This window comes from Sceloporus occidentalis, unplaced genomic scaffold (assembly GCF_023333645.1).
Source record: "Sceloporus occidentalis isolate IW3139 unplaced genomic scaffold, rSceOcc1.0.p SCAF_22, whole genome shotgun sequence".
In the NCBI taxonomy this organism is placed as follows: domain Eukaryota; kingdom Metazoa; phylum Chordata; class Lepidosauria; order Squamata; family Phrynosomatidae; genus Sceloporus; species Sceloporus occidentalis.
The window spans coordinates 8,926,206-9,214,563 of NW_028317002.1; the positions used below are offsets into that span (position 1 = coordinate 8,926,206).

The 288,358-nt window shown below is 39.3% G+C and overlaps 1 protein-coding gene across 2 annotated transcripts; it reads right to left on the reverse strand.

Moving 5' to 3' along the window:
• Window positions 1–15,675: 15,675 nt before the first annotated feature.
• Window positions 15,676–232,324, reverse strand: LOC149300973 (double C2-like domain-containing protein beta). Of its 2 annotated transcripts, XM_089484550.1 has the most exons (10): window positions 232,006–232,324; window positions 153,902–153,981; window positions 133,993–134,016; window positions 119,603–119,677; window positions 108,948–109,057; window positions 81,945–82,071; window positions 73,993–74,150; window positions 19,019–19,100; window positions 18,127–18,223; window positions 15,676–15,812 (listed from the first exon to the last, which is right to left on the reverse strand). In XM_089484550.1, the coding sequence occupies exons 1-10, from the start codon at window positions 232,322–232,324 to the stop codon at window positions 15,676–15,678; spliced, it is 1,209 nt and encodes a 402-aa protein (XP_089340676.1). The 2 variants fall into 2 exon arrangements, with proteins under 2 accessions (XP_089340676.1, XP_089340677.1); XM_089484551.1 differs by lacking the exon at window positions 133,993–134,016.
• Between the last annotated feature and the right edge of the window lie 56,034 nt (window positions 232,325–288,358).

Sequence of the window (288,358 nt, forward strand, 5' to 3'; positions counted from 1 at the left end):
TACCTATGTGCACTAGCATACCTAGTTTAGCTAAATTTGATGGGACAGGAAAAAAGCAGGACTGTCCCTGAAAAAGTTGGGTCTGTTGGCAGCTATGTGGATGGAAAAATGTTATAGGGTGAAGTGTGAGTTATAGCGTTAATGCTAGTGAGTGTAGAAGTGAAGGCCAGGGCAAATAACAGGAGGAAAGGTCCTTGTGATTTGTGAATTGTACATGTGTGTGTTATGTGTGTTATGTGTTATGTCACTGTGTTATATGTGTTATGTGTGTTATGTGTTATGTCACTGTGTTATATGTGTTATTGTGTGTGTTATGTTTAGTAGGTTGTGTATCAGACGGAAAAAAATTAAATGGAAATGGAAAAGGAAATGGAAAAGGTGAATGAGTGGGCAATTGGCGACCCACTCACCTGTTTCACCCCAGGGCAAAGCACCCAAACAACTGTTAGTCCTAGACGTTTGGCAGCGGATTTCCAGAGCTCAGACACTAGGCCCTAGCGTAAGCTGGCTACTCCGGGGGAGGTAGCAGGCGTTGCCACACCGCAAACAGACGCAGCCAGGGGGGAGAAACTACCCTTACCATTAGGGACATTTTGGGCATGACTCTAGCCAGGAAGCGAACTGGCAAAGAAGAGACGCTGGCACCACCACCACCACCAGCAGCCTTGAAAAATGGAAAAGGCGAATGAGTGGGCAATTGGCGACCCACTGACCTGTTTCACCCCAGGGCAAAGCATCCACACAACTGTCAGTCCTAAACGTTTGGCAGCAGACTTCCAGAGCTCAGACACTAAGCCCTAGCGTAAGCTGGCTACACCGGCGGAGGTAGCAGGCGTTGCCACACCGCAAACAGACGCAGCCATGGGGGAGAAACTGCCCTTACCATTAGGGACATTTTGGGCATGACTCTAGCCAGGAAGCGAACTGGCATTGAAGAGACGCTGGCACCACCACCAGCAGCAGCATTGGGAAAGGCGAATGAGTGGGCAATTGGCGACCCGCTCACCTGTTTCACCCCAGGGCAAAGCATCCAAACACTGTCAGTCCATGGCGTTTGGGAGCGGACTTCCAGAACTCAGACACAAGGCCCTAGCGTAAGCTGGCTACACCGGCGGAGGTAGCAGACGTTGCCACACCGCAAACAGACACAGCCAGGGGGAGAAACTACCTTAAACATTTTGGACATTTGAGGCATGACACTAGCCAGGAAGCGAACTGGCAGAGAAGAGACGTTGGCACCACAACCATCAGCAGCAGCATTGGGAAAGGCGAATGAGTGGGCAATTGACGACCGGCTCACCTGTTTCACCCCAGGGCAAAGCATCAAAGTCTGTCAGTCCATGGCGTTTGGGAGCGGACTTACAGAACTCAGACACTAGGCCCTAACGTAAATTGGCTACACCGGCGGAGGTAGCAGACGTTGCCACACCACAAACACATGCAACCAGGGGGAGAAACTACCTTAAACATTAGAGACATTTTTTTTTAACTTTCCAAGCTAAGAGCTGGGTAACCCAACTTGGGCAGATTGAATTTAAGAAAGGCAATCTGCTCCATCAGATGAGGTGCCATGCGTGAGCGCTGTGGACTCAGTATGTTTCCAGTCATAGAAAACATGCACTCACTTTGAACAGTGGTTGGCGGACATGATAGAAGCTGCTGCGCAACCCATGAGAGTGCAGGCCACACTCTCTTCTTTTCATCCCAGTAGCTAAGAGGATCAACATTAGGTGCAGAAGGAACTTCACAGAAGGAACTTCACAGAGGTAAAGTTTGACCATTTCAGCAGCACTACTCTCCTTTCTGCTGCTAGCTCTGTCAGATGGTCCAACTATACTCCCAAGTGCCTCTTCCCAAAACGCAGCTGCTCCACTCAGCTATGTTGTTGTGATGCTTGTGGCACTGCTGCTGATGCTGCTGCTAGGAGTAGCAGACCACATAATCTCTTCCTCCTCCTGTACCTCTCCCTCCTCGGACAGCATTCCCATTTTGCGCTGCCAGTCACGCACCTTGTTGACCAATTGCTCCCGGTAGCTACTGAGAACATTGAATTTCAAAGCTAGCTTTCCCTTAATTCTTGGATCGCAAAGGCACGCTAGCATCATTTCGGGACTCTCTTCCATGCGTTTGTGAAGGTGCACTTTTAGCAGATCCTTCAGCTTCCTGACTATGGCTTCTACGTCAGGATGTAGAGCGCCACCTTGAACAGCCTCACGGTTTTCAAGGAACACATCCATCTTGCTGCCTAGATGGGAGAACACTGGGATTACCTGGGCCAGACTGGCAGTGTTTGAGCTTAAATTTTCTGTGGCATCCCTGAATGGTTTAAGGACTGCCACTAGCTGGGCGATCACTGTCCAATCCTCCCTATTCAATGGAGATGTAATCCCAATATTGTGCTCTTAGGCAAGATTATGGATTGCCCTCTGCTGCTCCAAAATCCTCTCTAGCATGTCTAACGTGGAGTTCCACCTTGTACTGACATCCTGACGTAGGCAGTGTACGGGAAGACCTGACCTCTCTTGCTCTTCCCTCAAAAGTTGGCTAGCCTTAACACTATGGTGAAAGTGCCCAGCGATCTTTCTGCAGCGGGACAGAACTACTGCTGCCACATTAATTCCTTCTGACATTGCTGCCTTCACTACAAGATGGATGATGTGGGCTGCACAGCGCACACCAACAATATGACCATCTCGCAGCGCTTTCACCATATTGGCACCTTCGTCAGTTACCACAAAACCAACTTCAACATTGGTGCCTGCCTCTGCTCCCACCCAAAGGCTAAACATTTTCCTCATCGCATGCAGAATATTTTGGGAAGTGTGCTTTTCATCCATCACTTCTGCATGGAGAAGGAATGATTGGTAGCCTGCTGCAGCAGCTTCCTTGGGCACACTGGGCTGCCACCAGTGTGCTGTCAAAGAAAGAAAGGCATGCTGCCCACTAGGTGCACTCCACAAATCTGTTGTGAAATGAACAGACTGACCAGCAGCCTCCTCTTTCCTCTGGAAAGCTCCTCTTTCACTGCTGCAACACAGGACCGATACAATGAGGGGACAATGTTCCTGCTGAAAGTGACGGAACTGTATATTGTGGAGCCACAGCCGCCATCAATTGTTTGAAAGGCTCCCCTTCGATCATAGAGAAGGATGCCCCTCCAAAAGCAATGAACTGACCAATAAGTCGCGTTACTTTATTGGCCTGCTGTTTGGGCATTGACCTTTTGGATTGGAATGCCACAAATTGTTCCAGGGTGGGCTGGACATGCAGTGCTCCAACCTGCCTTGGTCTCTGGCTGCCAGCACTAGCTGCTGCTGCTGCTATTGGCTCAGAAGCAGCTGTTGGGGTTTTTCCATGGCCACCAGCTATGCTGCCTGCACTAAGTTTTACTTCTGCATCTTTCCCCAATAGCACAGCGTTGTGTTGAGTGCTGAGGTGATGCTTCATGCTAGCACTGGTAAAATGGCCAGACACTTTCCCTCTGCTTATTAGCTTCCCACAATGTTTGCACTTTCCATAGCGCCCTTCTTCAACATTTTCAAAGTGCTCCCAAATTGGGGCGCGCATAGCCTTGGAGTGTGCCTTGGGTGCTGGTCCTACTGCTCGGGGTGGATGAACAGAGGCAGAACTAGTGGTGGTGGGACTGGTGGTAACAGTACTGGCCATAGTGGGACTGCTAATTGCTTTAACTTTAGATTTGCTAGGTTTTGCTGCTGCTGGTGGTGGTGATGGTGATGATCGTAGCGGAGAAGGTGGAGGCTCAGGGGAAAATTGTGCACTAGTCATTTGGACACTGCTCCCTGAGGGATCTGATTCCTGACCACTCATCTCCTCTACTTCCTCTGGCTCATAGTCTAGTTCTTCATTAGCCAGATTGAATGGAATTCCTGCTAGGCTGGAGCTAAGACTGATATCGTCGTGAGACTCGTGACTAGTAGTAGTGCGAGCAGGAAGAACAGACTCTGCACTTGGCCTCTCAGTCTCAGGCTCCTCACTAGGCGGAGTTCCACTATGTGTAGCCCTCTCTCTAACTGTCTTCACAAAAATATTGTAAGGACTTGGTGGCTTGCTAGAGGTACTAGGAGGACATGGCGTGGCGGTACTGGTGGGAACAGTAGGCGCAGCACTAGTGGTAGAGGCGGTAGAGGTGGTGGTGGTGGTTTTCCTTACAAAGGAATGAGATCGCTTTGGTTTGGGACCCCTCTGAGTCTTGCTGCTAATTTGGCTCTGCTTGGTACCTTGCATGCTGCCCGTGGATGGGGAAGATGCTGCTTGGGGCAAAAGGCACTTATTTTTACTCACTGGGCTAGTAGAAATACTAGTTGTGCTACCCTTATACTTTGAACGTGCTTCTGGTGCTTTAGGCTTTCCGTAAAAAACCATAGAGCTTGTGGGCCTAGCCGCACTACTACTGCCTGCTTTTGGTGCCTTTCCTTTACTTGATGATCCTTCAAGCAATGCTTCCCCAAATGATAAGCGAGAGCTTGGCCTACTTGGCTGACTAGACTGACGCAAAGGCTGCATCTTAGAACTGGTGGTGGTGCTGGTGGTGGTGGTAGATGGAGCTTGTCCCTCCTTAGTCCCAAAAGGAGGATCCATTTCAAATGTTGTGTTGTGTGTGTAGTGTAGTGTTTAAAAAAACTTAAAAAAAAATAAAAAATGGGGATAAAAAAAATTAAAGACTTTGAATTTATACGGGCCTAAGAGATTAGCTGAACTATAAGATAGAAGTAATTATTAATTATATTTTTATAGCTAATTTAATTAATTATTAAGATAAGAATTATAGAATTATTGATATTAATGATTTTAGATTAGACACTAGTAGATGTCTTGAATGTCTACAGTACACTCTACACTAGTATACTATTACTAACGTAACTATAGTATATATAACTGACAAATATATATATAATTTTATAATGTATTCAATTATTAATTATTAATATTACTGATTTTAGATTAGACACTAGTAGATGTCTTGAATGTCTATTACTAATACTATACTAACTATAGTATATATAACTGACAAATATATATATAATTTTATATGTACTCAATTATTAATAATATATTCTATTAAATTATTTATAAATTCTATTAGTTCATTTATTTAAGCAGGACAGGCAGTAGGCACTAGTGCCAGCCCAGGGCAAGGGCACCCCAGTGCCAGTAAGGCACTGAGTGCACTGTCAACTCAACAGGACTACACAGTTGATGACAAATTAAATAAAAAAAATTATTAAATTAATCAAATTATTATTATTAAATATTAATTCAGTAGAACTGAAGTGAGGATTAAGTACACTGTGAGAAATGGCAGGCTGAGGCTTACCAGTCTCACACAGAACAGAACAATCTCTCTGTAACGCTCGGATGCAGCACAACAGTGTTGCCAAAGCAGTCACAGCGAAAAATGAATGGATCTCTCAGGCAAGCTCTGGTCTTATAAAGGCGCCTTCAGAATTCAAAAAACAGCAGCACAGGCATTGGACGAGACCCTTAGCGTGACGTCACAAGAGTGAGCTGATTGGAGAGACGAGGATCAGCTCAATCCTTCGATTCTTCGTGGTTGTGAGTCTTCGTCTTCTCCTACGTTTTGCCGGCACTGTATTCTCTTCGGCGCGTCTTCGGCACGAACAAAAAAACAGCCTCTTCGTGCTCGTTTCCATGTTCGCCCGAAGACAAATGCGCAAGTCTACTTAAAAGGGTTTTTCCTATTGTCCCTGTGGAGGCAACTCAAACAGGAGACATTGCCCACAGTGCACAGTGGCAGAGGAGACATCCCTTTCACTTGTTCGGGCAGTGCTCCTTTGCAAAGCCATGCTAGGACCTCTGGAGCTTAAGGACTCTATATGGAGAATGTACATGTCCTATCCCTCAGTATTTTATGGAAAATTCCCCCGGAAAATACACAAGGTACCAATGAAGATGTTTCCCGCCTAATGTGCTGTATAAAGATCGCTTTATGGTTTGCTTGAAAATGCCTGTTGCTGGGAAGGGAGCAGGCCTCAGTCCAAGGCGGATGCAGGCTTATCACAGAATGCTAATAGACTAATCTTTTATGAGAGAAGGACTAGTCCTACTCCTCTCCAGGTCCACTCATTTGTTTAACCCCCATATTCACCCCACCTCATCCCCAGGCTGTACCCACGCTGTCATACAACCACACTGTTTCTCCAGGTGTTTTGTTGATGTAGCGATCCACGTTTTATGTGCTTTGTATGACCATATTATGTGCTCTTGCATAAATCTGTATGGGAGGAAAAGCGTCAGAGCCAGGGGTGTAACTAGAAGCCTCAGGGCCCCCCCACCCGCAACCCAATCTTCCCTCTACTCACACCATCTACCCCCTTCTCACACTATCTACCCCCTCTCCCTCCCTTCTCACTATCTACCCTCTACCTCCCCCCCCCTTCTCACTATCTACCCTCACCCCTTCTCACTATCTACCCTCTCCCTTTCCCCCATTCTCATTATCTACCCTCTCCCTACCCCCTTCTCACTATCTACCCTCACCCTACCCCCTTCTCACTATCTACCCTCACCCTACCCCCTTCTTGCTATCTATCCTCTCCCTACCCCCCCTCTCACTATCTACCCTCTATCCCTTCTCACTATCTACCCTTTCCCTACCCCCTCTCACTATCTACCCTCTCCCTACCCCCCATTCTCACTATCTACCCTCTATCTACCACCTTCTCACTATCTACCCTCTCCCTACCCCCTTCACTGCTGAGCCATCATATGCCGGCTCTCAGCGTGAAGCGCCGGCACCAGAGACAGATGCCTCACGCTTCCACCACTGCAGTCGGGGCAGCGCTTAGGCAGGCAGCGGCGGCAGCAGAGCAGACAGAAGGGCGCCGAGCGCTTGCTGAAAACGACCACTTGCCACCCCTTGGGGCCCCCTGACTGGCAGAACTCCAGGGCCCAGTCGTGGTCGCGACCCCTGCGACCCCGGTAGTTCCGCCACTGGTCAGAGCATCATGATGTCATCATGTAATGGACAAACGAAGGAGGACTGTGCACTGATATAAAAGAGGGATCGCATTGCTGCTCAAATTACGCCAGGTTGAAGCCCAGCAGCATTTTTTTTTTAAATTTGGGTGACTATGTTATTTCTTTCATGATACAAAAATAGACAATATCAAAAAGAAGACCAAAAAGATGAAGAGAATGTTGACATGATGTAGTTATGGTTCAACATAACTCTTTGATATTAGTTACCAGAACACTGGACAACGTCAAGGAGATAGATGCCCAGCTTTATTATTGGTGCTGTTATGTATATGTATTTGAAATCAAGAACTGTCTTTATCACATTGCATAAAAGGTCTGCTTTAAATGGGTTCTTTCTGTATACTGAGCTATAAATTACGATATTTCAGAAAAGTAGCATCAACGGTAACATGCATAACTACGCAAACAGGACAAAAATGGTAATTGGTTTAGTTTTATTATACATGTATTTTTTTCTTCATGTTTATAAATATTTTAACAAAGCAGACAAAAAAGTACACAGTCAGGGTACTTAATACTGAAATACAAAAGTCTGTAGGATGCAGTTTTGACATAGGCCTGCAACCTTCACATTGTAGCAAAACATTAGTATCAAACATTTAACAAGTCATTGCATAACAACAACACTCTGCATGCAGTGTTAGGTACACTCCATTTAAAAAAGGCTCCGGTAGAAAATGGAAAATCCATAAAGCAGAACTCCCCTCCTCTAGACAAAGGCTTCGATTTTTTTGTTTACCTGAACTGAAAAGGCCGCCTAGTTCAAAAGCAATTGCTGTTCAATGCTCAAATAGAATTGGTTATAACGAAATAAAATTTTTACTGCTGGCAGATAATTTTCACATGTCCTCCATGGATCATGTCATGTCTGGGCAACTAAGGCCTTTAGTTTTGGGATAATAAATCTTATAATCCTAGTGTTTGATAATATATAATAATATAATATTTAAAAACCAACTGGATAGTTACAAATGCTCAATCCCGGATAATGTTATATGTTCTCAATGTTGGTCATTAGGCCTTATTAACAGTGCATATTGTATGGATCCCCTCACATGAACAAAGGTAACTGCATGATCAACTGTGATCATGTGTGGAAATGCTGAAAATACATGATGTGCTTATGGGCCACAGACAAACGTAGAACAGTTCATGGACTAAGGCATTGATGGTGAATTGCTCCTGAACTAGGGTGAATCTTTGATCACTCTTCTCAGGTCTCAGTTAAATAAAAATATCAATCAATTAAAAAAAAACAAAATATGTCACAAATAATTTGGGGAGAGTTATGCTTTATTGCTCCTGGATTGCCATTGGGGCTGACGATGCATAGCAGAGAATTGCAATGCATACCCAAATGGCAGCCAAGGAGCTATGAGGTTATACCGTGCACATGACCTTGTCTAGAAGGAAAATTTAATCTGGAAAAAGAATTACGCATAGCATCATTTGTCTTTTACAAAAGCACTTTCTTTTTCCTTTAACATAGTCCTAAACACCTGAAATTACTGTAAACATTAGAGCTCTATGACAGATAGAAATATAGGTGACATGGAATATTTTTAATTTTTTTTTTTCTTAATTAAGGACACCAGCATTGCATTCAAATAAAGTCATGCATATTCTCAGTATATACCACAAATATTACAAAATATTTAGGATGTGACAATTTTTTTTTCAATTTGAAGTCCACTGCATACAAGATTTTTTTCACTGTTCAGAAAAATAAAACTAGATTTAAAGAGTACCTTTGATAGAAAATAAGTCAGAATGCTTTAATGCTGCAGAAGCTTCTAGAATCTTCAAAAATGATTGCAGCAAAGAAGGGTTTTCACACTTAAATACATTAGCCCCAGTTCAGGAATCAGCAAACCTAGCCAGCTACACCACACACACAACACCTTTAAACCTGTATTTTTGGAAGTAATCAATTTACCGCCAAATTACCAAAGGTTGTCGATTCCTGCTGTAGGCAGCATGCTGTCCAAATATACAAACTCTAGACTGCGTATGGAATTATACTAGAAGTCAAAGGCTCCTAAAGAGCTGACACTATTGTTTTTTCCCCCCAAACCATACATATTTTTTATTTGCTTCAACATTTTCACAATAAAATTCGATAGGGTGTCCTTACTATGGGCCAGCATAGGTGCACTGTTCACATTTTAGTCAGTTTAAAGTTCATCTATTTACAAAATGTAATTATGACTCATTGCGCATAAGGTTATTTTTCAATTGGACACAGTGGACCTTGCATATGCCCGGTTATAAGTAATTACAAAAATTATTTGCAGCAGATGTCATGTTTTAACAGGCCCACATATATATACCAAGAAGCCTTGGTGGTCCACCAAAGGCTTAGGTTACACCCTGAATTAAATAAAATATGAATCAACACAGATACATTCATTAAAATCATCAACAGACCCTGTCATGAATGTTTCACATTTCACAAATTCTTGTTTCAAATTATGGAAAATGCATGAAATTCACCTAGTGATAGTGGCAGGTAGTCACATTGAATTTGGTGCCAGATATTTTAAAAATAATAATAAGTAAACTCTACTTTGTTCATCTTGTTTTAATGGTCTCATATAGAATTACTAATTCTGTATTTGAAAGTCTGTTGTATTAATGTTAGGTTATGTATATGAAATTATGGTGATCTGATACCATGCAGATATAAAATAAAACATGCATTTGCTTTCAATTAGTAAAGTATAATGTCTAGCTACAGTACTGAATATTCTTCCAGCCCTTATGTTATCAATGCACATTTTATATGTTTGACAAAAAAATTGCACTTTTAGGTCTACAAGAATTTGGGTGGTCAGTCGAGTTAAGGGTTAGCAAAACAAAACGCAAGACTCTACTGAGGTTGCATGCCCTTGTATACTAACACTCCTAAAACAGCTTTTATATTCACTACTATGCAAGGTGTTTGTGGGAGCCTGCAACTTTTAGTTTTGTTAGTCTCAGGCGAGGGCATGGAAGTGAGGGAGAAAATTTTCAACTCAACTCCTCTGCTGTCAAATGTATGTTGTGAGTGCTTTATTAAGGGTGCATAATGAAAGTTGGCTTAAGTGAATTTGTGAGTTGAACTATTGTGCTGCAAACTTTCATTGTAGCACACTTGGATGCACTCACAGTTTAGTAAACAAACACCTTTTTTGTATTGTGCTATATATATTTATGGGAAGATTTTTATATAAAGTAAGTTTTAACTTTTAGAACACCTTTTATGTCCAACTATAGCAATTTCATTAGACTCGAAGATGGAGGCCTTTGATACATTGATGACAGTTATCAGTATCTATTCTTATCTTCACGTTTAGCCTCTCAGTACATGAATACTGCATCACTATATGCAAGGTATATGATATTGTTCTTTGTACTATAGTATTAAGAGTTTGATAACACAGACATCCCTTCTCCCGCTTTATTGATGGCCCATATGTAGAGGAATAAAGATGTAGGCTGTTGGTTTATGACATCCAGGGCCAGACTTAGGACGACAAGGCAGCCCCGGCACTTTAAGGCTGGCAACTGCCTATGACGTGCCATCAATAGTTGGATATGAGAGACTGCACACTGTAGCATCTGATTTGCTGGAGTGGCAGATCAGTGTGTGTATGCCCACTGGGCATTTGCCTGATGTGGCAAATGGCTAGTCCAGGCTTCATGACATCATACCCTGCCATGTTAAGTCTTTACATACAGACCAACTATATTTTCCTAGTTCTCTACTACACAACCAGACCCTTGAACATCTTCTGCGCAGCGCAAATAAGTTAAAGCCATCTAGTTTTCGAAATGTGATTATTCATGTTGTCGAACACTGGGTATTCATAGTGGTCTAGGTGCAAATAACTGGGCAATTAAAGGTAAAAGAAATAAGATGATATCATTATATTTCAATGTTTATTCCTCCTCTCCATATAATTTGAAATTGTCTGAAAACAAAATATGGCATATGGAATACAAATAGCCAGGACTTTAATATACTTTACATATATATAGTTGATGATGGTTGTTTGTCCTTTCTAATGAGCATATCTGTAAGCCATGCATGTACAACTGCTTAGTGGCAATCACATTTTAACCAGCAAAGCATGTACATTGGCTAATCATTAAGCACATTGGCTAGTAAATTAACAGGGGGAAACAGTGTAATTCATGGCCCAAACTGCATACACCCCAAAATCGTAGGTGTACAAATTGGGACACCTTTGTGAGGGGTGGGACTGCCTTTCCACCTTACTAGAACCTGAAGCTGCATTGCAAGGAGGCAATGTGGATGCTGTGATGGAGGTTTGTGTGTATCTGCACAGACCTGCATCGATTTTACAGATCCCTGGGATAGATCTTGCCCATGATCCCCACTGCCCACAAATGAGGAACTGGTGGAACAGCAGGACAGTGCCTGGAAATTGGAATATTTGGGATGTATGAAACTGGGACTAACTTCTTCTATTTAATAGATGTAATGGAAAAAAAAAGAACTGTTGGCTTATGAACTGCTATATATCAGCTACTGGGAATACTCTGCATTGCTCTATGACTTCATATTGCAAACTAATGCAAGGTAATGTACAGTCTGTAACAGTAATAAATAGCCATTGTACTTTTGTAATTTCTTTACGTGTAAAAATATATTAGCATAAGTAAGAACATCTACAAGCACATAGAGCAAAGTAAAATACAGTTATGTAAATATGAACATGTCTAAGACTAAGAAACACACATTACATACAGCTGGTTCAATCGACCTGATAGTTATACAAATATAAATTATACACATACATGCTCCCTGCAATTCTACCCCAGGAACATAGTCATTCTTATTTTTAGTGCTTAATGCAAACAACATGTAATAATTTCCAATAAATAATTACACCAGTGGAAATGTCAAAAGTAATGGGTTTCATGATAATTGATGTGTGTTCACATAGTGTTTACAAGCTAATTGGAGAAAACACCGGTCTCTACCTATGAGTTTAACACCTTCTTTAAACATTTCTTATAACAACTTAGGATGGACTTTATAAAAATGGTATCATATACAGTATCCTTAGCAGCAAATAACTTAATTGTCAAGGCCGTCAAACTGATTCATCGCGGGGAATATTTTTTTCTTTTTCTATGATCATCTAACAAAACAATCAGAACTCTAAATGAATGACTAAAACATATGCTAAGCATGTGTTATATTGGATGCATGCATATCTGCTGAGGTTGGCCACCAGTGAGCGTATCAGTGTATCAGTGGTATTTGATAAGAAATAGTAAAGACATATTTAACAACAGGAATCGTGATTGAAAAAAAGGGGGGGGGCAAATCCTACAATAAAACTAATAAGTAAAAAAAAATATATATATTATTTATCATTATTTAGCATAATTAAATCAAATTTAGTCTATTGTATCTTGTGTTATTCTCTTTTTTGATTATAATAAAATAACAGAAATAATATCGGGTATGCAGTCCTATCCATTTCAAATCCATTTCAAATCACGAGAGTTTAACAATGTACTGGATGCTTCCTAGGACCATAAAGGGCTATGCTTCCAAGCAGTAAATTACACAAAATAAAAGGAAATATTAAGGATTTCTATTTAAGTGGTATTAGTGTCCTCCACAAAGCACCTAGAGTCCTTCACAATCTATGATCTATTTCAAATACCACTGAGACATGAGGTTGCAATACATGAAAACTTCATCCTCCCCAGTGACCCATGTCTAATGCCTCTATTGTAGCCCACGGAGTTTAGCGAAGCGGGCCTTGACGGAGCTAGGAGGAGGGTTTTATTATCTTACTAGGTCTGGGGTTGGTTACAGGGTTTAGTAGGTGGGGTCTTGTTGGATGCTATAAATGGGCGGGCATTTTAGATAACAGTCACATTTAATTTGAGCTTCTTACCTGCTTTTGTCCCACCCTCCCTCCCTGAATTTTGGGTTGTCGTTTTTGGCTTCGCTTTGTCACAGTGGTGGGGCTGGATTGGTAAGGTAGGGGGTAGAATTGGTATTTTTCGGTTGGGTATGGTTAATTGGTTGTTGGTGTTGGTTGTATGGTAGGTTTCGAGCTGATCTGTGACTCAGAACTATATATAATCTCATTTATATTATTTATGGTTGTAATAAAGCTGTGGACGATATTTTTTACTGTAGGGCAGCATTATGTAAACATTTTATTGTGTAGTCTGAAAGCTAGCCTCATAAATTATCAATGCAGTTTAATTTTGTAGTCTCAATTGCTAGCCAGTGAGTGTAAAACCCAGAATCTCTGGGTGAGATCAGAGGAGTTCCCATCTATTATAATACATTATAATTAGTGAGTATGTAGAATTAAAAAAATGTTTAATGCCCATGTTCATTTTAATTTAAAATGGGTAACATCACTGTTACCATGTGGCAAAGGAGATAAGTTATGTTTATTAATTCAATGTAGTACGTGCATAAAAATATATTCAGTCCATTGTTCTGTAAACCAGAAGAATTACAGTAAATTAATAGACACCCCCCACACTGCAACAGCATTTGTAATTCAGAATCAGGTGAACTTCTTACTTCTTTTATATAGTCACTCGTCATACTGACTCACACCTGTTATCTTTAGCTTATTTCTCACGGAAGAAATTTTCTACCCATTAACATTTTAGCACTAGAATTGATCTACAGTATTCTTTTTTTATGAGGGGATGTGACAATAAAATGTGATGTGTTAAAAGCAGCTAGCAAAACGCCAGCACTTTATCTTCAGTTCGAAGAAATCCTTTTTTTTATGACTTACGTTACGCATACAGTAAATGTTTTCTAATAGTCTTTCTATTATTGTGAATGGTTAATTTAAAACTATTTGAGACTATAGAGAGGCCTACGGATTTCCAGACCTATATAAGTATTTTATTGATTACATGACAATGCCTTAAAAAGGGCCATCAAGGAAAAGTGTATATTAAGTGTTTTGTAATTACTTGTGGGAATGCACAATGGGAGTGTTTGTTGCACACACGGGGGATGTGGGTTCTTGTTAGATACCCTGGAAATCTCCTGAGAGCCAGTGCTGGAGCTGATGGGTGGCGGGTACACTAAGCATGCACATTGGTAAGCAGGAGATGTGTTGGGACAAACTCACCCAAAACAAGACAAGGAGCTGAGGGTGGGGAACTATAGGGCAAGCCTAGTTCTTTGGGGGGAAACTATATCTCTAAGTTACGCTTGGTTTCACTGTATATCTCTTGATTTTCAGTGTTTTTGGACCTGGTGTAACAGGTTGCCTCCTTTGTGTTTTGCGTTATAAAAAATTTCGCCATACATGCAAGGGGGCCTGAAACAGCGCACGGCTCCTGCACATCTCTGACACCTTCAAAGTCCAAGCTCAAAATGGCTGGTAGGCTAGCTGACAGCTTAGTGTACATGTGCAGATAAGTGATACGCTGCCACTGAAGGCCAACATCATTCTATCTGAGGTAAGAACATAAAACAGTAGTGACAAAAAGGAAATAACCATGTCAAGCTTGTGTATAAGTAAATGCTTCCATTCAGTAAATAATTTATAATATATAATTGTATGTCCATGTTTGTTCTCTGCTGAGACATCAATATACTTTAGTACACTGCTATTAGAATGGTCTTTTTCTGCTTAGCAAGAGTTCAAGAATTGTGGGGCTTGCTACTGAGTTGGTGCTTCATTCAGTTTGATAAAAAAACATTACCTTTTCTTTACCCAATAACTAAAGCTCTGAAACAAATAAAACATGCAATTTTAAATAGTCCTATCAAGGCATGGAATGGTGTACATATGTTTGCATAAAAACTTTGCAGTTTGCCCGCCACGTTAACAAAACATTTATTTAACAAAAAGTACATTTTTTACCTTCATTTTTTGACATTTAACTTAGTGCTTTTGAAATGATTATGCCCTGTCTTGCAGACATACACAAGGCAAACTGCACATAGCTCCATAATCAATAGTATAAAAAAATACAAAAATCGAATACATGAACAACAACAAAACCAACCAGCCACATACAACTCTTAAACAGAAACTTTCAGTGCTAGCTCCACGTGTTGCTGCATTACAAATCCCATGACTCTTAGCCAGTTGTTGATAAACCATAGCCTGGCTGAAGATGATGGCAATTGTAGCTCAGCAATGACTAGAATATGTGAAAAAAACATGAACCAATAACTACAGTGTATAAGTCTGCTGATCACTCCAGAAAAAAAATGTGATAAAGTAGTTTCATATTAAGAGAAAGGTAGCCTACAGTTAAAACCAAGTATTTTATTATATTGTATTATAACTGTGAATGACCTCACTCTTAATACAATGATGACCTATCTATAAATAGGTAGTTCTGAACCTTTATTTTTTGTTGTTGTAAAGTCAAGGCATGAACCCTGATATATGTAAGTATTATAGCTCTGAAAGGTGCACCATTCTTCTATCCTTTTACATATACTGTCTGAAGACTGTTAACCTTATTGGAACAACTGTAACATGAGGAACAAAATCGATCCATGGGGAAAACAAATGTCCTCCTGCCAATTCCTTCCGCTATAAACTGTTAACTGTGGTAAAGGCAAAGGCATAACTTGTGTCTTGTTCCTTCACAGCTGTGCTATCACAACACAGAAATGGGAGATTCACGTCAGTCACTGAGGACAGCTCCTGGCAGCTCGTTCGTTAACGTGTGCCAACGTTCAATTTTCTTGTCTTTGTTTTTCAGGCAATCGAACCAGTGTTTAAGACGTTCTCCTTTTGCATTTATTCCCAAAACAACTCCTCCTTTAAAACAAACAAATAATGTTATCACTTTCAACATTTTGTAAATGTAATTATAAAAGGTAATAGAAAACATGTCTGAGGACCACTAAAGATAGTTGTTAAATCTCAAGGACTACCTCACCAGTAAACGAAAAAAGACATTTACAGCTCTAAAGCACATATATCTCCATCTTTATTGCCATAAATACAAGCCTCCCATTTTCCTGTAATACACTGACCATATAATTAACATGAACCATATACTCAGGACATAGCAGTCTTAACAGGAATCAGACTTTTTGTTCCAAACATATGCAAACTTAAAGATGTGAACTTAACATTAGCATATATTTGAGCCATTGTTAGTATGCAAGTTTTAACAAGCAAGAGACTTACTCTTGTAAAATACTAATGTTCACAGCTATGAATTTTGTGTCTGCCTGATGTATAGAACTGAAATATCTGACTATGCTGTTTTCATCAACAGTTTTCCGGTTATATTGTCCAAGGAGAACATGTCCACACAAGGAAAAACCCAAGGATTTCAACATTCCCTATAACCCATAATGTTCCATATAAAAAAAAATATAACATTTTATCAGAGACACGACGGCATGAGAAAGGAAAAACCAAGAATACTTAAAACATATAAGTTTCAATGTCAAATTCACAAGTACTAAACATTCAAGCAAATCTTAAATAGACTTTGTTGTACGTACCATCAACCACCATATGTATGGGAAATTAATGATATCAATTACCAACCGCTTGTCTGCTATTTCTTCATGGATGTCAAAATGCTACCTGAAACTTAATCTTTCTAATACTGAACTCATTATCTACCCTCCTTCCATCTCCATCCCACTACCTGAATTCTCTATCACCATTAACAACACGACTATCTCTCCTAGTAACCAGGCCCATTCTTGACTCAAACCTCTCCTTCATCCCTCACATGCAGTCCATTGCACCTAAAAAACATCTCTCGCATCCGCCCATTCTTCACCCAAGAATTATTGTCTCGACTTTTAAAATCCTGGTGCTAACTTAAAAAAACCATGCTCCGGCATACACTTCTGCCCTTATAAACAAATACTCCCCTACTCAATCTTTATGTTCTTCCCATGGGCAAAGGCTCTCCTCCTCACTTATCACTTCTTCATTTTTCAGTCTACAAGATTTTACTTGTGCTGCCCCATATTTCTGGGACCTACTTCCACCAAACCTTTAGCTTTCACCCTCCCTCCCAACATTCAAGAAACATCTCAAAACTCACTTCTTCAGAGAAGCATACCATCTTAGCTGCTAGACCCCACACTACCTCTCACCTTTCTCTATTCCTTATGTTTGTCCTTACCCCATTACCTCAAGATTATAAGCTTGCAAGCAGGGCTCTCTCCACCTAATGTATCGGTTTGCCTTAGTCTGTCAATTCTAGTCTTGTCATACACCTTGAATATATGTATTGTAAGAAGCGCTGTGTAAATTGTTGGAGCTATAAAAATAAAAGATAATATTAATAATAATAATTAGCTACACTATCATATAGGAAATTGGGCATCTAATGATGATTAGAATCAATGATATAAAGAATATCCCCACAACCTAACCCATCAAATTAGTTTCCGGGAAAACCTCTTCCCTGATTTGAGGAGCAGTATATGGAGGCCAGAATAATGAAGACAGATTTGTTGAGAAAGAAAAGCATTTTTGCCACTTTTTTCCGCAAATCTATCTTCATTATTCTGGTCTCTGTGGACTTCCGCAAAAGGGTGGAGCCACGGGAACAGTCTCTCCAACGTTGCCAATCCAATCGGGACAGAGGGTGGACCTGGAGGCCCTGGCCTTTAGGGGTGGTTCACTAGGACGCCAAGGAACACATTTTTGGAATAGAAGATTCAATAAGAAGATATAAAAACAAGAAGATGCAAGGGAAAAGCTGAGCTGCCCAGCAAGAAGACAGGGATGCAGAAGAGGTCCGCGGAGAAGGCAGAGAGACATTCAGTGAGAGAGTGTCAGACAACCTGAGTGATAGTGTGAGATTGCATGAGAGAGTGAAAAGTGGTGAGTGACAACGAATTTAGTTTCCAAATGTAAAATTTGCACAACTCTAATATAGAGATATACAGATTCTTGAACACCAGTTCCTGTAAACCACAACACACATGTTGTCCAACCATCTTTTTTAGGGAGTAGTAGTAGCAGTATTCCACGGAGGCTTCTATTTATGGCACAAATTAAAGTAACAAGAGACAAAAACAAGTAGAATAACACATAGAGATTGTGAGTTAACATTATATGGTAGAAGGAAGTTATCACAATGTTTTACACTTACCTATAAAATCATTTGATTTTCCTATATCATAATCCCAGACTGTAACTTCTAAAGTTTTTTTTGCAAGGTCACTGTGTTTTATTTCATAGCAAAATTCCTAAATGATAAAATTAACGAAAATATGATTATATGAAAATAATATAAATGCAAATGGAAGACACTGATCATTACTTTTTTTGTATTGTTTCACATTGAAAGAAATATGTTTATTTTGCACAGGGATTGTAGCGCTTGATTACGTGTGTTCTAAACTGAAGCACATCTTCCTACCTTTGATAGTGTAGATCTTTCCTTTCACATAGTTCAACTGACCTACAGCTCATCTTTTCAAACAATGGATAAATACCCTTTTACTCTAGGATGTAATCATGAGACTTCTACCAGATGGTTCCAATGCCCTTTGGGACACTACAGAGTACAGACAGGGTGATCATTGTGGTGGACCCTGCTGAACTTATGGGCTGATCCAATCACTCTTTCATATCTTAAATAAAGAAGCAGAGGCTCAGCACTCAAATGGTAAGGTGAGTTTATTTCACCCAGGCAATGTTTGGACACACAGGTCTTTCTCAAGCATTTGAGTGCTGAGCCTCTGCTTCTTTATTTTGGATTTATTGAAGGACTTGGTGGTACCCTGGCTTGTGCACCATCTCACAACTGAGTGCTGTATTCCAACCTTTGTTTTTGTCTTTCATATTTTAATCTTCCTCTGGACTTACTCTGGTTTAAGAGCTATTCAACAGGCAGACATGCTTTTATATATCACTCACAGCTGTTGTCAGATGAGCAGAGATGTGCCCAGATAGACCACATCATATGAAATATTACATTTGGCTAAATTAAATATGACATCCACTGTATAAATTAAGTCCCATCCCAAGCTTATGGTTACCTCATTGAACTCTGGATTTAAAGTCTTCTTTTTCACAGCTGTCTTGTGTTTAGATTTTTTATCTTCATCTGGTTTTAAGTATCTGAAACACAGAGTAATATATACATTAACTTCATGTGGAAAATAAAGGTAAGGATTTGTCTGTAAATTGGAGTCTGACAGTAAAAGTCATTAGAAATTACAAATTTGTTAAAAAATTTTTTTTTTTTCCTAATAAGTTCTGTGGGTATGCCGCCTAACAAAAGCAAAACAAGTAATACTGTTTACAGTCAGTTGTATGGGTATTACCGTATTGGCTCGAATATAGGCTGCACCCTTAAAGTTTGGTGCTATTTTAAAGAAAAAAAATTTTTTAAAGAAAAAAATACACATTAGTGGAATGGTAAAACAGTATTTTATCTAACGATCAGGAATACATGTATTTTAACATCTTTGGTATCTATCAGTTAGTCCGCATATGTTATATACAAACAGAAAACCAATAGCCATTTTAAGGTCCCCCCCCTTAATTCATAATGCACCTTACTTAGGTGCATTATACACCTTACTTAGATATACACCTTACTTAGATATGCCCCTCTGCCCCCTGATATGCCACACTGCCCCCAGATATGCTTTATAACCCTTGATATGCCACTCTGCCCCCAGATATGCCACTCTGCCCCTAATATGCTTTATAACCACTGATATGCTTTATGCTCCCAGCTATGCCACTCTGACCCCCCAGATATGCTTTATGCCTCCTAGAAATGCCCACCTGCCCCCCCTTTATGCAAGTGTCACTCTGCCCCCCTGATACACCCACCAGGCGCCCGGAACGGCATGTCCCGGGCATCGGGCGACACAAACTGCGCATCCCTGCGCTAAGCCCCGAATATAGGCCACACCTTCACTTTAAAGACCTAAAGTGGGGGGAAAAAGTGCGGCCTATATTTGGGCCAATACGGTAATATTTGCTTATGTTTGACTGAATTACAAGGTATTTAAATATGCATTCTTTGTTGGTGTGGCTGCATAGGACACTAAGCTGTCCCATTTTTATTACTGGCAATTTTGAATATTCAGTTTTCTCTCTCTTTTGTAATAATGCTATGGCATTCTAGAAGTAGCATGTTTTGTAATGTAAAAACAATATAATATATCTTACAGTACAGTATGTGGCAGGCAATAATCTTAATTCAGACCAGAACAGGATTTACCTACAGTTGGTTGATGGATTTACATTGGGCTATTTGGCAGAGCTATGTAAAAATATATTTATATACCTATGTCTGAATTGTTCGGTCAGTTTAATATTTTACAGTTAAAAAATATCCCATAAACCTCTGCAGTATAATACATTAAGTTATGGGAATTTTAAAAGGTCATAGGATGTCAGATTCCATTTTCTCCAGTTTTGTTCCCAAACCTAAAAATGAAATTTACTTTATGCTTTATGTTACGCATGACTGGTAAACTCAACTTCTTTAGTTACCAAATCTAGTGTTTGGAAAAGCATATCTGACATAAGCCACAAATTTCCTAGGAATCATTTATTCTCTGGGTATGATGTGTTGCCACTACGGGTTACTACACAAACAAGTGGGTTGAATTAGTGCATTCCATATTGAATTCTATTAAAATATTAGTACTACATTATATATTTCTAATACATTCTTTACTTTGTTAGTTCCATTTTAATTTTGTAAATCAACAGTCAAATTATGAAATAATATTCATATGCAAAGTATTTTGTCCTGGGTGGCCTTTGGTCTGTAGGGAGACCTATTCCATTAAGAGGAATTGTTTGGAACAGTATGAAATTGTTGATGACCCTATGGATACCACTACCATAGTAGCTTGTCTGCTACTGGGGCAGATACGTAAGTAACCATTTAGGACTGTATACTATGACTGTTAATGTAAATTGTGTTTCTCTGGAAAATCAAAGGGGATACCATGTTTATCATCCTGCCACATTTTCTGAGCTTATTGAACTGTTGCTTTAAAATTTTAACCACATGGCCCATATGGCCATCCACTTAATAAAATTTTTTGATGTTATCACAAGACTCTGATCTGTGCCACCACAAAATAAAAAAAAAGTGATTACATTTTAATGTTATTTGAATTTAATGTAATGCAAATGTCCTTCTGGCACAATCATTTATAAATGAAATGAGCCAACGCTTTCCTGAAATGTTACCTTTAATATACCCTTATGGTGGATGCAGAGTAAATGTGGATCTGTAATAGCTTCACTTTACCCATAGAGGTCGCATATGCTGCACAAGTGTTTGGAAAAAGGACATTAACATTCACAGCACTTTTGCACAGTGAATGGAATAATTTAGCTTCACAGTTATCAATGACAGCCAGAAGACACAAAAGCAACATATTAAATAAAGTTTAGTAACACTTTAAATAATAGGGATAGCCCACTGCTAAGCATCCGTTTGTTGCTGAACTACAACTCCCATCATTCTCTGTAAGCCTTTGTCCAAAGAGACGGATGTGTTTGACAATATCTAAAGAGCTACCTTTTGGTTAGTTTAGAATATTCATGGAAATATAGTCTCGTCTTCTAGTGGCACTCTCTTACGTGATTGAATACATTAGGCATTGGGACTAAGTGTCATTTTGTCAGATTTCTGTAAAAATGCAAAGGGTGTCTATTTTAATTTGTCAACCTTATTCATTCCCCAGTGTTATTTGTATTGTACATTACATGCATGATTCGACATTTTAAAACAAAAAGCCTTTATCTTATCAGCTCATAATGTGTATTATATAGATGCACATTACTGTATCTTGGGTGCTTGAAAGGATTGCTTGATTAAGTTTATTATTCATATATTACCTACAAGGTAAACTGTGACGCAGCGAAGAACACGAACATTGGTAGCTTGTAGTATGTAGTACATACGGTGATAGCATCCATATAGTGTCAAAAAACAACTGTACACCTAAAAGCTAAAATCATGCAAAATAAATGACAGTAATCACATCATACAATTAAAATAACACATTTAACAGTTAGAGGGGTACATAAATAGGGGTTTTGCAGCAAGAATAACACCTGAGGATGGGGGGTGAGGTGGGAAGGGGTATGATAACAGTCCAAGGGCAGGGCGGATCAGGAGAGTGGGGACTGGGGATTATAACTCCTTAAAGCTATCAATGATAGAGTAGTCTCTGAGCAAGCCGAGGATCAGCCTGTGTCTCGGTTCCCTACCCAGGATCAGGTGGTTCCTTAAGACAACACATTACGCACCAAGCTTTTTTTTACGGCATCTTCTGTTTGAGTTCCTGGAAAGAATCAATACAAAACTTAATGATAGGAGAGGAACTTTTTCTCCATTGAGCTCGTTTTCCAAGGTTCTCAACAACGCCTGTGCAAAAGGACTGTTTAGTAAAGTGGCTTCCCATAAGATACACTGTGGGCAGTGTCTGAAGCTGCCCAGTCCCATACATAAATATCCTTAAGGGGAGGCCTCCCTGAACAGCCATGTCATATCATTGTGTTTATAGGTCAGCCTGCTCAATACCAGACAGTCCGCTGTTGTGGCATTGGGAAGTCCTGGAACCTATTTCATTTTTTATTTGGAGCCTATAGATCACCCTAGGGGACCACATGGCTACTTTTACTCTCTCCAGTTGGTGTTCCTTCACAAACTTGGTAACATTCTGCTAAAACCAGGATGTGTGCCAGTTGTAAGGGACGGAGCTGTCCCACTTGTCCAATTTCTGGCTCCTTCAGAGGGGAAGCAAGTAAAAGCAAGACAATGAGTTTTTGGCAGAACCTTTGTAGCGTCTTTCCGAGTCCCACGCACACAGTTAACACAAAAGATGTGCTCAGCAAGCTTAGTATATCAGACACTCATGTGCCACCCTTGGAAGGGTTCTTGTATACAAATGCGCATTTTAGTTCCATTTTGAAGCCCCAGATGAAGGTGAAAAACTGTCCAGGTGATGGCTCGACTAGCTGTGGTTGCTAATTCACAAAAGCATTGGCTATATATATTCCTTGCTCTCCACTGACGTTGGAGAACAAGTCAGAGACTTAGCCAGCATCATCTTGTGCACAGTGGTAGAGGGTAAGCTGTGGTTGAGGTAAGGGGCTAAGTGAGGAATTGAGGTGAGGGAAGGAGGGAGAGGGGAAGGCAGGAGTATGCATGTATGACTGTATGTACCCTGTTAACCGTGGGGTCATATAACCTTGCTTTACAGGACCCTTGTAGGCATTGGCTCTAGGTGGGGCAACTATTTATGCCGCCTCCTGTAAAATGCTGCCTTTAGGCCTAGTCAGCCTAGGCCAGGATACAGCTTTGGGTCTACGATGTCAGCAGGAACGTCCCGCAACATCAGCGGGTCTGCCTCACAACATCTGCAAGACCGCCTGAGTCAGCAGGACCACCCACCGTCACGTTAGCCGGAACCAGACAGTTCCCAGGTACTGTCAGTAGGCTCATACTATTAGCTGCTATAGTGACTGTATTACTTTTACCAATTTGTCCCATAGTTGCTGTGTATAAATTGCCATAATTTTGAGATAGATACCCCAGGTTTACTACCCATTGAAATATTGAATGCAGTGTGCAGTGAATGGATGTCTTTTCCAAGGGAAGGAGATGATCTTGAGACATTAATTATTAGCCAAACATCTTTTTTTTGCTGAGGGGGAAGCAGGGCTATTGTAAAAAGGGTAGTTTAAGAGATAGGAATGGCTCAAAAAAATGGAGACTGGCAAAACGCCAAATTAAATAAGTGAGGGAATGGGGTGATATTAGAAAATAAAAATGAGAGAACAGAAAAATCACAGGCGAATTAAACGCCAAACAGGTAATGCCATATGGTTAGAAAACCTAGGCAAGATAAGCTTATTATAAGAGGACCAAAAGAGAGGCAGAACCAAATTATTACTACTAGTAATTATTAGTACTTGAAAGTACCATAATAGCTACTCTGAGTGCTGTTTGAATATGGTCCTATTTATTTCTAGTGTTTGTCTTCAAAGATTGCACGCAGGCTTTGTGAATTAAAAAGCAATTACCATTCTAACAATAATAAACTGCTAAATAGGATTATTTTCTATTTGCTTCTCCCAATAGAAGCATTTGTTCTCTGTTGGCCTTGGGTAATGTATAACACTGCTTGGAGGATTAGACATACAGGGGCATGCCTTTGTATGCAGTGGAGAAAGAGTTTGTTACTGGAACATGCAGAATAATGCGTGACTGAACCTGAGACTAATGTGTACAATACATTAAAAAAAATGGGAAATATTTGCCAGGGATTATCTTTTCTTAGTTTACATTGCATCCTAACAAGGACTACAAATGGAAATTTCATTTAAATGCTTTTTATTTAAATGCATGTGATCATGCAGTGTTGCATATTTCCAAAATAGTAACATGGATATTCACATACATGTGCATTTTAAATTTGTATATGATATTATTTCTTTACTGTAGATTATAGAATTATAGATCAGAGCACTGACAAATGTTCATTTTTAAAATAGTCAAGCTTTCTACTTATTGACTTCTCATCAATTCATAGGGTAATTGCAAATATCTTAACAACGTATACAAGCTTCTTACTTTGAGATTACAGGATGTGGTTATCATGTCAGTTTATATCTTCATTTTCTATCTTGCAACTTGATTTTATTGGGCAGATATACTTAGATACATGACAGCTCTGATATGAAATATTGATAGAATTGCAGCATCAATTTCACATGGTTTTGTATTGATAACCAGATTTGTCGATCTCTCTCGCTCATGGACGTTTGGTCAGGATCACCTTGCAAAGATGGCAAGACAACATTTATTTCACTCCCTAACGACAGATATTCTAAAGCAGAACTTCTCAATGTCCATCCACTATTAATCCACAAGTGGATCAATAAGTGTGTGTCAGAGTTGTCCTGCAGGGTCCACATGTCTAATGAAAGGACTACCTTTGCCCTGTAGCTAACAATCACTTGACTGATACAGGACTGATTGTGGTGACCTCACCCACAGAGCATACAGAATATAATTATACATAACTTTGACCAAAAATGTGAATACATATTCTGAAGCATGTTTCTAACTTAAAGAAACCATGTAGTATTGGTTTGGTGTATTGTGCTTTTCTTAAAGACATAGACTATGGAAATGATATATTGCGAATGGATTACCAAATTAGGACACTTGTGTTGGTAGGTGTACCCAGAAGAAGTGGGTGAAAATAGTAACTGTCCCCTGAAGACTTTTGGGAGGTATGGATTGATTACTTGCTTTCTGTTTAGGTAGTTATTTTGTATACAGGTGTTTTTTTTCTTTTTCATTTAGCCCTGCTGCGGGTAAGCAGCAAGGTTAGGATCCAGATCCCCCGCAGTGCTGCAGGGGACCTGGATCCTCCTGTCCATCAGCCATGGACATCTGCGCAATGTGCGTAGACAACCTCTGCTGCCGGAACTTCCGCCAGGGCTTCTATGGTGGAGCACCGGCGTGACATAACCTTCCTGTTGTCCTCCATAGAAGCCCTGGCGGAAGTGCCGGCAGCGGAGGTTGTCTACGTGTATCGCGCAGATGTTAACCGGCCGGCCCCGGTAGGCACCATGGAGTCTGGTGGTGCATTGGTAAGTCGGGGGGGGGGGATTCTAGGAAGCAGAGTGGGATATCAGAGGGGCAGAGTGACACTTGCATAAAACATATCTGGGGGGGGCAGGTGGGCATTTCTAGGGGGCAGGTGGGCATTTCTAGGGTGCATAAAGCATATCTGGGGTGTAGGTGGGCATTTCTAGGGGGCATAAAGCATATGAGGGGCAGAGTGGCATATCTGGGGGGCAGAGTGGCATATCAGGGGTTATAAAGCATATCTGGGGCAGAGGGGCAAATCTCTAAGTAAGGTGCATTATGAATTAAGGGGAGGGGACCTTAAAATGCCTATTGGTTTTCTGTTTGTATTTAACATATGCTGACAAACTGATAGATACGAAAGATGTTAAAATACATGTATTCCTGATCATTAGATAAAATACTGTTTTACTATTCCACAAATGTGTTTTTTTCTTCAAAATAGCACCAAACTGTAAGGGTGCGGCCTACAATCGAGTGCGGCCTATATTCGAGACAATACGGTATTTATTGTTTTGCATAGCGCTATCATATTCTACTGTGGGGTACAATGGGTTACAGGATATAACAAGTATACCTTAAATGAAGATCTATTTTGCAACAATGTATAAAGGAGGCATTGGCAGTACTGTTATGTATTGATTTACATAGCACCATCATATTCTGCAGTCATGTACAATTTTATTTTTCTGAAGCAAATCTCTTGGAATGTTAATTAAAAGTTATTTATAATACAGCCCAAAACCAATGTCACTGACAACAGCAATTAAAAGTGCTGATTGTATATCACTAGATTTTATAATCTAAATAAATATTGGGAATCAACACAGCACATAAATGATCAAATTTCATCAGTGCTCTAATAACGGTTTTCAAAGTGCTTTTTCTTTTTAACCCTTTTCATTTTCATGCTAATCAGCTGGGCATCATAATGCTGCTTTTGTGCATACTGATGGTTTCTCAACAAAAAAGGCTCTTTTTCTCTGCTGTGTGTTGCATTTACAATGCAAATTATTTGGCACCGTATCCTGTTTTCAGTGATTCTAAAAAAAAAAAATTACAAAAACAAATTCTTGTCTTCTAAGCAACATTTTTCCAAATTTTGTCCTTTGTCCTTTACATAGTGTTTTTTCATTAAGCTGATCCACAATATATTATTTAAAGATTATTTGATTTATCAGAGTGCATAATTAGCTGAGAAGCAATTGCTGCTTTAACATGTGTCAGAAAATAAAGTATATATTTTTTTGATTGGCCAGTCTCTAGCTTGCTACTGCACATACTTACCGCTAGCCACATCTAATACGAACTCCATAAGCGTGAGCAAATATTTGTCCTGTTGATTTCAGTGGCAACAGGTTTAATAATGAAGAAGAAGAAGAACAGTTCACTCGTGAGTGTGAGGGGCAGGCTGGGCCGGGGGTCAATTGCCTCCCAGGTCGCCCTAAGTCTAAACTAAACGGCCTTCGGCTGCCCACAAATACACATTGGGCAATACACAAGGGTGGGGGGGGGAAACATTACAACTAAAGGGGTGCTGGCTGGGGCATAAATACACAAGGGGGAAAACACACAAACAACAAACCAGTGTGGAAAGCATTTTTTTGCTTTGTGTAGCCTAACCCGTCCTAATGCGGGTGTCGGTATGGCAGAGCCTGTCCTGGTGTGTGTGTGTGTATATGTTTGGGTGTCGGTGTGGCAGAGCCTGTCCTGGTGTATGTGTGTTTGGGCGTCGGTTTGGCAGAGCCTGTCCTGGTGTGTGTGTTTGGGGGTCGGTGTGGCAGAGCCTGTCCTGGTGTGTATTTGTCTGTTTCCTGGCACTTTAATTACTGCAGGAATAAATAAAACCATTTAATTTTTACTTATCCAGAGGTAAAACACCCTCCTGAATTTGTAGTCACTTCAGGGGACAAAAAAGATTTCTTCTTGGCCCAGAAATCAGTGAGAGGAAAAGTAAAGGTTTTGTGTTATTTACTCTGTTTCAATCTGCATATTTTATAAAAAAAGATTAGTGGCACTAAATTGTGGCTTCAGGCGTCCCATGTATGATGACTGTTTTAGTATACTGATTACTCTCAGTCCCATCACATAAGATTCTATCCTATATTATCTGCCAAGTACTGATGTCATCTTTATCCAGTATACATCGATGCCGATGCATTAAGATTCTGTCTATTTTATTTATTTCCATAAAATGGGCACCAAAATGGCCCTGCCTCCAGTGTGCATCAGCCAGGTTAAATCCAGCTTGTACCCGCAGTGTTCTCCAGCCTTGTGCAGTTTTATTTGGCTAAACTTGTTTTAAATTGTTTTTGGACTGACTTTGTTTTACTGTTTAAGTAATTTAGTATTGAGAGAATGACATATAAAAGTTGATCATAAAAACGTTCCCACTGCTTTTTTCAGTATTGCCAAATTAACCCTGTATTAATATGCATTATAAAGCTAAAAGGCCATATTTTCTCTCAGTGAAAAATGAGTTAGGCCCATGCACACATACATTTCCGATGAAGTGGCCCACTGCAGGAAAAACTTGGACACACCTGCCATAGACTCTTAGGAAGTATTTCCTACATAGTGTGATATTAGCCTATTATTTATTATGCATAGATTCTGCTGTTGTCACAAATAAAATTCAGAATCCTAAACATATGTAGGACAACCTGTACTTACTTTATATGAATGTTCTTAATGATAATACCAAAAGTACTTCTGGTGAGCTCCCTCAGTCTAGTTGTATATGCTGTCAGCATCCTGCTCTAAATCAAGGTGCCACAACAACCCACAGTGATCACTCCCTTTAACCCTCCTTTATGCAAGATACTGATGTAGCAAACGTGCACAATATCAGATAGCTAGAAAGGGAATAATCCCCAGCCTGTGCATTAAATGTTATCTGCTGTCGCATTAGGGTTACACCTAGAAATATACAGCACAGCCTTTAAGAGATCTGGCCAGCTGGATCCCTAAAGGTGGACTGGACCTGCAGCAGCTACTTCTTTTCCTTCTATTAAAGATAGTCAATAAATTGTGAGTCTAATAATTTGATTGAGTAAAAACCAGTCTAGTGTCAAGTTACCTTCTTTTAATTAGACACACTACAAACATAACTCTTAACTGTTCAGATGTCAATAAATGGTAAAATTATAAGTCTAACGCACTTAAACACTTGAGGTCAGTAATTTATATTTATAAAATACAAAATATGCATTATAAATGCAGTCTACCAGCTGTTACTGGGTGGACATTTCCTATAAACTTCTATAGGCCTCCATATGCATGTTTATATGGCAGGTAGACATTTGAGGGATGTTTTTATTTAACTACATGACGCACAATATTTCTGACAGTGTTTCTATGTGTTTTTTACACAAAGTATATTGATATTCAGTCCGCCCTGGTAGTTAGTTTTCTGTTTACCACAAAAATGGTGATTTAAATACATAAATGTTTAATTCACAAACAAATATCAATGTATATTATTAATCTGGCAGTGCATTATGTTTCACCGGTATGGATTTAAGATTTGAGCAGGTAGGAGTAAATAAACATCCCCTATCGATCTAAGAAAGGTTTGGAAACTTGCTAGAGATGTTTTTAATAGATAACTTGACATTTAGCTAAATATTGGTGGGAAAGCCAATAATAAAACTTATTTTTAATTAGGTGTGGGAACTGGGCACTGAACAATGCTAAACAATGGTTTATTCTGGCCTAGGCAGACTAGTTTGGCGGAGACCCTATACAGGAGAGGATGCCAATGGCTTCAGTGTAGAAAGTGTTGAAGCACTACGCCTAAACCAGGGTTGGTTGGTTTACAGTATATGTTGGTTATATCGTGTTATTTTAATAATTGGTTACGTGACTCGTTTTGGGCCAAATTTTGCGCTCAAAGCAGAACGTTGCTTATATTATCAACAAGCAAACACAATGTAATGACATATTGTGGAGTGTCACAATGGGTTACATAGTTGGCCAATTATTGATCCATAGTGAAATTAAAAGTATTAAATCAATTTTGATGTCTGTGTTTTATTTAGAGGAATGACAATAGACTGTCCCACAGTGGTGTGCCTCCTCTGTACCATGTATGTAGCTAGCACTCTGAGGGTTAACTGAGGGTTAACTTTTATTGACAATCAAGACCTCCCCAACAGCCAACAAACTCCTATAGGTGTCTCAAATGGAGTATTCAATAAAAGTTCTAATAACTGGGTTATTTTGAAGCACTGTCTTTCTGTGTTAATTTGCTTACATTCTTTATATTTCAACGGTTCATATTTATTTGCTCTGATTTACTGTGTATCTGCAAATAAAAATAGTTAAATGTATCACATTTGTTTCCTTCACTCATAGAAAATATTATCTTACACATTCTGATATTATTGTGTTTATTTTATAAAAAGTTACAATATACTAACTTGTCAAAGATAACACATTTTGTTTTTTCAGTCTGTTGACTGCATAATAGTAATACTGAGATATAAAGACATTTACAATATATAAAGACATTTACAATAGATATAATCTAGAAGACCCACCTAGTCTGTACAGTTCCTATCTATAAAACATAATGTCACATGGATGAATATTTCATTTCACATTCCATAATTTCCTAAGCAATTCATCATTCTTTGTTATAGTTACTACTATTGATCTTTATCTATTGCAATGTAATTGGTTGCTTCAAAGGCACTGTTCCACAAGGGGAGATCCAAACCCCACCTCAGGAAGGTCACTCACACTAACAGACACTCATACTTCCATGCATACTCAGGCATAACACAAACACCCAGTTACTTACACTAGAAAACACCCCATACGCTTACACAGACAAACACACACTAACACAACCACTCACACTAAGACAACCATACACTAACACACACCCAGGCACACACTAATGTACCCAGGTCCTGCATTTGTGTCAAATGGCAAGATTTCCTGGCAAAAATCAAGAATTAATTCTTGGGAGGGTTTAGGCATTCATCAGTACTAGGAATGATGATTCTGATTCTGGTTAAAAAGTCTTATCATGGTAGCAATTTCATTGGCATTACTTTTCTTTATGAAGTGCCAACATATTCCACAGTGCGGTTTCAAAGTCACAGTAACACTAAAAATGACAATATACAAAATGGACAGTAACATTAATACATGATGCAGAAGAGGGCCCTTGCAAGCTTACAGTCTATTAGGAGGTTGAGATGAATGAACGTGAATGAATGACAGAACATAAAGGAATTCTTGGGCAAGCATGATTTGATTGCAGTGAAGGTCATATGGAAAGACAGAAATACGTCAATCTCAACCATGGGGAGAACAGATTGTTTTTTTTCACAATGTAGCTTATGGGTACCAGGAGGACATATTGTAGGATTCTCCGAACATGTGGTTTTTTTTAGTGATCATTTAAAGTTAAGTTTAGGGAATGCCAGAGAATATAAATAGCACAGGTAAAGTTGTCTAATGAAATACTCAACTGGTAGCTGTATTTCCTGTCTCAAAAGGTAAAATCATCTTTGGAGATTTAGCTTATGTCCATTAAGTAATGTAATGTGAAACTCATCATCTTCAAATGATGCAGTGCTTTACTTAAGTTGTACATTTTGAACCCTGCTTAGCTTGGTCCTCCAGAATTACAATCAACTATGTTGGCTGAAACTATTACTTTTGCTGCACACAGATATTAGTTCAGGCTTTCATGAAGGTACTTCACTGTCACAAAATACCTTTTCACTTTTCATGGTTCATGTCACTAATTGGTCAGACTCTTATATATCATTCAAAAATATAATAAAGTCACCAAACTGTTTCAGGTTTGCTTACCTCTTAATCTTCACTTAGCCACACTCTTTCCAGTTATGTGACCCTGTTATACATCCATCCTTTTATCCATGTTCTCCATTTTCTTTTCTCCCAGGCACTTCCTAGCTATCATCTTTAGCCCTGTTTCACTACCTGGCAACAACCATGTAGATGCTCTGATTTGAACATTGGGAACTATTACAAGAAGCCTTTTTTAATCTTTTCTTATGCAGTTCACTCACATATGGACAGCAATGTGTCTAGAATAATCATTACATTACATCTCATGCTATCTCCATTCCTTTATCTATGTAGACTTAATATTATTATCCTGCATTGTGTTTCCTATGCTTTCCATTAAGTAAGCCAACCTGGTGAAGCTTGGTGACTTTCTATATTTTTGAATTGTACATAAAGGAGTGAACATCCTTGGGTCCTGTTAAATAGAACTAGAATGTTGCTGTGCAAGATAACATGAGAATAGACTAACCTAACCATGCCTTGGTAGATAAAGTGCCCATCGGATCACAGACATATTCTAGGTTGTTCCTGACATCAGTCACATATATCAACCTGATATATTATTAAATTGTGGCATTTGCCTGTCCCATACACATATATGCACATATATTCTGTCTCTCCCTCTTTAGCCAGCTCACTGTGGCTTACCAGAATCTTTAAGTAGAAATGTGATTTGTATTAAATCTGACAGAGACCAGGCTGGGAGAGAGACACTGTTAATCCCACAAACCACTAAAGCAGCAACAAGAAAAATCACAGCTGTCATATGGCTGTGGAAAACACATTTCAACATAAACAAAGACCTTTAAGAATATTCCTCTAAAGAAGAAAGCTAGACTAATGAATGCTGCATAGGTTCTCGGCAGCAGCTGCTAAGGGAAATGAATCAGGAAGGAAAGTATATATGTTTTCATTAATTACTGTCACTGCTGCAATTACCTGTTGAACAGTGTTGTTTTTGCATATGCTCCTGAAGCTATGAATGTAAATGAATCATAAAATCATAAAAAAACTAGTGGGTTTGATTTACATCCTGTGTGGGGTATGTAAATCTGTACAGTAAATTAACTCTTATGTGAAAGGTCAGCAGCTACAGATGAGATGTAAAATGCATGGAAGTATTTTAACACACTAGTTAACGCAAGTAAGACATTTTAATCTTGTTTGGTTCACAGTTTGGACCCTGTTTAGTGGAGAAGGTGACGTAGAAGGTCCACTTGTCCCCACAGAATCTTGTTGTTCCTTTCATCTTTTAATATTAACTTTTTCTACTCATCAATAAAATGGCATTCCTTTATTTATAATTATGTTTTGGGCTAAAATAACAATGTTTTTTATGTATTCCATATGATACCTTTCACTTAATTAAGACTGGAATGGATTTCTCCACTGTCATGGCACTTGTGCTAAGATTTTAGACTCCTGAGTTGTGACTATTGAAGACTATTCAGTTGTTTCCTGTTCTCAGCCAATTTAGTCTTTTTTACATTGGTTTTCCTTTGGGAATTTCTAAGATTTCCTTAAAAGTAAAAAGTGAGATCAGACATGAATCTCCTTGGTCACAGTAGCTAGGGATAACAACTGCACCTGACTGATAAGGTCAATATGCACATTTGAGGTTGCTGGTCTGCTTGCGGACAGGTTTTGGTTTTAGACTGTAATCTTGGGTGGGATTTAGTTGCCGTGCTGATGGAAATGTTCTTTTCCCTCATGTGAGACATTAGCGTCAACTCACTCTAAGGCAAGCTATTTAAATGTTGTCTGTTCTAGACTGAGAAATTCCTGCACTTTTGTTGTACATATTTCTATACTGAATTTACCAAAGGGGTTTATTTATGAACATGCAAGGTCATATAAGTTGAGTAAAAAAAATCAAGATCTGAAGCAGCAAACAAGTTGAGTAAAAGTACAATGTGCAAACTCACTAAAGCCAACTTGCATTTGCACTTGTCAAAAACAATCTCGACTTGCAAAGACTTGACAGCAGGAGAGTCAACCTGATCAGAGTTGAAACTAGCAAGCAATTCATGGATTCATGAACCTGTAAGTTGCTTGCAAGCTGCCAGCGCTAGTTAAAAGGTAGGAGGTGACATGCATGTCCTCTCCCTCTACATTTAACACACTAAAAATGTAAATAATTTAAATAAAAACAAAAACTAGGGTCACAAAGACCCCTCTAAACCCAGAGGGCAGTGTGTAATATCATTAGGGTATATAGGCCCAAGTATACCTCCTCACCACCATCCCTTGCTCAGTGGCATCCGACATGGCGGTGAGGAAGAAAGGGTGAGGGAGAGTGACAAAATGGGATCCATACCTCTTCAAATATTTTTATAAGCAACTTAACCTACTTCATCACAATATACAGGTGAAAGGGAGCAATGTTCCTCAAGAGTTTTAAATTAACCTCCCCTATTTCACCAGAAACAAGTTGCACACATGCGCTATGTACTGTAGTTTATTTCATTGTTAAGCCCATCCCGACTTCGAAGTGAATAGACCCAAAGGTGTTTTCCCTGGTGAGCTGAACTCACTCCTGCATAAACATAATTGTGTCATAATGACTCAGGGAGCCATCTCTATAGGTTTTCTATGCTTTCTATGAGGGTCACAAAGGTTAAGTATCCAATATTCCACCATGCAGAAAGGTGCAACACAAAAGGCTAAGTGATTCTCTTATTATATAGTATTGATATATGTCTGATATGGTGAATGTACATGTAATAATATATCAAGAAGAAACTTCTCATAAGGAATTTATTCACTGTACTCATTAAAGTTATTTGAAACTATATTAAACACTTTACTGTTCCTAATTTTGTAGTAATCCCTAAGTGTATTGGCCGATATGGATACTTTGAGTAGAAGCTGTAGCAATAAATTATGGGTAGCTGTAACACCACCCTGCACCAACACCACATTTGTTAACATACCCTTTTTAAAGTTCCAAAAGTTCTGTGATATAACTTGTGCGTGACTTATCTTTACTTAATATGTAGTTCTCTTTAGCATTTGCTATTTAATTAAAAGGTTAGAAGAAGGGTAGCAAAAATGATTAATCAGTTTAGAAATCCCATTTAATTTCTCCTTAAGCCTTTCCCCAGTAAATACAATGTCTTAAAAACAAAACAAAGTGCAAGACCTTAAGGGATGGAAATACAGGTCAGCAGTAAATCTATGATCAGTGTGTTGCTTAGCCAAGATAAATACATCATTCAATTTCCCCTCTTTAAGGGCAAGAGCACAGGTCAACTTCAATTATTTTTGTATAAGCATTGCTGATATATTGTAGTGGCTGTCTAATGTAAAGAATATTGGATAAACATTCATAGCTTCCTAACTGAATCCTGGGATTAATTAATCCAAATGTACAGGCTCACAAATTTTCACAAAGTTTGCTGTCTTAGTTTAGATGATGGCAATTTGCATATACTCCAGAATGTTATGAGGAGTGATCACTGCATTTCAGCTCTGCCCCAAAAGGACCAGCTGACATCATGTCGGTGATTCATTGCTTTGGACAAAAATTGATTCACAGGCAAGTATATTGCTGCTAGTAAGATTGCACCTAAATCAGCCATTTACCGGATCATCAAGAACTTCAAGGAGCACGGTTCAATTTTTTGTAAAGAATGTGTCAGGGCGCCCAGGAAAATCCAGCAAGCTCCAGGACCATCTCCTAACGTTGATTCAGCTGCGGGATCAGGGCGCCACCAGTGCAGAGCTTGCACAGGAATTGCAGCAGGCAGGCGTGAGTGCATCTGCATGCACAGTGAGGCGAAGACTTTAGGAAGATGTCCTGGAGAAGCCACTTCTCTCCAGAGACAGACTGATATTCTGCAAAAGGTACTGGGACTGGACTGCTCAGGACTAGGGTAAAGTCATTTTCTCTGATGAATCCCCTTTTCAATTGTTTGGGGCATCTAGAAAAAAGCTGGAGAAGACAAGGTGAGCGCTACCATCAGTCCTGTGCCATGACAACAGTTAAGCATCCTGAGACCATTCATGTGTGGGGTTGCTTCTCAGCCAAGGGAGTGGGCTTACTCACAATTTTGCCATTGAGCACAGCCATGAAAAAAGAATATTACCAACACATCCTTCAATAGCAACTGTGATGGAACCCTCCATCACTGGGGCCACTGAAGAGGCTAGTCTCGGCTAGTGACTAGGGAACCGGGGAAAGAGTGTTTTGACCCAGGCTAAGGCAGCACAAGTCAGCGGAGGTAGTCGGTCGGACTATGCCTTTTCCAGCATGATGGGGCACCTTGCCATGAGGCAAAAATGATAACTAAGTGGCTCGGGGGACAAAATATAAAAAAAAAAACATGGCCAGGAAACTCCCAAAACCTTAATCCCATTGAGAACTTGTGGTCAATCTTCAAGAGGCGGGTGGACAAACAAAAGCCCACATATTCTCTAAACAAACTCTAAGCATTGATTATGCAAGAATTGGCTGCCATCAGTCAGGATTTGGCCCAGAAGTTAATTGACAGCATGCCAGGTCAGATTGTAGAGGTCTTGAAAAATAGGGGTCAACACTGAAAATATTGACTTTTTGAATAAAATTAATGTAATTGTCAATTAAAGCCTTTGACACTTATGAAATTCCTGTAATTTTAGTTCAGTATACCATAGTAACATCTGACAAAAATATCTCAGAACACTTCAGCAGCAAACTTTATGAAGACCAAAACTTGTGTCATTCTCAAAACTTTTGGCCACATCTCTAGAGTTCTGTAAAACGGCATTACTTAATGAAACCTAAACCAGTTAGAGGCTCTTTTGCCCTCCTAGTGTGGACTTTAAAAAAATAAAAATAAATAAATGCTTGTCTTTTCATCTTTATCTACACAGTTAGAGAATTAAGAGCACCAGATGGCTCCTGTAGTGCCCGGAATAGAGTTGTGACACAAAAGGGTTAATAGTGCGATAAAGACATGCTTATATAATGGTTAATTGTGAAGAAAGGGGTTAATATGACATGTTTTAGTTATCCTTTGGATACACAAGCATATGTAACAGTAGGAATGTTCTCAGTCAGCTGGACATAGTTGAATATGTTCTTGAAGCTGAGATGTTGGAACTGAGCTTTTAGAAGCCTGACTTAAGTAATCACAGCATGTCTAAACAATTGTTAATGGGCAAGATCATGTAGACATAGACTTCCATGTATTACTAAATGACAAAGTGGGCCTATTCCAGAATAGTTGAGACTGGTGCCATAGATCACGGTATATACCCGACAATCAGCCCTGCAACTTGTCCAACACTGTGAAGTAGCAGATAGCTTTGAGGGTTTCCCAGTGCAAGAAGGGATGTAAGTTTAATGTTTCATTGCTGGTTATTGTGTACTTAATTTGGTTAAAAACTATATGCGCAATTTCATTCATTGAAGAAAAGTGTCATCTTTGGATCCTGAAGCCTGTTAGCCTCTGCCTGTTCTTGCTTATAGAAAATGTATACTGCTAGTTTGCATTAAAATAACTTCTAATCTACAGAATGTTTTTCTTAAGGGCCACCTGATAAGCAACATGGAGCCTACCTTATCTACGCAGCATCACAGGGGTTAACGGAAGCAGAAATTCGTAGGTTCGGCGTCAGATGTAACAGGCTCGTGCGAGCGACTCTATTGGTTGCCTGCAGGGCCCTCCTCTGGCATTAACCAATTGGTTGACATTAGAGGAGGCCCCTGCTGGCGATCAATAGAGTCACTCGCACGGACCTGTTACATCTGACGAGCTTTAAATCAGTGAACCTATGGATTTCCGAGTTTCGGCAGGATGATTTTAAAAGTCTATACGAGCGACTCTATTGGTCGCCAGCAGAGGACTCATCTGCCATCAATCAATGAAGTACAGGTGCACTTCATTGGTTGATGGCAGAAAAGTCCCCTGTCGGAGACCATTAGAGTTGCTCATATGGGCATTTCAATTCCGGCGCCAAAGCTGCTGCGTAGTATGTACTGCGTTATGCCCGTATTAACCCCTTCTACAAAATATGGGAAAAAAATGAAGAAGAAAAAAAAAAACCAACACGAATATTCACCAAACCAAACACAGGAACGGGCGAATATTCGTGGAATACTAAGTTTTTTTTTCCTTCAGATAAAGATAATTCAGATAAGGGATACTCACGACTTAGGGGGCATAGGAAAGAGGTGTCTGATCTCTCCTCTATTAAGTGAATCCTTTCCCTGCCTCCTTTTTGGCTATTCCCTGCTGTCCCCTTCTTTGTTCATGCTTCTCCCCGCGATCCAAGAGCACTTTGAGTCTATTGTTCAGGCTTCTCCCTGCGGCCCCAGAACGCTTTGTCTATTGTGCAGGCTTGTCTCCGCAGTCCCAAAGCGCTTCTGGTCTGAACAAGCGACAGGAAGCGCTCTGGGTCCAAGGGGAGGAGGCTAAACAACGGAGCAGACACAGATCTGTTATCCTTAATTGTCCCAAAATATATCTGAAATATTTCTGGTAAGGAATACTCAACCTATACTTCCTTAGCACTGATCACGTTTATCTAGATACACATTGTTTCATATTCCATTCACACATTTCCAAATCTACTGCTCTATTTCACAAAATGTATCACTGGCTTTTGCAAATCAACTAAATTCAAAATCTAAAATTTCAGATTGTTCACTGTTTTTTTTTGTTTAACTAAATAGTCTCGGACCAGGCCCTACTCTTTTTCAAAAAGCCTGTTTCCTCCTCCATCACATAGTTAAAATAAAGTGACTCCCAAAAACATAGACACCTAAAGAAAAAACACATAATGCAGGACAGGATTTGTTTCAATTCAGCGTAAATGTATAAAAAGTGATTCTGTCGAAGTATGAAAGGTGATCTTATTTCCATAACAACAAATGGGACGCTTCTGCATATTGGACAATATATCTGGTTGTTGTTGAGTGGTGAGGCAGCCTTCCAGGCATGCCAATCATTTATTGTACAGTAGCCTCTTTTTTTCTATGTCTACAAAATCCTATTCTGACCTGCCCACTCATGCCGGTAGGGTTTACCAGGTAGGCATGTGTTTGTTACACAGATTTGATTTTATATATATATATATATATATATATATATATATATATATATGTGTATATATATATATGTGTGTAGTTTCTATTTCTTAATGTTGTTCTTTTAATTAGTGTGTGTAACCATGTGACTATGATGTCATTTAGGTGTAAGCTTCCTATACTATTTATATGGCTTTAGAATGTCTATTGCACTTTGAAAAAGCCATTTGTTCGGCGAAACACGTTGTGTTTTATCCATTTTTGCTTTTATTATCTAATAAAGCTTTGGAATATTCTTATTTTTTTGGACCTCCATTTTCATTTTTATCTTGAATTTTATCCTGCTTTTTATTCAGATTTTTATCTCACCGGAGCTATTTCCTTGGTGGGGAAAATACCACCCATGCTGATGAGGATTGAGCAATCTTTATTTGCTCTCATAAATGTGTAACAGCCAGGAATGGTCAGGATCAGTAGCTGAGGATCCACAGTACAGAACCCAGACACAAACCAGAACAGGCGTCTAGAACACGGGTACAGCAGTCCACAAACAAAGCCGAGGTCAAGGATTGGAGAAATCAGGATAGCCATGAGACGTAGCCAAGGTCAAGGGTTGATGAAGTCAGGATAGCCATGAGATGTAGCCGAGGTCAGAACCAGAACAAACAGGATAACTGTGAGGCACATGCAGAGCCCAGAGAACAAGCAACAAATCTCTTTGACAGGCAGCTAGTGGACAGTTTAGGAGCCCTAAAATAGGCCCCAGGCAGATAAACCCACCCCAAACCAAGTGCACAAATGGACAGAGAGATGGCCTGCACATGTGTATACTGCCACAGGAGTAAATGGTCGGCTATCATTGGAGCAAGGTCTGGCGGCATCTGCGGGAGGCTGCTGCAGCCGTAGCGGTCACAGGTAAGGCGGTTACAAAATGTGAGTACTTTTTAATTTCTTTAAAGCCTATCCCATTACCACAATGCACACAAGGTCTTGTATCATTTATGTCTCTACATATCCACTCTGAAAACCTGCGACCTAAGTAAACCATCAGAAGAGGCCACACCCACAAGAACATCCAAAGGCGGGAAAAAACTGCCCATGCTGTTATAATAGAGCTATATTTAGCTTTATATAGTGTGTTTCCTGTTATTATTCACCTTGGCACTATTTTCCATTTTCTTCTTCAATTTAACCCCTTCAATCCCAGGGGTTTTTGGTACCTCAAAGCCCAGAGCAATTTTGCCATTTTTGCGCTATGTCGGTTCAGCGATTATTCACTTTTCCTGTGAATAGTGTACCCATGTAAACTATATATTGTTTTTTCAAGGAAAGATAGAGATAGGTAAAGTGACAGAAAATTCCATCCAGATTTATCTGATTTCAGAAATACCTAATTTATATAGAATTTTCATACTTTTCCAGCACATAAAGCCAACATACTATAAGGTGTACATTACTTTATACAAAGCCGTAAAAATTTTACATTAGGTATGATGGGACTGTAACTCTAATTTTAAACAAATAAAACAAAAACACCCACAAAGGTATATATTTCTGTAAAGCAGACAACCCAGGCTATCCTATCAGGGGTATTTGGGCATTCTACATGCAGGTATTTGGCCACCAATCACTGTCAAAGGTGGCCACAGAAATTAGTATAACGGAAATGTAATAATCTACCTTGGTGTGGTAGATCATGAAGCACTCATCGATGCAGAGTCCTGGCAAAGAGGGACAGGAAGGGCAGTGGTACCTGGAGTCCTTCCTAATACCCTTTTTGTAACAGACTCTGCATCTTTTCTGAGGCTTCTGTTTGGCACCAGTGGTGGGGATTGCAGAAGGAAAATGCCTGCCGGTAAGACGCAGGACATTCTCATCCTGTACATGAGGGATTGGCTGCTCAAAGAGGATATCCCTCAGGATTTTGAGCTGGAACTCTAGGAAGGTGTAGATCTTCCCAGTGGCACATTTCTTGTACAACACATATGTGTTGTACATGGCAACCTGGGTGAGGTAAATAGCCACCTTTTTGTACCAGGTCTTGGTCTTACGCAGCACCAGGTACGGCTGCAGACACTGGTCAGAAAGATCTACACCCCCCATGTTCTTGTTGTAATCGGTGATGCACTGAGGCTTGAGCCCCTGAGCATCACCTTCCCCACGTACACTGACAGGTACCACCTTCTCGTTGTGTATAGTGGAGAGGATATACACATCCTTCCTGTCAGTGTACCTGAGGGCCAACAGCTCCTGACTGCGCAGAGCACTGGTAGTGCCGCGCCTCTGCTTTGGGTATGTAAGGTTTTTAGGATAACCCTTGCGGGTTGGCCTAACAGTGCCACATGCCGGGGTCTGCTGTAAAAATAAAAAATGAAACAAATCTGGGCTGGCATAAAAGTTATCCACCCAGAGGTGGTAGTCCTTATTCAAATAGGGGGACAGCAAGTCCCACACTATCTTCCCACTAGTACCCACAGATTGTGGGCAGCCAGGGGGATCAAGGTGACTGTCCTTCCCTTCGTAGATTCTGAAGGAAACAGTATATCCCGTCCCACTCTCGCAAAGTTTATATAACTTTACACCGTACCTCGAGCGCTTGGACGGGATATACTGTTTCAGGGAATTTACTTGAAAAATAATTAATAATGGGCCTCAATTTATATAAACGGTCAAATTGGGGGTGCTCTCTAGGGGGGCATTGGGAATTGTCACTAAAATGTAAAAATTTTAGGAGCCCAAAGTACCTGTTCCGGGCCATTATTTGGGAAAAAGCAGGGGTGGATATTATGGGATCTGTGCTCCAATATGATCGTATAGTGGGCTTTTTCACAATGCCCATCATAAGGGTCAGGGCCCAAAATTTTCTAATTTCATGGGAGTCAGTGGGGTACCAGGTCTGGCTTCTGTCTCCTTGGTCAGCTGCCTGACACTGGGCTGCATAGATGTTTGTTTGAGCTGCTAGCAGCTCAAAAAACTCGGGGGCAAACATTAAATTGAAAAATAACTTTGGCTCACTAGCATCAACGTCACATCTGATGCCAGGAGTCCCAGTAAAAGCAGGGATTACTGGGTCTATCATATTTGGGGGCACCCAATTATATTTAGAGTCAGGCTCTCCACGCCTGGCTTTAGCAGATGGACCCTGGCCATCATCTTCTTTCTCTGACTCTTCATTATCTGACGCACAGCTAGATTCATCAGATATTGGATCAATATCTGATGCAGTCAGAGTGGCATCGGCGTCTGACGCAGTCAGAGTGGCTTCGTCATCAGACTGAGTGAGGAAGTCATAAGCCTCCTCAGCGCTGAAGACACGTTGCGCCATTGTACACGACACCTACCTACCCAATTTCTAAAACACAACACTATCCCCAATTCCCTCTAACCACTCACCAAACTAAACCCAATTTTTTTTTTTTTTTTTTTGAGGATTGTGGGGAGGAAAGGGTGGGTTGATTTTGGTGTGGAAGTTGAAGAATTTTGCTGATTCTGGATGTCAGTACAATGATCTTTACCTCATTGCTTATTCTGCTGATAGCAGATAAGATAACACTACAATCACCTGTCTACCTAATTTCTTAGTTTACTTATGTCTTGTTTGTGTCTCGGAAGAATGTGTACATATGGTATGTTTTCGTATGTTTTCTTTGCTCTAAGTGCCTTGTTGCAAAAGAATCAGAGTCCGCCATGACAAAGGACAAGTTGTCCCTTTCTTGACCTTCTGTAAGTAAAGATTTCACATGTCTGGGGTGGGGGGTATTTTTCTTGACCTCTTTAAACCGTGTGTGTCAGAAAATCAAAGTAAATATACCAACAGATGGCTAGACAATATGGTAATAACTGTTTGCGCTTCTTTGCCTATATATTGTTAGAAAATTAAGGAGGGGGAGAGAAGTCTGCGAACTGGACTCTCCCATGTGCGCACTTGAATAAAGAAGCTCTTGCTTACTCAACTTATTGAACTGGTGTCGTCAGATTTCTTGCCGACATTCACATTGGGTAAGACAGGTATTTGGGGGTTTATATATGATGTGGTTTTGCACTAAACACTGCAGCTCTGCAAGATGATCTCTCTCTCCGATCACAATAATGGCGGAGTGAGGAAGAGCATCTGCAGTAACGGTCACACGATCATGTGACATTACTGCCGGATGTGTGTCACTGGGGGACAGTCCCCCAAGGCTAATGACACACTGGAGGGAATGTATCTGTAACAGTTTACCGGCATTCGTGCCGGTAACTGTTACAGCTCCCTCATCGGAGTGATCGGGTAGCCCAGCAGGGTCTAGACAGACCCTGCAGGGATACCCTGTCCTCCCGTGAACTACCAGGTCACGTCAGTAGTGATGTGACCCAGAAGGGAAAGCGCGATCGAGCATTTCCAACTGTAACAGTTTACCGGCATTCGTGCCAGAAGCTGTTACAGGAGATCGGGCAGCAGAAAGCCAGCGACAGCCTGGTCTCCCATGCAGCGGCAGGGATGTGTGAAGGGCTACCCGTACCGGTACCTCCATAGGGGTTTCTTAGGGGGCGTTTTTTGGACGTCCCGGTACGTCTATAGGGGATTGAAGGGTTACATATCTCCATCTCCTGGTTATATTGGAAGACCGCCACACCCATCCCAAAGGCATGTGTTTGTGTCTATGTGTAGGTGTAAGGAGTAAGTGTATGTAAAATGTATGCAGATTCAACTTCTGCTAGCAAGGAGCCATTATTTTAAGGCTAGGTAATTATTAATCCCCAGAATTGTACCTGTTTCAATTATACATTTACAATTGATTCTGTGTGTAAAAATTGCAACTTAATCTTAGTCTACCCCTGTCTGTGGTGCTAATAATAAATTGACCCAGGAATTTCTTTTGAAGCAGAATACTTTGTGTTTTTTAACTGACAGGTGACACGCAACATTATAACATTTGTGTTGGGTGAAAGCACCGTGATAATTAACCTATATAATGGTAAAGCTAATTACTCATATATATTTGTGTACATTCACAAAAAGCTGATGATTAACTTTATAATAAGCACTTTTGGGGGCAGAAGGGTTAATGGAAAGCATAGCAATCTGGGAAGCAATCAGAGACTGGTAATTGAAGGAAAACAAATCCAACAGTCTGGCTTCATTACATTAACAAGGTGCAGTGGATAGTACAGCCTGTTCAACTCTTGGTTATAAGCAGTATTGAAAGCTTGGCTTATTTAATGACCGCCTGCCCCACCTAAGTAAAGTGCAACATTAATCACATTCAAGACGACAGTAATTTAGAAAGCAGGAAAAAGGGGACAGCCTGACACAGCCTCATCCACTGGCTGCTGTCAGAAGCAAGAAAAGCAGCTGGCTTGATATGTAACCGGATTATAACAATAAAACATGTCACAGCTAAAGCAGGAGCTATTTCTAGTAATAAAATAAAATTAGCTATAAAACACACACACACATATATATATATATATATATATATATATATATAAGGTGTACTATCTTAGACAAACTGCATACACCGTATTTGCTCGAAAAACCTTGTCTTATATTCGAGCAAATACGGTGTATGCAGTTTGTGTGCCTGGGGAAATTCTATGCTATTCTGCTTTTATTTAATACCATTGCCCTTCAGTGTATATTCTAGTAGCACAAACAATTAACTACAACTGTGAACTACAACTACCTGGTGCTGATTTCTATTTATTATACATGTTACTGTGGGGTGGGGTGTCAGGAGATAACTACATAGCAGACTCATGAATGGCACCTTTTCTTGTATACTGTCTACCACCTCTAGCTGGATTTTACTTATTTTAGTGCAGATCATCCGGTAGTACACGCTGATTGGTCGATTGATCTGGCTTGGTATACTATTGAGACCTGAGGAGCATGTTTAGGTTGCACTTTCAAATCCATCAGCTGATTAGATGCTTGTGTCCCTAATACCTGCATGGTATTGTTGTAAGTAATCCACAATGACCGTAGTAAAGCAACCATAGTAGGATAATCAGATTTCCATGTTAAGCTTCCCAGTGTATAAGCATATGCCATGCACACCAGCACTCATTTATTATAATCCTGAAATACAAATTTCCAATAACAGTTCTCAGTTGTAAAGAAATCAAAACTATACATTGTCAAATGATGTGCTCAATCAATTTAGCAGTCTTATGTTCTGACATTCCTATAGCAAACACTGCATTTTCTTCTGGTACTGAAAAGGGTTAACATTAATACCTACCAGACCACTTTTAGTAACTTGTACCCATTAACAAGGTTCAACAAAAGTATAAAAAAGTGCCCTTAAATGTCTGTTTTGGTCAGAATGAAAATATAAAAAAATAAACAAGTAAAATAAGTGCTTATGATATTTAAATTAAGGCCATCATGATCATTATGTAAGCTGAAAATATGTTTTTGTTTTTTAGCCTCCCAGGACCATATAATCTTAACCTACTATAATTAGTTGCAATGTAAATTTGTATGTGTAATCACCGAGGCTGTAATTTCATAGCCGGCTATAATTTACTCTGTTGTAGTTTACTGAACCTGAACAAATGTTAGAAAAATACAGACAAATACGTACTTGACTAAGCAAGACCAAAAAATGTTATGTTCCACCTTGATAAGAAACTTGATCATAGTTATTTATTTACAGTTGTGTTGACCCAAATACTGTACAACATATAAGCATACCTGGGATCTCTCCGGGTTTGACCCGGAGATTGCCAGGTGAGCGCTGCTCCTCCGGGTTGCGGAAGCGGGGTCTTGACATGCCTGCCCCCCACCTATTTTTTCCTTGAAATGGGGGTGTTTCCTGCTGCCATCAGCGGGACCGCCCGCTGACGTCAGCATGCAGTCCTGGTTGCGTCCCGCAAGGGAAGGCTCCGGCTAGCCGGAGCCGAGAAGTTCCCAGGTATGCATATAAAGATGAGTCCCAACGTAGACAAATAGATTTTAACAGGGGCTCATCTGAGGACTTCCTGAAATTTGGGTTTTAGTGACTTAAGGACCCTCCAGACTTGCTAAAAACTGTGGGACCAAACAGATTTCCTTTTGAGAAGAGCATAGCTGGTAAAGGAAACAAAATTCTGGGACCAAGTCCTTAGTGAATAGATACTAGAGATTTCTAAGAAGCTTTTATCAACTGTTATGACAACAAAGCCCTTTAACTCGATCAGTACTCTGCCTTTCGGTATCAAAAATCACACAGCTTGCAAGTAAGCCTACACTGTATTTCATAATTTAAGTGTTGCATCCAGCAGAGTATATGGACTGACATAATTTAGTACATAAGGTTAAAAGCAGCCAATTAAGATATTGATCCAGTCAATTAACCCTAATTCTATAAGCCCTGGAGTCAACAAGTTGGCACGTCTGCACGGGCTAAGATCAGCCAATAGACTCTACTGACGCCAATGAATGGTAGCGTCATAGAAGCCAGTTGCAAAGCTTAGTTAAATAAAGAATTAAAAAAAGATCATGCTTCTTAATGATAATTCCTGAAAACAATATGTTTTGCTTTTTTTTTTTTAACTACTACATATTGAGTATATTTGATATGTTTAAACCACAAGATAGCTTTTCTCAATGTATTTTTCCTAAATGTATATTTTTAGCTCATGAAAAGGCAGGCGGACTTGCACTATAAAACTTCCTCTGTGGCACTTCACATCTTCACGTCTCTGTTAGTCCACTGCATCGTAGTTTTATCATGTTAAAGCATATTTTCTTTTACACGTTCTTTTTCATGTTTGCTGAATGATTTATTATAGTCTTAAAATAAATTATATTGTAATTTAAAAATATGTTTTTTTCTTTCCAGGCTTTCCAGTGGCTTTACAAGTTGGACACAGTATTTAAAAAAAAAACATAAAAAGGGGGATTTTGTGGTGAATGGAGAAGTGACATACTCAATGTGCTGTCAATGTCTCTATACCAGTTTGTAAACAGTTATGTTATTATCATAACTGGGAACTTCCCAGGGTATGCTACCCAGACAGAGCCGGACTGGGAATGAAAAGTAGCCCTGGAAACATTTGGAGACCAGCCCCATATATTGTATCTCGTGGTCGAGCTCTTGTACCCACACGCACCCCTTATACATACTTGAGTCACACCATTTGCCATACAAATAACTATAAAACATTCTTTTATCACATTATTTGTATTAAAATGCCAGAAAGCAAAAGTGTTAAAAGGCCCTAATAAATTAAATACATTAGACATAATGGAATCAAAACATTTGCTACTGCAAAAATTGATGAAAATGAAAAAGTTCACATTATTCTTCACGATATTCTTGTAAGAAACTTTTGGCTATTAATACCACCCCAACTCTTCCAGCACTATTTTCCCTCATGAAGAACAGCATACGCAGCTATACTGCCAATTTCTGTGAGTATATATGGCATCCATGTTACACCCAAATCATCCTATGATTCCCCGAAGTGCTCAGCTTTATATTTTTAGATCACAACAAATATATTTTTTAATTAAGCCATAGTGAACTAAAATAACTAAGAAAATACTCATACTGTTAATATAGGTAATTTCCCTTTCTATCTAAATTTAGGAAGAAATATTCGTTTGGTATAAAAAAATGTGTTTCAAAATAATGTGCTTATTTGCATATCTCAATCAGTTTGCCTTTACAAAAACTACCTACTGCGTTAACAGCAGTAGCAAATTGATTAAAAATGCCTGAGAAAAAGTGACACAGAAAACAATCTTTAGGTTACATCTAGATACCCACATTTTTATTGTATTGTTTTGGGCAAAGGGAGGGAAGCTAAGGGATGCAAAAGTTTCTTTCGAACAAAACAAAGGTATTTTTACACTAGGGTAAGAAAAAAGATCTGGGGACAGGGGTGCAGATTATAAAACAAGCAGTAACAAAGTGGTAGCTTGCATGAGGTAAGGGAGGGGGAACTGCACAATCTACACGGGATGCACTATAGATGGAAAAGGTAGGTAGGGTGAAAGAATGGGATGGAGGGATAATTGAGGAGAAAGGGAGATGGGGGATGTGTGAATGTATGGTGTTAGTGTGTGTGTGAGCATATGGTGTTAGCATGTGTGTTAGTGCATGCGTGTTCGTCTATGTGTTATTTATAGGAGCAGGTGTCTGGGACAGTGGTATTTACCATCAGTGCTGCTCTAGGCCTAACCCAGGGCAACCTCATATCCTGATCCGGAAGGAAAATATGGAGGGCTATGCAGATTCACAGCATTCCACAGTGCCCCTCTAAACCTGCCTCCCTCGGCCTAGTCAGTTTAGGTCAGAATAGGCCACTACCCTGGATGAGGGGTGCTAAATAAATAGTGCATCCAGATGCCTCTAACCCTAAGATCACCAGTGGAGGCTAAGGCTGTACCACGGTGGCTCGATAAACAGTAATGTAAAGATGGTATCCATTACTTCAATGGCTGTTTTTATTCCCAGGTTACATTGGCCTACTACATATTAAGGATAATAAGAAACTAATTTAAAGTTGGTTTCTCAGATTATCTGAGTTTAATAAACTTCAATAATTTCTTTAAACTTATTTACACAGACAGGGCAAGATACTGACCTCTGTAACAAATACATTGTAGACGACGCAAGTATTTTTTTTAAGGCTTCAGGATCAGACATTTTTGGTCCCCTGACAAAGCACGATTCTGTTAACAATCCTGTCAGATAAACAGCTATGCAAGCGGCATTTCACACTACAGAATTAATCTCTGGAGTAATTTGTCCCCAAGATTTATGACTCCCTCTAGGTGTTGTCTACTGCTAATGAAGTCTAATGCCTGTACACTGACAACGATGTGCTATATTTGAAAAACAAATAATGAGAAACCTGCCCCACATTGACGTTACACAAATAAAAGATAAAAAGTTACAAAGAAAGGCATGCAGGATCAATAAATAAATACTACAATTGATTATTTAGAGGAAAGTGCTTATGTACCATCTAATGCATCTATGCATTGAGTTTGATGATGGAAAGTTTAATACTAAGCTCTAAATGTTCCCAGTGTTAAAAAAACTAGATCACCCTCTGCCAATTCAAAGTTTACCAACCTAAACAGATAAATTAAATGAGCTCTCTCATTCACAAAACAATTTGAGAATCCTTATCAGTCCAGAATATCCAGTTACTTAATGCATATATGATAGTTAAATGTCCCTTTCATTAAATACTTTTCCTACTTACAGATGCATTGAGGGATTCATCAGAATTTCCCCTATGCATTTATTTCTTTCCCCACCGCATGCTCCTAGGCTTGCTGGATTTGCTTTTGGCTGAACACTTTTGTAGATTAGCCACGTATAGCTAAATCTAAAATGAATTTGGTTGATGCATGTAGATATACATTCTTGCGAATGCCTGTGCAGCCCTAGGCCTCTATAGACTATACCCCCTACCACACTGCACATATGGTGGGAGTAAAATAAGATATATTTAGGGTCTCTCTGGACTATACCCTAAATACAGATGCACCGCTTGCTCTCCCTGGATCAGTAGCGTACCTAGCGGGGGGCGGTCCGTCCCGGGTGCCGCTCGTCAGTAGGGTGCCACGGGCTAGGGTGACCACATGTCCCGGATCCCCGGCAGCCTCGTCACTTTTGTTTTTTTTCTTTTTACACGGAGGAGAGAGAGGGGCGCCTAGCAACCGCTCCGCGCCCCTCAGTCTCTTTCGCGAGGCCTCTAACTCCGTCGCGGTGACGGCATGTCATGCTGAGCGCCGAAATATGATGTCATATTTCGGTGCTCAGCAGTGAAGAGCAGGAAGCAGCGGCAGAGCAGGAAGCACCGTCAGAGCAGGAAGATGGAGGCGTTGTGCTCCCACTGCAGGACTTCTGGATGGTAAGTCCAAAACCTTTAACTACAAAGGGGGAGAGGGAGGGGGTAGATAGTGAGAAAGGAGGGAGGGGGTAGATAGTGAGAAGGGAGGGAGGGAGGGGGGTAGATAGTATAAAGGGAGGGGGATAGATAGAGGAGAGGGGGTAGATAGTGAGAAGGGAGGTGGAGGGGGGAGATAGTGAGAAGAGAGGGGGTAGATAGTCTGAAGGGAGGGATGGGGTAGATAGAGGAGAGGGAGAGGGGGTAGATAGTGAGAAGGGAGGGAGATAGATAGTGAGAAGGGGGTAGAAAAGGGGGAAAGGTAGATAGTGAGAATGAGTGAAAGAATGAATGAATGTGTGGATTAATTGTCTGAATGAGGGAGATAATTAATGAGTTTGTGAAAATGCATTAATGAATGTGTAAATTTGTGTGAATGAGTGAGAGAATAAATGATTGTGTGAATTAATTATGTGAATGAAAGTTTGAATTAGTGAGTGACTGTTAAAGTGTTTGTATGATAGATGTATAATTGATTTGTGGAAAGGCAAAGATGGCACAAGCAAGATGTTTGAGCCTTGGGGACCAAGTTGACACAGGCAGGTGTTTATGGGACAAAGATGGCACAGGCCGGGCTGTTTGGGGACAAAGCTGACTCATGCTGGGCTGTTTGGGGACAAAGATGGTAAATCCTATGTGTGTAATCTGGGTGCTGGTCAGGTTCTATGTGGGCAGTGTGGACGCCAGAGCTCGCTTTGGGTTGTGCAACCTATCATCTATGCCTGTAATTTTATTTCTTGCTATGTTTCCATACATTATTATTGTGTACTTGGAAATACGGGATTTGTATGTCTGATTCTATGCCTCCAGTGCTGAGTTCACATGTGAACAATAATAACAATATTTATATATATATATATATATTTATAATTGCTAACAGCAATTACATTCCTATCATGCCAAGTCAGCTAGTACATGCTGGAATCTAGGTATGCCTGGGCATGATAGGAGTGTGATTGCTGTTAACAATCATATATATATATATATTAATATTGTTATTTATTTATTTTGTCCTATTTTGCTGCGTTACTTACTTAAATAAAAGAGTGAGATTTTTTTTTATGGTGGGGGTCATATTTGGTTTCGGACAGGTAAATGCTGGATTTTCGGTTTCAGTCCAGAATTTTTGTTTCGGTGCATCCCTAAGCCAGAAAATGAAGTAGTAGGCCTACACCACATCAATGTTTGGCTTAGTATATAGTGATAGGAGTTATGCTGCGCTATTATCAGTGTCTGGCTCAACGTATAGTGATAGGGATTACGCTGTACCACCGTCAATGTCTGCCTCAGTATATAGTTTTAGGTGTTATGCTGTACCCCCGTCGATGTCGGCCTCAGTATATAGTGATAGGTGTTATGCTGTACCCCCATCAATGTCTGCCTCAGTATATAGTGATAGGTGTATTGCTGTATCACCGTCAATGTCTGCCTCAGTATATAATGATAACAGTAATGCTGTACCACCTTCAATGGCTGTGCCAGTATATAACGATAGAAGCTCTGCAGTTTTAAAGTGTTTGGGGGGGGTGCCACATACAGGATCCGCCCCAGGTGCCAAATACTCTAGGTATGCCCCTGCCCTGGATGTAGAGTTCTAGTAACCCTTGATTGTCTGTTTTTTAATTAATGTTTAGTATTTTAACTAAACAGGCTTTCAAGCCGAGTACAATCATGGTGCCGTTATTTAATAGAAACAGGATACTCTGGGAAATATGGTTGAATTTCCCCTTCGATGAAAAGTCCCCAAAGCAAGTACGTGTAAATGTGTCAAAAATGAGTCTAAAATGATGGCTGTGGATTTACAGTAATATTAATGCACATATTTTGACAGGCAATCTAACCAAGTCTGTACATAGGGCCCAGGAAAGGAGGATCTAGCATAGGTTAGACAAAATGCTGCAATGGTTCAATAGCTACATTTAACAATGTGTATAATGGGAAATATATTTAAAAAGAGGAGAAATGTTAGGACAACAGGTCATAATCTGAAACTACGGGGTCAGAGGCTTATACGTGAATGTAAAGGAAGTTTGACTGTTGTGGTAAATAAGTGATGTAGGCGTGAAACAGCCTTTCAGCTGGGTTAACACAGTGAAGAAAATTAAGCATGCATAGGATAGGCATAATACTATCTTGAATATAAGACAACACCAAGGACCAAATAAGGTTTCAGGTTTTTACAACAGAAGAACATGGGAAGACTAGATGGGCTAAATGGTTATTATCTGCTGTCAAATGCAGTTTTTCTTTGTTCAAACCAGACATGTTGGCTTAGTTTGAAAATCAGATCTACCAACACTTGTGGTATTATAATTTCTAAAATGTATTATTATTTTTATAATGACTACTGTCATTTCACTGAACATTCACTGGTTGTAAACAGAAACATAAAGAGATAATTATAGGCTGCTTGGCAAAAGTTATAAAGAAACAATAAAAAAAGAGATTACAGTAAATTAACTTCATTTTCCATTATTTTACTTATGGATCAATGAACTAATAAGTATATGTTAGGAGGAAGAAAGTACAAATAATTATTGTTTCCTAAACATTTTTAGGCTTGATTATTAAGATATTTATTTGAAAGATTTCGTTTTAATTATATATGAATTAAAAGTATAATTCAGAAGAGCTAAAGAAAATTATTTTGAGACTATACAAATTAACGCAGAACAAAGGAACCTTATTTTCTGAGTGGAAACAAACATAGAAAGTTTTTATGCTAGCCATCCCCCTTCTAACTAACTGGCTCCCCATACCCTTCAGAATCAAATTTAAACTTCTTACCTACAGAGCCCTTAACAACTCTACATCCCCTTATATCTCTATCCTCCTATCCCCCCTCCTACACCCCTACCCGCCCTGTCCGTTCCTCTCACGACTTGCAGCTATATTCTACTGTTGTTACCTCTTCCCACTCACGTATTCAGGATTTCACCCGCGTTGCAACCCTCCTGTGGAATTCTCTTCCCCGTTCCGTCAGACTTTCTGCCTCGTACTCAACTTTCAAAAGCTCTCTGAAAACCCACCTCAGCCATCATCATAATTAAGCAATCTGAATAATCAATAGCCTCAACATATCATCGAGACCAGATCAACTCATCCCCATCCAAGCAGTACTCTCCTATTGTCTCACTCCCCTCAACCACCGACTAGATTGTAAGCTTGCAAGAGCAGGGCCCTCTTCTCCTTTATTTGTGTGTAATTTTAAATTATTCTACTTATTGTAAAAGCGCTGCAGAATCTGCTGGCACTTTAAAATTAAATGTAATGTAATGTTTTACATGACACATTGTGGTTTATATGCTCCAGACTGTCTTCATACACCCTGTTCTTTATGTCATCTACTTTCTTGCATTATATATGACAAAATCAATAATAACTGTCAAATAAAAAAATATGTTCCAATATATGACTTGGGCAAGAAATTAAGGCAGTAGCTCAGACAGTCACCACTATTAAATGCACCACAAATAGTGCTCCACTGTACCTTTTCATTAAATTAACACACTTAGATTAAATTGTTTGTTTAGGCTTCATGGATGTTTCTTGGGCCAAATCTTCTAATTCTCAGTAGTACATATTATTGTATTAAATGTAGTAAGTTTTATTGGAGCTGTGTTTTGTTATTCATCAATTTCCAGTTTGGAAGTTGAAATGTACTCTGTTTCTCTCTTTAGGAATGTAATTAATCTCTGGACTGTTATCCAAAACTGTGTTATTCAGAGTGCTGGATCTGCAATATAAAGTTAATCAAATTGTGATGTGTAATTATACATTTGGTATCCCTACTCATTTAGGGATTCTTTGTATTCCCATGCATCCTACTTCTGATTTTATAGAAGAATGCCAGCACCATTAACAAATATAGGACAACAGCTTTCTGTCATTATTAATAATTCTGGGATTGCTTTAGATATTTACTTTATGGTAAGCAGTGCATTTCTTAAAAGCAGATAAAGTGGGCACCGACCAACTCTTCGTGTTCGTCTTCGTGGGGGAAAAAAACTTTGTATTCCACGAATAGTCGCCCGTTCCTGTGTTTGGTTCGGGCGAATATTCATGTACATTCTTCGTGTTGTTTTTTTTCTTCGTTTTTTTGTAGAAGGGGTTAACGCGGTACACGCTACGCAGCAGCATTTTAAATGTCCGTATGAGCAACTCTATTGGTCGCCTGCAGGGGCCTCCTCTGCCATCAGACGAGCACCCTGCTGGTGACCAATAGAGTAGCTTGTACACAGTTTTAAAATCCTGGTGCCGCAACTTGGCCGGGAGAGACCACTGGTCTCCCCGCTCCAAGAGTTAAAGGTCTGTACGAACGACCAATAGAGTCTCCCCAGGCCAAGTTGCACTGTAAGGAGTTAAAGGGCCATGCAAGTGAGTCTATTGGTTGCCTGCAGGGGCCTCCTCTGGCATCAACCGATTGATGCAGTTCACACAGCCCTTTAACTCCTGACAACGAACCTACGGATTTCCGCTCCCTTTAACCGTTGTGATGCTGCATAGATAAGGTAGGCTAGATGGGGAAGGGACCAGGGAGATTAGTTAACGAAGACGTACACGAAGATTCTTCGTGTTGTGTGTCTTCGTATACATTTTGCCGCCGCCGCCGCCACCATGTTCGTATTCGGGCTGAACAACGAAAACACACCCTTCGTGTTTTTCATGTTCGCCCGAATACGAATGCACAAGTCTAATAATGGTTATTATTTTGGCTTAAGTGTTCCACCTCATATTCACAGAAAAATGGATATCGATGTATAGGTCAGAAAAAATTGTCATTTAGTCAAGGTTGACATCTTTTATTGGGCGAACATAGAAAAACGTGACAAAAATAGTAATTTTACTTACCGTAAATTCTTTTTTCCTTAGTGTAGTGTCAGTACCACGGGGGTGTCGCTCTTCCTGGGACAAGGACCTAGAACCGAAGAGGTTAAGATACCTCCTAACCCCTCCTACTCCTCCCTATAAGAGCCCCGGCAACCCTCATACCTTCAGAAAGTACCAAGAAACACAAGATAGCTTGCAAAAAATAATTTTAATACAAAAATGCACAGGCAGGGATATATGTACTGACACTACACTAAGGAAAAAAGAATTTACGGTAAGTAAAATTACTATTTTTCCCGTCGTGTAGTGTCAGTACCACGGGGATATAGCAAGATGACCCCTCCTGGGTGGGGAAAAAAAAACGGTCACGAGGTAACTGCCTGAAGCACCTTACGCCCGAAGTCAGCATCAGAGGAGGAGAAGATGTCTAGCCGGTAATGCTTGATAAACGTGTGAAAGGAAGACCAAGTAGCTGCTTTGCATATTTCTTCTGGAGATGCCGAAGACCTTTCAGCCCAGGATGTAGCCATAGCTCTGGTGGAGTGAGCAGTAATGCGGGATGAAAGAACCTGACCACTGAGAGAGTAGGCTAAGCGAATAGTATCGGAAAGCCATCGAGATATCGTGTGCTTGGAGGCCGCATTGCCTGTGGATCTACCAAAATAATTAACAAACAATTGATCCATGGAGCGGAAAAAAGCAGTGCGGTCTATATAAATTCGTAGAGCTCTGTGGACGTCTAAAGTGTGCCAGAGTGATTCTTCCGGAGTTGAAGGAGACGGGAAGAAAGAGGGCAAAATTAATGGCTGATTGACATTAGCTTCAGAGATAACCTTGGGCAAAAAAGAAGGTTTAACATACAGGACGACTTTATCTTGGTGGAAAATAGTAAATTCTGGAGCCGCGGAAAGAGCTTGAAGTTCACTGACCCTCCTCGCTGAGGTAATGGCCACCAAAAAAGCCGTCTTGAGGGATAAAAATTTTAGAGATACCTCTTCCAAAGGTTCGAATGGTTCAGAGCAGAGTGCTTGGAGGACCAATGACAAATCCCAGGAGGGAAAATGCGAACGTCTGGGAGGCCGTTGAATGATGGCAGCCTTAAAAAAACGTCTGACGAGAACTTGGGACGCCAACTCCGACAGGAGAAAATGACTCAGGGCTGAAACCTGTCCCTTAAGCGTCGAGACTGTGAGACCCGCTGAAAAACCTTCCTGCAAAAAATCCAGAACAGAACTTGTGGGGGGAGAAGAGAAATCCAAACCTTTGGAGACACACCAGTGGAGAAATTTATTCCAGACTCGAAGATAAATAGTGGACGTAGATCTTCGTACTGAACCCAAGAGGATTTCTGACATAGAATTGGAAACGCCTCTGCTCTGGAGGATCATCCTTGCAGCAGCCAGGCCGTCAATCTGAACTGCAGAAGAACATCCTTGGACAGGTTCTTGTTTTCCAGAAGATGGGAGGAAACTGGCAGCTCCCATACTGAAATCGCCATACTGAGCAGCTCCGAAAACCAACTTCGATTCGGCCAATAAGGGAGAATAGCTAAAACCCTGGCTCTGTCTACCCGAATCTTTAGGAGGATCCGAGGAATCATGGCTACTGGAGGAAACACATAAGCCATCTTGAAAGACCAAACCACTGACATTCCGTCTAGCAGGGGGGGATTGTCCTGCCTGTAAAGGGAGGCGAAAACTGGCAATTTCCTGTTTTGTCTGGTCGCCATAAGGTCTATATCTGGTAGGCCGAATCTTTGAACTAGGAGAGAAAAAATGCTCTTGTCCAGGGACCAGTTTGCTTGGGAGCAACGAGATCTGCTGAGATCGTCTGCCAGACAGTTGTCTACTCCTTTGATATGTGTCGCTGCTAAATCCTCCAGGTTTCTTTGGGCCCAGCGCATGAGATGGTCTGAAAGGTCCTGTAGCCTTGGAATCCGAGTGCCACCCTGTCTGTTTATATATGAGACTGTGGTGGCATTGTCGGACTGGATTCTCACAGCTTTCCCCCGTAATCTTGGACCGAAGGTCTTGAGTGCCAGGAACACAGCTTTCAGTTCCCGAAAGTTTGATGATTGGGCTTGATCGATTAAGGACCAACTGCCCTGACTGCAGAGGTCGAGTAGATGAGCTCCCCAGCCTACCTTGGAGGGTGATCCAATGACGTGGTAGAAAAGATCGCCCTTGGGTGAGGCGCTCCTTTGCTTTCCACCAATTCAGCCGGAGTAAAACCTCCCTGGATACCGTGAAGGTAACATCTAGATCCTCCGGTCTCCTGGACCACTGTTGTAGGATGTCCCATTGCAGGGGTCTCAACTGCGCTTTGGACCAGCTTACTGCCGGAATACACGCTGTAAGACTGCCCAGGATACTCATAGCCAACCTGAAGGAAAGGGTTGGATTTTGTTGCAGAAAGGAAACCTGATTCTTTATCTTCTTGATCTTGGAGCGTGGGAGATAAAGTCTCGAAGAGACGGAATCCACTATGAGCCCCAGAAACTGGATCTTCGTAGTTGGAATCAGGTTGGACTTTTTGTAATTTATGATCCAGCCGTGTTCCCCCAAGCATCGGGTCGTAAAGCTGAGATGTGCCCGGAGCTCCTGAGAAGAACTTGCTTTTAGCAGCCAATCGTCTAGATAAGGGACGACTGTGATCCCCTCTTTCCGTAAAGCCGCTGCAATAGGAGCTAAAAGCTTTGTGAAGATCCGAGGAGCTGACGACAGGCCAAAAGGGAGAGCAGTAAACTGGAAATGACGAACTCTTGTCCCGACTCTTATGGCAAACCTGAGATATTTCCTGGAGGCTATGGCGATAGGCACATGGAGATAGGCATCTTTTAGGTCTAACGTAACCATAAGGTCCCCTTGTCTCAACAGGCGGGTAACCGTGAGAATGGATTCCATTCTGAAGTGACGGTAAGGAATGTATGCATTGACTTTCTTTAAATCCAGAATTGGACGGAAGGACCCATCCGGCTTTGAGACCAGGAAGAGACGGGAATAAACTCCCTGAAACTCCTGATACTTTGGAACAGGCTCTATGACACCCTTTTTTAGAAGGGTAAGGCTTTCGGCCAACAGTGCTGAGTTCTTCACCTGAGAGGGGTAACACGAAATCAGGAACAGAGGACGAGGAAAACTGGAAAACTTTATCCTGTACCCGTCCGCAATGATCCTGAGGACCCAGGAATTGTTTGTGGTTTGCCTCCATTTTGGTAGGAACCATTGCAGACGACCTCCAACACCGTCAGAACTTCCTACCCTCTGGTTTCTTAGGGTGTTCCTGAAACTTTCTCTCGTGTTGTTTACGAAAGGCTTGAGTCTTGAAAACTGGTTGAAAAGGCCTGGAAGGTCTATACTGGTATCGCTTGTTCCATCTGCTTTTCCTATCCTGAGGAAGTGCCTTTTTAGTATCAGACATGTGTCTGATCAGTTCCTCCAAGGAAGAACCGAATAGCTTGGTTCTTTCAAAGGGCAGATCGCATAGAGTAGATTTGGAGGCAGTATCTGCTGCCCAGGAACGTAGCCATAATGCCCTTCTGGCAACGGAAGACAAACCCATGTTAAGGGCTGAAAGCTTAAGGCCCTCCTCTGCAGCTTCCAGCAGGAAGCTATTAGCCAGTGTCAGGTTTTTAAATAGTTTAGATAAACCTTCATCCATAGATTCTGAAAGACTGCCCTCTAAGGACTGCAACCAGACACCCTGCGCTTTAGCCACAGATGCGCTAGACAACGCCACTTTACACTGGAATCCAGATGATTGGTAAATACGTCTGCAAGACGTTTCTGCCCTCTTATCCATAGGATCCTTAAGACCAGCCACTTCACTAATGGGAATGGTCGTACGTTTGGAAAGCTGGGCTATCTGGACGTCTACTTTAGGGATATCTTCCCATTTTTCATCGCCCTGAAGGTAAAAAAGCTGCTTAGAGTGCTTTGATATAAAGGCTCTTTTGCCTGGATTATTCCACTCTCTATACATGAGATTCTGCATGTGAGATAACATGGGCAACCCTTTGGGGTGCGCTGACAGGTCTGAATCCTGAAAAAGCCGTGAGACTTCCTTAACAAATTTACGCAGCTCCTGTGGAGGAAAATTGGTCTCATCCTCTGACTCCCCACTAGATGAAGCTGAATAGGATGAACTAGAAACCTCCCCAGAGGATAAATCAGAATGAGGGGATAATACCCTCTTACGTTTGTGGGATTTAAGTTTAACGGGTTCCACAGGTGTAGCTGCTGCTGCTTTAAACGTTTCAAACGTTTGCGCCAGGTTGTCCTGGAACCAACCTAAAAAAGACTGCATGTCTTTTTGTTTTTCTTTTGCCAAACTCTCAGCAGAGCAGGCATTGCAAAATTTCTTCTTACAACCATCCGGCAACGGAGTGGCACATTCAGTGCACGATAAATGTTTGGTTTTACCCACAGCCTTTTTTGGAGCAAAATATACAGGGCAGAGGATTTGACAGGGTAAGACTAACCAAATCCTACCTTACAACTCCTCAATCCGTGTGGGGGGGCTGGTGACACGGAAATCCCAGTGTTGACAAGCTCCTCTGCTGTCAGACTGGGCAGCACAGCTATATATATGCGAAAACCAGTTAGTTTTCGCGCCCTGAACAAGAGAAACTGAATCACGCATGCTCAATAGCGTGTCAGTACTCTTGGTGGAACGCAGCGCCCTCTGGCGTGCGTTCCACCGCTGTGCGCATGCTCCAACCTGCCGGCATAAGAGCGCGGCGTCTAAACGGCTCCGTAACGTCCGCCGATGCGGACGTTACTCCTCGCTCTGCTCACCACCCGGGGAGCAATCGGAGGGAACCCCCGGACACAACCCGTGTGCCCCACTACTGAAAAAAACAAAAAAACAAGGTCCGTCCCTGACAAGGGACAAGGAAAGAACTGAAGGTATGAGGGTTGCCGGGGCTCTTATAGGGAGGAGTAGGAGGGGTTAGGAGGTATCTTAACCTCTTCGGTTCTAGGTCCTTGTCCCAGGAAGAGCGACACCCCCGTGGTACTGACACTACACGACGGGAAAAACACATCAATTCAAGAGACAATATGTAAAGGCATTATCAATTTGATAATGTGATGCATGTTCCACAGAAACTCGTGCAACTGTATTTATCCATTAGAAAGGTGAAGGGCAACAAAATACAATGTAAATACCATATATATTTTTTACCTTTCACAAGGTTATGAATATTACACAGAAAAGGTAAGCTTGTTGTTGCTAAAATAATTTGATGTCTCTCGGCTACTCATTTTCTTGAAATATATCCTTTTAAAACTCAACTATTACTAACAGTTGAGTAATTTATAAATGATTATGATAGGGCACCCTTAAGATATACAAACGTATTTATCCTCAGTGCTACCATCAGTGTATCCGCTATGCTTTGGCCACCCCCTCATGAACCATTTTCATGTTTTGCCTGGAAGGAGATTAACACGTTAATGCAAATCCACTGTACTTGGCTACAAACCTTTGTAAACCATTGCACCAATGTGCCGTTTTGACTTTTGTGACTGATCTTAACCTGAAGCGTATTAAATCGCACATAAAGGAAGACTGTTCATGAGGTTTTGTTTTTTTTATCCAGCCTGGGGCTGTTTCTGCAGAGGAAATTCACAGAATTTCTTAGTAGATTAGTCTATCGGATCCCTTTGGTAAATTTCTGTGAATCATATAGCAAATCAGGTGCCATTTATCTATACATGTCAGCCATAATTCTGTCGGTTTTAAGATTTTTGAGTTGCTAGATCTACCGTGTTTCCCCGATAGTAAGACACCCCCGATAGTAAGACGTATCGGGAGTTTCAGAGGGGTCAGCTAATATAAGCCGTACCCCGAAAGTAAGACATATGTCTTACTTTCGGGGAAACACGGGGGATTTGCCTACGGCCTACGGCCGCATTAACGCAGGGCATAAGGGGCGCCTGCCCCTTAGGCCCGCCGCACCTGCGACCGGGTCCGCCACTCTAAGGGGCCGGGAAGTCCCCACCAAGGCCGGCCTTACGTGTCTGCGGCCGCACAGGATTTAAATTAAAACATCGGGGTTTTTTTTTTAACTTTATTTAACATCCTCCATGTTAAATAAAGTTAAAAAAAACTTTATTTAACATGGAGGATGTTAAATAAAGTTTTTTTAACTTTATTTAACATGGAGGATGTTAAATAAAGTTGAAAAAAACCCCCGATGTTTTTATTTAAACCCTGTGCGGCCGCAGACCCCTAAGGCCGGCCCCTTAGAGCAGGGCCGACCTTTGGGGTGTGCGACCGCACAGGGCGCCACACTCCAGGGGGTGCCAACCTGCGGCACCCGGCACCCCTCCAGAGACGGACAGTAATGTCCGCCGCTGGAGGAGCAGGCTCGCAAGGGAGCGGTATCGGAGGTCTTTAACAGACCTCCGGCTCCCTTGAGTGATTTTAAGCCGGGTTCAACCCGGCTTAAAATCACTCAAGGGAGCCGGAGGTCTGTTAATGACCTCCGATACCGCTCCCTTGTGATCTGCGCGGCAACAGCTGTTGTGCGCCGGGGTTTCTTGTCAGATCCCGGCGCACAACACTGAAGCCGCGCCCACCGCTGTCCGTGCCCTCTGACCCGGAAGGAGACAAGAACTGGCGAAGAGGAGGAAAAGAAGCTGAAAGAAGAAAGGAAAGGTAGGAAAGCATTAAATTCGAAAAATTTTTCCCAATATAAGACATACCCCGAAAGTAAGACATAGTGGGGCTTTTAGGGATAAAAAGAAAGTAAGACGCTGTCTTACTTTCGGGGAAACACGGTAGCAGCAGTAAATCAATCCCCAAGCAACACAATAATAATCACCAATCTTTAAGGTCTAAAGTACATCATTGCTGGCCTACTCACATTTTATTATTAATATTTGCTGAAATGGTACATGTCTCACGATTACGGTGTGCAATACTATGTGTTTAATTATAACATAAATGTCAGGAAAAAAAGAGAGAAAACTGTACAGGAGAAAAATTACTAGTCTTCCTTATTGAGAGAGAATTCCCAGATCAATATGAGTATATATATATATATATATATATATATATATATATATATATTTTGTAGACACATGGGTTCTATGGTTTTTAAGAATAAGATCTCATTAGCAGTATTTCTACACTTTTTTCTCACATTTATCATGAAAATTCTAACAGCTATGTGAAAATACATCATTCATTTACAAATCTTACTGCATGTGGTCAATCAATAGCTGTCATGATGAAAAGATAGCATTACGATGTCATCATCTCAAAATGGCCATAGTATCTTTTTTTCTGTGCTTATTAAATATGCCATTTTATATTATAAAGCATACTCTTATTAAAAAAAGCTCAGTATCAATGATTTCCTCTGCATAATGTCATCAGTTAAATTTGTGAAATAAATCAACAATAAGTGCAGGACTGGCAAGTAGAAAGGGCCTATGGGCCAGTGCTGCTTTGATTTTAATATTTTGGGCCACTACCTATGTCACTACTGCAGGTAGCGGGCCACTGTATTGTGTACAAAATGTTACTTATGTATGTTATGTATGTACTTATATTTTAAGTATGACAGCAAAAAGTGACAGCTGGAAAATTGAGCATAACCATTTACATTCAGTTCAGACCAGGAGAGTCAAAAAAAGGAATAAAAAGGCAAAACACTTGTATCGTATAATCTTTACGCATATTGGAATATGTCACCATACTGCGAAACCAGGACATCTTGTACCTATACCTGGCCCCTTTCGATTATGCCCTGGATTGTGTACACAAAAAGAGACAGTTCCATGTAGACTTAATACAATCTAAATTCTTAGTTGTTGGCCAAATGAAAACTCATCTCTTCATAAATCTTAATAAATTTATAATAATTCCCTAACATAGATTTTCTAACATCTCCTGACAACAGGTAAACACAGCAATGAACTTGTTACAGATTATATATGCGGAAAGAACATGTCCAACGCATACTCCTATGAGCACCCAAGTTGGATTTCAAGAACCCTATTAAACAACTGATATTTTTTTTGTCTAGATATACAGCCCAAATCTGTAGCATTGTAACCACTGCTCTGTACTCCCTCCAATACATATACATATATACTATATGGACACAAGTATTGGGACCTGACCATTACATTGACAGGGACATTGATGACATTGCATTCTAAATACATAGACTTTTATATGAAGTTGCCCCCCCCTTTTGGAGCTATAACAGCATCCACCCTTCTGGGAAGACATTCCAAAAGATTGTGGAGTGTTTCTGTGGGAATCTTTGTCCATTCATTCAGTAGAGCATTTGTGAGGTCACGCGCTGATGTTGGATTCATTACAAAGGTGTTTGATGGGGTTGAGGTCAGGGCTCTGTGCAGGCTAGCTAAGTTCTTCCACACCAATACAATGCATTTTGGACGATGCTATGCTTCCAGCTTTGTGGGAACAGTATGTGAAAGACCCTTTTCTATTCCAGCATGACTGTACCCCAATGCACAAAACAATTTATGTGGCTTTACTTCACCTGGAATACGTTTTAACAATGAAAAATATATTTGCCTGTACTCAAAATGTTAAAAATCACCATTGGGCATGCTTTTTCCTTTTGATTTCACAAAGTCAAACATAGTCTACTATACACATGTTTATGAAAAGGATAATGACTTGCAGACAGTACGATTAGCAAGTCTACCTATTGCTGTAATTCCCTAGTCCTGCCAGTCATATGAATATTTTCCTTTGGTTCCCTATGGTATTTTATAAAAGGCAAGTTCAATCTGCATACAGGGACAACAATTCCAATTTGTCATGTGTTTCCATTTGTTGTGAACAACTGAGATTCCCCTTAGGGTGACAGTCCAACTTTGCATTAAGTCTCATGAGCTCTAATTAGGTGGAAATAAAGACAGTGGCACTTATTTGTTTTATATGACATGCATGTATTAGGATCATTTTCACAATATTTCTTGGGAATTATGTTAAATTTTTAAAAATATATTACTTTGCTGCCAGTCTCAAAAAATTATCAGGTTAAAATCATGTTTAAAATTATATACATCACATGTTTGAAGATGAAGGTTTTCAGCACTTTCATTCTGTTGTAATTTCCCTCTTTCATATTTATGAAACAAAATATTTAAAAAGCTCAAAATATATTGATTTCAGTTTGGAAACACCTCCCACACCTTTGTCATTGTCATTTACAAAAAGGTATGCTTTCATTGCTGTAATTGCGTCCAAATTTCCTATGCTGGGACTGTAGCTTCATTGATTACAAAAGTATACGTTCTCGAATAGCAGTCAGAAATAAAACTATAAATTTTTATCACACCCTCTGCAATGTTGACTAGGCATTATTCCATAGATAGGTGTCAGTATTTTATTATTAGTAGTAGAAGTAGTATTACTACTACTGCTATTATTATTATTATTATCATCTTTGAGATAAAGAAGCCCTCCTTTCATGATTACACATGAGAAAATAGCAAAATAGCATGGCACATAAGTAGAGAAGAAATGCCAACAGGTTAAAGGGGCACTCCGGTTATCAAAGGAGAATCCTATTTAAATAATGGCTTTTTTGTCCCTCACAAATGCATTGGGGGGTTCTGCAGAATCCCCTATGCATTTGCCTGTTTGGCTGAAGAAACCTCTAGCTTTCTATACTCGCCATCAGCCAGCTCCAGTGCTGGCTTTCCAGGCGACTTCCTAGGAGGCTAACAAGATCCCGGTGTACATGCACAGAAAACACTCCCATTGATTTCAAAGTGATCCCTTTCCTGCCAGTGAATTTCTGGTTTAAGCAGCCTTAAGTGGTGTGTAAATGGGACCATGGAGAAGAGCAGTGAGTTGCACCTTTGGATCTTGCTTTGTGCACTGGAATCAGGGCCGGCCTTTGGGGTGTGCGACCTGTGCGACCGCACCGGGTGCCGCTCATCAGGGGGGCATCCGGCACCCCTCCAGAGACGGACAGTAATGTCCGCCGCTGGAGGAGCAGCTTTGCAAGGGAGCGGTATCGGAAGTCTTTAACAGACCTCCGGCTCCCTTGAGTGATTTTAGGCCGGTTCAAGGATCTCCCTTGTGATCCGCGCGGCAACAGCTGCTGTGCGCCGGGGTTTGTTGTCAGATCCCGGCGCACAACACTGAAGCCGCGCCCACCGCTGTCCGTGCCCTCTGACCCGGAAGAAGACAGAAGAACTGAAGAAGAGGAGCGAAGAGAAGGAAAAGGAGCTGTAAGGAGAAAAGAGGAAAGGTAGGAAAGCATTCAGTGAGAGTGGATTGGTATATGTGTGGATTAGTGTATGTGTGGATTAGTGTATGTGTGGATTGGTGTATGTGTGGATTGGTATATGTGTGGATTGGTATGTGTGTGGATTGGTATGTGTGTGGATTGGTATATATGTGTGGATTGGTGTATGTGTGGATTGGTATATGTGTGGATTGGTATGTGTGTGGATTGGTATACGTGTGGATTGGTATGCGTGTGGATTGGTATGCGTGTGGATTGGTATGCGTGTGGATTGGTATATATGTGTGGATTGGTATGCGTGTGGATTGGTATGCGTGTGGATTGGTATGCGTGTGGATTGGTATGCGTGTGGATTGGTAAATGTGTGAGAGTGATGGGTGTTATGCTGTACCATTTCCAATGTCTTTTTCATGATCTAATTATGCTCTAAAAGTACATCATAACTCCCATCACTCTATACTGTTCCATACAGTGGCAGAGCTGGGAGGCAGAGGCCTTGCACCCCCACCGCAGGACTCCTGAAAGGTAAGTGAACTTCAAAGAGGGAAAGGGTAGATAGGTAGATGGGGGTAGATAGGGAGAAGGGAGTGAGAAGGGGTAGATAGGGCAGAAGGTCGAGTGAGATAGGGCAATCATACTCCTATCATGCCAAGTCTGCGAGTACATCCTGGAATCTGGGTATGCCTGGGCATGATAGGAATGTGATTTCTGTTAATCTATATATATGTTATTTAATTGTTTTGTCCTATTTTGGTGTGTTACTTACTTTAAATAAAAGTGTTAGATTTTTTTATGGTGTGGGGGGGTCATATTCGGTTTTGGCCAGGTAAATGCTGCACTTTCGTTTTCAGTCCAGAATTCGTTTCGGTGCATCCCTACTAGTAAGCCAGACAATGAAGTGGTAGGCCTACACCACATCAATGTTTGGCGTAGTATATAGTGATTGGGGTTTTGTTACAAGTTTTTTTTCCTTTCTTTTTTTGGGATGGGGGGGGCGCCAGAGGAGTAGTCTGCACAGGGCGCCAGAACACCTAAGGCCGGCTCTGACTGGAATGAAAAAGGGTCTTCCCCAAACTGTTCCAACGAAGTGTGCAAACAAAGTGATTTTGAGATTTACGCTGGTGGACTTCCCTCTTCAGTTCATACCACAGGTTTTCTATGGGGTTCAAGTCAGGGGACAGGGATGACCATGGTAGGACCATTATATTACAGTCAGTAAATCCTTTTTGTGTTGATTTTAATGTATGTTTTGGATCGTTGTCCTGCTGGAATATCCAACCACAGCTCCTTTTAGGCTTTCTTGCAGACGCAGTCAAGTGTTTTAATATCTGTTGATATTTAATAGCGTCCATGATGCCATGTATCCTAACAAAATGTCCAGGTCCTCTTTCAGAATAACAGCCCCAAAACATTAAAGAGCCACCATCATATTTAATCATGGGCATGAGGTACTTTTATATATATATGGCTACCTCTATGTGTGCCAAACCCACCACCCGATCCCATTTGAAGTAGAGGACTCCATTGGGAGGCGGGTCCCGCCAAAAAACTAGCGGGCGCGGGCGGTCTTGCTGGGGCTGCGGGCGGGAGCGGGCGGTCAGGCACTGTACCTGCGGGTCCCGGTAATACCGCGCAGTCCCGCAAGGCTGCCTTCTCGCTGCTCCCTTACAGTGTCTCCTATCTTGCTCGGCCTAGGAACAAAACGGAGTCACGTGATATCACGTCACTTCCTGTGACTCCGCCTTGTTCCTGGGCGGAGCAAGAGAAGAGACGCTGTGAGGGAACAGCTCGAGGGCAGCCTTGCGGGACTGCGCGGGAAATCAGGTAAGGATGTTACCTGATTGGCCACAAATGTGGCGGGAGCGGGCGGGATTGGCCACAAATATGGCGGGAGCAGAAAACCCCCATTGCGGGAGCGGGGAGGAGCGCGATTAAAAACAGCGGGAGTGGGATTAAAAAAGCCGTCCCGCGCAGGGCTCTAATTTGAAGTTCCGGTAGTGTTTGGCAAACTGAAGACGTTTGACTTCGGTTGATTGTTGACTGTTTTTGGATGAGAATAGGGGCTTTTTCTTGAAACCCTTCCAAACAACTTGTGGTGATGTAGGTGATGCCAGATTGCAGTTTTGGACACTTTCTGACCCCAAAACACAACTAACTTCTGTAATTCTTCAGATGTGATCCTTAGAGATTTACAGACACACTCTCCTCTTCCAATTGACAGAAACTTTTTAATCATTGCCCTGATGGTGGAAATGGGCCTTTTCAATGCTTTTGCTATGTGAAGTCATGGTTGAACAATTTCCTGTTCCTAGTCACCCAGTTGTACTAAAAAAAATATAAAATATCAATGGGAATATACTTTAAATATATTTTATCATATGAATTCATAGAGGTGACAATAATTATGCTACACATATATTAAACAATTTAGATTTTTTGAATTAACATTTGCAATTGTTTGATGTTCATGAGAGCAGAGTACCGTATTTGCTCGATTATAAGACGACCCTGATTATAAGACGACCCCCCAAAATCTTAATATTAATTAATGAAAAAAAGAAAAAGCCTGAATATAAGACGACCCTATAGGAAAAAAGTTTTACCAGTAAATGTTAATTCATGTAAACTATGTGAACTATTGTTTGTTAACCCCTTCAGTACCAGGACGTACCTGGTACTTCCTGGTTAACAGTCACCGGTAGACCGGGACGTACCAGGTACGTCTCCTCCAAAAAACGCCCCCACATCACCACAATCGCGGTGATCGTGGGGGCGCTGCTGCTGCTGTCTGCCCAGGAGTCCTGGGCAGACAGCATAGCCTGTCTAAGCCCGCCCCCAAGCCCACGATCACTCCCACGGAGTGATTTTGTAGGCAGAAACAGCGATTGCAGAAAAATCTGCAATCGCGGTTTCAGCTGCCACAGGCAGCTTCAGGGATCCAACACCCCCCTGCTGCCTGATCGCTCCATGAGAGCGTCAGTGCAGCGTTAACCCCTTCAATGCCGCGATCGCGGCATTGAAGGGGTTAATTCCCGGTTTTTAGGGGGTTCTGCTGCTGGTGGTCTGCCTGGAAGCCCAGGCAGACCAGCAACAGCAAAAACGAGCCCCCAGAAGTCCTCTGATCAGTCCTGTAGGACTGATCAGAGGGACTCCTCCCCTATAATCTCCAGTCTATTGGAGATTGTGTCCCAGCTGCCAGAGGCAGCTTCAGGGACAGGGAGACAGGGTTCTTTGGTCTCCACATGAGTGTGGAGACCAGACCCCCCCGCCCCCACCCTTCTTCAGTTAACCCCTACCCCCTCTTCCTCAATTAACCCCTTCAATGCTGCGATTGTGTATGACCCCCATCGCAGCATTGCAGGGGTTAATATTAGTCCCCACAAGCTTGTGGGGACTAAATATCAATCAATGCTGTGCTTCAATGGAGCATCAGCATTGAAAGAGTTAAAAAAAATAATGTAAAAAATAATAATAATAATAAAAAAAAAAAAATTAAAAAATAAATAAATAAAAAAAAATTAATAAAATAATAATAATAATTTTAAAAAAAATAACAGCACTGACCTGAAAGTCCAGGGTGCTTCCAGGTCAAATGCTGGGCTGATCAGATCGCTCCTGGCCAATAGGAGTGATCGGATCATTATGGCAGCCCACGGATGACCCTGCTCTACAAAGAGAGAGGGGTCATCTAGGGTAATTTTGAAAAAACACAAATTATTAATAAAATGAAAAAATCATAATTATTACCTGATCACTTGTCGGTGACATTTTAAGTCGCTGATTATTGATCGGTCTCCCTGATTGATGTCAGCGGCCTAAACCTGTCACTTACAAGTAATCTGATGAAAAAAAATATTTAAAAAAATGTAAATGCACATGTTCCAGTTTTGCCCTCATAGCTTCCTCAAAAAATACATGAACCATGCATGTGAGGCCTTGTTGGAACCGGGGGGTGTTGGTGAACAAAATGTGGTGCTTTCTTCCACTGTTGCACATATGCTGTGCAAGAAATAAATTTTAACATTGAAATGTATTTGTTAAAAACACAATAAAATAAATTTTCCGTGAACTTTGGCAGACATCAGTGAAGAAAAGGCTAGCTGAAAACTGTCAAAACTACCCTAGTTGAACACCTTGACTTGTCTACTGTTCATAAATATATACTTTTATGGGGTAATTTACAGCAGGGGGCTTCCAAAATGTCCCAAATGGGATATGGGCCCAGGAAACCAATTTCTGAAAATTCCAAATGTGAAAACGAAAATGCGCATGTTCCAGTTTTGCCCTCATAGCTTCCTCAAAAAATGCATGAACCATGCATGTGAGGCCTTGTTGGAACCGGAGGATGTTGGTGAACACAATTTGGTGTTTTGTTCTGCAGTTGCACATATTCTATACAAAATATAATATAAAATCTAAAGCAACATTGCAACATATGCAAAAAAAACCCCAAAAATATAAAAATACCTCAAAATTTGGCAGCAATTGGCGATAAAATCCCTGTTTGAAAAGTGTCAAAATGACCCTAGTTGTACACCTTGACTTATCTACTGTTCATAAACATATAATTTTGGGGGGGGTAATCAGTATCTGTGACAACTATTGCAGTTATTAGACTACCATGCCAAATTTGAAAAAAATTACATTTCAAAAACGTGATGCATGCCTTGCAATATTTGCCCTATACTGGTCAAAATAGATAAAAATCCTGGCCATGTTGGGTGGTTTCCAAATCAGGACAAGTTAATGAATATATTTGGGATAATTTTTTCCCATTGGTTTAATGTGTGTACAATTTGTATGTATACAAAACTGTAAAAAAATGCGTTTTTTTTCATTTTTTCCCCACTTTTTCCAGTTTTTTTCAAACAAAACAATGTACTACCCAGCTTACTATGGTTTCAAATGAAAGCCCTACTTGTGCTGAAAAAAACAATATATGATTTGTGTGGGTGCACCAATTGATAAGAGAAAAATTACAGTTGAAGAAAGACATGGCAAAAACACAAAAACGGCTCCGGTCCTTTAGCGACACGTTAGTATCAAAATCCCGGTCCTGAAGGGGTTAATAAAAGCTATGATTGAGAAAAATATGTTGTTTTTGTTTTTATTTCTTTTTTTTCAACCTGCCCCAGAAAGTTATGCACATCTGCCCCCAGGCTTGCCACTCTGCCCTAGAAATGCCTTATACCCTCTAAATGCCACTGTGCCCCATGATACGCCTTTTAACCCTCTATATGCCACTGTGCGCCATGATATGCCTTTTGACCCCCCTATGTGCCACTCTGCCTCCAGAATTGCCTTATACCCCTATATGCCACTCTGGCATTTAGGGGGTTAAAAGGCATATTATGGGGCAGAGTGGCATATAGGGAGGTATAAAGCATTTCAGGAGGCAGAGTGGCGCATAGAGGGTTAAAAGGCATTTCTGGAGGCAGAGTGGCATTAAGGGGGTTAAAAGGCATTTCACAGAGCACTCTGCCTCCAGAAATGCCTTATGCCCCCCCGTCCATTTAACACTCCCTCCCTCTCCCTCCTCCAAACTTACCGGTGCTTCTGAGTCCCTGGTGCTTAGTCCGGGCAGCATGTAGAGCTCTACGCGCTTGAGCGGAAGTTGTCTACGTGAATCGCGTAGAGCTCTACGCGCTGCCCGGACTAAGCACCGGGGACTCAGAAGCACCGGTAAGTTGTGGGGGGGGATAACATAGGAGGATCCAGGTCCCCTGCATCTGAGTCCCCGGTGCTTAGTCCGGGCAGCGTGTAGAGCTCTACGCGATGCGTGTAGAGCTCTACGCGATTCGCTGATTTCCGAACTCTTCGACCAATTGCGCGGAGCCACCATCTATACTAAGCTTGATCTTGATCGGGGTGCCTACAACCTTGTTCGAATTCGCGCGGACAATGAATGGAAGACTGCGTTTAATACACGATCAGGACATTATGAATATACAGTTATGCCATTCAGGTTATGCAATGCCCCAGCCGTCTTCCAGGAGTTCATCAACGATTGCCTCAGAGATTTTCTTCAACAATTCGTCGTAGTATACCTAGATGACATCTTGATCTATTCCTCGGACCTTTCGACTCATCGCACACAGGTGGCTCAGGTGCTACACCGATTATGGCAACATGGGCTCTACGCCAAGCTGGAGAATTGCGCGTTCGAGGTTCGCAAGGTTTTGTTCATGGGTTACGTCATCACCCCGGAGGGGTTTGAGATGGACCCTTCTAAAGTACGTGCTATCAGGGACTGGCCGCAACCCGTGGGTCTGAAACCACTACAGCGTTTTTTGGGGTTTGCCAACTATTACAGACGTTTTATCAGAGACTATTCTAAAATTGCTGCTTCTTTGACGCCCCTCGCTAAGAAGGGGGCCAACACTATTGTATGGCCACCTGCTGCCGTCTCCGCTTTCGACCGGTTGAGGGAGAGGTTTATCACAGCTCCTGTGCTCCTACTACCATTTGTCCTGGAGGTGGACGCATCTGAGACTGGGGTGGGGGCCGTTCTCTCTCAACGAGCCTCTTTCAGTGGGCCACTACACCCGTGTGGCTATTTCTCCAGGAGATTTTCGTCTGCGGAGAGGAATTACGACATCGACAACAAAGAACTTTTGGCGGTTATACTGGCTCTAGAAGAGTGGCGACATCTTCTGGAGGGTGTACAGGTTCCAACCTTGATCCTGACGGATCATAAGAACTTGCAATATATGGAGACCGCGAAATGTCTCAATCCTCGACAAGCCAGGTGGTCCTTGTTCCTGTCCCGGTTTCCCTTTGTTTTGACCTACCGTCCGGGGTCCAAGAACCCCAAGGCCGACGCTGTCTCACAAATGCACACCTTTCCAGATGAGGAGAATCACGAACCTGAGGCGATTGTACCGGCGGCCAAGGTCCTAGCTGCAATCCACCTTACCTGTCATACCCCTCTCCTGGATCGTATCATCAGGGTGCAGTCGCAAGCTCCAGTGTCTCTACCTGCTGGCAAGCTGTTCGTTCTGGTTCGTTTCAGGTCTCGAGTCCTCCGCATATCCCATGGTTCCAGGACGGCAGGACACCCGGGGGTTACACGCACTAAGGATCTCGTTTCCAGAACTTTTTGGTGGCCAGGTTGGGCCAAGGACGTTGCTTCATTTGTTCAGTCCTGTACAAAGTGCGCGGCCAACAAGTCCTCCAGGAGACCGCCCGCTGGACTGCTTCACCCTCTGCCACTTCCCTCATGGACACACATAGCAACGGACTTTATCGTTGACTTTCCCAACTCCAGAGGTCATACCGTTATACTCATGGTGGTTGACCGCTTTTCTAAAATGGCTCACATGATTCCGTTGAAGAAGTTACCCTCTGCTGCTACGTTGGCTGACGTTTTCGTACGCGAGATCGTCCGTCTCCACGGATTACCGACCGAGATTGTCTCCGACCAAGGCTCACAATTCATAGCACGCTTCTGGCGTGAATTCACTAAAGCCTTGGGTATTACTCTGGCCTTCTCGTCCGTGTATCATCCCCAATCTAACGGGGCAGCTGAAAGGGCCAACCAACATCTGGAGCAATATCTACGCCTTTTCATCAACAACCACCAGGACAACTGGGTTGATCTACTACCCTTTGCTGAATTTGCCCGTAACAATTCGGTGCAGGAGTCTACGGGAGTATCCTCCTTCTACTGCCTTTACGGTCTACATCCTCAGCCTTTTCCTGGGGCGTTTCTCGTCTCTGCGGTTCCGTCACTACAGGAGAGGCTGGTTACCATACGGGCTACGTGGTCATCAGTGCAGGATGCACTGCGACTGGCGGGCAGGTGACAAGAATGTCAGGCTAATAAGAAACGTTCCTGTGCCCCTGCTTATTTGCCGGGAGAGAGGGTTTGGTTATCCACCAGGTATCTCAAACTGAGGGTACCATCCATGAAATTGGCTCCACGTTTTATTGGTCCTTTCCCTATCGTTCACCCGGTCAATCCGGTAGCTTACGAACTCCTGTTACCCCGAACCCTCCGGATTCCTCGAGTTTTTCACGTCTCTCTTCTGAAATCTCTGATGTGCAATCGCTTTACTACGGTGAGACCTTCTGCCGCGGGGGCTTCTGTCGCAGATTCCCTTCGGCAATGTCCTCAAACGATTCTGGCTACTCGCAGACAACAAGGGAGTTGGCAGTATCTGATCCACTGGAGAGGACTTGGACCGGAGAATCGTTCCTGGGTTCCCGCTGCTCGTTTCAAAGCCCCTCGTCTGGTACGTGTCTTCCTTGCCAGGAGACGTGTTGGTCTTTCCAGGGGTCGCCCCTTCGAGGGGGGGTACTGTTACGTACCTGGCTGCTGGTCCCTCCCGGTCCTCGGATCAGCAGCTGCCGCGGAGAAGGGGGAGACCCCCCACCTCGTCACAGCAGCCACAACCACCGCGGAGAAGAGGGAGACCTCCCGCCGCCTACTGGAGTCAGGTCCGGTCCTGCCACGTGCACACGATCTTCTGCACGCCACCTAGTGGCGCCAGCCGATACTACCGCTCTTTTTAGAAATTTGCGATCTCGCCAATCACAAGATGGACGCAGTCCGGAAGTGACGTAACGGACTTGTTGAAAATTGGTGGGAGACTCTTTTTTGGCGCCAAATTGATCCTCCTATTTAAGGGACTCAGAAACCCTCCAGCTTTGCCTTCTGATGGTCGTACCTATCTTGATAGTGTCTATTCCTCAGTAAGCGTTCCTGTTTTGATTCCTGTTACCGACTCGGGTTGTTCCTGTTCTTGTTTTCCTGGCGTTTGATTCTGGCTTCCTCCACGACTATCCTGACTTCTGGCTTCCTGACCTCGGCTTATTCCACGACGATCCTGACTTCCGGCTTCCTGACCTTGGCTTGTTTTTCGACCATTCTACGCTGGTTACCTCTGATATCTGTCTATTGGACTTTGCCCGTGCGGTTCTAGCTGACTACAGGTTCTATTGTACGATGTGCGTGATACTTCTGTGCCCATTTACCAAGGGTGCCAATATAGGTGGAGGGCACTGTAGTGGTGCACAAAGCGAGGTCCATAAAGACATGGTTGGATTTGTTTGGTGTTGAAGAACTTGACTGGCCCGCAAACTTCCCTGACCTCTACCCCATCAAACACCTTTGGGATGAACTGGAATGGAGATTGTGAGCCACATCAGTGCCTGACCTCACAAATGATCTACTAATGAATGGGCACAAAGTCCCACAGAAACAATCCAAAATCTTGGATTCAGAAGAGAGGAAGCATTTATAGCTGCAAAGAGAGGACCTACTTTATATTAATGTCTATGTATTTAGAATGGAATGTCATAAAAGTCCTTGTTGGTGTGATGGCCAGGTGTCTCAATACCTTTGTCCATATAGTGTAGTATTATCTGGTAATGGTAATTCTTAATTAAAAAGTCTAAAAAAGATGATGCTTAATGATTATTTAAATTTTGCAAATATCATTATGCTACAACATGATTAATTTAAATTCTGTCAGATTAGATATAGCTACTTGATCTTACATATATACTAAAGTGTTATAGTTTATCACATGATAACCTGTAAAGTTTGCAAAAGACATCTCAAACTTACGTTTTTACATAGGGATCTGAGTACCCATTTGCATCCATTGCTGCCAGATGAGCACATCGAATGATTCCTACCAAGAGTCCTGACTTTTGGGAGCTGTACTTTAAGGATATAAGAATTCGCCCACGTTCTTCCAAAGACTTGTCTTCTGTTTTATCTATCTGTGGGTGGAAATACAAAATGTTAATGACAGTGTAAGAGAGTTCAGGAAGAGTCTGGAATAAAATAAATATATACACGAGATGAAGATATTTTCATATATTTACTGGGATTATTAAAGATCCTGACATCTATTTACCAGCAATCTGGTTTGTGCGTTTTATTTTATTACTGCTCTGTTCTGCTCTCAATTTCTGTTTTCTCAAAATAATAATTAGTGAATAGAGAGTACAATCTGCTTCTCAAAGACAGCATGATTGATTTCAAAACAAGTGCTATGCAATCCTGATTGTTTTTTTGTAAAAGAAAACAATGTGGGACTACAGAGCTGAATGATGAAAATAATTAAGATGTTAAAAACTAACTACTTTTTGAGTCAATTAAGAATGATGACAATAACACAACACTGCTAATATTCATGATAATAAGATCACAGTGAATAACAATTGATTTCTGCAGTATACCAACAAACAAGGTACTAATAGTTTTAGCAAAATAACTATCCGTCTTAGACACTGTATTAATGATTACTAGACATGTTTGGGAGTTAACTTGACCATCATAGTTACATAGTTCATAAGTTTGAAAAAAGACCTAAGTCCATCAAGTTCAACCCTTCTACCTAACCTTCCTATTCTTGATCCAAAAGAAGGCAAAAAAAACCCTAATTAAGCTTCTTCAAATTCTGCCATCAGGGGAAAAAAATTCCTTCTTGACTCCAAGAGGCAATCAGATTTCTCCTTGGATCAAGAAGCTCTAAAATATTAATGTTATTCTATCATGACATAACAGACTTAGCAGATCAAGTAATTAATGCAATGGTTGAAGAAAATAGAATTTGCTTGATATAAAAAGGAATGTATTTTTTTAATCAATGAGCTATATTACCTCTGCTCCACATATACAGTTCATTCTTTCTGACAGATAAATCTTTTTTTTTTTTTAATCATCTTCCAACCTTGTAATGGGAAGATGTACTAGAACACCTCAAACAGCGTGGATGCAATAACCACTAGGATGTAATGGTATGTCCTTGCTATTTGGCATGATCAGATATAGATAATTAGGCTGTCTAAGGACAGCATGGCCTTCTTTCTGTTTGTAGGAGCCATCATCACTGGCTCCTTGCTGACAGATTCGGTATAACACTGACAGTGAGAGGTTTGACATTTCCTTCATGTGGGGTGAGCGATGACCTCTCAGTAAAGATCTCATAGATCTCTGATGATTCCTCTGCTGCTGATGACACCTGGTGTTATCAGAAAAAACAGCACTATAGAGCATTGCTGTCTGATCGCAGTGGAATCAACAATTAGGACAAGTCCCCCCTTGAGTTTCTACCTTTTCAAATGTGCACTCCCAAAAACACAATACTTGACTTGCATATACCGGTAATTGATTACAGGAGAATCGAGTTCATGTGAATTGAAACTCGTCATTAACATATGAGTTTTTTGCAAGTTGCAAATATGAGTCACCTAACATTCCCAGGAAAATCTAAAATAAAATGCCTCACCCAGCAAACACTAAAACTGCATTTAAACATTGATTAAAAAGACCAAGTGTTCTCTGTACCCCCTACTAATTACAGCAGAGTGATGATCGCTAACACTTACACACTTAAAATACAATGGACTAGAAGAATACAGGACCCAGATATATCCTCCCTCATTCCATCCCCATCCCTTCGTTAGAATCTTATCTGCATCAGACGATAGTGGATTGTAAAATGGCAAATGGTTGTGCAAGCGCATAGTCACTCAATTCATATGCCCTTGCCTGTAACTTGCTAGATGTCCCATGTCATGCACATGTATTTGCAAATAAATTGTATATTAGTGAGTTTTTTTGGGGGTGTTAGCATGCAAGGGCATGTCAGGAATGCTAAGTCTGATCAGTCTAATTAACCCTTAATGTGAATGACCACACCATTCCTCATTAAATAGATGGTATGTTATATTTATTATTAAATAAATGCTATTATATGTGTATGGTTCCTCAGCCCTTGACCCCACCAAGGTGTATGTATATTATATTTTCTGACCCCACTGCAATTCTGCCTCCCATAGGAGGACTAGTACAGGGGCAATTGCTTTCCAGGTCCCCCCTCACCTGATGGCTTAAAAAAAAAAAAAAAAAAAAAAATAAAAAAGAGCTACTTTCCAATTCGTATATGTTTATTTTGCAAAAATCAATCCATGTATCAAACAGTGCGGGGAATTCATAGCAAACAACATCTGTACAAAACTTAACACATTTCGCACCTCACTTAGCGCTTACTCATAACTAACATGTAGTGCTAATTTAACCATGTGTGCAACTTGATAGCAACCAATCAAGTGAAATATCATTAGTGATTAAAAAGCATTTTAGTGGTTACCTATTGGCAATTTGTACAAAACCCATTATTTTTATATATCTAACACAAATTACTATTTGCTTGTTCATGATATAATGAATACTTAGATTATGCAATTATTATGTACAAAACTAAATCATATTTTTTCTAACATGTATAAATGCAACTTGTATGGTTAAACATCATTAAGAAAAATACATCTGTTTTTCTTGATCCTTACAAGATAGATTATCTCCAAGTCAACTTTGCTGAAAGTCATGGAAATTTACCCATGCATGCAGGGTATGGATTTTTATAGATAGCTCAACTAAAATTGTCTCAACCCTTGAGATTAAAATATAGTTTTCAGGATTATGCCAAACTGCAATACAGAAAGTGTTATTTACTTAAATTGTTGTAAAAAATGTCATCTGTTATATGTAGTACAAACCAGCAGCAGGGGCGTACCTAGAGTATTTGGCACTCGGGGTGGATACTGTAGGTGGCATCCACCATTTAAAACAAAAATATTAATTTTGGCAAGAATATTTATTTCACAAATTTGTAAACTGTATGTCAACTGGAAAAAATGAAATCTGAAAATATAAATTAACTTATAAATAAATTAAATATGTTTAAAAAAATAACAGTTACTGAACAGATATGTTACAGCATAACTCATATTACTATGTACTGAGCCAGACATTGATTGTGGTACAGTGCAACCTCCATCACTATACACCGACCCAGACATTGATCATAGTGTAGCATAACCCTTATCACTATATCCTAAACCAGACATTGACGTGGTAGGCATCTGCCCTTGAAACAGCCTGCCTGTGCCACTTCTGCTCCTGAAACATCCTGCCTGTGCCACCTCTGCCCCTTAAGCAGCCTGCCTGTACCACCTCTGCCCTTAGGTACGCTACTGACAAACCGACCTTTAAAATGTAGAATCTGAGAAGCTCCAAATCATATTGTTTCCTAGAAGGATACTCCTATCGATAAACACGTTCACTGTTGCAATTTGGGTAATTTCCGACCTTTTTAGTGCAATTTACATATCAGAGCAGGCTCAAGAGGAGAAAGCGTATTCATGGAGGTAAAATAATAACATGTGTCAGGTTTATCAGAGCCATGCTTATTTCTAATGGAGCCCAAAGGTATAGAATTGTTTGATTTTGGCCATGGGAGGAAATAATCAAGTTGGTAAAGATGACCTTTATTAAATAACTGAATAAACCTAAATACTCTCAAAAACTTGCTTAGTCAATAAAGGTATTATCTGCACCAAATTGGCCGATGAAGCCCTAAGCAAACACAAGCTCATCTATTTAGCAAATTAGAACATCTTTCTTTAGAAACATCATCTTTAGAAGTAGTTTGCAAGCTCTGCTTGAATTCATTAATGGTGTCCTTTCTTGTGTACTTCCCTCTTTTTTTCTTTACCACAAACTATAATAGACCATAAATACACAAAAAGGTAATTCAGTAGGTATGACCTTTTGTCTACTTCTGCTTCTAACCTGGGGGATTGGTCTTTCCATACAATACAAAGGTATATTATAATTTTTAACTTAAACAATGATAGCTTTACCATTAGTTCTAACAACAATGCGCATCAACATCGTATAAAAACTAATGACAAAGAAAATTCCCTCAAATTACAAGGTACGAAAACCCATTCATCGCAGGATCAAGAAAACAGCAGAGGTGGGATTTCATTTCACCTGGTTAAGTCAGGAAGTACTTTCATGACTTACTTTTTATTGCACTAATAAGATGTAGAAGAGAAGATGTAGAAAAGTATAAAAAATACTCTATATTCTATAAGTGTTGCCATAGTTTGAAGCTACATCTTAATTAACACTATCTCTTGTGTAATATTGTCAGAAGGGAAGTAGCATTAAAGCAGCTCTGTCGCTGTTTGAAATAAACCCATTAAAAACTCTCTAATAACGCAGAGTTAAACACAAGGCTTCTTGTGTCTGCCAAATATTTGATATGAGGTATAATAATACTTAAAGGCAAAGGTGATGAATCTCAGTGCCATCCTCTCAATAAACTTCCATTGTGAAGCTCTTATGTTTTTGTGCAGGCAGATGTCTGGCATTGCTTCAGAAAACAATGCATGTACTCAACACTCAACTACCAGTATCTTAGTGAGGGCAGCTGAGGCTGCCAGCACTTTCCCCAGCAGCAAAATACTTTGTCATTGAGTGCTTTTGGTACAAGATAATTTTTTGCATTTTCTTTACGTTACATCAGCAGTTTATGGAGGCAGGAGAATAGGCAACACCAACATTTGTATGTGCGAGTTTTTAGTGTATGACAGGTCCGCTTATTCTTTTTTCATCTAAAGCATCATTATCTCTCCTGCTGCACCTTAGTGGACCTTCTGTCAAATCATATAAATATTTGCTTTCCTGTTGCTTCCCTGTGCATTTACACTGGCTTTGTATGTTCTCTTTCATTAGGAGACAAATCAAAAGCCACCGACTTCTCTGCCGCAGCCCTGGGAAATTCTGCACTTCAATGTTTAAATTAAAATAGTGCTTTCATCTTACTTTCTGAATTGTACTTTAATTAAAGTGCAGCCTTGCAGCTACAAAATTTAGATGTTTTACTTTTTAATGTAAGCAGCTTAAAGCAATGTTAAATATATTTTCTTTCCAAACCTAGGAATAATAGAGGAAAAAATAAAAATAGAGACATACTGAGTTCAATAGATGGAAAGGGTTTTTAATATTTTAAAAAAATTCTGGCTGCTGCAGGAGAGGTACTAGGAAGGTGAGCTAAAGAAGATGGGAGGAAGGGCATTAACGTGAAAATTCAAAGGCGTTAATAAAGAAGTAGGTCTTGAGAGATTTTTTGATGGACGAACGCAGGAGGAAAGATGGATAGGCCGGGGGAGAGCATACCAGAGCATAAGGGCAGCCATTTAAAAATCCTGAGTGCATGAGAACTAGAAGTTAGAGGAGAGGACAGAAGAAGATCATTAGATGGGCAGAGAGACCAGTTAGGAGTGTATTAGATGCCGAGTGAGTTGTAGGGGAACTACTACGAAGAGCTTTGAAAGTAAGAGTCAGGATTTTTAAATGAATCCTGAAGCGAACAGGCAGCCAGGGAGAAGACTGACAAAAAGGGAGAGGTATTATTAAAGCCATAGATGAGGAGGATACATTTTGGCAGTGGCATTCAACGTGGATTGTAGATCGGTGAGACGGATATGACACGGGTTACAATAGTTATATCTGAGGCCAGGGAGCTTGTCAATTCCAAAACTATAAAAAAGTGAGTGTGTGACAGATTTATAAATGTAGCATTTAGTGATCCACATTTACTCACAATGAGAACAGATGTTTTTCATTTTTCCTACTTGTTTATGGAAATTATGGATCCTGAACACAAAAAGCGATTGTTTATATGAATCTTCCTTACTGCAGCTTCGCTTCTTAAAAATAAAGCAGATAAAATGATAATTGAGCAGATGTTTCGTTCATCTCTATGCACTCTTCATTTTTTATCTATAAAATGTTTTAATTAAGCTATAAGTTTTATCTTTAATACCATGTGTTGCATTTTTCTTATTCATACCTGGCAGAGCTATATACACTATTTTAGATATACATCTAAAGAAAAAGGAATAATTCATAGCTCATTAGCTTACATGTTACACATTATTCTGAATAACACACACTTTTGGCATGTTATTCCAAAAAAATGTCTTTCAAAAATGTTGAATTAAAATCAATGTGTAGTGCATAAGGAGACAGAGTCTACATTATATAAATACAGTTTTATTATTTTTGTAACAGGAACTGATTAAGGTTCCCTCCTCTGGTTGATCTTTTTCAATACCCATAAAGGAGAGTTCATTTGAGTTCCCACTATTGCACTTTTAAATGTCTGTTAACGCTAGTGTATTTAATATCTCCTTAACCAAGTGAATATGTTTGATTATATTCCAATGGATGGAGTGTTTTACCTCTGTATTGTAATCCACAACTACAAATGAGGAGATAGACAACCCAAGAATAACGGTCGTTAATTAAAGGCTGTATCTGGTAGATACATCCAGTAGTCCATGATAATAATTTAGTCCGAATTATTTGTACATAGAGATAATAATTTATTCTGTATTATTTGTACTTAGAGCTATTAATTCGTTATTTTGCTAATTCTTAATTGTGAAAAAGCTTTCATAAATGGACAATTAAATAATTCACCCAAATAAAATAGCACCAACAGCACTGACTGATCCCAGTAGAAGATATTTGACTATAAATGATTCTGTAATAAAGCCAATTCTAATGAATGTCCTTTAAAAGGCCACTTGGTTCTAAAATAATTAAATAGTAGCAGAAGATAATGTATGTTGCAGCTCAGTAAAACAGTTTAGTGTTGATGTAACTAGGAACATTGGTAAAACATTTGATTACGGTAATTTATCAAATTGGCCTACAAATAGGATGTAATTGGATGTGGCACTTTTTTATATATTCTTTTTAGCACAGTTGGATCTAAAGGGCTTGAGGCACAATGTTTTTGTAATTATATTAATGGAGCCCTCATAATTATAACAGGGTAAGTATATTATTTAAAGAACATCGTGCTGCAGGGCATAACTATTAACTAATTTGCTTTGTCCGTAAGACAGCACAATTGAGTGCCACAGACTTTGAGAAGCAAGGCCACATTTTTTAGCATTGTCATTGTGTGATATATAGGTGATAACCTTATGAACAGAGTGTATATATAGTGTATATATATATATATATATATAATTTTGAAGCGGTACAGAGAGACAGTCATGAGGAGACAGGAGCAAGTGGTTGCAGGGGTTGCTCGGGCCCACTAGAGAGGCAGGCCACATTGCAGTTGTCACTGTTGACCCCTGTAGTAACGGCACTTAAGTCAAGAGTGAGGATGCTGTTAGGAGGGTATTTAGAGAAATATGACAGGATATAACAAGGGAGTGGATTAGTATTTTAGTTGCCTCTTCTTTGAGGAAAGAACGCACTTGACACATATGACACATATGTTGCGTGTAAAGGGGGAAAGTTTTTGCTGAGAGACTGAACATGGGGACAGAAGGGGAGAGCAGAGTCAAGTGCAACTCCAAACAGACAACCTTATTTCCCAATATAGTTTGTCTGTAAGATCTCTGGAATGAATATATATCACCCTTAACAACACTGCTTGCTAGCACTCTTTGAATAAAACAAATATAAACATATAGTTTATGAACTTATGTGGATATAAACAAAAATATTTAACATTAGTTGTCAAGCTACAAAATGTGCTTTCATTATTGTACAAGGATATCAAAACCTTGTCTCACAACTACAATTCTCACTATACTCAAGTAAGTTGGTTGCTTGTATCTAAAGATTTCATGATAATAAAAACCAATAATTATTGGAATACACTGCTGTAGAATCTGGATAATACTTACTGGTAGTTGTTTCTCTAGACAGATGCTAAAGTTTTTGGTTTGGTTAGGTTTCAGTTTTTTCAAAGGAATTCTTGTCTCTCCAATAAATTCGTTGTGGCGGAATTTATCCTCATCACATACAGAAATTCTAAATGATAAAGAAAACAACATGTTTAAGATCACTTAAAAATTCCTACAACATGTCTTTAACATGTAGATGTTATCATCAACAATGCAGTACACATGGAATTAGATCTGAGGATTCATGTAATTTAAATTTGCACAATCTCTAATACCTTCAATGAATAGAGGGGTGTTACACATGCCTGCCATCACACTTTCTGTACAGCACTTTCTATATATACAGAAGCTGTAATGAGGTCAATGCAATTAGAAACATATTATTTGTATCATGTTAATGAACACCATGCACATTTAAAATGATTTTAGAAAAATTAAAATATTCAAAACCAGTTTCCCCAATGTAGGATATGGGCAGGGCCGGACTGGCCCACCGGGATACCGGGAAATTTCCCGGTGGGCCGGAAGGTCCGTGGGCTGGGCGGCCGGCAGACTAACCATGAAGACAGCCGCTGAGCGGCTGCAAATGGCATTGAACGCCTCCCTCTGTGCCAGGGGCGGGCTGGGCAGGGGGGCAATTGCCCCCCAGGCTGCCCGAAATCTAATCAAAGCGGCCGCTGGGTGCTGACGCGGCCGGCATCAGCACCCAGCAGCCGTGTGCGATGGCCGTCTAGTGATGGGAGCAGCGTGAGGGGTGAAAGCTCCGCCCCCTCGCACTGACCTTTCACCCCTCACTCTGCTCCCATCACTATGCGGCCATCAGATTGCTGGGAATGTAATCTGAACGGCCGGTGGGTGCTGATGCCGCCGGCCGCCTCTGCTTCAATACTTTTTTTTTAATTTATATGGCAAGCCGATCCAGCTTACCATATAAATAAAAAAAAAGTGTTAAAGTAGCTCCAGCCGGCGGCATCAGCACGCACCGGCCGTTTAGATTACATTCCCAGCAGTCTGATGGCTGCATAGTGTGGGAGCAGCGTGAGGTGGAAGCTCCGCCCCCTCGCACTCAGACTGCTGCAGCACCGGATGTCAGGTCAGTGGCGTCCTGTCAGCATAGAGGAGAACAGTGTGCAGCTACCAGGAAGTCAAGAGAAGTAGAAGGTGAGTAAAAAAATGTATTTTTTGTACTGTATAATGTTTTTTGTATTTGTTAAAAACAAAAAAAATCGGCATGTGTGTGTATGTAAGTGTGTCCCCCTGTATGCTCCTCTGCCTCCAGAAATGCCTTATACCCACCTATATGCCACTCTGTCCCATGATATGCCTTTTAACCCCCTATATGGCAGAGTGGCATATAGGGGGTTAGAAGGCATATCATGGGACAGAGTGGCATATATTATTTTTTATTTAATATGGCAAGCTGGATCGGCTTGCCATATAAAGTAAACAAAAATGTCCCATGATATGCCTTTTAACCTCCTATATGGCAGAGTGGCATATAGGGGGTTAGAAGGCATATCATGGGACAGAGTGGCATATAGGAGGGTTGAGGCATATCAGGGAGGCAGAGTGGCATATAGGGGGGTATAAGGCTTTTCTGGAGGCAGAGTGCCCCATGATATGCCTTTTAACCCCCTTTATTCCACTCTGCCTCCTGAAATGCCTTATACACCCCTATATGCCACTCTGTCCCATGATATGCCTTTTAACCCCCTATATGCCAGAGTGGCATATAGGGGTATAAGGCATTTCTGGATGCAGAGTGACAAATAATGAGATAAAAAGAATGGCGAATAGTGTGACGCGGGTATGTATAAGGGGTGCGTGTGGGTAGAAGAGCTTCACCGTGAGATAAACTATATGGGGCTGGTCTCCAAATTTTTCCAGGGCTTCTTTTCAGTCCCAGTCCGGCCCTGGATATGGGGTTCATAATATGTAAACAACAGGGGATATTACAACCCAAAACAACACATTTTTTCTTGAATATAGAGAATTTTGGCAGCAATATCTTCCTATATTTAAAGGGGGCTATCAAATTCCAGATCATCCAAGACACATCTACTCCACAGAAAATAGCTAGGGATGCATGCATATATATATGATATATATGCCAGGGGGAAACCACGAAAAAAGGGACCACTCATCTATCATAAAGATACATATATATAGATATAGATGTATACATACATTTAGATACTAATTTGTTCTAATTTCAGCCAACTTAAATTACACCTCTTGTTTATGATTTTGGGCATGATGAGCATATGTATGAGCTTTATTTACAATGCAAGTCATGCTCAACTTTCATGTGATTCATTGAGCCTTTTGGAAAACAGGATGCATTATAGGGCTCAAACTGCCTATGTGACATCCCCTAGACATCAAGAGTTAGGATGCTATCAAGTGGATATTGTGAAAAATATATATGTAATGCTTTTTTTAAAATGTATCTTGTTTCACACATATTTTTATGTTGACTGTTTAATTTTATAGTTTTGCTTGTCTGAGAATTTTTAGCCATTTATCAAACGTACTTTGTGTCATGAAATTCCTTATTCAATAACTGAAATCACTAAAAATGTTCTCTTCTTATGATTCGCATTTTGAAATGATTTAATGCTATTAAAATAAGCTTTTATATTGATTTCTGTCAGAGCATACTTCTGATAGCTTTGAAATGCCATCAGTGATCAAAGAACTGAATTTCCTATACAGTTTCCTGACTTGGCCCAAGTCTTATTAGACCGCACAAAGCAGCTATAACGAAGCTTTGGAGATAAGAGATGGCACAGCATATTAAACCAGATGTAATGCTCTATATAGCAAACAGAACAAAATGCAAATTATACTGTCCATCACAATGAAATAGTCCAGGTTTATACAACCAGGCAAAAGAAAATTCATGGATAAGGCAGTATTTAAGGCTGAAAACATACCTCTACTTGAAAAATGAGTGCTCAAAAAAGCAATTCTTGCATTATTTCCCTTTTTATCTTTCATAATACCGTATTTGCTCGATTATAAGACGAGGTTTTTTTCAGAGCAAATGCTCTGAAAAATACCCCTCGTCTTATAATCGGGGTCGTCTTATAATCAGACCTCAAAGTCTGACTATGAGACGACTAAGATCCAGATCCCCCGCAGCTGCAGGGGATCTGGATCCTCCTGTCTCAACCCCCCCCGCCCCACTTACCGGTACTTCAGAGTCCCCGGTGTGCAGCTGGGGCAGCGTGTAGATGTCTACGCGATTCGCGTAGACAACTTCCGCTGCAGCCGGAAGGAGGTGTGGCTAGCAGCGGGGGTTGTCTGCGTGCATCCCGTAGACCTTCCCCAGCTGTCAAAGATCAGAGTTCCCCGCACTGGCGCGGGGAACTCTGATCTCTGACAGCCGGGGAATGTCTACGCGATGCACGCAGACAACCCCCGCTGATAGCCACGCCTCCTTCCGGCTGCAGCGTGAGTCTACATGCTGCCCCAGCTACATGACAGGAGACTCAGAAGTACCGGTAAGTGGAGCAGGGGGGGAGTGTTAAATGGGGGGCATAAGGCATTTCTGGAGGCAGGGTGCTCTGTGAAATGCCTTTTAACCCCCTTAATGCCACTCTGCCTCCAGAAATGCCTTTTTAACCCTCTATACGCCACTCTGCCTCCTGCAATGCCTTAAACCTCCCTATATGCCACTCTTCCCCATAATATGCCTTTTAACCCTCTAAGTGCCAGAGTGGCATATAGGGTTAAAAGGCATATCATGGGGCACAGTGGCATTTAGAGGGTTAAAAGGCATATCATGGGGCACAGTGGCATATAAGGGGTATAAGGCATTTCTGGGGCAGATGTGCATAACTGGGGGGCAGGTTGGAAAATAGAAGGAAATAAAACCAAAATATTTTTCTCAATCATAGCTTTTATTAAAAAAATTGTTTAAATGAATTAACATTTACTGGTAAAACTTTTTTCCTATAGGGTCGTCTTATATTCAGGCTTTTTCTTTTTTTTCCTAAATTAATATTAAGATTTGGGGGTCGTCTTATAATTGAGCAAATACGGTAATAACTTTCATAATGTTTTACTATCAGTAAAACTAAAATAGTTATTTTGAAGGACAAAAGAGACAGTATGCCTTTATTATTCAAGGGATGGAAAAAATCAGATGGAAGCTGTGAATAATCCAGCATCTATTCATGGTGCGTGCATGTGGCATCACTAGGCTTGTAAAACATAGTGTCATCCCCATGGACCTCTCCCCGGAACCAGACCACATACACACTGGTGTCCAGCTGCCTGCCCCTGTAGAGTGATATCATAGCTCAGTATCAATAGCCGGCACACATCGCAAAGAAGCAGTGAAATAGACCTTGTGCGCCCTTTATTTTGGCCTGGTTAGATAGAGATCTATAATTTCCCCAATCGGCCCTGCTCTTCCAGCGGTGAAAACTACAGTCCGCCCCTGGAAATAGCTAGCAAATAGGGGGAAACCAGTGACCAGCTGCCTGACTGCCCCCGCTGAGAGAGGGCTGGTGAGACCTGCACAGGAGGCATCCTCTGGGGTGTTGCGCCCTGTGCACAGGTCAAACACCCCTAAAGCCAGCCCTGGATGATGTCACTAGGGAGGTGAAAAAAATAGGAAAAAGATAAAAATAATTGCAATTTTATAATTTTTTAGTAATACATCTAAATGTTAAAAATAAAATACAAAGGCTGCCCCATCCTCTGGAATGCCTTATCCTGGGTTATCTACCTTCCCCCTGCCTTCAAAAAAATCCCTCAAGGACGCCCACGAACTTGGTAAGGTACATTTTCACAACACTTTTCTCTCTCTCTCTCTCTTTAAAATATGATTTTAAGTACCTTTCTTTTAATTGGAAATGTGTGTATACATATATATTCACTATTTAAACTACAGTTATCTGAATAATTATACTTTGATTTATATTTTAACAAACAAATACTGGTTATTTTTTGAAGGGTCCCAAACATTTTTGGTATAGCCTAAATTTTGAGAATATTTACACATTGGTAGGACTTATTTAACTCAATTAAACGTTGTCCGTTACTTTGATTTTTTAATCGGATGCCCACCGGTTTGTTTTGATCTTATTAGACCCATAGAGGTTTAGACTTGGAATCAGCACTAACTGAGCTGTGATATATGTTCACTAAATATGTACGTGGCCTTAAACAGTTAGCGCTCATTATATGGATTTGTGCCTACGGAGTAGAATGAAACAGATATTAGCATGTCAACAACTGATACATGATTTGCTACTGTATTAGTGGTTTCATCAACCTAATTATTACCATATTCAGTTTCTCCCATAGTTATTGCTTCTTATGTAAAGATAAATTTTAACATTCTTCTCAATATTTTTCACATAAATGTAAATGTGTTATTTACATACTATATGCTATATTTACAGTTACTGCATTTAAGTAGCAAAAGTATACAAAAACACCACAAATAATGTCAACAAACATAAAAGTACTACTCGTTGTACCACATTCACTGTAATGGGCTTCAGCTAGAGCTTTAGTTAGAGTTTCTTATGATACATATAAAAGCATAGTGTGCTGTGATTATGAGATACACTCTTTAAATGTTGACGTGGCTTTGAGCAGTTACTGTTTGTTTTTTTGAATTTGTGCCATCGTATTAGTATTGCTTAAAAAATTAGTCTGATTTTAGCATGGAAGCTGCTTTTTCAAGTCTAGTTTATAGATAGGTCATTGAATCAAGATGTAGTTGTGGTGTTGTAAGAGGTAGTAAAATATAAGACATGCGTGTCATGCACAATGGTGTATCTCCAGAAATAATACTAATCTTGAGTAATACTCAGCTTGATCCCACATTCTATATGTTATCCAGATGCTTTATTCTTGCAAACAAAAGGGGAGACCAACAGTTCAAAAAGCATTCTAGTACGCTACATCTTATTTATAAATATGCACATATAATGCATGAAACACTGTTTTTTGTCTCCTCCTGTTTTTGTGTGGTTGCGTGAATAAAACTTTATAATAGCAGGCAGTTATATTTGGGAAACAGGGAATTGAGGTGTAAGTGTGGAGAGGTTGGGGATTGACTGGGCCCTGTTGGACACTGTTGTTAATCAATGGAAATAAATAGGCTTTACACATTGTCCCACCAAGTTTTCAGTGTTCAGGTAGGCCCTATCCCTGCTGCAGCATAGATATTTGATTTGTCAAGCATAGATGTGTCCAGCATTCTTTCTTTTACGCGACAGGTAAGTGATGATGGACACTGATGACACTAAACCATCAGGGAGATGCCTGGGGAAGTAGGCAGGTAGGAGAGAGGCATTCAAACTTTCCAAATTTCTGATGAAAATATTGAAAATAGTTTGGATGAGAACAAGCAGGGGTAGGTCTTCATACAAATAGTTATGTTTGAGAGAAGAGAAATGTGGTTAAGAGAAAGCAGGAAACATGAATGGAGGAAAAAGTTATGGTCAAGGATTAAGAGTGAAGAGGAAGGACAACTGCCCAGAGAAAAGTGAAGAAGAGTTAAAAAGGGGATAACTATACTGGATATTGCCATTTCAATTGACATCTTCATATCATCTTCCAAATCAGTGCATTCTCCATTTGTAAATCATAACCATAGGTACCTAGTCCAAGGTTATAAATGTTTTTTTGTCGCCTGGTGTCCTAATGTCTTCAAAGAGTCTGTATCAAAGCTTAGGTAAAAAGCATACCTTTATAATTACTACTCAGAGACATAGCCACTAGACAGTGAATTGTAACACATAGTTTTGTGCTCATCTATGGTCCATTTTTTATAGGTCAGCACAGGCTTATTATCATAGCGTAATAATGACTGATAAATATCTAAAAGGGTCTTATTTTCAAACATAGTAGTTGAAACCTATTTTGAATGCAGTCTACACAAATGTATTAAGTAAGGATATATCCTTTAAACAGCGGGACACAGCTGCCAATAAGGAGGACATCTTAAGTTATGCAGAATGACGAATAGTCCCTGTTGCCCAGTAAAGATTCCCTTTATGCATATTAAAATCTTATACAGAATCCGTAGTTTTCTTATTTAGTTAATATAATTTTTCAGCTTTACAGCTTGTCATATTCTGGTTGAAATACAGGCAGCACAATTTCTATGCAAACATATGGGATTACACAGTGCATGAGCTTGCTTCTTTTTGATGTGCATATCCTATGCAACTGTTTTTACTGATACTAGTTCAAAGCTTCTCAATGATCAAAACACATTTGCAGAGGTAAAATACATTGGTACCATACTGGAAATATTTTTTTTCTTTTACCAGACACGTGAATAATAACAGGGACTCTGCCACAGACTGTGAGCTCTTTATCAAAGCATGCTTCATCAATCAGAGCACAGTTTTATATGCCAGGTTTTAAATGGAGAATGTACAAAAAGAACACACAGAAGCACAGAAGGCATTCGAGTACTGTCATAGTCCCCTTCATTGGCAGATTGTGGGTGACTAGGCAACTAGGCACCTTAAAGCCAGCAGCTGCCTAGTAATGTTACATGCTTATGCTCACGCAGAGTATAGCTACACACATGCAGCTGGTGGGCATACACTGCATGTATGTACAAATAAGGTTGTGGCATTTGCCCCTGTTTGAGAATCCAGTCCCTACATGCCAATTCCTAATTAGCTATTTTTGTTCTTGTAACTGAATAAGGCACGTAGGGAAAAAATATTTAATTGGCACAACTTCATTTATAAATACACATTCTACTGTCTACATATAGGGCTTTAGGACCCAAAAAGGAGTTCTTCCTTCTAAATAGAGATATTTGAAAGGTATACTGGAAGCTCTTAAAACTAATGTTGACATATATATATGTCAACAGTTACTTGGTCTTGGTTTTAATTTCCAGAAATTGTGTTAACTGCATACCTGGGAACTCTCCGGGTTTGACCTCCATACAAATATATCTGTGAATTTTATTTAAAAATCCTGTTATTGTATTCCTATAGCAAATTATTTCTAATGAGTTGGTCCAAAAAGAAACTATACCAATTTTTGTATCCCAACTCTGCACAGAGAAGAGCTGCCCAAAATCTATGACTCAATGTTAATTTCTCATTAACACACTTACCGTAATACCAAAATGCATTTTGCTATGGTCCAATATTTGTTGTGAGTACACAATATCCATTTCTCCTAATAATTCTTATTATGCTACAAATTAAGTGGATTTGTTTAGAGTACTTTATTCAGCTGAGAAAGGGCTGAATGTATTCAGGATGGTATGGGTATAGATGCAGTGGCTGTGAATGTGATTTGATGCACACTCTGTCTTAAATCCTTGGATCAAAAGATATATGTCAGGAGGAGTTTCATAAGCCAGTGCTTCCCACTTTCTTTGGATGTCTAAGCCAGACGGATTTCATAGCCTCTGGACTTAAATATGATTACAGCTGCTGTGAGCAGGATCAGTCAAGCCATTATTTTGATCACCTACCTAAAACATAACTGCCTTTTAAATTGAAATACGTTAAGAAGAAAAAGAAATAACAAAACCAGTGGTTACAACAGGACATTATAAGCAGCATTTATATAAATTGCATTTTTATTTAATCCTTTCAATGGTAGTGGACTACTCCCCTCCAAGGCTTCCAAACAGTGAAGGCAATTGCTTACTTGAGAGTTCTAGTCTACAGTAGCTGGGATGCTACAAGTTGCTAATTTACACAAATAGTTAACTACAGACATTCTAAGCACTATAAAAGTTATTAAGGAGAGGGCTAAAGGGTAGCTAAACGCGTCCTTTACAATGTTTATATGAATTTGCAAAAAAGGTGCACAAATTCTGTCACCATCTAATCACCAACTGGTAATTCCTTAAGGGGCTCATGTAACACATCTTACTGTTGACAAGTGACCGTTTATTGACCACTTTTGCCATTTTTGATTCAGACAAGTTATGCGCAAGTCGATTTCTATTCAACTTGTTAACACAAGGGAAAACTACTTGGCAGAAAATGGCAATATGTGTCTCTACTGCCAGTCAGTGCATTGGCAGGTATAACTATGGCCCAGACTACGGAATATTGCGCAACTCTGTTTATTGGCTGCGACTCCAAAAGTACACTGGCTGGAAAACAAGTATATGGATGAAGAGATTTATGTAAAATTTTCATAGTATTAAAAAAGCAGAAGCATTGTGTAGCACAAACATTTGGAGCAAGAGGATTTAATGGAAGGATTCAATTGGTTGTCAACTGGTTGTCAATTTCTCAATGAATCTATGAATATATATATTATATGTAATTTTTATATTGACACATACTTAATTGCACTCACTTAATAGAGAATTCATAATTAGAGATAAACATAAAAGAAAGTATAGTGGAAAATATATATTGCAGCTTACAGCCTTGAGTGTCCTCATGTAACGTAGGTTTTGGCTGTATTAATTAAAGTATCTAAAAGCTCCTCTTTAGATTAAAAAAAAGTCAGGTTCATGACCATTATTATTATTCTCTTTTATTCCATGGATTTCCACACCTTTCCTGATTAACGTTATTTGGAACAATGATGAGTCTGGTGACATTCAAGATGATTAAATCAGGGCTATTGAGAAACATAGAATTTGACAGCATATAAGGACCATTAAATCCATCTAGTCTGCACATTTTATTGGATCTAAGGACTTTAATCAGTCCTTGTGGTGTCTTAGATTTAGGATAGAATTATACTCATCTCATGCCTCACTGCTTCTACCACTTCTGCTAGGATGCCGTTCCATTTGTCTACCACCCTCTCAGTAAACTAAAACTTCGTACATTACATCTAAAAGGTTGTGTATAGGTGGGGTGTATTCACCAAAGGTGATCTTTCTTACAATCAACTCTGCTGCAGGCACATTGGGAGAAGGGGTGATTGTTGGCCACTTGTTTATGGGAAACAAAGGGGACAGTAGATTTATTAGTTCATTGTATGAGAACATAAAAGTTGCTTGCAAATGTTACCATGCAAGACCATGTGACCACTCATTCAGCTCTATTGCGTTAACCTTCAACACTACTGACCATTAGGATTCCTAGTGATTAGACCTCAACGGCTTAAATAACTCTTATAAACTCGGGCAAAACTTCAGTAAACCGTGATGTTGAAGATAGTATGTTTGCTCACTGATACACCAGAATATGTTTTTTTCAAGCAGAATAAGTAATTTCATGAACTTGGCTTGCAACGAAAGAAAGTTACTAACAAAGTTTATTGTGTACATAAGAAATGTATCATGACCTGAAGCTAAATTAAAATGTGTCTTTCATTTGAATAGTGTGCATTCCTGTAAAAGCAAAATTGTTGCTTTTAAGTTAGAGTGTACTAAATTACTTTAATGTTGGAAGAAATAATGACTTCTTATTATCCATTTTGGAACAATGGGAACCAAAAAAGCAATATGTCTGTAAAATTACATTAACCTCCATTGCTTTAATTCTTTTGTATGAAAGCATAAAGGGATAGATAAATTCATCTGAGGTTGGAAAATGAAAAGTCACATCTAATTATATGGAGATGGGTGCAGTATTCACCAAGTACAATCTCTCATCTCTTCAATACTAGACATTACTGAGCCCATCATGTCCTCTTATATCAGACAGCATATTAGATACCTAATTGAATTTGTGACTACCTCCCTCAAGTCATCATGTGTAGGACTTGTAAATTAGTGGGCAGTTTGCTAAATGGTACATGATCGATTCAGAATAAATGAATTGAGATCGAGTTAAGTTTAAAAATATTTGATGATTGTTGCTTTTTATAACTAAAATTGCACCTTCCACAATCAAATGTAATAGTATAGAGCAGTGGTGCAAGCTCAGATGGACCCTCCCAAAGGGCATTTTTGACTAATACAGATTATTGTTGACCATATTTGATTAGATATGAGACTCACAATACTATCACAGTTCTATCATATTGTGTGGTGAGCTGTTTTAGACATTTTTTCTTTATTTGATTTTCTTTTATGTACTTTTAATTACTTTGCTGTATTGTGGTCAGTCATAAGGGTTAGGTGGTATTTTATTTTATTTTATAGGGAATACGGTTTATTTTCCACTGTGATTAAATTATTTGGTTAGCAATTCTTTCATCCAAGTTTCTGTTGCTTTTTATCCCAGAATAATAAAGAAAATCCTAGCCTGCTATTAGGCAGAATGTTTTAGAAACACATTTAACAAGATTTGAGTAAAGTAACACTGCTTATCTTAGACATTTGCTTCAATCATATACATGGTCTGTGTGACTTGGATGATGGTTTTGTACATGCATACTTTTCACCTATACAAACATTTATACATTTGTTACCCCTGCCCAAAACAACATTGTTTTCATTAATAAACAATGATCCTAATATGTTCAATAATACAGTTGCATTCTGCCAGATGTGAAATCAACTGAATTGAATAAAGTTATATTTCAATGTATAAACATACAAATATACAATTAGATATGCCACAGTTACAAAAAAATGTGATTGAAGAAGGCAGAATACATGTTAGATTCCCCAAAGTTTCATTACCAGTCTTTTCCATTTATCAAGGGCAAGGATCCAGTATGTAACCACAGTCACCGATTGACTTACTATGTCTTGAGCACCCATCACAATTAAAGTGTTAATTTTAAAGCATCAGTAATCAGATGTACCAAACAATCACATCATAAAATCTAATTGGTTGGGCGTTAACTAAAGTATTATGGAGCTACATAGTTTAGTAAGTAAATCCAAATTATTTGCTTACTTTAATCGCCAATGACAACTGACTTTTTAGATCAGCTGGGACATAGATGTGGCAAACATCTGCCAGATGGAGATATAGCATGCTGCAAATCAGTGGGGAAGAAATGAATTATGTTTGGCTAGTGGCAAATTGACTTAAGTGTTATGATCAATTTGCTACTGTCTACAAGCAAGGGATCAGGGATTTGTGTTATTATTGGAGTTTAGCACATTAATGGGCATCACATATGGTCTTAACCTAAAAATATTCGATCAAGATCGAATTGCTTCAATATCCTGCACATGTTCATTCACCTTTGTTTACATTTGAAAATAATAATTTTTTAAAGCACTCCTTAAAAACCTAATGTATATGTAATACATAATGTCTGAAACGGACCTTGTCATACAAACGTTTATACAATTATTTTCTTAGTCTTTAACAACTTATTTTTTACCCTATTAACTTGCAGTAGTCAGTGTACCCTGACACAAGTCAATGTTTTCTCATTCATCTAGAACTGATGAAGTTTATGCATGAGCTTGTAAGTATTTACTCATGTTATTTGTGTCCCATGTCCATATTTCATACAGAAGAAGCAATCACATAATGAGAGAGAAAGTCGCACTAAAATCAATAAAAACACCTGCTGTCATCTAATCACGCAGACATTTATCATTTTCTCAAGGAACTCCATGCACAGGGCTCCCTACAAAAAAACTCAAATGCTACTTTGAAATCAACTGGCTAAAAGGAATGACACTGGAGTTTATGGGCATGTGCTCACACAAGGTGTGCAAACTTGTAAATTCACTGAAGCCAGCTTGCCTTTGCACTCACAATAAATCAACTCACATACAGTCACTCAACAATCCAAATGTGTAGCAGGGCCCACCCCACCACAAGACTTCCAAAAATATAAGTAATGTATTTTCATAAAAAGAAACAGAGCCCCAGAACCCCCTATTGCCTGGGTGGTATGAATGATAGTCCCCCTTGCCCCACCATGTGGGCAGTGTGATGGAGGTAATCAAATAAGCCTATCCCCCGACCTTATGGGATTGGGGGCATCAGTTTATAATGAAATAGATTATGGCAGGCATAGACCCCATCCTGTGCCTCTTATCCTGTAATTATTTATATTATGGGGGCTTCAATTTTACCTAAACATTGAGAGTTTTTCAGTTGGAGGTACTTAGAAGGACTTGCAATCAACTCACATTAGTAAATATGTGAATTGTTTTGAAGGCAACCTCAGTCAACATCAATGTGTTGAGGCTCATTCACCTTTATACCCTATCAGTATGACCCCCTTCTGTTCCCTTTCTATACCTTACTACAGATCTTTAGTGTATAATTACAAGGAAACACAGAAGATAGATTTGTTCCATCAGAAACAATGACCTCTCCTGCTTTCTCCCTCTTGTCCAGTAGAAACTAGGGGTGTTAAGGTTTATTAATCACGTTACATCACTGTCATTAGTCGACTTGTGACTAGTGAGGTTATTTGAAATGAATAATTGCTTTTTGATGGAATTGCTTTTTGACAAGGCAGAATGACCCTAATATAGCAGGTATATAGCAGGTAGCAGGTAGCCGGTAGCCATTTCATCATCTGGTGCTACATCCACTTCAGCCGCAGAATTCTGTCAGAGGGTCCAGTCCCCCTTTGGTTCCACCAACTGAAAGAGAATGTGAGACCTCTGGAACAGCACACCTCGTACATCCAGTTCATATACATTACTTACTATTCAGTATGAGATATCAATGAGATAGATAACAGAATATAGACTTTAAATGCAACAGGTATATCTGTTGTTTCATCAACTCATAAAATAAAAAAACAATGTTACTAAATGTGGAAAAAAGACCAACGACCAAATTATGCCTAACCAAAATAGGCTAAAGCTTAAAAGTGTATCAAAGACAGTAAAATGTGCAACAGGGAACTGTATCAGTCAGATGTGGGAATATGTAGTCTGCACTGCCTAAATCTCTAAAATAACCCAGAAAATGAAAAAATCTAAGCTAATCGTAAATATATCTAGCACTAGTAAAAAGGTAAGTGCTGAGGGATGGTAAGATCAATGTTGTGGGTCAGGCCTATGGCATGCTCAGCAAAGATACACCAGTTGATATCCATTGAGCTATATCATTTTATCTTCTGCTGTCTCCATCTGAAATCTTTCAACTAATTTTTCACTATTTCATAGTATCTAGTTGTTTGTACAGACCAAATAGTGCTACTCTAGTAAGTGACACATCTGTTCTTTTTCCAACGTCAAGTCTAATCTAAAAATTCAAATTCCTTCAAATAAGCTTCAAGAGACATTTATACATTTGAAAGAATAGTAGAATGACTGGTTGACTCTATGGTATATATATATATATATATATATATATATATATATATATATATATATAATTGATATCCATCTTTCTGTTTGTGTCCATCTCTCTGTATACATTAATCTTCATCTTTTATCTGGGTTTTAGCTCCAATAACACTAAAACTATTCAAAGTGCTATTACAATTCTCTCAATGTCAAGACCAAAATGAAAACATTTGCATATATCATTTTGTTCAGACGTTATAACATGAATGTTTTGACTGCAATGCTATTAAAATAGCTGTCAAGGGATATGAAGTGTCTACATTTATAAACTAAATTTGTCTGTACATTACATTCGTACATACATTTGGGGATGTGCAAGAAGGAAATGTAACCGCAAGCAGTACAGAACAGTAGAATAGTGTCTATGTGATTCAAATAGTTACACATAGTGAAATAGGATAGCATTAAAAAAGTAAAGATTTATACTGTGGAATTATGCAGTATTCTCTGTGCTGTGACTTAGTTGCAACAACATTGTAAAAGAAGGGCCAAGGTTAAGGATGTAAAATGCTTATAGTCCTAGACTTCTCAAACCTCTCTGGTGTTCCCTAGAGGGTGCACAACCCTTGGAGCTCAAATGAAAGGTTTGACTGGTTGCTTCCAAAGGACAACTAGATGCTACTATCAACACCTTGGTGTCCTTTGGAAGCAGCCATTCATATCCAGGTGCTGTTAGCAGTGCAGGCGAAAATAGGTAAATCTATTTTATTAGTATTGCTTGCTTAAAAAAAGCTGGAGGCATGCTGCTGTAGGACACAACAACAGATGTTCCTGAAAGCAACTGAATGATTCATTACAGTGTTGGGTAATATACCCTTTAGTAGCACTGCAGGCATTATCAGTTTTTAGGGGAAAGCTGCTATTGGGAAGGCAACATTATAATTACTATCCTAAGATACCTTTTGTTGTACACTAAAAAGCTTGGGGGGGGGGAACATATTAATCTTAAAATGTTTTAGCAGGGCTATTGCTATTGCTGGGCAACATTCAGCTGATATCTACAGGTTGGCCAATTTTGTAGTATAAGTCCAAGAGGCATATTTGGGGTCTGAGCCTGAAACCACATTGCTTGTTAGCACCTACTGACAATTAGGTATAATTTTTAATATTCAAGTGTGGTAAATGGATGCTAGATGCCACCAAAAAATTTGCTTGCATGTTCCATAAAATTGTATGACCCGTTTTATAGCCTTAGGCATGTATTTGTGAAAGGTAGAGGGAAGATGAGTTTGTGATGTTTGTTAGAGTACAAATACAACATCTGCTAACATCTACTAAAGAATTAAATGTGTAGACGTGTAAATGTTATTGTTAAATTAAATTATTGTTAATTGTCCCTATACCCTATTGTATGTCACAGATATACATTACAATAATAGAATAGTTTATTTTTTTTTTACTAATCTGACCTGTTAGCACAGTTGATCGGAAAAGTTAAGGAACTTTAAAAGGCTGTCCCTGTTCCATTAATTCCACTTGACACCACCATATAGCTCAGGCTGACAAAGTGATAGATGTATTTTATTCTTGACTGTATGAGTCACTGCAGCTTCTGTAGACAAGAAAAAAATGTGCCGGCTTCTCAAATAAAATTACTCAAGAGAAACAGCCATTATTACTGTATCCTGTGAGTCTGACAACATTGCTCCAGGAGTCTTTTATTAAACTGTTCCCATGCTTGAGTCTGAAGTGATTTACCTAAAAGCCAAATTTCTTTTTATTATGCTGTAATGAAGTCCTGCTCAGCCAGACTGCCTAATATTAGTGTTACAAAGTCATTCTAAGCAAAGGTATTGGGTACAAAAACAACACTTTTTTTTATTTCATTCCCTTTTAGCTGTTATTAGTGCACTGTGTTTCAATGCCACAGGGTGAAAGCTGCTGTGAGATTAAGCATGATTGGTACAATGGATAGAATATGGTGTCTCAAACACAGACATATACCACACAAAAGCCATTAACACTTCATTAACTGGTAACTCTCAAAAGTGATCACCATAATTTTATTACACTAAAATTGATGGTAAAATGAAATCTTCTTATTATATCAGAATTAATGCACAGCTGTCTTTTTTCCCCTATGTTTTAAAAGGACCATACTGGTTCAAATAACTTTAGCCAATATTATACAACAGATTAAGATGGCCGCTAATAATGATATAATATAAAATATGACATTTATGGATTCTATAGATTTTTATGGATTATTTGTATTCCACCCACCAGGACACATGTGTTTTCATATAAAAGAATTGGTTTGCTACAGTTAAATAACATTGCATATTTCAACCTGTATGTAAAGTAGATGGACTCTGCTTCATACAGACAAAAATTAATGAATATTGTCAGTTTCCTTTGTAACTCCACTGACCAAACATGACAGCACTTGATGAACAAAATGCAAACAGCAACTAGAGCAAAAGACAAACTGCTGTTTAATGTTGTAGAGTTTAAAGTTGTGTCTCTTCTATCACATTCTTCTGTTTCCCTGTTTATACTGACGTTATACTTATTCCCACAGCTGTCAACAGAAAATGTAATGCCATATAAGAACCACTCAGCCCATGTAGTCTGTAAAAACCTCAAACCTTAATTCGTCTTGTCTTATATTCAGGATAGCCATATGTGCGTCCCACGTATGTTTAAATTGCGTCACTGTTTCATGGACTAGACTTGAGGAAACCATAGTATGTCTCAAAAGAGCTAAGCCGTTGACTTGGGTGCAAAATAGAGATGAACTAGAGGGCCAGCAGAGAGCTGTCCAGAAATTATAATTAATAGCATATTTAAATATACAAAGCTACATAAGCATTATGTGTATATTACACACCAAGCAAAGTAATATCACTGGCTCATTGTACAAATGTATGGGGCTATAAAATGTGTAAATATTTGGCTTCCGCAGATGCAAACATATACTGTATGTAACTAGAGAACCATACTTCTGCTTTATCTCATGGGATGAAAAATTAACAAGCTGTACATACATTGTTCATGCTAATATTTGTTCATATTTACATGTCAGTCTTGTTGAATTGCGGAAAATAATTCTCATTACCATGTAAGTGCGTCATTGCCATTTAACATTAAAGACACAATATGTAGTTTAATCAATGACTAAAAATGCAAATATTTACATTTCTCTGTTTTTTTTAACCATTACTTTATACACTCACATTCTGCACTGTCCATTTTAAAACAAAGAGACTCCTTTTAAAAAAACTACGTAGTGGTGAATGATAAGCACATGCATAATTTGGATGGCTGGATGATAGGCTAGAGCAAAATTCATAATGATAAAATGAAAGATGCAATCATGCTTATTTTTTCAGGGATCGGTACAGAACTATGTAAATATGCTCTCAATACAAGTGTATACACACCCAAGTGCTTCTACCGGGAAACGTAGTGAAGCCTTGGTGTTTGTTAGAATTGTCCTGTTGCTCTATTACTTTTAGCCGTTAAGTACTGCACTGACATTATTTTTGTCCATTTATTTTTATCATAACTCTGTTTACCAATATTTGGTTTGGCTCACTGTAATGAAATATTCCAACCTGTGTTTAGCAACCCAAACGTGTTATAAATTCATTTTTGCTTGGTTAAAATATTATACAAAAAACTATATAAACAAAAATGAGTATTAAAACCATAGTTGCCAACTGCCTTGATTTGGGAAGGACATTTCTACCAATAGTACCTATGTTCTATTGGCTGTTGGCTAGAGTTAATGTTCTGGGTTGTTTCAGAAGGAGGCAGAGTATGATTGAGTCTGGAACCTCAGCTCTATATAAGGTGTTGAGTAATGTTGGTACTTCTCACTACTAATAATCATTTAATGTAGACCACTTAAAACTACTACCGGTATATATCTATTCGCAAACAAATACTGCACAATTTCTATTCATTAAATATTTAAGACACTTGCAGAGTTGTGTAGAGAAATGTCGCTTTAGTTTAGAGATGGATATTTAGAGTTGTCTGACAGCACGGCATTTGGCTGCTACAAAATGTATAAAAATCTTTTCCTTTCCATACAAAACCTTGCTTTATTCTGTTTTATTAAATGAACTTTAACCAACTTGCAGTCATATTGTTCTAGTGAATAACTTAAAATGTCCACCTACAGTCCTGCACAGAACGAAAAAAAAGATGGTGGAATCATGTACAGTAGATGGTAAAGTGTAATTCTTGTTATCAGCAAAATATACATTGTTATATTATATTGTGTATATATATATTGAATATGATATTATACAATGACACAGCGTATGTACATTAATATCACCAAACACAAAGTAATTGCTACCCATTTGAGTGGTTTGAAGACAATATATGTGTTTTCCTTTAAATTCTGTCTATTGAGATTTGAAATGACAAAACCAGAGTGGTTTTTCGGTACACTGCACCTACAATAGTTGTACTGAACTGAAAATAAATGTCCCAGGTTCTTTTGAGTTGGAAGCCACAGAGTTTACTGAACTCAGCTCAGAAATTCAGTTAGATGAGGACCTTGTAAATGAAACAGCTATCAAGTTTCAGGTTATTAAATTGTATAGGGTTTTGAATTGTGAGATGAAACTTTTCAAAATGTTCTGCTGCTCTGTTTCTGCTGGGACAGAAATATCCCATTAATTAAACCTGCTGAGTGCAGCTAAGCAGCAATTGAGATGGGTTTGTTTCATGTGCCATGGTTTACTTTAGGGCAATAACCTGCTGACTGTTTCTTTTCATGGCCATTTTGCAGGCTACAGAGATTAATTGTTGTGTAAGCCCACAATACACACACTTTACAATTATTTAGGCAAGGTGGCTGCTCTGTCCCAGTGTGTTATGGTTCTAGTCCTATCACACTCAGTGTGTATCATTCTAAGTCTGAATGCGTATTTGTATGTCTGGCCTTGTTCTTGATCTTCTCTGACTAAGGGCTTTCATAGTGTTTACACTGCAATTTCTGCCTATTCTTGTCTTCTGTGTCTCCTCTTACAAGAACAGATGCAGGTGACTTAGTTCAGTGTGAATGTTATGCTTAATGTTGTTATTCACATCTGAGTGGATCTTCTCTACATATATTCTACTGGTGTGAAGCAACATACCTGTTTGCACACAAGGAAGCCATGAATTTTCAAGGAGAATACAGGACACAACCCAACATCACAGTTGATAATGAAGTATTTTCATGCTCATCAACTAAACAAAATTCCAAAAACTTGTTCATTATCGTAACTTTTTAGTTTTCTTTTTCTATGTCTTAAGACAGGGGCGTCCAACCTGTGGCCCTCCAGCTGCTGCAGGACTACATCTCGCATCCTCCTCAGCCAGCCCCTTGGCTGGGAAATGTAGTCCTGCAGCAGCTGGAGGGCCGCAGGTTGGACGCCCCTGTCTTAAGAGATGTCTAACATGTATAGATGCATGATCTTTTTATGTAGCCAGTGATTGGCTGTGGAAATACTGAAAAATGCACTGGCAGATAAGTTTTCACTAGTCTCAAGCATAACTTTGATATAATGTATTCTTGATAGTAAGTATAAAAATTATGGCAGTTAGGAAACGTGGTCACCCATTGCATGCTATATTAGTAACCAGAATAGATACATTCATTTATCAAGTTTGTAACATCTACGGTATACCACTCAGCACAAATCTTTTCAGTTTGGTAGCATTAATTGTTTTAGCTAAAGTAATAATGCCCCTCTACTACGCCTAATATATATTATTGCTTTACTTTGTATGATACCGTTATGTCTCCTTTTTTTTTAACAGAATTCAAAATGATGAAGTATTTGACAGATGTCATGGTCGTTCCCTGTAGGTTTCATGTTTCATTAGTTTTCCTGCTGACAAATAATTATTAGTTTTTGTTCCTTTCTGTGGTCATGTTTTATTTTTACCCCCCCCCCTTTGGGCCTTTAATATTATCTCAGATCTATAAATACTGCAGCAAGCAGCAGCCATGTGTTAACTTTTGTTCACACAGGGACTCGTGGTAACTGGAAGGCACACAAAACTTCCAGAAGGAGGTTTGAGTGTAGGGAAATGTATTTTGATATATAACATCAATTTGCGGTCTTTACTTTTTTTTTTTAACTTGTTATTTATTTAATGCATTTTCGCATAAGTACCCACAGCAGGAAAGTAGAAATGTATTGGTCAAGTTTATCTTTAGAGCACACACAGGTTTATTTGTGTATCTATAGCTGACTAAGGCACCGCTACAATTTCAGTTATGCCTGCAAACAATGTATTCCAACAGAAGCCTTTTAAACAATAGTGGCATATTTCTTTCTGGCATGCATAATGTAATCTTGTGCTATTTTGAGCTATTTGAAAATCTTCTGCCAAATACACCCACTATCCAGATACAGACCTCTAGGTAAATGAATATGAATATACAAAAGATAACAAGAGTAGCTCAGGTAAAGAAACATTAGCCTGGCACAGAGTACCCATTCAAGGAAATCAAAATCTTAGTCCAGAACTGAAATACAAGGACAATTTATTCTTCACAAGCCAAAGATCTAGGTTTTGGCCTTCATGAGCCGCATCTTTGATCTCTCTCTAGACATTGTGAGCATGGAGGTCCATGCAGTGACATATTTATCTTCAGCTCTGCCCTAAGACTAAACCACTGCACACCCACCAACCTACCAGTCTACACTGCTCTGCTTATAGCTTGGAGTTGGGATATGATGTCATATCCTGGTGCTCATTTTAAGGACACACAGCACCAGAAGCCATATAGAAAGGAGAGGAGAGAACCTCAGGGCAAACAAAGTGCAATCTACAGGTAGTTTTAATAAACTTTGATAATTTCTTTATTTCTGTGTCAAGGCCTACCTGAATTTGCATTTCTTTCAACTCACTCACAGGCAATTGACTTAAAAAAGCCACTACTGGCATAACTACTTGTCCTAGTGTCACATATCTGCACCAATTCACAAAACAATAAATTGTTCATAACTTAATTTTTTTTATTGTTTTTTTATGACATTCTCTCAAGTTTATTCTCTTTTTTCTAAATGTATATTAACATATCTTCTGACATTTTCTGTAACTATTTTATTGCATGCAATTATATATATATATATATACAAATTCACTACATAGTGAAAGGTGGTTTCTACATTTCCTATGGCGTAATGCTCCCTCAAGTAATTGTTTTGAATGTATATTAATACCATTCAATATAAACATGTCATACACTTTTGGTAAAGTAAAACACTGCATAAATCCCTTTTCAAATATGTGGCTATAGTTTAGCCACCAACTTCTGAGAAGCATCTCATAAATAAATAAAATCATACATTTAATTAAGAATGATGTACCTTTACTAGAACCAAATGATCCGTCTCAGAAATATAAGAACGATTGGTGATTTCACGGTTCATTGCTGAGTATGTGTTAAATGGACAAACGTTAAAAATTTGAAAACATAAACAAGCACATACATTATTATTAAATATTATATGTAGCATTTTACAGTACACATATCATCAATTGTAAGGATTATGTATTTATGTGAATCCCCAAAAGGATGCAGTAAATGTGACAAAACAAAATACCTTGTTTATCCAAATAACTTATTTAATCAATACATTCACAATTAAATTGATACACAACTAATAAAGTAGTTGAAGAAGTCTTCTATTTTAAATGTACCAGTGAGATATCATTATGAAAGGAAACATAATTTTTACAATTTAAAGTGAGTTGTTCCTACTGCCATATACCGAATGCTGCCTGATCGGAAAGTGAACCCAATATGACTGCCTGTTACCATGGTAACCATTAAAAAAAGAACCCTACATGCTGGTAGCTGATCTGTTGTTAGATTAGCTGGAGAGCATGTTGGACCAAAATTCTAATATACAAAGAGCAGACATGATGAGTAGTGATGTAGTCTGGCCTCAGCCAACTCATTCTCTACTACAAAACAAGGGACTGATGCCCCTATTGGACAATCAGGCTTTGCAGTGCACTTCTGAGTTAAAGGTACACTCCAGTGTCCACGGGAGCCACCAAACAAGCAATTACTTTGTAAGTACCTTCATATGCATTGCTCAAATTGGGAAAGGGTAATTGTTGGATATATGTTGGATATATTTACTAAGGGTGTCAGAGACTTGAAGATAATTGTCTGGTTTATTATATATGGGAAAATCAGTGGGAAAAAATACAGGTTTAAAGGCCAGGTGTAAGCTGGTCACCTAAACCTAAATATAACTAGAGCAGCACTATGAAAACTGTGCTGACCTTGCAGTTGTATTTCAGAAATGACTTCTGCCAATGCATACATTTATATAGCAATATTGTGGTGTACAATCAATTAAAAAATGTTGCAAGTATTTTGCACGCATTTATTATGGTCTTATTTAGGTAGAGCTAAGAGATATATTTGGCACTTTTAAAAGGTCCTCTCAAGTAGATTTGATGTCATCCCTGAAACACATATTCTAAGTGTGGGAAGCAAAGAGTTAAATGAAACATTTCAGAGCTGCCAGAGAGCGTTTATGATGTATCTTAAGAGGTTGCACAGGGAAAATAATTTATTAAGGCGTTTTATGTATGTTATTAATGTATCAATAGTTACTTATATACCATTTTGAAGAATTGGGTATTTTATTTAACAATTTAATATAGAAACACATTTTTTGCTGTTTATATATACAAACTCAACTAATATTTAGACTTGGGCACCGGTGGAAAGTTCGTGTTCGTTTTCGTGTTTGTTTTCAGGAGAAAAATGTTCTTTATATTCAATGCAATTCGTCCGTCTTTTTATTTTTGTTTTTTGGAAATCCCATTCATTCATCTGGTTGCCATGGAAACAGGAAATAAATGCGTAGAAGAAGTTCAACAGGGAATTTGAGACCAATGGATGGAAGAAAGAGTTATACGGATAGGGATAGTGGTGGACTGGTTAAATGATCTTAATTAAATCAAAACTTTACACAGGCTTAGACAATGTGAGAAATGGAAGACTGAGGCTCGCCAAGTCTCACACAGAAGAATCTCACTATGTAAAATGCTCAGATGCAGTATAGCAGTGTCACATATAGAAGTCACAGTGAAATGAACAGATCCCCCGTCTGCTCTGCTCTTTATTTTTCTTTGAAAGATAGAGCACATCCATTGGAATGACATCCATTAAAATGACAAATGAATAAACAAATATTTTCCTACTGCGCACATTCGGGTTTTTTTCATCCAATGTTGCATTTGGTCATTCATTCGAATGGATGAAACAGCAACATTTGGCACAAAAACGACTTCGTCCGAAAACAAATGTGTAAGTCTACTAATATCCTGAAGATCTAGAAAAGAGGGACATCAAGGGCAGATGAATGGGCATAGCCAAACCCACCACTCCTGCATACAGAAAGAAGAAACTGACCAGCAGATCAGCAGATGCAGGTCGACTGACTACATAGGTGCCTCGGTAATTATATCTACAGAGAGATATATATTGTAAGAATATCTGCTTAAAAGAGACCAATTAACTCAGCTCGAATACATCTATACCAATGTAAATATGCTAAATTGGGTCATTTTAGATTGGAGCTTTAAGATAGCATTTATAACATTTGCAGAATCCGTTTAATGTCTGATTTCTTGTTCTTTTGTTCACTGGTCACTTCAGTAACGTCCCAAACTTGTATACTGCGTTAAACATATACAACAAATATATTTAGTTGACACTGTACACAATACAATTAGGGACAAATCCAACATACTAACATACTAACCAACTAACTAACATACTAACTATGCTTTAATACAATTTTAAATCTGCAACTGTAATATTGTTTTTATTTTATCTTTAACTTCTATTTTACTGTGTACTTATTCTGTACTGTAAATCATTACCATGCATACAACAGTCCAAGAAAGAAAATAATTCAATCATTTGTGAGGGGATATTGAAGATACCTTACATGGTAATTGTTATTGAAAAAGAAAACATTATGTCAGTTATTGGCTCTATTTATATGTTAAATTACTCTTTTTATATGATTAAGGTCCTACTTGATATGTAAGTAATATTACCTAATCTCGTCAATAAAATATGATCTAATGTGCTTTATGCTCACCGGCTGGTAAAAAAAAATGGGACAGAAGGTAATGAGATATTTTTAGAAGAAAAAGACATAAATAAAAGTAGAAAATATTCGTCACACCTGCAGTGTGCAGAAGGTGATTGGGTGTTTTCTATATGCCAAGAGATAAGAGGTGAATTTGACAATCACAAACAAAGAGGATTCCCAGGGTGCTTCTGACAGGGACTCCTGGCATGAGCTTGCCAGAGCTTCTCACCAGCAGTGTCAGCTAAAATGCATCTCTACAGAAACAACCTCCCACGCTAAGGCAAAATTCAATTCATTTTCCTTGCGCTCCAGCTAAGATATCCCAACTTGAATAGCAAGCAGGCAAAAAAAGAATTTACTAATGTGGATGAATGTGGTATGTTTTGTAGTTAAGTGTTTTTGTTATTGCATGGATTGAAATTACTTCAACCATGTATCCTGATCTTCAAGGGTAATTTTTCAAGGACAGACATCAAATATAGACTGATATTATTTTACTGAGGTTATTGTGTTCCAAGATTTAATGGCACTAGGATCCGTTTGAAGCTTGAAAAAGGCCTTAGGAATAAGGACTATATAAAATATTACTTAGTAAAATGCCCTATACCCTGAAAAATGGTATGTATATCTTGGACCATAGACAGTGGTTGGCCAAGAAAATTAGTGCAGTAGATGAAAGACACATCATGCTTACTTCCCTTTATATTCAGAACATGTACAGCTGTGCCATCAGCTCAGCAGTGGCAAACAGTGAGGCCCCAGTACATCCATCTACTGTCTGAAGAAGTCTGGTCAGAAGTGGTCTCCATGGAAGACATGCATTCAAAAAAAAGCCATACCTCCGACGTGGAAAACCTTGCAAGTTTGGGGAGCACTTCTGTAAATGAAGTTGGGTATTTGGTCAGAATTAATGGTCTCCTCAATGCTGAGAAGTACAGGCAGATACTTATCCACCATGCTATACCATCAGGAAGGCATCTGATTGGTCCCAAAGTTTATCTGCAGCATGACAACGACCCCAAACATACAGCCAATGTCATTAAGAACTATGTTCTGCTTAAAGAAGATCAAGGAGTCCTGGAAGTGATGGTAGAGCCACTACAGAGCCCTGATGTCAACATTCTGTCGAGTCATTCTGAGATTACACGAAGAGAGAAGCAACTGAGAAGGACTCTGTGTTACACAGAAGGACTGTGTTAGTTCTTCATGGTGTTTGGAACAATCTACTTGCCAAGTTCCTTAATATACTGTGTGTAAGTGTACGTAGAAGAATTGATTGTTTTTTGAACACACCAGGTATTGATTTAATTTTGATTTTTTTTCTGTTCACTCGCTTTGCATTTAGTTAGCTGATGAAATAGGCTATTAACATGTCTATTTGTGAAAGCATTCTTACTTTAAAGCATTTTTTCACATGTGCCTAAAACTTGTGCAATGGGACACTGAGAGGTTTGATCGTCCAAGAGAGAGATCTTTTCCCTGTTTTTGTACCTGCCGGCCTAGGCGGGATGCATCACTGACAAAGACAGAAAATGCTTGCATACTGAAGACTCACTTATAAATCTTATGAATGTAATGAGAGACCAAGTACTGTATTGTGTTTCAGCTTGGAGCAAAATGTATTTTGTTGTATCATTAATGTGTTGTTATAATAATTAGTGTATCTGCCTGTCATCAAAATGAAAAAATTAAAATTCACTTAGACCCATCTACTCCTTTCTGTATTGAGTGCAACCTCACATCATAGTCCTCTTAAAACATCATGCACATCCGTTGACATTCCTTTTTTCCTATTTTTCCTCATGTGCTTCATTGCTTAGAACACCACATAAGAATTCCCACCAGTTACAAAAAAAAGATAAACAATCCCTAGGCTTCCCTCCTTCCCCTATCAGTGCACTGAACTAGAAAGAGCAGCACTGCCTTCTGCCCTCTTTCCTTGTCCTTCTTGCAATAAAACTGATATTAATTATATTAACCATAACAATGTTTGCTCACATCCATACCCAACTTCTCCATCTTGTGTACAGTGCGATTTGGGTTCATGTATGAGCTCTCTGCCCCATTTCTCTTATCCCCTGTGGGATGGGAAATACGTTTTTTAAACATGCAGTCAGATTACTCTTTAAATCTCAGTGTTAAAAGAATAATACAGGTTAGAAACATAGAACAAACTAAAAAAACTCCCTTTAGGTAGATTATCCATGCAACATTTAAAGACAGGTATCAACCTACAACACCATAGTTCAACAAAGCATAAACATATATATATATATATATATATATATATATATATATATATAATATCACAATTATAATTATCACACACAATCTAGATTTATTGAATATGTTTGACTAGTTATGAGTCATATAATAAAATAGACTGGTTACAAATGATATTTGAACAAAAGCATTAAAAAGCCCCATGTGATCCCACTATCAGTCTTATAACAATATCTAATTTTTGGAAAACCTCAAATCTTGTGCAACCCTTTAGAGCTTCTGGTATTATCTTGAAGGCCACCTTACTAGATCTTTATGAATGACATGTGAAACACTAAACAACCATTTAAAAAGCATTACAGTAAATGTAATGTTGTATGAGAGCTGCTAAACTATAGTTCAAATACATAATTCCATTTTACTGCATAAACTGGATGAGGAACAACCTTGGTTTCTAATGCAAGAAAGTAAGCTAAGCATCAGCTCAACAAAATAGTCTTCTATACAGACTCAGTTGCCATGCAAACAATCAGAATATACACTGTAACTCACCTCAGAGTCTTGCGAATCATATCTTCATCTGTGATTCCATAGTAAGTTAAAGTTTCATTCCACGTAGGATTCAGTGTATTCCGTAAAGTTTTTGTTCTTAACTTATTTGCCTGGCCAAAAGAACAAATAATGTTCTGTTATGTAAAGCAATGACACGCTCAATAAGTAAATACAACTTTGAAAATTCAATTAAACAGCTCAAGTTACTCTTAAGATAAAAGTACTTTTTTGAAATCACGTCAATGTTAATTGCAGATTTTCTTCCTTACTAGCAAGGTCTGTGTAGGTGTTATGAACTATGTAAAAAAAAGTGTCCTTTTCTGAGTCCAGTAATATTAAAAATGTCCGGCATAAACAATGTGGGTCCCTATCCAGGGTTCAACATGTGAGCTAATGTCCAAGAATTCTCATACACGATGCATTATGCAAGGCCAGCTCACCTCTTCTTCTGGAGTAGTTTGGTGGGTTATGCTCTTTGTAATGTAAATTACGTGAGTTAAAACAGGTGTACTGCAAATTCCTACTGTATAACTTAATTTGGTTATACAGGTTGAGTTTCTTTTATCCGAAATGCTTGGAACCAGAAGTACTTTGGATAAGAGATCATTTTATATAACGGATCTGTCTTCTCACCTGCGTCTGCTCCGTCATTCAGGCTTCTCCTGTGGACCCAGAGAACTTCCTGTCCATTGTTCCGGTTTCCACAGATCACTCCCAGTCTAGAAAAAGGAGCGGAAGCATTCTGGGGCTGCGAGGAAGCCTGAAAAACGGAGTGGACAACAGGGAAAAGCCAAAAAGGCGGGAAAGGATCTACTGACTACAGGAGTGGTCAAACACCCCCCCCCCCTTGCTCGTCAGTATATCTTATCTGAATTCCCTTTATCTGAAAAAAATTTGGATAATTTCGGATAAGAGATTTTTTAATAAGGGATACTCAACCTGTATTACCAGTCCTTAGCAATGGATCACTACATGATTGAGTCATTTATTTATGTATTATCAGCATACCTGGGAACTCTCCAGGTTTGACCCGGAGATTTCCGGGTGAGCGCTGCTCCTCCGGTTCTCCGGGTCAATGGGAACTCCCCTGACGTCAGCAGGAACTCCCCTGACGTCAGCGGGGCCACCAACCGACGTCAGCTGGGCCGCCAACCGATGTCAGCGGGGCCGCCAACTGAAGTCAGCGGGACTGCCCACCAATGTTAGTGTGCAGTCCTGGCCGTGTCCCGCAAGGGAAGGCTCCGGGTAGCCGGAGCCGAGAAGTTTCCAGGTATGATTATCAGCTTTTCCCATCAAGCTTATTTTTTATGTAAAAGCACATATAATATAGATCTGGACTGTTTGGAACATTATTTTCTTAAAATGGTTTCAGTGTTAAAGAAAAGCTGTAAAAATGCTTTATAGCAGCTCATACCTAGACATTTAAACCTATCAATTAGGCATTCATGGTTTTATTAAACAATAACTGGAACATTTTTCAAGCATTAATGCTTGAAATGTAATGCACTTCAATGTTCTATTGCTGAGACATGCTGACTTTTTATATAATGCTTCCCATGCATGCAGTCTACAAAAGAAATGTTAATTAAAATTGAGTAACACATTCTAAGAGTGTAAAAATATGACTGCATAATGAAATATATTATTTGGCAAATAGTATTGTTGAAGGCGACACATCCTTAGCTTAAAATATGATTGATTTCTGAGGAAGCTAAATAAGGTCTCTTGTCAATATTTGATTTTATTTTTCTTTGATATAAGGACAGACAATCCCCACTCACACCAGTTAATTTGTTAACCCTGAAGAAAATTGACCAATTATTTTCACATACAAGAACAGGGATAGAAGAAACAGCCAGATGACTTTAACTTTAATTAAATCAGAGCTGCAGGAATAGTCCAACCGTTGGGCAATTTGTACTGCAACAGATTGAAGGATGCAATATCTACCAGCTTAGGCACTTCTCACTTTAATGAGTTCTGATTAGATCGATAGGTAAAAGTTTTGTGCTGTGTACTACAAGGAATACAAATTAAACCTTCAAGAGTCATATATATATATAAATATATATATATCATACCTCCCAACATTTTAAAATGTGAAAGAGGGAAGCTTTTTTTTTTTTTTAATCTCACGGAACTCATCGATACAAGCAATTGCACTTTACAATGTCGCGCTTGCATCGCCACTTAAAACACGCTTTGTTTTTGTCAGCACAGTCACGCATATTAAAAATAACCAACACATTGAATTAAGTTCCCATGAGGCTCAGCCAGACATACTACTTCCATGATGCTAGCTGTGAACTAAAATTCCCATGAATCTCAGCCAGCCAGGTGTCCACCATAATGCTGGCTGAGCATCACTGGAAGAGTATTCCACAGCTGCAGAGATTTTTTTAAATTAAAAAAGGCTAATGTTAGCCTCCCTCCCAGGACCCTAACACACTGCCTTTACACACACCTGCCCATAAACACACATATACACATACACTGCCTTTACACACCCACATATACACATACACTGCCTTTACACACCCACATATACACGTACGCTGCCCTTACAAACACACAACTACTCGTACACTGCCCTTACACACACACATACATGTACACTGCCCTTACACACACACACACATATACATGTACACTGCCTTAAACACACACATATACACTGCCCTTAGACACCAGCTTACAAATACCTATACTGCTCTTACACACACCGGCCCATACACACACACACACAAGCTTACAAACACAAACACTGCCCTTATACCTCTTTCTCCCCTTCTCTTACCTCTTCCACCATCCTTCTTCCTTCTGCCTCCATCCTGCATCCTGTGGTGGGAGCGCGAGGTCTCGCACTCCCTAATGTTGAGCCGACTAGAGGGAGATTGAGATCTCCCAGCTAGTCTGCAGGCTGCAGCTGCTGATCGGACCCCCCCGCAGTTGCACCTGAGGTGAGTACAGATCTCGTCTCACCCTTCCTCTGCCACTGCAAAGGGGGACAAAGGAAGGGTTAGGCGGGACAGTGGGACAGAGACCCAAAATCGGGACGGTCCCACCCAAATCGGGACAGTTGGGGGGCATGATATATATATATATCAATCCCAATAGATGGGCTTTATTAATATGTGGAATACGTTAATACATGAGTGTCCCCACTGTACTTCCGACGTTGAGCCTGTTTACTTAAAGTCAAAATTGAATTAATGTATCATAGCAAAACACATAGAACAACAACTGAACTTCAACTGAAATCCTTCTAGCACTTATGTGAAAGTAAGGCTTTACTTAAAGGATATGAGAAGAGGTGATGAAAGTGCAACTCATGATTTAATAATATAATCTTTGGTGTGCAATGCTCAATCACAAAATTCCATTGCAGGGCTTTTAAATCAAACCTTATATTATTTTAAGTCAAATTATAACCAGCTCCAATGGAGACCATAGCTAAGATCATTACGATTCTTGGCACATCTCACTTTGTTGGGATCGATGCTTAAGCAATGGGGAGCTGCAGGTGAAAGTGAACTTGCAGTAAATTGAATTAGCAGTCATTAGGGACTTGACTAAACTCAAAGATGTATTGTTTAAGCCATGTATATGATCCTCTCTGGCTCGGCACCTGCAGATAAAGTGTGATACTATGTTCATTACCAGCCAGTTGTACAAGCACACTGTTTAGATTGGCATTGTTCATTGAGCCATGTATGTGCTCTACCATTTAATAAGAGAAATGGATTTAGCTATGCATCTTTTTCTATGGTGGCCAAAAAAAGGTTTCAACTAAATACTTTACACCAGTTTCTAAAGTTAGCAACATTCTGATGTAGTTTAAACTGATATCCCAAAAGGGCAAGATTTCCAATGTAAAATTGTATAGCCCCATTAAGGTCATGACAGCCCTACTTACAATTTAGTGAATAGAGAAGGCTTAATTTATTAATGAGGCTACAGTGAATTATAAACTGTAAATGTCTCAACTGGAAAACTACCAACTGATTTCAATTCACACACTTTGCATTGGATTAACACTTTGAATTGTTATTGTTAGATATTGTTACGCTAGTATATACGACAAAAGACAGTCATATATCAATTATAGGACAATATTAATCTTTTAATACGCCATTAAGGAAGTAAAAAAAATAAATTAAAATGAGCAGCAAACTACTGCCATTTCGGTTCTTTATACGAAGAAAAAAAAAATTCATTTTTTTTAATGAAAAGGCAGATGAAAGTGGTCACCGTAATAAATCACTTAAGGTTTCATCAGGGCACCCTGGCCAAAGTACATGTCTGGGGCAGTGACCAACATATACATCACTGAGCTCCAAATTAGACTCTCATGTTACGTATGAATTATATTTATTAACAAAGCAGTTGTTAAACATATTTGTTGTACTGTGTATTATCAAATCACTTATTCAAGTTGTAGAGGGTATTATCAAAGCAGTTGTAGAGGAAACATATTTGGAAAGCAGAAATACCTAAATGTTTTTGAACGTAAATAAAAATAAAATGAAAAAAGCTGCTGCTGCTGTCTGCTGTTCTTTACAAATGAAAAAGGCAGATGAAAGCGTTCACTCACTTTAATGAATGTTTTCATAACTCTAATCAGTGGACTCTACCTTCAAACCAATATGGCTACCCCTAACCCTGGCATTTACAGCATTGAACAAATGTGCATTGAAAGCATAACAGGAGGGATTTTATTTATTGATAGAGTATGTATTATTAAAACCGGATGGGTATGACTGAGTCTCCAGATGAAGCTCTGCTTTCCAAGATCATATTTTTATTCTCCAGGCAGGGGACCAGTGTTTGTGAATGTGTGGGGAATGTGAAGCCCACTCTGGGAAGTACAGTTCATTCTTTTCTCACAAGAATTAATGTTAAAATTACCTCTGTTATTTTCTGCCATACTGTTTTTAAGGTCTGTCTTCTTTTTCCCACATGGCGTTTGGTATTGTTACTTTTTATTTATGATGACAACTACAGATGTTAAAGTCTGCTAAATGTTTTAGTTTGCTTCAACAATGTGAGTAGAATGTGAATAGAAAGCGAGTAGTATGCTACAATATCCTGTGCAGTACAATTTTAATTACGGATTCATGGGAAATATGGAAATTAAATGCACACTACCATAAAAATGCAACTGTTTAGAACAACCAATACTTGATTGGATAAGTGATATATCCTGGCCTAGGCCCTGGTGCCAAGCCGGGAGTAGACCAGGGCTCTTAGTCTCAGTCTTTCCCTGCCAACCGGCCCATTTACACTATGTCGGCTGTACCAGCACACCGCAGCCTCTACAGACTGCATTAGAAGCTGCTGCGCACCTTTAAGACACAGACCGCCATCTTTTAATGTGGCACAGTTGCTGCCTGATGAGGGGTGGCTGGGGGTGCAGGATTGGATGGCTTAGATCATTCTAGTTTCTGTAGTTTTTAAATATACACTGAGATTTAAGCTCTTTTCTTGAGAGCACATTATTTTGTTTGTATTTGTTTTTGTCCCATTTTTGGGGGTAGCAGGTTGGAATGTGGGGAACAGAATTGTGAATCATTATATAAAAACAGGGACATTTTCTACTTCTATGCTCAAAAACCTTAAACCTTAAAACCCAAATCCAAATATTTAAATCTGCACACCAAATAATCACTTAAAGCTTCATCGCCACACCCTGGTCAAAGTACATGTCTAGGGCAGTGACCAGCATATACATCACTCTCAATTTGCATATGAATTATATATCAGAGTATACATTCTTCTATCTTCTATCTCATCACCCTTATCACCGTTGTTCCAAATTCCTCTGTCATAGTTTTCTAATTTTATTGTTTACTGATTAAAGAATTATAAAATGTGTATAATTAACTTTTTCTAACAAATATCGAAGGCTTAAGAGGTCAATGTGTAACTGCTCAAAAATGTATTGTGTCACTGCTAACTTCTAAGTCACTAGTGAACGTAACACTGTAACTGCATTGTTTAGCAAAACTTTGTTGCGTAAATATTAATTTATATGTCATTGCTATTAATTCATTTGAACAAGAGGTCAGTCAAAATTAAGCAACTTTTAAATATCAACAAAAACTCAGCAAAGAGGAAAAAGCACCAATGTTGCACAAAAAGTTGTGGAGACAAAAACCCAGTTCTAAAAATATGAGGTACTACCTGCATATACTACAAATAAAGTCCACTCCAAATCGGTAGAGGGTACAATATAGCAAAGCTTTATAGTTTACATTTACTGACATGGTCTGTGTGTATATATATATATATCTATATATATATAGATATATATATATATATATGGCCTCACAAATGGCATCATCAATGACATAACAAATGTCATTGCCAATGGCTTTGAAAATTGACATTGAATATTTTTTTCAATAAGTAGGATTTTAGGAATGTAAACTGAGCTTATTTTAAAACTTAACTTTTAATAAGGACAATCTAAGATTTAGGGCCAATTTTGGATCAAGTTTGGACATGTAGAGGGGGAAGTGTATAATCAATAAATGATTAGAGGATGTATTGTTAGATATGGCAAAATATAACCATGCCTATTCCTCATATAAATACTATTCTGATTGTACCTGAAAATAAAAAGGGAGCTGTCCATTCAGCACCAACAGTTTTCTTTCCTTTTCATTTAAACTGAAGAAACACATGGTATGTATTGAAATAACTTTTACTGAAGGAGCAAATAATACACAACATATTTGCCCTTGATGTGCCTGGCACGTCTAGGATATACATCCCCTTAGCAACAATTGGTGTGTCTGGCACATCGTGAGGTTAAACAAGCATAGAAAGCAATAAACAATTGCTTTAGTCTCTCAGCTGGTGTTGCTGCAATACCATGATATTGAGGCATTCAGTAACACAACAAAAAAAATGTAGGGGCAGCGTACAACCACTCCTAGGAATGATTGTATTCACCATATTGAAAGGCTATAAGTTCAGCCAATGTTGCTTAAGTGTCTCAATATAGAGGCATTCAGCAACACAAAAAGTCAGGGACCCCGTTTGATCACTCCTAGGAGTGTTTCAAAATGCCACCTGTTAGAGACATGCAGCCTCCAACAAGGTGATTGCGCCCACTGAAAATAAAAGAGTTCCCAGAGGGTCTCTCCAGACCCTTCTGATAACTCTGAGCTCTCCCTGCAGGTTGACTACATGTCACTGTCAAATTAGAACCCAATATGTATTAAGCAACATCTCATGAGTACAGTGATACCATGCATGCATAGGTTTGCCTAGTTGTTTAGGGGCTAAAAGGCAAAATTTGGGAGGTGTGCATTTTGAAATTTGACATTTGGTCATCCTGTGCCCAGGCCAGTAGAGCACAGCTTGCTAATTACTATGTAATCAGTAAAACAAAATAAAAAAATATATAAAAATATATGGTTTAATGGGGGCAAATTGAATTGGCTAATTTCAAAGATATCCCAAATAGGGCATGGGCACAATTTAGATTGGGTAAATTGATTTAGCTGGGTTCAAAGATGTCCCTAAAGTAGAATGTATGGGGAAAAAAATACAAAATATTACTACTGACTTTAACAAAGGCTGGTGGTAAAATGCATTCATGGAAAGTTAAAATACCAGCATTTGAAATACCCTGGTTTGTCAAGTTTTTTAAAATGTATAATCTTGAATTGAATTGGCGGGTTCAAAGATGCCCCATAACACATGGGGGCAGGATAACCAGATGTCAAAAATGTGCCCCCAAACAACCGAAGAAACCCATGCATGGGTGGTATCCCTGTACTCAGAAGGTGTTGCTGAACACATATCGGGGAGTTGTTTGGCTGTGGCATATGGAACTATGCATTCATACCTTAGGTGTGAAAAAGATGCACATTATTACCACAAAGTTTGACAATGGCGGGTAGTAGAATTAGTGCATGGAAAGGGTTAAAATATCAGCATTTGAAATATCTAGTTTTCATTCATATAAGGCTTGATGAGGGTAAATTGAACTGACTGGCTTTAAGATGACCCAAATAGATCATGAGGTCCAGATGACCAGTTTTGGGAAAAAAAATGGTTTTGAAATAGCAACACGCTACTTCTACTTATTTTCCTATAAGTTGCACAAACAAACCCATAAAACATTGGGTATTTCTAAACTCAAGGCAAATATTAGAATCTATTTACCAAGCTTTTGTAGATGAGCAAAATATTTTTCAAGTAAAAGTCAATTTAACACCATATTTTATACTTTTTTTATAGTAAATGATATGATATGATATGATAAAAAAAAACAATTATATTTAAAGAAAGATGTTCTTGTCCTGAAAAAAACTATATATAATTTGTGTGGGTACAGTAAATGAGAGAGAAGAAAATTAAAGCTGAACACGAGCACTGCAGAAATGTTAAAACAGCTATTGTCACAATAGGTAAAAAAAAACAAAAAAACACAGCTCTGTCCTTAACGGGTTAAATAACTTTACTTTTTTATTCACTTTTATGAACACTTTGTACAGTGTTTTGATTTTTATATGGAATACATTTTTTATGGATTATTATAAGTAAAATATTAGTATATGCATACTATTTATAATAGGTTTTTTATTCATTGATGTTGGAAATGTAAGAATTATGTAGGTAGCTAGACGTGCGTACATGTGCATAAGGTAGAATGATTATATAAATGAACTATAAGAGCAACAGTTTAAAAGAACATCCTTGGCTGATGTATAGAAATCTATAAAGTAATATGACTCCTGTATCAAGCAGATTACTTAGTGGAACTGTATTAGTGTCGGCCCATTTGTAAAGCAAGTTGGTGTAAAATTCTAGGGCCACAGTTGTAAGCTCTCTAAAGCTGTGACACAGTGACCCTATTCTTCTACTGTGTTAAATGCTATTGAGAAACACAGTGCACGTGCAGTAGATGGCACTGCAACAGCTTCTTTAAACAATACATGTCATTGCATGGTTGAGTAAGCGGACATAGAAATCTTAGTCCCAAATCATCTTGAATGTCCTGCTTGGTATACCTATTTTTTCTAAGAATGAAATGTAATTAATATCAATCTTAGTAATAGTAGCCTTTTAAGGCTAAAAAGGTTTGAATGATTTGTGTATATATAAAGCGTGTACACGTTCCATTTGCTTGAACAAGGCAGAATTCTTAAGCAATATTTATTCTATATGTTTTCTTGCAATTTGGCTACAACAATGAGGAAACCATTTTTTATTCCCTGTATTGGGGCAGCCCTTGTCATTCTGAAATATTCAACCCCTTATGGACAAAGGCTTTTTCACACAAAAGGGGATTTTCAGCATTATTAGTACCCAACCTCAACAGTACTTTTCCAATTTTTCACTATGCCTATCTACTCCAAGTAGTTTTAGAAAAAGTAGTGCTTTTTATTAAAACCTTTCTTATAGCTATATCACACAAATACTATCCTTAAGAAAATAGGTGAATTGAAAATCAACCTCATTTCACAGTTTTTGTCCCCTTCAGCATACCAAAGCATTTTGGACAATGCTATGCTTCCAACTTTGAGGGAACAATTTGAGGAAGGCCCTTTTCTATTCCAGCATTACTGTGCCCCAGTACACAAAGCAAGGTCCATAAAGACATGGTTGGCTAAGTTTGGTGTGGAACTTGACTGGCCCTCACAGAGCCCTCACCTTAACCCCATCGAGCACTTTTGGGATGAACTGGAACGGATATTGTGAGCCAGACTTTCTCGTCCAACATCAGTGCCTGACCTTACAAATGCTCTACTGGATGAATGGACAAAAACTCGTGTGGAAAGCCTTCCCAGAAGAGTGGAAGCTGTTAGCGCTGCAAAAAGGGGGCAAACTACTTTTTACTGTCTATGCATTTGGAATTGGATGTCATAAAAGTCCCTGTTTTGGTGCGGTCAGGTGAACCAATACTTTTGTCCATATAGTGTGTGTATAAGTTACAATTGCTAGAGTCTATATTCAGTTAGTAGCGCTATTAACCATCACAAGCCTCTTTGGAGTTTATTCCCCAAAGATAGAGTTTGCAGGAGTGCTGTGGTTTCAACTTCCTCCTTTCACTATTCATTATAAAGGACCAACACTGGCAAGTTTCTCAAGCAAGACTGACTGAGCTTATCCCGCATAATGACTGGTTAAACTATACATTGTACAGGCCCGCAAAGCTATTTCTTCTAGTGAATCTCCCTGGGGGAACTCTCCTGCAAACCCTCCTGTCAACGCTCCCTTTAGTGAATAGACACACATGGCAGGTCTTGGTTTGCAGTATAACAAGTATAATTATCAGCCAGTATAAAGAACCTGTTTTGCTATGACTAATAAACTCCTATGTGGCTATGAGTTGCACAAATATCTCAAATTCACTAAAGCCAATTTGCACTCACAAAAAAGCAAAAAGGAAACAATGACAACCTGCATATACTCCTTGTTAAAATCACTGGAAATCCCTTGTATACATTGTAAATATTAAATGACATATCCATACACATAGGATTTCTTTAATCGCAATCCAAATCTGTTTTATCTATCACATTCATGAATAAAAATGGAGGTGTTGTTTTTGTCTGTCCAACTAATGTCCCCAATCTGACCTACTTCATATTCAATGGTTTTTGTAGTTATTAAGAGGATGACAAAATAAAGCTTACCTTACTAGCACCAGGAAGTAAGTGTAATTTAACATAAGGATCAGCAAGTCCATTGTGGTCCATTGGCTTTAGGCCCTTTAAAATAAATAAAAGAATTAGAATTAAAAGCAAAGCCTTTTAGACAATAAACAAAAAATAAAGCTCATCGTCCCTTGTAATTACAGTGGATAAGATAAAAAAAAAAAAACAATGAGGGGAAAATAAGAAGGAACTGTCAGACAATATCCACTACAAAAAAAATGACCCCCCCCTAAAGAATACACTACACAACTTCATAATCTGATGATAATTGTTACTAAAACACACAAGAACTGGAACAGCTAATACCAACTTGCCCTATTGTGGGGACCTTTTATGTGCTTCCAAAAATCCACAAACCAGAAAACCCAGATCAATCAGTAAAGTGTGTATTGTTTTTGTGTTAATCCACATTCTTATATTTTAGTGTATGTATAATAATAAAAAATAATAATAAATGGTAAATTAAGTACAGCAGAACAAACATTTACAGTAAAACAGTTTCTGATTCCTCTCTGATCCCATGGGCATGTGTTGCCTTATTATTATTATTATATAGTTTTATTTATATAGTGTCAAAAATTTATGCAGCACTTCTTACAATACATATATTCAAGGGGTATGACAAGACTAAGACAAACCGATACATTAGCTGGAGAGAGCCCTGCTCGCAAACTTACAATCTTGAGGGAATGGGGTGGCAAACATAAGGAACAGAGAAAGGCGAGAGGTAATTTGGGGCATGTCTAAATGCATTGGAAGAATTTGTATGCAGCCCAACAAACAAGGTTTGCCCTGGGCCCCATTAAAATTAAAAACAACCCTGTAATTTGAGTTTTGGTAGCTAGATTCTGAAAATGTGCAAACCTTCCATCACTGGGGTAATTAAGATATATGCAAAAATGTATCCATGACATGGAATATATTCTCATATGGTGACAATTCATGTACATGAAAATGTCTTCTTGTTTAAGGGCTCATCTATTTTGAGATGCCCCATCTTTAATTACTTAAATATTGATCTGGAATGCAAGGGTGTTAATCTGTCCACATTTGTTTTCTATGTTTTACCTATTTTATTAGTTTCATATGATATGTGCTAGGTAGTATTAGGTATATTTCCCTAAACTTTGTAGTAGATTGTATCAAGAGGTTTCATATTTGTTGAGCTGCAATGTTAGACTTTGTATATTTTCAGGAGGTTTTATATCCTTACGTTTCACTTGATTGGGTTGTACTTTATGAGATTGGATGGCTACTCTATATCAAAAAGGCACTAAGGAATCGGTGTAATTGTTTTTTGGCAATAAAGAACAATGAATACATAATAAAGATACTGTAGAAGTTAGATTACAAAATGTATTGTCTCTTTGACCATCAGTATTTATATAATTTATATAAATGCGGAGTTGATATCTATAATAAAAACTCTATTAGGCAGAAGCAGCAAATTGTTTGCTTTTATGACAAACAGCATATTTATCTTATTAATGCAATTCATTTTAATTCAGTGCCACAAATGATAAAATATCATAGACATTATCGAAGATGGGATCTAAGTATTTTTCTTTTTCTCCCTTTTTTAGAAAATTACACGGCCTAGATATCTTAATCTCTTAAGATTTTTTTAATTGACTATAAAGGTTCACTTAACTAAACTAATTTTCTAGATGGCACCCAAGAGAAAACAAGACATATAACTCATTGCTAATGTGTCTTGTCAAATGTGATTGTAGCAAAATGAAACATTCTGTCATCTGAGAACTGTATAAGCAATAACTAATATATTTCTGTTAAAGAATGGATGATAAATTTATACTATAATCGTAATCGTAAACTAACACTTTTTAATTCAGGTAGATTAGTAATGCATTGGGTTTTTTTGACACAGGGATGGAAAATGAAGGTCATGTCTAGGGCACTGAGCTAGTAGATGCAGGAGTGAAGTTCAAAAAACAAAAAACACTAAAGAAAAATGAGAAAACTGTATTTCTTATTTCAGATGTTATCTCCTGTACTGAGTGTGCCCTTCCCATCTACTTGTGATGAAGTACCTCTTTGAGGGCATAATTCAATTGTGCTGTCTTCCGCTGCATTATATCTGTTTACTATAGTATTACATCTAGACTAGTGGTCCTTAATAGATAAAACCGTTTGTGTCCTCTGATCTACCCTTGCAATGACTTTTCCTTTCAAGATTAAAGAAAACAACAGTCTCAATATCAATGTTACCTATATTGCTATTTATGTGTAGTACAATTAGGAAAATGTTGAAACATTGGAAATAAATAGGCAGGGTTTCTAATTCCAGGGTTTTAATGTAAGAACCATATCTGATGCTGTCTTAGAAAGTTTGTTTGTAACACTATTGTGAATGGTTGACATGTGTATGGTTCTGCACCATGAATACATAATACTAAATTGAAGCTCAACCTAAAATTAAAAGCTTTGTGACAGAATTACATGATGTCTTTTGTGTTGGTGTGTTAAAAAAGCTTAAATATGTGCAGGAACCTTGGTTTGATTTTCAACACATAAGTAAATCTTAATGGCTTGGAAAACAAACATGATTGGCCCATTTTTAATCATTCTCTATAGTACGGGAATTTTCACAAGAAAACTTTATTATAGGAGTAGGTAATATATTTGGTGCCTATACCCACAACAAATATTCCAGTGTCAATACTCGAATAGATTTCCCATGCTCAACAATGCTTACTCTCTGTGGCAGTCATTTTCTTCTAGACTGAATTCTAGTTTTAGAAGTTAAGCTACAGTGGAGCAAGTCCTACATAGAAGCTATGTAAAAGATAGAGTGTGCATCAAAAATCCATATTATTCTGCTCTACAGGTAAAATGAAATGTGAAAAAGCTGTGCTTTTTGTATTTCCTTTTTCATTTTCTAAGCATTTAAGAAAACTTTGAAACGGGTTTGACTCATAAAGTGAAATACAAGGTATATTTTTTCCTCTAGACATAGAAAAATCGGGATGCACATAGTATTCTTCCACTAAAAAGTAAGACTCATACACTAGATGGGCACTGGAAGGTGTAAAACCCCAATCACTGTTCTAGAAAGACTTAAGATCTACGTGAATTGTTCTTCGAAGTAGAAAAACCACTTCACAACCTGTTATATTCTTCAGTAGACTTTTGCCTGGCGGCCTTTTGTAATTTCACTTAAGACAGAAACATATAATTTGACAGCAGATAAGAACAATTTGGCCCATCTAGTCTGTCCATTTTCTCTAATGTAAAGACTGAGACCTTAATTAGTCGTTGGTCTTATCTTAGATTAAAAATAGCTTTATGTCTATTCTATTCATGTTTAAATTCCCTCACTGCTTTAGCCTCTATCACTTCCACTGGGAGGCCATTCTACTTACCTCCTACACACTAGTTAAGGTGAATGTTATATTTAAGTGTTTGATCCTCTAGTTTTAGATTATGACCGCTTGTTTTTACATTCCTCCTTCTTTAACCCCTTAAGGACCAGGCTGTTTTTTATTTTTTGTACCCTTTAGGACCAAGGCTGTTTTAACACTTTTGCCGTGCTCGTATTTAGCTGTAATTTTCTCCTCGCCCATTTAGTGTATTCATACAAGTTTTTCAGGACAGGAAGGGGTTTTTTCCAGATACCATTTATTTTGATCATATAATCTAATTTCCTATAAAAAAAATATTCTACTATTTGTCCTGAGTTTAGAAATACCCAATGTTTTTATGTTTCTTTGCTTTTTTCTGAAAGTTATTGGGCAAAAAGTAGCGTTTTGCTATTTCAAATCTAGTCATTCTGCCCCATGTGCTATTTCAGGTATCAGTGATTGCCTCCTAAACTCTTTTAAAACGGGCGTCCTCCGCCATACAGTGTGTGATGGACATTGAAGTCCCGGGAAGGGGCCAGACATGGCCCCTGATGCCGATCTCGGTGTTACTGAATGCCTTGACATCGAGGCATTACAGCAACACTGTTTAAGCGAAATAAAGAAGATCGTAGATCACTTTCTAAGCTTGTTTAATGGAATCACATGCCAGGCACGTCATTGGTCGTTACCTGGTCGTTTTTGTGTGACGTTAAGGGGTTAAAAAAATTCCTTCCTGTACTTTGTTAAATCTTTACGTGCACTAATTCTACCACTAGTCTTAGTTTCTCCAGTCTACATCAGGGAGCCTGTGTCCCTTAATGATAAAGTCAACCTTCATTGACATCTTAGTTGTTACCTAAACTAGCAGTTGGTTAAACTAATCTGCTTGTCCATGGTGTCCATAACACAACCACTTTGTGTCCAAAGTCTAAAGTTACCCAAACTGCCTCTAGGCTTTCCTCCATGCTTTGTATCAGACTAATCTTTAAGATATTTTTTATATAAAGGGCAAACCTCACACTTTTACTGCCTTTTCTGTCTTCTAAGTCTAACATGTATTCTGGTATGACAACATCCCAATCACTTGGGATTGTTCCAGGTATCATTGTTCCAGGTATCAGTAAACTAAATTCACATTTTTAGTTGTTAAAGCTGTAGTAAGTTTGGGGATCTTATTCTCTAAAATGTGGTCACTTGTATATGTCATTCTACATTACATTTATTTATGAAGCACCGGCAGATTCTGCAGCGCTGTTACAGTCAGTAGAAAAATTTAGAAACACATATAATAACAAACTGGTGCAAAGGAGTGGAGGGCCCTGCTCTTGCAAGCTTACAATCTGGTGGGTGGTTGACGGGAATGAGAAAATAGGAGAGGACTGCTTGGATGGGGATGAATTGATCTTGTTCCAATGATGTGTTGAAGCTGTTGATTGTTCAGAACGCTTGATTATGATGATGGTTGGGAGTAATGGGAAGGAATGTTGTACGCTTCCCTAAACAGGTGGGTTTTCAGAGAGGTTTTGAAAGTTGAGGCAGAAAGTCTGATGGAACGGCAAAGGGAATTCCACAGGAGGGGTCCCGTACCCCAATTATGCAATTATGCAAAAGAATATGCCAAGCTTTAATGTAAAATAAATAACGTATCTTGTCTTAGGGCACTGTGCAGGCATATCAGACTGATGAAGTTTTTCATAAAAGACAAAATGTGAGGTTGGATAAGATACATTATGCATACTTTTATATAATCAATCTGTAGTGGCGGTGATAGAAGGATAGATGCCAAATATTACCTGATGCAGGAATAATTCCTCAAGGGAGAGCCTTAATCCCAAAATAATTATATATAAAAGCCCATATAATCAACCCAGCATTTTAAGTGGAACAAGCTTCTTGCATCCTTACATTCTCATTCCACACTAATTTATGTATTTTTCTAAATTAAAAGAGTCAGGTTGTGATTTTTATGGCGATATCTTCTCTTCCGAATCAAAAGAGTCAATGCAGCTCTGAAGCAATATTTGATTTTGTGCTTTTTATTATAGAATAATGAAAAATTTATGTTTATAATGTAGAATAATGGCTTTCTGTCTTATCTGTGTCTCATCTTATTATGTCATGCTTACTTATATAAAATGTATGCTGAATATTGTTTATATGTATAACACTTTGGGACATATTTAATAATAATCCTAGTATTGTCAATAATTCTACTAATTATTAATAAATCTACTAATAATTCTAACATACTATTAACTACCTGGATTGGTTATCCAGTAACATCTATTCTCGTAAAATGTGCTGTATAGCTTATTCTTGTACAGCATAGTTGACCATTTATCGTACCATGGTGCAAAATTATTTATTCATTTTTACCAAATGCAGCATTATGCAACAATTTTGTTAAGCAAAGATTGTGTTTATGCAGGCTAGGCAATGAAAGACGAACACTGACTGAGATTAGTTTATGCTATCGGCATTTAATATGACCCTGGCCATAACTTTTTAAGTACTAAGGGCCCAAGATCAGCAGATACGTCTTTTTAAGTACCTGATGGACCCCAATAAGTCCTCTTGCTAAGAGGTTATCAATTTTGTCCATTGGTCACTCAGCCCAAAATTTTGAAATCTGCCTTCTTTCGTCTAGGGCACAGCTAGAATAAGTACTCAATCCCACTGGAAGCTAAAAACGTCTTGGGGTCTATTCACTAAATGGAGTTGTGAAGAGAGTTACTTCACTAATCATTAGTGAAAATTCAGTGAAGTACTTGAAACACAACCCTTGTATGAATTTGTGTCCAACCAACATATGTTATATGACACATGATCTACATTCTCTCAACTATCTGTATGTTAACCTTTAAAACATTATATAATCATTGTCCACCCTGACAGAGCTTGGAATGTAAGGCTTTCTTTTTAAAATATAACTCATTACAGATTTTAATCATATAGGGGGTTAAAAGGCATTTCTGGAGGTATATATAACTGCTAACAAACCAAGGCAGCCAGTACATGCTGGAACCTGGGGATGATAGGAGTGTGAGTACAGCCTCCCTATGCCATGCTACCACCACCACCCCCCTTACACATCCATGCTATCACACACACACACACTCATTCACAAACATTTAAATACTCATTCATTCCATTAATCACACATACTTGCTCAATGCTCAAAAACTCTCCCCACCCCCTTACCTGAACTGCAGATCTCTCACTTTATTATTATTATTATTATTATTATCCTTTATTTATATAGCGCACTCGAAGACTTCTGCAGGGGCCCAGCTGTACGAGCAACTTCTCTGGCCCCACCCCCAGAGGAAGGAGGGGAGAGGCAGAATTATGTGACACTCTGCTAGCTTCCTGTTCTCCTGCTGCTAGTAGAAGATACGCTGCTCGCGACCAAAGCACCGGTAAACAGCCTGGCCCCAGCGGACATTTTTTTGAGGTCTGATTAGAAGATGACCTCGATTATACTTATTATTTTTGATCTGAAAAAAACCTCGTCTTATAATCGAGCAAATACGGTAAGTATGTCAAGGCTTCCATGAAGAATAACAGTATTTGGCTAAGCCATTTGATGAGTCTCTACATATAATATATGCATGGTGGGTGATTAAAGGGTTAATATTTAAAGCGTCTCCGGGTGAGGGCAATTAGAAAGTCCCCAGGTAGGCCAACCCCCATAAACAGCTCCATAACCTGGAGCAGTATCCATCCTGACACACTAACCCTGATCCCAGGGTTGGTGGTGAAGGGGAGAATTTCACAAGAAGGTACCCACTCATCACTAGAAACTACCAAAAGTAATTACCTAGGTGCTACCTCCAGCCAAAAACAAAAGAAAGATGGCATGTTAGGTTTTTTTAATAAAGTAATTTAATATTGCATATTAGATTAGATAATGAAATGTAACATTTTGGTCCCCGAGTTGGGAGGAAAATGTTGAGATTTACTATGTAACCTAACGTGCAAAATTATATTTGATAATTAAAAATATACATATTTTAACCCTAAACATACACTTAAACTTATTTCCCACTACTTACCTTCCCAGCCAAATTACTAGCTAGTGTTAAAAGCGAAAGTGCAGCTGCATATGATCAGTAGACATATTTTTCTTTTCATCTTTGGTCCATTCGTTTTGGCATAATCAATTTAATTTCCTGTGCTTTTTGTTCTTTTTGATTTGTAAACATAATTTGTTTTGATTCTCATTCACACTCTCTCACACTTTCTCTCCAACTCTCCCACTCTTGCTTACAAGATCTTTCTCAGTGTCTTCATGCCTTATCTGATAACCTTCTCCCTGTTCTCCGCTGCTTCTGGCTCTCCCCTGCATTTTCCTGGCCTCACGAAGTACTTCCACAACAGGACAGAGCCTCCACAGACAGCATGGGGACAACCTCTCCCCCTTCAACCAATCAAGGAGAGGTTCCTCCCTGTTGGGAAAGTATATAGAAGAGGCCAGGGCAATGCAGGAGAGAGCCCGGAGCAAAAGAAAAAAAAAACATGAAATGAAAATTCTGAGCATTCTCCTTTTTTGTTTGTTTTGTTGGGGCCCCTTCATCTGAAGTCTTATAACCCCTTCAGTACCGGGACGTACCTGGTACTTCCTGGTTAACAGTCACCGGTAGACCGGGACGTACCAGGTACGTCTCCTCCAAAAAACGCCCCCACATCACCACAATCGCGGTGATCGTGGGGGCGCTGCTGCTGCTGTCTGCCCAGGACTCCTGGGCAGACAGCACAGCCTGTCTAAGCCCGCCCCCAAGCCCACGATCACTCCCACGGAGTGATTTTGTAGGCAGAAACAGCGATTGCAGAAAAATCTGCAATCGCTGTTTCAGCTGCCACAGGCAGCTTCACGGAAGGGGGGGGTATTGAATGGGTCCCCACACAAGTGTGGGGACCTGATCAAACACCCCCTGCTGCCTGATCGCTCCATGAGAGCGTCAGTGCAGCGTTAACCCCTTCAATGGCATTGAAGGGGTTAATTCCCGTTTTTTAGGGGGTTCTGCTGCTGGTGGTCTGCCTGGAAGCCCAGGCAGACCAGCAACAGCAAAACGAGCCCCCAGAAGTCCTCTGATCAGTCCTGTAGGACTGATCAGAGAGACTCCTCCCCTACAATCTCCAGTCTATTGGAGATTGTGTCCCAGCTGCCAGAGGCAGCTTCAGGCACAGGGAGAGTGTGGAGACCAGACCCCCCCACCCCCACCCTTCCTCAGTTAACCCCTACCCCCCTCTTCCTCAATTAACCTCTTCAATGCTGCGATTGTGTATGACCCCCATCGCAGCATTGCAGGGGTTAATATTAGTCCCCACAAGCTTGTGGGGACTAAATATCAATCAATGCTGTGCTTCAATGGAGCATCAGCATTGAAAGAGTTAAAAAAAATAATGTAAAAAATAATAATAATTAAAAAAAAAAAAAAATTAATTAAAAAAAATTAATAAAATAATAATAATAATAAAAAAAAAAATAACAGCACTGACCTGAAAGTCCAGGGTGCTTCCAGGTCAAATGCTGGGCTGATCAGATCGCCCCTGGCCAATAGGAGTGATCGGATCATTATGGCAGCCCACGGCTGACCCTGCTCTACAAAGAGAGAGGGGTCATCTAGAGTAATTATGAAAAAACACAAATTATTAATAAAATGAAAAAATCATAATTATTACCTGATCACTTGTCGGTGACATTTTAAGTCGCTGATTATTGATCAGTCTCCCTGATTGATGTCAGCGGCCTAAACCTGCCACTTACAAGTAATCTGATGAAAAAAAATATTTAAAAAAATGTAAATGCACATGTTCCAGTTTTGCCCTCATAGCTTCCTCAAAAAATACATGAACCATGCATGTGAGGCCTTGTTGGAACCGGGGGGTGTTGGTGAACAAAATGTGGTGCTTTCTTCCACTGTTGCACATATGCTGTGCAAGAAATAAATTTTAACATTGAAATGTATTTGTTAAAAACGCAATAAAATAAATTTTCCGTGAACTTCGGCAGACATCAGTGAAGAAAAGGCTAGCTGAAAACTGTCAAAACTACCCTAGTTGAACACCTTGACTTGTCTACTGTTCATAAATATATACTTTTATGGGGTAATTTACAGCAGGGGGCTTCCAAAATGTCCCAAATGGGATATGGGCCCAGGAAACCAATTTCTGAAAATTCCAAATGTGAAAACGAAAATGCGCATGTTCCAGTTTTGCCCTCATAGCTTCCTCAAAAAATGCATGAACCATGCATGTGAGGCCTTGTTGGAACCGGGGGATGTTGGTGAACACAATTTGGTGTTTTGTTCTGCAGTTGCACATATTCTATACAAAATATAATATAAAATCTAAAGCAACATTGCAACATATGCAAAAAAACCCAAAAAAATATAAAAATACCTCAAAATTTGGCAGCAATTGGCGATAAAATCCCTGTTTGAAAAGTGTCAAAATGACCCTAGTTGTACACCTCGACTTATCTACTGTTCATAAACATATAATTTTGGGGGGGTAATCAGTATCTGTGACAACTATTGCAGTTATTAGACTGCCATGCCAAATTTGAAAAAAATTACATTTCAAAAACGTGATGCATGCCTTGCAATATTTGCCCTATACTGGTCAAAATAGATAAAAATCCTGGCCATGTTGGGTGGTTTCCAAATCAGGACAAGTTAATGAATATATTTGGGATAATTTTTTCCCATTGGTTTAATGTGTGTACAATTTGTATGTATACAAAACTGTAAAAAAAATGCGTTTTTTCATTTTTTCCCCACTTTTTCCAGTTTTTTTCAAACAAAACAATGTACTACCCAGCTTACTATGGTTTCAAATGAAAGCCCTACTTGTGCTGAAAAAAACAATATATGATTTGTGTGGGTGCACCAATTGATAAGAGAGAAATTACAGTTGAAGAAAGACATGGCAAAAACACAAAAACGGCTCCGGTCCTTTAGCGACACCTTAGTATCAAAATCCCGGTCCTGAAGGGGATAATCACTGTAGAACAGTGATAGAAGAAAAATATTTATTTCAAGTAACTATGAACTTTTAAACACTGCTGGTGCACTGTAGTAACTGCTCAGCCTCTCTCTCTGCCTCACGAAGAAGAGAAAAGCTCCGACAGATTGACAATGGCAATGTTTACTAATATCGCCCTTGGCAACATTCATGTGGATCACTTCTTGAGGGAATCATATGCACATAAATCACTCTAAATCAATGTTGCTGTTCAGCGGCATTCCTGCCACCAATCAGCAACGTATCTTAGTAGACCTTGGCATAGGGTGGAAGGTCCAAGAGACGGCAGTGCCTTAGGTGCCAACTGGGCAGCAGTAATTAGGCTCCCAGTATCCCACTACTCAATGGGCCGGTTCACAGGTGATATCTCTGATCTATCCAACCAGCCCATTTACACTATTGAGGCTGTGCCGACTCAACACAGCGGAATAGTTTGCATTAGAAGGCGCTACGCACCTTAAGACACGGAGTATACAGATATGACGTCAGATCCTGGTGTTCTGTTTTAAAGGCACAGGGCACCTTTTAGTTGAGTGCAGCCGTCGATGAGGAGAGGTTGGCTGGGCAGTAACACAGAAGGTAAATACGACGCTGAGGCCAATCACAGCATTTAACCGCCAAGAACCTAAGTTTTACCACAGAATATATATATATATATATATATAACATATATAAGCATCTTTGGGACTCAAGTGATGGTGTCTCAGGAATGTAATATTATGTCAGTGGTCCTTAAGGGGTTAAAAGCCAACCCTTTAGAGAAGAGGGGTCTAGTCACAAAAGAGAGAGCTGAAAAGAGAGCTTGCAGGAGAGCTATGTTTCAACTCTGACTTCGCTTCACGTTACAAATGGCCAACCGCAGAGTGCTCCTGTGACAGATAGAGCTCATCTTATCCTGGATAATTTATACTTAAATCGGTCAGATTTATTCAAGGACTTCTCACATATTGCATTATGTAGTGCATGTTAAAGATTCTAACACATTTAACATCTCTTCTAACCCCAATAATATAAAAGGACCATATGTAATTATTGGTATAGGCAATGGTCAAAGATATGTAATCATTGTTCATAAATAAATGATCATTAAGATATAAATAGGTTTCAATGATAGGCTTCAGGGTTTCCTTGACCTTAAATATGGAATGAAGGATTTGCTGAACAGGCATTCTATAGATAGGATAGTAACTTGCTAATGCATGGTATAGTTGTAACTGTAAAAGGGCATTACAATATGCTTACAGTGACCACCTAAAATAAGGTTTAGACGTGTAAAGACCTTAGTAAGATGTTTGAACACCCAATTAGGTGAAGACCAATAGACTGACATCATTATCCAAACCACATATAAGCTAGGCATTTGTAAGACATGGAGAGGCATGGGAAGAGAGGTTGAGGGAAGATTTACTTGCCATCCACGGACTCTTCACGTCCCGACACTCACTCCCTCCATCCTCAGGAATGCATAGGACAGATGTCATGAACTAAATTCCTTTCCAAAGTTTTGTAAGACTTGTCTTGTATTACCGTATTTGCTCGATTATAAGACGATTATAAGAAGACCCTGATTATAAGACGACCCCCCAAAATCTGAATATTAACTTAGGCAAAAAAGAAAAAGGCTCAATATAAGACGACCCTAAAGGAAAAAAGTTTTACCAGTAAATATTAATTCATGTAAACTATTTTTTTTAAATAAAAGCTATGATTGAGAAAAATATTTTTTTTGTTTTTATTTCCTTGTATTTTCCAACCTGTCCCCCAGTTATGCACATCTGCCCCCAGGCTTGCCACATCAATATGGCACTGTGGCCCATGATATGCCTTTTAACCCTCTATATGCCACTGTGCCCCATGGTATGCCTTTTGACCCCCTATGTGCCACTCTGCCTCCAGAAATGCCTTATACCCCTATATCCCATTCTGGCATTTAGGGGGGTTAAAATGCATATTATGGGGCAGAGTGGCATATAGGGAGGTATAAGGCATTCCAGGAGGCAGAGTGGCATTAAGGGAGTTAAAAGGCATTGTATAGAGCACTCTGCCTCCTGAAATGCCTTATACCCCCCTATATGCCACTCTGCCCCATAATATGCCTTTTAACCCCCTAAGTGCCAGAGTGGCATATAAGGGTATAAGGCATTCCAGAAATGCCCTATGCCCCCATTTAACACACACACGCACACACACACTTACCGGTGCTTCCAATTTCCTGCTGTATTGCCAGGGCAGCGGGTTGACGTCTCCTTCCGCTGCAGCGGACGTTGTCTACGCGGATCACGTAGACGTCAACCCGCTGCCCCGGCAATACAGCAGGAAGCACCGGTAAGTGTGTGTGTGTGTGGGGGGGGGAGACAGGAGGATCCAGGTCCCCTGCAACGGTGCGGGGGATCTGGATCTTAGTCTCATAATCAGACCTCTATTTGAGGTCTGATTAGAAGACGACCCCGATTAGAAGACGAGGGGTATTTTTCAGAGCATTTGCTCTGAAAAAAACCTCGTCTTATAATCGAGCAAATACGGTATTTTTGTTATCTACTTTTTATATTCTTCTTCTATTTTTGTTCGTATAAAATGTTTTACCTTTGTTTGCATCTAAGTGACTCTGCCTATTTTTGACGCACATACATATATATGTGTTCCAATTATTTGAAGTTTGGATTGGCCCTATATTTTTATTACAGTGCAAGCTCAGTACTTCTCACAGCAGACACTTGCTAGTGCTGGCCCTTTATAGTGAATTGAGGGAGTTGAAACCACAGGCCTCCATGTGATAATCTGGGGTTTTAGTCAGCCACCTGTGTTTCTTTTAAGATAACCAGTAATTAATAAACACATTAGGGAAACAAGTTGGTAACCAGTTGCACAGAAAACACCCGTAACATACCCACAAGACTGTAGTATAAGTATTATGCACAGAATACATAGCACACTCATAACCACAACTAGTGTGTTATGTCCCCCAAAAGTTGTATTATATCTTCAGTCCTAACACAAAAATAGGTAAAAAAAAGTAGATTTTCAATTTTGAACAATAATCTGCTGCACATGATGAATTTGGGGTAAAACAATTTAACCAAATACATATTAAAGGATATATTAAGTATTTTGTTTGGTCATAAACATAATTTTGGTGTATTTTGTGCAACAGATTGTGTTTTTGTTTTTCATTTTGTATGCATTTTTTGCAGTTTTAAAATTTACTTCAAGGGTAACCTTGATTGTGATTCACGCAATACACAATATTTTTTATGCTTAAGATTATGCTTTTTTTTAACTGAATTAACCTTAAAGTTATGTTACTTTTAACCTTTAGATTCTGTAAAAAAAAAGAAAACATCAAAATTGGTTGGATTTTCTTCAGCCCTTACCACGATACGATCATCTCTAAGCAAATACTAAACAAAGATCTGTTTACATAGGTAGCGCTGCATAGGCACAAGAAATAAGAAGGCTTGCTGCAGCAATCAGCTCAGTTTGTACAGACAAATGCAAAGAGGTATATATTACAAATTAGCTTATTGTTCTGTAAGAAGGGCATTCAGGTGCATTTTAATCCTAGCTAGATAACATCAGATAAAATACCACAGGGTAATAATGGGAATCATATGAGAATGGAAATGATAAAGCAAATTAGAAAATATGTGGAGAAGGCTTGCAGGAAAAAATATTTAATACATGGGTAGAACATTTTAGGGTTAATGTGTCTAGCCCATCACCACTTTTTTGTTAAATCAACATCAAAATAATTGGAATATGTATTTCTTGGTTATGAGGATCTACCTGCCCTTCTCCCAGCATGCTTAATTTTGAAAGCGTGTGCCTATACGTGGTATAAAGAGCATTTAGTAAAGGATGGAGTTCATGGCTTGACATGGCGTGAACATCATGCATACATATGACATGTATGGTAAGTTCGATATTCAACATGAAGTTTGGTTTCAAGAGGCATATGGGAAGCAAAGCCATATCCCTTACCTTTCTTTGGTAAACTTTTGGCAGCTTCCCACATCAATGAGTAGATGGTTAGGATGAAGAGTAAACAAGTAGATGGGAGACCAACGACAGGAAAAATGGAGAGAAAGAAAGCATGAAATGAATTTTCAGGTAGTAGACAGGTGACATGATTATAACACAATACAAATACAATACAAAAAAACAGAGAGCATCATGTAACTGAGTGCTTGTTGGTTAATAACCTGGGCATTTCCCAGCAAATAACATGCAATGCCACATGCTGACCCACAGAATTGCTTGTACAAAACAAGAGTTCTTGACATATGTAGACCCATCCATTTAGGACATAAAATTATTTTTATTTTAAAAGTGCTTAATATATAATATGTTAATTCGCTGTTATTCAGATATAAAGGGTATTTCTTTCCATTAGTCACATCAGATACATGAACTAATAATAATAATAATAATAATAGTGTAATGTTTTTGTATTTCGGCAAGATTGAGAGTAACAGAAACCTTTGTGTTCCTTACCACTAAAGGCTCTCCCTGCGTACATCTAGCCCACCTCTATGTGCATCAAGCCCTGTGCCTACCCAAAGCCAGTCCCCCTAGAAGATAGCTCCAGGTAGGTTACCTTGAGAAGTTCCCAAGTTTGCCCTTCAGGAGTTTGCTGGCTGCTAAAAAAAATCTGTAATTTAATGTTTCATGTTTGTTGCCTAATTTCAACTGAAACCTGTCATGCCCTGTTATGAAAGATTATTATCAATTCTTATTGTTTTGTTACACTTTTATTCATAAAAATGTCACAGCTAATATCAAGAATATTGAAAATATCCAAACAAATATCACCCTTAATTTAAAACTAAATATAATGCCAGCATTTTCAATAAGCATTTAAAAATGGTTACAGCACTTTAATACAAATGTACCTGCTGCTTTTTCAACATTTAAATGTATGGAATATAGATTATCTTCAGCAGGTAATAATAATGTGTGGTTAACTTATGTGACAACAACTTCAGGATACAAAATGAATATAAAAAAATGGATAAATAAAATGAAAAAGGATGTTGGCCTTTTTTGTTAGGATGCCTAGGCACTAAATTTTATTTATATCATTTTCTTTTTAATTAAAGGTTGGTGCTAGTGTATGTTTGTCAAATTGCATAAAACCAGTAGTTTCTCATTGGTTTTTTTTAAAAAAAAAAAACCAAAAAACGTGAAGACTGTCTTCATGGATCTGGTTCTGCTAGTTAAGAGAACCTGCTCTAAATTATAATATAATTCATGTTTGTCTGTAGGGCTAATTTAACAAACAGCTTAGCTTACAGACACTGAAATGGTCATTGTCATTTGCATATTAATTATACTCGTCCTGGGATTTCTACTTTAATGTAAAGACTTCCTTTAATCAGTGGGTGTTGTATATGTGGAACAGCCTCCCAGCAGAAAAAACACTTGAGGTCCACAGGACAACTAAGATTTGTACTTTTATTTAATGTAATCAAGTCTTACTTAATGTATGCAAGATTTACTTTACTGTGGAGGTGGTGGATATCTGGGACAGCCTCCCAGTAGAAAAAACTTGAGGTGCACCATGTTGTAATACAGAAAATACAGCAGAATAATACACTAAAATTAAACACTTAAACAAACAAAAATTTGCATTCTATAACACAATAAAGTCTCCTCATAACTGTTCTCTCTCCAAATGTTTCAAAGCCACCCACTGTAAGTACTTTCAGTGTAAGTGTTATAGTGTGTATGTAAGTGCCTCAGGGACATGTGGCTTTATTTAGTAGACCAAAAATTCTAAATTGCTTTTCGCTTGCTAACGCTCAGCATAGTGTAGCATGTAGCAACAGAAAACCCAGTGCTAGGAGGTAGAAGCCTCCAGGAAGAAGTCCTTTTGTGGAGGGTTATGAACTAGAAAGATAACAGAGCTGGGTTTGACATGTGCTTTGGAGATTAATAAACTCCAACCAATGATGCAATTTTACTGTGCTGCTACATTTTCATTCCTAATGACTAAACCCATGTCGCATACGCAAGGAAAGATCCAAGAGCATCAGATGAAAAAAGAGATCACAAGCCTAATTTAAAAAAATCAACTTTGCTGCCTAGACCAAGATATCTGAAACAGACACTCCAAACACCATTTTTTTAAATCATTATAATTAGTATAATTTTTTTACTTGAGAGCCTATTAGTTCTGTATCTGGATCTTACTTGGGTACTGGTGGTTTCCCATCGGCTGGGTTCAGACTCATCGGTTTTACTCAGTTCTGTGTTACCTCTTTCCTGCCACAGTAAAGCAGGTCTTTCTCCCCTGTAATGAATTGAATTCCGATTTTCAATGTTTACTATTACTACAGTTGATCAGGACACTTTTTACTCCTTAACTCTTGCTCTTCTACCTCTTTTTTTTTTTTTTTAATATGTTGCTTGCACACTAGTTAATTGATAAAGAACATATATGCTGTAGTGTTTTCACAATGATCTAGAAATTAATGCAGCCTTATTCTGTAACAGTGAAGTTCTCTGCAGGACTCATGATGTTATTTTTTTACTAGATAAATGTATTCAGCAAAAGGTGAATAATTAAAAAAAATAGCTAAACTACTACCAACCTGGGATAGGTTAAATGTCACAAACCTATAGAATGTAAGCTTGTTTGATCACCTGTTTCTGTAATTCAAATTGTTATGTTATATACTACTTGTTCTGTCCTGTCTACCCATTGTACAGCACTACAGAATATGATGGTTCTATATAAAATAATAATAATAATAATTATAAGAAGAAGAATTTGTTCTGCCTAAAATTAACAGCACAGCCTTTTTAAAAAAAAATCCTTCTCCGTAAATGATTTTTTATCTTATTTTTATTATGTATTTTAAACAGATAGATGCACATATACATTTAAATATAATGAGTAATAGTGAACATACTATTGTTGAAGTGGAAGAAAATATTTTCTTAGGATTATTTAGCTAGTTCACAAAATCAATAGAATTTAGTATAGATGTTATTTCATATTTTTGTCATAATTTATCAGTTTTCCCATATTAACCTGTTGCTTGGAGCAAGCTGAACCAATAGCTCAACTCAGATCCAATAGCAATCTTAACTAATAAGTTTACTAATCCATAGAAGAACACCAGATCACATAAGTCGAGGAGATGCTGGCTAGTGGAAATATTAGGAGGAGCACAAGATGGCTGCCTTTCTTTGGCTGACATTTTTAAATAAAGACATAATAGGTAATCTAATTAATTTGTGTTAGCTACATCTGTCGTTTATACTGGGTAATATGGAGTTGCTTTTCGGTTTCTGGAAGTCTATACATATTTGAAATATGTTTAGTTAATATCGAATGATTATAAATACTATGATACATTGTTGTTAATATTACATACCTAATAAAGCAACTGTGGAAATTATATAAATATTGTGAATGTTTCAACTCCGATAAAAACAATGCTTTAAACACAAAATCCTATACAAAAATCTATGCAATAGGTTAGTTAGTTTGGTCCACTTTAATTAAAACACAAGAAACGGATTAGTAATAGAAAATATTACAATGGTGAAAGAAAGAAATCACGAGGTTCCTTTTGTAAAAATGAAAGAGCAGACACCTCAATTGTTTACTTTTGCTTTGTAGAAAAAAATGTACCTATAACCATCTCATATTGAACATAAGTCTTGCTTTATGTTGCTTTCACCACAGGAGTTTCTGTTTGATTCTGATAAACAAACCACTTATCTTCACGGGTACCAGAGAACAGTGTTTGTGGCGGTTCATTCCTCCTGGAATTGCTACGATGAATTTATATGTAAAACATATAGTTTTTCCTAGTGAGTGGCAAATTCACACTAAATGGAATAAAAAAAAAAAACATTGTCATTTCAATATGGCTTGCCACATATTTTTTCGTAGGGTTCTCATGAACATTGGGTTCAGAGGAGTCAGTGAATCTTTAATTAAAGCTGGCTTATTTTAAACCAATTATAGGAGCTAAAATCCCATTTGAAATTCATATTGAATGGAAGATAATGGTTAAAGCACAATAATAATCAGCCAGAGGAATGTGCCTAATGAGCTTGGTTGATCGCTGTTCCCGAATGACTGAAGTTAGGTTATGCTTAAAAGCTTTTCATTATTCCAGAATTTTGAAGCAAGCAAAGAGAATGAACATTGGTCATTTAAAAAATAAAGTGGAAGCTTACATGCATTTGACCAGGTATCAGTAGATATTTACATAAATTCAAAATTCTGCATCTATTAATATACATATTCTGAAATTATATTAGTGCATTTTAACATTCATATAAAGAGCAATTTCCAAAGCACTCTATCCTATGCGGATAGATTTTATTCAATATCCAGCAGCTGAGCTGAGGAGCTCATAAAGCTTAATGCATGGAAATAAATCACTGTGTTTTACAGCCCCTAAAAGTTTAATAGTGTGTAGAAATAACAGAAGATGTTTTTATGAATTATGAAGTGTTTAAATAAAAGAAATTAAACTCCAAATGGATTACTCAGATAGATAAAACTTCCCTATCAAGAAGTTAAAAAGCCACTTAAATGATTAAAATCAAATAAAGCCCTGTCCTGTAGGCATACCTCCAATCACCCCAACTAAACAAAAAGAGGCTCGTGTGAGGTTTACAAGCGATATATAGGAATAACAGGATCCTTAGAAATATCTGGGTCATTATTATATAATATTATAAGCTGGGTCATTATTTTTGAATGTTTATTACACGTAAGCAATTATTGATTGTTTGATTTTTTAATATCACTTGTTGATGTTCAGGATAGAAAAACTCTTCCTATGATGGCAAGCCCTTTTGGGGAGACTTTATATCTACCACACTCTGCACGAAGTTGTTTTTTTATATCAAGCTACTTTTTTACTTTGTAAAACTACACGTTTATTACGTGCGTAGAGTATCAATGTCCACACTATTCAAATAAGACACAGATTTATCATAATGTATCATAATGTAATACTAAAATGTGTTTCAGTTAAGCTTCTTTGTGTAAAATCTGTTAAATCCTTCACTTCTGTTAGTAATTGGCCCTGTAATGCCAGTCTGGGGTCTAGACACTGTGACCTAAGTGATGTAACCTTGTATGAGGGGTTTAACCCGTTGATTACGGGATTGTCACTTAGATGGTCGCTTGTTAGCTTTTTATTTATATCTGCCTTTCTATTTAGTTCTTGGGTTAGTTTATCTTCTCTGATTATGCTTTTTGAAATACCAAAGAATCCTGCTTCTATATTTTCTTTGCATTTTCATACACAGATATGCCTGGCCACACTTTCATCTACAATCTCATTGCCAACTTTTTGGACTCTATGTTACTCCACTCTGTTTTGTGCCATTGTTGAGTAAGTAGACTGTAGATTTATAATTCACCTCTGTACAGTGGCGTCGCTACAGGGGGGCAATTGCCCCCCCTAGGTTATTCCTTGCCCCCCGTTGCCCCCCCCGCCGAATTTGAAACCACCCAGGACAGTCCTTGACTGCTAACGACGGCATGGTGCCGTCGCTAGTAGTCCCAATCAGGTATTAACGACGGCACCATGCCGTCACTAGCACTACCCTACCTTGATGGAGGTCTGTGGACCTCCATCACCACCTACCCCGGCGATCTGCCCCTTACACTGAAGGCCATCACCGGGGCCACCCGATCTGCCCGGTGACGTCTCGCGCAATTACGCGATGACGTCACCGCGCAACTTTATTAACAACTGACAATTGTCAGTTAAAGAGGTATGGGGGCATGCTGCTTAGATGCCTGTATCTCAGGCATCTAAGCAGCTACATACCCCCATCATATACCATTGGAAAGGTAATCGCCTTACCTTTCCAACGGTATATAGATTGTAAAAGAATAAAAAATATTAAGTTAAAAAAATAAAAATTTTAAAAAAATGATTTGGGGGTCTCGTAAGGCAGATAAAAAAAAAAGATAAAAATTGCCTAGAGACCCCCAAATTAAATTATTTAAACATAAAGTAGTTTAACTTTAAAAAAAAAAAAAGTTTAAGTATTCTAGCTAAATGATCACTGTGGTAGCCAATGTTACCACAGCGATCATATAGCTATAAAAAGTCACATTCCCTTTTTAAAAATGGCCGATACTAATTTTTAATCCTATGATCCCTTTGTTCATGGGGTTAAATTTAGCCAACGGTAGAGGGAGACAATTTTTGAAATCCTGATGAACTGCAAATATTATTAAAATCAGCCATTTAGCCTGTGCGGTACGTGAGTAACCATATCATCCCTGGAGCGCCTTGCATTTTTACGGCAAAACTTGTTTTTGCTGTAAAAGTGATTTTTTTTTCTCCTTTTACCATCATTTCTTTGGGATTGTAAGGGGAAAGAATGGTGTGTGCTTCTGCGAGTGAATGTACGTATAGTATGGTGTGTGCTTCTGTGAGTGAATGGAGATATGAAAGGCGTGTGAATGATCATTAATTAGGGTTGAAGCCTTGACGTGGCATTACTGCTCACGTAGGAAGTTAAATTATGGCACAAAAAGTACACATTTGCAAAAACGACATCCCTTGGCGCATCAAATGAGGGGCTGCATGTGTTTCTAGTACAAACCTGGAGTGCGCAAGACACAAATGAACATGTCGCTATGGTTAGAAAAAACATATTTTCAAGCCAAAGCGACATATTCCATCATTATTTGTGAGGGAGAGCATGAGTTAATATGTGGATGATTTGTCTGAATGAGGGAGAGCATGAGTTAATATGTGGATGATTTGTCTGACTGAGGGAGAGCATGAGTTAATATGTGGATGATTTTTCTGAATGAGGGAGAGCATGAGTTAATATGTGGATGATTTGTCTGAATGAGGGAGAGCATGAGTTAATGTGTGTATCATAGATGTATAATTGTGGAAGGGCAAAGATGGCACTAGCAGGATGTTTGAGCCTTGGGGACCAAGATGGCACAGGCAGGGTGTATATGGGACAAAGATGGCAAATCTTATGTGTGTTATCTGGGTGCTCGCCAGGTTCTATGTGGGCAGCGTGGTTGGGGTGTGCAACCTGTGATCTATCCCTGTAATTTAGGGGGGTTTAAATCTATCTTTAATGCCGTGTTTTTATGTGAATTCCAATTGATCTGTACCTGCAAAGCTTGGTTTGTGTGTTCTTCTGTAGATCCATATCTGCTATGCTATGTTTCCATACATTATTTATGTATACCTGCAAATACAGGGTTTGTATGTCTTGTTCAGTTGATTAATACCTGCAATGCTGTTTCCATGTATGTATTTGATCTATACCTGCAATGCTACATTTCATATATTATTATTGTATACCTGCAAATACAGGATTTGTATGTCTGATTCTGTTTATTTGATATATACCTTCATCATCTACATTGATCTATACATGCAAAGATGGGTTTGTGTGTTAATGTGTTGATCTATGCCTGCTATCGGCAGCAGGGTCTAATATTTATATATATATTTATATATATATATATATCGGCAGCAGGGACTAATATTAGGCCCTGAAATCATTTAGTGGAAAAGTTAAGGTATTGTGTTGTTTAAAGGATTTCAAGGATTAGTCGTACTAAATTGTGGCTTCAGGCTTCCCATGTTGAATGATCAAGTATTGTATTGTCCAATAACAAAAGTATCATTCCATAGCACATTACTTTTGGCAATATATATATATATATGTGTGTGTGTGTGTGTGTTTTTTCAGTGGTATGATTTAATGGTGGAAATTATTAATGCCCCCCCAGTTTGACTGTGGTATCTTGTGTGCCCCCCCCTATATATTGTTTCTAGAGTCGCCACTGCCTCTGTAGGCTGTCAGATATCTTTTTGTGAGAAGAACTTGTAGAGAGTGTAGCTCTGAAGTTCACTAGCTACTGTACTGCTGCAGTGGGAAAGATGGAGGATGCCGCAATTGCTGTACACATCTAGGAAATCATATTGGTTTTTGGATCATATATTTATATTAATCTTAAAAAAGAACTGTCACTCTTACTTATTTTAGTATAATTTAATTATAAAACCTACCTACTTTGTGTACCTTTTAATCCAACACTGAACTGATTAATGCTGCCCACAATGACATGCCCCTGTTTCAGTGCTCCCTTGCTCTGTGTGCTGTCTATTGATGTTGAGCCCAGGGACATGGTGTCATATTCCAGCACTTTGCACTGAAGCTGGATATAAAGCAAAAGAGAGTAAAGAACAAAAGAACGAACGAAAGAACGAAAAGAAAGAAAGAAGGAAAGAAAGAAAGAGAAAGGCATATGGAAAAGGGAATATAGAAGAGAGAGAGAGATAGAAAGAAAGGAAACAAAGAGGGAAGGGGGAGCGACTGTGTTAGTTTTGAAAGCCTTTGCACAAAGGAATGTTTGCACATTAGGGCAGATGTGTCTGTGTAAGGGGAAATAAGTGTGTGTCTGTAAAAGCAAGTGTATGCTACAATGTTTGCGCAAGCATGCATGTGTATGGGCAGGCATAAGGGCAAGTGTACAGACACTATAAGACCAAAAGTATGTAGATACTAAATACTGAAGCAGTGAAAGCAGTAAGTCTAGCATATGAGCGATGTGTGTATATATATTTTTTAACATTTTCTTGACCATTACATATGAGTAGGTAAGATTCATGAAAGCAGAGCCATAACTAGGGGTTTTGGTTCCTGGGGAAGGGTTGGAAATCTCACCCCATGCTGATTAAATATTTGCAGCTAAAGTGAGTCCTTCACCTTGAGGTAGCTGCCCCTCTCGTCTCTGCATAAAAGTATGTATTTCTGTACTGTTTATTTATGGTAGTTGATGAGTATTTGCATAAAACAGTAAATTCCCTTCTTAAGGGGCACCGATAAGGATTGTTAAGGCAATCAGAAACATGTTACATTGTACCAAAGGTCAATCTCTTAAATTCATACTAACAAAAAAAAACTCAACGTAAGAATATTATTTTCAATTTTCATCCTGGGAAATGTTATTTTAATGCTCCATGTTTACAAAAGCGGCTTTTATCATGCTTTTTAATTTAATCAGTACATATATTCACATGCTCATTAACAGCTTTTGTTGCAAACATTTCCCAAGCTGTATTTATACATTTTTGGCACCGTTGCCATATGGAAGGCCAAGTATATATAAAGAAAAAAAGTGTTATAAATAATTGGGGTATTTGTAGCTATTTTGGCAGCCCTTCTTTTTAAATGGCATGTCAATAAGTATTAAAGTAGCACATGGGCCTTGTTTATAACAATCTGCATTTTACATATTCCGTATGTTACAGCCACTACATATAACTGTCTATTTAAAAAATATATAATAAAAGAATAAGTTACCTTTTCTGGAGAAACATATGTGCATGATTTACATTTATACATTGCTCATTCAATGTAATGGTTTACATAAATACACACTTTATATTTCTGAATATATTGTTTAACAGAAATCAAGTTTACATTTGGGACTCTTTCATTGAAGGGATAATTACATTTTTGTTTTAGGGACCAATAAAGAAAACCTGGGGGGTCCATCTAAGTGCCCTGTGGGTCTTAATCCAGCACCGCTCAAAGCAACATGACAAGGTTCTGACTTCTTGAACAATTTAGTGTATATTTTTCTGCTATTACGTCATCTATGAGGTATCATGCTTTAATGAAGAAAGTGCCATCATAAGCTGACAGTAGGCCACTGGATCCCCAATCATCTTCTTCTAGAGCCACATCACACACACATTGGGATATGTGACCCCTCCTTGGTCAAAAGACCAGCTGGAGGACAAGATCTTCCTTGACCCATCTCAAAGAGGGGAATCACTGAAGTTTTAATGGGCAGGTGACAACAAAAAGGTCAGCCCCCCCCCAGTTTTCAGAGACTTAGCTCTACTGCAGTTTTCCAGCATGTGCCACAGTGAAGTAAAGCACAGACAAGCCACACAATGAACAACATTGGAAAATGTAATATAGTCCAATGGCTGGCATTTTAAAATTTGAATCCATTACCGGCCAGTCAAAGACCAGACACTGAAGAAGAAAAAAAGGACAATAAAGGGTCAAGTGCAATCAGTGCTCTTACCAGCCTCATGTCAATGAATGCTTCATCTTACAATAAAATACACCAGTGGGATGTTCGCCGACATGTACCATTATCTGGGTGCTCCAAAAAAACACGCTAGGCTTCAATTTGTTCTCAGCCTTCAATTTGTTCTCAGCCTTAAAGCCAAGACCAAGTATTCAAAACAGTGACATCAAGGAAGGGAAAAAGCAAGGCATTGGGTCCCTTCCAAAATGGTACGTTTGAGAGCTATATGCACTATAAAAATGAAAATTAGCATTAGAGAAAATCTGTATTAATTTAATACTGGGAAATAAGTCACAGCACCAATGTAGTCCCCAATACATCTTAAAAAAAACATCTTATTCATTGCCATCAATTATTATGAATGTATTTCTATCTGCTCTTCAAAAAAGTATTCTCTTTACTGATGCATGCTCATCTCTGAAAGTAAGTGGGGAATAATGTCATTAATGAAGAAAGACGTGTGAGCAACTGATGAATCCACAGAAGTCCAATAAATATAAAAATATGAAGTTTTTTTGGGGAAAAAAAATATAACAACAAAGCCAATGGAGAGAAGTCAAAACATGCAAATATTTGTGGCTGGGAGTGATGCTATTTTGTGTCTATTGCAGGATTTTTGCTCAGGTGATGTGACCATTTTTCTAATAATGTCATTAACACATAAATCAGCCTATATTGTATTCTCAGAAATAACCTTTGCTGCAATTCATTTGTGATACTCTGCAGATAGCACATTATATTCAATTGATAGTATTGTTTAGTTGTTTTAAATAGTGTTAGTTTACAAATAAATAAGGATAAAAAATCCACATATTCCAATGTTCAGGATTAAATGGAGAAAAGACTGACAATCTTGGGAATTTTCCCCAATGCCAAATATTTAACTGTACTTTAGCTTCCCTAACTAATGAATGTATGGGCTCTGGTTAATGATCCAAGCAGACATATTATACTCTGAGTTTTACTATGGCCTTCACCTTGTACATCCTGTATATATTCTGGATATATCCAAGGTTTTCTTGCAAATCACTTTCTGGGACATAGTTGGGGACAGTTTTATTTCTAGTTCTAAATGAAATCAGTGTTATGTGGATTAGATTACAGAGAAATAAGGCAATTTAACATTGTGTAATTTAGGTAAAACATTAGACCTCCAAAGTGTTTCAGGCAGAGAATGATAGTGGTATTGTAATCTAAACATGTTTTTTTGTATTTTGCATTTTATTTAACTCGAGGCATTGAAATGCTGGGATAACATTTTCTTAACTTTTAAAATTGTATCTACTAATAAATCACATTTAATTTTGTTTTAAATTGCACTGCAATTTATAAACGGTTAGTAAAACATTGTATATATCTTAACATTAACAATGTCTCTGGCAGTCAGAGACTAACATACACTATAATGCACCAAAGATATCTAGAGAAAGTCAGAGTTTAACTATCTCTTCTATGTCCCTCCTACATGCACTTACCTATGCCAGTTGTTTTCACTTTTGCATTTACAATTATTTTATTAATACATAAAAAGATAAATAGGTCATGTAGGACATGGTCTGAGATTAAAACTCAGATTAATCAACAATGTTCCGCTGAAAAATATTTTCATACGAGAGTTAATGCAGAAGAGAAATATAAGTCAATTTGGCACCGCTGGCTCTTACTTAGTTGATCCCTATGCATTGGGACTGTTTGACAATTTCTATATCTTCGTGGCCCCTATTTTTTGCATTTCCATTCTGCTCTCTCTCACTATTTGTAACCTCCTCTCAGAAGCTTGTTTTGATTGATAGGAATCTGAATGAAATGAGATGAGTATTTCCTTATTAATAAGTGATATTAGATTTATCCCATTTTATACTCACTCTTGAAAGTTGTATGTTTTTTCTTCTGTTTATATTCTTAAAAAAAAAAAAAAGGTAAATAGGTAACTACCTGTTTACATATATTTGTTAATACTGTGACACAGTGCAGGGGAATTCACGTACAGTACAACATCAAAATATCAGAAAGCTCAGAAATATAGCAATAGCAGAGTATGTTTACATATCTAGTCATGGCACATATGGTTTAGCACATTGTAAACAGACAATGGGGAAATGGGGTGGCACTGTGACTGGGGTGTGTGAGGGTTGTGGGTTAGGGGAAACAAAAAATGAGGAGAGTAGGCCAGGAGGGGAGTGGGACTAGTGTCTGTCCATAAGAGAGTAGTCCCTCAGCTGGGTGTGGATAAGCCTGCGGCAGTTGTAGACTGTGATCTACTTCCTTCTCAACACCAGGAGGTTCCCGGCAACCGTAAACCGTGCCCTATACAACAGATGAGACTCCAAGCATGGTCAAAGATGTCCTTTGTGTGTGTTCCCGGAAAATGTACAGTAAAGAGTGGTAGGACACATACTTTCTCTTGATAGAGTCCATGAATTCTAGCTCCGGCGCTTGTGAGGGTCCTTGTACATAACTGTGCATTTTACTCTGTCCATTTTGGAGCCCCAGATGAAGTGGAAGACTTCCTTGTTGACGGCTTGGTGGACAGTGACCAGCAACAGTCAGGTCTGAGCCACGTACTGCAGAACCAGAAGAATCTTGTTGCTGATTAAACTATGCATTATACAGGACCAACTGAGCCCTTCTTGCAGAGAAATGTGTAATGGATAGAGAATTCAGGATGTTCAAACCACAACTCTTTTGCAAACCCTTCTACCGATTCATTCGGTCGGGGGGGGGGGTTGTGGGACAGTTATGAAAATTATGATAACATTCTCCATTAGACATAGCCCAGCTGTACCAGCTGTGCCAGGAATTGAATACAGATATCATCTATTAGTGGTTTACCAGGTGTAACATAGAAAATTGTAGCTTCAACATCAAAACAGCTGGCGTTTGCAAACACAGCCATTTAACCCACCTATTAATGCACGGTTTATTTTTTTGCTCATAATTTTTCAGTAAATAAAATCTGGACTACTATTGCAGGAAGCAAATGTTAACCAACACGAGATATGCAACATTTCCAGTTAAATGGGATGTGAAAACAAAAAATAAATAATATGGATCTGATAGCAGCAAACCATTGCCAACATAAAACCATTCGCCGTGTTTTTTCCATTTCAAAGAAAATTCTGAAAATAGTAATTACCATGCAGAATTTGAAAACTGATTCCATATACTTTCTAATCACCATAGCAACCAACAGAATGGGGAAATCGGTAGGAACCTAAATTTGGGTATGGTGACAAGGAGAGCAGGTAAGATGGAAATAAAACGTGAAGCTACATGCATGATCACGTAACATTACAACAATTGATCATTTTCATGCAAACAGAAATGTATACTATATCAATTATGCACCTACAATAAATAATGACCCAGAGTTGTGTAATTAATGCTGGAAACGTCCTTTTTAAATTTTTTTTACAAAATGCATTAAGTGTAAATTTTTTTTACAAAATGCATTAAGTGTAAATTAACAGTGAAAAATAAAAAGCAAGAAACCCACCATTACTTGTTCCCAGGTGGGTTTTCTACAGTGGGAAGCTTCTTAGATAAGCCTGAGAACTAATACAATTAGTTGCACTTAATGAAGCAAATATGCACTAAGTTACAGCTGAAAAACATAATCCATGATCAGCACCAGCCCTAACAACATCTGTGATTAAAGACCTATTGATTGTAGCGTTCAACAAGAAGCACAAAACATAATGAGGTTTAACAGTTTCTTTGCAGGAATCCACATTTGTAAAAGACAAAACTGATCATTTTAAACTTGGAAATTGACCTCCCAAGAACTCTAAACTGGATGACTAGATAGGCTTGTCTTGTACCTTGTCTGTATGGTACATGGCGTTCCGCTGAGAACATCCTGCTGTTTTTAACTTAAACTGTAAATAACACTGAAAATGTAGCAAAAAGTATTTCTTATAAAAAGCTAGAATTTAAATCTAGCTCATTATTGAACAGAACATTGGCCCTTTAAAACAATGATGCTATACATGTTTCTCTACCTTTACTCTGTATTTGCTGAAGGGGAAATTAAAAGGTACCTTCTCTTAAAAACATAACAGAGTCAATGAGCTGTGCAAAGCAAGTTCATCATAGTTGTCCCAAAATGTAATTTGCGTGCATACAGTCATCGACGGTCACAGCAGTGACTGCTTCTTATGTGTTCTGTTCTCTTGTTTCTTTGTTTATCATTGTTGCTTTAGTGATTTTTTAGGGTGTTTTTGATTCATAATGTGGACTTCCAGGAGTGGTTGTTGTGTACATTTTCCACAGCTGGCACAGTAATAGGTGAGTTTTTCATGTGTTTAATAAAACTTCTCAATATTCATGAATAGACAAAAGCGAAAATTTACAAAAAAGTTCCAGCCTCCAAGGGAAAAACTATGTTCCCCAGACATTGAAGGGGCTAAAAAAAACCAAGAAAACATGCCTGATTGTTTTTAATGTTAGAACAGTAGGCTGCTGTTACTCAGATGCTTTGAGGAATTATTTTTGCTTACCTAATAAGCAGAGCTGCCATCCCACTGTCTCACCCAGTGCTTCTCATATCACTCCACCTTGAGGCTAGGTTTCCACTTGGGTTTTTGTCCTGCGTTTTTTTTTTATGAAAAACGCCAGGAAAAACGCCAAGAAAACTGCTACTGCATTCTCCTGCATTTTGGTGTTTTTTCTGGAGTTTTTTCTGGCGTTTTAGCCTTTCTGTGGAAATTGCTTTTTTGACCATAGGCAGTTTTTCCAGCCTTTACAAGTTAGAAGTTTCACCCAGCTAAAAGGGATTAGGATAAATGGCAAGTATCTGCCCCCTCCTGATGTCATTTACTTGGTAGAGTTCTACTTAAACGCCCCGGCGGACCCTTTTGTCTCTTTTCTGTGGTTTGTAAGGCATGCTTTATTCCGAATGTCTGCTCCTCTAGGAAGATTGGCCCCAAATGATGGTGCAAATGGTTTGCTGTAGCTTTTGGCACGCAGGATCCAGTTGGGTATGTTTGTTTGTAATGACATGTTTGTTCCAAATGGTGTAAAATTCAATACTGTTTGTTTCCAGCCTATTTCTCGTAGGACACACAGATACTGGGTCCATCCTCTGCATTGTAACTGTGGAAAAAAACGCCGTTAAAAACGCCAAGGCAAAAAACCCACATGGCTTTTTCATGGCGTTTTTTCTCTCCCATAGACTTCTATTGGAGAAAAACGCCAAGATTTCCTTGCAAAAAATGCCAGAGTGTCAACATGCTGCGATTTTGAAAAACTGCCACAGAGCCCAAAAAAGCAGAAAAACTCCAAAGAGGACTGAAAAAACCACGAACAGAAAAATGCCAGGTGGATATGGCATTGAGCGATTTCCTATTGAAGAATAGCTAACATCTGGCTGCAGCATTTTTTCACAAAAAAACGCCGTGTGGCTGAATTGGCGTTTTTATGGCCGTTTTTAGCAAAAAAAAACAAGTGGAAACCTAGCCTAAGACCCTCCCATAAGCACACCTTATAAGAACAGGGGCAAGGCTAGGGTTATTGGCATCTTGGTGCAGTATTTCACCAAGGCCCACCTATACACACCATACAGTTACACACTCTAACACCATACCATAACAGACACACACTGCCCCAAACAGGGGTGCCTGGCCTCCCTGCAGCCAAGCAGGCACTGTCCTCCCTGCTCTCTTAGCAGAGCCGGGCCCAGTACATTGGGACCAGTCGTACCCCCTGATGGCCTGCCAACTAGTATAGCAAGGGGATGCAAAATTAACTTTAATAGCCCATAGCAAAGAGTGTAAAAATATATATATAACAATATATATATATATATATATATATATATATATATATGTCCTTAAATTACCCAATTAGCACCATATGATGGAAAATGACTGTATTTGTTCATAAACTAAGCATTAAAAATCTTATTTAACGTAGTAATTATCGTATTAAAAATGAATATCCAGAATTAGAGTGAAATTCAATTGTGTGCTTATTTCTTTTCCTTAGAAAATAAACCACCAAACTTGACTTGTTTATATTCCTGAGTATATTCTTCAGCCAAAATGTACATATTTGGTTTAAATTTATGAAAGATTTTTCTGGCTTTTGTGCTGTAACCATTGTTTTCCACCCAGAAAACAATATACCATTTGTAAAATTTACACCCTGAACCTGCAAATGAGCTATGGGACATAAAAAATAGAGGTCTTTATATGATTAACTTATTCAGTCGGAAAATTTTATGAAACAAGTGTGTTTCTAGGGTCTAAAATGTTCTATAGTTATGGTAGGATCATTGCAATATGTTCAGAGCAAGCAGTAAGCCTAAACATAAGCCTAAAAGGTAAAATTAAAATCCCGGGTATAACACACACCTGTGTAAAATACACAGGTATAGTTTTAAACTTAATTTTGTGGAAGAAAATGAACAACTTGTGTTGCACATATCAAATTAGGTCACTGAGTAATGCTAGTGAGACTGATCAATGATCAATGTCTTAAAGAGTAATTAATCATTGAACAGATAGCATTAATTGGGTTAATTGTGAAAAATAAAAAATTAGCAGATCATTCGTAAGTGACAAGTTTAGACCACTGACATTGATCAGTGAATCTGATAAATAATCAGTGACCTAAAACGTCACTGAGCAGTTATCAGATAGTAATCGATTATGTAATAAAAATCTTTAAAAAAAAAAATTAAAATGTTTTTTTTCTTTTTGATTGTATGACCTGGATGACCTCTCTCTCTCTCTCTCTGATAGAGGTCATTGTTGTGAGGGGTCATCCAGTGTCTGTCATAACGATCAGATCACTATTGACCAATAGGAGTGACCCTCTCATCAACATTCCAGTCCAGGTTGGAAACTGCTGCAGAGTCTGAAGCATCTGACAAGAAAGCACTTTTGACTTCCAGGGCAGTGCTGTTGAAGACATGTTTTGTTTTTATTTTTTTTACTTTTTGTTATTATTTTTCTTACTATATAAATGCTGGTGTTCCATAGGAGCACATGATTGATTGCACTTTAGATCATTTAACAGAAGCTACAGAATGCAGCACTGAAGGTGTTAACACTGCACAATCGCTCTCATGGAGGGATTGTGTAGCAGGAGAGGGCAGGGACAGCCCGACAATGGAGCCGAGTGGGGCAACCGCTCCAGGCGGCACTTTTCCGCCCCAAGCCCTTTTTTTTTTTTTTTTTTTTTTAAAGCGAAAGAGAGAGAAATGGGCGCTCAGTGGTTTTCGCTTACCAAGCTGTCAGTACCCGCTCGGCGCCCCTCTCTCCTCTGCGGCGAGTCTTCCTGTTCCTATGAAGATTTCCGGCGCTCAGCATTACAAGCCGGCACCGAGACCGAACAGGGAGACTCGCCGCAGGACTGCTGAAAGGTAAGTACAAGGGGGGGGCAGGGACGGAGGGAGAGGAAGGGTAGATAAGGGGGGGCGGCATTTTAAAATTCGCCCCAGGCGGCATTTTGCCTTGGGCCGGCCCTGGGAGAGGGTCAGGACTAGTTGAAAATAGTTGTGGGACCAAGCCATGAACAATGCTGAGGTGGGAAATACCCTGCCTATCGCAACTGTGGTTAACCCTGCACGATCATTCTCATGGGCTGCAATCATGCAGCATATTGCAAGAAGTATGACCTTAAGTATAATATGCACCCCTTTTTCAGGACACTTGAAAGAGGGGTAAATTGCGTATTATACCCAAGATTGATGTTATGCCTTTAGAGAGCAAAATAAAATATATGAAATGTGGCTCCAGCTATATAATTATGTGGACCAATAGACTAATTTAGTTTGGCAGTAGATTCAAATTTGGATTATCCAGTACATTCAGTGGTCCTCTAGCTCCAAAGATATGTCCTACCGAGAGTGGTTTGTATTTATACAAGTGCTCAATACTTTCAATGCCATTTCAGCCATTTAAATGGCCTCAGCTGCAACAAGGTATAAGAAAGAGTTGCAAATCACAGAAGGATAATTTATTCTTTATAAAAGATATTGGCATGGGGCCTGAGCCCTGGAAGTTTTGTAGTACTTGCCTTTGTGTGACATGGGTAGGCAGTACTTTCTGGAAATTGTTTTGAAGATTGCATTGGGGGTGTTTAGTACGTGTTTAGAAGACTACTGAAGCATGAGAGGCATGTATCAACAGCGCAGGTGATACCCTTGAGGAAAAAGCCATAATATTACGGTTAATTATACTGATGTATTGTTGTTGTTGATGATGATGTGTTTGAGCATTTCCCTGATGGTAAGTTTCCTCAAGAAGATCCATTAAAGAGAGTGAATGTATTAATTAATACATTATGATACTTGTTTAGTTGGTGTGTAACTTTTTGGGCATATATCTAGTGATAGATGGACGATACTTTTGTTCCCACTAAAAGGAAATCGAGCCCTCTTCCTTAATGGAAAAATCAGAAAATGCATGATATGTAGTATGCATGACACATAAAATTGTGATGAAAGACAGAAGCAAGGCAGACTAATTGATGTGACACCACTAGTTGCCCATATGGAATCGTCTTTATTATGCATATAGATGCAATCATAATTTGTAAGCCACTGGGAACGTGCCAAAAACAACTCTAGGTAAGAATCATCACATGAACATATGAACTACATGAGGCGCAAGAAAAAAGGATGTCATAAAAGATTGTGTTGAAATTGTACAAGCGGAACCACTAGTCAGTAAGATTGGGGGGACTAGAAAAGTTTTAATTGTTGGCCAAGCTGCCCCCCTACACAAGAGTCAGGACAGCTTTGCACAAAAGAAGTTAGCTTGTAAACAGTTTTTTTTTGTACAAAGATGGAAGTCCACAGCAGTCACAGACAATGCTGTAATTAAGATATTAATACTATTGTTATTTCCAGTAAAACTAATTGACTGGAATGTAGACTTGTGGTGTGTAGATAAAGAGGGTAGAATTTAAAGTAGTTTTGGGAATTCCAGATTTGGATTCTAATGATCTGGAGAAAAATACTCAGATTACTCAATAGATTCAATGCTGGAGATTAAGCTATGACATGTAATTGAACTGTTATACACCCATAGATTCTAAAAATGAAATGAAAACTCTCTCTCTTTTTTTATATTTCTATCAATAGTAATAGATTTAGCTCCTGCTTTGAATCCAACATAATGTGCCCTAAGACTAGTTCGATAGATTGACACTGCTAAGTAATTGTGGTTTTTATTTCGATAGACAGTATTCTAGTGATTGCTGTGCTGATTTACCATGTGCTGGTGTACCAAAATTCATCTGGACTGCTAACAGAGAATACAAAACATCTAACAAACAAACATGAAATTTTCATAGTTGGTACCAATGAACTACAAGTGCTTGCGCTCCCAAGGTGGCAGTACTGCACAAAAGACATTATTTCATTGTATAGCCGATCAGATTTATTGTGCATATAGAGCACTTACCATCTGTCTCTGTAAGATCTGAAGCTTGTCATATATCATTGACATAGACAAATATAGAACGGGAAATGCATGGATCAAGGCCTTGTCTTCTAGGTTGCCATGGTGACTCTAGTAATAAACCCTACCCTATATAAACAGCATTATAACAATATAAAATCACATCATCACATTACAGATCATATTAAGATATGATAGAAGGAAAAAAATAATTGTTAAAAAGTGGAAAGCTAAATCAGAGAATTCTATGTGACATGTGACACTGTACAAACATCAAGGCAACAGCCTAGTTGCATTACATGTTACATCCATTTCCTGCAGTAAGCTTTGTGTGAGGGTTAATTGAGGCCTCTGTCCTAGGGATAGCTAATAATTAATGCTGAATGTAAGCCAGACTGGAACCTACCTTGGCTTTATTGATTGTACAGTGCAGAGCATTGTTTTCTTGATCGTACAGCAAGCTAAAATCCAGTGTCCCCAGGGTGGCTGAGAAAGACAAGAAAACATAATTATCTTTGGCCACAAAACTATTATTTTGTACTTAATAGTGTACATAAAACAAACGCACTTGGCAAGAACAGATCTGTCTGGAAACCAAAGCAGCTACACAGGATTTTGAAAAAAGATGTCAAGCTCAGATCGACAGCCACTGAAATATGAATACAGAATGGCTTTCTAAAATTCACAGGAAAAATAAACACTGTAAATTATTTATAGGAGCTCTGTGAAAGTGCTGTAAAGAAATGATCCCCATGAAAACTGGAAAAAATGAGTCTAAATAACCTGATATCAATTTCCTACTGCTTTCGTGAATTCAAGGCGATAATAATAAAGCCCAGTTTGGTATTAACAGTGGTTCTGTACCTAGTTGAGAAATTAATGCACTAAAGGTAGTGCAATCCTTAGTCACAGCGGAGGTCTGTGCAGCCACCAGCACAGACTTCAACGCTATTGATTCCTCCTTTGCAGTTTAAATGCCTCCTGATGCTGAGCTCAGGGATATTACATCATATTTTGGTATTTGGCAAATGTGCCGAAATGTGAAAATGCTAAAAGATGTCTATGCTATTGGCTGCACTGACTTCCACCATGCCTTGCCTAGATATCTGTGCCAGGGTTGGCTTTTCATACTACTACTACAGTTAATACACACATACAAATACCTGCTTGGGAATAAACCCTAAAAGGTGATAATTGGGCAATTGGAATCCAAATGTGAAAAAAATTTAATAAGGAACAGGGGTTACATCATGTAAACATATAAATACATCATATTAAGATGCATTTTTTTGGTATTGCTATCAGTGCTGGGTGCCAAAGAGTAAATTAACCTTCTTCAAGTCTTTATTTGAAACAATACAACATGTACAAAATATAGAATGGAGAGCAATCCATATGCATTGCAAGTATGATTTATTTGAAAAATCATATATATATCATTTACCAAAGAACATAAGCAGTCATATGCAGCCTACATTTCCTTGCTTTAGTTGATAGTCAGAACATGATCTGCCTGACATTTCTAATCTTCTATCTATCCATCAGCATATCGCTTTCACTTACAAACAATATTCGCTCCGTGGTTGGGTCTAATACCAGAAAATTGGATGCTGTATCTATATATCTTGAAGTTAAACAATTACAGTTTTACAGATGTGGTATAACAGAGGTGAATAGGGGGTATGAGCTTATTATCTTGATGCTTACATTTGTATTACACATTTTTGGGATAATCAATATTGCTTTCCAGAGAAGATTGCTTATAGTCTAATTGAGGGGGTTATTTGTTTGAGACTGCTCATGTCTGGTAATGGAGGGGTTAATTGTCCTAAGATGCTCATTTCTGGTAATGAAGAGGTTAATTGTCTGAGACTGTGAATGTCTAGTGTTGTCTCATAGTCAGACTTTGAGGTCTGATTATAAGACGACCCCGATTATAAGATGAGGGGTATTTTTCAGAGCATTTGCTCTGAAAAATACCTTGTCTTATAATCGAGCAAATACGGTAATTTCTATAATATGAAATGTATTTTATGTGATGGTGTGTGTGTGTGATATATATATATATATATATATATATATACATATATATATATATATATATATATAATACAACAGCTTATCCTTATAGCATGCATAGTGCTAAAAATACAATCAGTGGCGCATTTCCCTTATCACCAGTAAATTACATGGCTCTGAAAGACCAGCAGTTAGATTGTAGTATAGTGGTTGTGGCAAGACACAAGGTAGTTATACTGAATCAGCATGGTCTCTTCCAGGCAGAAATGTCAATGCAGACAGGAGTTTCCAGATGTTCTGCCCAAGCTTTTTTGAAGGAGCACAAGGAAACAGGCAATGTTGAGGATCATAGATGCAGTGCTTGGCCAAGGAAACATAGTGCAGCAAATGAAAGACACGTTATGCTTCTCTTTGCATCAGCTTAGCAGTGGCAGAAAGCCTTAGGACCCAGGTACAGAAAAGAAAAGATGTAAGTAGTATCACAATACTAAATCATTTATTAAATAACATGAAGAATCCAACTGATTGCTTAACGTGTTTCGCGCTGAACATATCGCTTACTCATTTAAGCTCCTAGCTTATGAGTAAGCGCTAAGTTTAGAGCGAAATTTAATTTTGTTGACTATACACATTTTGTTGTCCTGCATTGCCAAAGAGCTGTACTTTGTGACACAGATTCTCTTTAATTACCAGTGACAATTCTCCTGTGGAAATTGGCGAAACGCATAGAGAAAGACACTAGACTTGAAGACTCCGCTTTGTTTACCGGATGGTCATTGGACTATTTAATATTTGAAACTTTGATGCACAGCTCTCCATGTTGTGCCACTACCAACTGTAAGTGCATCCTGATTTCTTAAAGCGTTTTATTCAAAGATACTGCACCATTGTAGTCCATTTTCTTGCAGATTTTAAGAAGCCATTAAAAAGAAATTTTAACTGAATTCTCTGATGGGTCCGATTTACCAAGTTTGTGTGTGAGTCAATTTCATATCACACATCACACAATTTGGTTTTAACATATTGCGCTAATATAGTTTTTTTATTTTTTCCCCTTAGTACATGCGCTCCAATGGTTTGGTGATTTATATTTTTACACCCTGAGGAGGAGTGTTTTATGGTAGCTGCAGTCATTTGGAAAGTACTTTATATTTATATTTATCAATTTATTCACTTCTTCACGTGAAAATTAGGTTCTCATACACATTTTTTTCACATAGAATATTTGTTTAATGTTTAGTAAGGTCAGCAGTAAGCATTGCATTTTTTCCAAAGTTTGCACCTAATCAGAAGATATTTCTCTATATAGCCACTAGGAGGTTTAGACTAACAATGTCTTTAGGGAGCATTTACACCCTGACTAGATCATTTATGTGCCTTTTATGGGCTTTTTATGAAATATCTATCAGGATGTACATTGCTCATTAAGCTGTCTGTCAAATGTGTTCTGCTTGTTTATTACAAGGTAGATCACTCCTAAGATTATTATTATTATTATTATTAAGCCATTAGGTTACACTGCAAAATAAGAGTTGCTAATGACAAAACCTTTGTCATCATTATGTGGTCTGGAAACTGTGTTATCTCTTATTTATTAGACTATATCACATCCAAGACAAACATCTAAACCTATTTTAGATGCACCCTAAGCTGCATGGTGCTAGTCACCTCCTATATCTACATGTTTAGAACCATTAACTGGTTAATGCAGATTGTAAAATGGTTACAAGACAGTAAACCTTGTCATTCCGTTAGGATGGTGGAAAATCCATTTTACTTTGTAAAAAATTAGATGATGTATTTTCTTCCTTCTAAAGCTTGCTGAAACAATTCGAGTTCTTTATTATTTTGCCTCAAACCAAAAAAGAGCATAGATAACTGTAAAAAGTTTCAGGCAAAAGAAATGGCCCGTGGTACTTTGCAGAGGTTAGTTTGTTCCCCTGAGGCATGTTTCTTTGTGGCTGCCTTATTTTGAGCATTCTAGGCATGGTTTAAGGCAATTAATCATTCTGTTTTCATCACCCAAAGAAAGACTTGTTGCTGTGTTTCAACCAGCCATAAATTAAAGTGAAAGCTCAGAATGGTTATGTTTTTCACAGAAATCTCATGGTCAGTGATCAATTTCAGTTTAATGTATTCTGTGCCTGTAGTGTAGGCACACTTATAAACTTATAAAGAAGGTGAATTGTGTGTAATCAAAAAATTCTCTGTTTGGCAATTATAACGTTTATCTCCTTGTAACTCCACTAACAAAGAATGTATATTAAAGTACTTTGTAAATACGATAAACCAAATATTACAAAAATCAAAAAATAAGTAAAAAAAAATATTGTAAAAATGCACACAATTAATAGATCCCGGTAAAATTCTATCTGCCCCACCAGGGGTTAATATATCAACAGGAGAAAAACAGGGCAATAAACATAAAAATAAAGATAGTAATAATTAAACTCACCACTAGGTAAGCTGTGCCTGGCCAGGCAGGCGCCAAAAAAACCTTGCAACTTTTACAGCTGAAGAAGTGCTTTCCACGAAACGCGTCGTATTTTTATAGTTACTTTAGCGCTGTCTGAGTTTTTTTGTGTCTTTATAGGTTTTCCCTATTTTGTGGAGAGTCTATTATCATCAAGACCAGCTGCTTTGCTTTAATTGTTGGTTGCTATCTATTTTTTATTTAAGCCCATTTTTTCTTTCTTTATCTATATGGTCTGCAAATATTATTGACACCGTTTATTTCACATATTATTATTACACTACATTTATTTACAGTACATTTATTTGTGAATGGCTTTTCTAAATTAATTTTTGTTTTTAGATGGACAAAGATAACAAAAGTGAAAAAACCTCCAGTCCTTAATAGGTTAAACATACTTTTATATTGTAAGCTGTAACACATTAAATGTAATACATTAAATGTATTTCTATTATTATCCTGTAGCTCTAAAATTGTGTTTAAGGTTTGCTAACAGTACCAGATAATTTGATATATGAGGCACATTTTTTCTGCATTGGTTTTTTTTTTTTACCACATTTTTTTATATTTCTGTGACTTCATGTAAAAAAAAAAAAACATTTTATAGCAAAAGGAGATCTTAAGTGTTCCTTCAACATAACTGCAAAAATTTTAACTTACTATACCAAAACAGTTTATATAAATGAATTAGCAATGCCTCTAGCCCAGCTAACAAAAATATGTTCCTGAAATATCTGTCAAAAATTATTTTTTTTAAAATCACCCCCTGGGTACTTTCATTCATCATCATCATCATGTTGCATTTTAACAATTAGCAAGTAGCCAAAAGGCTAGAACACCAACATGTATGTATGTATGTATAGACCATTAATCACTTGGGCTGCATACAAAAATTATCATGGGGATATTCTGAACACTTGGTAATTTTCAACATAAATGAGAGGCCAAGTACGTGCTGCAAAGCATGCACCCAACAGATCTGATTAGCTATTATTGCTAATTTTGTTTTTCTTTAATGGCAGAAAGGCCATTTTGCACTAATCGGATAAAACAAGTAATTGGTTTAAAACGACACATCAGGCCATCTATTTTATGCACAGCATAGACGTCACCCTGTCTTACAGGCTAATTTTAAAGCTACGGATGGGGAGAATAGCTCTGCGCATTAAGGACGGCAATAAACTTGTGTTGCCTTCACCAGGTTAACATATCCTTATATTATTTAATGTTTATATTTTGTTATTCTAATTTATTTATGCTAGTTCCAATCCATCATATCCTTACATGTTAATGCCCTTCCTTCAATATTCCTTAGCTCACCTTTCCTGGTCCTCTCCTGCAATACATATACTAGTGTGGCTGGTCCATCCTTAACAGTTGCACTTTTACCTATTGTGTAATACACCCTTACTCCCTCTAGATTGTAAACTCATTTGAGCAGGGCCTGCCTTACCTGTTGTTATTATGTTATATACTACTTGTTATGTCTACCGATTGTACAGAGCTATGGGATATGCTGGCACTATATAAAACAATAAATAATAATAATAATCTGCCTTCACCAAGGGCAGTTCATGAAAATTGTTCATTTCCCATAACCCCCAAGAAATACTGTACTGAAATCCTAAAGTCAACACAAGTAGAATGTTGTCACATGCCTCCTGTGTTCCATCTGCGTTGTTTTAGCAGACTGAACCTAAGCATTTTGACAAGCAATGTGTCTTAAAGAAATAATGTCCCATCTCCCTCCTTGTAGTACACATTATTGGAAGAGATGTGACTTAAATAGATTGTGTTCCATCTCTTTCCTTTATTGTGGACTAGAAGATTCTTGTTAAGTCAATAGCCTGTAGTTTATCTGAGTGATTGCCTCCTCCGACCAGACCGGTTGCATTTCTGCAGCCAGCCACAACTGTTTGGACAAATGTGACATCAAGCAGGCTGACCAACAGGGATTAAGACATTACATCGATTGCCATTTATAGAGGATAAAGGATATTTATGTATGCCAGGGGGCTGTGCAGATATAGACACTCCAAATAGTGCATAGTGGAAGAGGAAACAGCCCTTCACTTGTTCTGGCAGTGCCCATCTGTTCAGGCTTTGTTGAGAGCCCTGGAGCTGGAGTTCAATGACTCTATTGAGAAAACATATCTTTCCTAGCACTCTGCAATTTATGGACTTTTGCAATTAACACACGTGTGAGCGCCATTGATGATCCTTGTCGTCTAATGTGCTGTGTAAAGGACACCTTGTGGTTTGTCTGGAACTGCTTGGTGTTGAGGAGGAAGTGTGTCACCGTAGCAAGATCATCCACAGCTTTATTAGGGACTACTCTCTAGATGAAGAGGACTAGTCCTACTTCCTTCCTGGCCCACTCTCATTAATCCCCTTGTTTACCTCCACCTTTCCCCAAACTCACACCCCTCACCCATCCAAGTGACAACAGTGGATTTGTAATAGTACACAGTTTTACTATATTTTGAGCTTTCTGCATACTTTCATGTGCAAGAACCCTTCCACATGTTTACTTAGCGCAAGAACCCTTCCAAACTTTTGCCTTCATGTGCAGTCATGTGGACAGGGCTCTGAGAGAAACTACAAATATCTTGCATTTACTGACCCCCCTCTGTGGGATCCCAACATGGGACAAGTTCCTTACAATTGGTACACATCCTGGTTTTACTTGGATGTTATAAAGTTTGTGAGGGAACACTAACTTTAGAGAGTTAAACCAATCTTCCACTATGGTGATCTACACTCACTGGCCACTTTATTAGGTACACCTTGCTAGTACCGGGTTGGACCCCCCTTTGCCCTCAGAACTGCCTTTATTCTTTGTGGCATACTTTCTACAAGGTGCTGGAAACATTCCTCAGAGGTTTTAGTCCATATGGACATGATATCACACAGTTGCTGCAGATTTGTCGGCTGCACATCCATGATGCAAATCTCCTGTCCCACCACATCACCAAATTGCTTTATTGGATTGAGATCTGGTGACTGTGGAGGTCATTGGAGATGATTTGAGTTTTGTGACATTGTTTATTATCCTGCTGGAAGGACCCATCAGAAGATGGGTACAGTGTGGTCATAAAGGAATGGACATGGTCAGAGACAATACTCAGGTAAGCTGTCGCATTTAAACAATGCTCAATTGGTACTAAGGGGCCCAAAATGTGCCAAGAAAATGTCCCCCACACCATTACACTACCACCAGCCTGGATTCCAGCTTTCATGTTGTTTACGCTGCCATCTGAATGTAGCAGCTGGAATCGAGACTCATCAGACCAGGTAAGGTTCTTCTAGTCTTTCATTGTCCACCTTTGGTGAGCCTGTGCGAATTGTAGCCTCAGTTTCCTGTTCTTAACTGATAGGAGTAGCACCTGGTGTGGTCTTCTGCTGCTGTAGCCCTTCTGCTTCAAGGTTCAACATGTGCGTTCAGAGATGGTATACTGCATACCTTGGTTGTAACGAATGGTTATTTGAGTTACTGTTGCCTTTCTGTCTTCTCGAACCTGTCTACCTATTCACCTCTGACATCAACAAGGCATTTTTGTTCACAAAACTGCCGATCACTGGATATTTTTTCCTTTTTGGGACCATTCTCTGTAAACCCTGGTTTGCAGAGATGGTTGTGCGTGAAGATCCCAGTAGATCAGGAGTTTCTGAAATACTCAGACCAGCCTGTTTGGTATCAACAACCATGCCACGTTCAAAGTTACTTAAATGTTCCTCCTCATCCTCGGTTTGAACTTCAGCAAGTTGCCTTGACCACGTCTACATGACTAAATACATTGAGTTGCTGCCATGTGATTGGCTGATTAGCTATTTGTGTTAACAAGCAATTGAACAGGTGTACCTAATAAAGTGGCCAGTGAGTGTATAAGCTTATCAGATCCAAGGACACAATGGAACAGATTCCAGGGCTCCCCAATGCCACAGCAGAAACTGTTTGGATCAATGTGTTATTAAACTGTCATCCCCGGTTTATCTGCGCAGACGGCTGTCCAGTGCAGTGGCCCTTGGAGAGGCTTTTCACTGCACCTCCATGTGGCAGACACGTACCAGGCGGTGCAAAACCAAATCCAAGATGGCCACCTGGTACAGTGGGGGGGCTCTCCGTGCATACGTGAACCGCCAATTAAAGCATCATAATCATTCCCTTTTCACCCCCTCTCCAATTGCATGGCAGGTGGGGTTATCTTAACTAGGGCTCTTTAAATCCTACAGTAGGTTTCATCTTTGCTAAGTATGCTTTGTGGTTTGCCAGGAACTGCCTGATCCTGAGTAGAGGACAGGTCATAGTCTGAGACTATCACAATATGACACTCAGCTTGCTGAAAGGCTAATCCATCATTGCTTGAGTCCAGCCCTACCAGCCCTCTATCTTTTGGGCCCCTCAGTCTTTGGACTTTTGTAATATATTGTAACCCTTTCCAACAAATTCCCCCATCCATCCTCGGGTACTGTTCCACTATTTTTTTCAACCCCTGTTTGTCTTTACTCATCTAATGATTATTGTTGATTATTTCTGGTGTACTGTCTCTATTATTGATATTGATGTACACTAATACTATCTCTGTATATACTTGATTAAGCTACTGATGTTTGTATTCTGTACTGCATATGATGCAACAGCAAGATGACAGTTCCAACATACAGCAAAACAGAAAATAGCAGGGTCAATGTTATGTTATTACCTAAGTGAAAAGAAAAAGAAAATAAGTATGACTAATATGTTGAATAGAGGCATGAGAATAAAGATTGGAGATGTATTGGGACTCCTGACCATTACATCAACAGAGACTTTTTCGACATAAGCGTGTATTGGCATGTCCCCTTTAGCATACAATGACATTGTAGTCAAATCCAACAAATGTGCTACTGTAGCTCAAATTGCTGGAAAAGTTAATGCTGGTTCTGATAGAAAGGTATCATATATATATATATATATATATATATATATATCAGGGTGCCCATGCTGACCTCTGTCCACTGCTGAGAGTGCCTACAATGGGCACGTGAGCATAAGAACTGGACCACTGATCAGTGGAAGAAGGTGGCCTGGTCTGATAAACACATTTTCTTTTACATCACACGGATGTTCAGGTGCGTGTGCGTCGCTTACCTGGAGAACACATGGCACCAGGATGCATCCATGGTGGCCCCACCTTGCCTTACAGGACTTAAATGAATTGATGCTAGCGTCTTGGTGGCAGATACCACAGTTCACCTTCAGAAGTATACTGGAGTCCATGCCTTAATGGGTCAAGGCTGTATTGGCAGTAAAAGGAGGACCTACACAATATTAGGCAGGTGGTCATAATGTTATGGCTGATCACTGTATTTAGTTCTGCGGGACCCGCATCCCAATGCAGTCCTCTAAAAAACTTGCGGGCACAGGTGGTCTTGCTGGTGTTGTGGGCGGGAACCTGTACCTGTGGGTCCAGATAATCCTGCGAAGTCCCGCAAGGCTGCCTTCATGCTGCTCCCTCACAGCATCTCTTCTCTTGCTCCGCCCAGGAACACAGCGGAGTCACGTGATTTTACATCACTTCCTGTGCCTCCTCTGTGTTCCTGGGCGGAACAAGAGAAGAGAAGTTGTGAGGGAGCAAATGAAAGGCAGCCTTGCGGGACCGCGCAGGAAATCTGCAGCTCAGGTAAGGGGGTGGGCGTGATTGACCATGTATGTGGTGACAGCGGGCGGGATTGGACACACACATGTTGCAGGAGCAGAACACACATTGCGGGAGCTGGCGGGATTGGACACACAATCAGCGGGATCGGGATTAAGAAAACAGCCCCACGCAGGGCTCTAGCATAAACTCCCAATCCTTGCATACCATGGTAAGACTAAGTAGTATGGTTTGTGATCAGGTAATTAGCAGTTTTCTTTTATATCAACTTTCTATGAATTAATATTGTTACACTGTTTCAAATTTTAATCTTGTTTATTTATAAGCAAATTGCTTTACGGACATGCAAATAACTTGTCTATTTAAATATATTAATATGGATTGGTTCTACATCCCTTGTTAACGCTATTTAAGAATCTATATATGCCCATTTCCAGTATTGGTCACCAATCGATATGATTTCCTTGTCAATGCTATTTAACAGTCAATGCTCTTGTTAACAGTTTTTAAACAAGCAAACCATTATAGAATAGAACAATGTGACACATTTCTGTGTTGGTTTCTTAATGTAATATGTAAACGTCATCTGAACAGCAGTATCTGTATCTATAAAATTCAGTGACTCACGATGACAAATGATACTATTTTTGTAAATCGACTATAAAATATACAGTTTTCTTTATAGAAAATACAAGGAATCGTTGCCATCTTAGAGCAAATAGCCAACTTTGTTGTTGCTGATGCTGGCATTAGGGCTGCAACTAACGATTATTTTCATAATCGATTAGTTGGCCGATTATTTTTTCGATTAATCGGATAAAAAAAATGAATGTACATTTTTCATTTATTTAAAATAATGTAATAAACAAATTATATTAAATACAAACAGCATAATAAAAAAAAACTTTGATAAAATGCATTTCTTGCCTTTATTTCGCAACCAGCCCCCCCCAATTTATGCATGTTTGAGCCCAGGCTTGCCACGCTGCCTCCCAGACGTGCCACGCTGCCTCCCACATATGCCACTCCACGCTGCCCCCCACATATACCACTCCACGCTGCCTCCCACATATGCCACTCCACGCTGCCTCCCACATATGCCACTCCACGCTACCTCCCATATATACCACTCCACGCTGCCTCCCACATATGCCACTCCACGCTGCCTCCCACATGTCACTCCACTCTACCCCCACATATGCCACTGTGCCTGATACACCTTATACCCCGATACACCACTCCATCCTCCCCAGACATGCCACACTGCCTCCCAGACATGCCACACTGCCCTCCCCACATATGCCACTCCACTCTACCCCCAGATAAGCCACTCCACTCTACCCCCAGATATGCCACTGTGGCCCCAGATCTGCCTTATACACCCTGATACACCACTCTGTCCTCCCCAGACATGCCACACTGCCCTCCCCACATATGCCTTATATACCCTATATGCCTTATACCCCCAGATATGTCACTCCGTCCTCCCCAGATATGCCTTATACCCCCCAGATATCTCATAGTCCCCTCATAGAGTCACAGACCATACTTTTATAAATAAGTACTGGGTTAATCTTCACTGCCCCCAGGATTTAGATTCCCCTTAGTCTGCCCCCCTTTACCTCTAACTGCGCCTTAAGTTAACTTTAATAAATTAATAAAATTAACCCTCAGTCCTCATCATTAAATTAACCCTAAACACCCCATTAACCATAACTGCCCCTAAATTAACCCTAAAGACCCCATCAACCACAGCATCCCCTAAATTAACCCTAAAGACCCCATGAACCACAACAGCCCCTAAATTAACCTTAAACATACCATTAACCAAAACTGCCTCAAATTAACCCCAAACACCCCATTAACCACAGCTACTCCTAAATTAACCCTAAACACACCATTAACCAAAACTGCCTCAAATTAACCCCAAACACCCCATTAACCACAGCTGCTCCTAAATTAACCCTAAACACACCATTAACCATAGCTGCCCCTAAATTAACCCTAAACACCCTATTAACCATAGCTGCCCCTAAATTAACCCTAAACACCCTATTAACCATAACTGTCCCTAAATGAACCCTAAACACCCCATTAACCATAACAGCCCCTAAATTAACTCCCACCTCCCCTAACTTTCAGTAGCCCAAATATTAATTTTATACTTACAGTTAGATGAGTGTCACAGCCATGTGGTTCTGGCCTTCTGGGAGAAGGAAGGGGGCGGGGCCAGTTGTCACAGTGATTACAGGGAGGGGCTGGTAAGTAGGAGCTGCTGCTGTGAGTCACTGAAACAGATTATATAATGAGGGGTATTTTTCAGAGCGTTTGCTCTGAAAAAACCCTCATTTAATAATCGATAAAAATCGATTCAACTAATCGATAATGAAATTCGTTGGTAACGATTTTCATTATCGATTATTATCGATTTTATCGATTAGTTGTTGCAGCCCTAGCTGGCATATAATAAACAGTTGCCAGATCAGACACCATTAAGGCAAAAAGAGTTGAAGGTTGGCCTTCTAAATGTAGAACATACCCTGATGTTGTAACACAACGCATGTTACTTGACTGGGTGTACCAGATGTCCCCCTCTAAAGGCTTCCCTGACTCACATGTGCTCTTTTATGGTGTTACCTTGTGAGCACACATTGCATCTGTGTTTCTGTGGATACTCTGGTCTCTCAGCCCCCTGTGCTTCCCTGCTCATTTTCTGTGCTGACTGAGGGGATAAACCATGTCCTGCACTTCACTTTTGTACCATGCAGCTCCTTGGCAGAATGCCTTAGTGTTTTCATTTTTCCAGACTATATCGTTCTATATCGTATTTGAAATATACCCCCTTTCAAATATGATACATTAAATGATGGACAAGAGACGCCTTCATTTACTGTAGTTTCCATGCTGCATAATACCATAACAGAACTAATCCTCCCTATTACACCAAATACTAAGGACCTCTCAAAAAGGAACAATGGCAGAAGTTTTTTTGTTCCATATCTACCGCAGGAGTCTTCTTTGCATGTTGTGTAATGTTGGTATAGGAAACCTACGGTTTGAATCACAATGATTCTAGCTCCTCTAATAGATGTTGGTGGAATTAAAATGCAAAGATACCTTATTACATTTGGTGGGATCTTGGACAAGGATTCAACCTTTTTGGGAGTTTGTCTTGTCTATATATGGTGACATTGTAAGTTGTGATTATTCACCCTCTCTAGATCATACACTTTATATCGGTATATAAGTATATAGGTTTCTTACCCTGCTAGTAACTGAATGCAGCAACACTGACAAACCCTGTATTTGAGAGATTTCTAAAATAAATCACTGTTTGGAACTGGTAGTTGATATGTGTTCAATGGAAGAGCAAATACTCAGTTCAGCTCATACTCAGCATTGTTTGGCTGCTGTGGAAGGACTTTGTCTCTTTGGAGCAATAAATACTTACTTACTTGGGGCTGATTCTATGTAGACCTGTTTAGTAAACATTGTTGTTTAATCTGTTGTCTGGTAACCTTCGGTTCATTAATATAGACAATGTTACTTGATGTTGGTAAAGCATGTTGGCCATTATATGTGACATGGTGGCTATAACATTCCTTCAAAGTCCAGGAATGTGAATAGTGTTGCGAATATATACCTTTACAATATCCTGTTTGTATGTGGTTTATATACATAAATATAAAAAACTACAGAGACAGAATGAATGGACACTAGTAAGATATAGTAACATCTATAAAGCCTGATTTTTCATACAGAAAAAAAAAAAGAAATAAGGGTATAAAAATTTGAATTGTCCAAAATGGGACCCTTTTGTGCACTCTTCTTGAAGCTTACAATCTAAAAGAAATAATGGAGAGAGGTTTATTGCCAAAGGGGCAAGTGGTAGAATGACAGCCTAGAATGAATTTGGCAGTGGGTGGTTGCTGTGGTCTCGGGTACATGATGGTTATATTTAAAAGGCTGGAAATTCCTACTACTAAACTCCCCTGTGAAGAACAAAACAAAACCCCAGTATACAAGTATAAACATTCTAATTTTCCATATATGACTAACACAAGGAGAAGAAGGTAAAACACAGAAATATTTTCCAGACCTGCAACCAGACCTAAAAAACCCCAGAAGATAGATAGAAGACCTGGTATAAAGTAGCATAAATAAACAATATATATATACATATATACATTTATCCAGAAAACTGCAGCTAAATGGTTAAATGAGCAACAACAGTAGACATTACAAATTTGTAAAGATTATTCAGGCTACCGTTTGGCTATAATTCATGTGTATTGATTTGTTTGGAAGGCATATATTTGAACTTGGCTAAAACAAAGTGTATGTTCGATTTAGGTAAAATCTCAAGCCTGAGACTTGAATTACACACACAAATGGCGCATAATACACATCTTGAGTTCTGAATTACCTATGAGAGAAAAATATGTGAAATATTTTATGGCTTAAACAAAGCAAACTGTGGAAATCAGAACAAAAACCGGAGGGGAGATCTACAGCAAATGAAAGATTAATTAATACACATGGTGAAAAATCATGCACCATAGGTGATTGATTTGAATGCAATTGCCTGTAATTTTTTTATGAGGCGCCTTGATTGTGATGGCACTTTGTGCTTAGAAAACAAAGAAATGCAGATATTTTCATATATAAATGGAAAAAAATATAGAAATATATATTTGGTTTGTGCTTAGGAACTATTTAGCTTCTATGGGAGATGAGGGATGAATCAGGCAAGAGACCCGGTTTCACATGTAAATTTAGAAAGCTCCCTGAAGGTCATTATTTAGTTTTGTAGAAAATTACATGCTCATATATTTGTGGGGAAACAGCCAGACCTAGGATTACTGGAGTATTCTTAAATGGAAGATGATTACAAGTAATGCAATCTAGACCATTCCATCTTTACCCACACAAGGGTTGTAGCTTTAAACCAATTGAGAAATGGTTTAAAGCTACAAATGGTGTTCTGGACCTACTTCACAATAATAATAATTATAATAATGATATCACAAATAATGCATTACTGATGAAAAAACTGCTGAAATGTTAGTGATATTACCATAGCACAACTTTGGTTTTCTTGTACATTTTAATTTCTTCCAGCCTCCTATTGTTCAGCAAAGTGTTTCTTTGTCACTGTGTTTTAATGGATGGATGGTGGCATGGCTAAATCTTGAACCCTACTGGTGTTGAAGAATACCTATACATGATAAACAGTATGGATAGTACAGCCAGATGTTTTGCCAGGAACAAGGTAGCAGCCGTATGTATGGTGAACATAAGGACTTTAAACAGAGTTAAACACTGTTTGTGTTCACTTAAAATTCACTAATTGTAAACTACTACATAAGCGGTTTAAAAATAATCAGATGTAGAGCATACCAAACACTTTAAAATATAAAGTGACAGGGCATGCTTCTTGCAGCAATGACATATTACTGTCTCCCCGTTGCCATGAGCCAATTTCCAAGACTCCCTGCTTCTTCCAATGTCTATAGATGGCGCCAAAAATAAAGTCTAAAGCTACAGCAGACAGCCATTTGCAACTAGGCACATCAACACCTGTCAGCTTTAAGTTGAGGTCTGTGCCCGATCCCGCCCCTGCACAGGGACTCAAACCTGGTCCTGCACCTGTGATCTTGACAGCTATACACATACATCTATCTTGGATCTATTTTGACATTCAGTTTCATGAGAATTGGCCTAAATTAATGTATTCAATATATTGCAACAGGGAGAAAGTAGTATGATACCAAAAGATAATCCAAGAGGGAAATCAAAGGCCACGCCAAATGTTCAGAATCCAGATGATACAAAAGGATCAACCAGGATCGTTGTCAGAGTCCATGCCAGGGTTTAAAACTGGAGAAGCAGCTATGAGATGGAAATGTATGTGATCAGAGATAAGGGCCGGCAACATCTTGATTTCATTTTCCATGAAGCTTCTGTTTAAGATGTTAAATAGGTTATGTAAATAACAGCATCTAAAAAGAATAGAAACTATCTATGGATAAATCATAGTTAATAGTTAATCTAAATAATAATCGTACTCATATTTGTGTAGGTGTGAATTTCATGTTCTACATAGGGTGTAGTAATGTAATATTTTTACATTAGCGGTATTACAATATGGGTAGGTAAAAATTAACAATAACTGCTAATATACACAATTAGCAATAATATTTTTACAGGTTAAGACACACTTGTACAGAAAAAGGCCCTGCTCTTATGAGTTTACAATCTTTTGTTCTTAAACATCAGGTTATTTGTGATTGCAATGTAAAGCGTTATCTTTTGTTTTGAGTCTCCAATATGACGGTTTGGAATGAGTTAAAGGGGAATTCTCAGTAGGTGCAGTTTCTTGACATCACAGCTGCTAATGGAAGCTACCATCTGGGAATATTTCCACTGACTTGCAAACTAACTGGAAACACAAAAACACAAACTGAAAGACAAAGCATGTGACACACGGAGCAGATTGAGTTACACAGGTGTATACACAAAAAAGGTGTCTTAGAGGGGATATGATAACATTATAAAAATACATATGCAGATAATACCACTTGATCTGTTCATTAACAATTAAAAACAATAGGACTTGAAGAAAGGAATTGTTACTTAACCCCTTGCAGATGAGGCTGTTTAAACACTTTTGTTGTGCTTGTGTTTAGCTGTGATTTTCTACTCTCCCATCTAGTTTACCCACACAAATTTTTTTCCAGGACAAGGTCTTTCTTTAGATACTATTTTTTTGTATCATATCATCTAATTTCCTATAAAAAAAATAATAAAATATGATGTAAAATTGGAAAACCCCCCACTTTTCTGACTTTTATTTGAAAAATCTTTTACCAAAAAAGCTAATGAAAAAACCTGCTAAATAGATTCTACTATTTGTCCTGAGTTTAGAAATACCCAATGTTTTATGTTATTGGGCAATAAGTAAAATATATATATTTTATTTTTTTACTTTTTTTTACATTTTCCTGGATAGTGACATCACTGCATAATTATTTTTAAATGTTACCATATTTTTATAATTTTTTTAGCTGTGTTTATTTTTTCCGAATCAAATTGTGATTAGAAATCTGGGTTCTATTGACTTGCATGGATGAATGCAGTACCTGTTTTCAGCCAGAGTTCTCAGGAGGGTCTGGAAAGACCCTCTTGGAAACACCGCCATCTTGGGAGTGGCAAAATCTCTTACAGTGGCACTTGTGACCAATCTCCAGAGTGTATGTGTATATGTGTGAGTTTTGGCAATCTATCCATACTATTAATGTTTCAGCACTAAGGGGTCTTGAATGATTCACATATGTTTAACCCAGGGGAACTAAAAAAAAAGAAGAAAATAGTGTCCAATAAACTGAAAATGACTGCCATGTGCAGGCTTATCATTGGTTAAATTGTGTTTGTGTATTTATGACTGTAGGTGTCAGTGTACAGGTTAAGAATACGTGTGTGGGGGTGACAGTGTCAGTGTACAAATTAAACTGTGTACAGTGTACAATGCATTATGTATTAGTTTAGGAGTAGTGGAACTTGACTGGGGCTACATCTAGGGCGGCAGGTGCATCACTGCTCAATGGGCCTGTTACAAGAAAGATCTGAGTTGTGCTTGGCCCTGCTACAAAGATGCTATAATGTTCACGTTAGACAAAAAGAAAAAAACAATAAATGGTGAATCATTAGAGTATTGATAAATAAGATGGGATTAGATTGGTTTTAAATTTGATGATAATAGGAGAGTAGTATAGGTTCACAGTTTACATTGCATTTTTAAAACCTGATACCACACTAAGAGCTAATATATGTAAATCAGGCTCTATATCAAAATGACAAAACTATATTAATAAATGAAACATATATATCTTTATCTATTAAGAGTTTTAGGACACATGGCTATCCAGCTCACACAATTTGGCCAGATGTACTAAATATATGAAAGGGGGTAGTAGAAGCATTATTGAAGTATTAAGCCAGTATCACAACCTCATGCTGACAAAGCCCATTAAGGACGAAACAGCTGTCCATGAGTGGTGATCTGGCTATTGCACTTCTTACCCGGGTTTTGTCTAAAGGCTGTCCTGTACAGCGGGCAATTACTCTCAAGGGATCCATGTATAAAGTGGATATAGAGGCAAAAGGTGATAATTGTTGACCTTATTTGCATGCGCCTACCCAGAATCCCTTGTGGTCGTGGCAGCACCATGAGATTTCTGAGGGAAAAACAAGGCTTCTGGCTTGTCTGGTGTCTGTAGATGAGTGTTCAATAATGCTTCTACTACCCTCTTTATTTTAATGGAAGGGATCTATGTATCTATCTATCTATCTATCTATCTATCTATCTATCGTATAGGACACATGCCTATGTAATAATTTAGAATAATGTACATTGAATTATCATTGACTTGTGTATAAATATTTTGATTTAGGTTATGATATACAAATTAATTAGGGCAATGCCTTTGAGTATAATGATTGGGTATATAATATGTTGTTCCATGGTTAGTGCCGAGTATTTCCCTTCCCATTAGATCTTACAGGTTAAAAAATAAATAGAATGGCATTTTATAGTAACAACTGTACCACTTAAACAAAGTATATCTCATTTACTGTATAACCATGAATGTGCAACAAGGGATTTACTGGAATAAAAAACACTGAAAAACAAATTATCATTCCAGCCAAGTCAAGGTGAAAATCAACCATCGCTAGAGGACAAAGTACAAAAGAATTCCCTGAAACAGCAGTTTTAGCATGTGGCAATCCCACTTTAAGTGCTTGGATGGCCTGCGATACTGTCCAGAACCAGCTGCTGTGGCTGGAACTGCAATAGTCTGCCAATTCCACCTGGCTTAAACAAGAGCTTGTTGCATGCAGAGCCTGTTGCATGATCCTTGGCTTTATTATCCACTTAAAGACCAGGCTGCTTTTTTAAATTACATTGTATTCTTTTTCATTTAGTGTACATGCAAAAATTATATATTAGTTTTTACTTTTCAGAACAAAAAGGGCTTTCTTTCATTATTTTGTTCATTTCATCTAATTTATTATTAAAACAAATACAATATGTTGGAAAGTAAAATAAGAAAAAGTTTTTCTGACTTATTTGAAATATATTTTACTTATCTACAAAACCTGCTAAAAAGATTCAAAACTTTTGTCCTGAGTTTAGAAATACTAAATGTTTTTATGTAATTTTGCTTTTTTTGCAAGTTATAGGGCAATAGGTATTAACAGCATATTGCCTTATCATAACCATTTTTAGCCAAATCCTGTGCCCATGTTTTATTTGCCTTTTTCACACACATTGTACTTCAAGTATGAATTTAAAGCTTTTCGTATATTTTGCAACACCCCAATATGTGTTCAGCAACATCACCTGAGTACAGTAATATCACCCATGCATATGTTTGTTGGGTTATTTAGTGGCTAAAATGACACATTTGAGACATTCACAATTAAATTTCTCAACTTTGAATTTTGAGATCTTATCTCAAAATTTCTGATCTGATCTCATCCTGTCCTCATGTCCTATTTGGGATATCTATTAAGCCTGACAATTCAATTTGCTACCATCAAACCATCAATTTTGAAAACAAGACACCCCAGTGTATTTCAAATGGTGGTATTTTAACATCTTCCGTGCACTTATTCTACCATCAGTCTTTGTGGGATTTTTTCACACACATTGTACTTCAGGTATGAATTTACATAGCAGACACCCGAACGTTACAAATAAGTGTCCACAACTCAGACCACCTAAAAAATTATAATCGAGTCCTGCTACAACTCAGTGTGCACGCGCCCCTGTTAGATCTGAGCTCTAGGCTGGCGCCTAACTTGCCTAAAGGTAGCACTGACCAATAGCGTACCTAGACGGAGGTGGGGGGGCAGTCTGCCCCAGGTGCCGCTCATAAGGGTGGTGCCACCACGCCGGCACCCCTCCAGAGACGGACAGTAATGTCCGCCGCTAGAGGAGCAGGCTCAAAGTCAATCAAGGGAGCATGAGCAACGGCAATTGATGCCCACCACCTTCCGCACTCATTGCACAAGAAAGAGACAGAAGAAGGAGGAGGAGGAAAAGGAGCTGTAGCTAGAAAAGTGACAGCGACAGAGGAAAGGTAGGAAAACATTCAGTGAGAGTCAATGTTTTTGAATGAATGGTTGTGAATGAGTGTGTGTGATAGCATGGATGTGTAAGTGGGGGGGTAGCATGGCATAGGGAGGCTGTAATCTTACTTCTACCATGCCCAGGTTCCAGCATGTACTGGCTGCCTGGGCATGATAGGAGTGTGATTGCTGTTAGCAATCATATATATATTAATATTGTTACTTATTTTTTTTGTCCAATTTTGGTGTGTTAACCACACTTTTATTAAAAGTAAGTTACACTCCAAAATTGGACAGAAAAAATCAATAACAATATTAATATATTTAACTGATTAACAGCAATCCTATCCTATCATGCCAGGGCAACCAGTACATGCTAGATGCTGGGCATGATAGGAGTGTGATTTCTAACAGCAATCACACTCCTATCATGCTAAGTTAGCTAGTAAATGCTAGAATCTGGGTATGCCTGGGCATGATAGGATTGTGATTGCTGTTTACAATCATATATATATATATATATATATATATAAATATATATATCAACATTGTTTTTTTATTTTTTTGTCCAATTTTGGTGTGCTAATAAAAGTGTTGTTTTTTTTTTTTTAAAGGTCGGGGGCCATTTTCGGCCAAGTGACTGTTGAATTTTCGGTTTCGGTCCAGAATTTTCATTTTGGTGCATCCCTACTATATACTAAGCCAGACACTGAAGGTAGGCCTACACCACATCAGTGTTTGGCTGGGTATATAGTGATAGGTGTTATGCTGTACCACCGTCAATGTGTGCTTCAGTATATAGTGATAGGTGTTATGCTGTACCATCGTCAATGTGTGCCTCAGTTTATAATGATAACAGTTACGCTGTACCACGGTCAATGTTTGCCTCAGTATATAATGATAACAGTTATGCTGTACCACCATCAATGTTTACCTCGGTATATAGTGATAGGTGTTATGCTGTACCCCCGTCAATGTGTGCCTCAGTATATAGTGATAACAGTTATGCTGTACCACCGCCAATATCTGCGCCAGTATATTATGAAAGAAGCAATGCAGTTTTAAAGTGTGTGTGTGGGGGGGTGCCACATACAGGATCTGCCCCAGGTGCCAAATACTCTAGGTACGCCACTGGTACTGACCCTGGTGGCCAGGCCTTAAATCACAGAGGACATAATGTGATGGCAACAAGTAATAGAAACAGTGTGCATCATGAAGGACTGTAAAGGGAATTTGCAAAAAAAATGTTGTATTGTATATGCTTAATTCATCTTGAAATGGAAAAATAGTTGAGCACGAGAAAGGAGGGGCTCTTTATGTATATGTGCTCCAGGGCCAAAAGATCGTTAATCTAGCCCTGCCTATTTGAGTGAAGGCAAGTAAAAAGACATTATTGAATTCTAGATGAGGTCTAACGAAAGCTTTGTATAGAGCCATGAAATCATTGCCCACATTTTTAAGGCAAGCTTATAATGTATTTGCCTTACTAAAAGCAGGGCTACACATTGTTTCTGAGTATAAGCAGAAAGAGCAGAGCAATAGCATGAAAGAACCCAATGTGAAATAAATGGAAAGTAATAAAAAAAAGGAAAATAGAAAAGTCAAATAAGCAGCAGATTATCAAATAGTTATGGTAACTAATCATCCATCTGTCTTGTAGCTCACAAATTGGCTGTTACTATTATTGGGGAAACATGCATAGTGTGAGTGCCGTGATACTGTTTTACACAGCCAGGCTGCCTGCAGACAATTTTGTAGATCAGAATATTTGGTGTAATACCGTACATTAATTTAGGAATCTGGATTGCAGCCAATTTATTAGGGGGAAAAAAAGCAAGGAGTACAAAATTTCCTTACATAAGTAAAATTAGTACACAATAACCCTCGAGCCTTAACGCCTTATACAAACGACTTATATTTTTCATCAATATGTGGAGCAATGATTGTTTTAGTACCGTTGCCTGTGTGAGATCCAAGAATTAATCTTGGTGACCTACAAGCTCCCGAGGAAAAAATAAACATTAACTTTTACTATTGTGCCATGGAAAGTTTAGGCATCTAATTGTGTAGTATTTTTTGTATCTGAGCAGTAGAGGACTTCTGTTCAAGGTTGCCTATGTGGCAGTGGCATTGACCTGTACTTTTTGATTTACAAAAGAATACAGCTTGTGGATATATATATACATACACATATATATACATACATTATCAGGGCCGGCCGGAGACTTAACGCCGCCTGGGGCGAAGTTTAAAATGCCGCCCCTGCCGACGCCGGGGGGGGGGGGCGGCGGCATTATCTACCCCCCCCCCGGTACTTACCCTTAAACAGTCCTGCGGCGAGTCTCCCTGTGCTGCCACGGTGCCGGCTTGTAATGCTGAGCACCGGAAATTCACGTCACTTCCGGCGCTCTGCATTACAAGCCGGCACCGAGACCGAACAGGTAAACTCGCCGCAGAGGAGAGAGAGAGGGGCGCCGAGCGGGTAAGCGAAAACCACTCGGTGCCCCTCTCTCTCTCCTCCGCTTCAAAAAAACCAAAAAAAAACCGCTTGGGGCAGCAAAGTGCCGCCCCTTCTGAAGTGCCGGCCCATTGTAGGGCCGGCCCTGTACATTATATATATACCGTATTTGCTCGATTATAAGACGAGGTTTTTTTCAGAGCAAATGCTCTGAAAAATACCCCTCGTCTTCTAATCGGGGTCATCTTCTAATCAGACCTCAAATAGAGGTCTGATTATGAGACTAAGATCCAGATCCCCCGCACCGCTGCAGGGGACCTGGATCCTCCTGTCTCCCCCAACACACACACACTTACCGGTGCTTCCTGCTGTATTGCCGGGGCAGCGGGTTGACATCTACGCGATCCGCGTAGACAACGTCCGCTGCAGCCGGAAGGAGGTGTGGCTAGCAGCGGGGGTTGTCTGCGTCCGTCGCGGATACCTTCCCCGACTGTCAGAGATCAGAGTGCGGCACCGGTGCGGGGAACTCTCTCTGACAGCCGGGAAAGGTGTACGCGACGGACGCAGACAAACCCCCGCTGCCAACTCCACCTCCTTCCGGCTGCAGCGGAAGGAGACGTCAACCCGCTGCCCCGGCAATACGGCAGGAAATTGGAAGCACCGTTAAGTGTAAGTGTGTGCGTGCGTGCGTGCGTGCGTGCGCGTGTTAAATGGGGGCATAGGGCATTTCTGGAATGCCTTATACCCCTATATGCCACTCTGGCACTTAGGGGGTTAAAAGGCATATTATGGGGCAGAGTGGCATATAGGGACGTATAAGGCATTTCAGGAGGCAGAGTGGCGTTAAGGGGGCATTTAATAGAGCACTCTGCCTCCTGAAATGCCTTATACCTCCCTATATGCCACTCTGCCCCATAATATGCCTTTTAACCCCCTAAATGCCAGAGTGGCATATAGGGGTATAAGGCATTTCTGGAGGCAGAGTGCTCTATACAATGCCTTTTAACTCCCTTAATGCCACTCTGCCTCCTTGAATGCCTTATACCTCCCTATATGCCACTCTGCCCCATAATATGCATTTTAACCCCCTAAATGCCAGAATGGGATATAGGGGTATACGGCATTTCTGGAGGCAGAGTGGCATATAGAGGGTTAAAAGGCATATCATGGGCCACAGTGCCATATTGGTGTGGCAAGCCTGGGGGCAGATGTGCGTAACTGGGGGACAGGTTGGAAAATACAAGGAAATAAAAACAAAAAAAATATTTTTCTCAATCATAGCTTTTATTTAAAAAAATAGTTTACATGAATTAATATTTACTGGTATAACTTTTTTCCTTTAGGGTCGTCTTATATTCAGGCTTTTTCTTTTTTTTCCTAAGTTAATATTCAGATTTTGGGGGGTCGTCTTATAATCAGGGTCCTCTTATAATCGAGCAAATACGGTATATATAATGTGTGTGTGTGTGTGTGTGGGGGCCATTTTCACTTCCCATCAGCCCACGCAAACTGTTGTTACTGAGGAAGCACACATGATACATTACTATGCATAAACTATCGTAGCCACATTAATCTGATAACAATAAAATGGATCTGACACTTTCCCTGGTCCTTTTATTTTAACAATTCTGTAAGGCATATAAGTTGTTGATTGCTACAGGCAACCTTTGTATAAGAAGGACGGGCAGGACATTAAGCAGGTAGGGTACCGTTGCTACACTCAGTTCCCCTTGGGTAGAATAGTTCCTACCATTGAAACTGAGAAGTATTTTTAAAGTTAAACAAAACTTCCAAAATAATGATAAGCCATTTTAGGATGGGTTGTGCTATTTCAACAAAACTAGTCTAAGACTAAAAAAATGAAAAATGCTGTGATTTTCCTTATTGCAGAATTCCTGGTAAAATCACTATAACAAGCCCTCTTTTACTACTTCAACTCACTACTCATGCCACCGCCACACAATAATACCCTCTTCTTTTATGAAGATAGTGACGATAATGATGATTTTTGGAAGGATGACGTCTTATGTTCCGGCACTCATTCAATCAACTCAACTTACCCTGTAACTTTTTTTGGATCCCTATTTATCTTTAAAATACTATAAGTCAATGTTTGCCGAACAATAAACTAAGGACCACCAATAGTGCCCTTGGAAATTACTAGATGCATACTAGACTTAATTGTAAACAGTACTGTAATTTATTAACATTAAGTTTTGAGGACAGGCTTTCAGTAAAAGCCACCCTTTGGCAAGTCAAATGTGATACTAAACCGAAAGCATCCCAAGTGCTTTACTCAGGTAATTCTACTGTAAATTAAGCTTAAGTTACCAAACAATATTTTTCACAGACAGAACAAATAAATACATTTATATAATTCTCTTACTGATCGAGTAATGTTTGGGGGTTTTGATCAGCTGACACACCTGGTGTTGCTGCTCAAACTATACATACCTTTTTTTTAGTTCCTGACTCATCTACTTGGAGAGTTTAGATCTTGTGTAAAGACAGCTGTTGATTCCTCGCATCAGAGACTCCGCTCATTTTGAGATGTCATTGGAATACATATCTGCCACAATGACGTCACAAAATGGGTGGAACCTCCAACTCAAATTTAGAATGATTGTGTCCCACATCCCACATACAATATCCATGAATCATGCCTATTGGCACATTGCAAAAACCACAAGTGAGCAAACGTCTAAACTTTTTTTGAGAACCATACAGTCCAAATGAATAAGATTTAGTAATTACATTTAAATTATATACTTTATATACTGCATAGATTATGCTACCAGACTTTTTAACCCAAACCCTGGGACATGTTTGTGCAAATATAAGTACCTTAAACATAATTTTCATTATCATGTCCTGGTCTTACAAGGGTATTTTGCTTACTTTTAACCATCTCCTGCCATTGAGAATAGATGGAGGAAGTGAAGCTCCTATAGGTGAGCTCTGTACCCCATGGAATTATTACCCCAAACCTGCTGCACACAGGGTGGTGAAGGTGTGGGACAGTTTACATTTTATTTAATTTTTAAAATAATATAATGATAGGGAAAGGAGGGGTCTGTGCTTTAGTCCATTTCCTGCGAGATTGCTGCTTTGAACTCACTTTACATTGTATCTGTAGCTAATTTTCAATATCCTCTATTGTAATAGTACAATAATACTTGTTTTATTAATTAATTGTAATCTGTGGATTCTCTATAAATAAAATGATGCAACTGCCAACTTTTTAAAAAACAAAATCATGAAAAATGTCAAGTTTTTTTTGCAGCCCTGTCTTGAAGTTAGCTAAAAATAATGCAACCGAAAACCGTTCATAAAGACTCTTTATAAAGCGAAAAATCTTATTTTCATTAGTATTCAGTTTGGTTGTGGTTCACGCCTCATTCTACAATTAATGAATAATGTCAGCACAGAACATGATTATGGCAAGATAATGGTCTCATGCTGGAGTGTGAAACTCAGGATAAAATAAGAAGAACGTGTATAATGTTACTGCTCAGTCACATCACCTCCATTACTTGAATGATTAAGATCAAAATAAAACCATGAAACCAGCTTAACCTGAATGAACTTAATGTGCAAGACCATAATTTTAACTATTAATTACAGATGTTAGTCTGTCAGTGCTTGGCCAGTCATTATTCTTCATATTCATTAGAACTTAACCATTCTTGTTCACTTGTTTATTTTTTACTATTCACTTAAATGGACAACTAAAGAGGAATGTATATTAAAGTGTGTGAATGTACACAAAAGTATACAAAATATATACCTCCACAGAGATGTAGTAAATGTTTTATTTGTTGGTAAACAGGATGTTCTATTCCACACGATGTTAGCCCCTTAATGACAAAGCCCGTACATGTACGGACTCACAATGCATTGTTTTCAATGGGTTTAGGGACCGCCCATTGTCCTTATGGGGTTAGCTTGATATACTGGTCTTCTGATGGTGTGGTCACTTCAAGTCCGCCTGGTCTGTCTTTAGATGAAATTTATTTGGTTTCACAAAATATCTGTACTGTGCGTTGTACTGCTCTTTAGCTGCAATTTAGTAATGGAAGCATTTTGATGCCCTATCTGCTAATAGACAGGTTGGTCTTTGAGGATCTGATATGTTGAAATTCCTTGAGGAGAACAAAAGTATTTAAGGCAGTATGAAAGAGTCACCTTGGTCACAGCTGAACCATATGTATTTTATATTAATTGGCAAGAGTATTGTGAAGCAACTCCACTTGAGAGAAACATGTTGTGACTCAGGTCTTGACAAGAGAGCAACACAGCAATAAGAAGACTGCATTTAAAACTGTTTTAAAGTATTATGCATACCTTGCCCCTCACATGACTAACCTTACCCCATCAAGAAGCTATTCACTTAGAATAGAGAGAGTTCTAGGTAGCCAACTCTGGGGTGTTACCAGTTATGGTATTAAGGCATCAGACTACAAAATGAAATAATAGTACAGAAATACCTAATGAAGAAAGTAATAATCTCTCATTTAAAACTATGCTTTTTACATTTTTATTAAATTTACTATTTAATTAATTGTAAATAGTTATGTTGCTAGGTTTTAGATTTAATGACTGTTAAACATATTTTATCAAGAATTAAAGAAATGTAAAAAAATGACAGCTAACTTAAGCTAGAATTTTCTTTTTTTTTTTTTAACTTAGTAGCAATTCAAAACATAGGGATTCCTTGTCATGACCCTGGTGCCATGGTGCCATGAGGGCTCTCCATGATCTAGAAACCCTAGAACAATTATTACTACATCACTCAGGATAACTTGGCCCTGCTATTAAAATAGTCTTCAAAATATTCTTTAAAGCATTACTTAACTAGAATAAAGGTGACACAAACTATTTCACGTTTAAGATTTTGACACAATGTGAAGTGCGTTCTTGAAAAAGGATTTTATTGAACAAGATGTTAAAAAGTGTATATGTATGCTAAGAAAAAAAGTTAAAAATCAAATGCAAAAATGTCTTCTAAAAATATTTCTAGAGGATACATATAATAAATACATTTATAGATTACTTCTATTAGTTCTAGATTAGTTCTAGATTTTAGTTATTTTGATAATTAATTATCCCTTTTGGGTAGACTTTAAATGTTACATTTCAGAAAATAAAACACAGGGATTACTGCTGAAAAACACTTGCAGTCAAGTAGTGCACAAGCTGTTGATTTCAATTAATAGGACTAATCATCATTATTTCTCAAGCAAAACACCTCTGGTACATATGGCATTCTATTCTAGCATCACCATAAAGTCTATAAAAAATATCCCAGGGGATTTTTTTACTTAAATTAAATCAGGAAAATGTTGTGAATGCATATTTAAACACTACCAAAATCCGTATAGTATATTACTTTAGCTTTTTCTAAGTACCAGTTAAGATAGCAAAACTTAGTTGCTTGTGAGTTCCACTTAACTGTACTGCTAAATAACAGGTAGCCATAATGTCTTAAAATGGAAAAATAATGTGAACATGCCCTAGTTTATTCATTTGCTTCATTAAAAAAAAACTGTTTGGAAGGCAATACTGTTACTGAAACAATTTTTAAAAAAATGGCAAAAAAATCCCACTGCGAAACTAATTGTTTTAACTATTGTGTTGCATGTTTAACTGCTAGTTTCTTAGTTGTTTGCAAACTATTTGAGCTGTAGTAACATAAAAGTCAAAACATAGAAACATGAAATGTCACTGCAAATCAACCATTTGGACCATCAAGTCTGTCCATTTTTCCTGATGTAAAGACTCAAACCTTAATCAGTCTCTGGTATCATCTTAGATTTAGCATAGCTTTAAGACTATATGTTGAATAATTAAATTCACTCACTGTACTGGCCTCTACCACTTCTACTGAGAGGCTTTTACACTTATCCACCACCTCTCAGTAAATTAACCCTTCATACATTACATCTGAGCTTCCGACCCTCTAGTTTTAGATTATGGGCTCTTGTTCTAACACTTCTCCTCTTTTTGAAATAAACTTCCCTCATGCACTTTTTAAATCATGTTATGTATAGGGATACACCAAAATGAAAATTCTGGACTGAAACCGATACCGAAAATTCAGGATTCACTTGGCCGAAACCGAACTGAAAATGACCCCCGTCCATAAAAAAAAAAAATAACCACACTTTTATTAAACGTAAGTAACACACCAAAATGGGACAACAAAAATGCAATAACAATATTAATCTCTCTCTCTATCTCTATATATATATATATATAATTGTTAACAGCATATGTTACTTACTTTTAAGCAATAACAATATTATATATATATATGTCTAACAGCGATCACACTCCTATCATGCCCAGACAACCAGCACATGCTAGAACCTGGGCTTGATAGGGGAGTGATTACAGGCTCCCTATGCCATGCCACCACCACCCCCCACACACACTCATATACTCATTTATTTAGAGATACTCATTAATTTCCTTAATCACACATACTTGCTCATAACCCTCCCCCACCCCCTTAACTGAACCACAGATCTCTCACTTGCAGACTACTGCAGGGGCCCTGCTGCATTCACATGACTCTGCTGGGTTCCTGCTTTTCCTGGTCGAGATGCTGCTCGCACACTGTGCAACCAATGCGCAGGTAAGCAGCCCAGCCCCTGCGGACGATTATTTTTGGCGGGTTTTTTATTTTGGCATTTTGACGATAATGCCCTTTTCGGCCACCGATATATCGGTGCATCCCTAGTTTCTATCAGATATCCTTTCTAAAAAGACATATACTTCTGCAGATGGGGTCTCCTGAACTGTACACAATACTCTAGTTGTGGTCTGAGCCGAAGTTGGTAGAGTGGCATAACCACCTCCCTTTTCCTTTCCCTAGCTATAGAACCCAGCACCTTGCTTACTTTTTCAAACGCTTTATTGCATTTCATTGCCTGCCCACCTTTAAGTCTTTAGAAATAATTATTGGTGTCTACCCCAATACTATAATTTGCCTTTCCATTTTTACGTCCCAAGCAAATTAGTTTACGTTAATCAACATTAAACTGCAGCTGTCACGCTGGTCCCCAGCAAAAAGTTGGTCACTAAGTAACATAACAGATTTTCTTGTGGGCATTGGTTAGATTTCATTGACACAGGGACAGTCAAACATAGTTTTAATAAGTTTTTGTTTTATACTTTTTCATCATCACATTCATTTCTGTGATAAAAGAAAGTTGATGAAGTTTCAGGGACAATAACAGCACAACTGACAGTGTGTCTACTCCAAGCTATTAATTATAACCAAGACAAACAAATTATTAAAGCTATGGGAGCTGCCATGGACATCCACAGAAATAAAAAAATATGAGGGGCATAGTCATAATCACATAAACCGCAGCTATGCACAGGGTTATGCAACATCCTAATAGAAGGATTAAGCTACCATTGTCTGTTTTAAGTGTTACAATTTGTAATGTTTTCATGTTAAGACTATTCAATGTACATTATTTATACACACATGATCAAGGCACTATAACTGAATTATGAAGAAAAAAACAAAAACAAAATAGGAATATAAGACATAATAGGGTAAATAGATGGCAGGAATGGAGGAATATAAGCCAAGGGGAAATAAATTGCAGGCATGGAGGAATATAAGACATAAAATAAGACAGAGAAGGCAGGCATGGATAAATATAAGACATAAAATGGGAAGAGATGGCAGGCATGGGGGATATAAGACAGTCTTATATTCCTTCATGCCTGCCATATCTTTTAGTTTTATGTTTTATATAGATCTTCACCCCTCTCTATTCCCCGTTATAGAGTTTCCTCCTCCATCTCTTTCTATTATATACATAATTTTCTTACATTTCCTGGTTGCAGATTTGGGCGGTAAGGGCAGCAGATAATTGAGCGCCCATTAGCGCAAGGACAGGAGGCACGTGATCAGAGGCATAACTAGAATTTACAGGACCCCGGTGCTAAAATTGCCATGGGGCCCCTGACTTCATCAAGAGCCACCTTTGCTCCTAATACCTTGTGAGTGACAGGTTTGCCCCCACACAGCTTACACTGCCATTCTAACACCCCAAACAGCCTGCCTGTGCCATTTTTGCCTCAGCTTGTCGGTTCCTTACACTTACACACTCATGCTAACACATACTCCATCTTACACCACTTACAGATACATGCTCACACACAAACACTAACACTTAGACATCTATGCTAACACAAACATTCATGCTCACATACACTTATACATAGACATTCATGCTCACATACACTTATACATAGACATTCATGCTCACATACACTTCATACTCACACACACTTATACATAGACATTTATGACACAGTTAAGGTGGAAAGAGCCCTTTCTGAACAATTGAACCAGCACAAGGAGACCAGAGGTCACAGGCATTGCTGAGGCTCCCTAGAGAGATGGCAGCCAGCAAGTGCGGGAAGGCACCAAGTGAAAATCCAGTGTAGGGGGGGACAACATCCTCTCTTACTGATCTCTTTTTTCCTGGCGCACCAGTTCAAATTTGCGTGTGCTGGATTTACCAATGGGTTTCTGGCATCAGATTAAATAACTAAACTGACAACCTAGCTTCTACACCCATGATGTTCAATCAAGACGCCACCTTGAGTATCGTTCTTGATATCTCCCAAGGTCCATCAGAGCCATGAGTGCCAGAAATTACATACGCATCCAGACTAGTAAAGAAAATTGAATTCACCCTATAATAAAACAGAAATTATTCTATAAAGAGCAATTCTGAGGCAAATTATAAAGAAATATAGCAAGTCGCAGAAATGTTCTATTGGTTGCGTCAACTTTACTTCCTTGCATCATAACAACTCTTTGTGCATTACCTGCAATGCCTCAGCAAGCTAACTGAAGGGAATTAAAGTTAAAACAAATACTTAAAGGAGAACTGTTGCCTTATCTGGAAGATAAAGCACTGCTTCCCCAAGACTCGAGGTCAATGTATTCAATTTCTGGGCAGGGGTGTGGTCATGCCCACTCCTCACCCAGGTTCTGCCTATATCCCACCCACCGTATGACCATAAAAAGCTGAATAAAAAAACTGAATCTATCTTCCACCAAATGCATAGTCATTCATGCAAATGTTCCAAATTCTCCATAATCTTTCAGATTATATAGAATCCAACTAGGGACTATGCATGAGCCTCTAATGCTAAAGACTGTTTACAACTGTGCGGTTTTTCTGTAAAGCCGTTACTACAAACATCTTATGAGGAGAAAGATCCCCAGTAACAAGGTCAAGATGAAAAAGACACCGTTATGTAGCTCTGCTTAAGGCACACTGTGCATGAACATAAACATAATGATCGCAAAATACCATGCATAATTTATTAAACGGTGAAGTGTTTGGCAGGAAGAAAACAGAGCTGTAGTAAAAACGACTCTATACAAGAAATATTCTATTTTCCTATGTTTCAGTTTCACTAAGGTAATTTCAGTCTTATGGAGTTATAACATTCCTGCTACACTTAAACCAATTATATTGTGCTTAAACGAGAAATGTATCTTGATAATTCTGTCACAGTTCTTTAAATGTATGTGATGTTAGTGTTATATCAATGATTACAACATGAATGATAGATACAGAAATAGAATTGTTCTTTCTCTTTCAGTCTACTCTACATTTGTGATACTCCTTTCATTGCTTGTCCCATTTTATCAAAATGAATGAACATTGACCCTTAAAAGATCATCGTAGCCCACATGCTAGACCTTTTAATGATGAATCACGTCTCCTAACTGCTCATTGTTATTCATTTTCAGGAACAGTTGCTGGACAATGTTAAGTATATGTCAGAAATATCTATGCACTTCTGGTATGAGATCTGGCAACCCAATTTGGAAATCACGAACCACACAGGTCGTTAAATCAGCAATACACAGAGGGTCTCTCTGGAGGTGTTAACTGTCATGGCTGATGATATTAATGCCTTCCTGTATCAATTCTAAAATTGTTAAGCATACTAATAAGCTGAAAGTGTGTTAAGAATGTAAACAGCTTCCTTCCATGATATGTTTTTCGATTGAAGTATCGAGGGCCATATGGTGCTATTAAAGAAACAGAGTTCCTAACAGTGGCAGGAATATATAGTTCTGTGCAAAAGTTTTAGGGAAGTGTGAAAAATCCTGTAATGTAGGAATGATTTCAAAAATAGACATATTTGGTTTCTTTTTAGCATTTAACAAAATGCAAGGTGAGTGAAATAAATCTAAATCAAATCAATATTTAGTGTCATCATTTCCAAACAGCATCAATTCTTATATGTTCTTTTGCACAGTCAGGGATTTTGTAGGCATATAACTAGAGGAATGATTAAACAAAAAAACCAAACAGGTGCTAATTATCATCAATTTAATGTATAGGTTGAAACACAACCATTGAATCAACTGAAACAGAAACAGCTGCGTAGGAGGAATAAAACTGGTTGAGGAGCAGCCAAACTCACTATAAAGGTGAGGTTGCTGAAGACAATTTAATGTCAAAAGTCTGAGCACAGACAAAAGATATTTATACTGCATCAAGGTCTCTTTCAGGCACAAATTTCAAGGCAAACAGGGGTTTCCACATGTTATGTCCTTCTGTCAGGGTGGTGCACAAAAATGGCAGCAGACACTCTGGATATTGTAGGCAACAGTAACGAATGGTGGAGGTTCTTTAATGATGAGAAGTACAGGCAGATGCTTATTAATCATGCAATACCATCAGGGAGGGATCTAATGGACTCCAAATGTCTGCCGCATGACAATGACCCAAGACATAAGGCCAAAGTCTTTAAGAATCATATGATCATGGATCCTTTATATATTTCACATTGGTAATTGAATTGATTCTTAATAGCACACTGTAAGCTGAATAATACCGTATATTCTGGCGTATAAGACGACTGGGCGTATAAGACGACCCCCAACTTTTCCACTTAAAATATAGAGTTTGGGCTATACTCGCAGTATAAGACTACCCCTCTACCCAGCATACAACAACCAGCCAATCACTGAAAGCGATGTACCTTACCGGTGATTGGCTGGTTGTTATACAGACATATACATACATACACTGCCCTTACACACACACACATATATATGTATATATATATATATATATCTACACATACTAACATACGCCGGTCCATACATACACATTTATACACTGCCCTCACCACACACCCCTGCCTTTACACACACATATATATATACATGTGTATATACATATATATATATATATACACACACGTGTATATATATATATATATATATATACACACACGTGTGTATATATATATATATATATATATATACACACACGTGTGTATATATATATATATATATATATATACACACACATAAACACATGTGTGTGTGTATATATATATATATATACACACACACACACGTGTGTGTGTGTTTATTATTTAATTTTTACAACACTATTCCTAGATATGTTTTCAAATTTGGGCCACTTTGGGGACACATCCTTTGATGTTTTTAAGGTGATCGGCTCGACCTTTAGTAGTATTTTATATTGTTATATTCTATGTTATATTTAACCTCACCATCATCCATTTACCATTTATTTTCCCATGAAAAAAAAAGAAACTTACCACATATCTGTTGCAGTGCTGATTGGTCAGGTGTGTGTAAGAGCAGTGTAGGTATTTGTGTGTTTGTAAGCTGGCATGTGTATACATATATATATATATATATATATATATATGTATACACATGCCAGCTTACAAACACACAAATACCTACACTGCTCTTACACACACCTGACCATACACATACACTGACCATCTCACACCAACATATGTACACATACACTGCACTTACACCCCTTTCTCCCCATCTCTTACCTTTCTCATCTTCTATCTTCTTTCTTCCATCCAGTTGTGGGAGCGCGAGGTCTGTCATTTCAGACCTCTGCTTTACTGCTCCCTCATCACTACGCACCGGGAATTGATGGCCGAGCGCTGGGACATGACGTCATCCCCACGCTCGGCATCAATAGCCGGCGCGTAGTGATTAGGGAGCAGGGAAGCCGAGGTCTGAAGTGCCAGACCTCGAGCTCCGTAATGTTGGGCTAGTTAGAGGGAGGTTGTGATCTCCCCAACCAGCCCTGCTGATCAGGGCTAGTTGGGGAGATCACCATCTTGCACCTATCTCGGCGCGGCCCTGAAGACCGGCCCAGGGGAGGCGGCTTCTCCACTCGCCCCTCCCCTAGAGATTCGTGGCTTCGTGGGACTCTCCGGCTCGGTAAGTACCCGGTACTCGGTTAGTACCTGGCGTATAAGACGACCCCCGACTTTTGGGAAGATTTTCTGGGGTTAAAAGGTCGTCTTATACGCCGGAATATACTGTAACTATAAAAAGTGACAGCGTCCAACTAACATTAACCATATGAAAAAATAAAAATAAAGTGTTCATTTTCAGTACCCGACAACTCCTTGTGATACTCCTTAACCCCTTCATGGCATTAAATAAGCTTAAATAGTGATCTAAGATCTCTTTCTTCACGTAAAAGGTGATCCTGTAATACCTCGATGTCAAGGCATTCAGCAACACCAAGAACGACAGCAGGGGCAGCAGTGGTCCACCGTCATAATTTAAAATAGTTTAGGGCGTGATCGTTCATTGCCTCTTAAGCTTCAATGGTATCGCTGAAATGCCTCAACAGCAAGGCACTCAGTGACACTGAAAACCCACCCTAGGTCTGGAGAGCGGTAACCACTGTAAGTAAGTACCACTGCAAAAGATTTTGCCTCTAGCAAGATGGCAGCGCCCTTTAAAAAATATAAAAAGGTTTCCAAGAGGGTCTTTCCAGACCCTCCTTAGAACTCTAGTACTGCATTTAACCATGTAGGTCAATGAAGCCCAGCAATTTAAAATACCAGCATTTCAAATACCCATGGTTTTTCTAGTTTAAAGAAAAAATATAAAGGTAAATTGAACTGACCAGGTTTAAAGATGCGCGAAACAGGTCATAGGTGCATACTGATCTGATGTCAAAATTTTAAAAAAATACATCCCAAATATGGCTTTTTAGCCCTCAAACAACCTGACAAACCTATTCCTGTATCACTGTACTCAGGAGAAGTTGCTGAACACACATGGGGTGTTGTTTGACAGTGGCATATGCCAGGAGCTGTAAATTCATACTTAAAGTACAATGTGAGTTTAAAAAACACGCAAAAAATGACAACCATAAACTTTGGCAAAGGCTGGTGGAAGAGTTAGTGCATTGAAAAAGTTAAAATACCATCACATGAAATACCCTGGGGTCTCTGTTTTTTTAAAAAATGGCTTGATGGGGTAAATTGAATTGGCCTGGTTCAAAGATGTCCCAAAATGGACATAGGGGCAGGATAACCAGATGGTAAAATTCTAAATTGAAAAATGCCCTTCTCAGAAATGTGGTCTTTTAGCCCCCCAACAACCTGACAAACCTATGCATGGGTTGTATCACTGTACTCAGCAGATGTTGCTGAACACATATTGGGATGTTGTTTGACAGTGACATATACCAGGAACTAAAGGCTGGTTGTATAATTCATGCATTGAAAAGGTTAAAATACCAGCATTTGAAATACCTTGGGGTGTCTAGTTTTCAAAAGTATATATACTTTTAGGTTTAATGAGGTAAAATGAATTGTCCGGCTTCATGCAGTTGTATGCAGGATCAGTGTCTTAACCTAGATCTGGGACCACACTCAGACTGAAAAGGCAAAGAAATTGAAGTGCCTTTTTTAGCTCCTTCTAGCAGTGGCGTCGGCAGAGGGGGCCACGGCCCCCCTACATCCTGCTGTGCCCCCTCATGTGCTCCCCCCATTTTTTTTGTGCAGCCGCGAGGGAGCACTGATTGGCACAAAGGAAAGAGAGGGGCGCCAATTGGTCGCTCATGAATACGTTCAGAGCTCGGAGCCCTTCAGTCTCCTCAGCAGTTGATCTATACCCTCAAAGCTGGGTTTGTGTGTTATTCTGTTGATCCATATCTGCTATGCCATGTTTCCATAAATTATTTATGTATGGAAACATGTATGTTTCCATGTATTGTATATTTAATCTATACCCTCAGTGCTAAGTTTACATGTGATTTCCAGTTGATCTATACCTGCAATGCTGGGTTTGTGTGTTCTGTTGATCTATACTGGTTATGATATTTTTCTAGAAATTATTATTGTATACCTGCAGGATTTGTAAGTCTGATTCTGGGAAAAGAAAAACATTTTGGTGTGCTAAGCTAGTCTCAGGCTCAAATAATACAAATGTATAATACAAGGCCTACCAAACAGTGTGAGCATGCTGCAAATACAGTGTATTGGCTTTACAATGTATACAAAAAACAAAAACTTTATGTGCTTCTCACTCTAACAAAGTTGGCAACAATTAATATAACCAAAACCTCTCATTTATATTATGTTTATATATTTGTTGCCAACTTTATTAGGGTGAGAAGTGCAGCCAGTTTTTGTTTTTTGTGCGTCTGATTCTGCTTATTTGATCTATACTTTCCAAGCTGAGTTCACATGTGAATTGCAATTGATCATACATTTTTTATGTAAACCTGGAAATATAGGATTTGTATGTCTTATTCAGTTGATCTATATATACAAGTGCTGTTTATGTGTGTTGTTTATTTGATCTATAATTGAACTACAAGGAGTAAAGAAAAGAGATGTGTGGCTAAGTGAAGGAGAGGACAAACGGACTGTGGGGATGATTACGGAAGAAGACCTCTCAAAGTTACGGTCGGGTTAGAAGGAGGGAAGACTGTATTGACTCTCACAATTTTTCAATAAAAAATATATTGGCAGCACGGTCTAATATTAATATATATTGGCAGCAGGGTCTAATATTAAAGAATGAAAAATAACTGCCAGTTCAGCTGTTATCATTTTGAAATCATATTATATATGATATACCGTATTTGCTCGATTATAAGACGAGGTTGTTTTCAGAGCAAATGCTCTGAAAAATACCCCTCGTCTTATAATCGGGGTCGTCTTATAATCAGACCTCAAATAGGTCTGACTATGAGACGACTAAGATCCAGATCCCCCGCAGCTGCAGGGGACCTGGATCCTCCTGTCTACCCCCACCCCGCCCGCCCGCTCGCCCCACTTACCGGTGCTTCTGAGTCCCCGGTGTGCGTAGACAACTTACGCTGCAGCCGGAAGGAAGTGTGGCTAGCAGCGGGGGTTGTCTGCGTCCATCGCGCTGACCTTCCCCGGCTGTCAGAGATCAGAGTTCCCCGCGCCGGGGGGAATTCTCTCTGACAGTCGGGGAAGGTCTGTGCGATGGATGCAGACAACCCTCACTACTAGCCACACTTCCTTCCGGCTGCAACGCAAGTTGTCTACGCGAATCGCGTAGACAGCTACATGCTGCCCCGGCTGCATGACAGGGGAGTCAGAAGCACCGGTAAGTTTGGGGGGGGGCAGGGGAGTGTTAAATGGGGGGCATAAGGCATTTCTGGAGGTAGAGTGCTCCTTAAACCTCCCTATATGCAACTCTGCCCCATAATATGCCTTTTAACCCCCTTAATGCCAGACTGGCATTAAGTATAAGGGTATAAGGCATTTCTGGAGGCAGAATGGCATATATGGGGTATAAGGCATTTCTGGGGCAGATGTGCATAACTGGGGGGGGGGCAGGTTGGAAAATAGAAGGAAATAAAACCAAAATATTTTTCTCAATCATAGCTTTTATTTAAAAAAATAGTTTACATGAATTAACATTTACTGGTAAAACTTTTTTCCTATAGGGTCGTATTATATATAAGCCTTATATTAAGGCTTTTTCTTTTTTCCTAAATTAATATTCAGATTTTGGGGGGTCGTCTTATAATCAGGGTGGTCTTATAATTGAGCAAATACAGTATATATACACACACACACACACATATATATCTATATATATATATATAGTGTATATGTAGCGTTTTTTAATTGCCCCCCCCTTTGATCCCTGTCCCCCATCTGCCCCTCCTAAATATGAAAGCTGGAGCCGCCACTGCCTTCTATTATCCAACGCTTCCGACCCAATCTGTTCCAGCCTAAGTAACTACTCATTGGCTGGAGATGTCTCTGTGGGAACAGTATATATATATATATTGTGTAGACTGGCATGCCAGTGGATATAAATTAATGGAATTTCTTGTTAGATTCATATAACATGACATCATTTAACTTTTACATAACATGACATGACAGCAACATATATCATGCAAGGGCTAATGGTGCTGGAAAAAATGATGGGGCAGAATATATGCATGGTGGTGCAAGGTATTATCAAAGTCACTGAAAATGACACAGCATTAATGGGAACATGGGTAAAGTTGTCAGGGTACATGAGTAAGACCATTTTCTTTCTGGAAGTTGTGAACGGTGAGCACTATGACCTCCATCAATCATGTAATTGTTCAATCATAACTGAAAGCCACTTTATCTTACCTTACCAAGTCCAAAAACAAAAAACACAACTATCATGTGATTCTGGCAATGCACATGTATATAATGGTTATCTTGAGCTTATCTGAAAATATGGAAGCACTGATTTGATTTTTTTAAAAAGTCTCATCTATTTTAACAACATGTTGTCTTTCATGAGATTTTTATAATTGTCCCACTGTATGTAATTAGAATATGAGTACTAACATCCCAATCTACCATCCAACCTTTTCATACGGTGATTCCCAGACACTTGTTCTACGGTAATATGAAAGACTAAGTCAGTTGGACTGATTTGAGATCTGGATTAACACCTAATTGCATAAACATGTTTAGAAAAAAAACAGGTTGACATACTGTATCAAAGGAAAGTAATGAACGGCAACCACCGAGCATTATGTGTATGGCACATTGGTACCAGAACATTCAAACTATGGGATCCCATACTGTCTTTCTGGAGAAGCACTTCAACAACACTATTTCTAAATGAATGTAATAGTGTATCTTTGTGACCTCAGAGTTACGTTCTAATTACATTCTGCCCTATATCAATTCTCCCCAAGGACCCATTTAGAGAAAATGTGCACTTGTCGAGGGTTCACTGCCGAATAATCTTCACTGCATTTTTAGACCAAGAAAAGATATGTTAAGCAGATGTCAAAATGTGTTTGTCTTTTTTTATACATGGACTTTGATTAATTTGCATTCTTATGTTGGTGGCACATAAAATGGCATAACATATGCTTTTTTTAAGAACAAAAAGCTATTTGATCACCCTGCTTATGATGAGGCTGTCATCTAACTTGGCTTTTTAATCCAAAAATGACAGCATGACCTAACATAATAACACTTTAGCAGAAGGTGTTAGAGCCCATGTCAGTGCAGTGAATGGAAAAAAAAAACCTAATTTAACTCCACATGCACCAATATTTACACTCTGCAGTTCAGATAAATGTTCATCCCCCTGCCACTAATTCATGGTCTTGAAGTCATACATAAAATATATGTCATGTCCAGAAACTAACAGGTTTTTGTGACAAGCAAGTCTGAATTGTCACATTTCAAGTTGTAAAGGTGGACTAAAGGTTTTGAGATAAAATAACTAGTATGGATCATAAGTAATGACATAAAGGTCTTAATCTTGATGTATATTATACTGTACCACACTGATACAGCTATATAAAAGACTATTAAAACCAAAGGTGTTCGGGATCAATTCATTTAGACTCCCGGCAGCAGTATGAGTACGGGAAGTCCTTGAAACTAATGATGTTATTTCTGGAAAGTTGAGGGGAAGCTAGCTTCAAAGCGTTATTTTCAGTGCATGTTTTTATTACAGAGACACTTAGTTTTAAAGACAGAGGTAAAAAGACAGGATTCCATTAGCAAAATACAACATGTTTAGCTCAAAAGAGCAAGCTCTGCAGTCAACAAAAGATTATTGCTAACTGTGTAATACAAGCTATCGATATGACTCAGGGATAAACTATATACACTTGTTTGTTAAACTTACAGAACAGTATATACTGTATATGTATATATGATAGGAAAAACAGAGTATTGCAGTATGCAGTGATACCTCTTCTTCAGGCCTGAGAGAGTACTCCAGTATTTGGCATCATATAAACTGGAATAATGCGGCTAAACCAATTTAAATTGTATATTGTTATATTGTATTGTTTTAAATACCCCATGTAGGCCAAAAAATTTAACCTTTAACTTGAAGAGGAGGAATGAATTTTGAGTAGTTTCAGTGTTGTTGTGTTTTATATACTTCAAATCTACTTTTCTCCTAGTCTTTCCATTGTATTGTGGTTTATAGTAGGAACGTGTGCACAGCATAGGGAATAGAAGATAGGGTGCGGGGCTGCACAAAATGTCACCCTTTGGAGCTATAGTGCTAAAAGATGACCCTATATCCTCATCCAAAACAGTTCAGCTGATACTCAGTATATAGTGATGGGAGTTATGCTTTACACCTGTTAATGTCTGGTTTAATATATAGTGATGGGAGTTATGCAGTATCACTGTCAATATCTGACTTAGTATATAGTGATTAGAATTATCAATATCTTACTCAGTATATATTAATGGAGCTATGATGTACCACTCTCAATGTTTGGCTCTGTATATAATAATGGGAGTTATGCTGTACCACTGTGTGTGTCTGGCTCAGTGTCTAGTAATGGGAGTTATGCTGTACCACTATCAATGCCTGGCTCCGTATATATTAATGGGAGTTAAGCTGCACCATAATCAGTGCCTGACTCAGTACATGTTTAAATGTAGCATAAAGCTAATTCAAAACGGGTCATTCTACAGTATGTGCTATATAGAATCCCCATCAAACCAAGCTAGACACCCCAGGGTACTTAAATTGCTGGTATTTTAAATATTTTCATGCACACATTTTACCACCAGCCTTTGTCAAAAGTTTTTTTACACATACATTCTACTTTTGGTGTGAATATACAGCTCCTGGTGTATGTTGCTATGAAACAACATTCCAATATGTGTTCGGCAACATACAGCGATACCACCCATGCACAGCTTTGCCTGGTCGTTTGGGGTCCAATGGGCCACATTTGGGAGGAGTACAGTGATACCACCCCTAGGTTTGTTTGGGGTCTAAAAGGTCATACCATATTTGCCTGATTATAAGTCAACCCTGATTATAAGACGACCCCCCCAAAATCTGAGTATTAATTTAGGAAAAAAGAAAAAGCCTGAATATAGGACGACCCTATAGGAAAAAGTTTTACCAGTAAATGTTAATTCATGTAAACTATGTTATAAAAGCTATGATTGAGAAAAATATTTTGTTTTTATTTCCTTTTATTTTCCAACCTGCCCCCAGTTATGCACATCTACACCCAGGCTTGCCACTCTGCCCCAGAAATGCCTTATACCCCCTATATGCCACTGTGCCCCATGATATGCCTCTTAACCCCCTATATGCCACTGCGCTCCACGCAGACAACCCCCGCTGCTAACCGCACCTCCTTCCGGCTGCAGCAGAAGTTGTCTACGCGAATCGTGTAGACGTCTACATGCTGCCCACGGCTACACACCAGGGACTCAGAAGCACCGGTAAGTTGGGGGGGGGACATAAGACAGGAGGATCCAGGTCCCCTGCAGTGCTGCGGGGGATCTGGAGCTTAGTCTCATAGTCAGACCTATTTGAGGTCTGATTATAAGACGAAGAGTATTTTTCAGAGCGTTTGCTCTGGAAAAAAACGTCTTATAATCGAGCAAATACGGTATATAGGAGGTGCATATGTTGACATCTGGTCAGTTTGTACCTAGGCCCTATTTGGCACATCACTGAATCTGGCCAATTCAAGCCATAGATTTTTTTAAACTAGGTACCAGAGGGCATTTCAAATGCTAGTATTTTAACTCTTTTTATGCCAGGAGTTTTGACAAGATACAGCGCCTCTGTGAACTCTTATTTTGAATGGACGCTCTCCTAGAAGCAATCAAGTGGGGTGCCTGACTTTTTTGTGTTGCTAAATGCAGAGGCTCTTCAGCAACACTGGCTGAAGACATTTTAGATAATCGTATGCTTCCAATTATGTGACACCAGTTTGGGGAAGGCCCTTTCCTGCTTCCGCATTACTGCACATAAAGCAAGGTCTTTAAAGACATGTTATAAGGAGTTTGGTATGGAGTGGCCTTAACCACACAGAACATTTTTTGGCATGAACTGAGATGCTGATTTCAAGCCAGGCATTCTTTTTCAACATCAGTGCCTGACCTCACAAATGCCTTTAGCTGAATTCCCACAGAAATAATCCAAAATCTTGTGGAAAGCTGCAAAAATTGGTGGGGGCAACTCAATACTAATTCTCATGGTCTTGGAATGGGATGTTCAACAAGCTCACGTACACTAACGTTCAAACATTTGGGGTAACTTGTTCCTCGGTTTTGAAAGAAAAGTAAATGTCCATTAAAATAACATCAATTGGATCTAAAAGTGTAGTCATTGTTAATGTTGTAAATCACTATTGTCTGATTTTAATGGAATATCTTTATAGACATGCAGAGGCCATATATAAGTAACCATCTGTTCCAATGACACGTTTTGTTAGCTGATCAAAGTTTAAGTTTAAAAGGCTTATTGTTCATTAGAAAACCCTTTTGCAATTATGTTATACATCGAGAAATGTCCTTGTTTCCCATGAACAGCTAGGTGACCCCAAACCTTTAAACAGTAGTGTAGGTGTGAAGTTCAGGTGTCCACATACTTGTCATCATATGGTGTATATTATTGTCTTCAGGTTCCTAAATACTTAATTAAAGAAAAAAAAAGTCTTCCAACAGTCACTGGTACAGTTAAGTAATTTGATAACTGTAAAATAGATGTACTTAGAATATAAAGTGTGAACTAGTATTCAATTGCATCTTTTAAGATCACATGGCAGCAGATGATTGCATGCTAAAGAAACAAAACTTGCACTTTGGAAAGCAAACGTTGGCAATATTTTTTTTTCTGTCATATCTGAGTCTTAGCCTTCAGCATGACTTATAATATTATGCCACAGCACACTGTTTTATTTGAAATCAAGCGACAGCAAAACTGATTTATAGAAGTTTTTATCAAAGGGAACATATCTAATTTAAGATACATATGTTTTGCATGCAGATGTTAAATATATTTAGATGAAAACAACCATTCTCTTTCAATTACAAAAATGATCAAAACACTTGGTTATAATTGGATGAGAGAAAAAAAGAGTAATCCAAGGTACAGGATTTAGCCGTTGCTAAACAGTGTATTAATTACACTGAAATAAAGAGAGATAACAGAAAAATGTGCATATAATGTGTAACAGAAGGAGATTAAAAGAAAAGTTTATAAGCATGAAAGTACTTCACAACATGGCAGCTCAAGGCTGTTTACACATTCACAGGGCTTAAAACAGGTTAACCCTTTCCCAACAGACTGAATTGGAAGGATTTCTACATGTGAGGTGCAAGGGTTTGAGACATCTAATTGCATTAACTAGGCATTATGTAGAACAAACCCACTGTTCCTATTGGAAACATTTCCAGAGGTTGGTCCTTCATAATGTACATATCGTTCACAATTTCTTAGAGCATAATATTAATTGTGTTAAGGGTATATCATGTCTAACTTTGCAGGCCCAGATTAGCCTTTCTCTAAGAATAGCCTCAAAACAAAGAATTTGATTGCAGATAATAACCATTTGCCCCGTGTAGTCTGCCTGTTTTATAATGCTTTAAATACTCTAACCTAAGTAATATGTTTACCCCATGTATGTTTAAATTCCTTATAATGTTAACCTCTACCACTTCTGCTAGGAGGCTTTTCAATGTATCTATCAAGTAAAGTAAAAACCATATTCCCTTCATAATAGATATTGAATTCAGTGATCTGAAACCACAAGTCACCTGTTAATCCCCCCCTATTTAGTGAGTAAACCCCATTGGGTCCTTCAGGCACCTTATACTTTTGTGTCTATTGATTTGATGTTAGCTGTTACCATTACCAAATCCCTCCCAATAACAACTTTAATAAGATTTTTAGATTCAAGGTCAGTTCCCGTTTTGATGGAGCACATTGGTTGTATCTGTATGTTGTAATACAAAAAACACTACTAACCGACTGCATAGAAATAACAGAAATGAACATGTTTCATAGAAACACGATCCAGGGGCTGGTGTTAAGCCATCCTAAGCCCCTAAATATTCAATGAGAGTTTGATTCCATGATGCACACTACACTAGTAGCCAAAGTCAAATATCTCTTGCCAGTTCATTATTGAAGCTATTAGTAACTTGGTACCTGGGACCTACTGTGCTTTGAATTTTGCACATAGTAGTGGCTTTGGCTGACCTTAACATCACATCAAACTATGAAGTAAGCCAAATACAATCTCTGTCATACAAATGACAAACACCTACTGTATCATAAGTGTTAAAAAAAAACATATTAAATGTCTTAAATTACTCCCAGTGCTTTAATCTTTTTAGATTTTTTAGTCAAGGCATACTCTAGATTTTATGTGATATTCTATTTATAATTTTTAATTCATTAGGATTTTTTCCCCCTCAAAAAATTTTTTTTTTATGAGTGTGAGGAATACTGGGCTTGTAATGAATCTCAGCTTGTATAACAATCGTGAATGTAGACATACTAACAGTACTATTGTTGCATGATTTAACACCTGTTAACTTTAACCTTTTATTAATTCTCCCAGTCAGATGTGTTCAATCTCCTCACCCCTTAGCATACAATTACAGAAGAGATTTGCGGAAGCTTATGGGACTGAACCTCATGTTCATCAATAGTATCACAGGCTTTTGAAGACTCTACTTCTTTGTAACCAGCCTGATAATATCAATTTCTATGTCAAACGTAAGTTATAATTGGTGTTTTATTCTTTTTCTTTTGCATGTATTTATTTTTTTCTATAGAAAACTTCTTTTATCCATCATCTTCAGCACAACTGTCTTTTGGAACATATTATATTGGTTTGTGCACAATAAAACAATTGTCCAAAGAAAAAGGGATAGAAGATTATAAAAAATGGGTGGCTAGAGGCCAGATCTACTATTAGCACTTTAGCCTTTGTTTTCTGATATGCCCTTAAAAAATATATGTGCTCTAGAGTCCGTTTAAAGCATATTTGTCACTTTCCGCAAATCCTATATGTTAACAGTTTTATACACTAAATGACCCTATTTTATTGAATTAACATATTAAAATAGACAATAATTGTGTATTAAAAAACACCTTATGTTTGTAACTATGAATGCAGACATCTTTACTGCCCGTGAACGCCCTACTTAAGTACTTTAGTATGCATTCTCTAGAATTCTAAAAATAAATGAAACTAAGATCACTTACCTGAAGTAGAAGCTGCAGCTCTGTATCTGCAGTTAATCCCATCCACCTTGGTCTGGCAATTCTTGTCACTGACTGGCTGCTTGAAGGAGCCAATTAGTGGCTAATGAACTGCCCGCAGCATCCACTGGGCCAAATGCAGGAGCTTAGGAAATCACGTGCCAGGAGATATGTTAAGATAAACACATCTCCTGCATGAAAAATAACTGGGGGACAGACACATGCCTATGGGTGATTCTGCATAATTCCCCTTTCTTTCTCAAGGGGAACACTCAGAGCCTTCCTAGCGATCATATGTAACAACTGCATAAGTTTGCTGAACGTGGTGCATGCACAGCTCTAGTAAAGTGTAGCGTAAAACAGGATGGACAGCTGTTAGACATTATATTGCAGCTCTCGAATACTTAATTTTTTTCCTACAGGTACATAACGCACATTACAGTACATTAAGTAAAATTTGTTAATATACATTAATCATTAAAGGAGCTGTATGTAGACTGTCCCTTTAATTTCTCAGGATTTACATAAGTTATCCCTTCCCCATTAAGAGAAGTTAGATTGCTAATTGTTGTTCAAGGTTTCCCATTATGTTGGCTTTGCCATGGGCTCTGGTTTATTTTAGCTCCCATGAATTCAGTTTTTAATCTGGACATTTCCCAAAAAATTATACTGATTAACAGACAAAAAACACTGATTGTGGTTATGCTAAAAACCGTAGCCCTTAAAGGCATGGGTCTCCCTTGTCCCCATCTCATATTTGACACATGAGGCAGAAATTAACAGAAATGAAATCTTTAGCTGGTAGTTACGTAACCACAAGCAGCCTCCTGATCTGTTCTCGGTAGAAACGATCCTGTTAATGGTGGACCATTTGTCAACTCACTGGACAAGCAATCGTGCCTAAAGCCGCCCTTCTGCATGTATATTATCTTCCAAATGTTGGTGAAGATCCACCAATTAAAATGTTAAAACATCAAAAAGTATTCTATGTAAGATCTATCTAAAAATCCATCCCAAACTGACCTGATCTTCACCCAAAATCTTAACCCATTGACTTTTTTATATTTCAGAATGAAATAATTGCACCAAGCAGGTTTTATTAATTAATTGTAGGTTACAAATGTCATTTTAATGTAATTTGCTATGTTGCACTAAGAAATACATTATAATAACTGCCACATGCTGCAGTTCTTTTTCAAGCATACTTTTTATTCTTTTTTTAAATCGTCTTATGCCAACATCCAAATTAAGATCCATTGTTAGTGTCCCTGGCCAATTTTCTCCATATCACAGCAAAATAGTAAAGCAGATCTCATCTTTAGTTGATCTCTATTGTATTTGATATATGAACCATTATCAAATATATATATATATATATATATATATATATATATATATATATATATATATATATATATATGAAATACATATATAAATGGCAAACTAACAAAGTCCTCATGACTCTATTATGTGTTTTTTATAATATAAATATAGATTTATATTTAGCCAGCTTTCTCCTATTTCCACCTGTAGCTGAATGCAGGATCTTAGAAAAAGGCATGACTATACACTGAAATCGAATTCCCTTTATTGTCCATAGGAAGTGTTTTTCTAACTCTGTGAGTTGAAGACCTGCTTTCTCCATGTCTCTGTGTTTCTCATCCATGATTCTGAGATACAGACAGAAAAACATAATATCTCCTTTTTTTTTGTACAATTAGACTCAAGAGCATCTTTACTATGTATTGCTGCTAAAAGCAGAGAATGAACACATGATGGTGTGCTTTATGTATGTTTATATGTTGTAGAGGGTCCTCTTGTAACAACCTGTTCTTGGGCAGCCAATATTTTGGAGCACCTGTTTCCAAAAAACAGTACAGAACATCTGTACTGTTTTAGGATTTACATCCAATGCTCTATCTAGGCAATCCCTTTTGGAGAATGTGTATTTGACAGGGCTTGCTATCTGCCAAATTTGTTTTGATGCTAAATAAACTAGGCCATTTGCTTGGACATTTTATGGAGGTTAAAATGCCTCTGGCAGAGGAGCTCCCTGCCGGCAACCAATAGAGTCGCACGTACAGACCTTTAACTCCTGACGGTGAAACTCGGCCTGGGTAGGTTCCAGGAGTAAAAGGTCAGTGCGAGCGACAACCAATAAAGGAGCTCCCTGCTGGCGACCAATAGAGTCGATTGTACGCCGGCAATTGGTTAATGCTAGAGGAGGCCCCTGCAGGAGACCAATAGAGTCGCTCGCACAGACCCTTAACTCCTCGTGCAATCCTATGGATTTCCGCTCCAGTTAACCCCTGTGATGCCAAGGATGGACCAAGGAGATTAATTGGAGATATTAGCGTGTTGCGTGTCTTCGTGTACATTTTGCGGCTGCCATTCGATCCGAATATGAATGCACAAGTCTAGTAATAATAGAATATAAAGAATTCATTACTAAACCAATTAATTACTACACCTAAATGTAATGAATGCTCAATTTTAAATATAATTAAGTCGAAATTAATCTCCAAATACATACAACTATAAAGTTGATATTATCTATTTTTATGGACATAAATTAATAACCTATTAAGAATTTTATTTCTGTAATGTACTGTTATGACTGACTTTTCACTTTAGAATGTTCATTGTTTTTGAGAGTGGGTATTTAATGATTGTTCTGTACAATAATGCATATGAGTAAGTGCTATGTGGCAAAAAGTACATCAGGTAGTTCTCATCTTTTTGTTCCCAATTCTCTTTACAATGCCTGCCAGTGGACAAATAAAAGGTTTCAGAAAGGGCACAATCACAATTGCCTGAACATTTTCATTAAGTGTGGCGTTCTCTCTTTTTAACATCTGTGTCCTCAAAATAAAATGGGTAGAAAAAATACCTGCTAAACTGCAATTAGCAATTCAAACACACTTGTGCATTGTGATGAATGCATTTATACACCCCCTATGAATTTTGTGCATCAAGTGTAATATTGTGAGGACATGTGAAGACAAAAAAAACCAATACATGTTTATGAGCTATAGCTTAAACACACATATGCATACAATACATGTACAATTTATGTATATTTATCTGTGGCTAGGATACTTTTTAAGCCTTTTAAAAACATCTTTTAAGATGTATTCACAATTCTCTTCTGCCTGTGTTGGTAGTAATTGCTGACACCAAAAACTCTTGAGCACACCAGCATATCTCATTTAATGTACAACATTCTATTGCTAGCATGTGGTTTCTTGGTCAGTACTTTATAATAATGATGCTAGAGCCAGCAGGTAGACTTTTAGACATCTATTAATGTCTAGAACATTATGCTGAGAATGGCCAGAGGCTTGTACTAAACATTTCAATATGCCCCATGTTGAGGCCATGATCTACGTAATCTAAATTTCTGGTACAATTTTAAGGTTGTTCTGTGCAAGAATGTTGTCTCTCACTGCACATGTTACTGATGATTCTGTATGTAGTGGTAAAGAATCAGCTGTTGCACTATAAATACAATATAATAAAAATGATGATAATATTAAATAATAATAATCATCTTACCTAAATTATGGAACATCCTGTCTTAATATATTGTTGTGTGTATATTACAGGCATTAGTTTAAAAGCCACTTCATTTTGAACAGCCTACTTGAACAGCCTTTCTTTTGTTCAGATGATTGTGAACCGACCTCAAAGTTGGTTTCTTACACCAAAATTTATGTTTGTCCCTTATTTGGCCATGTGTGAACTATGTGTCTGGCAACCCCCTGCGTCCCTATGGGTGAATCCTTAGAAGAGAGTCATCCATATTGAAAGAAAATCTAGTGGTTCCACCCTCTAGTTGCATTGTCTTATTCTTGGATTAACCACATCTGCTCTACTACTTTAAAAAATAGGATTATGGCAGGGCTGTGTTACACTTTTTATTTAGCATGATAATTTGTAGTGCTACTCATATTAGTACAAGATAAGTGCAGACACATTTTTTAAGTAAAGGAGATATTCGGTGCTAGCTTGTTCAGAAGATGCATGTCTCTTGCTGTCACTAACCTGGCTTGGAAAGTACTATGTTTAGTAATCCCTATGTTCACTCAAATCTTAAACCACAGGGGGCCAGGCATCAGAGATATTCCAGAAGCAGCCTAAAAAGAGTAAAGAGCATTGCTCCTCATTACAAACAGAGCACTATATGTCCAATATGTTTTCTATGTTACCTACCCTGATGCATGATGGATGGAATCACGATGAATTAGAAAGAAGGATCTTAGTCTTAGTTTCTGCTCTCCTTCAGCATTTGTATCCTAGATAATCACTTCCAAATAGATTTTGTGACAAGCAGATCACAAGTAAAGACTCCGAAAATGGTGGAGGTTCCCATTTCTTACACTTTTTTTACCAAAAGAAGAAATGTGACAGCTATTACGGTATTTTTATTATATATAGTAAATATTTGGGATCCCATTGTAGCATGAAAGATATGTGCGCAAGATACCTTCCTCTTTTAGCGCACTAACAGGCAAATATAATAAAACAGTACAGAAAAAAAACTGGTTTACGTTGAAAATAACTTCAACATGTCACTCCCTACACCTCCATTGTAGGACAATTAGCGAGGTGGTACTCATAATAACAATATAATGTGTACCACCTTAGTACACATTATGCACACATTATACATAGGTGCATGGACCAGGTTAGTTCTTAATTAATCAATACATGGATGCATATTAAGACTTGAGACTGTACACTAAGTCAGTGTATGAAAGAACCCAAAATTTGGATTTCAGTTAGCATGCCCGATAAGGGTTAAAGTAAAAAACACAGTTCATTGAAGACATAATTGTTATTATCGGAAAATTTCAGAAAATATTTGTCAGTGCCAACATACGCTAGGAGTGCTCACAACCACCCAGTAGTTGAATTAACCTGTCATTTTGGGTCTAATCTAGACATACACATGGCACTGAATCCAGATAATTATGCAGTCACTAAATCCACACTACGGGCTTTAAAATGAATGGACCTAGAAATGCAAAGTAAATGTATTAATAAAAAAAACTATTCAATGGCATTGCTAAATATTAGTGACTCTAAAATACTTTACTGTCGTACTTTACTGTTGTACTGTAAGTACTGTCGTACTGTAAGTACATTTTATACCAATACAACCTAGGTCTATATTATTAGAACTGTACATACTACCTGCAAAATAGGAGCAAAATAATTAGAAGAGGCACTTAGACACAACAGACAGATGAGAGACGAGAGGAGAAAATGCTCCAGGTGAGAGCCATCACACATGCTTACATATGCACATCAATTCCCATGTACATACTTACAAACATCTGCCTGTAACAAGATCCACTGCTAGTGGTAGCACCTGTCACACTGTCACCACATGAGACCACAGCACCTATCATTAAGCAGTCATACATGAGGAGGGCCAGATTCAGAATATATATAGGACCCTTGTGAACCGTCTTTGACATGGCTAAGGATGAGGTAAGGTTAACATCTGACATATCCTACTGGTTCGTAAACTTGGTGGTTTATGCAAGTGGTTCCTTCCAATCAACTGAGGGATATCTCTGGGATATCCCAAACCACATGTCCCAGACCTAAACTAGCTGCTATGCTAAAAACTAAACATTCAATAAAGAGCCAGACTATCTGTTATGGAAACATTAAAATCATGACTGTGTTTGTTTCTTCACCTTCTATATTCTGCAACAATCCTCTGCTAAGGGGTCTTCCAGAAAGGTGGTCTCAGTGATGCATGGCTAAAGGGTAAACAGGAATATCAACATGCCATAGAGTAAACAGCCTGCATTGCGGAGGAACACATTTCCGAGCACATTACAAGAAGTGGTAGGCCGCAACAGGCTTTGCAATATGGCTTTTGCAAGCCTTGTCATGGACACTGCGTACTCCTGCTGATAAACTATAGAAAGTAATAATAATAAAGGGCCTTGACCGGCTGCATTATTATATTATAGTGCATGATGGTGGTGCATGCTGTGCCAAATACAGAATATGAAGATAGCAAGCTCCTGCACAAGCAGATTGTAATTTAATTTGTGATATGGGAGGTACTAGGAGATAAAGTGATTTGCTTAAAATCACATAAAGCTTCAGTGGGAATCTAATCAGAGTCCCCTTTTGAATCAGAAAGCAAGTCACTGCAGTTATCATCTGTGTTAACTCTTCTGCCAGAGAGTTGGAACCCACTCTTAAAGCATGTTGCAAGCATGCTTATAAAATAAGAAGAACATTTCTGGATAGGTGCATATAAATCAATTATTACTTATCATCTAAACCCTACTTCAAACAGTGGCAATATCTAAATAAATGCCACTTATCAAGGGAACAAAAGGTCTTGTGACAGACTTAAATGCCCTACAAGAGCTGTAAACTTGATAAAGACCTCATTGTGAGGTCAAAACGTTGGTGTCCTTCTCCTTCAATAAATCTGTCTGAGCTGGAACCCTTGAGTGCCTGGATCCTTTATTTATTTTGATCTACTGGGGAGCTGGCCCTTCCTGGCACAGTTAAGCACCTGAGTTCCTTTGGTGTGTGTGCAGATTCCGCATTCTGGTGACCCTACAAGAGCTGTAGACTTCAAGTATTGGCAGGGTTTTTTGTTATTCTAGTCTGACAGATTTTAAGTTTTATTGACTAAACCCAGCTGATGGATTTTATATAGAGGGGACACAGAAAGCGAGAAAAGCTAGGTTATCAGTATCTAGGATTGTAGAATAAGTTGAGACCGGTGTTTCTTTTTTTTGTAATTGGTATGAGTATCCATCAGGTAGGATAATGCATGCAGCATGTGTTCTCTCTTTAAAGGCACTATTTCCCAGCATAAACAACAAACAACCTTAAAATTATACATGATCAATTTCCTAAAGATGTTGAGGTTGTGTTCAAATTTACAGTTCTACCCTTTAACCCCTTCAATCCCCTATAGACGTACCGGGACGTCCAAAAAACGCCCACAAAGAAACCCCTATGGACGTCCCGGTACGTCCAGCCCTTCGTGCAGCGTCAGGGACACATCCCTGCCGCTGCACGGAGACCAGGCTGTCGTTTGACAGCCTGGACTCCCCACTGACAGCAGAAGCCGGCTTTGCCGGCTTTCTGCTGTCCGATCGCCTGTAACAGCTTCCGGCATGAAAGCCCCTGCGGGGATATCCTGCCCTCTGATGAGGCACAGAGACGCTGCGATCTCTATGCAGGTCTGTGAGGACCTGCACAGAGACGCTGCGATCTCTATGCAGGTCTGTGAGGACCTGCATAGAGATCACAGTGTGATCGGTGCAGGGGGATCGCGGGGAGGGGAGTGAGAAACCATCTCTCTCACTCCCCCTCCCGGCCTGTAACAGAAAAGCTTAAAAAAAAAAAAACGGTTAGTCATTTAAAAATAATATTAAATAAATCATTAAAATAATAATATAAATACTAAAAAAAATTATAATATGAGCTGTGATGTCACTGTGACATCACTGGTATGTTCAGGAGGTCCCTAGGAGGACCTCTAACCATTAATGTGTAAAAAAAAAAATGTAAAAAATACAAAAAATGTAAATGTAAAAAAAATATATAAAAAAAGATAATAAAAAAAATTCTTAAAAAAACCTTACATCCCATTGCCCTAGCATAACATCTAGCCAGTATAACCCTCCTGCCCCCGTTCACAACCCCCAAACCCGTTAAGCCACAAAATTGTACACCTAATAGTATGCTCCCTGGTGCTGGGAAAGTCTGGAAAATCTATATAAATTAGGTATTTCTGAAATCAGGACACCTGAATTGATAAACTTGGAAGGGATTTTCCATCACTTTACCTAATTTTGTGAGGAGTCAGAGGGAAAATGTAAAAAAAAATTAGTTTATTTTTCTAATCTTCGCTAGTTTTTACTAAATTTCTCATTCTAAATTTTCAGCTAATCATCCAACTATGGTATCAAACGAAAGCTCTATCTCTCCTTGAAAAAACAATATATAGTTTACATGGGTACACTATTCACAGGAAAAGAGAATCATTGCTAAACCGACATACCCCAAAAATGGCAAAATTGCTCTGGGCTTTGAGGTACCAAAAACCCCTGGGATTGAAGGGGTTAAAGAGCTGTATGTAAAAAAACAATGCATATTATGTAACTTCACAGTGTCTTAAGGAAAAAAAGAGTAGTAAAACATAAAAAATTAAGTTAGGAAGCTACATGATGTAGCTGATCTACTGATACTTGTACTAAAACTCGTTATACTTTCAGCTGCAAAAAACAAAACAAGTGCACTAAATTACCGTAAGTAATTTGCATTTATATACCCTCCAAGCTTATATATCACAGGCTTTGCTATGCCACAATACCATGTAATGTGGAGAAGATAGTCTGGATTTATTTTTTTTACTTGTATACCGTAGCCTTAGTTATACATATACTGTATGTATATCTTTTCTGCTTTCCTTTGTCAGTTATATTCATCCACCTGTGAAAAAGACATTATTATGAAGCACTATTTCAGGTTTTGTACTTAGTTTAAAACACACCAATGAATTATTTTTTTCAAATTAGTTTAGTGTTTTCATAATTGAATGAAATGATGATTAAGATTTGCACAGCAGCTATATAACAATTTGTACAATTTTAGCAAAACATAACGTTTTGAACGTCTGTACCTTATTTTTAGAATGTATTTGTTGTTAACAACCTCAAGATTGTCCTGGACTTTTAATATATGTTGTGGAATGCCCATTATTCTTTTCATAGAAGCCTCAACATTAAGGACCTAATCATAAGGAATGGGGGGAATTGTCCGCTGACCCTTTAGAGAGCAGGATTTCAACTTTTGGTACCTGCACGTCTTTGAGTATGTCTGATATGCCTAAGAGGTTCTACACTGGCTTTACCTTCAGTATAATGCCAGAAGCTAAGGAAATATTTCCAAGAAAAGTGTATGCCAAAGAATAGTCTGATACTGATGAGTGCATCTACTACCATTCAAGAGAGACATTACCAGCTCCCTAAAGCAAGACTAATGGTAATCATAAGCATCAATGCCCACAAGCAGAATTTCCCCAAGCACTAATTCACATTGAAGACTGACCTCAAAGTTTTGCATGACTCTTACCCCTTGGTCTGTGTGTAATTTGGCTTACTAAAATGTATCGATGATCAGGGCGGTCCCTAGGAAGTTGCGGGGCCCAGGGCTGCCTGATTTTACAGGGCCTACTACTGGCACTAATGTTTTATAACACTGTGGCTTTTCTTGAATTTGTATAAGTTTACATATGCATGTAATTGTATATTCCCAGGAGTGCTGCGGACATTGAGGATATATGCACCCATGAGGGTGATGGATGGTTGTCAGGACTTCATCCCCCTCCACCGAGGGACCAGTGTCACGGACTGGGTCCAAACAGATGACTAAAAGACCCAGCGTGCCCAAAGATTGTGTGCAGGAGTTACGGTGCAGTAGTGGAGTTGAACAGGGCCTGGTTGCAGGGCGACCACACTCACCCAGGTGTTGAGTATCTAGGGATGTGCAGCCAAACACTAGTGCCCTGATATAGCAGCGGATGTAGTCCAGAACAAAGTCAAATCCTGCAGGCACCCTGGAACAGGCATGAGACATCACACAAGACTCATATGCAGGATGCTGCAGGCTGGGAGTATGGAAGCTAAGCAAAGGGTATAGCAGAAACATAACAAGCAAGGGGCAGGGAGACCAGGCACGAAACATAACCAGACAAGACATACATGTTACAGGGCACAACAAAGGACAGGGAACAAGGCAAGGAACACAGGGGAAGGAGTGAGGAGCCGGAATCCTCGGACGCTTCTCCTTTAAGCAAGGATAGGCCATATTAACTATGACAAAGGGAGAGGAGAGAGGAACCAGAATCCTCAGATGATACAAGGGAGAAGGGCAAAGGGACATAAGAGACAAACAAACATGAATACAGGAACTAGCCTAAGACTGTTTGATAACTATTAGAGATTCCGTCACATCTTATGGCCATAGTATGCTTAGCCCACCACTACGCCAAAGTACTCCAATGACGGTGGGTCCTAACGCTAATCCCTGCTGAAAGAGGTACGAAACAAACTAAACATGTAAACTAAACACATAGCACTGAGACATACCTTTAGACTGCAGACTGAGACAAACAGAACACACGGGTGAAGCACACCTTATAAAGGAAACAGGGCTGAAGCAAAGAGCTGACGCAGAAGCAAGGAATGGAAGATTAGAACAGAGCAAAAGGAAATCCAGGAATGGACCGAAGCAAAACAGGGAAACTGAAGCAAAACAGATATGCAGCTCTGCAGCCTGGGTAGAACGTGACAACCAGTAACAGGGACGGAGGTAAGGGTGTAACAATCTCTAACACCCACTAACTCTAACACTATACGTCAACACCTCCACGCTCACTCTAACATTACACACTAATATACCTGCACACTCACTCTAATATGACTATGTACACTCTGACTCTAACACCATACACTTACACATGCACACACACACAATCCTGCTCTATTGCCCTCTCTACTTACCCCTTACACTGTAACAACAAAAAGCAACATATACACACTTTAACACCATATGCTGATACACACTCACAAAACACAGAAACACACAATCTAACAACATACACACATGCTTAAGATGCACTAACACCATACACTTACACATACGTATATACAACTTCACTCACCCTCCTTCTCTCTCTCAGAGCTCTCTATCTCCTCTTCTCTTAGGCCTTCGTCTCCCCCTGTCATAGCCATTCCTCTCATAGCTTTCCCTCTACATCATCTCTCCTCTTCTCACAGTTTACATTCGCTATCTTTCACAACCCTCCTTCTCCGTATCCCTCTCCTTCCTTCCCATCCCTTTCTTACTGCAGCTGAAACTATCTGTACTGTGCTTCTACTGCAGGTTCACATGTTTGTCACATGACTCCACTGTGTGCCCTGGTTACCAAGGTGCCTGCACATTGGGACACCATTTTGGCCTACACAAAGGATGGCCCTCTCAGTAAGACCGAAACTATAACATTATAGAGATAACAAAAAGAGTTTATAGAATTACATAGAAGTCTATAAAATGTTATTTTGCTGTAAATGTATAACAGCAATGGTCTACAAAAGTGTATTCTACATACCCAGTATGTTATATATATACACTAGTCGTAAAGGTGGACTTCCTTAACAAAGGCTTTTATTAGCCACTTTTAAACATGGGGCCATCTGTACAATGCCTGTCACTATGGAATAGTTAATAAATGCAATTAAGTTTCTCAGCATGAAACAGCGCTTAATGTCATAAGCAATAATGGTTTTACCATTATCAATTTAAAAATAAAATACTTCATATACAATCTATTTCATGAAAGAGACATAATTAAAGGGGAAACATGCTGCTGATGAAGATGAAAGACTGAAATATTTGTACAGTATTAGCTAAAATTATTTGCAGGGGAGGTGATAAATCTTTCATCTTTAAAGCCTACCCCAGGGTGCTGAAGAAACTTCACAAGATATTTCTTATTAACTTAGTGTTGCCCTTGGCTTTACCCAGCTGTCCCCAACACTTTGCGGCTGCCATCCTCCATGCTAAGCCCTGGGATATGAAGTGATATCATGGTGGTGGCAGTGGTGCCAGCCAGACGCAGTCCTCCATAGTGTATATGGGCCAGTCAAAAGGAAGATCTCCTGAACTGAAATAAGGAGGCAGATCTCCCAATAGGGCAATCTACCACCAATTATGCAGCAGAAGGAGTGCTAACATATAGATGATTAGAAGATAACAACTTATTGTCCTACTTTGTTTCACTTCTTCCATGTGATCCACAGGCACCACAAGATGACTTATCTATGCTTGCATACAGAACTGTAGGTTCTATCAGTGTTTACTTAAAATGCGTCAATGGTGTATCTGCTCCTGCTGTTGCCACATGCTAAAAAGTGAAAGTGGTGGCGCTTGAAGGCTGATTTCAGCCAATTTACTGCCATACAAACACATCTGGCTCTTCCTTTTGCTAATAACATGCATTTTAGACTTCTTCGGAAAGGGTTAACAATATTCTATAGAACCTAGGTGCCATAAAGGCATATTTGGGAGGCAATCCAATATGCTATGAGATATGTCCACAGACTTCTATATAAACTAATTTAAAGTGTATCTAAAATATTTCAGCTAGGCAATATAAATATTAATATATACATCTGCAATTGTTTATAGAAAAAAATTACATAGAAATAATGGTTAAACAGTACAATGGTAGATAATACAGAAGCTGCAATTGCATGCCATATAAACCAAATAAGTTATTAACCTACAGTATACAGTAGCAGAATATAGATGCAGTAAAATCCTCAATGTCATATATCATATAGAGCTATTATCCTGAAAAGTTGTTATATTTAATTTTGGTGAAGTGTTACACCCTGTTTAAGGTTAAATGTTTTCATTTCATTTCAAATAAAAAAAATATGTGGTTCAGTTATTATAGACATTGAATGTTTAGGGAGCACCATATAGTGATATAGTGTGAAATGCCACCTTGCTTTATCTACTAACAGCCCTTGAAAAGCAGATATAGAGTGAAGCAGCACCTCATATTTTACATGTGGTAATATGTAAAACACTTCTCAACTTGACAATCTCACTCCAAGTGTAAAAAACAATATAGTACATTTTAAACTTGGAGTTAATTAAAATAACTTTGTTAATAAACATCAAGCAAATTCATCCATGGTGTCTTTCAGAATAACCCGTACCCTTTTTTTTTAATCTTACTTTTGGCAAAGGAGAAATTGTTACACGTAAAACAGGGATTCAGCAGGGAATTATAAATATATTAGGCAGCAGAAGGGAGTTATAAATCAGAGCGGTGTTCTTCAAATATTTTCCTCATGACACAATGCAGCAATATCAAATACACAAACAACCCTATTTGTTTGCTTACAGTCGCTGGTACATTTTTGTGACCCATCAGTATGACCCAATAATACGGCGGCATTTAAAATCATTATTTGTAGTTCAGTACCTCCAAAATTCTTTGAAACTGCAATTAAAGTGTTAAATTCTATTGTACAGTCGAGTGCAGAGTGACAGGTATCTTGTGGCCCACTACTGGGTCCTGACCCCAAGAATGAAAATCCCTGAAGTAGAGAAATTCATTACTTGCTGTCTAAGCTCCGGCTTACAACAGCTAATCATTGGCAAAATCCTCAGACCATGGGGGGTGGGGCGGCAAGATGAAGCTTAGCAGCTGCAGTTTCACTTTGCTGTACTTTTTTCATTTATAGTATATTGAAAAAGAAGAGGCCCAGACACAGAACTCTACTGTACGTTTACAGGTTTTGTTTGCTATTTATATGAAGATAAAAATATTGTTCAAATGATTTGCATACGTGTAAACACGAAATGTTTTACACATAGCACAGGTGATGAAACACTGGAGATACAGGACACATTACAAACAGGGAAATTAAATATACAGATGTTGCAAAAGAGGTGATTGTTGGTGATGGTGATTTATTAGAAGGTCTGTGTTTAGGGATTAGTCACAATGAGGATTCCAGGCAATCGCATAAACACTTTTCATCCTACCGACCTGCATTCAGACTGCCCTAGTAAGTTGTTTGCACTATAGTAGTATCGGAGATATTAGAGATATTGGGGTTATTTAATGACCTGCCTAAAGTGTAGTTTGCAACGCTGGGGAAAAAAAAGTAATTCGATTACCTGACTAAGCTGTATGCAACAATCATATACCATGTATATAATGGTATGAACACATTTTTGCACAGTCATTTCAGACCATCAAGTTTTTTCTCTAAACTCCGCTAGACCTGACTAAGCTAAATGTAGACACCATAAATGTAGACGCAAAAGTATACTGTGACAATGACATTTAACTCTCTCAATGCTGACTCCACCGTCTGAAGTTCTGCGGCTAATAGACTTCAATCAATATCAAACAGAAGAGAAACGTTTCTAATTTGAATTGGCACTGATCCCAGAATAATACAAACGGGAATTAGGTAGGTTCAAATACAATAATTATAATGAATAGTTCTGGTGCTAAAAGTCTAAAACTGTTTTTATCAGCTTAATAATAGAGAGACAAAAGTTTGCAGCTGTTGAGGCACGGTGTACGACCATGCTCTAGCCAAATCTGTTAAGAGTAAGGTGTCCTTCATGTTATAAGGTGTACACTTGTTATTCATGAATTTCCTATTTAAGTTTAATATTTTACTGACTACTGACACATTTTAGTCAATGAAAATAAAAATACACACATCTAGCTCGCCTATTAATCGTAGCTGATACAGATGTAGTAAACAGACTTGTTATGCATTCAGGACTGGGATCAAGGCATACTTACGTAGGTAAGACTTATGAGTAAAGATACTGAAATTAAATTGTTAGCTTTAGGCATAAAACCTTAGGGTTGAGAAGCCCCTCCTGTGACATAGGAGCCTCCTTAATGGTGTTTAGAGAAGCTCTTGGGTTAAAATGCAAAGCAGTCCCGCTTATTCAGCTCCTTGGTAAACAACATAGCCATCAAAAATTAAATAGGATTCGCCAAACTTGGATTACTTTTACATAGTGGCGGGATAAGCAATATCTGGCCATATAGTGTGATGGAATCCCCAAGAAGCCTTAAACTATTGTTTTGTTATGTGTAGCTTGAGTCATATGTTAAATATTTATGGTACTTGACACAAGTTCAATATCCATATCCATAATGGCCCTTAATAATATTAGATAAGATAAAATACATTATTAACATAAACATCAGGTTTAGCTTTACATTTGAATTGGCATTTATTTAACAGAAAAGAGGAATTAAAAAGATAATTAGATTTTTTTTATATGATCATCAATGTACCTGCTATGGTGCAATACACGTCATAGAGTAATAGAATTCAGGTACCCACCACACATGATACATTCCACTGAAGAATCCGGTGATGTGTGTGGCTTTGGTAACGTGGCTAGGGCATTGTTAACAAAAAGGGAAACTTTGTATTCCTAGCGATTTACACAAATACCAAAGATGTCTATTTAGGGGTCATGCAATTAGGCTCTTAGCTGAATGAAATAAAACACTGGTTTTTGGATTTAATTATAGTTGTAAGGCAGGATTGGTGAGCGGCCACTTTTACTCAGTGTAATTGAACAATACATATTACTGGTTGGAAAAAGGGGTTATTTGTGAAAAGTAATTCTGGTGCAAAGTGGTTCAAGTGCAGCACTTAGCAGAAACAATTTATTGGTTGCTATAGTGACTGCTTCACTTTTACCACTGCAACCCAGTTGTCCTTGATACGTAACCCTTGCAATGTTTTCATTTTTATAATTTTACTCGTGTTTGATTTACTACATTTTTGAATCAATATGCAGCAAAAACATTGCTACTTTAGTATGTTTAGAATACATGTTATTGTGTTTTGAATACAGGTTTTTAGTATATTGTAAGTGGGAGGGATGTAAGCGGTTATCTTTCTGATTTTGGCCGCAGAGCTCTTTTTATATCCACTTTTAGCTAAGATCCTTATTTAATTAGCTTATACCAATCACATTAAATAGCCAATCCGGACCCACATATTGCCAGCTGTCTTGTAAAGCAGGCAATTCTAGAAAGCAAACAGGAATATTAAATGTAATGTTAAATGGTCAATGTACTGCCTGGGTTACAGTAAAGACAATAAAAATAAAACTTCAATTTTTCATTTACTTAACGTAGATTATCAACAGAATCAGTCGTATATATGACATAATACATAGGTCATCCCTTTGTTGACTCAACCCAAAATGTCCACTGCAAAGTGACCTCAGACGGTCGGACTGTGTGCACGTGAAAGGTTAAATGTGTACTCATTTGCACATCCCTGTCCAAAATTAAATAAAATCAATTTTGTAATCTGTTCTATCCATCTGTATTTACTGTACACATCAATATACTTAATGCTGGCTGGTAATCACAGAACCCAATCAATACACATTTGCAGCAAACAAATATCAACTGTAATTTGCTTGTGTATCTAACAATTATAACGCTTTCTGATATATCGTGACTCTTTAGTAAATGGCTGTCAAATGGAGAGGAACATTTTGCTTACTCCTTAGAAAAAAAATATAAATCTGAAATCAAGAGTAATAACCCCATTCAATTTACAAATTATTTTCCTACCACTGTTTTTAATATTAACTCATAAAACAAGTTTACCTAAATCTATATTTTCTCTTCTGTGCGTTACAATATATTTTACTATTAGGTTACTGGGCTTTGATATCCTAAAAAATGCTATTTACGCTGGATCCATCAAACACTTGAAATAGGCACCTGACCTTTAAGCACAGAATGGTTGGGAAGTCCATTGCAGCATCAGAGATTTGACCAATCTGGTGTCTATAAACAAAAATCAACGTGGCTTATTACCACTTCTAAACATGTAGGGATTAACATATTCACCAGAAAATGTAAGAAGACCTGTTGACCATCATCTTCAGACCAGATTTAAATTCCCCTTACATTGTATAAGAGATAAACAGCAGAGGCAATAGTGTAGCCCATGGTAGGGTGACCACATGTCCCGGGCAATCCGGGACAGTCGCGCAAAGGGCATTGTCCCAGACTGAAAATACTGAGTAAAGGAGACCTCCGCCAATTAGGAGAGACTTCTCAAATCCCCTGATTGGCTGAGAGTTCAGAAGACGAGTCCCTTCGTCACATCAAGCTCAGTGTAAGCTGCAGCCAGCACCAGGCATGTGTGTATGTGACTGTGTATGTAAAGTCTGGTAATAGAGGGGTTAATTCTCAGAAACTGCTCTTGCCTGGTAACAGAGAGGTTAATTATCCGAAACTGCTCATGTGTGGTAATTATTGTATGTACATTATAATATAAATGTTATTAAATCTGAAATCAACATGGTTCCCAAGGCTTCCTAATAATTAAGATAAAATGCATTTTATGTGTATGTGACGGTGTGTATATATGAATCAGTGTGTAAGTGAGATTACCATATTGGCTCAGATATAGGCCGCCCCCGTATATGGGCCGCACCCTAAAAGTTTGGTGCTTTTTTAAAGAAAAAGTTTTTTTAATAGACATGCTGCCACTTTGCCACTGCCCCCCCCCCCCGAGATATGCTGCCACTGTCTTTCTCCTCCCCCCCGGAGATATGCTGCCAGTGTCCTCCTCCTCCCCCCCCCTCCCGAGATATGCTGCCACTGTCCTCCATCCCCCCCCCGAGATATGCTGCCACTCTGCCCCCCCCGACTTACCAGAGCAGACTCCCGGGTGTCTTGCGGGGCCGGCGGGGGACATCTACACAATACGCGTATACAACTTCCGGTGCCGGCACTCAGCGGATGTGCCGGCACCGGAAGTTGTGTACACGTATTGCGTAGATGTCCCCCGCCGGCCCCGCAAGACACCCGGGAGTCTGCTCTGGTAAGTCTTGGGGGCAGAGGTAAAATGCATCGTGCGGACGCTCGATTCCCCCCGTGGGAATTCCCCGCAAGGGAGATCGTTAAAGCACATCGTGCAAACGTGCCGGCAGCGGAGGCTGTTTACACGCATTGCTGCTGCCGGTGAACGTCTACACGATGCGCTGAGACAATCTCCCGTGCCGGCACTCCCCCCGTGGGAAGTGCTGGCAGGGGAGGCTGTCTGAGCGTATCGGAGAGTAGGATGCAGGTCTCCTTTTAAAGACTTAAAGTGGGGGTAAAAAGTGCGGCCTATATTCGGGCCAATACGGTATATATATATATATATATATATATATATATATATATATATATATATATTAAAGTGGGGGTAAAAAGTGCGGCCTATATTCGGGCCAATACGGTATATATATATAATATACACCTGTGTGTGTAATCTCATCAGTTTCATAGTGTGTCCCTGAATGGGAGAAATAAGATGTGGTCGCCCTAGCCCACGGCTGTTCAGCACTGTGCAGCATGTGTGGTTCAATGAAAGATAATATTTTGTTTCTGCGAAAGGCTAGTCTTTTGCATGTTTGCATTTTAATGAATCAGTCACCACACGTTTCATGCATACCAAGCAGTTGTTACACTTAGCAAGACAGAGAGACAGACCTAAATAGCTTGGCAAGAGAAACAGCCCACTGCAAAGGCCAACTGAATCAGTGGTATTTGCATAGCTGGTATTTTCCCCACTTTGGAATGGATATATTCACCTGGCAATGGGAATACATGTTAACTCCTGCTATAACATTTTATTTATACAGCATGCTTTTCCCCCAGAAATCAAAATCTCTTGCTCTAAATCTTTCATAGGTTGATTATATATATAGTATATATTACCTGAATATTTTATATAGTTGGGAAAAAAAAACCCACAGTTTGGCTTTTACAACCCCTCGCTTTCCACCCTTCAAGTCAGAATACTACAGCATCATTTACCTAGGCAACAACCGAAACTTTACTGCACAAGTTATACCAATATTTCCGAGGCGCTTGTAAACACTGGCGCTAAATAAATCAAAGGGTTGCTTAATGCTTTTTCACCTGCAGAACCAGATTTTTGTTTGTACTTTAGTCATGTTGACCCTGTCAACAGTTTTATTAAGTCAACTGTACCTACATTGCTTTACACTTGATTTATCATATGGAATCTATTCAAATATGCTTGTTAAAGATTTATAACATATATTTGTGTTTGAAGGTTAATATATTACAGGTTATGTTGATCAGGTAGTTTAAGCTAAATTGTCTTTCTTTGTGTATACCATTTTTCCTTCTTGTTTATAGCAACTGGATATCTCATTTTGTTATACAGAAATAAATTAAATCACTGCTGCTACAAGGCCTGTTAACTTTTGCAAAGTGTTAATTGGCAGAGCAAGCTGTCTCTATTTATTGCTTTTAGTTTCTGCTTTTGAAATGTCTTGTAAAAATCTTATGTATGTATGTTGCAGCTTCCTCGGTGCTCCGTTATGTGTTTTAAATAAGATATACAAAAGAAATACCGTTTAACCTTATCATTCTATTAAATTCAGTAATGGTTATAGAGCTAGATGATACTAGGAAAATGTTCTTTGAATGTGATGTTTCAAAAGACTTGCAAAGATCCTTGCCAATATAAAATGTCTATTCTATAATAATCCCAATGGCATATGTGTACCCAGTGGTATGGAAGACATTTGCATTATGGATTTTTTTCCTCCTCTAATAACCATACTTCACGCTAATTGCCCCTTATAGGATTCTGTCAGCAGCATATTTAGCAAGCCTATATTACAATACTGCATAAAGTGTGGCTTTATATGATATTATACGATCATATGTAAACGGTATGGCAAATGTGCAATTGCAAAATTATTAATAATATGTTATTTATCATCATTGGAAATGGCTAATTTAATTAGATGTACAATAATCAAAATGTCCCATTTTGCAAAAAATGTAAAATTCAATATTTGATTGATTTAGTTGACATCGCCTTCACCACATCTCTACGCTAAGGTCTTATTTTATGGACCACCAATTATTTGAATTAACCCCTTCGAGACAAAGGCTGATTTTACTTTTTGTACCCTTTGTGACAATGGCCTTTTTAACATTTCTGCGCTGCTTGTGTTTAGCTGTAATTTTCTTCTTTCCCGTTTACTGAACCCACACACATTAGATATTGTTTTTTTCAGGACAAGAAGGGCTTTCTTTAGATGACATTGTTTTGATTGTATCATATTATTTACTATTAAAAAAATTATAAAATATGGTGAAAAATTTAGAAAACAATGACTGTTTCTAACTTTTAGTTGAAAAATCTTTTACTCATCTATAAAAGGTAATGAAAAAACCTGCTAAATAGATTCTACTATTTGTCCTGAGTTTAGAAATACCCAATGTTTTTATGATTTTTTGCTTTTTTCTACCCATTATGGGGCAATAAGTACAGGTAGCGTTTTGCTATTTCAAAGCCATTTTTTCCAAATCTGGTAATTCTTCCCCCCATGTGCCATTTCGGGTATCTTTGAACCCGGCCAATGCAATTTACCCCATCAAGTCATATATTTTTGAAAACTAGACAGCCCAGGGTATTCCAAATGCTAGTATTTTAACTCTTTCCATGCACCATATCTACCACCAGTCTTTGTCAAACTTTATGGTAGTCATTTTTTTGCATTTGTTTTGTCATACACATTTTACTTCAGGTATGAATTAAAATGTTCTAGTTTATGTCACTATCACAAAACACCCCAATATGTGTTCAGCAACATCTCCTGAGCGCAGCGATACCCCACATGAATGATTTTGCCTGGCTGTTTGGGGGCAAAAGGGCCACATTTGGGGCATGCGCATTTTTCAATGTTGAACTTTGGCATTTGGGGATCCACTGCCCATGCCCTATTTGGTACATCTTTGAGCCGGGCCATTTCAGTGTGCCCAATAAACCCATATATTTTTGAAAACTAGACACCCCAGGGTATTTCAAATGCTAGTATTTTAACTCTTTCCATGCACCATATCTACCACCAGTCTTTGTCAAACTTTGTGGTAGTCATTTTTTTGCATTTGGTTTTCCACACACATTTTAATTCAGGTATGAATTAAAATGTTCTCGTATATGTCACTATCACAAAACACCCCAATATGTGTTCAGCAACATCTCCTGAGTACAGCGATACCTCACATGAATGATTTTGCCTGGCTGTTTTGGGGCAAAAGGGCCACATTTGGGGCATGCGCTTTTTTCAATGTTGAACTTTGGCATTTGGGATCCACTGCCCATGCCCTATTTGGTACATCTTTGAGCCAGGCCATTTCAGTGTGCCCAACAAAACCATATATTTTTCAAAACTAGACACCACAGGGTATTTTAAATGCTGGTATTTTAACTCTTTGCATGCACATATTTTACCACCAGCATTTTTTCAAAGTTTGCAGTAATATTTTTGTGTGTGTATTTTTCCCACACACACCTACTTTATGTATGAATTTACAGCTCCTGGTATATGCCGCTGTCACACGACACCCCATAATGTGTTCAGCAACATCTCCTGAGTGCAGTGATACCCCACATGCATGGGTGTGTCATTTTTGGGGGGAACTAAAAGGCCACATTTGGTACGTGTGCATTTTTCTAATTGGAAATTAGATGTGTGGCCATCCTTCCCCCCGTGTTAATTGGGACGTTGTTGAACCTGGCCCATTCAATTTACCCCATCAAATCATACATTTTTTAAAAGTAGACACCCCACGGGCATTTAATATGCCAGTATTTTAACTCTTTCCATGCGAGAATTGTTTTAAGCTAATATGCTAATTTTAGGACTTGCTCACAAAAATATATTTTTTATATATATTTTTTTTTTTTATTTTTTTTTTAAAAAAATTTAACATTTTTTTTCAACTTGGAGGTTCCCCTGATAGTGACATCAGTGGGAAATGATTTTTACATTTTACTGTTTTTTTACTATTTTTTTCTAATTATTATTAATTTTATTTTATTTTTTAATTTATTTTTACTAATCACACTGTGATTAGAAAGCTGGGCTCCATTGACTTGCATGGTGAATGCAGTACCTGTATTCAACCTGCAAGTGGAGCCAAAGTTCTCTAGATGGTCTGGACTATCTAGCGAACTTTTAAAATTTGTGGTTCCTGTTACAGGACGGCGGCCATCTTCCTTGATGGCGAAGATTGCCGGCAGCTGCGGCTGTGACCGCTCTCCGGAGCGGTCACAGCCCATCAAAAGGTTAGTGTTTGGTGTCGCTGGATGCCTCCTGATCGAGGCATTCCAGCGACACCATTTAAGTTTAGGAGGCGATCATCGATCGCCTCCTAAACGCTTTTAAAACGGGCGTCCGCCGCCATACAAAGTATGGCGGATGTTGACGCCCCGTGGAGGGGCCAGAGATGGCCCCTTCGTGCCGATCGCGGCGTTGCTGAATGCCTCGAGGTCGAGGCATTCAGCAACGCTTTTTGGGTGCAGAAAGCGATAGTAGATCGCTTTCTGCACCCGTTTAAAGACGTGCCGGTCCTGGCACGTCAATTGTCGTAAAGCACATGCTTTTCCGTGCCGTGCCAGGACCGGCAATTGTCATTAAGGGGTTAAATAACAGGCAGAATCTAAAGGACGTCAGCAAGCTTACCGATTAATACCGAGTGGTATTACATGTCAACATGACATGACGTATAAATATACATGGGAACTCTCAGGGTTTTGCCCAGAGACATCTTTGGTTCTCCAGGTCAACACCCAAATCCTTTGGGCCGTGGGAGCAGGGTGCTGATAGGCACCACTCCCTACCCATTTCCCTCTTAAATGGGGGGGTGTTCCACGACGTCAGAAGGAACATACACTAATCTTGGCAAGAATGCCCACAGACATCAGTGGGACTGCCCGCAATGTCAGCTGGATCACCCACTGACGACAGCCGTTAGTTCTGGCTACATCCTGCAAGGAGAGGCTCTGGGTAGCCGGAGCCTAAAAGTTCCCACGTATGGATATAACAAATATTGCTGTGTATAGTAATATAGATTAGCATGGAAGAAAGCTTGGTCTTATTTCCTTTTGTTTCAATGCAGTTCCTTTATCTGTTGACTTGGAAGCTATGATTCTAGGCAGTAATTTGATATTTTGGGTAACGTTACATGATGAAGCCCCACACTGAGCTGATTTTATGACAATGCTAATGAAGTCCTGCTTGTCAATTTAAATGCTTTCACTCGCATTAGTCTGAGTGTCAGGTTCTGGTGATTAACACTGAGCCACCCTAGTCTAACAAGAAGTGAGGGAGTTTGATTTAGACCAACATATGATGCAAATAATTGATCATGCAGCTGCTATAAAACACTATATTATGCAAAAAGTAGAAATTTGTTTAACAAGGAAAACAGCACAATATTTAAAACACAGTTTTAATATGATATGTTTCTTCCATAGATTAAATACAATCATATACAGTATGTTGGCATGGTACAAAGATGTAAAACAGTTGGAAAAAAATTAGAATCCTGCAATGTTGAGTAGATTTGAGCTAAAAGGCTTATATTAAAATATGTCTAAATACACTGGCAGCTTCAGTCCCTCGTGGAAGTGGGATTTCTGGCTGCAAAAGAAATTATTAAATTTCTTAGAAAAAGAGGCCATGAGAGTGAGAACTCTTGCAAAGAAATCTTTTTTCTGGACTGCTCTTTCAGAATTGGATGCTTTTAAAACTGTAGTTTTTTTAAAGAACGGTTGTTGTTTTTCATATACACCAAAGTAAGGAAAATAAAAGAATAAACATTCTATTAATAATTAAAAATTATTAATTTTGAATATTTACACATATCTATACAGTAAAATAAAGGTATGGCAGTGTTCTACATTATATATATTATACTAAATTATCATTTTGAATAAAAAAATGTACACTACGGTAGCGTTAATTTGTTTTGTATTATCTACCGTTTTTAATCATATATAAAACCAACCTCTTATGTTTTGTATTCTGTCATAAGTAAATTTTCCACAATGCCGAGAGGCTTAATTAATTCCTATATTAAAGGAATACACCAAAATTGTTCCCTTTTAATTAGCCAAAGTTAGCAATTCAAACTTGAAAGAAATGCACTTTGATGAGGAAAAAATATTGATCTATACATTTTTAAGTAATCAATAGTTACAAAGATATTATGATGGAATTATTTTTTTTATGCAGTGATCTCCTTTCACATTCATAATTATGCTTTGTCCAGTTTAGCAGGGACATTCAATTGGGGAAGAGAGCATTTAAATGATATTTCACCTGGGTTTTAACATAATATTGTTTAATAGCAGACAAAAAGGTCAAAATATGTGGCAGCTTAAATAGAGGGTACATAGAGGAGTTTTCCTAGCCCATTTCAATATATATATATATATATATATATATATATATATATATATATATATATATATAGTTTCTTCTCTTTATCTCTCTCTTTTGTTTAGTTACTTGATATCTAATTTTGCTGCCCATCAATAACTCAGTGTTGAAAGAAGGTCGGTTTAGTGTTAAAGTGTTAATTGGGGACCAAGCTGCCGCTATCTGTTCTGTTTTGCACTATTAAAATGGCTAGTAAATCTCTTACGTAAGTTAAGGCTCTACGGTCCATTAAGTAAGCGTTCTAAATCAGCTATACAAAACAAATGCCCTTTAACCTTAACATTCTATAAAATTCAGTAATGGTTATAGAGCTGAAAATACCAGGAAAATATTCATTGAAAATGACATTTCAGAAGAATGACAAAGGTAAATTGCCCCTGTAAAATGTCTCACAGCATATCCTATAAAAATCCCTTTAGCGCAATTGTACCCACTGGTATGGATGGATTTTTCTTAGTTAAAAAGTTTTATTTTTTTCACAAAGGAAAGGGAATACTAAACAACTCATGAGGATCACATTATATAAAGATGTTTACAAAAATAACCAGGTTAGCTTGAGGTTTCTGGGCTCTCCACTCTGTAATGCCTACAAGGGTATCTATGCAAGAGCCCTGTTATAAATGTTTTTCTAAATACTTTTTTCCCCCCTAGTTTTCTAGTACCTTAAGCAATTTCTGTTTCTTGCGCACTTCCTGTATGCACTTGCTTACAATAGAAGCGAACTAGCAGCACCATCTACATCTTGATAAATTTACTCTACAAATTAAATCACCCCCATCACACAAATAAATGTTCAAACATCTCCACACAAAATATAACCATACATACTATCCCCTTCCAAACATATACATTCATAAAATAAATATCCATTCAATATTTCAATCAAGGGCAATCTCCAACATAGATTATTTTTATAAATGCATTCTATAATTATATAAATATCACAGCTGCACAAAAATATACACTTTTTGCTTTAACTTTCTATAAGAACGGCAAACTCTCATATGCCTACTAACTTCACATTCTGGTATTAATACTGACTAATCATCTTTGCTCAGGCAGTTCCATTGAAAGGATTCTAGAAAATGAAAAAAATCATCATCGTACTGGGGGTTAGTCACATGCAAAATAATCTAACAATGCAATTTTGTGTATTTAATTTAACATATTAAGGATTTTATATAAAACATGTCCCCTCTATGTTTCTGTATATGAGACTTCCCACAAACTAAATTATTGCTCCATCCTAAGATATTCATGATGTTGTACAGTTGTAAACAATCTCTTGCGCTAAGAGGTGCATTCATCGTTTTGGCAATGAAGGTCTAGTCCAGAAAGTTGGTTAAAACAATATCTCAAATAGGGTTTTCAGGTGCTATGGTCATAAGGGTGGGATTTTCAATTCCTTGCATTACAGCTTTTGTTGAGTTACAATTTGACAAGTGTTGAAGAAATACAGGGAACGGCACACCTGTATCTGCCCTGAAAAACATCCACATCTGGTAAACTACCACCGACATCGTCAGTAACACCTGTCATACTGCAAGACGCTCTTTACACATCTTCAGAAAAAAACACCAGCTGGCCATGTGTAAACCACTTTAATTGACTTTAATGCCATCAATTAGACTTACTAAAAAAAACGGATGACATCTGAACAGTTTGCGTTTGGACACTGGGCTCAGGCAAACCCCTAAAATATTCTGTAAGTAAAAAGCCTAGTCTATTTTAGCGGAAGAAATAATTGACTCAAGGGTGAGCCTGTAATCAGTGAGGCAAAAAGCCTAAATTAGTCTCATATACAATCATTAGCTTAATGGCAAGGTGATTTTAGATGCTCCACACATCACAACTGCGAGAGATGCTGCCACATTCATTACTTAGGACAACTCCCAAGAGCATAAGATTAGTAACACATACGCAGACCTTTATTGAATTGCTCAACATTCTGAAATCAGGGGACAAGTGTATTTTCTAAAATAGATGTGATCATTAGTTTAGATTATGATTATGAACTGTGCATCTTTCTTGATGGAGCAATAACAGTTAGGAACAGTACCCCGAAATGCTGAAACTGTTAACTCAATACAAAATTTTCTTTAGAAAATGCAGGGGCCAGAAAGAATGTTTTAAGAGCAAGACAGAATTTTTAGGAACCAAAAAGGTAAGTGTTCAGATGAACATCAGAACATAAAAAGTTATATTCCATCAATAAAATTTTAAAAGCTATATATTTACAATTATAAAATCACAGATCTTCCAAGACCAAATAACATTTTTAACAATAATAAATTTTTTAATGTATACAGTATACCTGTATATATATATTTATGTTTAGGTATATATGTTTCAGTGTGTATTGCAGTGTTACTTAAACATCACTGTTAAAACCTATTTTTATTTGTTTAAATCAGTGTTACAGGCTGATAATCATTTCAAGATATATGAAATTATATGAGGGTAGTAGTAAATATCTATTTAAGCTAGGAAATAAATTATAAAAAAAGCACCATGTTATCATCATCATAACATGTAGAAAAAATAGAGTGAGGCTTTATTTTTTTGGGGGGGGGGTCAAAACAGACATAACATTGTACAGAATGTTTGTACAACACTCCTGTATATATATATATATATATATATATATATATATATATATATGTGTGTGTGTGTGTGTGTGTGTGTGTGCCATTTCTACTACAGATTTCCAAATCCTTCACTTGAACAATCGAGAATTAATATAGTTCTCTTATTTCACAGGACAGTCATTATAAATTAATGGAACTAATCTGTTTAATTGGCTTAGTGAGAGGGTATTTTCAAGTGGAATTAGTGCCTAGTTACCTACTGCAATTTACAATATGCAAAACAAATGTTTCTGAAATGCATTATTATGCATATCAAGTAAAAGAAAATATATGAATGGCTACAAATAAGTGACTTTAGGTGAAGCTCTGAACAAATATAATAAGTGCTGCTGAATCACTGAGGGTAAAACTCCAGAGTTACCCCAAAAGTAATGTGAAATAACAAAGGTAGTTAGTGACAGTGCTTAAAAAAAATAAAGTTGTGGAAAAACAAAACAGATCAATCAAAGATATACATCCCAAAACCTTTGTTTCACAGATGGTGTAAGTCCTCAAGAATCCTAGGTACCAAGCAAGGAACTTTATGGTGGATACCAGGAGGTTAAAAAGTGTAAATATATCTTTAATCTTGAATAAAATCTGGTAGCTTACATTAAAAAGTGGTATACAACGCCCTGTATCTTCCCTTTGTTGTTGTGGTAGCTTTGCTACGCTCCTTTTGCGTATAATTCGTATGGACTTCTGAGTGTGCGGCTCTTCCCCTGGTGTTTTCGTGAATACGCACGACGCATTTCGCTCCAGAATAAGCTATTGGAGCGAAACATGTCGTGCATCCTCGGTCTGATAATAACACATTATCAACTGCATTTATCCTTTTAGAGTACCTAAAGGGCTCTTTCCTAGGTCCCCATCTCTTCACTTGGTATACTCTTCCCTTCCCATATTATACAGTACAGCTCTATACCTTTCCTCTAGAACAACACTCAAACCGATGCCTTGGAACATCACCTTCAATATCCTCCTTCTTACCTTCAAAACTCTTCAGTGCTCATTCCTATCCTATATTTGCTATCTGATACCCTTCCATAGACCTAAACAGCCTCTACATTCCATCTACCGTGGGTCTTCTTCCTTACCGCATCATTACTCTAGAACATCCTACCACTGGACATTAACCATGCTTCAACTCTCCACAACTTCCAAAGCAAACTAAAGAAACACATTTTAATTGTAAAGCTATAACGTGCAACCCTTGACTTGACATACATTATTAGGAATCCTGTAAATTGCATTTCTCCTCCCCTTGATTGTATCTATATGTTGACCCTCTCCTAAATGCTACTTAGCTCTACAGAGCAAGATCATGCTTTCTTAATGTATTATTTTTACCAATTGTACTCTGATGAAAATATCTGTAGACAACTACACTTATTATATGCCTGCCCTTGCTGTACCTTTTTCAAAGCACTAAGATCATCAGGTTATTGGTAGTATGTACAGTTTGTAGCAATTTCAAAGTGCTGTCTGCGCAATACCTAGAACATGTATCCTATAGCATTGGTCAGGGACTCCCAGTGGCTTCTTTTTTAAGCTTTAGATGTACATTTGGAGGGGATGTTTGTTACATACACCAGTTAAAGCAGGTGTCAGGACAGCTTAGGGAGGGGTAGATCTTTGTGTGGAGTACAAGAACTGTGTGTACTTTCCAACTACACGTGGCTCACGGTCTACTAACTCTGTGCTGCATGCATCGTAACAGACACTAATTTAACAGTTCATAGCGGGTGTTATATTAGGTACATCTAGTCTGGATGACGTTTATGGATATAAACAACATAGGTTAATAATTCAGCTGATGGTGGGGACAAAATATGCTGATAATTAAAGTGATGGTGGGATTCGATATGGTTATCAAATGAACGTAAGTAAATGTTTACAAATACATATCTACATGCCAATATATCCATGATATGAGAAATATTTCCATGAAGAGAGTCTGTACGAGTACTCCCATGAATGACCCATGGATCATGAGCCATGGTAATGGCATGACCACTTTATAAGCAAACACAGACTTCAACTAGACTCACTAGAACAGTTCAAACACTCAGAATCACCTAAACAGCGAACTTTTCACAATTTTAGCCAATTAATATCTAGGTTTAATGCAGCAACAATTTTGTGGAGTCAGAATGTACCGTAAGAATTTTAGTTAGTGTATTTAAGTTGTTTACGTTTGTTTTAATGAAACTACACATCCAAGCATTTCTCCTTGAAAGTGTGTACAAACAGGGAAAATATCGTTTGCACTGTTTTACAGACTGTGGTATATGAAGTATTAAGACCGTAGGTGGCAACTCAGGAATAGTAATTTAAATGCAAGAGCCCACATGCAACATGTACTGAATTTGGAATCAAGTACAAATGTCAGCACAGCACAGAAAGAGGAGCGGTAATGGAAAACGTATTGGCTCATTGGAAAATGTCTGTTTATGTCCCTAGTTTTAACGCTTGTTGTCTTTTTCTGCATGCACACATGTGTTTGTTCTCTTTGTTTCCTTAAGCAGCAATAACAGCTTGTGTTGGATTGAGAAATGCTGATCAGTGGGGAAGTTAAAGGGAAACTACTTCGGAAAGACACATTTATGTACTTTCTGTTTAAAATGTAAATATTGTGAACTATGGGTTATATATATTATTTAAGTGCTGAGATTCTTTTTCCTGTTATATCTAGAATCCTTGCATATTTAATGTCTATAAGAGCCACCATGGGTTCAGTTAATGCTTTAACTTAGCTGATACAGCCCACCAAAAATTTGTATGCCATACTTCAATAAACAATTTACTAGAATTTTAGTTGCTGATGAGTTAATGCAAGGGTTTAACTCAATGTGCAATAAACTTCACTACAACTCATATACATATTAACCAGTGTGAGGTGCTTGATACTCCACTTTTGTCCCCTACTCATGTGCAAGGGTTAATTTACTAAGTGTGCTTTCACTGGGATGGTGACTTTATATATTAGTAACTCTGCATGTGGCTGTCAGGCCTTCTTAATGACCCCCTGCAATGTTAACAGTTAGTTATACCTGAGATACCCTCAGCACAGGCCCAGTTCCCTACACATCGAAAAATAATAAAACAAGTACTAAAAATTGAAGGTCAACCTTGCACACAAATTTAAGAGCCGAGATGATATTTACCACATACTGTTCATCCAGATTTATCAAAACATGCTCTTAAATCCATTACTTGCGCCCATGGAGTGGGGCCACCCATGAAGCAATAAACCATACGTATACATAACATACTTTATAGTAGAACTATGGCACTGCTTGCATTTTGAGTTTTTACAAGCGGTATGGGTGCACATACATTACAGTGGAGTGTTGGATTATATATATATATATATATATATATATATATATATATAGTTACTTGTAATGTAGGATGACATGTAATGTAATGTAGGATGTTTAAATTAGCATGGGATTTTTACTATACATCCAACTGGCACTCAGATGGTTAAATGTATAGTGAGTTTCATAGTAGCCTTGTTATCAGCATGTTTCCAATATGTTATTACATTAAACCAGGATTAACCTACTGAACATGTTGTTGGCCTGAACAGGGAACTGAATGTTTTACTTGAGTAGTAAAGAAAAAATAAAGGGTTATTTCTAAGGGCAGACAAGAAGAGATCACGATTTTTTTTTAAAGTAAGCCAAATTGAAAAGAAAAACAAAATACATATATACTTTCATCTGCATGCTTTGCAAGTGGCTCAGCTGTTAGGAGCCTCCAGGTAATAACAAATCCATGAGTTGCAAATCTTGCCATCTACAGAACCATCTCATCCTTGTAATCATGGGTGATATATTCATGGGAAAGATACAGCAGTGTTCTGTGACAGACATTTCCAGAAGCACATTTGTTAGTGCTGTTTATTGATACTGAAAGCACCATCGAAGCACTGTTGAAATATAGCAAAATTATTTAAAATAATATTATAATCAAGCCAATATCAGCAGGTCATAGGTATAACTAAAATGATATCACAAGGCACAGCTGTTTGAGGGGAAAATATCAACAAAGATATTACTCAAAAAAGCCCCACCAAGAAGACAGAATGTACAGAGAAACCCACTGTGTGCCTTATTTAGTTGAACAGAAAAGTCAATACCACCATGCCTACTACCAAAGCAGTTGAGATAAATCCTCCAGTATTTTATGTCTACTGTCCTTTTTTTCAGGAATAGTATATGACTGGCAGCACCAGCACTTTTACGATTGCCTACAGTCTGGAAACAATGTATTGTTTTGGTACGAGTAGGGTATTTGCAGAACATTTCAAAACAATGGCTGAGTTGAAGGCTGCATAGTAAAGCGCATGTGAAGGAACAAAAAACACCAATAATGCAGATTATTCCATATTCAAGGCTAAATGTTACCACTGTTAGTAAACATTTTACTAAGTATCATGAAAGCCTGGTAGTAACAAGAAGGAACATACTAGATCTTTACAGATACCTGTATGGTCTAAGTAAGAGGGCTAAATCAGGAGAAAAATAATTACCACCTTGATGCAGAGAAGAATAAGAGGACAACCACCTTACTTCAATATTAACTGTAATGACACAAAAACTCTGTTGTCTGGGATATAAAGCATATTTCACATAGGTTCTCATATTACATAAAAAGGAAATCCAATCAATGAAGTCTAAAAGTGTTTACATGAGATGCTCTGTGCAGTCATGTTCCTGACTGAATGATGAGACTGCATCTTCTATTCCACAGGTTAGCTTGTTATTTTCTTCATAGCTGTTGACAGGCACTATGTGCTTTGCAAACAAGATTTGGAAATTTAGGTAAATGTTGAATAGCCCTCATTCTGAATTGTACAGAAGGAAAATGTTAAGTAGATAACATAAAGCTTTGCTTTCCGATGGGGACTATTATTACTCAGCAGGGTCCAAGTCATGAAGGCACATACTCTTTCTAGAGGGACAGAAATATAGAAACAAATGCCTTGAATGCATTTTCAGACGATTTCTTTTTTAAGCTGTTGATCACTTTTAACTCTAAATAACGCAATCGAAATAACTCATTATCACTGAATCTATTATCACGGAATTTAGCAGTTAAATATATAAAAATATTGCTCAGCTCCACAGCCGACAGCAGATCCTGCTCTATTGCAAGGAAGAACTGATTTATGCAGAACAGAACAGGCAAGCACCTTTAGGTGATCAGCAGGTTTTTAAGAAGGCTGTAATTCGATATTGGAAGTGAATATTGTCTCAGCCAGACAAAATACAAGCTTCCTGCTCATTACCATAGAAATGTGTAGCAACTGGTGGATTTTCTTCTGCTTTCTAACCATCTTTGTTAGGTGATTCCAATCCGTACTGTGTCTTTGTTTATGCTTTAAACAGTTTTAGTTATTATAACAATGATGAAAATAACATGAACATCACACATGAACATGTTTTTTTGCAATGATCTTAGCTTGGTATCACTCAAAGCATACTCTTATTCACAAATGAGCCAAATGTCTTCTAACCCACAGGATTACACACAAAAGGTAGCAAGGATGCAATGAATTAACACAATTCCCCAACCAACTGGATTATATCCAAATATATTTAGCATCTCGCCAATTCGCTCACAGTTCTTCGCAACGTTTGATACGGTTTATTAAACCAGTTGTGAAAGTCAGTTGGCACAATGCATTGATGAACATCGACGTACCACAGCATGTGGCGGTGTGAAAAGACTATTTACAAGCTAGTGTTTCGCTACATGATATGTGATGTACACAGGTTATAACAGGATGGAAGACCTTGTAAGTGACATAAGCATACAAATAACATTGCATGTTTTGTCATCTGCCGTTGAAACAATAAAAGTAGTCAACGGAATAAAAAGCACTTGCAACTTACTGCAATCATCAGAGTCATATCCATCCAGGTCGACTTCTTCGTCGTGCTTGGCAGGTGTAGTAGAAGCTGCTCCATAAGCTCCAAATAACTTGTCCACGTCCTCTTCTTCCTCTCTGGAACTTTCAGAAGGACTAACAGAAGGCTGGCTCACGTTAGACTTCAGGGAGTTACTGCGGCTAACAGTTGCAGGAATACCACGGGGAAATCGGGGAAAATAATCGGAAATTTGTTTGATAGGCTTGATTGGACCTGGGCACACGTCAATAGCCATATGCTCCTGGATGCTAATGGTCATTTTCTCTCCTTTTCGGAGTGTCATGCATGCGATTCTGTTCTGAAACCCAAACCAGAGAATGGATTGCAGGAACAGTGGCTTCTTGAAGTTTAGCTACATAAAGAAGCGAAGCTACCGTTTATCAAGGAAGGTCACAGATGCTGCTCCTGACTATGTCTCTCTCTGTCTAGGACTTTCAGACACCTTTTGCATACTGCCTGTAGCTCCGGCAGCTACAAAAGAGTCCTTATCCACCCAGTGTGGCTGCTAAGCCTAAGCATAAACGTGAGGGAGAGAAGAATTGACAGGCAGGAGGGGGGGTGTGTCCTGGGTGATGTCACTTGTTAGCAACCAAGCAAAATACAGGAAGCAAAGGAATGAGGGATGGGTCAGGTGCATCTAAAAGCTCCCTACTTTCCAACCTGCTAGCACTGTAATTAGCACAACTGAACATCAAAATTGCGAAGAGCACTTTTTTTCATAACCAACTTAGCAAGGCTAGCCAATGGTTGCCAATTCCTACTGTGCTTTTCAATATTCTGTCACGTAGGCTAGTGCTCTTTTATGATTTTGCTATTTCAAACCAAGACACAGTATCAGCAATGTATCAGATTGCAGCCCTCTGGGGCTTGAAAGGGTTAATGACGAGCCCACAGTATATTTGCACATGCTTCACGTACTATTGAATTAACATTGAATTATTACATGGGACTGCATTTCAGTGCTTTTGTGCAATCTTATTTATTACACTTGACAAATGACAGGGTTTGCTCGGCTTAACTGTGCATGTAATTCACAAACTGATATTTCATAAAAAATTACTGGAAGTAGCAGTTACATTACGGAATCTATACTTAGAATAAGCAAGCATTAGAACAATAACCGCAGCACTGAGTTGTGCAAGTTAACCATATAAGAGACAGAGACAATTTTGAGTGAATAATCAAATTCCCTGTGAATGCCAAAAGGGTTAAGCCATGTAATACAAAAAGAGGATTGCTCTTCTCCGGTAAAGAAAGGGTTCAGTCAAAAATAACCTGACTAAAAATCCAGGAACTTACTAATATTTAATAACCTAATTACCAGGGCCAGACTGGGAATGAAAAAGCAGCCCTAGAAACATTTGGAGACCAGCCCCATATAGTTTATCTCATGGTCCAGCTCTTATACCCACCCCACCTCTTATACATACCCGAGTCACACTATTTACCATACAAATGCCTGGCATATAGGGGGTTAAAAGGCATATTATGGGACAGAGTGTCATATAAGGGGGTATAAGGCATTTCTGGAGGCAGAGTGGCATATAGGGGTTAAAGGGCATTTCTAGAGGCAGAATGGCATATAGGGGGTTAAAATGCATTTCTGGAGGCAGAGAGGCATAAAGGGGGTTAAAAGGCATATCATGGGGCACTTTGACTCCAGAAAAGCCTTATGCCCCCCCCCCCGACTTACCACTGTTTCTGACTCCCTGGTGTCTGGGGGGGGGCAGCGTTCATGAAATTAAAGCAGCCGGTGTGCACGCACCGCACCACCCAATGGCCGCACGGCGGCCACTTTCAATACCGCTCACAGCCGCTCAGCGGCTGTTTTGAATGTTGGTCTGCTGGCCGCCTGGCCCACGGTATCCCGGTGAGCCAGTCCAGCCCTGCTAATTACCAGTTTAGTTTTTCAGAGTTTTACTTATTTACCTAGTGTTTATGTTACATTCATCCTGTATAGTGTGCAAGATTATAACACAGGAGACAAAGAGTTAATTCATATTTTACATGAATTAGAAAAAGCCTCAATACTAAAAAAAATACATTGTGACTTAACCTTTTCATCCCCACAGCAGCCAGCCCAGAGTTGAGGGAAGCCAGGAAGCCAGCCCAGAGTTTGAGGGAAGCCAGCCCAGAGTTTCTCCATCCCAACATATTTGCCCATTTAAGTGAGCATGTTGGGGAGGCAGACTCAGAGGTAGGCTTTCCAGAAAAAGCTGTTCTCTCTAACAGCCGGGACAGCAGCTCATCCAGTGTGCAGGGGATCCGAAAGGAAGGGAAGCCCAGGCAGGTTGTGGTGGTAGGGGATTCTATAAATAAGAGAACAGACAGGGTAATCTGTAGCTCTGATCACAGCAACCGAATGGTTTGCTGTCTCCCGGGTGCCCGGGTTTGGCATGTTGCAGACAGAGTGGATAGATTATTGGGAGAGGCTGGTGAGGCTTGGCACCAATGACATAGTAAGAGGAAGATGGAGTGTCCTAAAAGGTAATTTTAGGGATTTAGGGAGTAAGATTAAAAAGGGACCTCCAAGGTAGTATTCTCAGAGATACTACCTGTGCCATGTGCTACGCCAGAAAGGCAGCGGAAGATTAGGCAGCTAAATGCATGGTTGAAGTCTTGGTGTAAGAAGGAGGGCTTTGGGTTTTTAGAGCACTGGGCTCAGGGCCGGCCTTTGGGGTGTGCGACCCGCCGCCGCGGGGTCCACTGCCGCCCCCTCTGCACCTAAATTAAAACATCGGGGGGTTTTTTGTTTTGTTTTTTTTTACTTTATTTAACATCCTCCATGTTAAATAAAGTTTTTTTAACTTTATTTAACATGGAGGATGTTAAATAAAGTTAAAACAAACAAAAACCCCCCCCAATGTTTTCATTTATGTCCCGGGCAGGGGCGCCGAGCGGTCGCTTGTGAAGTTTTCAGCAACCCCCCGCGCCCCTCACTCTCCGTGACTCCATCGCGGTGCCGCGTTTTATGCTGAGCACCAGAATATTCCGGCGCTCAGCTGTGAAGCGCGCACCGCGGGAAGACGGACGCCTTCCGCTCCCACCACTGGACTCAACAAGGTAAGTAAGGGGAAGGGGCAGAGGGGGTGGTCAGTGAGAAGGGGCAGAGGTGGTAGATAGTGATACAGGGGGATAGATAGTGAGAAAGGGGAGTTTTGTTACAAGTTTTTATTCCTTTCTTTTTTTGGGATGGGGGGGCGCCAGAGGAGTAGTCCGCGCAGGGCGCCAGAACACCTAAGGCCGGCTCTGACTGGGCTGATTTTGCTTTGGGGTACGATCTCTATAGTTGTGATGGATTGCACCTAAATGCAAGAGGGTCCAATGTGCTTGGGGAGAGAATGGCTAGATGGTTGGAGGAGATTTTAAACTAGGAATGGGGGGGGATAAATACTGAGATAGACAGTATAGAAAGGGAAGGCTATTTACTTAGTAACCAGGTGGGTGGATCTGGGGGCTTGGGCTATACAGATCCCAGTGTTCTTGAATGGATTAGGGAGTGGCTGAGTGACAGACAACAGAGGGTTGTAGTCAATGGCGTATATTCAGAGAATGCAAAATAACAGAATTTTGCAGAATCTTGTAATACCTTTTTTATTGGACTAACTTGCCTTGCTTGTGTGGGATGGATGGAAGCTGGATTTGTGCAGATAGTTGGATCGGTCTGTGGGTTTTCTGTATAGAGATGTATGTAGTGTGTCCTTGTTTTTTGTGACAGTTGTGTCTAAGAAATTTACACTTTCTGTGGAGAAGTCCATTTTGAGTTTGATAGATTGGTGAAATGTATTAAATGCATTATGGAACTTTCTGAGGATTTCTTTTCCTTTTCAGAGCAAGATCTTGTTACCAGTGGGATTCTCTTTAATATTTTTATTAGTGATATTGCAGATGGTCTTGATGGAAAAGTATGTCTATTTGCTGACGACACAAACATTTGCAACAGGGTTGATGTTCCTGGAGGGAGAAGCCAAAAGGTAAACTGGAAACATGGTCAGAGCTGTGGCAACTGGCATTTCATGTGGATGAATGCAAAGTAATGCATCTAGGGCACAAAAACCCAAGGGCAGAGTATAGAATATTTTAATACTGTCCTAACCTCAACGTGCGAGGAAAGGGATTTAGGGATAATTATTTCTGAGGATTTAGAGGTAGGTAGTATAGGGAGGTATTAGCAGTAGAAAGAGGGAAGTGCTCATGCCGTTGTACAGATCACTGGTGAGACCTCACTTGGAGTATTGTGTACAGTACTGGAGACCGTATCTCCAGAAGAATATAGACATGTTGGAGAAAGTTCAGAGAAGGGCTACTAAAATGGTTTATGGATTACAGGATAAAACTTACCAGGACAGGTTAAAGGATCTTAACATATATAGCCTGGAAGAAAGACGCGACAGGGGAATATGATAGAAACATGTAAATACTTAAAGGGAATCAACAAGATAAAGGAAGAGAGTTAATTTAAAAGGAGAAATACTACCACAAAAAGCGGACATAGTCATAAGCTAGAGGGACAAAGGTTTAATGGTAACATCATGAAATATTACTTTACCGAAAGGGTACTGGACACATGGAATAGCCTTCCAGCAGAAGTGGTAGTAGATATTAATACAGTTAAGACATTTAAGCAGGCATGGCATAGGCATAAGGCCAAGCTAGATATAGGATAAGGGCAGGTATTAAGGAAAGTACTCAGAGGTCGGGCAGACTGAATGGGCCTAATAGTTCTTATCTGCCGTCACTTTCTATGTTTCTATGTAATATAAAAAAACAAAACTGTTGAAAGGATGCTTAAAATAGATCTGTTGACATTATAGGTACAATCAGCATTATGTCAGTAGAGACATTATTGGTTGTTTCTTCTCCTTTGAAGGGATTCTATTTGATTATATGGACATATTGATGAGCTATTTACATTGCATAAACATCTCTAAGAATAGTATTACCTTTTGTATTATATGAGGATGCATATATTTTTTTGTGCATTATAGAAAAAAACCATTGATTTATTTTAGCAAACATTTTAAGGTGTGTATATACAAGAAGCATATGGATAGCAGATGAATTTCAGGAAATCCATGCAATACATATGCAATACATAAATCTGGTACAACTGTTTAAATCTGACAGAAATATCACAGTCTTTTTATATAGGCCACAATGACCATACACTAAACAGTAAGTGTATGAAGTAAGGGATATCAAGTCTATTATTTAGTAGAGGCACTGAATACTAGTCAAACTCCCACACCCTTAAATTCACAAGCAATGGGCAAAAAAGCATTCTGTATATTAGGTAAACAATTTAATATCTACTGGGGAGATCATTCATAATTCTGTCATTTAACACAGGGCTTTACAAATCCCAGGAGCCAGGCAGCCATGACTTCAAGATTTTTCGATCTTCACCCCAACTTTTCGGCCATTTTGTATTGATCTGTATAGGGAATTTTCTTCTGAGCTTTGTTTGTCTTGCCCCTAACACAAGTTTCCCCAGCCTTAATCTGATGCAAAGCAATGCTTCTCATGATCATTTAAGTAGCTCAAGAAAGGGATTTACAGAGCAGCGATGTCACAGAGGATTTTTGCCGGCTGTTCTACTGAGGACACGGTGGGTGTACAATATTACTGTGAAACAAAACCTGTTTACAAGCTTGTCTGGTGGATAGATAAGCACTCTTGAAGATTTCAGCGCTAGCAACGTAAAAAAGAAGTTACCGCACTCTCTGGGCAACTGTAATTTGCAAAAATGTTATCTTTTTTTTCACAAACAATGCCCTTTGGGTCACTGGAATAATTTCAAGATCCTATTGTATACACCATGAGAACCAACAGCTAGAGAATTACACTTTGGCCTCTGCAGGCTTCATTAGTATAATGAGTTTTGCAATAATAGCAACAAGGAATATGGACTGTGCCCCTAAGTCCCTCCTTTTAAAAAAAATAAATAACATGATTAAAGCAAAGTTGCATAACAATTTGAAACAGCAGTTAGCAGGATGAGCATTAAAACATAGAATTTGATGGCAGATAAGAACCACCTGGTCCATGTAGTCTGCCCATTTTTCCTATTGTAAAGATACAGGCAGACCTTAATCGGGCCTTGATCTCTTCTTAGATTCAGGATAACTTTATGCTTATCCCATACTCTGTTTAGCTTCTACCCTTTCTGCTAGGAGTCTGTTGCCCTTATCTACCATCCTCTCTTGTTCCAACCTTTTTCCCTTAACTTAATCTTCTCTACTGTACTTTGTTAAATCCCTCTGTGTATTTAAATGTTTATATCTCCTCTCTCTCGTCTTTCCAGTCTATAAATATTGATGATCTTTAAATAAAGAGTGACACAATTTAATTTGGTTCTTACATTCAAATGGTTGTGCTAAGACTAGATGGTTGACAGTATGTACTAGCAGTTCTCAGCTGTAAAAGCGAATCTCATGAAATAGACTGTTAGGATGACAACTACCATAGATCCACATGCACTATTGTCCTAAAGATTAACATTAACTAGGTAGCCACTAAACATGCACCATGTGACCAAAAGTATGTGGACACCTAACCGTCACACCTACATGCGCTTGTGGGACATCTCATAAGGAGTTGGTCCAACCTCTGTGGCTGTAACAGCCCCCACTCTTCTGGGAATTCTTTCCACAACATTTTGGAGGGCTTTTGTGAGGTCAGGTACTGATGTCGGACAAGAAGACCTTGCTCACAATTGATATTCTAATTCATTCAATGGGCTTAAGGTCAGGGCTCTGTGCAGGCCTCTTCAGTTTCTCCACACTAAGTCTTCAAACCACGTCTTTATGGACCTTTTTTTTTTGTTTTGTGCACAGGGGTACAGTCATGCTGGAACAGGAAAAGGCCTTCCACAAATTGGTGCCAAAAATTGGTGCCCTTCACTAAAACTAAGTAGCCTAGCCTAAACCCTTAGAAACAGCCATTATCCCGCATTTGTCACACTTTACAGCAGGCGCTATACATTTCAGAAGGCAATGTTCTGGCATCAGCCAAACCCAAATTTGTCCATTAGACTTCCACAAAGCATGGAGTGATTAATCGCTCCAGAGAATGTTTCCACTGCTTCAGAGTCCAGTGGCAGTGTTGCTCGGCCTTGTGCATGATGACCTTCTTTGGCCATGGAAACCAATGATTGTGCTGATGTTGCTTTGAAGCTATTTATTCACATGCTACAGCACTTAGCTGCCCCACTCAGTGAGCATGCATTGTCTACTGCTTCTGTTACTCCTAGAGGCTTCCACTTCACAATAAAAGCATTTACAGTGCAGATCTAGCAGGGCAGAAATTTCATGAACTGACTTTAGCAAAGGTGACATACTTTGACAATGCTATGTTTAAAGTCGCTGAGCTCTTCAGTACAAGCCATTCTACTGCCAATGTTTGTCAATGGAGATGGCTGCCTATTTGCTTGATTTTATACAATTGTTAGCAATGGATGTGACTGAAACACCTAAATTCAATAATTAGGAGGGATGTCCAAATACTTCTGGTCATATAGTGTCGTTTAGGGAAAAGAAAAAATGTCGGTGCGCTAAGCTAGTCTCAGGCTCAAATAATACAAGGCTTTTGGTAGCAGTATAAACTGCTTTGTGTGCCCACTTTGTAGGAGGTGAGAGTAGGTTCTCACCCCATTGAGAGTGTGCCTTGACGTGGCGGGTGAGCTTAATTATGCTTTGGCCCATTCATATAACCAAAACCTCTCATTTATATTATGTTTATATATTTGTTGCCAACTTTATTAGGGTGAGAAGCGCAGACAGTATTTTGTTTTTTATATAGTGTCGTTTGAACAATGAGACGCTGATGTAGACCACAACAGGTACAACTTACAGCAGGTTCAGGGGTGTATAAAGCCCTTGTTCCCCCCATTAGCACCATTTCAAATGCCTAAAATACATAATTTTATATTTAGGCTCTGTTGAGATCTGTTAATCTTGCTGCTTGATAATCAAGCAAATAAGTCAGGGCTTTGATTAAATATGACCCACAATGTGCACTCCCATACATAATCCAGTTTTATTTGTGATGAGTTTAATTTGTTATTTTATCCTTTACTCAGAAATGTTTTGATGTTCCCATCCACAAGAATGTGATAATTGATTAGCACAATTCTGACATTTGACACAGGCATAAGCACCAGTTTGAGAACATGGTACATGGCCTTTACTTTTTCTTTAATGAGTGGCAGAAAAGTGATTTTTCTGATCCAGCTGAGATATTTCTCTGTTGTAATACAGAAACACATAACTATTTTTTATTTCTGCAGTTATTCTGTTCAGTTCGGTTATTATTCAGCAGATATGGTGATACTTTTTTCTGCTCCAAATTGTAATCATAGCATCATTTTACAAGAATTGCATCCAGTGCTCTTGGTAGCATATGTGAACTGTATATAGCCTCTTTATTGACTTCGGTGTACTAAGGTGAATTTTTAATGCTATAAGGCACCCAAGGACAGATGAGAGCTTAGCTTTCAGGAGAAGGATCCCTGGCCTTAACAAAAGCAGCTGAGAACTTTGGCTACACCAACTTAAGCATCAATTTTCCCTGCCTCTAAGAGTAGAACAGAAATAAAAAAAGTAAAAGAAACAGTGAATGGTTAAAAGAACTATCCTCTAGAGATGGGCTCTGAAGCCAAATGTCTAGATCTCTTTGGCTTATCAGGAGGGAAGCTGCACATATTCTTCTTCCATGTCCCTCAATATCCCAAGGGTGGATCTAGAGGAAGATGTTAGCAGAAATTTACAGTCCTTTACTGCAGTTCCTTGCATGGGGTCTTGTGACCTAATACTCTTTTGTGACAAATTAATAAATTAAGCCCAGCGAGACTGCTTTGACACACCTAGTTATCGCCGCAGGAGGTGACAATTGCCACTTTTACTGTGTTCCTGTTTGGTAATGTTCCTGTAAAATAAGGCCACTTTTGCCATATATTTTTGTCCCTTACTGGCCTAGATTAAGGGTGTCATGAGCATACCTGCGGACTTCTGAATAACTAAGAACAACTTTTCTTAAAGGAAAAATGTCAAGACCCCGCTCCCGCAACCCGGAGAACCGGAGGAGCAGCGCTCACCAAGCAATCTCCGGGTCAAACCCGGAGAGTTCCCAGGTATGGTCATGACAAGCAGTTTGGCTAATGGTAGATCAGCATTCTCAAGTAAACACTCTTAGGACGGACATTGTACAGCAGGCATTTGTTAGGGCATTCTATGTGTATTTGTGTGTATTTTGACATTATATCCATACTATTACTGTGATAGAGTTGTACCGCCATAGAAAGAGAGCAAGCAAATTTGGTAAAGATGATACCTTTAATGACGTATAATGGATTTGGATACTATCTAGATCTCTTCTTCAGGATTATTATGCTAAATTAGGAAAATAAGCATGAAAGTAGAAATCCTAAACCGTTAATATTTTGATGGATGTGGTGCAATGCGTTTTCTTGTCATCTGGCATTATGAAGGTTGATGTGTCTAGCTGGCCCACCCATGCAGCTAATTTCATCCAGCATCCTTCCTGGTACTGCGAATATAACTATATATTGACAAGTTCCGAACTCACATTCATTTCTTTATGGCAGCTCAGTCTTGCTAACTATATTAACTCACAAAAGGGAATAAAAATAGGCAGTGGTTGAAAAACAGATCATTCCCAGTACTATAACAATTACATCCATTGCCTTCTGTTATGTGTAAAAGATTCTAATAAACCTCAATTAAGAAATGGACCATATATAATTATTGGTATAGGCAATAGTTCAATGATAGGCTTCAAGGTTTCCTTGACCTTAAGATATGGAATGAAGGATTTGCTGAACAGGCATTCTATAGATAGGATAGTAACTTGCTAATGCAGGGTATAGTTGTAACTCTAAAAGGGCATTACAGTATGCGTACAGCCACCACCTAAAATAGGGTCTCGACGTGTAAAGATCTTAGTGAGCATGTTTACCCAATTAGGTGAAGACCAATAGACTGACAAAACTGACATCATTATTCAAACTGTGTATATAAGTTAAGGCCTTGGAGAAGCATAGGAGGAGAGGTAGAGGGGAGATGTACTTGCCATCCACGTACTCTTCACGTCCCAACACTCCCTCCCTCCATCCTCAGGAATGCATAGGACAGATGTCATGAACTAAATTCCTCTCCAAGGTTTTGTAAGACTCGTTTTGTATTATTTTTGTTATCTACTTTTAATATTCTTCTTCTATTTTTGTTCGTATTAAATGTTTTACCTTTGTTTGCATCTAAGTGACTCTGCCTATTTTTGACGCACATACATTTATATGTGTTCCAATTATTTGAAGTTTGTATTTGGCCCTATATACATTTTATTACATATCTGGCGTGCCAGCCCTGCGTATTTTTTCCTGACCTTTGCCCTCCAGCTTGCTCAGGGGGAAGGGCAGATATATCTGTACACTTTTTGCAAACTGTCGGGAGATAATTAAGAAAAGAACCTTTTGAGGATACAGACTTCCAGATTTTATTGGAACAACAAGTGCTAAGAGACGCTATTGACGGCAGACGCAAGAAAGCCATACAGCGTGATACAACAGCCATTCAAGGAGAGTTCATTAAGAAGGGTAAGTCATGGATTTTATAAAAACATATGCTAACAAAAGTAAAATAACTTTTCAATTTGATAATTGTCCTACTAATGCACAGTTATGGGCTAGTATGTACAAACAATGTGAGCTAGAGAATATGAAGATAGATAAGAAATTGTTATGTATTGATAAACTTAAGAAGAAACTGCAAAATGTCCTAAGCATGTTTAAAACGTTTAATGACTTGATTGTGGAGGATTTACAACCTAGACAAAGTATTTGCATGATTAACAAAGTTGTACCAGAATCTAACCCTGATGACAGTACTGACGACTTTAACAGCTGTCCCGACTGTTTTGTTTTAGCTCAGCAATTAGAGAACTTGGAGAGAGATATGGACAGACAAACGGCTAGAATTAACTCAGAATGACTGTCACAAGCCACAAACTAATCCTACTAATTCTGAATAAATTGATACTACTAACCAAAGGTTGATACAGAAGCTTAATTAAGTGTGACTAATCAAGCTTTGCCTATAACATCTAACTCACCTGTTTGCACGATTGTAGGTTTTAGTGGAAAATGTAATACTTCAGCAACTTTGGTTACTGGTGTTTTGTTTGAGATTCCTGGCTATTTGTGTACTGAAATTGATATCTGGCATTGTCCTAGCTCAGAAAATATCTTAGGGGCTGATGTAATGAGAGAACGAGGCTGGGTCATTGACTTAGGGAATCAAGTGATTTGGAGAAGTAATAACCTTAAAGGGCCTGTAGTAATTGATCCAAGTGACTACAGTGTAGTGGCCGTCATCAATTTAATTGAGGAGGTATCCCCAAATCATGTATGGCCACAAATGGATTGTAATGACTTGACTCTTGTAGAAATTGTGCAGAAACATCCCTCGTTATGGGCTCAATCTAAGAATGAGGTAGGGACGATGAAAGATGTTGTTGTCAAAGTGGAAGGAACAGATCCCATAGCTCAGAAACAGTACCGATTGCCTCCAGATTCAATTGAGCATTTGTCCAAAATTATTGAAGAACTACTTCAACAAGGCGTCATACGCAAATCAAATTCGGGGACAAACTATCCGTTATGGGCAGTTAAGAAACCAGATAATTCTTATAGAATGCTTCTAGATCTGCGTATGTTTAATAAATGTACCCCAAATGTGGCACCAATTGTAGCAGATACCCCTGACATCATGTCTCGATTGAATGCTAAGGCAAAGTTTTTCTCGGTACCTCGATATCGATATCAGTAATGGTTTTTTCAGTATTCAGATAGAGAGGAGTTGTCAATACAAATTTGCTTTTACTTTTCTGAATGAGCAATATGTATTTTGCAGATTACCACAAGGGGCACACATGTCACCTAGTCTGTTTCATCAGGCATTGGCAAAAGTATTATCAAAATTCTCAAGGCAAGATTGTATTCTACAGTATGTTGATGATATCTTGTTGGCAACAGAGAGTAGAGAGGAACACCTCATCTTGTTAGCAGAATTGTTTGATCTGTTGTATGAGTCAGGATTGAAATTAAATCCAAGGAAGGTCCAATTACTGAAACAAGAGGTTCAGTACTTGGGAGTTTTGATAAATCCAAATCACATGTGTTGAGATATTTCAGGGGGATTATCCATCTCTTTTTAGAAAAGAAGTAGAGGAAACTGATGAACCTGTATTTGTAGATTGTTCTAGATTTTGCTTGAAAGGTCGAGCTATTCAGCATAGACTACCAGGACATTTTTCTGCCCAGAGAGCAGAAGTTGAAGCTGTTAAAACAGTATTGGAAATTAACGAGAAAGAAAGCAATGATCCTTTGGTAATCTATAGCGATAGTTCATATGTCGTATGATCACTAACAGACTACTTACCTGTGTGGAAAAAACGAGGTTTTGTGGATTCATCTAACAAAATCTTAAATCATGTTGATACATTGCAGACTATTTTTGAGCTTGCTTCTAAAAATCCTAACCGATATGCTATTGTCAAGGTACCAGGCCATAGCAGAGGGACTAGTGATTTAGCTTTGAGAAATGAGAAAGCAGATTCTCTAGTAAAGGAAGCAGCTTTGACAGAAGAGATAGTGATGGAACTAGAACGGTTGGAAGTACTACCAGTAAAGAGTAAGGAAGCAAATTTACCTTCATTCATCGATAAAGATGAAAGATGCGTTCATTATAGAATCTAAGAATAAAATAACACCTCCCTTTGTTTGTGAGAACGGAGTGGTGTGTTATGAGATGCAAGGTAATTTACTTCCAGTTGTGCCTAAACACTTGCAGACGGAATTCACCCGCTATAAGATGTAAAGATTAGGTCATGTGGGTCAGCAAAAGTTGCTGGAAAACTTCAAAGATAAGTTTTATTGGGACAAAAAGGTGGACTCTGTACAAAATGTTGTTCAGTCATGTCTCATTTGTGCTCAAGTAAACCCCAGGCCTAAAGGACAAAAGTCTCCACTTCTAAGAATTGCACCTGCAGATGGTTCGTGGTCTATACTGCAGATTGACTACATAGGTCTCCTACTTCAGGTAACCAAGGTCTCAGGTATGCATTGGTTGTGGTAAATGTATTTTATAAGTAGGTAGAATTGTAGCCTGTCAGGAATGATGATGCTTTGTCTACGGCAAAAGCATTAAGGAATCATGTTGTACTTGGGGAATCCCAAGGATGATTGCTTCTGACAGAAGGAGCCATTTTACTGGCAAAGTCATGCAGGCTGTTTGCGCAATCCTGGGGGTATGTCAACAATTCCATGTTCCATACCATCCTTAGTCCGCAGGTATTGTAGAAAGAATGAACAGAACGATTAAGTCTAGAATTGCAAAAATGTTACTTGATAAAGGAAATAGTTGGGTTGATGCAGTACCTCTAGTATTGACGAGTATTAGGGGAACGAGCTCCTCAACTACCCAGTATACACCTTTTGAATTAATGACAGGAAGGAAAATGCCATTGATCTTTCCTTATGAACCATTTTTGTCTACTCCACAGAAAGATGCCATTGCAAGAACTAAGTGGTTACAGGTACTTCAGGAGAATTTAAAAACAATTCTTCCCCATGCAGCATCTAGAATGCAGCGTATGGTACCGCCTCACTCTTCTAAATTTGTGAGAGGAGCATCAGTAATGATTAAGACTTTTAGGAAGGCGGGACCTTGGGAAAGCAATTGAGAAGGACCGTTTGAAATAATCGACACAATGGATCAAGATCCTTGTTCAAAAACAGAAAAAACTGTGAAAAATACCCGTAGGCAGCAGAAGCTGTGGGTACATGTTGACCAGTGTAAATTATATGTTTCTAACTAAATTCTGTTCTTGCAGGAACACAGTTCTGCAAGAAAATGGAGAAACAAAGCAGTTAACTATTGAAAGGAGAACCTCCAGAGAAACAGCAATACAAGAATCGTGACATCAAGATAGCATAGTTTTTTGATAGCTGTGTTGTTTGAACAGTACCAAAAGCCAATTGAAATTGATGATCAGACAAAGGATTTACCACAGAAGATATTGTTATTGCATAAGATAAGAGAAGTTCGGGTGGATCAACTCCTGATATTGGACATTGATACATCAAGAGACATTGTTGGACAAATTAGATTCGTTATAATTTAAGACATACAGATTTTGTATTTGATGGGGAAAATCTGGAACAATTAGATGTTTCAGCTTGTCTTCATTTTGTTTCTAAAGTAATATGTCTTCCAGGGCAAGAAAAGGTTGTCTATCATTCTTGTTTTCACAATCATTCATCATGTGAAGCCAGGATTGAAAGTGTTACATCTATGCATGAATTAATGACTCAAGTAAAGATAGGGAAAGTTTGTTTTCAAGTAATGAAGGAAGAGTCATTGGTCAGAGCATTCTTTTCAAATTGTATGCATAATGAAACTCTTCATCTTTTATATTGCATAGAAGGAGATTTGAAAAAGTTGGAGATAGATCGGAAAAAGTTTAATGCCTCCACTATAGGCACAGAGCGTTTGAGAACACTACCTCAGCAATTTAATCTGACACAGATAGACCATTTTCCTTGGAAAACATGGACAGAGGAAATAAAGAAAGATAAGGGATTATTGGCCATATTAAAGCAACAATTGAAAGATGCAGAAATTGTTTTCCAACATAAACAAGGTGAATTAGAACAAATTCAACATCAATGGAATGATATGTCTGGAGTTAATTGTTGGTCAAATTTTAAAAAAATCAGTAAATATGTGGTCACAATCTTCGGTAAAATCCGCAGCTGGTAATATATTGTCAAATCCGATTGTTATTATAGCTATACTTGTTTTATTATGTATTGTTTATCAAAGTTTTCTTATGTGTAGAATAAGTAAGATATATAAACATGTTAAGTATGAAGTAGATAAGGGAGATGGAATATTAAGGGAATTGATAAAAAGAGCACAATCCTCTCATTCCATAACAAATGTAGAGACAAGGGTGTCTCATGCTAATGATTATCATATGGTCCCAGGTAAAGTGTGATGTGATTGTAGTATAAATGTGATACGAATGTGATACGAATGGTGAGTAAATGTCTGTATTTGAAAATATATGATAAGGATATTATCCTATCATCAGGGGGAATTGTAAAAGATTCTAATAAACCTCAATTAAGAAATGGACCATATATAATTATTGGTATAGGCAATAGTTCAATGATAGGCTTCAAGGTTTCCTTGACCTTAAGATATGGAATGAAGGATTTGCTGAACAGGCATTCTATAGATAGGATAGTAACTTGCTAATGCAGGGTATAGTTGTAACTCTAAAAGGGCATTACAGTATGCGTACAGCCACCACCTAAAATAGGGTCTCGACGTGTAAAGATCTTAGTGAGCATGTTTACCCAATTAGGTGAAGACCAATAGACTGACAAGACTGACATCATTATTCAAACTGTGTATATAAGTTAAGGCCTTGGAGAAGCATAGGAGGAGAGGTAGAGGGGAGATGTACTTGCCATCCACGTACTCTTCACGTCCCAACACTCCCTCCCTCCATCCTCAGGAATGCATAGGACAGATGTCATGAACTAAATTCCTCTCCAAGGTTTTGTAAGACTCGTTTTGTATTATTTTTGTTATCTACTTTTAATATTCTTCTTCTATTTTTGTTCGTATTAAATGTTTTACCTTTGTTTGCATCTAAGTGACTCTGCCTATTTTTGACGCACATACATATTTATGTGTTGTTCCTGATACGAAGTTTGTGTTTGGCCTATATATTTTATTACATGATGTCTGCTTTAGATATGCACATATTCACAAACAACTGGGTGATCCTAAAATAAAAAAAAAGTAAATAGTACTTTTGAAATCTATATAATTTACCATTAAAATGGCCGATGTTATTAAATCTAAATACAGTATGGCATTCATTAGGAATATTAAATAAAATAGGCATGATAGATTTCTAGTGATCCCTCTAGTTGCTTTTGAGCAACATCTCCCAATTTATTGGCAAGGTTGCACAGAGAGTATTATTGATTACATCCCTGAGTGACATCAAATGTGTCAAACTGGACAGAAATCAATATATTCACCCTGAAAACATGCATATATTCCATGACTAGGAACAAATAGCCTTTACTAATGGCATACAGTATGTTACTCATCTGGCATATAATGGTAGACTCTGGACCCCTGGTACTTATTTCCCGAAAGCCTGTATTTTATCACAGGGTAACATTTTATTGCTTGCACCAAAAGTTAGTACAGCTAGTTTAGCATGCATATCATGTAACATCCACCGTCAAAAGGCGCTAACAAAGTCAAAGTTAAAGGGACTCTGCTGCCATTAAATGTACTGTAAATATCTGTATTTACTGTAAATAACTGTAAATATATGAGTGTCCTTTTCAAATTATCATACCCTTCCTGTTGCAAAGGCATTGAGTGATTCTCCAGAATCCCCTATGCACTTGCCTCTTTCCTGCCGCCCAACTCCTACTAGCAAGGGATGTGTCCTGCTGCCCAAAACTCACGTGTGATATCAATGGCTCACCAATGGCACCAGTGCACTTAAGAAAGTGAGGTGCCCAGCTCTGTTAAGTGAGATGCAAGCAGTTGTCAAGTGGCAGCTCACACACTGAGCAGGAGAGAGATGGATGGGCTACACTTATATTGGGAGAGAGGTAGAGGAAGAGAGTGAGAGAAAAATGATGTGTATGTGCATAGTGTTAGAGCGATTGTCAAATTATTATGTTATATACTACTTGTTGTATCCTGTTTACCTATTCTACAGTGCTGCAGAATATGATGGCACTATATCAAACAATAAATAAATAATAATAATGTATACATTTATGGTGCTAGAATGAGTGTATGTATGTGCATGTGTATTACTGTATGATGTTACTATGAGTATGTTAGTTATCAATTGTGTTTGGGTGGGTGTTAGCATGTGGCATTAGGATGAGTAAGTGTCAGTGGATGGTGTTATCATCATGTGTAAGCCTTGGGTTAGTGGTGTATAAGAGTTAGTGAGAGGAGTAGCAGAGGAAAGCTTGGTGTTGTGGACACTGGTGATGCCAGCACCCTACTTTCAGCAAGTAAGACAAATGTCCCTCACCCACATACAATTATAAGCATCCCTATACCCAGAGGTAACACTAACATCAATTAGCCAGATGATAATAATTATGCCCATACAGACACTACTTATATAAAAAAAGATAAAACTTATATTAGCTTTAAACATTTCTACAGTGTCTCTATGTTCTTGCAGCTAGTCTAAACCTTGAACAGCAGTATGTAGGCATCCAAATGAGGAAGCAGCAGTAAATGCACTAATAATGGCTACAGGAATATAGGACATTGTTGACATAAAAGGCTACACAAAAACAGTACCCAATATGACCAATAAGATGTGGAGGAGAAACCAAGGTCTGGTCAGAGACCAGAACAGACCGCTGCAGGGCATAACAGGTCAGCTATGGAAAGGCTGTCAGGGCCAACTCTTATTGTAAAGGGGCCATGGGCAGCCCTATTGTTTGGTATATATATATATATATATATATATATATATATATATATATATATATATATATATATATAGTAACAGACTGCTATATTTTGCTGTTTGCTTTAAGTTGGAGATTTTGAACTTTGCCCTTTTTCCATGTAATGTAAAGGCTAGAGTGGCAAGAAGAAGAGGACAGGGGTGAAGCCATGTTCTCTGGCTCTGCAGAAAGAAAGTATATTCCTACTGTTTTTTTCTGATTATCCACTTCTGCTGGGACATTGAAATAAAAGCAAGGGAGGTCTAATGCACTGCAAGTACAAGAAGACTGTCATTTTATGTTCAGCTCCCTGCAGACATCTGGAACTTTCTGCAGTTTTCACAGCCTGTCAGCAAAAGGAAGAGAAAGGATTGCTATCCTGTCCTCCATTTTCCTGGACTTCTGGATATTTCTGGTAAGGTGCACTCACAGCCTTGTCAAGGACCAGGGGAATCTGCACCTAGCCAGTTTTCCTTGTTTGTTAGAAGTGGAGATACCTACAGTTACAGGTGTCATTCAAAGGTACTATCTTCAGAGATTACTTCAGACTTTTTCCTCATTGTATCTGGGTAGCGCTACCAACATCTAAGGGCCCCAACGTTGTGCACATAAATTACCTACAGGTACCCATGAGTTTATAACTGTTTAAACATAGTTTTTTCCATGTTATTAAGGGAAGTTTATTGGCTATATTCCTGCTGCTAAAGACTCTTGTGACTGGATTATTCCTATACCAGGGACTTATTATCATTGCACATTAGCCAGGAACTGCATGTTTATTTCTGCTGTTATATGTGTATCTCTTTAACCACAATACAGCCTGTATTTCCATGTCTGTACTTATTTCATGTCTTTGAGGTTTTATTAAGTGGAGGGTACTCATCTACTCAGTGGGGTGGGTTTCCTATAAATAGAAGTTGCACTGTGGAGGCACTGAGTGGAGGCACTGTGTTAGAAGATGTCCTGTTCTCCCAACTAGAGGCGGAGGCTCAGGATCCCTGTCAGCGTCAAAAGAAGATGTAACTTCTGCCAACTACCGTTTGTCGCCAGGAGTAGGGCAGAAAGGGGTTACATATATATTGGATAGTATATGCATCTGGGGGTCAATATCTGCCTATATGATTACATAAAATCACAACAGACAACTCAATCAAATGTATCAGCCATTATAGCAAAAAAAATCATTGAATTTATATTACAGAGATTCATCAATGAATTTATATTACAGAGATACTGTACATTCAATGCATGCGTGCATGTATAACAATATTTTAGCAGTATATATATATATTTTACAATAAATAGTGCTTTGCTTATAATTTTTTGGCAAACATAAGCTGTTACTGTTTTCATTGTATTAAGGGATATTATAGTTATTTCCAAATTAATACCATTAAGAATATCTGTTTACAATGACAACTTAATGCAGGGTAATCATGAAACATTGACAAGATAAAGGCTAACTCAGAAATATATTCATAATGTTAATAATACAGTGAATATAAAAACCTCACTCACTTAACCTACACACCTTTCAACTGCAATAGCGATCATGGGCTGGTTGGAGACATCAGAGATCTCCCGAATCTGTTCCATTGAACTGTAGAATCATTTGAGGTCAATGTTTTTGTATAGTCATCTTTAAAAGACTAACACCAGCCCCCTTGATCTTTATTTCAGTATTTTTCTTATTTTTTTTTTGCTTCCAGTTAATTTCCTGATTCAGGACATAAAAACCTACCAGGTTAACGTACTGGTAACGAGAAGGCTTATTAGGAGTCCTGCATATCATTTCCACTATAAACACAGGCACAGTGAGGCTTTGGAACATACTTAAAAAATAATAATACCGTATTTGCTCGATTATAAGACGACCCCCCAAATCTGAATATTAATTTAGGAAAAAAGAAAAAGCCTGAATATAAGACGACCCTATAGGAAAAAAGTTTTACCAGTAAATGTTAATTCATCTAAACTATTTTTTTTTAAATAAAAGCTATGATTGAGAAAAATATTTTGGTTTTATTTCCTTCTATTTTCCAACCTGCCCCCCAGTTATGCACATCTGCCCCAGAAATGCCTTATACCCCTTATATGCCACTGTGCCCCATGATATGCCTTTTAACCCTATATGCCACTGTGCCCCATGATATGCCTTTTGACCCCCTATGTGCCACTCTGCCTCCAGAAATGCCTTATACCCCTATATGCCACTCTGGCATTTAGAGGGTTAAAACGCATATTATGGGGAAGAGTGGCATATAGGGATGTTTAAGGCATTCAGGAGGCAGAGTGGCGTATAGAGGGTTAAAAAGGCATTTCTGGAGGCAGAGTGGCATTAAGGGTGTTAAAAGGCATTTCACAGTGCACTCTGCCTCCAGAAATGCCTTATGCCCCCATTTAACACTCCCCCGCCCCCCCCAAACTTACTGGTGATTCTGACTTCCCTGTCATGTAGCTGGGGCAGCGTGTAGATCCCACGCACTTACGCTGCAGCCGGAAGGAGGCGTGGCTAGCAGCGGGCACCGGTGCGGGGAACTCTGATCTCTGACAACCGGGGAAGGTCTGCGTGATGGACGCAGACAACCCCCGCTGCTAGCCACGCCTCCTTCCTGCTGTAGCGGAAGTTGTCTATGCGAATCGCGTAGACATCTACACGCTGCCCCAGCTACACACCGGGGACTCAGAAGTACCGGTAAGTGGGGGGGGCGGGGGGGAGAGACAGGAGGATCCAGGTCCCCTGCAGCTGCGGGGGATCTGGATCTTAGTCGTCTCATAGTCAGACCTATTTGAGGTCTGATTATAAGACGACCTCGATTATAAGACGAGTGGTATTTTTCAGAGCATTTGCTCTGAAAAAAACCTCGTCTTATAATCGAGCAAATACGGTAATTCATGAAATTAGGGAATGTATAAAGGTTTCCAGCAGAAGACACAGACTGTTTTATATATATATATATATATATATATATATATATATATATATATATGGAAGTGCAGAAACATTCTATTAATTTCTTTGATAATTGCATCACTAGTACTACTTTGTACCAAAATTGCTTGTTATTCAGAACATTTTTTGCATTTTTGGTCCTTGCAAGAGCAATCATGCTACACTCCCCGTTAGTGGAGTGATAAAAACTAGACAAACATGTAAAAATAAAAACAACAGTGTTGTTCACCTTATTAAGTGCAATAAACAACTACATATACATATTTAATTGTTCTACTGTATGCACAGTGTATGCACCAAGTTTTAGTGCTGCTCTAGTTAATTAATATAAATGTATAGTTACTCGTTTTATCATGTGTCATATACCTGCTTTAATTATCCTATTTTTAGAGTGTTTTGTGATTCATACCAAATCTGATATGCGGATCTGCACACCAAGTAATTGGTTTTACAAAACAATCAATGCATTCCTGGCTTGATGTCCATTATGATGGCATATTTCTAACAGTATTATTAATTTTTTTACATTTAGTCTGAAAATAATAAATATTAATCCACTTCACCTCATATAATTTACCATTCAAGGACCCAAAAAAATTTAGCTTGATACATACAGTGCCCTCCACTAGTATTGGCACCCTTGGTAAATATGAGAAAGCTGTAAAAAATTGTATTTGTTGTTTAAGCCTTTGATCTTTTCTTTAAAAAAAAATACACGAACATGCTCTACTCTCATGGATTTCAAACAATTGCAAACACAACCCTGGTTTATCCAAAATTATATAAAATAGTGAAATATACTTGTGGCACAATTATTGGCAACCAGTGGACCCATGGTCAATACATTGTGCTTTGATAACAGCTCTTATTATTATCTTTTATTTATATAGCGCCAACAGTTTACGCAGCGCTTAATACAATACATAAATTCAAGGGATATGGCAAGACAAGAATTGACAGACTAAGACAAACCAATACATTCGGTGGAGAGGGCCCTGCTCGCAAGCTTACAATCTAGAGGGAAATGGAGTAACAAACATAAGGCATAGAGAAAGGGTGAGAGGTAGTGTGGTGGTTGTATCAATGACAAGGAAGTTCTAGCAGCTAAGATGGTATGCTTCTCTGAATGTGAGGGATGAAGGAGAGGTTTGAGTCAAGGATGACCCCAAGACATCAGGCCTGGTTAGTAGGAGAGATAGTCATGTTGTTAATGGTGATAGAGAATTCAGGGAGTGGAGTGGAGTGGAGATGGAGGGAGGGAAGATAATGAGATTAAGTTTCAGGTAGCGTTGTGACATCTATGAAGAAATAGCAGACAAGCAATTAGTGATATGGGACATGAGAGATGGAGAGAGATCAGGAGAAGACAGGTAGATTTGGGTATCATCTGCATATAGGTGATACTGGAAGCCAAATGAGTTGATGAGTTTCCCAAGAGATGAAGTATAAAGAGAGAAGAGCAGAGGGCCAAGGACTGAACCTTGGGGGACGCCAACCGAAAGTGGAAGGGGCGATGATGTCTTGCCAGAGAAGTTGACAGAGAAGGAACGGTTAGACAGATATGAGGAGATCCAGGAGGCAGCTGTATCTGGAATGCCTATAGAAGCAAGTGAGTCTAGAAGAAGGTGGTGATCAACAGTATCAAAAGCAGCAGAGAGATCCAGTAGTATTAGAATAGAGAAGTGACCTTTTGCTTTGGCAGAGAGCAAGTCATTGGAGACTTTTGTTAGAGCTGTTTCAGTAGAGTGAAGGGGTTTGAAACCAGACTGTAGAGGGTCAAGGAGGGAATTAGAGGAGAGGAAGTTAGTAAGGCGATTGTACACAATCCGTTCAAGCAGCTTAGAGGTAAAAGGAAGTAGAGAGATAGGACGGTAGTTAGTCAAACAGACGGGATCTGAGGAAGGATTCTTTAGAATGAGTGTGATTAGCGCATGCTTGAAGGCAGATGGTACAGTTCCAGATGATAGAGAAAGATTAAATAGGTGGGTAAGTGATGGACATAGAGACTTTGTGAGGTGTGATGGGATGGGGTCAAGGGTACAGGTTGTTGGGTGAGAGGAAGAAAGAAGAGTGGCTATCTCTTCTTTGGTTGTAGGGGAAAAGGCAGTATGGGAGGAGTGGAGAGAGTGGTGGTGAGTGGTGTAGGAGGGAGCTGTAAAGAAGAGAGGTCTTTTCTAATAGTCTCGATCGTCTCTTATAATGTCAAGGGATCTGAGACCATTCCTCCATACAGAATATCTCCAGATCCTTCAAATTTAGAGGTCAACACTGGTGGACCTCTCAGGTTTTCTATGGGGTTCAAGTCAGTGGACTGGGATGGCCATGGTAGGACCTTGATGTTGTGGTCAGTAAACCATGTTTGTGTTGATTTTGATGTATGTTTTGGATCATTATCCTGCTGGAAGAACCAATTAAGCTTTTTGTCAGAGGCAGTCAGGTGTTCATTTAATATATGTTGATAGAGTCCATTATGCCATGTATCGTAACAAAATGCCTTGGGTTTATTTTCAAAAACAGCCTCAAAACATGAAGCCACCACCATATTTAACTGTGGACATGAGGTACTTTTTCCATATGGCTACCGCTCTGTGTGCCAAACCAACCTCTGGGGCCAAAAAGCTCTATTTTGAAGTTCCAGTAGAGTGTGGCAAACTGAGTAGAGGCTTTTTTCTTGAAACACTTCCAAACAACTTGTGGTGATGTAGGTAACATCGGATTGTAGACTTTGTGAACCCAAGACGCAGCTAACATCTGCAAAACGCCAGGTCCTTGGAGATATTTTTTGGCCACTCTTGCTATCCTCTTCACAGTGTGTTGAGACAATCTAGACACATGTCCCCTTCTGGCTTGATTCATAGCATTTCTAGTTGGCTGGAACTTCTTAATTATTGCTCTAATAGTGAAAATGTGCATTTTCAATGCTTTTGCTATTTTCTTTTAGCCACTTCCCATTTTGTGAAGCTCAACAACCTTTTGTCACACATTACAGCTATATTTCTTGGTCTTGCCCATTGTGATGAATGGCTAAGGGAATTTGGCCTTTGTTACCTAATATTTATGCCCCTGTGAAGTCAACGTGGAACAATTTCCTGTTTCTAGTCACCCAGTTGTACTAAAAAATGTAAAATATCAATGGGAATACAGCATACTTCAAATATATTTTACTTTACATTTTATTATGAATTCATAGGGGTGACAATAATTGTGCCACACATATATTAACCATTTTTTTAATTAACCTGTGTTGTGTTTGCAATTGTTTGATATGCATGAGAGCAGAGTATTTTTGTGTATTTTATGAAGAAAATCTCAAAGGGTTAAACAATAAAGACAATTTTTCACACCATTCTTTGCTCATATTTACCAAGGGTGCCAATATTAATGGAGGGCAATGTATAATTTATATACAGTTATAGTTATATATACTGTAGTTATATAGACAGTATATAAATGCTTTGGTTTGATTTTCCTTTTGTGTATGTACTTTATGTTGATGTTGAATATTAATGATTTATAAAATATATTCTACTGATTTAAAATTAAAATAGTATGTTACTGCCGTAGACAATCAAAATAATTTATATTTGGTGCTGCTCGCAGATCTACATTGATTGAACTTCTATTGGGCTTAATATTGTACTGTGTATTGTACTGTTGTACTTGTGTATTATTCATAGGTGCAAATCTACTGTTGCAACTAACTGTGGAGATGGCTATTCATTATAGATTACAGTGCAGCTACCTCTGACGAAACACAACAGTGGTAAAGTACAGGTCAAGCTATCCAGCAAGCCGTGTCCCTGACTCAGACCTATGTGTAAATGCAGACCCTTGCAGGATCTAAAAACAGGACGAGTTGGCGAGCTAGGAGTGCAGATAGAGGCATGTACCACAAAATGTCCAGGTCTGCTGCACTGGAGCAAAGAAGAGAGCCGGAGGGGCCTCTGGGGTATTCTGCTTTGGGGCATGGGGGACTAAAATTTCTAGAGAAGTGATAAGTCAGGAAAACTTGAATTTATGTATTGTATTTAGCGCTGCGTAAACTGTTGGCGCTATATAAATAAAAGATAATAATAATAATAATAATAATAAAACTAGTGTATTGGGGACACAATACTGGGGCAGAGAATGTCACTATGAAGAAACTCGGTAGATAGGTGTAAAAGAGAACATGATAGCTGGTGAAACATTACAGATGTTAGAATATTGCTTCCGATGGCATTTCTTTCTATGAAATGCCATAGTTCTCCTCCCTCCATGCATATTTACAGCAGGTTCTGGATCTTCGACCAGGAAATCCTTGATTGTAAAATGAAATATGTATTTTCAGGAAGACAAAGTAAAGAACCAGCAACAAAGTCTTGAGAACAGAACATTAATGAGATATTGTAATATTGGCCTTCAAGACATGTACTATGAATTGCCTGTAATTCTGAAAGATTGCCCCCAAAAATCATCTTTTGTTTTCACTAATCAGTTAGATCAACAAACACATATCTTGTATGTGTGATAGGGTTGCCACCTGACCAGTATTTTACATGCTACTCTACCTCCCTCCTCTTACAGGCCATCCTCAAGTGCTTCCGTCGCAGTCACTCAAGCTGAAGTTTCTGAGGTTCTCTCGTCCTCCCACCTGCCCCCTTGACCCTGTACCTTCACATCTCCTATCATCTCTTTCTGACATCCTTACCCCAACCGTAGCCAATATTCTTAACCTCTCTTTCGTCTAGTATATTTCCATCCTTATTTAAACATGCTATTATTTTGATTGATAATAGAAACCCTAAAGAAAACCTCACTTGATCCCACAGACCCATCAAATTACCATCCAGTTTCCAACAGCTCCAAGACTGAGCTTTATGGATAGTTGGTCAGTTAGGTTCACCAAAGAACTTTATTTTTATGTTATTGTTATGGTGTTTTTCACATGTAAATAAACAGTTTGCCAAAAATTAGTGTACATGCCCCTTATTGCCCCAGAGAACTGTGCTTAAGACCCCTCAAAGTAACTGTATTCACTCTCAGTTAAGGAGAAAGGAAGAGAAGGGTGAGATGTGAAAGAAACATTTAAATACATAAAAAGTACAGGATGAAAGTTTATTTCAAAGGAGAAAAATGTTTGAACAATGGGTTATAATGCAAAAACTAAAGGCTCAGAAGCTTAGATACAATTTAATGAACATTTACTTTAAGAAGAAGGTGGTAGATAAGTGGAATAGACACCCAGCAGAGGTTGTTGAGGCTTTTACAGTGAGGGAATTTTAAAATCCATGGTATAGGCATTAAACTACCCTTAATCTAAAATAAGATCAATGACTGATTAAGAGCTGAGTTTTATATCAGGAAAAATGGTCAGACGAGATAGGCCAAATGGTTCTTATCTGTTATCCGAGTCTATGTTTCTATGGTTCAATATTCTCTTATGAACTGGTTTTGCTAACGTCAGTAGTCAAGACGATTTTTGCCTTCTGGGAAATCAGAAAGCAGAACATCTTCAAGAAGTGTAACAGTTTTGGTAAGTGGAAAGTTGTGCACTGTGCTATTTTCAGTAGGACTTGGTTTGTGTATTTTTTTAACATTTTGTATTTATAAAAGCAAGGGCTGACAGCTTCCAGGCTAGAGTCTTTATAATACAATGACCATAAACAGTAAATATGCAAAATGCACTCATACCTAACACAAAAAGAGACAAAAAAATAAACCCATAACAGTAGCAGAGAAAAGATCCAGCTGTGGTGTAAATACTGTGTTTTGTATGCTAGATGTGCCTGTGGCAATGTATACAATCTCTTGGAAAACATGCAGATCACCTCACCCAAGAGATTCATTAACATACAATTATTGTGCCATGTTATTTATTCAGCAAAAATAGGACCCTAATAAAACAAGACTGATGTTTTTATTGTCTATTTAACAAGAACTTTTGTTGGTTCTTTTTGTTTTATTAAGCTATTATTTGGACTGAATTTCCATCGGGCAACAACTTGCTTTAAATGTGAATGAATAGGCAACTATTCATAATTGTCACCGTGGATCCAAACCGTGTTACTAGCTGATCAGTCAGCTGTATTTTCCATAGATAAAAAATAAACGCCTGTCGCTTTTTCTGTTGAATGCACACCTGTGGTTCGGTGACGCATTTCTTCTTTACCTTTCATATACGTTTTCAGGAAATACACATTGAATTCCATTTTGTGCCTGTTTGCTCTATACATGTAAACAGAACAGTTGTTTTTATGTTATTATCTTAATCTATTTAGGAATAGAATTGTCAAGAAATAACAACATTTTCCTTTAAAGCTTTTGAAAGACTAGACAATACATATATAGGGAATTACAAAACAGTCTAGAAAGCAGGATTACATTCTAATCATCGGGGCTTAGTTTATAAGAAAATTGCACATAAAGTTTAGGGAAGTGACAGGCATTTCATTTTAAAGGCAAACAGTGTTTGGCATGACTAAATTCACTACGTAAAATGACAAATAGCATGTGCCTTTTTCAGTCTGTGTAATTGTTTTGAAAGTATTTTGTTTAAAAGTTCACCCCATGGAAGCTGACAGCTTTGGTAAGGTATGGCACAGCCAGTATTATCTAATCAACCTACTTTACTGCAGTTATGTTCCTTCTCACCTACCGTATAAAGAATGAATTAGCAACCAAAGGGAAATGATAACATAATGAGAGACATATTCATGCAGATCATGAAAACAGGAAATTAAGATACTCTTCTCTATATTATGCACCTTAAATAGTTTATTACTTATTTTCATTTGTTGACACTATTACATAGGTTTTTTGTGTGTATAGATCCACATTAATATTTTAACCCCTTAATGACAAAGCCCGTACATGTACGGGCTCAAAATGCATTGTTTTCAATGGGTTTAGGGACTGCCAATTGTCCTTAAGGGGTTAAATATTTAAATGTAGAGTATACTTTTGATTTGTATCTAATCACATCTTAATATATATAACAATATATAATACTTCCCAATATCTTAGATATGAATGTTGGCCATTAAACAGGTATGTGTTACTTGTCACAGCTGGTATTAACTGTGAATTCCTTAGAGATGTTCCCTGAACCTTTGTTAATGTCAAAAATGTCAGTGACGTGAGGTGGTTATAGTTACCTTTAATCTGATTTTATCCCAAAGGCTACAGGCAGTAGAGCTCACGTCAAGGAGAATAGAAGTTTCATTCACGCTTCCATTTCTGCCCTCATTCTTTTTTTTATTAATTCCCCATCAATTATCTACGTGAACCATATCCACTCCTGTAATAGCTACAGTATTTTTGTAAACTGACACTCAATACCATACCTGGGAACTTTTTGGCTCTGGCTATCTGGAGCCTCCCTTGTGGGATGCTGCTAGGACTACATGCTGACATCAGTGAGTGGGACCGCCATCATCAACAGAACCAACGCTGATGTCACGGGACACACACCATTTAATGGGCGGGGAGTGGGGCATGTCAGGACTGGAGGATTCGGATGTCATCCTGGAGAACCGGAGAAGCAGTGCTTCTCCAAGAGCCTCCGGGCAAAACCTGGATAGTTCCCAGGTATGCTTAATTATCTGAATTCTCTATCTATCTGTCGATCAACCAACCTATCTTTTGCTTTCCAGAACACACAGAAATACACAACTGATTTGCCCAGAATATGTAACTGTTAACTTGTTAAATATCTGAGTTTAGTTTTTTACCATTACAGATATGATGATTTTTTTATGAAATGTATGTAGCATTTAAAAGTTGCTGCTTCACAATAAACAATAGTTGCACACTCTACTATGCTAAGCAGATGAACCTAGTATAATTTAATTATTTCCGGTGAAGTTTTAGTCACATAACAAGCCACAGGAACATTTAACCCTTAAGTTTTTTTATGACAATAAGCTACAAATAACAAAACAGTATACAGAAAGGGAGTGCACAACCTAAAAAACATACACATTCAGATTCCAGTTTGCTGCTAGAATAATAATGACCAATAAATACACATATCCAGTAAATACCATTTAAAGAACACGTATTGGGGATTCCATCACACTACATGTCCATACATTGCTTAGCTCGCCACTGTGTACCCAAAGTCCTATCTAATTTTTCATGGCTATATTGCTTACCAAGGAGCTATATCAGCGGGAGTGCACTGTATTTAAACCCAAATGAGACTATCAAGCAATTTAAAGCCTTCTCTGGACACCATTAATGAGGCACCTGTGTGGCATGAGGGGCTGCTCAACCCTAAGGTTTGGTCAGAACATGAAAATAAGCATACCAAAAGAAATTACAGAAAGGGGAGCACTCAACCTAAAAAGCATAAAAGGCATAAACATTCAGATTCCAGGGTTGCTGTTAGAATTATAATGACCAATACATTAACAAGTTAGCTTGCGGACTTCCGGTCGGCGGCCATCCTGGTGAGACGCTCTACGCATCGGCTCCATCCTAACGGGAACAATTTCCTCGCCATTACCCTCTGAGGTCTCCTGTCCCGCTCGAGACAAGACCGCAGACGACGACGAACCTCGGACAGATCCGCAGACGGGTTTAAAACACCTCGCCGAGTCGTGTGGGAAGGGGATGGAGCTGGATGCCGGCCGGGAGTCTGCCTGTCAACCGCGTGACACCGCCATGTAACTAGGCCCGTATCTCGAGGGATTGTGACGCACCTGCCTTCACCCGAGGCACCTGCTAGACGGTACCGTTTCACTTTACACACGCATCCTCATCATCTCATTTCTAGTAGGTTTTTTTTTTGTTTGTTTTTTTTTTGGAAATTATTGCAAAAGGATACAGCACTACACAGTTAGAGCTGGGCCCGCGAATACAGAATTTTGGAGGCCTTCTTTACAACATTTTTTTGTTCTGCGTGTCTCCCTGCTGCCTTTCCACCTTAATTCTGCTTGATGGTCAGTGAATGGCTGTTTGCTTCACACAACTACAACTGATCTGACTTTCTTTTTTGCTCCAATACTGTTTGAATCAAGCTGCTGTATTTTGCATGACTGCCAGTTGTATCAAATATCCAGCTATCCCTAACTCACAGTGCTCTTCTTGTACCTAACCAACAAAGGTACCTCACTACTTCGTTCACCGTCTCTCGAGAATTGATGCATGAGTCCCACTAGTGTCATGGGTTGACACCATCTGTAGGGGGCCAGAGGATCACCTTTATGAGGATTTATCTACTTTATGATGAACTGCCTATGCCTATGCTAATTGTACTTATCTAACGCGTTCCTTCACCAGTTTCAGTCTTAACACGGGCGACCCTGTCAGAGATTCCGCTCCTAACGACGCAAATTGATGGTGATTTGGCGCACAAGGGTCTCACTGTCATCAACACCTACGCATGGAGAGATTCCTTGAGTCCACACCAATGATGTCTGCCAAACAGCAAAGGGAAAAGTCCTCAAAAAAAACAAAGACATCCTCCATAGACACGAATCCTGAAGGTTCCCAATTCATATCTCAATTGGATACCACGCATGATGACGGCGATTCTATCGCTCAAAGAGTGGTGGAAAAGTTGTCACCACTGTTAGAAGGCAAGTTCGACAAGCTGCAAACTACCCTAGACGCTGTCAGACAAGACCTGAAACAAACCATAGACAGACTAGACGAGGCGGAAGAGAGAATCTCTACCCAGGAGTCTACGTCTCTTCAGCTACAATCCGACGTTGGGGATCTCCAACGCACAATCAGTCTGTTGGAAGAGCAGGTGGACGACCTCGAAAACAGGAGTCGCCGCAACAACCTGCGACTCATAGGTCTCCCGGAATCTGTGACTGGTAAGGATCTGCTGGAATTCCTCTCCAACACACTACCTGCTCTTCTATTTCCAAATAGATCTGTCTTCCAAATTACCATAGAAAGAGCCCATAGAATTGGTCGCCCTGGCCGGACGGAACAAGAACGACCGCGGCCGGTGATATTTAAACTTCTCAACTACAAGGACAAACAAGAAATACTGTCTGGATACAGATCAATTCCGGCTCTCCAATACAAGGACAAAAAATTATTGATTTTTCAAGACTTCTCGGTGACAGTGACATCCAAGCGTAAGGCCTTCTCGCCCATATGCTCACAGTTACACTCTCGCAAGATAAAATTTGCATTAATCTATCCCGCTAAACTTAAAGTCATCTACAATGATCACACACAATGGTTTGCCTCCCCGGAAGATGCTCTCACTTTTATACGTCGTTTGGATGACCCTTCCTAGCTCATGAGATTTCGAGCTCCAAGAGTTACTGAATGATTGGCGTCTACATCTTCTACTTCCTCACCATTGGAACTACCTAACCAATTTTTGTCCTCTTATGGCCCCTATGGAGCGCACACAGATTGCCAGCTCCGAGAATGCGTTTTACACTTTGTATGTTGTTGTTTTGGTTTATTTGGTTATCTCTTCTGTTTTCTCTTGTTCGACCGAGACCCTGGCTCTGCACGCTAGATCCACTTGATTTCTCGAGACATTATCCATCTGATGGCACATCGCCCACCGACTCTGCTCCACCATGGACACGCAGGAAACTCTCCGAACTCCACAGTCCAGCGCCGCTCGCAAGTATCACACCGCTACCTCCTCGCTGGGAGAGGTGGTGGTTAATTTGTATTTTTTGGTTTCTTGGTAACTTCCCGTATTGTAATTTCTTAGTTCCTTGACTTATGACGCTTTTTGCAAAGCCTAATTTACTCTCTCAAGATTTAAAAATTGTCTCATGGAATGTAAAGGGAATTTGCAATCCTGTAAAAAGGACCAAGGTCCTTCAGCACTTAAATACTCTGGGCGCTCAGATAGCTTTATTGCAAGAAACATGCTCGGAGGAGGGGGAGCACTGTAAGCTTAAGAGGGGTTGGGTACGAGAGGTTGTGGGAGTGTCGAGACCAAATGGGGGGAGGGGGGTGTCTATCCTCTTTCACCGTTCTCTTGATCTCTCCATTGCGAGAGTTATTAAAGACCCAGAAGGTAGATATCTCATAGTGTTCTGTACTATTGATGGTAAACAACTTACTATTTGTAATGTATATGCTCCGAATACTGCACAAACCGTCTTCTTTAATTCTTTAAATGCAACATTACTTCCTTTGTTCAGTGACAATTTGATTGTAGGAGGGGACTTTAACGCGTGGGCTGACCCTAAACTGGATCACAGCAAAGGCTCCTATCCTGCTACGGGTACGCGTGGTAACCCGATCTCACGCCTTTGCAGACAATTGCAACTTGTTGACGCATGGCGTATTTTGAACCCCGTTGAGAGGGATTTCACTTTCTACTCTCACCCCCATAACTCTTTCACGAGAATTGACTATATTTTATGTACGACCCACCTCTCACACTCCATTACTAAGGCTCAGATTCTGGATATTATTATCTCTGATCACGCACCAATTACACTTTCATTTGCTTTTCGCCCTCCCATACTCTCCTCCTTTAACTGGAGGATGAATCCCTTACTGTATAAATCGCAGGATTTTTGTGCCAGCCTTAAGGCGGCGTGGTCCGAATATGAAGACAACAATGGGGCTCATAAACGTGATCCACTACTCTTCTGGGAAGCCGCTAAGGCCACCCTCAGGGGCCACATAATCTCTTATGTAGCTAAAAAGAAGAAGGAAACTATTACTAATCTTAATAAACTCAGTGCCAGCCTGTCAAGGGCTAAGAGACGGCTTATTGTGGACCCCTCACCTACTTCCAAGGTAGCTTATGATCAGGCCAAGCTAGCATATGACACTCTTCTACATACTGCCTCTTTGTTAAAAATCCGCTATAAGGAGGCTGAATTATTTCGTCATGCAAATAAAACGGGTGCTCTACTTTCCAAATTAGTCAAATCAGTAAAGCCCAAATCGACCATTCCTGCAATTAGGTTGGCAGATGGTTCTCTAAGCACCTCCTCAGAAGACATTACTCATGTCTTCTCAAATTACTACAAATCATTGTATTCCCCCAATGCAGTTCCTGCCGAGTCCATAGATGCTTTCCTACGTCAGGGGGAGCTTCCACGCTTATCGAAATCACAACGGGATCTCCTTAACAAGGAAATCGGAGAGGACGAAGTTCATAGGGCTGTGGGCAACCTCAGGTTAGGCAAAGCTCCCGGGCCGGATGGTCTACCTGCGGAATTTTATAAAATCCTGTTAGAACAATCTACTCCTTCGCTTACTTCCGCCTTTAATGCCTCCTTCGGCACACCAGTGATCCCCCCCCACTCTAACATTGCCCGCATCATTGTTCTGCTCAAGGAGGACAGAGATCCTTACTCCCCTTCCTCGTACAGGCCGATCTCATTATTGAATTCAGACTTTAAGATCTTGCACAAGATACTAGCTGATAGACTTGCTTCCTTTTTGCCGACAATTATCTCCCCTGTACAAAGAGGTTTTATAAAACACAGACATTCAGTTACTTGCGCTAGGCATATCATCGCAGCTATGGTTACGGCAAGGAATGACCCACATACTCCACGTTTATTGCTCAATTTAGATGCTGAAAAGGCCTTCGATAACGTTAATTGGAGCTATTTGCTTTCCCTCTTGCAACATCAAGGTTTTGGCTCTTCCTTTACGCACTATATTAAAGCGGTTTATTCTTCTCCCAAGGCCTTCATTACAACTAATAATTTAAACTCCCCTCTATTTGATTTAGGCAAGGGCACCAGACAAGGATGCCCTTTGTCCCCACTCCTTTTTAATATTGCTTTAGATCCCTTTTTACGCCTTATATTAAACTCGCCCGCTTACAAAGGTATATCAGTAGGGGGGAGGGAGATGAGGATCACAGCGTTTGCGGATGATATGCTACTCTTCGTGGGGGCTCCGCTTTCTACTATTCCAATAATTATGTCCTGCCTGCATAGTTTTGAGGAGGTCTCGGGACTTCGGATAAATTTAGATAAATCCGAAGCTTTGTGGCTCTCGGAGGGGAGGCCTCCTGACACGTTAACGTCATGGCCTTTTAAGTGGGCTTGCCATTCCATTAAATATCTGGGGATAGTTTTCCCAGTGGATATAACTAAATTATATGATCTCAATATACTCCCTATCATTGTCAAATCCTTAAATGATTTGAAAGCCTGGGCAACCCTTCCACTTAATCTCATTGGAAGGGTTAATCTTATTAAGATGGTGATTTTCCCTCGCTTCTTGTACAACCTCAATATGCTTCCGCTAATGTTATCACCACAAGACATACGGAAAATTCATGGCTCCTTTTCCCGTTTTGTTTGGAGGGGGGGTAAGCCCAGGATTAGTTTTCAAAAACTCACCCAACCAAAAACGAATGGTGGCTTAAACCTTCCCAATATTAAATTACCGTATTTGCTCGATTATAAGACGACCCTGATTATAAGACGACCCCCCAAAATCTGAATATTAACTTAGGAAAAAAAGAAAAAGCCTGAATATAAGACGACCCTAAAGGAAAAAAGTTTTACCAGTAAATGTTAATTCATGTAAACTATTTTTTTTAATAAAAGCTATGATTGAGAAAAATATTTTTTTTGTTTTTATTTCTTGTATTTTCCAACCTGTCCCCCAGTTACGCACATCTGCCCCCAGGCTTGCCACTCCAATATGGCACTGTGGCCCATGATATGCCTTTTAACCCTCTATATGCCACTGTGCCCCATGGTATGCCTTTTGACCCCCTATGTGCCACTCTGCCTCCAGAAATGCCTTATACCCCTATATCCCATTCTGGCATTTAGGGGGTTAAAATGCATATTATGGGGCAGAGTGGCATATAGGGAGGTATAAGGCATTTCAGGAGGCAGAGTGGCATTAAGGGAGTTAAAAGGCATTGTATAGAGCACTCTGCCTCCAGAAATGCCTTATACCCCTATATGCCACTCTGACATTTAGGGGGTTAAAATGCATATTATGGGGCAGAGTGGCATATAGGTGTATAAGGCATTTCAGGAGGCAGAGTGCTCTATTAAATGCCCCCTTAACGCCACTCCAGAAATGCCCTATGCCCCCATTTAACACACACACACACACACACACACACACCCTATACCCCCATTTAACTAACACACACACACACACTCTCCCCTCCCCTCTCAGCCCTCTCTTACCGGTGCTTCCAGCCGGGGCAGCGGGTTGACGTCGCCTTCTGCTGCAGCCGGAAGGAGGTGGAGTTGGCAGCGGGGGTTTGTCTGCGTCCGTCGCGTATACTTTCCCCGGCTGTCAGAGATCAGAGTTCCCCGCACCGGTGCGGGGAACTCTGATCTCTGACAGTCGGGGAAGGTTTGCGCGACGGACGCAGACAACCCCCGCTGCTAGCCACACCTCCTTCCGGCTGCAGCGGACGTTGTCTACGCGGATCGCGTAGACGTCAACCCGCTGCCCCGGCAATACAGCAGGAAGCACCGGTAAGTGTGTGTATGATGGGGGGGGGGGTGAGACAGGAGGATCCAGGTCCCCTGCAGCGGTGCGGGGGATCTGGATCTTAGTCTCCTAATCAGACTCTATTTGAGGTCTGATTAGAAGACGACCCCGATTAGAAGACGAGGGGTATTTTTCAGAGCATTTGCTCTGAAAAAAACCTCGTCTTATAATCGAGCAAATACGGTATATAATATAGCGTGTCTTCTTAGATTTGCAAGAGACTGGATTTCTGCTTCTGACATTTATACAGACTGGAGGAGAGATCAGAATTTTTGCCCAGAGTGGAGTTTGTGTTACCTTCTCCATGCACCCACAAGAGACATACCTATTCCATGTCGCACTAACCCTTTGATAATGGCAACGATTAGGGCATGGCGTAATGCCCGCAGGTCACTTTTCGGCACCTCGGCCCACTCCCTTTACTTACCTCTGACCGGCAACCGTAATTTTCAGGGACTGACCCCAGATGCAAGATTTGAGGGATGGAAAATCAAGGGCCTCAATTTATTGTTTGATATTTTTGATCCAACCTCAGGAGGATGCTATCTTTTTCCAGTCCTTAGGGAAAAGCACTCACTACCTCCATCTCACATGTGGCCCTACATGCAAGCAAAACACTATTTACATCAAACCTTACAACACATGCATCCCGCTCAGAAAAACCATGCTCTAGAGGTATTGCTCGATCCATCGCGCTTACCCATGGTCTCGATCTCGACACTTTATAGGGCTTTATTTCGACTCTTTAACTACTCAGAATCTACAGTTGGTCTGGCCAGGTGGTCTTCCATACATCCAGATACCTCCCTCACCCCTCATAGTATGTTACAAGCATTCACAAGACGTTTTAAACACTTACAGGCTTCTTGGTTTCAAGATACTCTCATTAGGCTCCTCCACAGGGCATACATCTCCCCTAAGCAACTATCCAATCTGTCTCCCCTCAACGTGGTTCGGTGCTGTAAATGCAATTTAGAGTCCGCCGATCTTGAGCATTGCTTACTCACCTGTCCCATGATTCAGAATTTTTGGAGGGGGGTGGGCCTCACAATAGGTAGTGTCATAGATCACAGCCCTCTTAATATTACCTTTGAGTCTTTGATGGGAGTATATGATGCACTTCATATTAAGGGAAAATGTAAAATCATCTTACTGGATCACTTAATATTAATAGCAATCAAAACTATTCTGGATCATTGGCTAAATGCTAACGTTCCTTCCCTCGCATATTGGAAAAACAAAGTAACAAAAACTCTGCTTTTGGAATGGACCTTAGTCTTACAAGATAAGGAGAAACGGGGAGAAAAATTCTTTGACATTTGGGAACCATACATAAACACACTTTCCCCTAGACTACACCAACAACTCACCTTGGTCTTTACCCATACGACGTGGTTTTGCTCTAGGGTGTTATTATCTACTTGAGACTCCTTATATTTCAACCATGATACTCCCTCTGTTCCTTGCTCTCAATAAGATACTTACCGATGGACGTATTTCCGTTATTCACATATTTAAGGTACTAAGGAGGAGACGTCTTAGAGCCGGATGATATATGTCCTCGAATTACCTTTATCTCGGTCACAATTTGTTTCTCTTTTTATTTTTATTTTTTTTTATTTTTATTATATTTTTTTTTATTGGGTTCTGTTTCTGTGTTTTGTCAGAAAATTAAAAAAAAAAAAATGGTGAGAAGTTGACGCTCATATTATCGTGACATAGCGCGGTTATTGCTCCATATGGCTATCGCTGTCCATATCTTTATTCTGTCCACGGTCTGTTAAATTGGTGTGCATAGAGATCCACCGCGAATGTATAATCTCAAACATGTGTTTCTCTTTGGATACATCTGTATTTTTTTGGTATATCTGTACTAACGTATTTTTGTACCATGTTGTATGACAATGTTCGCTTCTACAACGTGTCTTCTTCTTCTTGAATAAACAGTTTAAAAAAAAAAAACAAGTTAGCTTGCTTGCTACTTCTCTCCTTGTATCAAACTGATGCCATTTGTATCATGGGAAGCCTAGAGGAGTACCAGGTGTCCTCTTTTCTGCAGAAACACAAGTTCTAACACTATACTGCAATACGTCAACACTTGCTAACATCATATACACATACATTCTGTAAAAAACACTTACCCATAGCTCTTAGCTTCCCTTGCCTTGCACGGAGCCCTGTCTTCAGTCCAGATCTGCCTGTGCGAGCTACAACACTACTACCTTGCTAATACTGGCATCGGCAGAGGCCATGCCCCCCCCTACATCATGCTGTCCCTCCCATGTGCCCCCCCAATTGAAACACCTGTTTTTGTTTTTTACAGCCCAGAGGAAGCGCTAGATGCGGAGGAGAGAGAGGTTGCTCACTCTCCTCCGCAAGGCTTCTGTCTTCGGTGTCTTCGTGCCGGCGTTTCATGCCAAGCGCCGGAATATGACATCATATTCCTGCGCTCAGCAGTGAGGCAGCGCGCACCGCGATGAAGACACTGAAGACAGAAGCCTCATGCTCCCACCACAGGACGTCTGAAGGTAAGTGAACTACAAAGAGGGGGAGGGGGGATAGATGGTAAGAAGGAGGGGGAGAGGGGGGAGATAGTGAGAAAAGGGGGGAGAGGGGTAGATAGTGAGAAGGGGGAGAGGGTAGATAGTGAGAAGGGGGATAGGAAATAGATAGCGAGAAGGAGGAGATAGTGAGAAAAGAGGGTAATAAGAATATTGAAATAAAGTCAGAGTCAGAATGAGTGAGAGAATGAACAAATTGTATAAATGAGTTAGAGAATAAATGAATTAATATGTGAAAAAATTGTGTGAATGAGTGAAAGAATTAATGAATTTGTAAGAATGCATTAATAAATATGTGTAACTAAATTGTGTGAAAGAGTGAGAGAGTTAATGATTGTGTGAATTAGTGAGTGACTATAAAAGCATCTGTGTATTATAGATGTAATAATAATTGATTTTTGGAAAGGCAAAGATGGCACGGGCAGCGTTTTTATGGGATAAAAGGTGGGACAGGTAGCATGTTTATGGGACAAAGATGGCACAGAGTGGGCTGTTTGGGGACAAATATGTCATATGCTGGGCTGTTTGGGGACTATCCTATGCGTGTTGTCTGCGTGGTGGTCAGGTTCTATGTGGGCAGTGTGGACCCCAGGGCTGGCTTTGGGGTGTGCAACCTGTGATCTATACCTGAAATTTAGGGGGTTTTATCTATACCTTTAATGCAGAGATTTTGTGTGAATTCCAATTGATCTATACCTGCAAAGCTGTCTTTTTGTGTTATTCTGTTGATCTATATGTGCTATGATATGTTTCCATACATTATTTATGTATACCTGCAAGTACAGGGCTTGTTTGTCTTATTCAGTTGATGGATATCTGCAAAGCTGTTTTCATGTATTGTTTATTTGATCTATACCCTCAGTGCTGAGTTTACATGTGATTTCCAGTTGATCTATAACTGCAATGCTGGGTTTGTGTGTTTTGTTGATATATACCTGCTATGCTATGTTTCCATACATTATTTGTATATACCTGCAAATACAGAGTTTTTATGTCTTATTCAGTTGATCTATACATGCACGTGCTGTTGACATGTGTTTATTTGATCTATACCTGAACTGCAGGGTTTAAGTAAATGAAAAGTATTTAAATATTAAATATATTAGCAACAGGGTCTAAGATATATATATTTATATATTGGCAGCAGAGGCCAATATTAATATATATCAGCAGCAGGGTCTAATATTAAAGAATGAAAAACAAGTGCCAGTTCAGCTGTTAATTTGATATCATATTTCAATCACGGTCTTTACTTCAAAGAGATAAGTAAACATGTAGTAATTATGTGTCTAACACATATCTAATGTATATACACACACACACACACATATATATATCTATATATATATATATATATATCTATATATATATAGTGTAAATGTAGCGTTTTATAATTACCCCCCACACTTTGCAGTACTACTCACTTAACATATGCTACTTGACTCAGTTGGGTACCATACTAGGAAGTTGGGAGCAGTCCCCATTCAGGGCTGCCACCAAAAAACTCAGGGCTTAATCAGTTCATGGCCCCATTTAGATCCAGTACAATATAAGCTCCTAGCAAAGAATGACATAATTTCTTCAGTGTTGTCACATTAAAAGATATAATAAAATATTTACAAAAATTTAAGGGGTGTACTCACTTTTGTGAGATACTGTATATATATATATATATATATTAGGGCTGAAACAACTAATCGATAAAATCGATAATAATCGATAATGAAAATCGTTGTCAACGATTTTCATTATCGATTAATCGAATCGATTTTTATCGATTATAAAAATTATAATCCGACCTCAAACAGAGATCGGATTATAACACTAGAATCCAGATCCCCCGCAACGCTGCAGGGGACCTGGATTCCCCTCACTGTCGGCCGGTCTCTCACTTCCGTCTCTCTCCCCCCTCCCATACACCCCTCTGACTCCTCCCCCCTTGCATACATCACTCTGCCTCTCTACCCGGCTCCGTTACTGACTTCATAGAAGCCTCAGCGTAAGTGAAGGGCAGTAACGGAGGCTCTCTGTGCGCATCGTTTAGACCCCCACCGGCTGACAGAGGATCATCCTCTCTGTCAGCCGGTGGGGGTCTGCATCGCACAGACAGCCTCCGTTACTCACCTTCACTTACGCTGAGGCTTCTATGAAGCTGCAGTGAAAGTTCCTGTCAGTAACGGAGCCGGGTAGAGAGGCAGAGCGGTGTATGGGAGGGGGGAGGAGTCAGAGGGGTGTATGGGAGCCACCCTCCCATACACCACTCTGGCTCCTCCCCCTCCCATACGGCACCCTGCCTCTCTACCCGGCTCCCTGGTGTCTTCTGAACCTCCGTGGCTGACAGGAGGCAGAGTGGAGTATGGGAGGGAGGAGGAGGCAGAGTGGAGTATGGGAGGGGGGAGGAGGCAAAGTGATGTATGGGAGGGGGAGGAGCCAAAGTGATGTATGGGAGGGGGAGGAGGCAGAGTGGTGTATGGGAGGGGGAGGAGCCAGAGTGGAGTATGGGAGGGGGCAAAGTGGTATATGGGAGGGGGAGGAGGCAAAGTGATGTATGGGAGGGGGAGGAGGCAGAGTGATGTATGGGAGGGGGAGGAGGCAGAGTGGTGTATGGGAGGGGGAGGAGGCAGAGTGGTGTATGGGAGGGGGGAGGAGGCAGAGTGGAGTATGGGAGGGGGGAGGAGGCAGAGTGGAGTATGGGAGGGGGAGGAGCCAAAGTGATGTATGGGAGGGGGAGGAGCCAGAGTGGTATATGGGAGGGGGAGGAGCCAGAGTGGTGTATGGGTGAGTTATAGTGGTGTATGGGGGGTATTATGAATTTCAGGGCATATAGGGGGTATAAGGCATATCGATATTAGGAATATCAGGGGGGCATAAAACATATCTGGGGGTAAAATGTATATCAGGGGGCTCAGTGGCATATAGGGGGTATAAGGCATATCGATATTAGGCATATCAGGGGGGCATAAAACATATCTGGGGGTAAAAGGTATATCAGGGGGCTCAGTGGCATATAGGGGGTATAAGGCATATCGATATTAGGCATATCAGGGGGGCATAAAACATATCTGAGGGTAAAAGGTATATCAGGGGGCTCAGTTGCATATCACTGGCATATAAGAGGTATAAGGCATATACGGGGGCAGAGTGGCAAGCTGGGGGTCAGATGTGCATAACCGGGGGCAGTTTGGTAAAAAAAAAAATTTAAACAAGGCTTTTTTCTCATAGTTTTTATTAAATATGAAAAATAGTTAACATATGAATTAATATTTACTAATAACTTTGTATTAAAACCTAGTTTGAGAAACACTGTGTTTGGGTTCTTGTAGCTTTTATTATTATGTCAGTAAAATAAGAAGGTGAATAGAGAGGCCATTGTGATAAAGAGGTGAAAGTGTAAATTGTACGTTTTTTATTACATTATCTTAAATTGAAAAAAAAATTTTTTTATCCGATTAATCGAAAGAATAATCGGCCAACTAATCGATTATTAAAATAATCGTTAGTTGCAGCCCTATATGTTCATTTATAAATAAATATGAGCAAATGTAAAATGAAACAGTGTCACGGAGCTGGCTAGTCCGACTGACTACCTCCGCTGTCTTGTGCTCCCTTAGCCTGGGTCACCACACACTTTCCCCGATTCCCCAGTCACTAGCCGAGACTCAGTGTAGGGTATAACATGAAGAACACTTTATTGAACACAGACACAGGTATATATATCCATATAATCACATCAACACACAAAATGAGACGTCTGAGTAACATAACCGCCCCCTTAAACTGGGGGATTCAGGTCTCCCAGGAACAATAGGGGAGATAACGGGATTAGCCTCTGATATCTTCCACCGATAGTCAGGCTGGAGCCCTGGCTGGGCACCCTGTGGAGATAATCCTGTCTGGTACACATAGTGGGACAGGAGGCTATTCTAGCCGCCCAGCAATTCCAAAAGTAAAACCTGTATGTCCTGGTACTGGGCCTGGCGGTGTGAGCGGCAGAGGGCAGCTTCTGGGCAATAGGAAAAAGGGGTGAACATAGAAACTGGGTTCCAACGGGTGGTTGGGCTGTATAATATCCACAGCGGTGTGCCTTGTAGGGGACAGTAGTTGTGAGGGCCTGGGTTCATGATAAGGGCCTGAGGATCTGACAAAAGGTTGGGGATATTACAGGAGGCTGGGGCAAGGAATCCAATAAAGTGAGAATATGACAACAGATATATGTAATGGTGAGGTGTAAAACAAGGGGGAATTAGAGTAAAGTTATAGTTTAACAAGCTGTGTTTGACCTAAGAACATTCCACTTAATTATTAATATGTCTGAACTCCTCTTCCAGTGACACTCAGATTAAACAGTAAAAAAAGTATAAATAAAGTTTTTATTAAAGAAATGTTTTTTTCCATTTGTCTGATGTAAACCAGTCAGGATAGTTTTTGACTGTCAAAAATCTTATATTTGATAATATATGTTGCCAACATCAAGAAGAATGTTCAGTTTAAGTATTTCTCACAAACACGGTTTTGGCTAGTCCAACTAACTTGCATTAGATCCTGTGTCTAAACCAGTGGCGTCGGCAGGGGGGGGCCAGAGGGGGCCATGGCCCCCCCTAAATCATGCTGTGCCCCCCGGTGTGCCCCCCCAATTGAAACGCCGTCTTTTTTTTTTTTTTTTTAATAGATCCGGAGGAGAGAGAGAGAGGCGCCGAGCGGTCGCTGAGGAATAAGTTCTCAGCGACCGTTCGGCGCCTCTCACTCTTTTCCGCGACCGCGAGGCCTCTGCCTTGGTCGCAGTGCCGGCATTTCAAGCCGAGCGCCGGTATATGATGTCATATCCGGCGCTCAGCAATGAAGCCGCGCACACTGCGGCAGAACCAGGAAGACAGAGACCTCGCGATCCCGCCGCTGGACTTCTACAAGCCCAAGGTAAGTGAACTTCAAAGGGGGGGGGGAGGGTAGAAAGTTAGGAGGGGGTTAGAGAGTGAAAAGAGGTAGATAGGAAGTGAGAAGAGGTAGATAGGGATACATTGGGAGGGAGAGAGGGGGTAGATAGGATAGATTGGGAGGGAGAGGGGGTAGTTAGGATAGATTGGGAGGGAGAGGGGGTAGTTAGGATAGATTGGGAGGGAGAGGGGGTAGTTAGGATAGTTTGGGAGGGAGAGGGAGATATTAACATATATTGGCAGCAGGGGCTAATATTAATATTAATTGGCAGCAGGGTCTAGTATTTATATTCATATTGGCAGCAGGGTCTAGTATTTATATATATATCGGCAGCAGGGGCTAATATTAATATATATTGGCTGCAGGGGCTAAGTTTATATATATATTGGCTGCAGGGACTAATAATATATATTGGCAGTAGGGGCTAATATTAATATATACTGGTAGCAGGGTCAAATATTAATATATATCGGCAGCAGGGTATAATTTTTATGTATATCGGCAGCAGGGTATAATATAAGTATATATCCGCAGCAGGGGCTAATATCAATATATATCCGCAGCAGGAGTTAATATTAATATATATCAGAAGCAGGGTGTAATATTTCTATATATTGTCATCAGCAGGGGCTAATATTAAAGAATGAGAAATAACTGCCTAACGTGTGTGTGTATATGTGTGTATATATATATATATATATATATATATATATATATATATATATATATAGTGTATATGTACCGTTTTATAATTGGCCCCCATACTTTGGTTCCTGGCCCCCCATGTGCCCCCCCTAAATATGAAAGCTGGAGACGCCACTGGTCTAAACAGACGATAATTAAAGATGGTTTGACTCCTATGTCCTTCACCCTCTCTTCAAACACTAAAACAAATTAGAATGTGACACAAAATAAAAATCAGTAGTCTTGTTGCTCTACTAATCTCTTCCTCATGAAATTTTTCAAGTCTTGCTAATTGCACTGTGTTAATTAGTGAAATGAATAAGGGGAGGGATATAGAAATGATAGATGGCTTGAAACTTCTAGCTTGTTGTATACTTTATCATGGGATGAATTGTAGAGATGTTAACATACAGTAAGCATGCACAAAAAACTTAAGATTTTTAAGAACATTGTTAGAATCGTCTTGAAAACACAGTTTTGGTGCTGAGACAGAGGTTCCTATAGTCTAATATTTCCCAGCATTTATTTTCTGATGATAACTTATTTTTGGGGAATGTGGTCAGACACATGCAATTATGTTGCAAAGCTTTAATTTGTGCATGACTGCCAGTCCTGGTCTGCTCATCATGCTTTTCTAAAAGTCTAGGCTGTATACCTCTATTGCAAATGTAATGTATTGTTATAACTTATATCAGTATATAAGAATAAATCCAAAACAATTATAAATTAAGACTACACTGATAAACTGAAAAAGTATGTATCAATCTCACAAACTACATGTGACAACATGGCTAAATCACAAATCACCATTGTCCCCCCAAAGATGGTCATTCTGCACCATGTGCTATTTTGGGTATCTTTGAAGCTCGCCAATTAAATTAACCCCATCAAACCATATATTTTTGAAAACTAGACACCCCAAGGTATTTCAAAAGCTGGTATTTTAACCCTTTCCATGTCCTAATTTTACCACCAGCCTTTGTCAAACTTTATGGTAGTAAATCTTTTTTGCATTTCTTTCATACATGTTGTACTTCAGGTATAAATTTACCCCTCCTGGTATATGTCCGTGTCAAACAACACCCCAATATGTGTTCAGTAACATCTCCTGAGTACAGTGATACGCCACATGCATGGGTTTGTTTGGTTATTTGGGAGGTAAAGGACCATCTTTGTGAGGTGTGTGTATTTTTTTGCCATTAAGACATCTTTTGATGATGTTTTCTTCTTTTTTTATTTAATGTTTTTGTCTATATTTATGTAAAAAAAAAAACTCAATAAAGAAATAATAAAAAAAAAAAAAAAATACGTCCCGTATTTGGGACATCTTTGAAACCGGCTCCCCGGATCCACAGTCAGCCTGACTTCCGTGGCTTCCATGGATGCTACAAAGCCGCCGATCCCGGCGATGCAGCTGTTTAACAGCAGCCAGTACACGTATGGGCTTTGTCGTTATCACGTTGCACTGCAAGCCCGTACATGTACAAGGGGTTAAAGAAAATAGATCAACTATCCTTTGCATTTTATTTTTATTTGATTGAAAATGTTTTAAAAAACTACACTCTCTATATTTAAATCAAAACCTTGGGGTTTATATATAGTAGCCTTCAAGTCATATGCATTCCTCAGCAACTCCTTAAGTAGAAACGTAACATGCAAGATCTTTACTTGACACTTGAGAAACCAGGTGTTGTGTGCACTTAATTAAAATAAAAGAATATAAAATCACAGTTTTCACCCATATTTCCCATGGGAAACTAACCACAGCACAGATACATTATTCTTGAATGAACCCTTTCAACACATTGAATGTTCTCTTTTGAATGATACAGGGTTCCCTCTTGAGAGAAAATGAACAGCGCAACCTTGAAGGGAAAATATAATAACATTCAGACTCCAAAAATCATATTTTACATTTTTACCTGTTAGTCTAGCACAATGAAATAGGGATTTTCATGTTCATCAGGATTCATTTCCATTCAAACAATATTATTATAGATAAATTCCCAAACCTAAGAATTATAATAAAAATGCATGCATTTAAAAAGCTAGATACGAGGGGGGCGCGTCTGACCGCCGAGGAAGATGGCCGCATGATTTGACTGCTCCGCCGCCGCTCGCACATTTTTTTTGCCTTCTTGCTCCTAATCTGCCATGGGCCGCTCACGGAAGGTAGCCACGGACTCCTCCACCCCGGGTGAGCGTTCTCGGTCGTCCTCGGCATCCTTGAGGGAATATTTCCGGACTCCTGCGGACTTGGCCTCGCAGGCCCCTGACGACCATGAGGCTGCATCGCCTGCCAGTTCCTCCTCTGTGGACGACTCGGCCTCTGCGGCACGACCGCTCTCCTCATCCTCCGGAGGTTCTGCAGCTCTTCTCTTCCGTACCCTGGAAGTCTGACTTCTCCTTGCTCATCACGGAACTAAAACAAGTGGTGCTTGATAAAGTTTCAGCTCTTCGCGCAGACTTGTCTTCGCTGGAACAGAGGGTCCTGGCCCTAGAGGACTCCTCTTCCCGCCATCTCCGCGCCATGACACATGCTCAACAGGCGAGTGACCACCACACAGCTTACCTGAGAGAGCTTCGTCGTCGCATAGAAGACATAGACAACCGGGGCCGCCGGCAGAATATACGTGTCCTCAGGGTGCCTGAGTCGGACACCCCTGAAAACGTCCTGGCAATACTTACCGAGCTGTTCAACGGCCTCCTGAACCGGTCGCCTGATACCCCTGTGCCGATAGGCAGAGCGCACCGTGCTCTTCGTCCTAGGGGCGGACCGGGAGCGCTGCCGAGGGATATCATCTGCCATCTGTCTGACTTTCGCCTGAAGGAAGCCATAATGGCTAAAGGAACTTGGAACCTGGCCGCTGCAAGGTCACCAGATATCCTTCTTTCAGGACCTGTCGGACCTCACCCTGCAGGCGCGGTGAGCCCTAGCACCGTTGACGTCCGAATTGCGGAGGCTCCAGATCCCGTACCGTTGGGGTCATCCCTTTGCCCTGGTGATCAGGTTTGACAACCGGTCCCTCACCATCAGACACCATCACGACGTCCCTAATGTTCTACAACACCTTGGCTTGCCGGATTTACAGATCTCGGACTGGGTCGACATGGATGCGGCCCTCGGTGCGACTTTGCTCCCCAGACCACGACCTCAACGGCCTTCTCGCCCTGACCCCACGCGATGGAATTCCCCTCGCGGTGCTCCCATTCCCATCTCTCGCCGCCTGGGCGCCATAGAGGAATAGGTGGTCGTGAGTAACTCTGTTTATTTGTGACGCTGCGACCTCATACATCACACCGCATACATCACACCACATATACAAGTGTTCCGGACGGATCCGCTGCTGTCGTCACGTTTACCCGCCTGGGTCCTCTCCTTGGCGATGACGCACGTCCTTCCAATTGTTCCGCTACTTCTCTCTCCTGCGTAACTACTCTTCACTGGACTGCCGATCGCTGTTGGTCGTTACTGATGGTTTGCTTGATGGTTATATGTACGCTCTCCATTATGTAATTTGTTTTGCTGGGTTTCATGACGGCATGGCGTTCTATGATGTTTCGCTGGTATGCGTTCTGTGATGATTCCCTGGTATACGTCTTTAGGGGGTTTTTTTTCTTTTTTTGTGGCGTCTGAGTCTCCATCTTGCCACCTAGTGGCTTCTCTTGCACAACGCTCCACTTTCTGTCCACGAGTGCCTGTTTGCAGCGTCTCTGCGGCGCTTGCCCTCTGTGGCGGACCACACTCACTTCTACACCATCACACTTCTACGTATCTGTCCCATCATTATACTTTTGCACACATGGGTTTTTGTTTTTTTTTGTGACATCTGAGTCTCCATTTGGTGCCGGGTCTGCTGGTGGCTCTTGCCACCTAGTGGCTACTGCCGCGCGTGGTTTCTTTTGCACAACACTCCACTTTCTGTCCACGAGTGCCTGTTTGCAGCGCCTCTGCGGCGCTTGCCCTCTGTGGCGAACCACATTCACTGATACACCGCCACACTTCTACGCATCTGTCCCATCACTATATTTCTGCACATATAGGTGTCGCTGTTCGTTATATGGCCTTATAATATTGTTGTGTTATTGGGTTTTTTCATTTTTATTTGTGATGCCTGGTTTTGTGCATGCTGTACTTGTACTGGTACTGGGGACTCTGGGATCTCCCACCCAGCTCTGCTGTCTCTGAGACTCTTGCCACTCTCCTCCTTTTTGGTGGGGCATCCAGGTCTTGGTGTCACTGCCACACCTCTGTGCATTGGCTCTGTAGGCCGAGCTGCTATTTGTCACATGTTAACTAACCCCCCCCTTTTTTTTTTTCTTTTCTCCGTGCCAACTGAGTCTCTGTATGGGGCCGGGCTTGCTGGGGGTTCTGGGGCTTCCCTTCCGTGCCTCCACCCATGTCTCGCGCCATTCCTGCCTGGTGGATGTCCGTATGCACGGCCTCTTCTGCACCACATTGCACCTCCTGTTTGATTGTATCTCACCCATAAGCTGTTATACGCATGGTTTCTTCCTACGTATGGGTTTAGTTTTGTCGGTGGTATTGGCATGGACGCACTTATGCACCATTACACACTACTTCACACCCGTCTGTTTGCCCGTATTCGTTTGTGTTCTATGGTATGTTGTGCTTCTCCTGTCCGTTTGTATTCTATGGTATATTGTGCTTCTACTATCTAACCATGTGTGTATCACAACAGATGCATGGTTTATTCCTATATATGGGTTTTGCCTTCCTACTTGTAACAGCGTGGACACGCTTGTGCACCATTACACACGTTTTTTTTTTGGTTTGTTTTTTTTCTCCTTTCTTTTTTCGCCCTTATCACTTTTGTGATGTTTGGTCGCCCTTTGTCGGAGCGCCCTTTCACTGTTGCTACTCTCCTATTTTGATTTTTTCTCACTCTGTGTTCTTCTGCGCCGAGTTCCTTTCCAGGAACTGGATTCTCGGGTAGATCCGGAGGGGCGATTTTTGCTAGTGAAAGGTACGATTTTGCAACAGGTCTACACCTTTGCCAACGTTTACCTGCCTAATCGGGGGCAGCATCTCGCCCTGCATGCTGTTCTTCGCGAGCTTGATAGCTTTCAGGAGGGGTTGCTGATCCTTGGAGGAGACTTTAATGTGGCTTTGCACCCTGCATTTGACACCTCCGCGGGCAGTACGCAGACTCCTCGTCATGTCAAGAAGAGAGTTGTCTCTCTTCTCACAGATCACAAACTAGTTGACTGTTGGAGGGCTGTCCACCCTGCTGACCGAGATTATACCTTTTTCTCCACGCCCCATCGCTCCTACTCCCGTATTGATTACTTTTTCCTCCCCTGTCACTTCGCACCACTTTTGCGCTGGTCCACTATCGGGATCTCTACTTGGTCCGATCACGCTCCCCTCTCCATCTCCTTGGCTTCTCCTTTGACCCGTCCTTCCGTGCGTTCCTGGCGCCTTAACGAGTCCATTCTCTCTGATGCGGCGTTTTGCGCTGACACTTCTCAGGTCCTTGAGAATTTCTTTAAGGACAACCTGATTCCCGAGACCCCCAAGTTGACTGTCTGGGAGGCTTACAAATGTGTGGTCAGGGGACACTTTATTAGTGCCTGCTCTCTGCGGAGGCGCCGCGAGGCGGAGAGGGTAGAGGAACTCTACCAGCAAATAGCTCTGGCTGAACAGGCTCACAAAAACTCTCTGTCTAGTAATGATCTTCAGCTCCTTTTATCCCTACGCGGCGAACTGGCCACTCTTCTTAACTCTAAAATGCAGCGCTCCTTTCTGAAATCCAGGGCATGAACATGCCAATAAGACAGGTAAATACTTGGCCCGTGCGCTTCGTGCGGGTCGGGGATCCACGTATGTCTCCAAACTCCGCTCTCCTGATGGCCTGTCCCGCTCTCTACCCTCGGATATCACCAAATGCTTTCGGGATTACTATGAGGGATTGTACAACCTTCGCTCTGCCGCGCCCTCCCAGCACCCACCAGGGGTCTTGACAGAACTTCATTCATACCTGGATAGGACGATCGGTAAGTAACTGACAGTAGAAGAGGCTGCCCTTCTTGACTCTCCAATCTCTTTACCGGAGGTTGTCCTGGCCCTTAAATCCTCTAAGTCTGGGAGATGTCCCGGCCCCGATGGGCTCTCCTTGAGATACTACTCGGTGTTCCGTGAGCTTTTGGGTCCCCACTTTGTAGAGGCTTTCAACTCCATCTTGGATGGTGGTCGCATCCACGATCACACTCTGGCGGCCTCGATCGCCCTGGTGCCCAAGGAGGGTAAGGAGCTGTGTGGCAGCTATCGTCCCATTTCTTTGCTGAACGTGGACCTAAAGCTCTTCTCGAAGATTCTGGCCAATCGGATGAAGCCCTTCATGACTTCTCTGGTCCATCCCGATCAAACTGGCTTTGTGCCTGGCCGGGAAGCTCGGGACAGCACTATCAGGGCCTTGAGCCTTTTGCACTATGCAAAGCATACCCCTGCTCCGACTCTGCTGTTATCCACTGATGCAGAAAAGGCCTTCGATAGGGTGGACTGGACCTTTTTGCTGTCCACCCTGTCCCAGGTTTTGGACCTGGCCTGCTCGCCTGGATAGGCTCTTTGTATACCACTCCCTCGGCTCGCGTCCGTGTCACTGGTTCCCTCTCCGATCCCTTCTATATCCGGAATGGGACTCGACAGGGCTGCCCGCTTTCCCCGCTTCTCTTCGTGCTCGCTTTAGAACCGTTCCTTCAGGCCGTTAGGATGAACACGGATATTAGCGGGCTTCAGGTTGGGAGGACTCATCATAAGGTTCTGGGCTACGCTGACGACCTTTTGTTTGTTGTCACCCGGCCCACCATCACCCTCCCCAATCTTCTTCGGGAATTTTCGGTCTATAGTAAGCTTACCAACTTCAAAATCAATGCCTCCAAATCAGAGATCCTCAACGTAAATTTGCCCCCTGCTGTTGCTTCTCCTTTGAAATCCTCGTTTCCCTTCACTTGGTGTTGCCCCAAGCTTAAATACCTGGGTGTGTGGCTGTCTCCCGACTTCACTCAGCTCTTTTTGTATAACTTCGTGCCTCTACTGACATTCAAGCTGATCTCCGATCGTGGAAGCGGTTAACAATCTCCTGGGTTGGCAGGATAAATACGATTAAAATGAATATCATGCCCCGTGTATTATATCTCTTTCAGACCCTCCTATTACTATCCCGTCTTCCTTCTTCGCCTCGCTCCGGGCGGCTTTCATGCGATTTGTGTGGAACTCGCGGACCCCCCGGATCCGCTTCACTACTCTGATTTTGCCTAAGCCCCTAGGTGGGCTGGCCTTGCCTTGTCCACGCTCTTATTATAGGGCCTGCCACCTGCTCCGAGTGTTGGAGTGGTATCACCTCCCGGGCCATAAGCAATGGGTTGAGGTTGAGTCCACCCTGCTGGGTTTTCCTGCGAAGGTACTGCCCTGACTTTCCATTCCGACGGCTCGATGTGCGGCACTGCCCCACCCTTTTATTCATGCTACCTTGAAAGAGTGGCTCTCCATTCTATGGAAGTCCCGGTTGTCTTCTATCCCCTCCCCTTTGACTCCTGTTCGGGATAATCCCGACTTTCCACCTGGGGTGGGTGCCACCCTCTTCCCCTCGTCTCCTCCTGCGGAGAGGTCTGACATACGCTTCTTTGTGACTACAGAGGGTCTTAAGCTGTTGGGTCGGCTTGCTACCCGTTCGCCTCCCTCTTTCACTGATGTATTCCACTATGCTCAGCTGCACAGCTTCTTTCGCTCCTTGACTCCTCAGCACAATGTGTTGCGTGCCCTCACACGGTTTGAGGACCTCTGCGCAGCGCCCTCACTCCCTGCTCACGGTATCTAACGCCTGCTCCTTGAGACCTCCAAACCTGACCACCCCCGTTTATGGGGCGGTAGGAGTCTGAGCTTCAGATTGTTCTCTCTTCAGAGCAATGGGGGAAGCTCTGTGCCCTCACCCGCCACTGCTCCAGGAGTAACAGAGATCAAGAGATGGCATATAAATTGCTTGCACGTTGGTACCAGCCCCCCTCTGTCACGTCCATATATCACCCTGACATTCCGAACAAATGCTGGAGGTGTGATGCTGCCCCGGGCTCTCTTCTGCAGTTGTGGTGGCACTGTCCCTGTATCGTTCCTTTCTGGGAATCTATTCATCGCCAGCTAGCTCATTTTACTGATAGAGATATCCCATTTACGCCAGAATTTTTTCTTCTTCATCACATCCCGTACTCGGCGTCCTGGTTCCGGAAGTCGATTGTCCGTCACCTCCTCACGGCAGCTCCTGCTCCCCCTACTACCAAGGAGTGGATCCTTTGGGTGGAACAGATACGGGTGTTGGAGGAGTTGTCCCTTTCGGCCACGGGGTCTGCTGAGAGATATCAGAAAATGTGGTACTATTGGTTGGACTTTATGTCTGGTCCCCTGGTTCGCTCTCTGCTTACCTGAATCCGATACTTTTGCTGTCTCGCCAGTTCTCCTGGATTCCCCCTCCTTTTCTTTCTTCTTTCTTTCTCTCCCCTTTCTTACCCCCCTTTTTTTTTCCTCTCCTTTCCCCCTCCATTCCACTCCTTATCCTTCCTACCCCTCCCCTCTGTGTCACTGTTGCTCCGTGGTCAGGTTTCCCGGTCTCGCGGTGCCACGACAATTGCTATCCTCTTATGAGCCCTTTCCTATGTGCTACTGGGCTCCTTCTTTCTCACACGCTTGACCCGCTGGTCCTGGACCTTGTCTCATGGTCCGCGTGTGCTGTTTCCGCGACCCTGCGGATGCTGCCTTCATTTTCCTAATTTCGCCCATCTGCCTCACACACGTTACACTACTACATGGTGTCCACCTGCTCTGCTGTTCTGGAACCTGTGTTAACATTCACCTGCGTGCTTTTGGATTCCTCCATGCTGTATCCTCTTTTTGAGGGACATGTGCCTGGTCCCTTGTTCTGTTGGTATTGCATATGTCATTCCGTGTGATATTGTTCTTGCATTTCATCATGGCCCGTCTTTTGTTACGCGACGGCATGCTGGGAACCACTCCTGTAATCTACTGTGATGCTACCTATGTTCCCCCCCCCCTCCCTTTTTTCCTTTCTGTATCCCTCCCTCTACTGTTTGAAAATACAATAAAAATTTGATTTAACCTAAAAAGCTAGATACCACGTGGGCGCTACAGTTTTCTAATTATTTTTACTTATTGTATAATTATATACAAAATAGTCAATCATATCTGCTAGTGTCTAATCTTAATGGGTGTTCATATGCAGAACAATTACTTTCTTTTATACTAAGAGGAAGTGTTTACAATTATTGATATAGTCCTACATAGCATGTTTTGGTTTTAAAAATATTCATTTTATTTTTTTAGCAATCTCTCATTAAAAAAAATATTTTTCTCCTTCATTAGGTAGTTTAGACAAACAAGCCAGTTTATTTTGTTCTGTTCTGTAATTAAATATGGATTAAAAGTTGGATATTTTATGAAAAAGAAAAACATTTTGAAATTACCTAGTATAATACATAACATGTCCTCCTTACACGTGGTTGAGGTATAATTAGACAGGCAGCTAAACTCTGGGTGCATATTTTAACTTTTGTTGTAAGGAAGTTAGAGTAAAACTGGGAACAAGAAAATAACATTCAATGAATATATACAGTACATAAAGTATACAATCCTAACACTCTAGTCCAACTAGGGAAAGGGGATTGAACCCACCAGCGATAACCAAGATGGATGACTCTGGTGCTGTACTGCAACTACTAAACTGTTGCAAGGTATGATGGCTGCTGACACTGTTCCTGTGACATCATTTCCTGGCCCACTTGGATGATGGGTAGCTACAGTGGCTAACAAGTAACACTTTGTCTATCCAGCTAGTCTGAAACTACAAAGTTGTGGTGTGCAAAAGGTCAAAAGATATTAAATGCACCTCTAAGGACAATGGGACACAGTAAATAAGCATGACAACATAACATAAAAATTTGCATAAAGGCATGACAAAGAGATTATAATTGATTCACCAATAATAGATGGGGCATGCTCATTTAACCCCATGACGTGCCCATTGTCTTAACTGACAGGCTGACCCCTCACCCCTTCAACCTCTGCAGCAATGCTGGCAGCACTCATATGTCTATTTCCCAAAGACAACCTCTGGATATGATGCTGAGCACGTGCACTCTACTTCTTTGGTCGACCATGGCAAGGCCTTTTCTGAGTGGAACCTGTCCTAGCCATCGTGCTGCAGCTCCCCATTCACACCTGAGACCTTGCAACACTAACAAGTCACATGACACCGGGGAGGGGAAATGGCTAATTGGGCCCAATTTGGACATTTCAACTTAGGGGTGTACTCACATTTCTTGCCAAGGTTTAGACTTTAATGGCTGTGTGTTGAGTTATTTTTAAGGGATTTAAATAAAATAAATGTACACAGTTATACAGGCTGTACACTCACTACTTTATATTTCTTGTCATTTCTTCAGTCTTGTCACATTAAAAGATATAATAAAATATTTGCAAAAATGCGAGGGGTGTATACACATACATTGAAATATACACACACATATACATACTCTCAAATTAACATTTACAGACACACACTCACACGTGTACACGTGTATACAAAAACATCTTTACTACAGTTCACATGGTGGATGTTTGAATTTATATACATATGTGATTCAGGTTTTCTTTTTACATTTCCTTATCTTATTTTATACACTAACATACACACGCACACCGACTTACATATGTACACAGGCACTAACATACTTACACACGCTTACTTCCATGCATACATACACCACTATACTTACACACACACTAACGTACTCACACACATGTACTAACAAACATTATTTTAGACACCTGTACCTTTGTCGGCCCGGGAGGGGGCCAGTCTTCTGGTGCTCCCTTGCGGTCCTCCCACTCTGCTTTACTGAGTCTGAACACCAGGATATAAATACCTACTGGTAGTGACACATGAGCATGCATCTCACTTAAAGTCATGATGTTCAATGCCATCATACTGGACTAACTGTAACCCTAAAATCATGATAGCATGAAACTTTGTGATGGATGTGAATGCTTTAAGCATTGCATTAATTATTCCTTAAAAGCACCTGTTGAGCCTAACTTTGCCCAGCAGTCTTGACTGCCTTCCTGATTAGTTCAGGGGAGTCTACTGTTCATTTTATTTCATTTATTTTAATGATTGGATAATATCATTCACTCTGTCATGTCCTATTCATCCTACATGGATGTTTATGATTTATAAGCAGGACTAAAGCACATTTGCAGCAGATTGGGGAACTGGTAGACAATAGCGGAGTCTTGCAGAAACTGGCAGATGATTGGAGGGGAACTGGTAGACTCTCAATCTAGATGTGGTTGTACTTGAGGGGACAATGGACAGTACTGAAGGATTATCCAAATGAAGAATCCAAGTCCACCTTAAAGGTCTGAATCCAGATAATCAGAGGCAACAAGGTACAAAAAGGCTAATCAGGGTCGAAGTCTGAGTCTAAGGCAGAGGTCAAAAATCAGAGAATAAGTTGAAATACTGAAATCCACAGGACCAACAATCAGTGAGTAGAATGATCCAGCAAGGGTAGCTGGGAGCAATTGTGATTGAAAAAATGAGCTGCAGGTGTGTCAGGAGCAGATAATGATGTTGTGTGCATGGTGAGGCATGATTGAGGCATCATATAAGTGGAAAAAAACACACACCAATATAAACCAGTCATATAAACCATATAATAAATAAACCAATTATAATTACTACATAACTTATTGCTATCTGATCACCTATTAGTGACATTTTAGGAAATTGATTATTGATCAGATTCACAGATCAACATCAGTAACCTAAACTTGTCACTTATAAGTGATCTGATAGTGACTACAAATTTATGTATAGTGTATGTTAAGTGTGTGTGAGCATATGGCATGAGCTTGTGTGTTAGTGTGTCACCCCATGGTGTGTATACATAAGTAATAAGGGAAAAGATATGCACACAAAGCAATTAAAACTGAGCGTGTTTTGCATATAACAAATATTGCCCTTTAGACCTTCACCAGCTACCGTCCAGGGAAAGAGGATACCCTTCTGTGTACCCGGGGCCATACAAGGACCGGACCTTGGGCAAGCATTTTCTTGCCCCCTCTACGCTCCCTAGCATGCAATCACATCATCCAGCCCAACACCAAAAACACAAAAGTTCTTGCAGTGTTTGCAGATTAGGAGGAGACTGTCAGAGGCAGTGTGGTCTTCCCTCCTCCTGTCTCCAGTGCGCCTCCGCGTGAGATGTCAGGGCAGGGGAGGAGTACAATGCAGATCACATAGTAAATTAATGGGACAGTGACCCCAAACGAATGTACCAACTTCGCCTCAGGTTTTCAGGAGCCTTTTAGCACCACCGTTATCACACCTAGAGTCCCTTTTTTCCTTTATTGTGCCACATCTCCCCATGTAGTTTGGGTATAGATCAATTAAACAACACATCGAAACACAGCATTGCAGGTATACATCAACTGAATAAGTCATACAAACCCTGTATTTACAGGTATAGATCAATTAAACAACACATGGAAACATAGCATTGCAGAGCAACTGAATGACACACAAATTTGCAGGTAAAGATAAACTGAAAATCACATACAAACTCAGCATTGAAGATATATGTTAAATAAATTATGTATGGAAATCCTTAAATGCAGGCATAGATCAGAAGTCACACAGCCCAAAGGTCAGCCCTGGCAACCAGATTGCAGATATAGGACTTGCCCATCACTTAGATTGCACACAAATGACTTGCCCCAACACCCAGATTGTCTTTATCTCTTCTCTCCCCTCCTCATCATATTTCCCATATATCTTTCTCTTTATCTCTCCGTTTTCTTAATAACTCTCCTCTTTCATCCTTTTTCCTCATCACTTACCATTTTGAAGTCCTGTGGTGGGAGTGTAAAATCTGCTCCTACACACCACTTTTTTAATCCTCCATTGCAGTGCACGTGGCTTCCTTGCTGAATCCTCTGTGTCACGGAGCTGGATAGTCCGAACGACTACCTCCGCTGACTTGTGCTTCCTTAGCCTGGGACTCACACTCTTTTCCCAGTTTCCCAGTCACTAGCCGAGACTCAGTGTAGGGAATAAACCAAATGAAGACTGATTTATTTTTCACACACAG

What these genes read in the sequence shown, in the direction of transcription:
- LOC149300973 (XM_089484550.1), bottom strand. Translation starts at nt 232,324, where the DNA reads ATGACACTCCGAAAAGGAGAGAAAATGACCATTAGCATCCAGGAGCAT. An exon ending in ATATGACTCTGATGATTGCA is followed by an intron (nt 153,982 to 232,005) that starts GTAAGTTGCAAG and finishes TGTCTTTCTCAG; the next exon opens with CCACCCTGGGGACACTGGAT. An exon ending in TACTTCCTGGTGCTAGTAAG is followed by an intron (nt 109,058 to 119,602) that starts GTAAGCTTTATT and finishes TCTTTTGGCCAG; the next exon opens with GCAAATAAGTTAAGAACAAA.